General features: G+C 43.2%; 5 protein-coding genes across 15 annotated transcripts; all 5 read right to left on the bottom strand.

Annotated features, from left to right (window-relative positions):
- Positions 1–19,408: 19,408 nt before the first annotated feature.
- LOC112258304 (H/ACA ribonucleoprotein complex subunit 2-like protein) lies at positions 19,409–23,366 on the bottom strand. The gene is made up of 4 exons (XM_024432590.2): positions 23,075–23,366; positions 22,746–22,815; positions 22,539–22,644; positions 19,409–20,190 (listed from the first exon to the last, which is right to left on the bottom strand). Exons 1-4 carry the CDS (start codon positions 23,238–23,240, stop codon positions 20,065–20,067), a joined length of 468 nt encoding a protein of 155 aa, XP_024288358.1. The 5' UTR covers positions 23,241–23,366; the 3' UTR covers positions 19,409–20,064.
- Positions 23,367–35,605: 12,239 nt separating this feature from the next.
- LOC112258303 (grpE protein homolog 2, mitochondrial) lies at positions 35,606–47,176 on the bottom strand. 2 transcript variants are annotated; one of them, XM_024432588.2, is made up of 4 exons: positions 47,028–47,176; positions 38,520–38,679; positions 38,289–38,370; positions 35,606–37,969 (listed from the first exon to the last, which is right to left on the bottom strand). In XM_024432588.2, the coding sequence occupies exons 2-4, from the start codon at positions 38,583–38,585 to the stop codon at positions 37,644–37,646; spliced, it is 474 nt and encodes a 157-aa protein (XP_024288356.1). In that variant the 5' UTR covers positions 38,586–38,679; positions 47,028–47,176; the 3' UTR covers positions 35,606–37,643. The 2 variants fall into 2 exon arrangements, with proteins under 2 accessions (XP_024288356.1, XP_024288355.1); XM_024432587.2 differs by lacking the exon at positions 47,028–47,176 and adding an exon at positions 44,700–44,837.
- A 9,585-nt stretch (positions 47,177–56,761) lies between these two features.
- LOC112258301 (actin filament-associated protein 1-like 1) lies at positions 56,762–92,472 on the bottom strand. 6 transcript variants are annotated; one of them, XM_024432582.2, is made up of 18 exons: positions 92,298–92,472; positions 65,760–65,885; positions 65,520–65,603; positions 65,292–65,377; positions 65,088–65,208; positions 64,877–64,975; positions 64,551–64,762; positions 64,089–64,361; positions 61,674–61,767; positions 60,910–61,065; positions 60,405–60,616; positions 60,101–60,246; positions 59,876–59,948; positions 59,025–59,154; positions 58,713–58,886; positions 58,333–58,523; positions 57,814–57,942; positions 56,762–57,619 (listed from the first exon to the last, which is right to left on the bottom strand). In XM_024432582.2, exons 1-18 carry the CDS (start codon positions 92,398–92,400, stop codon positions 57,593–57,595), a joined length of 2,436 nt encoding a protein of 811 aa, XP_024288350.1. In that variant the 5' UTR covers positions 92,401–92,472; the 3' UTR covers positions 56,762–57,592. The 6 variants fall into 6 exon arrangements, with proteins under 6 accessions (XP_024288350.1, XP_024288349.1, XP_024288351.1 ...); XM_024432581.2 differs by having other exon boundaries at positions 59,025–59,157; positions 92,298–92,471; XM_024432583.2 differs by having other exon boundaries at positions 59,040–59,157; positions 92,298–92,471.
- Positions 92,473–92,547: 75 nt separating this feature from the next.
- LOC112258302 (actin-binding LIM protein 3-like) lies at positions 92,548–227,549 on the bottom strand. 5 transcript variants are annotated; one of them, XM_042327086.1, is made up of 23 exons: positions 226,951–227,549; positions 179,765–179,917; positions 151,268–151,451; positions 141,622–141,734; positions 139,080–139,206; positions 138,686–138,779; positions 136,358–136,445; positions 133,331–133,389; positions 132,942–133,013; positions 118,583–118,738; positions 117,982–118,011; positions 115,782–115,917; positions 114,799–114,897; positions 113,739–113,789; positions 110,117–110,251; positions 101,100–101,164; positions 100,341–100,494; positions 96,500–96,532; positions 95,751–95,809; positions 95,516–95,576; positions 95,397–95,404; positions 95,029–95,109; positions 92,548–94,882 (listed from the first exon to the last, which is right to left on the bottom strand). In XM_042327086.1, exons 1-23 carry the CDS (start codon positions 226,961–226,963, stop codon positions 94,769–94,771), a joined length of 2,085 nt encoding a protein of 694 aa, XP_042183020.1. In that variant the 5' UTR covers positions 226,964–227,549; the 3' UTR covers positions 92,548–94,768. The 5 variants fall into 5 exon arrangements, with proteins under 5 accessions (XP_042183020.1, XP_042183021.1, XP_042183022.1 ...); XM_042327087.1 differs by having other exon boundaries at positions 110,117–110,233; XM_042327088.1 differs by lacking the exon at positions 113,739–113,789.
- Positions 227,550–239,613: 12,064 nt separating this feature from the next.
- Positions 239,614–245,162, bottom strand: LOC112258300 (beta-2 adrenergic receptor). The gene is made up of 2 exons (XM_024432579.1): positions 244,986–245,162; positions 239,614–243,140 (listed from the first exon to the last, which is right to left on the bottom strand). The coding sequence occupies exon 2, from the start codon at positions 243,135–243,137 to the stop codon at positions 241,908–241,910; it is 1,230 nt and encodes a 409-aa protein (XP_024288347.1). The 5' UTR covers positions 243,138–243,140; positions 244,986–245,162; the 3' UTR covers positions 239,614–241,907.
- Positions 245,163–259,606: the final 14,444 nt, after the last annotated feature.

The raw sequence follows: 259,606 nt of genomic DNA, 5'->3' as shown, positions 1-259,606 counted from the left end.
ACACAAACACACAGAGAAACAGAGATGTTGGCGACTGTCGCCAGCTAACCCCCGCACCAGTGTCCCTGTCTGAGGAGACGATTACATGTTTGTTGTCTGATGAGAGTCTCTGGTGACAGACTGTGTGACGACGCTCAGATCCACTGATACTCCCTGTCTCTCACATCTTCCATTGCACCCAAACACATCAACACAGTCATCCATCATATCAAACCACAGAGGCGTTTATCCCCTGACAGCGTTTATCGCCATGTATACTGTAAGGTCATAGAGTTACAGCCATAGAAAAAGTATCTCCAGAACCAAATTGCTGCGGTCTGAGGGGCTCCGCAGATTCTAATGATTCTATTTCTTTGGTAACAACCCAGCTAGCACATAATTCTCTGAGAGCCATATGTTTCTTAGAGCTTGGTAAGAGTGTGGTTGTTAACAGAATGTTTCTTCAAAGTTCAAAAATTGTTTCAAAAAATGTTTCAAGAACGTTAAGCAACAATATTCGTCTTTGTGAATTTCAGTACTTCCACAGACCATTGCACACAAGTTTCGATGTGGTTCTATTTAAAGTCATATTTTTGCTGCATTCTGGGAATGTTAGAAAAATGTTGTGACTTAAGCAATGTTCTCAGAACATTCAGAGAATTTATGGTTCTCTTTTATGTCAGTTCTTGGCAATATTCTGTGAATTGTTAAGTGTGTTCAGGTGTGTTGGCAGGGACCACTAATTGGCCACACCAGGGGTGTATTCATTACAGAAACCGTTTACCGTATAAGAACCAAGCGCAAGAAAACAGAGATACGGGGAGCGACCTATCTGAATTTGTCCAATAGAAACTCTCATTTGCATTTTCCGTTTGGAGTAAATTGTTTCTGTTGCAAAACGTTTTGCAACAGAATCTTTTCTCATGTCTGTTTTCAAAGGGTTAAACTAAGAACATTAACAACAACAGTTACTGTATATTAAAAATATTGTTTAAATGTCCTAAAGTATATAAACTTAACTGTTGGAACCAAGACTTAAAAATAACTGAAGATGGAGGGAAAGTTGGAGCATAACTAACAAAATTACAGTTGTATGCTTAATCCAATAGTGACTCAATAATCCATGCTTTCCAGGAACGTTATCAAGTCAAAAAGTTATGGACGGAGCTATAAAGTTGTCTTTCAGAAGTATTACAATGTAAACATACTTTGAATCCATCTGCATATTTCAAGACATGGCATATGGGGGTGTAGTGAGATACCCAAAAGGGCTAGATGATTCTCTTCTCATCACTCAATCAATTCGCCATCATTAACACAATGGAAAAATCTAAACTATTATTATCGAAATATTGAAATAGCATGGGCGACTGAGAAAAATGAATTGGTACAATTTAAGGCCAATTGCCAAACAATAATGCAGGCACTAGGGATGGGTGATGTGAGCATGAGGGTCTGGGCAGATGATATGTAGTCATTGTTTGTGTGCATCTGTAAGTTGTTGTTCGTATGTATAAGTTTGTATCTGGAATGGGGGGAAAAAGGTCACAACCTTTAGAGAATGTTATTTAATTACCTTCAAATAACCTATCATTTCTGTTCTCAGCGCGTTAATAAAACCTCCCAGGAAAACTTTCAGGTAAAAAGAGTAAAACATTCTCAGAACCTCCCTGCAACTTAAACATGAACTTTGCCAGAAAAGGCTAAATGTTCACTTCTGTTCTCAGATCGTTCCCACAGCCAATGTAAAACCAAAAACATACGTTCCCACAACTTCCAAGGAACCAAATGTGCTAGCTGGGAATCAAGTGAGTCTGGGTCTTCCAACACTCAGACACTTATCTCAGCACCTCACCATTGTTGGAACAGAGCCAGGAAGGGGGAACAGAGACAAACTGCAGGGGTAAACCCCATACCCACTGCCTCTAGGCCATACCGCCAGGTATCACACACATAAGTTTAACCTCCACAACCACTGTGCTGTTAAACATACTGAGCTGTCCAGGTACAGTAGATGGATTGGAAAGGCTCGGTGTAGATAATAGTCACATTTCCCATTGACCTTTCACCTGTTACACTTTTCTGATAAAATGTCATCATACTGTCTGATAGCCTTTTGCTCACAATCAGACAGAGACAGAAACAAGCCTTGGCAGTCATTTTTATCTGTAGCCAGCTTCTATGGTCATATCCGTTGCTTTGATCAGATTGCAAGTCAAGAGTGGAACTTTTTGTTGCACTCAGGTGTAAGGCTGTGGTGGTCACAAAATTTTGTCAGCCAGTGATTGTCAAGCAAATAACTCTCGGTCTCACTTAGCATCTCCTGGCTGGAATAAATCCATGTAATATAGCCTACACCTTCCCAATAAATCCATACTTTATTTTAGACAGGTCTAAAGAAGCATGATATTAATCAAATGTAGTCTATTTCAGAAGAACAGAATAGTAAACTCTGAGTTGTCCTTATGCTAGGTCCTGATCTGGTTATGCCAAATGGCTGTGGGCTACACTAGTTAATTTAACAGACACGATTATCTTAGAATTACGTGGAATTATTTTAAAGTATGACGAATACAACTGAACAGAGCTGAATGAAATATAAATTATATTTTCTCCAAACGTTTTGAGGGAGTGGCTTTAGTTGTTCTACAAACGTTGGGCTATTTGTTTTGATGTTTAACACATTGTAAGACTGCATGATGCGACTAATGATGATTAGAAAAAAATCGCATGAAAAGGCATGAGCTCTGCTTTGTGTTTTGCGGAGGCTGTCGCCTTCTTCAGGCTCGCATTCACAATTTGACAATCTCTTGAAAATACCTCAAATAGTGGCCGTAGTGCACCCTAAAATAGTGTGGCCGTGCGTGCTCCTAAGCACCTCTCAGTCACACGGCTATTTTATCCTTCATGTGATTGTCTTTAAGGTCCTTAACCAATTCCGAGGTGCATATTGAAGATATTGGAAGAACATTCCACATTTACTTTTCGTCAGCCAACAATATGAGTAGGCCTAACGAACAGCAAAATCACTAGTCTATGTCAATCTACTATCCCCCACACTGTATTGCAAAAGACGGACCTATTCTATTCTGTGCAATAAATACATATTCCAAACATAGTCTGGGACAGTTGTGGGATGAGATAGATCCCAATTTAATACAACCACTAGCATACATTTGTTTTAATGCAATGTAGCTGACGCAGCAGATCAGAGCATTTAGCTTTAAATGTTTCTTAAACTATTAGGCTATCTCTTCACATTATAAGCGTAGCAATGCGCACATGGCAGTAATGCTTTTATTATTAATGTGCATTTTTATGGTGAAAATGATCTTCCCCAAACGTGAAACTCACGCGCTGCTTATGTATGCCAGTTAGGCTCCCATGTAAAGCGTATTAATGCGCTTAATTTGAATACATTATTTGGCCACTTTAACTGTGATACAAACACACTGGGCTAGGCTACATGAGGTGTGCGACTATGATTAGAAAAAGTAGCAAAAAATTGCATTTTTCTTGCCTTATGCTGGCAACATTCACAAGTGATAATATATCATTGATAGGCTAGTATTGTCACCATCAGACTATTCCTGATTCAATCTTGTCTTTACATATGCTAAATAATATACAGTACCCAATCAAAAGTTTGGACACACCTACTCATTCAAAGGTTTTTCTTTATTTTTACTATTTTCTACATTGTATAGTAAATAACACACATGGAAATAACACACATGGAATCATGTAATAACCAAAAAAGTGTTAAACAACTAAAAATACTGTATATTTTATATTTGAGATTCATCAAAGTAGCCACCATTTGCCTTGATGACAGCTTTGCACATTATTTGCATTCTCTCAACCAGCTTCACCTGGAATGCTTGTTCAACAGTCTTGAAGGAGTTCCCACATATGCTGAACTCTTGTTGGCTGCTTTTCCTTCACTCTGTGGTCCAATTCATCCCAAACCATCTCAATTGGGTTAAGGTTGGGTGATTGTGGAGGCCAGGTCATCTGATGTAGCACTCCATCACTCGCCTTCTTGATCAAATTGCCCTTACACAGCTTGGAGGTGTGTTGGGTCATTGTCCTGTTGAAAAACAAATTTTAGTCCCACTAAGCGCAAACCAGGTGGGATGGCATATCGCTGCAGGATGCTGTGGTAGCCATGCTGGTTAAGTGAGCCTTGAGCTCATCAAGCTCGAGACCCTGGGTCTCGACCCCGCCCTGTGCAACTGGGTACTGGACTTCCTGACGGGCCGCCCCAGGTGGTGAGGGTAGGCAACAACATCTCCTCCCCGCTGATCCTCAACACTGGGGCCCCACAAGGGTGCGTTCTGAGCCCCCTCCTGTACTCCCTGTTCACCCACGACTGCGTGGCCATGCACGCCTCCAACTCAATCATCAAGTTTGCGGACGACACAACAGTGGTAGGCTTGATTACCAACAACGACGAGACGGCCTACAGGGAGGAGGTGAGGGCCCTCGGAGTGTGGTGTCAGGAAAATAACCTCACACTCAACGTCAACAAAACTAAGGAGATGATTGTGGACTTCAGGAAACAGCAGAGGGAACACCCCCCATCCACATCGATGGAACAGTAGTGGAGAGGGTAGCAAGTTTTAAGTTCCTCGGCATACACATCACAGACAAACTGAATTGGTCCACTCACACAGACAGCATCGTGAGGAAGGCGCAGCAGCGCCTCTTCAACCTCAGGAGGCTGAAGAAATTCGGCTTGTCACCAAAAGCACTCACAAACTTCTACAGATGCACAATCGAGAGCATCCTGGCGGGCTGTATCACCGCCTGGTATGGCAACTGCACCGCCCTCAACCGTAAGGCTCTCCAGAGGGTAGTGAGGTCTGCACAACGCATCACCGGGGGCAAACTACCTGCCCTCCAGGACACCTACACCACCCGATGCTACAGGAAGGCCATAAAGATCATCAAGGACATCAACCACCCGAGCCACTGCCTGTTCACCCCGCTGTCATCCAGAAGGCGAGGTCAGTACAGGTGCATCAAAGCTGGGACCGAGAGACTGAAAAACAGCTTCTATCTCAAGGCCATCAGACTGTTAAACAGCCACCACTAACATTGAGTGGCTACTGCCAACACACTGTCAATGACACTGACTCTACTCCAGCCACTTTAATCATGGGAATTGATGGGAAATTATGTAAATATATCACTAGCCACTTTAAACAATGCTACCTTATATAATGTTACTTACCCTACATTGTTCATCTCATATGCATACGTTGATACTGTACTCTATATCATCGACTGCATCCTTATGTAATACATGTATCACTAGCCACTTTAACTATGCCACTTGGTTTACATACTTATCTCATATGTATATACTGTACTCGATATCATCTACTGTATCTTGCCTATGCTGCTCTGTACCATCACTCATTCATATATCCTTATGTACATATTCTTTATCCCCTTACACTGTGTATAAGACAGTAGTTTTATTTATTTATTTTTTTGTTTTGTTTTTTTTTTTTGGAATTGTTAGTTAGATTACTTGCTCGTTATTACTGCATTGTCGGAACTAGAAGCACAAGCATTTCGCTACACTCGCATTAACATCTGCTAACCATGTGTATGTGACAAATAAAATTTGATTTGATTTGATTTTGATTTGAATTCTAAATAAATCACCAAAAACATCACCAGCAAAGCACCCCCACACCATCACACCTCCTCCTCCATGCTTCACGGTGGGAAATATACATACGGAGATCATCCGTTCACCTTCTCTGCGTCTCACAAAGACACGGCAGTAAGAACCAAAAATCTAAAAATGTGGACTCATTAGACCAAAGGACAGATTTCCACCGGTCCATTGCTCGTGTTTCTTGTCCCAAGCAAGTCTCTTCTTCTTATTGGTGTCCTTTAGTCATGGTTTCTTTGCAGCAATTTTACCATGAAGGCCTGATTCATGCAGTCTCCTTTGAACAGTTGATGCTGAGATGTTTCTGTTACTTGAACTCTGTGAAGTATTTATTTGGGCTGCAATCTGAGGTGCAGTTAACTCTAATGAATTTGTCCTCTGCAGTAGAGTTAACTATGGGTCTTCCTTTCCAGTGGTGGTGCCCATGAGAGCCAATTTCAACATAGCGCTTGATGGTTTTTGCGACTTCACTTGAAGAAATGTTAAAAGTTCTTGAAATTTTCTGGATTGACTGACCTTCATGTCTTAAAGTAATGATGGACTGTTGTTTCTCTTTGCTTATTTGAGCTGTTCTTGCCATAATATGGACTTGGTCTTTTACCAAGTAGGGCTATCTTCTGTATCTATCTTCTAAATATTGTGCAACATGAGCTCATGGTCTCTCGTGAAGTGTTTGATGAGATTTTCGATTACATTTGAATTTGTATCAGAGTGATTAGAGGGACAATATAGTGCCAGGCAGTTAGCAAGTTTGGTAGGCTACTAACGACCATCAGCAGCATCAGAGCATGGAGAAGCCTAATTACTGTGACCCTTGGAATTTGACTGCCTTCATGACTGGTGACTGCCAGTGTGGTCGTAATACAGTCACTGCAACAGCCCTACTCAGGTGTAAACTGCTGGAGCTGACAGGAGTTTATGAACAGTGAGACAGAGGTGAGGGATCTGAGAACAAGTCCCCACAAGCAGACAGAGAAAGAAAATACAGGTCGCCTCAAGGTTGTCCAGTTGGCTCACTGACAACCTACTTTTACACACAAACTTACACAGATGCACAAGAACACACACACTGCACAAGCAAATGCACAAACATGCGCAAGCACATACACATCCAGAGAAAAAATGGCAAATTATAATGCGTTTTTGTTGTTGTATTTGACTGAAATACTGTATATGACTGACAGCACAGGGGGTGGTTTAAGAAAACAGTAAGTCGTTTAAATGATCCTTTCCAGTAAACTTCACACTCCCCCTCCCCCTTGGCAGTATGTTAGACGGTATCCTAGCTAGCTCATTTGGTTCCTTGGAAGATGTGTAACAGATGTTTTTGGTTTCACATTAGTTGTAGAAACAAAGCCATTCTGAGAACAGAACTGACAATTTCGCCTGTTCTGGGAACATTTATTTTTAGGCTGCATGGAGGTTCTGAGAACGTTTTACTCTGGTTCCTTTCATTGAAAGTTTTCATAGGAGTTTTTATTAGCGCTCTGAGAACATTAATTATAGGTTATTTTAAAGGTAATTAAATAACATTCTGAGAACATTCTCTAAATGTTGTGAAGGTTTTATGATATTATTGAGTTTTCTTAACACACTAAGAATGGAATTTAAAGGTTATTTGGAGGTTTTTGAACAACTTCCTTTTCAATGAGGCTTTTAATAACACTGCTAGCTTATTTTGTGTTAACCCTTGAAGTCCAAGCATAGACAGGGCACATGGAAATGAATCTGATTAGACACGCATTAATCATGCAAATATGCCTTAAATCATGCAAACACATTTATTTGTTATTGTGGCATTTTGATCTTGTGTTCTCTATCGTTGGAATTAGTCCACTGCACCAACAAAATGGAGCTAGCATGCCATGTTTTTTTTAAGTATACAAAACTGTTTGTTTTAGTACACATGTCAAACTCATTTCATGGAGGGTTGATTGTCTGCGGATTTCACTCCAACCTTGTACTTGATTGATGAATTGAGGTCACTAATTAGTAAGGAACTCCCCTCATCTGGTTGTCTTGAAAGGAAAAAACAAAAACCTGCAGACCCTCGGCCCTCCATGGAATGAGTTTGACACCACTGTTTTAGTCTATCCAAAAGACCCCATTTCAAGGGAACAAGAACTCATTAAGATCAGGGTTGGTGAATTAATGGGTGCACTTAACAAGATAGAGCAGCGGTATTCAACCGGAGGTCCGTGGCCCCCTGGGGGTCTGCGGTGGTATTTGATTTAATAAATAAATAAAAAGCGAACATTTTCCCCTCAATGTTTTTATGAATCTTGCAAGGAACAACAAAATAAACCAATTTAAACAAATAACCAAAAAAGTGTTAAACAAATCAAAATATATTTAATATTTGAGATTCTTCAAAGTAGCCACCCTTTGCCTTGATGACAGTTCAATAAAGGTTAAATAAAAAATAATAATCACAGCACACTCTTGGCATTCTCTCAACCAGCTTTGTGAGGAATGCTTTTAAAACATTCAAAAAAATTTTTTTTTACCCCGTTTTCTCCCCAATTTCATGGCATCCAATTGTTTTAGTAGCTACTATCTTGTCTCATCGCTACAACTCCCGTAGGGGCTCGGGAGAGACGAAGGTTGAAAGTCATGCGTCCTCCGATACACAACCCAACCAAGCCGCACTGCTTCGTAACACAGCACGCATCCAACCCGGAAGCCAGCCACACCAATGTGTCGGAGGAAACACCGTGCACCTGGCAACCACTGCATTCCATTGCTCACAAAGACAAGAAGGAATACTCCGGTTGGAGCTTTATTGAACTTTATTGAAGCTATATGTTAAAAACATCCTAATGATTGATTCTGTACTTAGTTTGAAATGTTTCTTCGACCGGTAATATCAAGTTTTTGTCCAATATAATGCTGACCAGAATTAGCGTTTGGATATGTATACCAAATGCGCTAACAAAATAAGGTATTTGGACATAAATAACGGACATTTTCGATAATAACAAACATTTATTGTGGATCTGGGATTCCTGGAGTGCTTTCTGATGTAGATCATCAAAAGTAAGGTAATATTTTTCATGTAATTTCTTGTTTATGGTGACACCATCTTTGCGGCTGTGGTGTTTTTACTTTTGAGCGCCGTCTCAGATTATTGCATGCGTTTCTTTTTCCGTTAGGTTTAAAAAAATCTGACACAGCAGTTGCATTAAGGAGAGGCATATCTATAATTCCATGTGTATAACTTGTATTATCATCTACATTTATGATGAGTATTTCTGTTGAATTATGTGGCTATGCAAAATCACTGGATGTTTTTGGAACTAGTGAATCTAATAAGCCAATGTAAACTCAGATTTTCTGATATAAATATGAGCTTTAACATGAAGTCCTATGAGTGTCATCTGACGAAGATTATCAAATGTTAGTGATTCATTTTATCTCTATATGTGCTTTTTCTCTCTCTCTCTTTGTGTGGTAAAATTGGCTGTGTATTTTAGTGAGTTATTGGTGACCTAACATAATCGTTTGTGGTGCTTTTCCCGTAAATCCTATTTGAAATGGGACTCTGTGGTGGGATTAACAACAAGACTACCTTGAAAATGATATAAGATACATGTATGCTTGAGGAATTTTAATTATGAGATTTCTGTTCTTTTGAATATGGCGCCCTGTACTATCACTGGTTGTTGTTATATCGCTCCCGGTAACGGGATCTCAGCCATAAGAAGTTAATGACTTTTTTATTAGCAAGATAAGCAAACTTAGGGATGACATGCCAGCAACAAATGCTGACACTACACATCCAAGTATATCAGACCAAATTATGAAAGACAATAACTGAACTTTTGAATTCCGTAAAGTCAGCGTGGAAGAGGTGAAATAACTTTTGTTGTTTATCAACAATAACAAGCCACCAGGGTCTGATACTCTAGATGGAAAATTACTGAGGATAATAGCAGGCGATATTGACACATCTTCAATTTAAGCCTACTAGAGAGCGTGTGCCCTCAGGCCTGGAGGGAAGCTAAAGTAATTCCTCTACCCAAGAATAGTAAATCCCCCTTTACTGGCCCAAATAGCCAACCAATCAGCCTGTTACCAACCCTTAGTAAACTTCTGGGAAAAAATGGTGTTTGACCAGATACAGTGCTATTTTACAGTAAACTAATTGAAAACATAATTTCAGCATGCTTATAGGGAAGGACACTCAACAAGCACAGCACTTACACTAATGACTGATGATTGGCTGAGAGAAATTGATGATAACATGATTGTGGGGGCTGTCTTGTTAGACTTCAGTGCAGCTTTTGACATTATTGATCATAGTCTGCTGCTGGAAAGACGTATGTGTTATGGCTTTACAACCCCTGCTATTATGTGGATAAAGAGTTACTTGTCTAACAGAACACAGAGGGTGTTCTTTAATGGAAGCCTATCAAATATAATCCAGTTAGAATCAGGAATTCTCCAGGGCAACTGTTTAGGCCCCTTGGTTTTTTCAATTTTCACGACATGCCACTGACTTTGAGTAAAGCCAGAGTTTCTATGTATGCGGATGACTCAACACTATACACGTCAGCTACTACAGTGACTGAAATGAATGCAACACTCAACAAAGAGCTGCAGTTAGTTTCAGAGTGAGTGGCAAGGAATAAGTTAGCCCTAAATATTTCTAAAACTAAAAGCATTGTATTTGGAACAAAACACTCACTAAACCCTAAACCTCAACTAAATATTGTAATGAATAATGTGGCAATGAAGCAAGTTGAGATGACTAAACTGCTTGGAGTACCACTAGATTGTAAACTGACATGGTCAAAACATATTGATGCAGTTGCTAAGATGGTGAGAAGTCTGGCCATAATAAAGCGATGCTCTGCCTTCTTAACAACACTATCAACAAGGCAGGTCCTACAGGCTCTAGTTTTGTCGCACCTTGACTACTGTTCAGTCATGTCGACAGATGCCACAAAAAAGGACTTAGGAAAATTACAATTGGCTCAGAACAGGGCAGCACGGCTAGCCCTTGGATGTACACAGAGAGCTAATATTAATAATATGCATGAAAATCTCTCCTGGCTGAAAGTGGAGGAGAGATTGACTTCATCAATACTTTTATTTATGAGAGGTATTGACATGTTGAATGCACCGAGCTGTCTGTCTGAACTACTGCACACTGTTCGGACACTCATGCATATCCCGCAAGACATGCCACAAGAGGTCTCTTCACAGTCCCCAAGTCCAGAGCAGACTATGGGAGGCACACAGTACTACATAGAGCCATGACTACATGGGACTAGTCCATATCAAGTAACTGATGCAAGCAGTAAAATTAGATTAAAAAAACAGATAAAAAAACACCTTATGGAACAGCAGGGACTGTGAAGCAACACAAACATTGGCACAGACACATGCATACACACACACACACACACACACGATAACATACGCACTATACATACACATGGATATAGTACTGTAGACAGTTGAAGTCGGAAGTTTACATACACCTTAGCCAAATACATTTAAATTCAGTTTTTCACAATTCCTGACATTTAATCCTAGTAAAAGGATTCTTAAAATAAATAAAAGCTGAAATATTCTCTCTAGTATTATTCTGACAGGGAAGTCTTAGGTCAGTTCGGATCACCACTTTATTTTAAGAATGTGAAATGTCAGAATAATAGTAGAGATAATTATATATTTCAGCTTTTATTTCTTTCATCACATTCCCAGTGATTTAGACGTTTACATACAATTAGTTAGTATTTGGTAGCATTGCCTTTAAATTGTTTAACTTGGGTCAAACATTTCGGGTCGCCTTCCACAAGCCTCCCACAATAAGTTGGGTGAATTTTGGCCCATTCCTCCTGACAGAGTTGGTGTAACTGAGTCAGGTTTGTAGGCCTCCTTGCTCGCACACGCTTTTTCAGTTCTGTCCACAAATATTGTATAGGATTGAGGTCAGGGCTTTGTGATGGCCACTCCAATACCTTGACTATATTGTCCTTAAGCCATTTTTGCCAAATGACGCCAAATATGCTTGGGGTCATTGTCCATTTGGGAGACCCATTTGCGACCAAGCTTTATCTTCCTGGCTGATGTCTTGAGATGTTGCTTGAATATATCCACATAATGTTCCTCCCTCATGATGCCATCTATTTTGTGAAGCGCACCAGTCCCTCCTGCAGCAAAGCACCCCCACAACATGATGCTGCCACCCACGTGATTCACGGTTGGGATGGTGTTCTTCGGCTTGCAGCCTCCCCTTTTTCCTCCAAACATAACGATGGTCATGTGCAGTAGCAAACCATAGTCTGGTTTTTTTTTTGCGGTTTTGGAGCAGTGGCTTCTTCCTTGCTGAGCGGCCTTTCAGGTTATGTCGATATAGGACTCGTTTTACTGTGGATATAGATACTTTTGCACCTGTTTCCTCCAGCATCTTCACAAGGTCCTTTGCTCTTGTTCTGGGATTGATTTGCACTTTTTGGCTGCATGGTCCCATGGTGTGTATACTTGCGTACTATTGTTTGTACAGATGAACGTGGTCCCTTCAGGTGTTTGGAAATTGCTCCCAAGGATGAACCAGACTGTCGAGGTCTACAAAATGTTTTTCTGAGTTCTTGGCTGATTTCCTTTGATTTTCTCATGATGTCAAGCAAAGAGGCACTGAGTTTGAAGGTAGGCCTTGAAATACATCCACAGGTACACCTCCAATTGACTCAAATTATGTCAATTAGCCTCAGAAGCTTCTAAAGCCATTACATAATTTTCTGGATGTTTCCAAGCTGGAAGGCTTGGGCAACTCGCCCAAGCCTTCCACATTTCTCCTTCTCCCAAATCCAGTCAGCTGATGTTCTGAAAGAGCTGCAAAATCTGGACCCCCACAAATCAGCCGGCCTAGACAATCTGGACCATTTCTTTCTAAAATGATCTGCCGAAATTGTTGCAACCCAGGGCCTCCCGGGTGGCGCAGTGGTTAAGGGCGCTGTACTGCAGCGCCAGCTGTGCCATCAGAAACTCTGGGTTCGCGCCCAGGCTCTGTCGTAACCGGCTGCGACCGGGAGGTCTGTGGGGCAACACACAATTGGCCTAGTGTCGTCCGGGTTAGGCAGGTAGGGATGTCCTTGTCTCATCGTCACACCCTGTGGTGGGCCGGACACAGTGCGCACTAACCAAGGTTGCCAGGTGCACGGTGTTTCCTCCGACACATTGGTGCGGTTGGCTTCCGGGTTGGATGCGCGCTGTGTAAAGAAGCAGTGCGGCTTGGTTGGGCTGTGTTTCGGAGGACGCATGACTTTCAACCTTCGTCTCTCCCGAGCCCGTACGGTGAGCGATGAGATGAGCGATGTAGCGATGAGACAAGATAGTAGCTACAAATTTTTTTTATTTTTACAAATAAAAATAAAATAAACATAAAAAATAAATTGTTGCAACCCCTATTACTGGCCTTTTCAACCTCTCTTTCGTGTCGTTTGAGATTCCTAAAGATTGGAAAGCAGCTGCGGTCATCCCCCTCTTCAAAGGGGGGGACACTCTTGACCCAAACTGCTACAGACCTATATCTATCCTACCCTGCCTGTCTAAGGTCTTCGAAAGATCACCGACCATTTCAAATCCCACCATACCTTCTCCGCTATGCAATCTGGTTTCAGAGCTGATCATGGGTGCACCTCAGCCACTCTCAAGCTTCTAAATGATATCTTAACCGCCATCGATAAGAAACAATAATGTGCAGCCGCATTCATTGACCTGGCCAAGGCTTTCGATTCTGTCAATCACCACATCCTCATCGGCAGACTCAACAGCTTTGGTTCCTCAAATGATTGACTCGCCTGGTTCACCAACTACTTCTCCGACAGAGTTCAGTGTGTCAAATCTGAGGGCCTGTTGTCCAGACCTCTGGCAGTCTCTATGGGGGTGCCACAGGATTCAATTCTTGGGCCGACTCTCTTCTCTGCATATATCAGATGTCGCTCTTGCTGCTGGTGAGTCTCTGATCCAACTCTACGCAGACGACACCATTCTGTATACTTCTGGCCCTTCTTTGGACACTGTGTTACCAACCCTCCAGACGAGCTTCAATGCCATACAACTCTCCTTCCGTGGCCTCCAACTGCTCTTAAATACAAGTAAAACTAAATGCATGCTCTTCAACCGATCGCTGCCTGCACCTGCCCGCCCATCCAGCATCACTACTCTGGATGGTTCTAACTTAGAATATGTGGACAACTACAAATACCTAGGTGTCTGGTTAGACTGTAAACTCTCCTTCCAGACTCACATAAAACATATCCAATCCAAAGTCAAATCTAGAATTGGCTTCCTATTTCGCAACAAAGCATCCTTCACTCATGCTGCCAAACATCAAATCAAAACATACCCTCGTAAAACTGACCATCTTACTGATCCTCGACTTTGGCAATGTCATTCACAAAATAGGCTCCAACACTCTACTCAACAAATTGGATGCAGTCTATCACAGTGCCATCCGTTTTGTCACCAAAGCCCCAAAAACTACCCACCACTGCGACCTGTATGCACTCGTTGGCTGGCCCTCGCTTCATACTCATCGCCAAACCCACTGGCTCCAAGTCATCTACAAGACCCTACTAGGTAAAGTCCCACCTTATCTCTGCTCGCTGGTCACCATAGCTGCACCCATCCGTAGCACCCGTTCCAGCAGGTATATCTCACGGTCACCCCCAAAGCCAATTCCTCCTTTTGCCGCCTCTCCTTCCAGTTCTCTGCTGCCAATGACTGGAACGAACTACAAAAATCTCTTGAACTGGAAACTTTTCTCCCTCACTAGCTTTAAGCACCATCTGTCAGAGCAACTCACAGATCACTGCACCTGTGCATAGCCCATCTATAAATAGCCCAAACAACTACCTCTTCCCCTACTGTATTTATTTATTTATTTTGCTCCTTTGCACCCCAGTATTTCTACTTTGCACACTCATCTACTGTCAAATCTACCATTCCAGTGTTTTAATTGCTATATTGTAGTTACTTCACCACTATGGCCTATTTAATGCATTTACCTCCCTTATCTCACCTCACTTGCTCACATTCAAATCAAAATCAAATCAAATTTATATATATAGCCCTTCGTACATCAGCTGATATCTCAAAGTGCTGTACAGAAACCCAGCCTAAAACCCCAAACAGCAAGCAATGCAGGTGTAGAAGCATTGTATATAGACTTATTTTTCTACTGTATTATTGACTGTATGTTTGTTTTACTCCATGTGTAACTCTGTGTTGTTATATGTGTCAAACTGCTTTGCTTTATCTTGGCCAGGTCGCAGTTGTAAATGAGAACTTGTTCTCAACTTGCCTACCTGGTTAAATAAAGGTGAAATAAATAAATAAATAAAAAATATGGGTGCCCGCGGTCGGAGGGCATGCCTGTGTGGTGATACTGATGATTTGTCAGCACAGATGATTTGTTAACATAGCGGGTTAGAATAATTAACGAGGCAGGTTAGGTGAATTAACATGGCAGGTTAGGAGAACTAATGCAGCAGGTTAGGTGAATTAATGTAGCAGGTTAAGAGAATGAGGTTAAGGTTAGAAAAAGAGTTAGGCTTAGGCTTAGCTACGATGCTACATGTTGTCCCTAACGCAATCACTAGATGGAGCTGTATGCCTACGAGATCTAGCCACGACAATAAAAATGTAAACAACCCAGATGTGGAGACAAATCATTAGTATCATAACACCTGCCTCACGCCCAGGGCTGGGAATTATTGCTCAACAGAATGTGATTAAAATCAATAAACCTCCCACATCACTCAGTGCAGACATCCACACACCTGTCTGATGAACTGACTGTACTGCAGAGAGGGAGAGGGAAAGAGAGAGAGACAGAGAAGAGAGGGGGAGAGCGATAGAGATAGAGAGGGGAACAGTATAACATTTGATCCCCGTCCTGAACGAAGTGTTTAAAATAAACAAGAACAAAATCAACCAGTGAAAAACAGGTGTCAGCTTGAGTGGGGTGGTGAACATGTTGGTTGTTATCGGTGTGCCCAGCAGTGTGACCTGGGGCAGAGTTGTACGCTCGGTGAGATTAGGGGAAATGGCACGTGTTAGGCTACGGTGAGTTAGAGAGGGGGTAGGCAGGCAGCAGGTGCACTGTTGAAACAATAAACATCCACACGGACAGAGCCAAACTCCAAATAACTCATCCAGCTCACAGCACAGAGAGGAGAGGGAGAGTGCCAAGGTGATGACTAGGCTGTATGTGTTTCATAAGTCATGCCACAGAAGGAGGCGGCCTTTGGTGCCGCTGCCTGCCTTCTCTGTTTTTCCATCTCTGCTGCTCATCCATGGATCTCCCTCTGACAGCCCGCTTAGATGTTGAACATGTCAATATAGCACTGTCAGATGGAAGATGACAGAGAGGAACACGACGAGAAAATAGGATCAGATGAAGGGAGACAAGAAATTACACATCAAGGCAGAATCCAAATGACATGGTCACTGTCAAATGCTCTACCAGTCTTTGTCCAGAAGACACGCTGTAGGGGGTCCAATCAAAAACACATATTTTGAACGATGGGCAAAAATATATTACTTGTGTACATACTCCTCTCAGAAAAGCAATGGTCCAACCCTCATGCCTATATCATAATCCATTCCATAATCCAGGCTCAACGTTGAACTCTTCATCTTTCTTCGCAAATCCAGAGGACATAAAACAATATTGAGGTAAGATAGACATACGTTTTGAGACACAAGAAGTAGTATTTTCATATTTTAGTATAATACGCTTTCATATTAATGAGAAATTCCTGTTCTTTTTTGATCGATGTGAAATGTCAACGGAGCACTGAGCATTCCTCAAACGTTCTATTTTCAAAGCCTTATACATGTAATTCAGCTCGTGTAATGCTAATTTAGCTTTTTGCGACCTGTGGAAACAGCTTTACAGATGACTACAACATGTAAAATCCTCAAAAGTCACAGAGAAAGAGGCCCCGCTCTGTCAACAGAGCTTGGTGCTTATAGAGTACCAGAGTATAAGTCATAATACCCATAAAACCTAGAGGTCAAACAAAGTAATGGCTCCAATTGTTTTTCCACCATTCATTTTCCCCAAAGGGTATTTTAGAAAAACTTAAAATAAGCAGTGTTTTGTGTAGGCTTACCCTGGCGTGATGTTTTGATAACCATGTAAATCTCTCTCGGACAAGGTGACTTTTATCAATATATTTTCCTGTATTTACCCCCAAAAATGAAATGCTAATTAGCTGCTAATGTTGCTATCATACAGATATACAAATGCCATGATCATCTGGATGAGACTGCCAAATCGAGGCAAAGGTAAGAATCTCTGGATTAACTATCTAATGTTAGATAATGTAGTAATTAAATTGGCTAAATTTCCTTAGATTGACAATTCTGTGAACTGTCTTGGGCAAGTTTTACATTTACACAATACCTGTTAGCAAAGGCGACAGCAAAACATGATGTGCAGGAGCTTGCAGGGATTTGTAGTCTTGCACAATGTCTACTTTGAGGCTAATCAGCATTTTTGATTTCTGAGAGTAAATAGAGCCTAATATATTGATAAAAGTCACCTTGTCCGATAGAGATTTACAGTTATCAAAATGTCACACCAGAGCAAGGGGAAGTCTACACAAAACACAGCCCTTACTTTAAGTGTTTCTAAAATTCCCTATGGGAAAAATGAATGATTGAAAACTATTGGAAACATTTCCCTGCTAGGTTTCTATTTTCGGATATATTAGGTTACAAAATCCGACTTTTTGGATATAATGCTAATGATGTTAGAGAAATAACCCCCTGAAAGATTCAGAACATGAAGAATCATATTTGTCTTGGTAAAATGTATTTTATAACATAAGGAAGTAACATTATCACCAAAGCGTGTTTTCACCCACTCCTGGCAGTTGTGAAGTTGTAAACTCAACTACGGCTGTAACATCTGCCACAGAGGTTCAGCTAGGCTGCACATAACAGGGAATTGAGGGCTATGAGGAATGTTTGGAGGACAGAAAAAAACACTTTATGGATTTCTTAACACACACATTCTGAAGAGATCAGGTTTTATGTAAGAGAGCAAACCTCATCCCAAACCTGAAGGCCCAGCTCGATCCACCCACCATGATGTTTACTTAAACAGACTTGACCTATGAGGTTTGTTTGGTAAACGGAGAGAGAGCACCACGCAGTTCTGTTCCTGTCACCCTGCTCCTGGACACAGGCTACCTGTCTCCTACTCCTCTGATGCCGAGGTGTTCTGTTGTGCAAACAGGGCCACTAACAGCCAGGGATGTTTCACACAGGAAGGACATCCACACGTCCTTGGTTGGTCATAACCTCCACCTCTCCAACTGCACAAAGTTGTTCTGTTCTCCAACTACTGTGTGTCATCCAATGGTAAATTAAACAATCTAAAGTACTTTTCTAGTCTCTGAAGCCTGTCAACAAATTTCCCTTAAGTTCTTAAATAAATGGTGTGAAAAATAAAATAAATATGTATCATAAAACCAAATGACCCCTCAAAAACAGCATACGTTTCAGGCACTAAAGTGAGAGTACACTTCTCTTTAATGAAACAGCCGAGATAAGGCCCTTACAACCATATCTGTTAGTACTAGTCAGGGTTTATATCTATCATACTATGAGAGCACGTTAAATCTTACCTGAGAAAAAAAGACAATAGTATATTGGTAAAAATATCTAATGAACTCCCCCGCCCTTGAAGTTGTTTGTTCAGACACCTCCAATTTAGGTGGTCTCAAATAAAATATCTAAATTCAAAGCTAAATAATATCCATAGATATCCACCAGATTGGGGAAGAGAGCATTCAAAATGGAAAGGATTATCTCCATCCTTGTCATTCCATGTCAAAAGAAATACATTTGGAAAGTAGTAGATATCTTCAGCTCAAGTTCCTTCTTGGATGTGGTGCCCCTGATGGACTGAAATATCTCGCTGCTTTTATACATGATTTGTGGAAAATAATTAAGCTGTCAAAACAGATAAAACACGCAACATAAAGCTTGGCCTGGTGGGGACTGAGCAGAGGGGTACACAATGATCATTTTCAACAGCCCACACATGCAATATTTCCTTACCAAATACAGAGCAGTGCTACCCCGACTCACCCCATTCAGTTCACACAATGGTTTACTGTGAGAGGGAAAGTGGACATAACATTGAAATTTTTTTAAAGCTCAGAACCCAAGCACCATTACATTATGAAAGCCATACTTTAAATGTAAAGTTAACAAATTAATGGGTTTTAAACTAAGACCGAATAACAGCAGGTGAAACCCGACTAAGCTGACACCTAAAGGAATGTCTACATTGAAACATGACTGCCACCTTGTGGTTGTTGTAATAGCATCCTTGACAGTGATGGGAGTATGGTACCACTCAGTATCATAGGATAATTTTGCCCACAACTTGCTCCAATAGCAAGGGTGATAGATGCAAAAATATTACATTGGGCTTTATGTTTACAGATTGAGGGCATTTTCTTTAGAAATACTAGTCTAAGTTGTCAAGACAAAAAAAACATCTGAAAATGTGATTGTCTGCTGTTCCCTGCTACCAAACATGCCCTAACTTATTGCTTCCACCACACACACTGGTCTTTCAATAATGGCAATCTCAAATGCCCACTTAGGCTTTTGTCAAACATTTGTCATTCATTTTCTCAGTCACCATCATTGGATTCATGATGCAAACGTATTCCCCCTCAAAATGCAGACTTTGCATCGAGATTTACAAAAGAAACAAGTATTTATTGCATCAATACAGCATTGCGTCACATACTAATTTACCTTCCTCAAAACAAAATCACCTTTAAGCAAAGGGAAATGTCTATATGCCTGTAAAAAAACAAGACAAACAATGAATCAAACTTAGCCTACCAAATTTCAAAGTAGGAGATATGATACAGTAGTTTACAACTGCAATGAGAATGGGATTGCAAGAAATGATTTCATGTTTAACTGAGCAGGCATCCTGTAGTCCCATGTGGTCACTCAATTAGAACTGACTGACTTTTAGATGACGTTTAAATCACAACAGTTACACACTAGATTTTCCCAATTGTACTTGGCCGTAGACAATGCATGGCTCCCACAGAATGAGGAAAATAAAGTTATGTCCAGCTACAGTTAAGACCGCATATACTTAACACCAAAATAATGGGGGTGTCATCTACCTTATGCCCGGTTGACATTTTACGGGGATCACTGCTAGTGTATGATATTCCCGGTTCAACGTACACAGCGAGATATACTACAACACCCTGTAGCTTGGCTCAAGTATGAAAGTCCATTTCACTCACTCGTTAATTCTGCCTACAGCCAGACATTCTCAGATACCATAGGAGTTTGCCTGTCCATCTGAGTCCACTAGCCAGTGACATGGTTCAGAGGGGTTTAGGCAGGGCAGAAACCTCATCGAAACACTCATCATAGGCCTCCTTATAGTCCTCATGAGATTTGATCATGATGACGCAGGTGGGCCGCTTTGAGCCAGCAGACGAACCAAGGTCCTGAGGAGACAAATAGCAGGGTTAGAAGGCAATCATTCACATCACCATACGTTTAGTCGTATTAGACATGAAACCCCCGAACAAATGGGACGGTATGTGATTTACTGCTGGAAAACTAACACGTCAGCAATTCATAGTAAGCTATAGGTATCTATCAATATAAAGGAAACACTTGAGTAAATGAGGGATACAAAGTATTTAGAAAGCAGGTGCGTCCACACAGGTGTGGTTCCTGAGTTAAGGAAGCAATTAACATCCACATAATACTTAAGGTCATGTATACAAATGCCCAGGTGTCCATTGTTTTGGCAACCATGGCTAGAAGAGATCCGACCTTGAAAGAGGGGTCTCAAAGGAGCATAGGGGGTTTAAAGTAGAGGTCGACCGATTATGATTTTAACGCCGATACCGATTATTGGAGGACAAAAATAAAGATATATTTGTAATGATGACAATTACAACAATACTGAATGAACAATGAACACATATTTTAACTTAATATAATACATAAATAAAATCTATTTATTCTCAAGTAAATAATGAAACATGCTCAATTGGTTTAAATAATGCAAAAACACAGTGTTGAAGTAAAAGTGCAATATGTGCCATGTAAAAAAGCTAACGTTTGGCTTCCTTGCTCAGAACATATGAAAGCTGATGGTTCAATATTCCCAGTTCTTCAATATTCCCAGTTAAGAAGTTTTAGGTTGTAGTTATTATAGGGATCATGACGCGTCGACTATTTCTCTCCATACCATTTGTATTTCATATACCTTTGACTATTGGATGTTCTTATAGGCACTTTAGTATTGCCAGCCTAATCTCAGGAGTTGATAGGCTTGAAGTCATAAACAGCACTGTGAGTCAAGCATGGCTAAGAGCTAAGCATGGCTAAGAGCTAAGCATGGCTAAGAGCTAAGCATGGCTAAGAGCTAAGCATGGCTAAGAGCTAAGCATGGCTAAGAGCTAAGCATGGCTAAGAGCTAAGCATGGCTAAGAGCTAAGCATTGCTAAGAGCTGCTGGCAAACACAGTAAAGTCTGAATGAATGCTTACGAGCCTGCTGCTGCCTACCACCACTCAATCAAATATCAAATCATAGACTTAATTATAATATAAACACGAGCCTTTGGTCATTTAAAAAAAAAAAATTTTTACCTTTATTTTACTAGGCAAGTCAGTTAAGAACAAATTCTTATTTTCAATGACGGCCTAGGAACAGTGGGTTAACTGCCTGTTCAGGGGCAGAACGACAGATTTGTACCTTGTCAGCTCGGGGATTTGAACTTACAACCTTAGAGTTACTAGTCCAATGCTCTAACCACTAGGCTACCCTGCCGCCCCAATTAATATGGTCAAATCCGGAAACATTCATTTTGAAAATAAAACGTTTAGTCTTTTAGTGAAATATGGAACCGTTCCATATTATATCGAACGGGTGGCAAACCTAAGTCTAAATATTGCTATTACATTACACAACCCTCAATGTTATAATTATGTAAAATTCTGGCAAATTAGTTCGCAACGAGCCAGACGGCCCAAACTGTTGCATATACCCTAACTCTGCGTGCAATGAACACAAAAGTTGTAACACAATTTTAACTAAATATGCAGGTTTAAAAAAATATATACTTCTGTGTATTGATTTTAAGAAAGGCGTTGATGTTTATAGTTAAGTACATTCGTGCAACGATTGTGCTTTTTTCGCAAATGCGCTTTTGTTAAAATGAAGTAGGCTGTCATTCGATTATAAATTAACAGGCACCGCATTGATTATTTGCAACGCAGGACAAGCTAGTTAACCTAGTAATATCATCAACCATGTGTAGTTAAGTTTAACATAATCACTAGTTATCTTATAAAAATCAATCAATCTTAAATGCTAGCTAGCAATTTACCTTGGCTCCATGCTGCACTCGTGTAACAGGTGGTGAAGCCTGCCACGCAGCCTCCTCGTGGAATGCAAAGTAGACGGCCATAATCAGCATCCAAAAATGCTGATTACCGATTGTTATGAAAATTGAATTTAATCGGCTGGGCCGATTTTCAAGCTATGAAAATTGAATTTAATCGGCTGGGTCGATTTTCAAGCTAACACTTATGGGAGATTCTGGATCAGCACCTGAGACAGCGTTTTCCACCACCATTAAGAAAACACCAAATAATGGCGTTGCATCTCCAATAGTTTTAGACACTTGCAGAATCTAAAGATGCACCGATGCAGTTCAGACAGCTTGTGGTGGCCCAACACCCTATTAAGACACTATGCTGGTGTTTCCTTTATTTCGGCAATTACCTGTATATGGTTTACATTTTCCTCCAAGATGTATAGGTAAAATGGTTACTCACCACTTTTGAGGGAATGTAGGCATATGGCAAACTCCTGTCCTCACACATGACTGGTAGATGGCAGTAAACATCGATTGGAAGAGTATCCCCAGCCAACACCACAATGCTGCAAAAGAAGTTTGAATATATCAGTTATCTGGCTGATACACCTGAACAGGGGATAATGCACCACGCAGCTAACATTAGCACACTGAGAACAAAACTTACCCAGTTTCTCCTTTGTTGATGAACTTCTGGACTTCTTTCACTCCTCTGCGAATTTGTTTGAGCTTGGATGCTGAAAAGGGACAGAAGAGCGTTGGAAATAAGAAACCTGCTAGTCTTGTTGGTTGACAGTGTGTGGCAACAAACATTTGTTGCCGAATCGCTAGCTAGGACACGTGCTAACGTAGCATGCTAGATAACTTTCACTATTTACCAAGCTACACCACTTAGCTAGTTAACTTTCCTGACTGTATATCGATAGCAAATCCATGTAATATCTTAGCATGTATCTGGCAGTAGGTACATTAAGCTAATAAGACTGGTTAAATTACCCTTTTTTACACATTTGTAAAGTTTCTTGCTTAGCTTCTTGGTGGCCAGTGGATTCGCGATTGGGTTAATGTTTGCGATCAACTCTAGATACGATTTCTCTGTCACTCCGGTCTCCGTCGATCCAGCATCCTCCTTGATGGCCTTTTCCTTCTTTACCTTTGTCATGTTTTCGATTAAACAAATAATATTAAACAAAACGTTTGCTTGCTGTTTGCAGCGTGCTTTGCAAGGGGAAAAAAATGCTACACACGTGCTGCCTAAAAAGGTTTCCGGTAGTTGCGACGTGTTTCCGACATGAATGTATTTTGGGGGGCGGACTACACCCAAAAAGTTGTATTGCCGCCACTTACTGTGCGAGAGGAAAACAAAAAGATCCCACAAAACGGGAACATTGTGTAGGTGGGGGAAAAAAATCTATTCAGACGACCAACAACAATAAAAACATCCTATTTATTTAGTTAAAAACAAAAACGCCAGGGGAGGGTGGGATATCTTCCAATGCCAGTACCCCATGTAGGTTCTCTTTCAAGTATTTGTTTCGGTGTTTCACTTATGGGATATGGTTTTAGCGTATTAGTCAGAAGCCTTTATTACACTACGCCAGCCATAATTGTCTAGACGTCGAGACGTGTGGAAGGGTGTCCCTCATACCCTATAAAAGGTTTGATGCAGCGTCTCTGAGTCATTCAAACACGTCTTCTCGCTTTTCATCAGAAAGCTTACCTCAACACAACTGCATTTTCCAGGAGTAGCTAAACTGTCCAAAGGCGTGAGCTTACAACTCGCTCGCTGTGGGCTATTCTCAGGACTGTGTGGAGGTGGACATTTTCCTTCGCCTTAGTTAGAGGAAAATGATTTGAGGAAGGCAAGGGGTACAGCTGTAACACATTCACAACCAAGTTAGCTGTATCCAAACAGTGACTATTCGTTAGGAAGCTAGCCACCACACTAGCTAGCTTTTGTGGGTTTTACTTCCACGAGACGTTTTTACTAGCTACACCAAGCTATCTTTTCTAATCTGTATTTTCGGAAACGTATCCGGAAACTGTAATCACTAGCTGTCTGACTTTAAAAAAAACATAGCATCCCAATCACTAGCTGTCTGACAGCTAAAAACATAGCATCCCAGCTATGGCGACAAAAGCATTCCCACCCCAAATGAGGAGAAGCTCTCAGAACGAATATGCTCATGTGAAAACAAGATATCGGCCAAGGACACCCACTTGGTGTGCTCCGCTTGCCTTGGGCTGCAACATGCCCAGGAAGCGTTAACTTCCCCTGGCTCCTGTCCACACTGTGCCCTTTTCACTGTGAAGAGCCCCCGTCACAGGCTAGCCTGAGTCAACAGGAACCTAAAAAGGGTCTGACGTCCCTGATGACTCATCAGAGGCCATGGATATCCCCACGGGGAATCCTGAAGCGACCAGCTCGGTGCCATTGCCCCACTGTTGAAGGACTCCAGTAACAACCTCGCAACCCCCCTGCCAGACTGGAGACAACAACGACCCTATAGGGTTTTTCGAAGACTCCTTCATCCCCTCAGGCCAGGCCACCAAGCCTCCTGCCAGGGATTCTGAAACCGGACACCCAGGTGGTACGCTACCCCCACCAGCTCTATATGTGAACCTGCAGAAGGTGTACAAATGCGCTGCGGGTAAACAGGTGATTCCCTGGCCCAATGCAGTAGCATAGACCACCAAGTCCCGCTATGAGGGTAAGAGACTACCCAAAGCCAAACGGGTGGCCAGGCAATTACTAACAGTCATTCCAGAATGCCTGGAGGTGGTTACCCATACCTGGAGTACACCTTTCTCCTCCAAGAACCCTGTCCAAGGTGGGTCAGTGTTGGACTGCGTTGACATGGAAGGTATTGGGGTTGGACCCACCTTATCAACCAAGTACGAGGGCTTTACAGTCCTCCGCGACAGAGAAGGTCTACAGGTCGGTCGTCACAGCTGGGAGGGCTCTCAGCACCACCTCCATGCTCTCGGCATGCCAAGCGGAGCTACAGGAGAAGATAGCGGTCACACTGGAGCCGGGTTTATGGGACGAGATCTGCATTGCCACAGACCTCAACCTGCGTCTGCTTAAAACCGCGGTCTAGGCTTCAGGAAGAGAGATAGGGTTCATGATATCCCAGGAGAGGGTGTGGTGGCTCAATCTATCCACAGTGTCTGCTAGTGAGAAGCTGAAGATCCTGGATGCTCCAGTAGACCCTAAAGGCCTTTTCGGTCCCACCGCCAAAAAGAAGCCTCCCTTCCCACCCATGGGACTGTGAGGGAAATGTTATGTTTATGTATCAAATCAATGCTACTTTCTAATTACTAATTAGATGGGTTCATGCAGGTGATTGACTGGTCGTGTATGGAGGAATCCTCACTATCACTGATCCACAACTTGGCAGTATGCCCAGAATATTGATATGGAAACAACCGAGGTATCTCAGTTTCAAGGTCTCAACTTGGAGAGAGAGCCTCGTGAGGTATTGGTCAGTCACGCATGTGAGCCACCGGTAGTGATGAATTAACTATACTAAATCATGCAAATATAACTTGTCTGTGTATAGCCGTATATAAGACAAATGCTGGGACGGCTCCAGGAGAGCTCCTGATTGACATGTGTACTATGGTGCATTAAGTTTGTTGGAATCTCTCCAGCTTGCTGATAATAAAGAGGGATTCATTTTAAGATTGGCTTAAGGTGTCCCTGGTGTTGAATTTCTACCGGCCGGCCCCTAACCTCACCCAGGGGGTAAGAAGGAAGAAGTGGATGGCCTAGCGGTGTCCCCATCACCAGAGAGGCGAGAATGGCCTTCCCTCAGCGCGGTTCTATCTCCTCCGCCAATCCTGAGCTTGTTCCAGGGTGCAAGTTCCCAGGCACCTCAGTGTTCTTACCGGCGTACTAGGCCCAAGACAGTGGCAACAGAACACAGCCCAAAGAGAAGAGACAATGTTCAGGTGAATGCTCCTACAAGGCCACCCTCTTATTTCATAAACACTCCACAATGTCAGTTCACATTAAAAATGTTTACTCTAGCGCAACCAGGCTACAGGCCAAGGACACCATAGACAGGTTGTTTCTCATAAAATCAAAACAAACAGGGTGCCTCCCTATAACGCCACCTGAGGGAGCTATCGCTCCTTCTGTGATGATAGGCCACATAAAAGCTCTCCCGGTGCGGGCCAGCCAAGTATGTGCAGTGCGTCATGGACTGTCGTACACCCTCCCCGCAACAGAGGGTGTTGCTGCTTCGTCTGTGGGGGGAATTCCCATCAGCCCTCTCTATACTCTCTACACTCGCCAGTTTTAGCTTTAGCCAGCACCATCTACAGATTAGCCTTAACGTCGGTAGCCCTGCCCCCTGGTAAACAGTGTATGATCGCTGGATGATTCATTTTAAGTCTAATACTGTGGGTAATGGAGTCGCCAATGACTAGGGTTTTCAATTTGTCAGAGCTAAGGGTGGGAAGCTTCGGCATCTCAGACCCCGTAACGGGAGGAGTAGAGACAAGAGAAGGCTCGGCCTCAGGCTCCGACTCGCGGCTTTATGGGGAAAACCGGTTGAAAGTTTCTGTCGGCTGAATGAGCAACACCGTTTGAGCATTCCTACAGCATTTCCTTCCAAAAACCATGAGAAATTTGTCCAGCTGCGGGGACCGTGCGAGGGTATTTATACTCACGCTACTATCTGTACTTACTGGTGGCACAGACGCGGTTTCATCCTTTCCTACACTGATATTACCCTTGCCTAACGATTGTGTCTGAAGCTGGGCCTGCAGCACAGCTATCCTCGCCGTAAGGCGATCATTCTCCTGTATATTATGAGTACAGCGACTGCAATTAAGAAGGCATCATGTTAATGTTACTACTTAGCTTCGGCTGTTGGAGGTCCTGACGAACCACGTTCGTCAGGACCTCCAAGTTTCCGGAGTGAAAAAGTTGAATGAAAAAAAAGTTGATTGAGGGAAAAACCCAAAATATAAACGGTAATTATTGCGGAGGTGTTGCTAACATTTACGATAGCAAATTTCAATTTACAAAAAAAAAAATGACGTTTTCGTCTTTTGAGCTTCTAGTCATGAAATCTATGCAGCCTACTCAATCACTTTTTATAGCTACTGTTTACAGGCCTCCTGGGCCATATACAGCGTTCCTCACTGAGTTCCCCGAATTCCTATCGGACCTTGTAGTCATAGCAGATAATATTCTAATCTTTGGTGACTTTAATATTCACATGGAAAAGTCCACAGACCCACTCCAAAAGGCTTTCGGCGCCATCATCGACTCAGTGGGTTTTGTCCAACATGTCTCTGGACCCACTCACTGTCACAGTCATACGCTGGACCTAGTTTTGTCCCATGGAATAAATGTTGTGGATCTTAATGTTTTTCCTCATAATCCTGGACTATCGGACCACTATTTTATTACGTTTGCAATTGCAACAAATAATCTGCTCAGACCCCAACCAAGGAACATCAAAAGTCGTGCTATAAATTCACAGACAACACAAAGATTCCTTGATGTCCTTCCAGATTCCCTCTGTCTACCCAAGGACGCCAGAGGACAAAAATCAGTTAACCACCTAACTGAGGAACTCAATTTAACCTTGCGCAATACCCTAGATGCAGTTGCACCCCTAAAAACGAAAAACATTTCTCATAAGAAACTAGCTCCCTGGTACACAGAAAATACCCGAGCTCTGAAGCAAGCTTCCAGAAAATTGGAACGGAAATGGCGCCACACCAAACTGGAAGTCTTCCGACTAGCTTGGAAAGACAGTACCGTGCAGTACCGTAGAGCCCTTACTGCTGCTCGATCATCCTATTTTTCTAACTTAATTGAGGAAAATAAGAACAATCCGAAATTCCTTTTTGATACTGTCGCAAAGCTAACTAAAAAGCAGCATTCCCCAAGAGAGGATGACTTTCACTTTAGCAGTGATAAATTCATGAACTTCTTTGAGGAAAAGATTATGATTATTAGAAAGCAAATTACGGACTCCTCTTTAAATCTGCGTATTCCTTCAAAGCTCAGTTGTGCAGACTCAGGACAACTCTCCCAGGACCTAGGATCAAGAGAGACGCTCAAGTGTTTTAGTACTATATCTCTTGACACAATGATGAAAATAATCATGGCCTCTAAACCTTCAAGCTGCATACTGGACCCTATTCCAACTAAACTACTGAAAGAGCTGCTTCCTGTGCTTAAGGCAGCAACTTACTGCCTTCCTGAAGACAAACAATGTATACGAAATGCTTCAGTCTGGTTTTAGACCCCATCGTAGCACTGAGACGGCACCTGTGAAGGTGGTAAATGACATTTTAATGGCATCGGACCGAGGCTCTGCATCTGTCCTCGTGCTCCTAGACCTTAGTGCTGCTTTTGATACCATCGATCACCACATTCTTTTGGAGAGATTGGAAACCCAAATTGGTCTACACGGACAAGTTCTGGCCTGGTTTAGATCTTATCTGTCGGAAAGATATCAGTTTGTCTCTGTGAATGGTTTGTCCTCTGACAAATCAACTGTAAATTTCGGTGTTCCTCAAGGTTCCGTTTTGGGACCACTATTGTTTTCACTATATATTTTACCTCTTGGGGATGTTATTCGAAAACATAATGTTAACTTTCACTGCTATGCGGATGACACACAGCTGTACATTTCAATGAAACATGGTGAAACCCCAAAATTGCCCTTGCTAGAAGCATGTGTTTCAGACATAAGGAAGTGGATGGCTGCAAACGTTCTACTTTTAAACTCGGACAAAACAGAGATGCTTGTTCTAGGTCCCAAGAAACAAAGAGATCCTCTGTTGAATCTGACAATTAATCTTAATGGTTGTACAGTCGTCTCAAATAAAACTGTGAAGGACCTCGGCGTTACTCTGGACCCTGATCTCTCTTTTGAAGAACATATCAAGACCATTTCAAGGACAGCTTTTTTCCATCTACGTAACATTGCAAAAATCAGAAACTTTCTGTCCAAAAATGATGCAGAAAAATTAATCCATGCTTTTGTCACTTCTAGGTTAGACTACTGCAATGCTCTACTTTCCGGCTACCCGGATAAAGCACTAAATAAACTTCAGTTGGTGCTAAATACGGCTGCTAGAATCCTGACTAGAACCCAAAAATTTGATCATATTACTCCAGTGCTAGCCTCTCTACACTGGCTTCCTGTCAAAGCAAGGGCTGATTTCAAGGTTTTACTGCTAACCTACAAAGCATTACATGGGCTTGCTCCTACCCATCTCTCTGATTTGGTCCTGCCGTACATACCTACACGTACGCTACGGTCACAAGACGCAGGCCTCCTAATTGTCCCTAGAATTTCTAAGCAAACAGCTGGAGGCAGGGCTTTCTCCTATAGAGCTCCATTTTTATGGAACGGTCTGCCTACCCATGTCAGAGACGCAAACTCGGTCTCAACCTTTAAGTCTTTACTGAAGACTCATCTCTTCAGTGGGTCATATGATTGAGTGTAGTCTGGCCCAGGAGTGGGAAGGTGAACGGAAAGGCTCTGGAGCAACGAACCGCCCTTGCTGTCTCTGCCTGGCCGGTTCCCCTCTTCCCACTGGGATTCTCTGCCTCTAACCCTATTACAGGGGCTGAGTCACTGGCTTACTGGGGCTCTCTCATGCCGTCCCTGGAAGGGGTGCGTCACCTGAGTGGGTTGATTCACTGATATGGTCATCCTGTCTGGGTTGGCGCCCCCTTGGGTTGTGCCATGGCGGAGATCTTTGTGGGCTATACTCAGCCTTGTCTCAGGATGGTAAGTTGGTGGTTGAAGATATCCCTCTAGTGGTGTGGGGGCTGTGCTTTGGCAAAGTGGGTGGGGTTATATCCTTCCTGTTTGGCCCTGTCTGGGGTGTCCTTGGATGGGGCCACAGTGTCTCCTGACCCCTCCTGTCTCAGCCTCCAGTATTTATGCTGCAGTAGTTAATGTGTCTGGAGTACCTCTCCTGTCCTATTCTGGGGGCTAGGGTCAGTTTGTTTTATCTGGAGTACCTCTCCTGTCCTATTCATGTGTCCTGTGTGAATCTAAGTGTGCGTTCTCTAATTCTCTCTTTCTCTCTCTCGGAGGACCTGAGCCCTAGGACCATGCCCCAGGACTACCTGACATGATGACTCCTTGCTGTCCCCAGTCCACCTGGCCGTGCTGCTGCTCCAGTTTCAACTGTTCTGCCTTATTATTATTCGACCATGCTGGTCATTTATGAACATTTGAACATCTTGGCCATGTTCTGTTATAATCTCCACCCGGCACAGCCAGAAGAGGACTGGCCACCCCACATAGCCTGGTTCCTCTCTAGGTTTCTTCCTAGGTTTTGGCCTTTCTAGGGAGTTTTTCATAGCCACCGTGCTTATACACCTGCATTGCTTGCTGTTTGGGGTTTTAGGCTGGGTTTCTGTACAGCACTTTGAGATATCAGCTGATGTATGAAGGGCTATATAAATAAATTTGATTTGATTTGAATTAAAAAGTAAAAACCGTAAAGTTGTCAGGTAGCAAAGTAAGGTTGGCAACAAAACGCACAGCAACACGTAAACAAGTCTGCCGGGCTTTCATTGTCACCTCTGGTTTTTACGAAGTGAACCGAGGCAGCCATAGCCCCACTCAGAGAAAGGGGCATTCAGCTGCTGACATACATAGAAGGTTGGATGCTGTGCCCTCAATCGAGACAAGATGTCTTAGAACGCAGTTAGCTGCTCTTGGAACACCTGACATTTTGAGGTTTCAGAATAAACACAGTAAAAGAGCTTTCTGATTCCCACGCAGACAATCTCTTTCCTAGGCTTAACCCTAGATTCAGTATCATTCAAAGCTCACCTTTCATTGAAAGAATTGCTTAGCACTATTTTGCAGAGGGAACCTGGTCTCTTTCAATACATGCCTGAGGCTGCTAGGTTTGATGGCAACGGCTTTGGTAGTCATCCAATTAGGACACCTGAATATGACTGGGTTTCAATGCTGGGTAACTTCTCTAGGTCTGAGCCCATTACGTCACAAACATCACGGTATACACGTCGCCATAGATTACACAGTAGTACTGCACTCCTGGAGAAACCAGACGTTTCTGTCACAGGGTGCTCAGATGGGCACTGTTTTATCCGGAAAAGTAGTCATGAGGGACACGTCTCTTTAGGGTTAGGGTGCGACCCACGAGGGAAGAATGGTCAACAAAGTGTGGGGACCTCATCTCCGTTCTACTGCCATAAACTACCTGGAACTCCTTGCTGTGTCCCTGGCATTAAAATCATTTTTCCTATATCTGGAGGGTCATGTACTAGGAGTACTAAATCTGGGGGCAGATTTACTCTCCAGGGGGAACCCCCTATATGGGGAGTGGAAGCTCCACCCAGAGGGAGCCAATCAGGTTTGGACTTCGGCATTCCAGCAGTGATCTTTATGCATCAAGGGAGAATACACAGTCTCCCGTGTTCTTTTCCCTGAGGGATCGGGATGCACCGATGGGAGTGGACACGTTGGCGCACGAGTGGTTACGAGTCCTCCTGTATGCATTCCCCACACTGTCCCTGATTTCTCCCACCCTATCCAGGGTGCGGGAGAAGGGTCTCTCTCTCATACTAATAGCACCACATTGGCAAGAGAAACATTGGCTAGTGGAGATCACGCAACTAATTTGCAGTCAACTGTGGCCCCTCCCTCTGCGTCGGGACCTACTGTGCAGGGAGATTTTCCATCCTCACCAGAACGGTTGGCACTCTGGGCCTGGCCCGTGAACGGTTCAATTTGAACACTGCCGGGCTTCCCCAAAATGCCATTTTGACTATTCAGAGTGCTAGAGCCTCATCCACCAGGTCTTTTTAAGATTGTAAATGGCACATTTGAGAAAGGGTGCACTAAATCACAGAGCAATTCCAGTGTTCTGTCCCGGTAATGCTGTCATTTCTACAGGCATTATTAGACAAAGGAAAGCCTTTTTCTACTATTAAGGTATATCTGGCAGCTATTTTGGCTTGTCATGTGGGATTTGGGAGCACGACAGGGGGGCAACACCCCCCTTGTCGCCCGTTTTATGAAGGTTGCACGTCGTTTGCGTTCAGTATCCAAAAAGCTTGCCCCGTCACAGGACTTGTCAGTTGTTTTGGATGCTCTATGCCAACAGCCTTTTGAGACCCTGGATCAGGTGGATCTGAAGATGCTTTCATTTAAGACAGCGCTATTACTAGAATTGGAACATCAACGGTTGCATATGTTGTGCCCAGTAAGCACGCATCTACATGGACAGGACTAAAGGGTTCACAAAATGTGATCAGCTGTTTGTTTCCTCTGCGAAACCTTACACAGGTAAAGCATTCACTAGTGAGAGAGTAAAGGTCTTCTGTCTCCTGCTGGCTACGGGCTCATTCTACTAGAGGAATGGCTACGTCCTGAGCTTTATTTAAGGACATATCTATCCAAGATATTTGATCAAGAGCGAGTTGGGCTTCACCTCATACATTTGCTAAATTTTATAGACTCGATGTCACTGCACCGACCCTGGCACATACTGTTTTATGTGTAGGATCTTCTGAGGGGAAATGCCCATTTGTGTGATATATCGCACAGGGCAGTCGGTCGTCAGGATGAGCTTGTCTGGCAATACGGGAGACAGTATATCCCATGAGGGAAATACCGAAACTAATATTTGAAAAATAATTTTAGGTTAAGACCGTAACCCCAGTTCTCTGATAGTACGAGTGAGGCATTTCACCAGACCACCCTCCTTGAGCGAAGAAGAGGTGTTGCTTATTTTTGAATGACTCAGACACACTGCATCTGACCTTTTATAGGGTAGGAGGGACACCCTTCCCCAATGCACACGTCTCGACGTCCAGCCAACTATGGCTGGCGTAGTGTAATAAAGGCTTCTGACGAATACGCTAGGGGCGTATCCCATAAGTGAAATACCTCACTCATACTATCAGAGAACCAGGGTTACGATTGCAACCTGAAGTTTTCCGCTGCAGGCCCAGAAATGTTTTTTGCTGGAGCCAGAAATGTGTCCAGTTTCTTTGATTTCTTCGTCACTTGTACTGTACAGTTATTAACTGTGGCAATGAATGCCACAAGTGTCAGGAGGTCTGTGTAGACATCCCCAGATGTCTCCCAGTTCCATGGTATGCAATTGGTAATTACAGTTGAAACTACACTCTTTCGTCCCATGCCCTCCTGCACACACAGCAAAATAATTTATATTTGTCAAATGGCAGTCAAGCATTGATTATCATGTCACCAGAATAAGACCCTCAATATTTATTGGAAATGTACATTAAACTCATCACTGTGCACTTTATCTACCCTGTGAAGTTCATAACTTATGTAATCATCAGCCTAATAGTACCACACACCATATTATGTCACTCCAAGTTTACTTCGATATGACGGTTATTATATAAATATTTGCACACAAAAGGTGTTTCCACCGACATTTCTCACATAATTAATTTGACAAAGATCCCACCATGTCAAACAAACACTATCGGTCAGCCTTTATAAAATTGTACCAAAACTTTGTTTCCATCACAGCTGTCATTTAAAAAAATATATATATATACAGTGCCTTGCGAAAGTATTCGGCCCCCTTGAACTTTGCGACCCTTTGCCACATTTCAGGCTTCAAACAAAAAGATATAAAACTGTATTTTTTTGTGAAGAATCAACAACAAGTGGGACACAATCATGAAGTAGAACGACATTTATTGGATATTTCAAACTTTTTTAACAATTCAAAAACTGAAAAATTGGGCGTGCAAAATTATTCAGCCCCCTTAAGTTAATACTTTGTAGCGCCACCTTTTGCTGCGATTACAGCTGTAAGTCGCTTGGGGTATGTCTCAATCAGTTTTGCACATCGAGAGACTGAAATTTTTTCCCATTCCTCCTTGCAAAACAGCTCGACCTCAGTGAGGTTGGATGGAGAGCATTTGTGAACAGCAGTTTTCAGTTCTTTCCACAGATTCTCGATTGGATTCAGGTCTGGACTTTGACTTGGCCATTCTAACACCTGGATATGTTTATTTTTGAACCATTCCATTGTAGATTTTGCTTTATGTTTTGGATCATTGTCTTGTTGGAAGACAAATCTCCGTCCCAGTCTCAGATCTTTTGCAGACTCCATCAGGTTTTCTTCCAGAATGGTCCTGTATTTGGCTCCATCCATCTTCCCATCAATTTTAACCATCTTCCCTGTCCCTGCTGAAGAAAAGCAGGCCCAAACCATGATGCTGCCACCACCATGTTTGACAGTGGGGATGGTGTGTTCAGGGTGATGAGCTGTGTTGTTTTTACGCCAAACATAACGTTTTGCATTGTTGCCAAAAAGTTCAATTTTGGTTTCATCTGACCAGAGCACCTTCTTCCACATGTTTGGTGTGTCTCCCAGGTGGCTTGTGGCAAACTTTAAACGACACTTTTTATAGATATCTTTAAGAAATGGCTTTCTTCTTGCCACTCTTCCATAAAGACCAGATTTGTGCAATATACGACTGATTGTTGTCCTATGGACAGAGTCTCCCACCTCAGCTGTAGATCTCTGCAGTTCATCCAGAGTGATCATGGGCCTCTTGGCTGCATCTCTGATCAGTCTTCTCCTTGTATGAGCTGAAAGTTTAGAGGGACAGCCAGGTCTTGGTAGATTTGCAGTGGTCTGATACTCCTTCCATTTCAATATTATTGCTTGCACAGTGCTCCTTGGGATGTTTAAAGCTTGGGAAATATTTTTGTATCCAAATCCGGCTTTAAACTTCTTCACAACAGTATCTCGGACCTGCCTGGTGTGTTGCTTGTTCTTCATGATGCTCTCTGCGCTTTTAACAGACCTCTGAGACTATCACAGTGCAGGTGCATTTATACGGAGACTTGATTACACACAGGTGGATTGTATTTCATTAGTCATTTAGGTCAACATTGGATCATTCAGAGATCCTCACTGAACTTCTGGAGAGAGTTTGCTGCACTGAAAGTAAAGGGGCTGAATAATTTTGCACGCCCAATTTTTCAGTTTTTGATTTGTTAAAAAAAGTTTGAAATATCCAATAAATGTCGTTCCACTACATGATTGTGTCCCACTTGTTGATTCTTCACAAAAAAATAGTTTTATATCTTTGTTTGAAGCCTGAAATGTGGCAAAAGGTCGCAGAGTTCAAGGGGGCCGAATACTTTCGCAAGGCACTGTGTATATATATATATATATATATATATATACACACACACACATACACACACGGTATGACTTTACTTGCATAAAAACTGTGGATGGAAACATGGTTAATGACAAAGTCCACTTCACAAATAATGTTTGATACTCAGGCTGTGGAGTAGGACTACCGATCTTCACTACCACCGGGCCTTCAGAAAAACGCAATCTTTCTACCCTTTTCGACAAGCAAGAAATGTCATGTTCCTGGTGTTCTCTTCTTCCAACTTGAGGGCTAGCTTCAAACTTCCCTTTTCCAAATCTAAAAATGGATCACCTTGCAGAACCCACCTCCACATTTCAAATTATTAAACTCAAGTGAAAAACTATTTTTCCAATACATTTATTAAGGCAATAATGTGATGTACTGTGGTAGTCTGAAAGCAAAATAGTTTGTTAGAGAACACCATAACTTCTCAACCACACATGTGTGATGCTTCATTTATAGGCAAAATGACTTGATAGATGTTATAAATGTTATCCATACTATCTATGTTTTAAAAGGCTCAAAGATCCTTCTTAAAAGTGGCTTTAACTGAACCTATTTCGTAGCTGCATCATACACAATACTCTGTGGGTAATGTTAAACATTTGTCTATATAAATACATAAATCCCAACATTGTCAATGTAAAAGGTGCCACCTTCATCATAAGGGACAATTACAGGTAACAGCACATTCTACGTAACCATCCCATCCTCTAATATCACAGATTATCTCAAACGTCAAGAACTTAATTACTTACTTGCTCACATACAGAAAAAACAAAACAATTCCGAAGTGCAACGTGATTAATGTGACCTCTAGAAATGTACACAGTCCACATAATAATGTGGGAGAAATGTGGACCTGAAACCAGAGACGTTCACAGTATTATAAGGGGTCCTTAAAGGAAACCTATCTTCCATTCACATTAGTAAACAAAAATATTTTCCTCAACCAGGTCTTATGCAAATATGCAGTATAACAATATCCTCAAGTACCTTTACATATCTTTAAATGTTAGTAAAATAGCTAACGCCAGTGTTTTCCATAAGTACATGGAGTAGCCAGCCAAATAGAAAAAGCAGCCAGCCAGGGAGATTCGGGCCTGAGAGGTCAAGGTGGGCATGCCCCCTGAGATTTTTTTGGACAAAACAAGCTCTATTTTGGTGGCCTCTGGTACATTCTAATGTCCCGATTCAATCCAATATACACAGCTAAATTACGTTAATAGTTTAATGACTTTCCCTCCCAGGGCTCGGTTTCCCAAAGGAACAAAAGGCTTACGTGTGTTTTAACTATGCATCTTTCCCACAATAACCAAAGATGTAACGTTTCCCAAAACACCACGCAGAAAGAACACTCGCCAAGTGTGACGTTGGAGCATGTGTCGATACTGATAGGATCAAAAGAAAGGCAGCGATTTGTTTCCGTTCACCAAACAGATCCGTTCAAAAAGACCCTACACTGGCAAGTCTTGTCATGGGCTACGAATCCTAGGAAAAATAGAAAACAAGATATTTTGTTTCTTTGACCCGATGCGATACAATGGACATATAACTACCCTGTATTATTTATGAATAGTGAAGGGATATAGGAGATTGACTTTATTCCGTCAGTTCGACACCTTTTATAAACTAGTAAAACACTTCGGTCGTCAATCAAAGCACAGTAAACAGCCTACGCGCCTCACTCAGTGGCTGTATTGGCCTATGAAACACGCAAAAGAAAAATGAATGTGCCATAAAACAATAAGTGGATTTCAACTCATTGTTACCACTTTATATGGGACGTGTTAATTCACTCACAGGAGACGAAAAATAAGCATCATGCTCTCCCTCCTCCGTGAAAAGATTAGACTGCAGCCAACCACAGTATACAAAAAATAATAGGTACTGAGAGCTGGGACAGACAGCAGAGGGACAAACCATCAGTTTCCCTGTCATTGCTCACTTTTTGACTGACAAGTACCTGTCCTATCAATAAATCCCTAGAAGGTGCATGTCATTCATTCAAGTGGGAGAAGGCTATACAGACTTTTCTGACTAGCGAATTGAAACTTCTAAATTAAAAGCCTAGTTAGTTTATGAAGTAGCCGGCTTACAATCAGTCTTATCGGCTATTTAGCTGACGACCGGAACTTATGGAAAACACTAACACATTCACATGATTAGGCACAATCTATATTATTTTCAGATTGTAGAATATAGAAAACGGGTTAAATAAGTTGTTATTTGCATGACTGTACATAATGAGAACTTAACCAAATTGAAACAACCCACTAAAACAGTAAAATCATTCGAAAACAAAGAATTGCTGCAAAGCAAGAACTGTAAGGTGCAGACAGTAGAGTACTACAGCGAGGGCAGAGACTAGCACAAGCCCTAGTCCTGTTCCTGCTTCATCACAGCGATGCCCACCTGGGCATGACGAATGGTGCGTCCGTGGAGCTTGTACCCATCCTGTTTCACTACAGTAACGGTGCTGGGCTCCCCTCCCTCAGCAGGAGTGTGGCACACTATCTCATGCTGGTAAGGGTCGTATTTATCCCCAACAGGGCTCATCTTATTCAGGCCGTGCTTTGTGAAGATCCCCTGCAGCCTGTCCTGGACCTGAGCCAGCCTCTGGCCCTCCTCTTCCTGCAGGTTGTCTGTAGTCTTCTCTAGCAGGTCAGCCACCTCAACCAGTTCACGGCAGAAACTCTGGATCCCTGTTTGAGTGGTGGTAAGGGAGAGGATTTAGAACTGCACAAAGTAGAGCAGTGGGGTATTTCTTTGGGGGGGGAACAATATACAAAAGTTGAGAACGATCATTGGAAAAACAATTTGATTGAGAAAATATATTTTGTAGTAAATGTAGTTTATTTTCATTTTATGAATTGAAGGTTATTTATTGATGTACAAATGTCATTAGATTTGGGGAGGAATCGCCAGAAATTGGGGTCCCCAGAAATTCAGGCGAAAATGAATACCACTGAAGTAGAGGGACCATACTAGGTATGATGTCAGGGTAGGAGAAAAACATCTCACCAAAAAGCTTGGCGTCTTGGACAAACTTCTGAGTTCTTTTTCGAACATTGTCAGAGTCAGCCATGGCCCTTTTGTATCTTTCCTGAAATACAATACAGTATAGTACATCATACGTGATTAAATTCTTCGTATTTCCAGGGGAAAATCTAAACAAATCTATGCCGGCTATAGGTAGCACCAGTCAAGACAAAGAATCTTCCTCCTTACTCTCACCGCCATCGAGGTTCTTACCGTGAGCTCCCTGACCTGCTCCTCCAACTTGCTGGCCCTCATCTCCAGCAGTTTCACATTGGTCATTGCATGGCTGGAGTCATCTGTGGTGTCATCACCATTGCAATTATCACCTGTTCCCCAATGCTTTGCCGCTGTGCTGTACAGGCCAATCAAAGCCCTGGAAAGCAAAACACTATTCAATTGTGCACCTAGCAAGAGACCATTTGGCTAGCGGTGTTTCTGTAGTGTAGGCTACAATGTAGGCCTACATGTAATGGCAGAGCTTGGAAAATAAATGCCCTCCTGATAAATACAAATCATCATGAAATCCTTCTGCCAGGAAGGCCCTACTTTGCAGTCAACATTTAGTTGTTTTTTTGGGAAAGGCTTTAGAAATTAATTTAAACAGCACATGACTGAATTGCGCGTCTCGAAGATTTAACCAACACTTTTGACCAATTGTTTTGTAATATTTTTAGTATTTTATCCCCCTTTTATCCTAATTCCAATCTTGTCTCATCGTTGCAACTCCCCAACGGGCTCGGGAGGCGCAGGTCGAGTCATGCGTCCTCCAAAACATGAACTGCCAAATCGCGCTTCTTAACACCAGCCCGCTTAACCCGGAAGCCAGCCTCAATGTGTTGGAGGAAACACCGTACAGTCGACGACCGAGGTCAGCCTGCAGCCACCCGGCCCGCCACAAGGAATCTCTAGAGCGCGATGAACCAAGTAAAGCCCCTCTGGCCAAACCCTCCCCTAACCCGGACAATGCTGGGCCAATTGTGCGCTGCCCTATGGGACTCCCAGTCACGGCCGGTCGTCGTTCAATTCTGTGAGCTGCTCCATGCAACAACCAGTTGAAAGCTGAGCGCTCTTGCTGCCAATGCCGCCTGATATTCCACTGAAACTAGCTATGTGTGTGGCACGCATGTTGATATATTTCACATGCTTTGCGATTGTGTAGGCTACTTTGTGCATAATTTCTCTATTGCACTACATAATTGATACGGCATACACCAGCACTCCACTGCTTTGATACACATCAGTGGGGATTAAGAAGTGAGTATATGCAAAAAAGTGGGTATACGGCAGCATATACCCTCCACTACACCACTGGAGCGAGGGATAAATACCCAAGACGTGGAGATGATGGGGAACAGTGTGTATATCACTGTCTTTGCCAAAACTTTGCAATGTTCAGATCCATTTTTAGATTAACTTCTCTGACTATTGTTCCGTTACCTTTTTTCAGTATGTTGTCAAAAACGCTTTTTTAACTATTGGGATTTTTGTAGATGATATGTAGCAAAGCCTGGAGTAGATCTACAGATAACGTAATCTCTATTGTACTCAACACTACCCTTTCCCACCTGGACAAAAGGAACACCTACATGAAAATGCTGTTCATCGACTACAGCTCAGCGATAAACACCCTAGGGCACCTAAACCGCATCACTAAGCTAAGGACTTAGGGACTAAATGCCTCTGTGACGTAGAAGTCCGTCACTGGCCGCGGGCAGCATTTGGTTCTTTAACGCACACACATATTCATCACTCCTCCCTGCGCCATTATACCATAAGTTAACAATGTGGGTCGACACACAATTTAACTTCTGTCTTGGTGCATGCATTTCACACTTGTCAATGTTCATATTTGAGAGATACAATAATTATTATACTTATCAATGTTGTGGATGAGCGCATTGTTTGTTTGTTCTGTTCCTCTCTCTCCATCTCTGTAGCTTCTGGGTATGCTGGAAAAGGACCCGAGCTAAGGGAATTGGGTTGGCTTTATAGTGCCTGTCCCAAATGGCTCATTAATGCATATGGGCATATTGAAAGATATTGTCAGTAATGATGTAATGTTGTAAATGTTATGTTGTGATATTGTTTAAAACCGTGTTGCAATGTATATCCTTTAGTATGTTTAGTTCATGGAAAATGTAGGTTTGTATTGTTAATTGATTAATTAATTAGGGTTAATTGTTCACTCTCCAGTCTCTGTGCAAATTTAAGGGATGTTTTAGAGGCAAAGCCAAATGTAAACTGAGGTTTCTGGATATAAATATGAACTTGATCGAACAAAACATACATGTATTGTTTAACATGTTGTCCCGGGAGTGTCATCTGATGAAGAATATCAAAGGTTAGTGATTCATTTGATCAATATTTCTGCTTTTTGTGACTCCTCTCTTTGCTTGGAAAATCGCTGTATGCTTTCTGTGACTAGTTGCTGACCTAACATAATGATATGATCTGCTTTCGCCGAAAAGCTTTTTTGAAATCGGACACTGTGGTTGGATTAATGAGAACTTTATCTTTAAAATGATGCCTAATACGTGTATGTTTGAGAAAATTGAATTATGAGGTTTCTGTTGATTGAATTTGGTGCCCTGCAATTTCATTGGCTGTTGGTGAGGGGCTCCGCTAGTCCTAGACAGGTTTACAGCTTATACCCCTAATCAAATGGCTACCCAGACTATTTGTGTTTTTTTTTACACTGCTGCTACTCACTGTTTATTATCTATGCATAGTCACTTTACCCCTATCTACATATTACCTTAATTGCCTCGACTAACCTGTACCCCCCACACATTGAATCAGTATCAGCCTCATTATTGTTGCTCTTTAATTTTTTACTTTTGTTTATTTAGTAAATATTTTTCTTAAAAACTGCATTGTTAGTTACGGACTTGTAAGTAAGCATTTCACGGTACGGTCTACACCTGTCGTATTTGGCACATGTGACAAATACAATTTGATTTGAAGAGGGGGATCCCAGCTTTCCATCCCTACTTTTTTTCTGAAATTCTAAATATGCGCTTACAGCACCATTTTAAAACAAATACTTTTTAGCCATGCACATTACCTCTTGGCAATTCACAGTGAGTGTATAGAGGAGAGTGTGGCAAAATGTAACACTGGTCAATTGTAGAGTAACTTGGGATAAAACGCCACCCTACCTCAACATTCTTTTGGGGGCGTGACTTAAAATTGTGACGAGACAGATTACATATTTTGAGTGCAAGAGTAGTGGCAACCAGGGAAAGTGTTGGGGCGAAAACATTGTGGCATTAAGTCATTTCTATGTGAAGTACAGGCAGGGGACTTGTTATCCCGGTTGGCGGTTTACTCCAAGTTACACAAACAGGGAGGCCTACATTATATTCACTGTGTTTATGCAAGTTTTTGGGGAAATCTTTGCCTGTGTGTGTAGGTTATCTGCCCCTCCGAAGCATGATTCTGAAATTAGGGACAGAGATTTTTAATTACAGAAGAAATAACTAGCATTGAAAAAGTTAATTGAGGATACTATAGTTCACGTTTCACATTGCATTTATTAACTTAAAAAAAAAGGTAAGAACTGTCTTTAATTCTAGTGCTGCTCTGCACCCAGAAGCTTGTTAGCAAGCTAGCTAACATTAGCTCTGGTACAACGTTAAGCCAACTCTCTGAAGTTCAAAGCATACACATTAAAACCAGTAGATAGCGCTGACGTCATCCACTTATTCCTATGGAATACTCCCAATGGCACATGAAGTCAGAAGTATGAATTTGAAGCGTACCGTTTTGCTGAATGGCACAAAAAAAGTGGCCATAACTAGCAAAGGATCAAGGTCGGTGTAGTCGTTTTCATCCTGCCTGAGAGAGTCAACCCAAAGCTGCTAGACGTCAGCATCAATACCGGTAACATTTGGCTCTGGAAAACATACCTCAATCCAGGAATGAGAAATGCATTGCACTCCAAATGGTTCTACTATCCCAACTGTTACACAGAAGATTGAAGGACTGCTAACTTAAAAACTAGCAGTCGTTTAATCTTCTCTGTGTAACAGTTGAGATAAAGGGCAACTCGGAGTACAACGCATTTCTCATCCCTGGATTGAGGTATGTTTTCCAAGCCATATCTCGCACCGGCTCCACAATGTCTTAATATACATAGAAATGCTGTCTGACCCTAGTGCAGGCTGTAAGCAAGCTGGTCAGATCTGCTGGCTAGACCTGCCATAGGATATCAACAGTGAGCACAGTTACATGCATACAATAATGCGATTATTGTGAATAGTCAGATTAATATAATAATTTGTTAAAAACGTTTACATCCTTTGCAAGAATAACGATTTCCCTAATAATCCTGTTTACATGGACACCTCTGAAATCAGTCTAGCCGATGAGACTTTGATAAATGCAGAAAATCGCCAATCAAAACAAACTTTCTACCACATTGACCATGTTATTTTTGTGAAGAATTTTTTATTTGTATGTGAAAACTATTTCTAAGATGCATACTTTTAGTTTTTCCAAACTCACTTCACTCACACATAAGAGGGAGACTTGCGCTACCGGTGCTGCACATGTGCAGATCAAATTTGCCGCTGCAACGCCGAATTACATGTTCTAATAGTTTGAAAGATTGCTCAGAAAACCAGGTGTTTTAATTGGTGTATGCTTACTTCGATTTTGACCTTAAGCCAAACAAGATAAGCAGAGTATGGTGTTTACAAGACTACTTCCATAGCTGCCATAATCAGTTTAATATTGAATTATTAGTGTGTATGTAAACATAATCTGTGACAATAGTTGGCTGCTATTTAACTGATATTTTGTCTGTCAAATCTGTGTCTTGGTGTGTATGGCCGGCAACTTTCATAGAGAAACCCCCCTGAACTTTTTGTGCCATTTGAGAAAGAAAATGACAGCTGCGACCCCCAGCACATATGACAAAATCAACAGTACAACACCAAAGATATTGATCCGTTTTAAGCAAATGATCTTGTTGAGCAAAAAGCTTTATACTAACATTCCCAATTTTTGGTCAAAGGGGATGTGTAATTCCCACTGAGGTATAAAGAAAGGTAATTCCCCCCAATTTGACGTGGTCAAAACATCTGTTTATGTCATGTAATAACATACTGTCCACATCATGGAAAAGAGCGTAATATAAATTAATTACATATTCAATTATTTTGCTATATCTTCATTTAAGATGATAGTAAGTGAAGCAAACAATATTTTTTTCTTCTATAATCGCATTTCTCACTAGTTTAACCATTTAGCTAAAGATTTTAAAAATGCACAAAGTAACTGTGCGCTCTAGTTTAGAAATAACTCCCATATTGAATGTGCAGATCCTAGTTCTAATGTCAGTAGCCAGGTTTCCATCCAACCTTTTAGAGTAAAGTATATGTAGGATAAACAACGTAATCACAGGCCTGGTGGAACTACAGATTTCTCGTAAACTTTCCAAATGTCAACAAAACATGTTAGACAATGTGAGATCTTTCTGTGTCGGTAAAATTAATTATGCGAGAAATGGCGGTGGAAACGCTTTTATGCGCACATATTGATATAATAACCATCATATCGAAGTAAACTTAAGAGTCACGCGATGACATGTGTGGTCCTCCCACTACGACTCGGTAAAGTATGCAGTTTATTATACTACAGATCAAATCAATTATGATGAACTTCACAGGGTGGTGAATGTGCAAGGTGATGGGCTTGATGCCCCTTTTCATAAATATCGAGGGTTTTATTCTGGTGACAAGACAATCGATGCTTGACAGCTGTTTGACAAATAAAAATAATTTCGCTCTTTTGTCCATACTAATCTCATCATGTAGGCTATACCCTACACCCGCACTGTATATGCAAGATGTTGGCTAGAGTACATATGCCAACATCAGTGGGCACATTCGCTACATAACGCACATTTTCTTTGTGACAAAATCGCCAGTAGAGTTAAATGCGATAGAAACCTATTTAACTTGTATTTGTTATTCGGTACATGGTAATTTAACCCCAAAATTTATGTTGAAATCATCACGCAAAGACTAGTCAATATGATGGAAATGTTGTTTTTATGCAGATTTTAGAATAGTCGCATGAAAACTGTCGCCAATTGGGATGGAACGCTATTTTATGGCAGCAGCCCATTCCTTCGACTTCCCTACAAATAACTAGTTAACTCGTTATGAAGCATAAATTAGCTAGCTAGCGAACACTGACTTAATCTAAAACTGTCAAAAGTGAGCTAACCGTTAACGCTATTAAACGAACTAATTTTGCTAAAAGCAACGTTAGCTCGCTAGCTAGCTTTTGTACAGCAAGCTTGTTCCCGCAGCGTTGAAAGTTGTGTCTTTACTTTACACTGTATTTCTTTTTCAATAGCTAGAGGGATATGTTGACAAACCTCACCTGTGATCATTCGACAAAAATAGTTGTAATCTGCCGGCGCAGTTGAGACTTTTCCGAGCCAAGAAAAGACAGCGCACGGCCATATTATTCAGACTCTGTTAGCTAGTTACATTCAATTACAGCAGAACAAAGCCAGACCTGTGGAGAGAAACCACTTGCAGGGGCACACCGTCGGCTGTGGGCGGGGTCGTTCCCCACCACCACAAGTTTTCATTTGCGGAGGCTTTCCAGACAGACAAGCGATGGGCAAAGCTGGGTTCGTTTACTCAGTGGGTCCTTCTTCGATGAGGTTTAACGGTGTTTGGCATCCAATAAATGTTGCATTACCGCCACCTACTAGACTGGAGTATAACTCCCTTATACTTTGCTTATCAACAAAAAAAATCAAATACAACAAATACCCTACCATCTAACTCACAAATAATAATAAATACCATACTCCCCTATTTAACCCTTCCGCTGTGTTCCGGTTGAATTGGACCGATTTACACGTTTTCATTTAATCTGATTGTCATAAGGTTCCATGACTTTGTCCACACAGGGCATCTGAACAAACAAAATAAATGTTGATGATTTGGGGTGTTTAATTTAACTTTTGTACACCTGTGGTGTTCCCGGTCAAAAATGACCAGTCAAAAGAAATGAATGGGTGAGATTACAATTAGCACCCCTACTCTTACAATAAGTGCCATGGAATCTTCTGTTTCTCCAATCACGCCACCCTGTCTGCGTCGCACCAAACGACGAGCATCACAAACACAGGGAATCTTCCCCTTCAGTTGGTCAGCTTTCACATTTACCTCTACCAAAGTAATCACTCCTTTCAATGGCACCCTTTTCTTGAGAGCAAAACAATTCACATCTCTTGTCCCCATTTGTTTAACATGGAGCGCCTGCTCCCTCTGACAAGCAGAAACACATACAAGACAACCTCTGGTTACCCTCACTGATTCCACAGCACCCAACTCTGTTTTCATCCGTGCTGAAATCTCAAATGAATCAGCCAAAAGGCAAGGGTCCACTTTTTCCAAAAACTTCACTCCTACCATCACAGACCTCATCTTTATCCTGACCTCAGTTTCCGAGAACTTCGCCACACCTACCAAGTCTTCTTGAACTGCACTGTTGGTTAAGGGCTTGTAAAGTAAGCATTTCTACACTAGTTGTACTCGGCGCATGTGATAAATAAAGTTTGATTTGATTTTGTTCTTGACTTGTCAAGGGACGCCATTTAACCGGCTGTCACAATCTCTGTACAATCAGCACAAACCCCTCTTTCAGTGGGTTCGCCTGTGCATGTCAGTACAAAAACGTTTTGCAAAGTTGCAGTTAGAAATGCCATGCATAGAACTGACATGATTCCTTAGAATCAGAGAGTTCAGACAATCAGATGTTTGCAGTGGTGGAAAACATACCAAATTGTCATACTTGAGTAAAAGTAAAGGTACCTTCATAGAAAATGACTTAAGTAAAAGTCCCCTAGTAGTATTTTACTTGAGTAATAGTCTAAAAGTAGTTAGTTTGAAATATTCTTAAGTATCGAAAGTAAATGTAATTGCTAAAATATACTTAAGTGTCAATAAGTAAAAGTATAAATAATTTAAAATACCTTATATTATGCAAACCAGACAGCACAATTTTCTTGTTTAAATTTTTTTTTACGGATAGCCATGGTCACACACCAACACTCAGACATAATTTGCAAACGAAGCATGTGTGTTTAGTGAGTCCGCCAGAACAGAGGCAGTAGGGATGATGTTCGGTTGATAGTGCATGAATTTGACCATTTTCCTGTCCTGCTAAGCATTCCAAATGTAACGAGTACTTTGGGGTGTCAAGGAAAATGTAAATAGTAATAGTAAAGTACAGATACCCCAAAAATCTACTTAAGTAGTACTTAAAAGTATTTTTACTTAAGTACTTTACACCACTGCATGTTTGTTCAACATAATACATTTCTATTTGAACGTTGGACAACGTTGTGTCCGTCCTCCTGCTGAACGCGGCCCTGGCCTTCTCCCTACCTATGTGAAGCTAGCCACAATAACGAATTTTAGGTTCCCCTTCAAAATAAAAGTTCATCGTTTGAAAGTGATGCAAACAGATACAAAGAGTAGAATCATTCCATATTTGTACTAGATATAGCGCTTGATCATGACTCTAAGTTCCATTACATTACACATAAGAGTCATTGGACGAAGGCGTCTTCTGTAGGTGGGAGTTTTGTTTACAGCCGCAACGCTCGGTCTGAACATTAACACGCATCGCTTGCAGTACGGTTTTGAAAGCAGAAATAATAATAATTTTTAAAATTTTAATTATACCCACCCTTACGGTTCTTGCACGGCCATATTTCCTGGTTACAGCGCTTGTTAACGGAAAACAGACGGAAGACAGAGTGGATTACCTGTGCTAATTAGCTATCTGCATCTTCAAACACCTGTGTGTAAACGGAAGACGGGCGCCACAAACGTGTTGTCACTGAAAAATACTGTCGGCTGCAACTGTTAAACCCGCTTATATAAGTGTGTAGTTTGTACAGTAAGTGTGTATTTTGCATTTGTGAAATTATTTTGATGTGATATTAAAGTACAGGGATTTATGTTTCTAGAACCATATTGCAATTGAGAATCGACTCACTGTTTTGGCTTCCAGAGACAATTTCCCTTTATACAGAACATGTAAGGTCCTTGGACTAAGGAGTAACGTTATAGGCTCCTTTTGCCCAATATTGGGCTAGACTAGATAATGCTAGAGAATGTTACATAATTTAAGATTAAATACAATAATGAATGAGTTTGACAATAAACAGAAAACACTGTTTAAATTACATTGTACTGCACTATACAGCCTTAGCTATGAATTGTGCACCCTGAAACAAGGTACACAGTGACACCCACACAAAACAATTCTCAGGAGTTTCCACAAATATTAGCAATTTAGCTCTTATTGCAGGACTTTGACTGTGGGAAATCACCTTCACAGTCAGACTATTGTGCCTATTGAATATTCAAATTGCACTGTACAGCCTAACCTATGGAATGTGCACCCGTGGAATGGGGTATCAGCCTACTCAGTGACACCCACAGGTCATAACTATGTAGAATTTACACAAATATTAGCATTTTAGCTCTTATTGCAGAACTCTAAAACCACTGTGAAATAAGCCACATTAGCTCGCCAGTCAAACTTCTGATATATGTGTATTGAACATTCATAGCTAATGTAGCTCATTTCACAGTGGTTTCAGAGTCATCCAGTAAGAATTAAGGTGCAAATTTGTGTGTAAACTCTACATAGTTCTGATCTGTGGGTGTCACTGAGTAGGCTGATGAAAAAACATTAACACAAATTAAGATTTAAATTTTTTCCAAATTTATATGACAATTTAAAACACATGTGGACACAAGGCATTTAAAATAATCGTGGATGACACTAAATCAAATTAAAAAATACTATTTCCACTTATAAAAAATTATCTAGAATAATAAAACAAAGAAGTTGATACAAACGCCATCGTAGAGTTCCTTCACAATGAGGATGGCTGGTGCTACTTTGTAGAAAATAAGTGTTAAACCAAATATATTTTATATTTGAGATTCTTTAAATAGCCACCCTTTGCCCTGATGACAGCTTTGTGCACTCTTGGCATTCTCTCAACCAGCTTTAACTGAAATGCTTTTCCAACGGTCTTGAAGGAGTTCCCACATATGCTGAGCACTTGCTAGCTGCTTTTCCTTAACTCTGCGCTCCGACTCATCCCAAACCATCTCAATTTGGTTGAGACCGGGGGATTGTGGAGGCCAGGTCATCTGATGCAGCACTCCATCACATTGCTTCTTATAAAATAGCCCTTACACAGCCTGGAGGTGTGTTGGGTCATTGTCCTGTTGAAAAACACATTTTAGTCCCACTAAGCCAAAACCAGATGGGATGGTGTATTGCTGCAGAGTGCTGTGGTAGCCATGCTGGTTAAGTGTGCCTTGAATTCTAAATAAATCACAGACAGTGTCACCAGAAAAGCATCCACACACCATAACACTAACACCTTCTCCATGCTTTACAGTGGGAAATACACATGCAGAGATCATCCGTTTACCCACACCATGTCTCACAAAGACACAGCGGTTGGAACCAAAAATCTTCAGTTTGGACTCCAGACCAAAGGACAGATTTACACCGGTCTAATGTCCACTGCTTGTGTTCCTTGGCCCAAACAAGTCTCTTCACCTTATTGGTGTCCTTTAGTAGTGATTTCTTGGCAGCAATTCAACCATGAAGGCCTGATTCACACAGTTTCCTCTGAACAGTTGATGTTGAGATGTGTCTGTTATTTGAAATCTGTGAAGCATGAATTGGGGCTGCAATTTCTGAGGCTGGTAAATCTAATGAACTTATCCTCTGCATCAGAGTTAAGTAATTAATTTGCATTTTATTGCATGACATAAGTATTTGATCACCTACCAACAAGTAGGTGGCCATTGTAGACCTGTAGACCTGCACAAGGCTGGGATGACCTACAGGAAAATAGGCAAGCAGCTTGGTGAGAAGGCAACAACTGTTGGTGCAATTATTAGAAAATGGAAGAAGTTCAAGATGATGGTCAATCACCCTCGGTCTGGGGCTCTATGCAAGATCTCACCTCGTGGGACATCAATGATCATGAGGAAGGTGAGGGATCAGCCCAGAACTACACGGCAGGACCTGGTCAATGACCTGAAGAGAGCTGGGACCACAGTCTCAAAGAAAATCATTAGTAACACACTACGCCGTCATGGATTAAAATCCATTAAAATCATACTTAAAAATCATACAATGTGATTTTCTGGATTTTTGTTTTAGAATCCGTCTCTCACAATTGAAGTGTACCTATGATAAGAATTACAGAGCTCTACATGCTTTGTAACTAGGAAAACCTGCAAAATCGGCAGTGTATCAAATACTTGTTCTCCCCACTGAAACTATAACCAGTTAGCAAGTCAGACATTTCCGAGTTTCCTAGTTCCAAGTAGTATGTGAACGTGGCATAAGAACCACCACACACGGAAGACGACAGCCATCTGTGACCATAGAAACGGAGTAAACTAACACTTTCCATGTGTGGAAAGTGAATCGCTATAACACCGTAAGCCTGCATGAAAAGTATTTACAGACTACAGAAATTATGAACCCAAAAATCGATTAGAAAACAATGTTTTGTATTGTTAGATGTGACTCTGCAAACCTATTATGTTAAGCTAGAGTGGCTAGCTAGCTGATCTGTTACATGTACGTGCTGACGTATATCACCACGCAGGCTACGTTGTGTAGAGCGTGGTTTAATGAGCCTCAACCAATGAAAATGTATGGTGGGCAAGACCGGCCTAGGCCAACCACACCCAGTTCCATGTGCCGTGGCATGGGGTATTTGGACCCGCCCCAGCCGGTTCCCACTAGCTTCTATACACGTGACAAAGTAATTCCATGGAGGGCCGAGTGTATGCAGGTTTTCGCTCCACCCTTGTAATTGATTGATTAATTAAGGTCACTAAATAGTAAGGAACTCCCCTTATCTGGTTGTCTAGGTCTTAATTGAATTTAAAAACTCCAAAACCCGCTGATACTTGGGTCTCCGTGGAATGAGTTTGACACCCCTGCTCTATAGACACTGTAATATATTAGCACACTGAGGCAGGGATGCTTTGTGAAATAACGTTTATCTGATGTCATGGTTCAAGTGCAAGTACAGATGATCATATGTAGTAATTAGTGACAGCGCCACCATCAGGCACTCCATGTAAATACATATATATATATATATATATATATATAAACAGCAAAAAAAAAGAAACGTCCTATCACTGTCAACTGCATTTATTTTTAGCGAATCAAAAGTAACAGTCAGTATTTGGTGTGGCGACCATCTGCATTAAGTACTGCAGTGCATCTCCTCCTCATGGACTGCACCAGATTTGCCAGTTCTTGTTGTGAGATGTTACCCCACTCTTCCACCAAGGCATCTGCAAGTTCCCGGACATTTCTGGGGGGAATGGCCCTTAGCTCCTACCCTCCGATCCAACAGGTCCCAGACGTGCTCAATGGGATTAAGATCCGGGCTCTTCGCTGGCAATGGCAGAACACTGACATTCCTGTCTTGCAGGAAATCATGCACAGAACAAGCATGGGAAACAGTGTTTAAACCCTTTACAATGAAGATCTGTGAAGTTATTTGGATTTTTATGAATTATCTTTGAAAGACAGGGTCCTGAAAAAGGAACATTTCTTTTTTTGCTGAGTTTATAGATATGTTATTTTAACTCAGTGTTTCACATTGCAAACAATATGCAAATAAACTTTCTTTTTTTTTACAACATAACAGACCACAATTGTCATCACATTGTTATTATTAATGTCTTTTAAAATTATTTAAAATTATTTTCTTCTATTTTCTATTTGAGTCTTTTCAGTACTGATGGTGTTTTGGCATTCTGATCGTTGATTTCACTGGTGTGTCAGTGTTTACATTGTTGCTTTCCACTATTTGTTTTGGTGTTGTTGGTGCTGGAGAACACACAGGTGAGTAGTTTTCTTCCAGGCTGACACTTGTTTCAGGTTCTCTTTCCACCAGATAAGGTAAGTCCATTATGATTTCTGAGTGTGTTGTTTCATGGGTTTGTAACAGGTATTTCTGGTTCCTTCTGTAGATTCGTTTTGGTACTATGTATGACCTTGGCTGGTCACGTTTTCCAAGTGCAATTGCAGGTTGCAATTTGTTGACTTGTCTGATCCTTACTTGTTCTCCTTCCTTCATGTCCGAAAGCTTACGTGTGCCTTGGTCAAAGTAGTTTTTGTGTCTTTTGTCTGCTTGTGAGACAGCTCCTGACATGCTTTAACAATCTCTTTGAATCCGTAATCTTTGCCTTCAGCCTTCTTCCCATTATTAGTTGTGCAGGTGAGAGACCTACTCTGTCCAGGGGTGTGTTTCTGTAGTCAAAGGAGAGCTATGTAAGGATTTCCATTGCTGTCTTGTGCTTTTTTGTACAGGTTTTCACAGTCTGAACTGTTCTCTACCGCCCCGTAGCACTCACTTCCGTCATCATGAAGTGCTTTGAGAGACTTGTCAAGGACCATATCACCTCCACCCTACCTGACACCCTAGACCCACTCCAATTTGCTTACTGCCCAAATATGTCCTCAGACGGTGCAATCTCAACCACACTGCACACTGCCCTAACCCATCTGGACAAGAGGAATACCTATGTGAGAATGCTGTTCATCGACTACAGCTCGGCATTCAACACCATAGTACCCTCCAAGCTCGTCATCAAGCTCGAGACCCTGGGTCTCGACCCCGCCCTGTGCAACTGGGTACTGGACTTCCTGACGGGCCGCCCCCAGGTGGTATGGGTAGGCAACAACATCTCCACCCCGCTGATCCTCAACACTGGGGCCCCACAAGGGTGCGTTCTGAGCCCTCTCCTGTACTCCCTGTTCACCCACGACTGCGTGGCCACGCACGCCTCCAACTCAATCATCAAGTTTGCGGACGACACAACAGTGGTAGGCTTGATTACCAACAACGACAAGACGGCCTACAGGGAGGAGGTGAGGGCCCTCGGAGTGTGGTGTCAGGAAAATAACCTCACACTCAATGTCAACAAAACTAAGGAGATGATTGTGGACTTCAGGAAACAGCAGAGGGAACACCTCCCTATCCACATCGATGGAACAGTAGTGGAGAGGGTAGTAAGTTTTAAGTTCCTCGGCATACACATCACAGACAAACTGAATTGGTCCACTCACACAGACAGCATCGTGAAGAAGGCGCAGCAGCGCCACTTCAACCTCAGGAGGCTGAAGAAATTTGGCTTGTCACCAAAAGCACTCACAAACTTCTACAGATGCACAATCGAGAGCATCCTGGCGGGCTGTATCACCGCCTGGTACGGCAACTGCTCCGCCCACAACCGTAAGGCTGTCCAGAGGGTAGTGAGGTCTGCACAACGCATCACCGGGGGCAAACTACCTGCCCTCCAGGACACCTACACCACCCGATGTTACAGGAAGGCCATAAAGATCATCAAGGACAACAACCACCCGAGCCACTGCCTGTTCACCCCACTATCATCCAGAAGGCGAGGTCAGTACAGGTGCATCAAAGCTGGGACCGAGAGACTGAAAAACAGCTTCTATCTCAAGGCCATCAGACTGTTAAACAGCCACCACTAACATTGAGTGGCTGCTGCCAACACACTGACTCAACTCCAGCCACTTTAATAATGGGAATTGATGGGAAATGATGTAAAATATATCACTAGCCACTTTAAACAATGCTACCTAATATAATGTTTACATACCCTACATTATTCATCTCATATGTATACGAATATACTGTACTCTATATCATCTACTGCATCCTTATGTAATACATGTATCACTAGCCACTTTAACTATGCCACTTTGTTTACATACTCATCTCATATGTATATACTGTACTCGATACCATCTACTGTATCTTGCCTAAGCTGCTCTGTACCATCACTCATTCATATATCTTTATGTACATATTCTGTATCCCCTTACACTGTGTATAAGACAGTAGGTTTTTTTGGGGAATTGTTAGTTAGATTACTTGTTGGATTATTACTGCATTGTCGGAACTAGAAGCACAAGCATTTCGCTACACTCGCATTAACATCTGCTAACCATGTGTATGTGACAAATACAATTTGATTTGATTTGATCTCTCAGCTTGGCCGTTTGACTGTGGATATCTAGGGCTCGACGTGACATATTTGAACTCCCAACTGGTAGAGAACTCTGACATTTATTGACTCACCAACTGTCTTCCATTGTCGGAGAACAAAACGTCAGGCACCCCATACCTTGCAAAGATTGACTTTAGTGCCGTAATTATGTGTTTACTTGTTGTTCCACTGAGCTTGGAGATTTCTGGGTATTTTGTGTAGTAATCCACACATAGTAGATATTCTGCGTCATTGTAATGGAGGATGTCCACTCCAACTTTGGCCCAAGCTCTCTCTGGGACTGGATGAGACAAGCTCCCTTTGGTTGTTGTTTTTGTGTGTGTTGCAGACTGCACATTAATCTGTTTAGCCATGCCTGGCCAGAACAGAACATCCCTTGCTGGTTCCTTACATTTCACGATTCCCATGTGTGCTTCATGGATTTTTTTCCATAATTTCTTCTCTCATTTTCTGGGGAACGACAAGTTTTGAACTTTTGAACAGCAGTCCATCTGAGTATGTCAAGTCCTCACTGAAGGTCCAGTAGTGCTTTTTTTTCTTTGCAACTTTCTCTCTCATGTCTTGCTATCATTTTTTAACTGTTTCTGTGACCAGTCTTAACTCTTCTGCTGGTGCTGTTTTGAATTGCTGCCATTTCTCTTCTGAAACAGGAAGTTGATGAGCGATGTAGTTTACATCCAGCAATTTCTCGCTGTTCCTTCAGGTGTGCTCGGCTCAGTGCATCAGCAATGTGCATCTCCTTTCCTGGTTTGTATGTCACATGTAGACTCTGTCTCTGTGGTCTCATCAGCATTCTCTGCAGTCTAGCTGGTGCTTTCTAGAGCAACTTCTTGAAGATTCCTTGTTTCCAAGGGCTTGTGGTCTGATTCCACTTGGATCTGGTATTGATGAAATACAGGTTTTGATGAAGCTTCTCGCAGCCATACACTATCGCCAGTAGCTCTTTTTGCAATTTTAGCGTATCTCTTTTGACAGTCTGTGAGGGACCTTGACCCGTATGCAATTGGTTGACCATCTCGCAGGACGACAGCTCCCAAGCCTTCTGACCTTGCATCCACAGATAGTGTCAGTGTTTTTATCACATCGTAGTACTTTAACACTGGCACATTACTGACGGGTGTTTTCAAGCTTTTTAATTACGGCACTAAAGTACCTTTGAAGACTCTCAGTGCTCCTTCCAGCAGATGTCTCAGTGGTGTGCTGGTGGTGGGATGAACTTTGAACTTTGTGAGATAATGCAAATTTCCCATGAACCTCTGAAGCGCTGCTTTGGCATTTCTTGTATTGCTCTGACCTTTTCGGATTCTGGTTTCAGGCCTTCTTTTATTGATGAAAACCTGCTCCAGAGTGCTCAGGACCTCAGACTGGGGCAAAGGTTCACCTTCCAACAGGACAACGACCCTAAGCACACTCTCCAATTTTGTGCTAGATTTCCCTCTAGGTTGAGAGTAGTCAGTCGGTGGTCTAATTTGTTCCATAATGTTGAGCTTCCCTTTGTATTACTTTTTAACATCTGACACCATGTAATATATTAGCACACTGAGGCAGGGATGCGGGTAAAATAACGTTTATCTTATGTCATCGGTCAAGTGGAAGTACAGATGATCACATGTACGGTCTTAAATACTAACAGCGCCACCCTCAGGCACTCCAGGTAAATACATGTGCGTACATGACAGGCACAAAGTCAGATTCCACAGCCACAAAGTCAACATTTTAGTAATTTAGCAGACGCTCTCATCCAAAGCGACTTACAGTGGTGAGTGCAAACTTTTTCACACTTAGCTTTTTGGTCTTAATTTAAGGTTAGGGTTAGGCATAAGGTTAGTGGTATGGTTAAGGTTAGGTTTAAAATACAAATTTAAGAGAAATTGGAGAAATGGGCAGGGTTCATTACTTTGTGGCTATAGAAGCTAGTGAGGACTGCCCCACCCTTGTCCTGCTCCTCCTTCCAACTGTTGGGTTAGTGCTATACAGGGTTCCTTGGGACATCCCTACCTCAAACCCTAACACCTACCCTTACCTAACCTTAACCCTTACCAGGAAGAGTATCTGCTGCTTTCGCAACAGCTAGAGGGGATCCTAATAATACACCAAATACCGTAACCATTACAATTTGAACTTCAATAGGGTAGGGGCATCCCAAGGATACCGGATAGCAAGGACCCAACTGGTGGAGGTGTGTCATCCCATCCTTCTTTCAATGAATTCTCCAATAGTCTATTACAGGCGTATAAACAACATCCGGTGAAATTGCAGAGCGCGAAATTCAAACTACAGAATTATACATATTAAACTTTCATAAAATCATAAGTGTAATACATCAAAATAAAGCTTAACTTCTTGTTAATCCAGCCGCTGTGTCAGATTTCAAAAAGGCTTTACGGCGAAAGCACACCCTGCGATTTTCTGAGGACAGCGCCCTGCATACAAAACCATGAAAAACATATTTTAACCAGGCAGGTGCGACACGAAAGTCATAAATGATATAATAAATGCCTTATCTTTGATGATCTTCTTCTGTTGGCACTCCAAAGGTCCCAGTTACATCACAAATGGTCATTTTGTTCGATAATGTCCTTCTTTATATCCATAAAAACACAGTTTAGCTGGCGTGCATCAGTCAATAATCCACCCAGTTTCCCTCCATCAAAATGCATACAAAATGAATCCCAAACGTTACTAATAAACTTTTCCAAACAAGTTAAACAATGTTTATAATCAAACCTTAGGTACCCTAATACTTAAATAAATGATCAAATTTAAGACAGAGAATCGTTATTGTCTTTACCGGAGAAAAATACAAAAGAACGCGCTCTCACTCACGCGCTTGGAAACACTACAGCCAAAATGGGAGGCACCTAGAAAAATGACAATTTCTGGCTCACTTTTCTAAAAACCAGCCTGAAACTCTTTCTAAAGACTATTGACATCTAGTGGAAGCCCTAGGAACTGCAATCTGGGAGGACTTTGCTTAAAAGTGACAGCCATTGAAAATAGTGGTAGGCTAAATTCTTTTTTTTTGGGTGGTTTCTCCTGGGGTTTCGCCTGCCATATCAGTTCTGTTATACTCACAGACATTATTTTAACTGTTTTAGAAACTTTAGAGCATTTTCTATCCAAATCTACCTATTATATGCTTCTGGGCCTGAGTAACAGGCAGTTTATTTTGGGCACGCTTTTCACCCGGACGTGAAAATACTGCCCCCTACCCAAGAGAGGTTAACATGTTCTTCCTGCCACACACACACACACACACCCTCTGCTATCCTTTCTGTGACATGGCCATCAGATAGGTTTGAAAAAGTCAGACAATTTCATTGAAGAGCTTTTATGTACAATACACATAGAAATAAAGTAAAGTGCACAAGTCATTAGAAGTAAAAGGCTCATTACAGTGAGTGAATTACGTAATAAGGAAACATCATTGTATAGTCACATAATTAGTCTCACATTTTCATAACAATTCATTTATACATGTGTCATAATGTGTCTGTTTTTCTGTCTGTGGTCCAGCAAGTTGTTTAAAACAAGATCTGGAATAATGTTTGATGCACTTCATGAAAGTGCATGTTTTGAAATGACTTACATAGTGGATACAGCATAAAACAGTATTTTTATGGGATACAGTATCTCTTTTAGGCAACTATTCCAACAACAAACTCTCACAGTCAATACAATATTCTCTTTCCCTTTATTATCTATTCTTGCAGATATGTGCATAGTGTGTATGCATATTCACCCTCTAAAAATCTCTCCTCTCAACATCTCAAGTCCAGCCTGATGTGTCCACATGGAGTCCTCATAACATATCTTCTTCCACACTCTGAAGGAACAACAATACCACATGCAACACAAGCAATTACTGGATCACAAAACAAGTGTCATGCCACAGAATGAGCATTCAGTGATTCCTAGTGACTGATAGGGCTTTGAATTATGTTTTTCAACAATTCCAGAGTTGTCTTCCCCTGTCACAATTTTCTCAGCTCAGCGATGTGCAGTAAATATTTGGCTCTCAAGAGGGAAGTGGAAAAGTTGAAGATAATGGAGTCCCTGCTTCACCCCTCCTCCTTTTCCAAATCAGCTCCAACATGTTCCAAGACAACAAGCATTTGACTGACCATCTGAATGAGCAGTGTCTCTCTAAGTCCCCTTTTTGGACTCCCATTCCTAAAAATAAAATTTAAAAAACAGGACACACATTTAGTGTTTGTACGTAAAAGTACACTTATGAGGGCTGATCATGCTGTACGTTCGTCACAGTCTGCGTTCTGATTGTGATGTAGAACATTGAGACACAGTGCTACTTAATAAAACAGGCTAATGTCAATGGGTGCCCTGGATCTTGTTTTATGAAAGCCTACCTTGGCTTTCTGCATGACGTTCCCCTTGCTAGATGAACAGATGGATGGGGGGCACTTCCGCATCTCCGCAGCACAGTTGACTGGCATGGATGCCTCAGTGTATGTGTTGTCAACTTTACTGATGCGGACCTGGACATACAGTATGAGGAAAGAGAAGTTGAGAATATCTGTTTATGGGTAAATAATACTACTTCGACGTACAATACTCATCAAAACACCTCAGATGGAAATACATGCTAAGACGGTAAGAAATCTTCAACATAAAAACCCTAATAATGCAAAGCAGTGTTGGGGTCAATTCAATTAATTCTCAATCAACTGAAACGTAGAAGCAATTTTTTTTCAAACCTTGGTCCATTTATCTTATTTTAAATTCAAATGACTTCCTGAATTGGTCGCCTTCAATTCGAATTGACCCCAAAAGTATACGGTTTAGCTTATCTACAATAAACCATGGTCTAGAGTAGACTTGATATAACTCTTCGTGATGTGCTGTAGGCTAAGCTGTAGGCCAGGTACCTTTCTGGGTGGTTTGCTAGTGGGGGGTTTGCTCTCTGTGAGCGGCCCCAGCACCCCTCCAGCCAGGGACTTCTTTAGGTTCTCCTTCACCTCATTGAGACGCAGCTCCAGGTCCACCCGCTCCCCCTCCTTCCCCCTGCAGCTTTCCTCCAGCTGGGCCAAACGCTTCTCTAGCTGCTTTTGCTGCTTACCTGAAACACAGTCACACACAGCCATCCATTTGTTAGGCTCCATGGCTCCTCAATATGTCTGAGTGATGAATTCCTATACTGTGGCCAAGCAGTAGGTGGACCATTAATCTATGCAAAATAAATGGTCTAGGTTTGCTCTCTCTATTTAAGGAAATTCAATCCGAGATTGAATGTGTTTTACTTTCTTACCTGTAACATCCTTCAGTTGTTCCTTCACCTCTTTCCTATCATTGCGTAATATGAGTAGGGCATTTTTTATGACCTCTCGCTCCTTCTCCATCTGTTCTTTCTCTTTCAGGTACCTTCTGGCATCCTCCTCGGCTCGTGTTTTGCCATACTTCCCTGATACATACTGATTCACATCTAAAGACAGAGAAACCCCAAAAACACATTCTGAGTGGTCACATTTATAAATCATATAGGTATGTTCTAGGCATAGTCTAAAAAGATAATGTCCAATTCCCCCCTATGTTCCCAGCATCACACACAGTCTTGGCTGACCTTCGGGGGACTTACTGGAGCCGTGTCTCTTTATGGTGACTAAGGAATCCGCCTTCTCTATCTCTCTGCTGCTGGAGAAAGAAGAGTGGCGTTTCACCTGAGCTCCTGGTCTGGGTACTGGCTCCTCTGGCTGCTGTGGAGGGAAGCGTAGGGAAAGGGGATCGGGAAAGGAGATATGATAAGAAAGACAGGGTAACAGGGAGGGAAAGGTGTGTAGTGGAGAAAGATATGAGAGAATAACGAGTTGAAAAGAGGTGATGGCCAGTGGTGAGAGAGAGGGAGAGAGGATGAACTCAGATGAACTCTGTCACTAATGTGTGATGTGTAAAGTTTGGAATTGGAAAAGTTACTGGAAACGTACTGTTTTTGAGAAACTAGACCACAAGTGAAATAAATGAACCACTTCAAGTTGAGTAAACTGGAATGTGAGAGATGCATCACAAAGTATTACAGTCAAATTGTGAAAGCTGGATTGAATGAAAAGACTTGACACAGCTGGATACACAGTTGGATATGATTGTCATACTTTCCAGCAAAGAGTTTTCCCAAAAGAGTCCGGCTGTGTGCGAGCTCTCTGTACTGCTTACCCAACTCAGAACTTTTCTGAAAGAAGCTCATCAGAAATCATCCATGGAACACTATCTCCCCTCCCACATACACACAGAGGAGCCTATCGACTTTCAGCAGGCCTTCAAACTGCGCTAGAATAAAAAGCCCTCTGACTCCTACTCCCTGAGATATGAGAGGATCGTGGAACAGATCATTCATCAACTAGATCCTTTAAGCTTCAGCTGCAGTTAAGGGTGGACACAGACGTGCGGATTCATTCGATTTACTGTAAATCTCCTTACCAATACACCCTCATAAGGAACCTCATCATAGGTTCTGGTGTCTGTGGAGGCGCCACTGGAGGAGGTAGCCCAACTATGGGACAAGATGAGGAGGAAAGAGACGTAAGCGTTTACCAATAATGACCATCTAGCATTAGCAATGTACTCCCCTTACAATGTAAAGCACTTTGAGCATTTAGAAATGATCCCAGGCCAAAGGGCCAAGCCCCACTCTATCAGACTCACAGGAAGGAGTGTCTTGCTGCGTCTGTGATGTTAGTGATGGTGTCCACGTCCACATAGTCGTAGTGCAGGGCCTCTGGGGTGGTGGCGCAGCCAGACTCTGCCAGCAGGACCCCCAGCCAGCGACCCATCTCCTCTGAACAGCTGGCCTGATGGACACACAGAGACACATCACCACATGTCACTGATCCCAAAGGGGACTAGAACCCATGAGACAACCCGGAGATACTGGGCAAGAGATTTAAGTCTGTAATAGGGGAGAAAATATCATATATTGGGATAAAAATACACACACACACAGACATACCTCCAATGCAGCCACCTCGTTGCCTCCTTGCAGGATGCGGAAAGCGAAGGGGTGCTTGGGCCCCAGTCCAGGTACGACCTCAGCCCCATGGAGGACCACAGCGCTGACGTGAGTACGCAGGTCACCCCTTTCTTTGTGCAGGTACAGTGTTCCACCCTTTACACAGCACCATCTCTCCCTCCAGCATTGGTTCACAAGCACATTCAGATAACCTGGGGACAAGGGAAAGGAATACATACATATTCTCACTGTTGGACTTTCCATAAAGGTTATTATATGGGGGAAGTGGAAAATAACAGATTTTAAAGGTGGGAGGACAAAAGAAAGATGAGAATAGTAACATAATGCAGAGTACATAATGTAGAGCCTGGGAGGCTGCAGAATCTCAATTTGTAACACATAAAGCTGCAGTAATAAGTAGCTACAACTAGCTAGGCACAGGGTTCAGCCCAGAGATTATGACTGAGAGAGAGAAAAATGTAAAATATGACATGGATGTGCTCACCACAGCGGGGATTGTCGTCACGGTAGGAAGAGGTCAGAGTGTCTCCTGGGAGAGGAGGCTTCTTCTTAGAGAAACTGATAATCCTGTTGATCTTCCGTCCAGCCGCTCTGCTCATAGATCCTGTCAGCTCTGTAAATGCCCCCCTCTTCCCCTTCCCTGAATAGAAACACACAGTCGTTTACAAATGTGTCTGAAAACACCTCTTTTTGTTAGGATTCTTATTTACTGGAAGCTCAAGTTATAATGTGGCACAATATTTTTGGGCGGGGGGGGTGGAAGTCTCCCCGCTCTGTCTATCACGTGCTCTCTCTGCCTTGTGTACGTACAGTATATGTCCTATGATGTCATTGTGAGACAAAGGCAGGAAGAGGGCAGGAAGGATGTTTCTGCTCTGAGCCACACTTCCTGTCTTTTATGTGCTTTAGGTAAAACATCAAAATGTTTACCCCTCTTCTGACCCAAGAACATGGATCGCTCTCCTTGTTTATTCATGAGATTTTTCTCCTTCTCTATGTAGACAATCTACTGCCCAACATAGTGCTACACTTCACTCTGCTTGGGCCTGTGACTCACAGTTTAAAATACAGAACAGAATGTTTTTCTAAAATAAAAATACAGATCCTCCTTACATCTTGTAACTGACGTGGTCTTTCACAATGTAGAACTATCACAATGCAGACAGGTAAATACAAAGCTGCAGTATGTATATAAGAATACAGACATACGGGGATGCTCAGGTATTTTGAGGCAGATTGGGGCCTAACCTTGGTCACAGTTGTCCCGGAGCTGACCAGAGGGCAGGTTGTCACCAGTGGCCACGCTGTCAGAGTCGGAGGTGTGCTTGTCAGCTCCTAGTAACTAATACAGAAGAACGGGGGGGGATTAGGTTTGTGGCGGGGCATGACATGCTCGCCAGAAAGGCATGTCACTGTACTTGTGCACTTGGCTTTAAAAACTTAAAACACACACACGCATCCACACACACACAGTTGAAGTTGGAAGTTTACATACACTTAGGTTGGAGTCATTAAAAATACATTTTCAACCATTTCAACAACTCCTACAAATTTCTTGTTAACAAACTATAGTTTTGGCAAGTCGGTTGGTTAGGACATCTAATTTGTGCATGACACAAGTCATTTTTCCAACAATTGTTTACAGACAGACTACGGTGTGCAACTGCACACGGGGACAAAGATCATACTTTTTGGAGAAATGTCTTCTGGTCTGATGAAACAAAAATAAAACTGTTTGGCCATAATGACCATCGTTATGTTTGGAGGAAAAGGGGGGAGGCTTGCAAGCCAAAGAACACCATCCCAACTGTGAAGAACGGGGTGTCAGCATCATGTTGTGGGGGTGCTTTGCTGCAGGAGGAACTGGTGCACTTCACAAAATAGATGGCATCATGAGGGAGGAACATTATGTGGATATATTGAAGTAACATCTCAAGACATCAGTCAGGAAGTTAAAGCTTGGTCGCAAATGGGTCTTCCAAATGGACAATGACCCCAAGCCTACTTCCAAAGTTGTGGCAAAATGGCTTAAGGACAACAAAGTCAAGGTATTGGAGTGGCCATCACAAAGCCCTGACCTCAATCCTATAGAAAATTTGTGGGCAGAACTGAAAAAGCGTGTGCAAGCAAGGCCTTCAAAACTGAGTCAGTTACACCATCTCTGTCAGGAGGAATGGGCCAAAATTCACCCAATTTATGGTGGGAGCTTGTGGAAGGCTACCCGAAACGTTTGACCCAAGTTAAACAATTTAAAGGCAATGCTACCAAGTACTAATTTAGTGTATGTAAACTACTGACCCACTGGGAATGTGATGAAAGAAATAAAAGCTGAAATAAATCATTCTCTCTACTAATTATTCTGACATGTCACATTCTTAAAATAAAGTGGCGATCCTAACTGACCTAAAACAGGGAATTTTTCGTAGGATTAAATGTCGGGAATTATGAAAAACTGTGGTTAAATGTATTTGGCTAAGGTGCATGTACATTTCCGACTTCAACTGTAGACCCTGCAACGAGAGAACGATTTCCAGCTAGGACATAAAAGTCATTATCGTCTCAGAATAATCCTGAAATGGGATCAACAGTCTGTCTGTCCAAAGCCTGTCCAAAGCCATACATTTAGGCTGTAATGAAATCACTCTGTTTTCCTCTATGTGGAGTTTCAGTTGCTGATTGCTGATTGCTAGCCTTTTACTTTGACAGCTGTTTCCTTCCCACAGTCAGCAAGGCAGCATGAGCGTCAACCCCCCTCCTATCGAGTGTTGACACTGAGTAAACACACCATCATCAACTGATAAAGATCAGGCAGTGTTACACCAGGGGTGTCAAAACAGGGAGTATGTCTGTCTGTCTCTTCACTGGACTGTTTTCATTCTGTCTGGTTATTTACTGTGACAACAAATGACTCCAAAGAGAAGCCATGTGGATATATAAATAAAATTCTCTATCTTAAAGAATTCGATTTCACCTCCTTCCTATAAGCCTCAATTATACTGTTATACAAGAACACTATGCATATCAGATTTTGTATGTTGTTTATGAGTTGGACCCACATATTCATGAACAGCTTTGCCTGATGTCCTATGTGGTGGGCTAACTCATGAATGGATGTGATATATTCAGGTGAGTGGACACCTGGGGCGATTGATTTGAGAGTTGCCCTTCGTGCCCACTGCCATACCCTTTAACTCCGTACTTCTTTCTGACTAATTTGTATACAGGTAGACCAGAAAAGACCCGTCCCTGATTGGCAGATGAGTGGCAACCCTGATTAGAAGCACCTGCTACTTATATGTTGTCCTTTACAAATTCTTCTTTGAATTAAAAGAAAACTGTACCTACACTCTGAAGAAGGCTGTGAAGCCAAAACGTCTGTGTACACTATCCCTGATGCGGTAAAAAGAAAAGAAGAAAAAGAATGCAGGAAGCTTTATGTGACATCTTTTTGAGTGCGGACCAATCACACCTCTTTGTTTGTCTGGTTACTGCAGCATGGTGATATATGTGGATGTTAAACATAGCACCAGTTCCCAGAGTGTCTGAGTCTGTTTGAGGAAAACAGGGGGGCCCATAGGGGTCTGTTCAGTGCATACAGTGTGTTGGATTACAGACCTATAGGCTGAGTGTGGTAGCCAACGGGGTTACTGAGGGGCAGCCCACCTTGTCCAGATCTTTCTTCCTCTGGATCATAGGAGAGGAGGAGCCCTCTAATCCATCATTGCTGCTGGCCTGACTGACCACCTCCCGGATCACCTTGAGCCATCGCTCCGCCTGTTCCTTGCTCTGGACAGCCAGCACCAAGGCCTCTCCCCCAGGCAGGGAGAAACGCAGCTTATGCTTCTTGCGGCGTGCCTCTTTGGGGATGTAGATGACGTTACACAGGTTCAGCGGCAGCTCAATGTGTGGGCTGCTGTCTTTGATGCTCTTGTAGCACTGCAGAGAAAGACACATAAACAATAGTTTTTCATACTTTTTCATACTTCATACAAGGGACTTTAAAAATAATTTTCACTGCATATCACTTATGTCAAAATGTGTCTTAGTTACCTCAGCCCTGGTGTGTAATAAACATTTAATAATAAACACATGCAACAGACAGCAGAAAAGTTCCTGTTGTCCTACCTGTAATCTGTTGTCACGGACAACGGTCAGCTGTTTTGCCCACTGTCCGAAGCGTTTCTTGCGCAGCAGGAAGGCACAGATGCGACAGTCCTTCATGGGGCCCACAGAGTTCTCCTCTGACTGCCACCGCCGAGTCCTGTCCTGGCCCTTTGCCTCCTCATCCTCTTCATCATACGACTCATAGGAGCTGCTCAGCGCATCTGAATCAGCATCTGGAGAAAAACAAAGGTCAATGGATAAGAAGGTTCCTCCTCTCTCCCTCCTAATATGCAAATAGAGTACACGAACACATTCATCTCAACAGGGTGTTACGATTTCATACTCACAGGAGTTCTTGCGCGGGCCATTGATTCGGGTGGTGGGGTAGTTGTTGTCAGCGTCTTCATAGTATGCATCTTCAATGGAATTTGGGGGACTTGAGCTGACTAGAAGGAAGCAGGAGGTAACCGATTAGATGTAACCTAATAATAACAATGTGTATGGACAATGACTTCAGATGGTTATAGGTGACTGTTGAGAGGAAATGTGAGTACTCACTGCATGTGGCGATGTTGGTGATATACTGGGGCACCGTGCCAGGGTCCAGGGGCACTGCCTCCTCATAGTAGTCCTCTGGTGGAGGGGTGGTTGGCAGAGGAGGGGGGGTGTCAGTGGGACTCTGGGGGAAAGGGTTAGGGTTAGGCAAAATAACGAATGTGTTATACACGCAATTATATAGTATAGTCAAAAAGGCTATCTTACTTTCGATGGCGGTATTTTGGAGGTTTTCTCCTCTACCTGATCCTTCAGTTCTTCTGGGGAGGCTCTGAGCTCATGCAGGTCACAATCTGTTGGGAGTGGGACAATAAAATATAAAATCATTTTCAAGATTTACTTTAAGAATTAAATAATGTGCTACTGTATACTAGGATTGTCTAGCAAGTTCTCCTTCTGTCATATGAAATAATACAGATATGATATTTAACTCACCCAATTCCTCAAACAAAGATTCCACAAAGCTGGTGCCATTTCCATAAAGGGAAGTGTTCATGTATACGAAGTCTGATCCATTCACTTTAACAGAGAAGAAAACTGAGTACATGGAAAAAATGAACAAAAATCTGCCATTCTGACCTTGAGCAAGGCAGTTAACCCCCAACAACAACTGCTTTCTGGGCGTCGATGACATGGTTGACGATTAACACCCCCTTGGAACACACACACACTCACCTGATGGCTGCAGCTGCCCCAGTAGGCTCCGGATCACACTCATCTTCTCTGCTGTGGCTGTGCTCACACTCTCATGGTCCAGCAGCTTCAGCAACACGTTCAGTTCACTCACCAGGTACTCCATCGCTGGTGGGAAAGAACACAGGTTAGAGGTCATGTATGAAACAATGAGAGACAATTTCAAGAGATTGTACAATAAAATTACTAAGCAAATCTATATTCATAGGTCAACATACTCATCTCATATGTATATACTGTACTCGATATCATCTACTGTATCTTGCCTATGCTGCTCTGTACCATCACTCATTCATATATCCTTATGTACATATTCTTTATCCCCTTACACTGTGTATAAGACAGTAGTTTTTTTTGGGAATTGTTAGTTAGATTACTTGTTCGTTATTACTGCATTGTCGGAACTAGAAGCACAAGCATTTCGCTACACTCGCATTAACATCTGCTAACCATGTGTATGTGACAAATAAAATTTGATTTGATTTGATTTGAACTCTGTGCTGACAACATAAGTGGCTTTGGGAAGAGCTAACCTCAGATATCTGGTTATATAGACACAGTGGCTGGAAGAACCTAGACAATATAATAATAATGTGGGGTCTGGCAGATTAATGCAATAAACGGGTATGATAGTCACAAAAGCAGAATCAATGATTGACAGTCATTGTGCTAACGCTAGTTAGCATTGGCTCATAAAACCACCTATAACTTCCATCATACTGGACACAGAGACATACAAATGGTATCCATGTGTTCATCTGACTCTGTTTAAGTAGATACAATCCTGAAGTACCCCTTTAAGGTCTGAGAGGCATTCGCCCACTGGGCAAGTTAGGAGTGTTTTTTGGTTGCCCGAAGATTATGATCACTTAGCCGTAAATGTTAAGGAGCTATTTTAAACTACATGCAGGGAAATAAACCAGAAAGACCAGACTACTGGAATTCTTTGCATCCTGGTTGTTATCAGTAATAAAAAAATCCCCTGCTCAGGTCACTTAGCCCAGGAAATAGAGCAACCTTTAATGTCTATCCCTGAGAACTTCTCAGCAGTGTCCAAATTGTATTTTAATTTTATTTCACCTTTATTTAACCAGGTAGGCAATTTGAGAACAAGTTCTCATTTACAACTGTGACCTGGCCAAGATAAAGCAAAGCAGTGTGACAAAAACAACAACACAGAGTTACACATAAACAAATGTACAGTCAATAACACAATAGAAAAATCTATGTACAGTGTGTGCAAATTTAGAAGAGTAGGGAGGTAAGGCAATAAATAGGCCAAAGAGGTGAAATAATTACAATTTAGCATTAACACTGGAGTGATAGATGTGCAGATGATGATGTGCAAGTAAAATTACTGGGGAGCAAAAGAGCAAGAGGATAAATAACAACATGGGGATGAGATAGTTGGGTGTGCTATTTACAGATTGGCTGTGTACAGATACAGTGATCGGTAAGCTGCTCTGACAGCTGATGCTTAAAGTTAGAGAGGGAGAAATAAGACTCCAGCTTCAGTGATTTTTGCAATTCATCCAGTCATTGGCAGCAGAGAACGGAAAGGAAAGGCGGCCAAAGGAAGTGTTGGCTTTGGGGATGACCAGTGAAATATACTTGCTGGAGTGCGTGCTACAGGTGGGTGTTGCTATGGTGACCAGTGAGTTGAGATAAGGTGGGGCTTTACCTAGCAAAGACTTACAGATGACCTGGAGCCAGTGGGTTTGGCGATGAATATGAAGTCAGGGCCAGCCAACGAGAGCATGCAGGTAGCTGTGGTGGGTAGTATATGGGGCTTTTGTGACAAAAGAGTGTTGGAGGCTATTTTGTAAATGACATCGCCGAAGTCAAGGATCGGTAGGATAGTCAGTTTTACGAGGGTATGTTTGGCAGCATGAGTGAAGGATGCTTTGTTGCGAAATAGGAAGCCAATTCTAGATTTAATTTTGGATTGGAGATGCTTAATGTGAGTCTGGAAGGAGAGTTACCAGTCTAACCAGACACCTTTTGGTAGTTGTCCACATATTTTAAGTCAGAACCGTCCAGAGTAGTGAAGCTAATCGGGCAGGCGGGTGCCGGCAACAATCAGTTGAAAAGCATGCATTTAGATTTAATAGCATTTAAAAGCAGTTGAAGGCCACAGAAGGAGTGTTGTGTGGCATTGAAGCTTGTTTGGAGGTTTGTTAACACAGTGTCCAAAAAGGGCCAGATGTATACAGAATGGTGTCGTCTGCGTAGAGGTGGATCAGAGAATCCCCCGCAGCAATAGCGACATCATAGATATATACAGAGATAAGAACCCTGTGGCACCCCTATAAAGACTACCATACGTCCGGACAACAGGCCCTCCGATTTGACACACTGAACTCTATCTGAGAAGTAGTTGGTGAACCAGGCGAGGTAGTCATTTGAGAAACCAAGGCTATTGAGTCTGCCAATAAGAATGCGGTGATTGACAGAGTCGAAAGCCTTGGCCAGGTCGATGAACACGGCTGCATAGTACTGTCTTTTATTGATGGTGGTTATGATATTATTTAGGACCTTGAGCGTGGCTGAGGTGCACCCATGACCAGCTCGGAAACCAGATTGAATAGTGGAGAAGGTACGGTGGGATTCTAAATGTTCGGTGATCTGTTTGTTAACTTGGCTTTTGAAGATTTTAGAAAGAGAGGGCAGGATGGATATAGGCCTATAACAGTTTGGGTCTAGAGTTTCTCTCCCTTTGAAGAGGGGGATGACCGCGGCAGCATTCCAATCTTTGGGGATCTCAGACGATACGAAAGAGAGTTTGAACAGGCTAGTAATAGGAGTTGCAACAATTTCGGCTGATCATTTTAGAAAGAGAGGTTCCAGATTGTCTAGCCCAGCTGATTTGTAGTAATCCAGATTTTGCAGCTCTTTCAGAACATCAGCTGTCTGGATTTGGGTGAAGGAGAAGCAGGGCGGCTTAGGCAAGTTGCTGCAGGGGGTGCAGATTAGCCAGGTGGAAAGCAGCCATAGAAAAATGCTTATTTAAATGATCAATTATTTTATATTTATCAGTGGTGACAGTGTTTCCTGGCCTCAGTGCAGTGAGCAGCTGGGAGGAGGTGCTTTTATTCTCCATGGACTTTACAGTGTCCAAACACTTTTTGGAATTAGTGCTACAGGATGCAAATTTCTGTTTGAAAAAGCTAGCCTTGGGGCCTCCCGGGTAGCGCAGTGGTTAAGGGTGCTGTACTGCAGCGCCAGCTGTGCCACCAGAGACTCTGAGTTTGCGCCCAGGCTCTGTCGTAACCGGACGTGACCGGGAGGTCCGTGGGGCGACGCACAATTGGCCTAGCGTCACCCGGGTTAGGGAGGGTTTGGCCAGTAGGGATATCCTTGTCTCATTGCACAACAGCGACTCCTGTGGTGGGCCGGGCACAGTGCACGCTAACCAAGGTTGCCAGGTGCACGGTGTTTCCTCCGACACATTGGTGCGGCTGGCTTCTGGGTTGGATGCGCGCTGTGTTGAGAAGCAGTCCGGCTTGGTTGGGTTGTGTATCGGAGGACGCATGACTTTCAACCTTCGTCTCTCCCGAGCCCGTACGGGAGTTGTAGCGATGAGACAAGATAGTAGCTACTAAACAATTGGATACCATGAAATTGGGGAGAAAAAGGGGTAAAATTCAACAACCAAAAAAAACAAAACATTTTTTAAAAAGCTAGCCTTAGCTTTCCAAACTGACTGTATTGGTATATTGGGTCCTGACTTCCCTGAAAAGTTGCATATCGCGGGAGCTATTCGATGCTAATGCAGAACGCCACAGGATGTTTTTGTGCTGGTCAAGGGCAGTCAAGTCTGGGGTGAACCAAGGGCTATGTCTGGTCTTAGTTATACATTTTCTGAATGGGGCAGGCTTATTTAAGTTGGTGAGGAAAGCACTTTTAAAGAGCAACCAGGCATCCTCTATTGACGGGATGAAGTCAATATCTTTCCAGGATACCCGGGCCAGGTCGATTAGAAAGGCCTGCTCGCTGAAGTGTTTTAGGGAGTGTTGAGGGGTGGTCGTTTGACAGCGGACCCATCACGCACGCAGGCAATGAGACAGTGATTGCTGAGATCCTGGTTGAAGACAGCAGAGGTGTATTTGGAGGGCAAGTTGGTTCAGATGATATCTAAGAGGGTGCCCCATGGTTGTACCGGGTAGGTTCCTTAATAATACGTGTGATTGTAGGACGGCCGGGGTGTCAAGCATATCCCAGTTTAGGTCACCTAACAGTATGAACTCTGAAGATAGATAGGAGGCAATCAATTCACATTTGGTGTCCAGGGCACAGCTTGGGGCTGAAGGAGGTTTATAAAAAGCGACAATGGTGAGAGACTTGTTTCTTGAAAGGAGGATTTTTACAAGTAGAAGCTCAAATTGTTTGGGCACATACCTGGATAGTATGACAGAACTCTAGGATTAGGGTACAGCTAAAGGCTATAAGAACTGGTCGTCTAGTGCGTTCGGAACAGAGAGTAAAAGGAGCAGATTTCTGAGCGCGGGAGAATAGATTCAAGGCATAATGTACAGACAAGGATATGGTAGGATGTGAGTACAGTGGAGGTAAACCTAGGTATTGTGTGACGATGAGAGAGGTTTTGTCTCTAGAGGCACCAGTTAATCCAGGTGAGGTCACCGCATGTGTGGGGTTGGAACAAATGGGCTATCCAAGGCATATTGGGCAGGGCTAGGGGCTCTACAGTGAAATAAGACAATAATCATTAACCAAAACAGCAATAGACAAAGCATATTGACATTAGGGAGAGACATGGGTAGCTGAGTGATCATAGGGTCCAATGAGTAGCACTAGATGAGTCAAGGAGCCAACTCTGTAGTCGCTGCTACGCTAGGCGAGCTGGAGACACGGCGATTCAGACAGCTAGCAGGCCGGGGCTAGCAGATGGGCATCCGGTGACGTCACAACGAAAGAGCCTGTTGAAACCACCTCGGACGGTTACGTCGGCAGACCAGTCGTGATGGATCGGCAGGGCTCCATGTTTGTAGTAAAGGGTCCAGGCCAATTTGTAAAAGAGCCCAAGAATTGGCTGGTGGACCTCTTTGGCTAGCCGGGAGATGGGCCTAGCTCCAGGCTAGCTCCAGGCTAACTGGTGCTTGCTTTGGGACAAGACGTTCACCAGGAGTAACCACTCGGATAGCAGCTAGCTATCTGCGAAGTTCCGGTGTAAAGGTGCAGACCTTGCGGTAGGAATCCGGTGGTAGAAAAAAAAGCAGTCCGATATGCTCGGGGTTGATATCGAGCTGTGCAGACTGGCAGGAATTGACCGGGTTGAGGCCGGCTGATATCCGAGTTAACGGTGAGGACCGCTAGCATTGGCTAACTGACTACTAGCTAGTAGCTAGTTAGCTGGCTAGCTTCTGAAAGGGGTTCCGGTTCTAAAGTATAAAAATAGCAGATCTGTAACACATTGGGTGAGGCAGGTTGCAGGAGAGTATTGTCAGTCTGTAGATGGAAAGTGAGATTAAAATCTATACGAAATATATACGAAGAAAACAATATATACATGGGACAGGACAGGAGAAGACAAAGACACGCTTCCGACTGCTACACCATCTTGGATTGAATGAACTCCAGATTTTGGATGACACATTTTGTATGAATTTCCACACCTCTCTTCCTGGCACCCTCAAACCCATGACAGGACCATTTCATTATACAGAAACATCTGCTCATCAGCTACCCTGGTGATCAGTTGTTTCTCTCAGTAGATGAGAGGCTTCACATTTCTTATCTTATCTGTAGATTATAAGGTTTTACTGCTAACCTACAAAGCATTACATGGGCTTGCTCCTACCTATCTCTCTGATTTGGTCCTGCCATACATACCTACACGTACGCTACGGTCACAAGACGCAGGCCTCCTAATTGTCCCTAGAATTTCTAAGCAAACAGCTGGAGGCAGGGCTTTCTCCTATAGAGCTCCATTTTTATGGAATGGTCTGCCTACCCATGTAAGAGACGCAAACTCGGTCTCAACCTTTAAGTCTTTACTGAGTGGGTCATATGATTGAGTGTAGTCTGGCCCAGGAGTGTGAAGGTGAACGGAAAGGCTCTGGAGCAACGAGCCGCCCTTGCTGTCTCTGCCTGGCCGGTTCCCCTCTTTCCACTGGGATTCTCTGCCTCTAACCCTATTACAGGGGCTGAGTCACTGGCTTACTAGGGCTCTTTCATACTGTCCCTAGGAGGGATGCGTCACTTGAGTGGGTTGAGTCACTGACGTGATCTTCCCGTCTGGGTTGATGCCCCCCCTTGGGTTGTGCCGTGGCGGAGATGTTTGTGGGCTATACTCGGCCTTGCCTCAGGATGGTAAGTTGGTGATTGAAGATATCCCTCTAGTGGTGTGGGGGCTGTGCTTTGGCAAAGTGGGTGGGGTTATATCCTTCCTATTTGGCCCTGTCCGGGGGTGTCATCGGATGGGGCCACAGTGTCTCCTGACCCCTCCTGTCTCAGCCTCCAGTATTTATGCTGCAGTAGTTTATGTGTCGGGGGGCTAGGGTCAGTTTGTTATATCTGGAGTACTTCTCCTGTCCTATCTGGTGTCCTGTGTGAATTTAAGTATGCTCTCTCTAATTCTCTCTTTCTCTCTTTCTTTCTCTCTCTCGGAGGACCTGAGCCCTAGGACCATGCCTCAGGACTACCTGACATGATGACTCCTTGCTGTCCCCAGTCCACCTGGCCATGCTGCTGCTCCAGTTTCAACTGTTCTGCCTGTGATTATTATTATTTGACCATGCTGGTCATTTATGAACATTTGAACATCTTGGCCATGTTCTGTTATAATCTCCACTGGCACAGCCAGAAGAGGACTGGCCACCCCACATAGCCTGGTTCCTCTCTAGGTTTCTTCCTAGGTTTTGGCCTTTCTAGGGAGTTTTTCCTAGCCACCGTGCTTCTACACCTGCATTGTTTGCTGTTTGGGGTTTTAGGCTGGGTTTCTGTACAGCACTTTGAGATATCAGCTGATGTACGACGGGCTATATAAATAGATTTGATTTGATTTAGTGGGGGCATTCCTGGAGCTGAGTGAAGAGACACCAGAACTGCAGTACCAGTCACTGGACCTGGGTCTCTCCTGGAGAGGAGCATTACACACACACACACACACACACACACACACACACACACACACACACACACACACACACACACACACACACACACACACACACACACACACACACACCACAGTGGTAGGGAAGAGACTGAAAAACTCAGCGTGTGCAGACAGTAATCTCAGTAATCTCAAGACCACCTGTTTTTCTTTGAGGTCTCTGGATCTGAGAGATGTTTTCCCCTGGTCTAATCACTACAATATGGGAATGTTTCTTTTGCTTTAGTCCAAAAGGTTGTTGTCTTTATCTCTGCTCATAGCAGATCAAACAACCTGTCGGTTAAAGTGTTTCATTTCTCTGCCCACTGGACCTTCATCATGTCTTACATGCCTCAAATCACAGACCTGAAGTGCTCTATGAGCAGATGCATTCATGTGGAAACAAGTCTAATTGTAAGGTTATGTTAGCACAGTCAGGATCTTCCACAATCTTATCAAAAGCGGTCTGCTCTCTTGAATGTCTGCATTGCCAGCAGTTACTCCATCATAACACAACAAAACCATTAGGCCTACCTCTGAAACAAGGGCAAACAAGTTCAGCACAAAACACACACACTATGATTTCGCAATCATCTGAATATAGCCCAGTAAGAGTGTTGTTTAGAAGTGGGGTGCCGTAATGTCTGGGGTGGTCAGAGAGTCAGACGTTGCCTGGTCAGCTTATTTGAACAGTTGAGGCAACATTCAGGTTATACCACACAAAAATGTTCATGAGATGAACTTGGACGGTTTGTAATTAGAACACAGCTATCCAGAGAAACATGGCAGGTATCAAGACGTAAAACAGATATCTCTGTCATAACACACCAACGTCGAAATGAACGAATGAACGAGCAAGGGAAATGAATTGGTCCTATCAAAACAGAACTCTGTCTGAAAAGTAGACAGGGTCTGAGATAATTAGTTGAGAAAAGGTCCACATAGCCTCAGGAAGTGGAGATACAGTGTTCAGTAGGACCTCTGATAAGACTGTACACACGATCTACACACAGACAACTACACCACATGGCCCGAAAGTATGTGGACACACACTCGTTGAATACCTAATTCCAAAATCATGGCCATTAATATGGAGTTGGTCCCCCATTTCCTGCTATAACAGCTTCCACTCTTCGGGGAAGGCTTTCCACTAGATGTTAGAACATAGCTGCAGGGATATGCTTCCATTCAGCCACAAGAGCATTAGTAAGGTCAAACACTGATGTTGGGTGATTAGGCCTGGCTTGCAGTCGGTGTTCCAATTCAGCCCAAAGGTGTTCAATGGGGTTGAGGTCAGGGCTCTGTGCAGGCCAGTCAAGTTCTTCTGCACCAATCTCAACAAACTATTTCTGTATCGACCTCGCTTTGTGTACGGTGGCATTGTCATGCTGAAACAGGAAAGGACACTCCCCAAACTGCTGCCATAAAGTTGGAAGCACAGAATTGTCTAGAATGTCATTGTATGCTTTAGCGTTAAGATCTCCCTTCACTGGAACTAAGGGGCCTAGCCAGAACCATCAAAAACAGCCCCAGATCATTATTCCTCCTCCACCAAACTTTACACTTGGCACTTTGCATTCGGGCAGGTAGCATTCTCCGGGCATCCACCTAACCCAGATTTGTCCGTCGGACTGCCAGATGGGGAAATCTGATTCAGAGTCCAATGGCGGCAAGCTTTACACCACTCCAGCCAACGCTTGGCATTGCACATGGTGATCTTAGGCTTGTTTGCGGCTCCTCAGCCATGGAAACCCATTTCATGAAGCTCCAGACAAACGGTTCTTGTGCTGACGTTGCTTCCAGAGGCAGTGTGGAACTCGGTAGTGAGTGTTGCACCCAAGGACAGACGATTTTAACGCGCTTCATGCTTCACCACTCGGCAGTCCCTTTCTGTGAGCCTGTGTGGCCTACCACTTCATGGCTTGAGCCATTGTTGCTCCTGGACGTTTCCACGTCACAACTCACAGTTGACCAGGGCAGCTCTAAGAGGGCAGATATTTGATGAACTGACTTGTTGGAAAGGTTGTTGGCATCCTATGACGGTGCCACATTGAAAGTCATTGAGCTTTTCAGTATGGGCCATTCTACTGCCAATGTTTGTCTATGTAGATTTCATGGCCGTGTGCTCGGTTTTATACACCTGTCAGCAACAGGTGTGGCTGAAAAAGACTAATACACTAACTTGAAGGCGTGTCCACATATATTTAGTGTATTTCCAACTCAAATGTTACAGTCTTGAGAGACTGGGACAAACACAACACACACAGACCACTGAGGGACAAATAGCGGGCTGCCAAGACCAAGTATAATGCAGGCATGCAGTCAATTTGGTTACTTACCAGCTTCAACAGCTGAAGAGGAAGATAAGCCCACCATTTTCCAAAAACAGCTCCAGTGAGAATTGCTGTGGTAATCCACACATCAGCTGTGCTTGTCTCTGGGATTGCAGAGCTCTAAACACACAGTTCGGCTGAGGTGTCACTCTCATTCACCCTCACCCTCACTCCCTCTCTCCTTCCCTGGTATTGTGGTATACAGTAGGCTGGGCTCAAATTATTGACTCTCCTGCTGTTACAGCCCACCTCCTATACTCTCTCTTCCTCCCTCTCTCTTTCCCTCTGGGGGGTGGAACTACTCAAAAAGACTTTCATCTCTATTTCTCTTTGAGGAGTTCCACTTCCCAGGGTCTGGTCTCTGGTGGTTGAAACTGGATCACAAAAAAAAGAAGGGGATGATAGTCAAAGCTCAATGATTTATGAAGTAATTGACTTCTGCTGGAGATGATGTGATGGGGTTATCGACTCGCAATTACATGACAGATCACTGGGCCATGTCTAAGAAACCACCATGGATGTCTCATTGCGTGCATAGTCAGTCAGTAAAAGGTTTCCATCCAACAAGAATAGCGTTGGGTTGGGTTTCTCGCTCCAGAGAGAATATCCGGTGGGGGGTGAGGATGATCCAGTGACCTTGACACTGCTGCCTCTCTCTAACTGCTCACCACACTGACACACTCTGACACGTCCTCACGGCTACAGCCGAGACACAAGGAAACCATGGTGACCCCAAAAGCCGCTGACTGAGCTGAGCCAAATACCTGCCAACGCACTCACAGCAGGACAGCACTTCCTCCAACTCACTAGACTCAACACTCAGACATACCAGGGAGCTTCATATGCATATGAATCAGTTTCACTGCTCCTTTGGTTCCATCTTTAAAAAAAGACTTGTCGTTTGAGTGTGTCTTTAGAGAGACTGTTTGTAAGCTAATGAATGGCTGCTGACTTTTTTTCTCTCACAGTAAGCAGATGGAATTTCACTCTAATTTATTGAGAGACGTTTGAAGGACAGCAGATTGTTTCCACAGAGAATGGTCGGTTTCCTTCCCCTTTAAACAAGGAAATGAAGCCAAACAAAATAAGAAAAAAAACGTAGTTCTGCTGCTATAGAAAAGATATGTGTGTGTGTGTGTGTGTGTGTGTGTGTGTGTGTGTGTGTGAAAGAGTGTGTAAGAGAGAGGGAGAGTGCATGAATACACTACAGTATGTGTGTATGAGGATACAAGGATGAGGAAAAAGAGGAAAAGGGGAGCGGAGCGGAAGCTGGCTAAGCGGTGCGGTAGGATGTGTGTGTTATTTTAGCGGTGTGGGGTGCAATCACAACTCCACGGCCCTGGGTCTCCAGGGATCCATTGTCTGTGTGTGAACCCTACTGCCTGGGGCAGAGAGGGGCCCGTCCACCCTTCCGCCCAGTTTCCGCGCTGCTCGCGTTCCCATGCAACACCCTCAATCCTACACACCTCTGGGAAGTGTGTCAGCCTGCCTGGCCGGGGGATCATGGTGGTGTTACAGTTAGTTTAGTACAGTCACAGTGCTCAGAGAGGCCTCATCTAGTCACGTTCCCCTGCAGCCACACCTACACAGAGTGATTGAACACTATGACTTTTGACTCCTGCCCTGGTTCTGTGAGTTCAGGTCAACAAAGTCTTGCCTGTCAACTGTCAACAATCCCAGAACACAGAGCTGTCAGCTAAGACCATGAAACCTGACGTGTACTCTCTCCCCTGAGAACTTTATCCAGTATCATCAAAGTTGGCTTATGGTAAAAGTAATGTGAAATCAGCCAACTGACCAGCACTGATGCTACCACTAACAAAGAAACAGACAGCCTCTTATATTTACAAGTACTTACCAAAGATCTTTGTGCTAATCCAACAGAGCCAAAGTAGACACCGCCAAGGACAGTGACAACCGTAATGTCTCCAGTAATTCAACAAAGCTACATCCTACACTGGATAGGTCACAAACACAGAGAGGGGAGGTTATCCTGAGCCTTCATTCAAGCCCCTTTCATTCAGCCTTTCCGCACCCTAACAATGCACCATTGTCCAGACAAGGGCCAAAATGAAACAATGACAATGCTCTTGAAGAAACGGGGACAATGCAGTCCGGTGAGTTGTGGTTCTGGTGGCATGCATTGAAACGTGTGGCTTTTTTCGTGGCTTTCTTCTGCAAATTACTATGAATTAACAAACGCATTTCTTAAAACTTGTCAATACCTAACATCATATCAAGGCGTGGGACATTCATTGTGTGACAATAAATAACTAGTAGGTTTATTAGGCTCCAGCAGCTGGAATTTGTCCGGCCACAATTCAACTGTGGAAAAACGGCGGCTCTCAACACCAGACAACAGAAAGAGCTGGCCGCTACTACACTTGAGATTGTTCGTGAGGTGTTTACCTCTGCCCTCGATTTACAAATAAAACCGGTGAATGAATCATTGGCAGTGCTCACTGCTAAAGGGGATACCTATTCAACCAAAGTGGAAAGCCTGGAGAAGACCGCCAATGTGACAAGAGGTGCGGCACCATGACCTGGAAACAGCACAAGCGAAGTTGGAAGGAATAACACAAACTCCTCAAAGGGAAAACGGAATCACTCGAAAATCATTCCCGTAAATTCAATGTGCTAGTCACTTCCTTCACGAGCAATCTTTTCTATGAAGTGTTCGGGCAGGAGAAGCTGGGTCCTATGCTGCTGAATAACACTGGGCATCGCACAGATCAACTCCGCAGCAGATCTCGTATGTATGATTGTGCAGATCCACACGTTTGAAGTCAAGCGGCGAATTGTTTACCTTGCTGCGGAATGTGGGGGTCTGACCTATGCAGGGAAGAGGATCAGCATCTACCCAGACCTATGTGCCAAATTGCTAAACAGAGGGAGACCTACAACGAGGTGAGATCCCGGCTACGCATGCTAAGACTGAGATGCAGGTATGCTGTCCAATATTGTGGATAGCATACCTGCATAATGAGCCAGTCATGAGGTTCCATCTGTCGGCTTGTCCCCTTGTGTGTTGGGCTTGACGTGCTCATTGAAGAAGTCTTGAGAATCCTTGGCTGTGGGAAAACATGTGTTGTGTTCTGGAAGGTCAAGATGAGTTTTGTCAAGTGGTGGATGAAGCCGCATCTCAGTCCTAGCCTATGGCTATGGTGCTGCCCTCAGCATAAGGCAGTGAGGAGGACCCCCCCCTCTTGTACAAGGAACAATATTACTATTATCGCTGAGCATTGAACTTGTTACAATTATATTGCCTAAGGTCCAGGACATTTACACAGTGATGACACCATGCCAATTAATGAACAATCGACAAAATATGGATCCTACAGCTATCCTATTTTTAACTGGTTAGGCATTAGGCTTGCATTTAAAAAATATATATGTATATATTTCACCTTTATTTAACCAGGTAGGCTAGTTGAGAACAAGTTCTCATTTGCAACTGCGACCTGGCCAAGATAAAGCGTAGCAGTTCGACACATACACATACAAACACAGAGTTACACATGGAATAAACAAACATACAATCAATATTACAATAGAAAAAAAGGAAAACAAAAGGTCTATATACAGAGAGTGCAAATGAGGTAGTGTAAGGGAGTTAAGCCAATAAATTGGCCATGGTGGCAAAGTAATTGCAATATAGAAATTAAACACTGACGTGTAGACGTGCAGAAGATGAATGTGCAAGTAGAGATAATGGGGTGCAAAGGAGCAAGATAAATAAATAAATACAGTATGGGGATGAGGTAGTTGGATGAGCTGTTTACAGATGGGCTATGTACAGGTGCAGTGATCTGTGAGCTGCTCTGACAGCTGGTGCTTAAAGCTAGTGAGGGAGATATGAGTCTCCAGCTTCAGTGATTTATGCAGTTCGTTCCAGTCATTGGCAGCAGAGAACTGGAAGGAAAGGCGGCCAAAGGATAAATTGGCTTTGGGGGTGACCAGTGAGATTTACCTGCTGGAACACATGCTACGGGTGGGTGCTGCTATGGTGACCAGTGAGCTGAGATAAGGCGGGGCTTGACCTAGCAGAGACTTGTAGATAACCTGAATCCAGTGGGTTTGGCGGCGAGAGTGAAGCGAGGGCCAGCCGACGAGAGCATACAGGTCGCAGTGGTGGGTAGTATATGGGGCTTTGGTGACAAAACGGATGGCACTGTGATAGACCGCATCCAATTTGTTGAGTAGAGTGTTGGAGGCTATTTTATAAATTACATCGCCGAAGTCGAGGATCGGTAGGATGGTCAGTTTTATGAGGGTATGTTTGGCAGCATGAGTGAAGGATGCTTTGTTGCGAAATAGGAAGCCGATTCTAGATTTCATTTTGGATTGGAGATGCATAATGTGAGTCTGGAAGGACAGTTTACAGTCTAACCAGACACCTAGATATTTGTAGTTATCCACATATTCTAAGTTAGAGAGGTTTTCGCCTGCCAAATCAGTCCTCGACAACTACTGTGATTATTATTATTTGACCATGCTGGTCATTTATGAACATTTGAACATCTTGGCCATGTTCTGTTATAATACAAGGGTCAAAACCAGGAGGACGAGAAAAGAGAGACTGGGGGAAAGCAGGAGCTGATACAAAAAATGCTGGCTGACTTGATAAACAAAACAAACTGGCAACAGACAAACAGAGAACACCGGTATAAATACACAGGGAATAATGGGGAAGATTGGCAACACCTGGAGGGGGGTGGAGAAAATCACAAAGACAGGTGAAACAGATCAGGGTGTGACAATAACAGCAATTACAGTTGCCCGGGGCAGCTCTAGCAGGGCAGAAATTTGACGAATAGACTCGCTGGAAAGGTGGCAACCTATGACGGTGCCACGTTGAAAGTCACTGAGCCTTCAGTAAGACAATTCTACTGCCAATGTTTGTCTATGGAGATGGCATATTTGTGCGCTCAATTTTATACACCTGGCAGCAATGGGAGTGGCTGAAATAGCCAAATGCACTAATTTGAAAAAGTGTCCACAAACTTTTGTGTATATATATATATATATATATATATACTTTTGGAAGATTATAGCCTGTCTGATTTTACCGCTCACACAAAAAAAGAAAGGGCGACAAGGCAATATTAGAAACTAGAACAAAAAAAACAACACAAACATACACACACACACACTGTAGCTGATATGTGCAGAGGCGTTGGGAGGCAGCTGTGTGCGGTCCAGAGGCATCCATCCGCATTATGGGTACATGGATATTAAATCAAACAACAATGCAGTTCAAGAAATAGAGTCAATAAAATATTTACTAAATAAATCTAATCAATCAAAAAGTAACACAATACATTTCCATAACAATAACGAGGCTATATACAGGCGGTACCGAGTCAATGTGCAGGGGTAGTCCGGGTGGATTAATTGTTCAGCAGTTTTATGGCTTGGGGGTAGAAGCTGTTAAGGAGCCTTTTGGTCTTAGACTTGGCGCTCCGGTACCGCTTGCTGTTCGGGAGCAGAGAGAACAGTCTATGACTAGGGTGGCTGGAGTCTCTGACAATTTTTTGGGCCTTCCTCTGACACGGCCTAGCATATAGGTCCTGGATGTCAGGAAGCTTGGTCTCAGTGATGTACTGGGTCGTAGGCACTACCCTATGTAGTGCCTTACTGTCAGATGCCGAGCAGTTGCCATTCCAGGCGGTGATGCAATCAGTCAGGATGCTCTCGATGGTGAAGCTGTAGAACTTTTTGAGGATCTGGGGACCCATGCCAAATCTTTTCAGTCTCCCGAGGGGGGAAATGTGTTGTCATGCCCTCTTCACAACTGTCTTGGTGTGTTTGGACCATGATAGTTTGTTGGTGATGTGGACACCAAGGAACTTGAAACTCTCAACCCGCTCCACTTCAGTCCCGTCGATGTTAATGAGGGCCTGTTCGGCTCTCCTTTTTCTATAGTCCACGATAAGCACCTTATGTCCTGCAGCTGAGATTTCCCGTCTAGGCTGATGAAGCAGCTTCTATCAACCCTTTTGCTTCCTATTCCTATACGCTCGTCCCTGCTACATCCAAAACGCACTTCATCATCGCCTTCATCCCATCACCTTCTTTTACCTTTGCATCGCACATAAGATCAGCTGATTCTATCTCTGTCTGTAAGTCTTAATGATATCACATTGCTGTATGTCTCCTATCTCGCTGTCCAGTAATGTGCTCTCCAGACCAAAGCTTAGGGAGATATATCTGCACACAACGATGGTCTCCAGTCTAGGAGAAGAGCGAGCTATGTGAGAGAGCTGAGAGGAAAGAGAGCTATGTGTTCTGGTTTGACCTGCCCTGTCCTCCCTACAGTACACAACCAAGGACAGGACAGACTCCCTCTGAAGATGCACATCAGCTGTTGCGGGAAAGAGGCTTGCTGTTCATCACACTCAGTGAGGACTGCGGAGGGATCCACAGAGAGGGCCTTTGTGCAACCAGAGCCCGGTCACATGGAGGCCACATGGCCTTGGTGGGAGGGAGGATGTAATTCAATGTTGACAACAACAACAAGTTGGATTGGGTCAATCACAGATCTCAGACAGACAACAGGCCACAGCACTCAGAGGGAGGGGAAGAACAGGACAGCATTGTAGGATGACATTGGCAACATGTGTCATTACATAGTAATGACACCAGGGCAGTCCTCAGAAGATTAAAAGGTAATGAGAACAGAAGTGAAGCATTATAAGACACGTTCAGGAGATAAGAGATATTTCCTGAGAACATCCAACTCCCAGAGGTGGTCTATGCTCCATCACAACAACTGGTCAGTGTGACTGACTTTGAGTCTTCAGGAAGTCTCCTTAAAAAATGTTTACTTTGGCCGCATCCTCATTGTCAAGACGCCACCACCACATCGCAAGAATAACATACCATAGCATCAACAATTTTTTTATAGTCTCACTTGTTTTTTTGAATGTCTCTATTTAGACTCAGGATGCTGCTCTCCATTATTTCAACACAAAACAGTTTAGTGCAAATCAACAGGAAGTTTGTGACAATGCTCCGCAGAGGAACCCCCCCCCATTCCTCACAAAACCCTTTTTTAGACCATACTGCCGAAGAATGGAAGAGATACAAGAGTGTGTGTGTGTGTGTGTGTGAGTGGATAGACTCCTCAGCTAAAGACCCAGTCATGAGACCTACAATCATGCAGTCACGGGAGTTATATTTGTGCATTTGCAGAACAACAGCCCCAACAGCTCCACTGAGATGGAGGAATATTGTGAAGTCTAGAATATGCTGCACACACACACACATTACACAGTATAACCGACATACTTGAGAAGTGAACAGTGAGGGTGGTTGTGTAATGGGCTTACTAGAGCGCTTTGTGAGATTTGAGGAGGGAATTCAAATCATTCATAAAATGTCTCCAAGCTTAGGGATGTGCGTGCTTGAACAGCTCTCTCTATGTCTCTTATCGTTATTCTACGACCTGCTTGGCTATCCGTGACACTCTCAGAGGTCAAAGGAGGGACAGGTCATGAAAATTAGGTCTCAGTTCAGCAAACTCCCATCTATGACCATGATAAAAAAAAACAGCACAGTCAGAGTATCTCAGCCTCCCCTGCTAGGGGCCTTGACCTTTGGGTCAACAGATACAGAGCGCCCCTTCATGCATTGGGGGCATGAGCCAAAGTGTGGCGGGCCACTCTCGGACGAAGACCACTTTGGCTCTTACATCTCTATTCATATCTCCATAATAGCATATGATTTCACCCTGCCTCTATGTGAGAGAGAGCTGTTGGTCAGGCTGGTCTCAGCAGGCATTCCAGTGTGTGAGACAGACAGTGTTAGGCTGTCAGGCCTTATGAGCAGCAGAAGACTGGGGGCTTTGTCTCTGTGGCCCAGGGTATTTATAGGAGTGTGCCATGTGCACAGCTGTGAGAGGGGTCTTAATTCCAGACCCACTCGATGAATCCTCGACGATAGCCCCCAAAATACTGTACCTCAAAATATGTACAACTCTATCAGAATTGGCCTACCATGTGCAGTGGCTTTTGGTGTATATTATATAAGTAAGGACCCAGTTTTTCCAAGTCGGGTAACGTGTTCAGGAGAAGAAGAACAAAAAAAACCAGGGCCCCAGTTACACAGACTGTCATGGTAAGATTCAGAAGGAAATACCTTTTCATGCCCCACAGAATTCTATATGGTAACATTCTGCAGTAGATCACACTCTGTATACATTCCTAAATCAACAAGCACTATAATGTTTATCCAAAGCCCTCATCCTGTGAGACATCCCTTGTCCACTTTTACATTCAAGTTGAATTCGAGTCCACTCCAACTTTGATGTGTTTTTACATACATATGTATTGATGTGTCCCAAGTGAGTGTGAACTTCTCTCAGCGCTCAGTGCATAGGTGGAGACCTTTGAGTTAAGCTTCTATTATTTGGACAAGGAGAACATGAATCACATATTTATTCTAATGGGACTTATGGTGCACTCTAAAAAAGACCTAACCGATACATTTGGATTTGAAAGGACAGCAGGTGCAGGCACTTAACTGAAAAATGTAAAGATCTGAATTTAAGGTACCGTTTGTCCCTTGTATGATCTAAATTGATATTGTTCTATGAAGTTACCATCTATCTTTTCACATGAGCAAATCTTTCTAAAAACACAAAACGGACACAATTCAATGGATATCAGTCATCATAGAGGTAGGATTATGTGGGCTATTAGAATATGTTGAAGTCTAGCTGTATTGGGTGGAGATGACTGAACTGCTCACTTTTGTGTCTGCAGGTATACAGACGAGGAGGCATACAAATGTATGTCAATTGGTGTTGGTATATTATGAAGATCACATTTACCATCCTCCTCCCTTACCTCTTCATTGAATATCCCATAGGCTTCTTTCTACATTGTGGACAAGGTATGTGTCTGAAAACCATTATCAAAACAGTTTTTTTCATTCACATTCACCACAAAAACCAAGGTATGAATTCTGTTGTGTGCATGTTTTGTTAATCACACACCCTCCCTACACCTCTGATGAATATAACAGGAAACCTGTTCGATCACAACGCACTGCAAAATCATTCTGGCTATGGATACAGAGAACATCAACACATTTAACATCAACATACCAGAGGATATACCCATTGGACATGGGTCTCTGCTGGGAGTTTACCTCATATTTGGATTTTTTTTCATAAGAAACACTGACATCTAAAATGTTGTGTTTATTGTTGTTATTGTCATGCATATTATTATTATTATTATTACTATTATTATTAATAGTAATGATAATAATAATAATAAATAATAATGATAATAATAATAGGGGGGGTAGTTAAGAAAAAAATAGCCCCAAAAGGTTCTTCAAAAAGATCTTCGAGGATCCATTAAAAGGGTTCTTCGAAGAACTTATAGGGTTCCCCCACAGTTTCAATTTTAAGGACCCCTAATGGATACTCCAGGAACCTTTTATTTGATCGTTTTGTTATGAATGTTAATGACTGGGCCTCTCAAAAGGTCTTCCAAAGAGGAACAATAAGCCTTTGAGCTCAGAGCAGGTTCAAATCAAATCAAAAACAATATCATTGGTACAAATATTTTACAGATGTTATCACAGGTGCAGCGAAATGCTTATGTTTCTAGCTCCAACAGTGTGGTAACAACTAACAATACACACATCTCAAAACATTCAAAGAAAGGAATTAAGAAATATCAGAACGAGCAATGTCAGAGTCAGGAATATAAATATCTATGTATTTAGGTGGTGTGTATGGACAGTATGGACAGTATATGAATAGAAAAGGTGAGTACAGCAGTAGTTATATAGCATGGTGTGTATAGACAGTATGGACAGTATATGAATAGAAAAGGTGAGTACAGCAGTAGTTATATAGCATGGTGTGTATAAACAGTATGGACAGTATATGAATAGAAAAGGTGAGTACAGCAGTAGTTATATAGCATGGTGTGTATAGACAGTATGGACAGTATATGAATAGAAAAGGTGAGTACAGCAGTAGTTATATAGCATGGTGTGTATAGACAGTATGGACAGTATATGAATAGAAAAGGTGAGTACAGCAGTAGTTATATAGCATGGTGTGTATAGACAGTATGGACAGTATATGAATAGAAAAGGTGAGTACAGCAGTAGTTATATAGCATGGTGTGTATAGACAGTATGGACAGTATATGAATAGAAAAGGTGAGTACAGCAGTAGTTATATAGCATGGTGTGTATGGACAGTATGGACAGTAATGAATAGAATAGAAAATTCTGACTAGAACCAAAAAATTTGATCATATTACTCCAGTGCTAGCCTCTCTACACTGGTTTCCTGTCAAAGCAAGGGCTGATTTCAAGGTTTTACTGCTAACCTACAAAGCATTACATGGGCTTGCTCCTACCTATCTCTCTGATTTGGTCCTGCCGTACATACCTACATGTACGCTACGGTCACAAGACGCAGGCCTCCTAATTGTCCCTAGAATTTCTAAGCAAACAGCTGGAGGCAGGGCTTTCTCCTATAGAGCTCCATTTTTATGGAACGGTCTGCCTACCCATGTCAGAGACGCAAACTCGGTCTCAACCTTTAAGTCCTTACTGAAGACTTATCTCTTCAGTGGGTCATATGATTGAGTGTAGTCTGGCCCAGGAGTGGGAAGGTGAACGGAAAGGCTCTGGAGCAACGAACCGCCCTTGCTGTCTCTGCCTGGCCGGTTCCCCTCTTCCCACTGGGATTCTCTGCCTCTAACCCTATTACAGGGGCTGAGTCACTGGCTTACTGGGGCTCTCTCTTGCCGTCCCTGGGAGGGGTGCGTCACCTGAGTGGGTTGATTCACTGATGTGGTCATCCTGTCTGGGATGGCGCCCCCTTTGGGTTGTGCCATGGCGGAGTTCTTTGTGGGCTATACTCAGCCTTGTCTCAGGATGGTAAGTCGGTGGTTGAAGATATCCCTCTAGTGGTGTGGGGGCTGTGCTTTGGCAAAGTGGGTGGGGTTATATCCTTCCTGTTTGGCCCTGTCTGGGGTGTCCTCGGATGGGACCACAGTGTCTCCTGACCCCTCCTGTCTCAGCCTCCAGTATTTATGCTGCAATAGTTAATGTGTCGGGGGCTAGGGTCAGTTTGTTATATCTGGAGTACCTCTCCTGTCCTATTCGGTGTCCTGTGTGAATCTAAGTGTGCGTTCTCTAATTCTCTCTCTCTCTCTCTCTCTCTCTCTCTCTCTCTCTCTCTCTCTCTCTCTCTCTCTCTCTCTCTCTCTCTCGGAGGACCTGAGCCCTAGGACGATGCCCCAGGACTACCTGACATGATGACTCCTTGCTGTCCCCAGTCCACCTGGCCGTGCTGCTGCTCCAGTTTCAACTGTTCTGCCTTATTATTATATGACCATGCTGGTCATTTATGAACATTTGAACATCTTGGCCATGTTCTGTTATAATCTCCACCCGGCACAGCCAGAAGAGGACTGGCCACCCCACATAGCCTGGTTCCTCTCTAGGTTTCTTCCTAGGTTTTGGCCTTTCTAGGGAGTTTTTCCTAGCCACCGTGCTTCTACACCTGCATTGCTTGCTGTTTGGGGTTTTAGGCTGGGTTTCTGTACAGCACTTTGAGATATCAGCTGATGTACGAAGGGCTATATAAATAAATTTGATTTGATTTGAAAAGGTGAGTACAGCAGTAGTTATATAGCATGGTGTGTATAGACAGTATGGACAGTATATGAATAGAAAAGGTGAGTACAGCAGTAGTTATATAACATGGTGTGTATGGACAGTATGGACAGTATATGAATAGAAAAGGTGAGTACAGCAGTAGTTATATAGCATGGTGTGTATAGACAGTATGGACAGTATATGAATAGAAAAGGTGAGTACAGCAGTAGTTATATAGCATGGTGTGTATAAACAGTATGGACAGTATATGAATAGAAAAGGTGAGTACAGCAGTAGTTATATAGCATGGTGTGTATAGACAGTATGGACAGTATATGAATAGAAAAGGTGAGTACAGCAGTAGTTATATAGCATGGTGTGTATAGACAGTATGGACAGTATATGGATAGAAAAGGTGAGTACAGCAGTAGTGACAGTACCTTCAAAAGGTATCCACACCCCTTGACTTTTTCCACATTTTGTTGTGTTACAGCCTGAATTTTAAACGGGTTCAATTGAGATAATGTCAAAGTGGAATTATTTTTTAGAAATGTTTACAAATTAATTTAAAAAAAAAGGCTATATTAGTTCAGGAGTAAACATGTGCTTAACAAGTAACATAATGTTGCATGGACTCACTCTGTGTGCAACAATAGTGTTTAACATGATTTGTGAATGACTACCTCATCTCTGTACCCCACACATACAATTATCTGTAAGATCCCTCAGTCGCGCAGTGAATTTCCAACTCAGATTCAACCACAAAGACCAGGGATGTTTTCCAATGCCTCACAAAGAAGGGCACCTATTGCAGATATTGAATATCCCTTTGAGCATGGTGAAGTTAATAATTACACTTTGGATAGTGTATCAATACAACCAGTCACTACAAAGATAAAGGCGTCCTTCCTAACTCAGTTGCCGGAGAGGAAGGAAAACGCTCAGGGATTTCACCATGAGGCCCACGGTGACTTTAAAACAGTCAGAGTTTTAATGGCTGTGATAAGAGAAAAGTGAGGATTGATCAACAACATTGTAGTTACATCACAATACTAACCTAAATGACAGTGAAAAGAAGGAAGCCTGTACAGAATAAAATATTTGAAAACGTGCATCCTGCTTGCAATAAGGCACTAAAGTAAAACTGCAAAAAAAAAAAAAAAAATTCACTTTATGTCCTGAATACAAAGCATTATGTTTGGGGAAAATCCAACACAACACTGAGTACCGCTCTTCATATTTTCAAGCTTGGTGGTGGCTGCATCACGTTATGGTTGTCATCAGAAAGGACTTGGGAGTTTTTTATACAAATAAATACAAATAAACAGAACAGAGCTAAGCACAGGCAAAATCCTAGAAGAAAACCTGGTTCAGTCTGCTTTCCAACAGACACTGGGAGACAAATTCACCTTTCAGCAAGACAAAAACATAAAACACAAGGCCAAGTCTACACTGGAGTTGGTTACCAAGACAACATTGAATGTTCCTAGTGTCCTAGTTACAGTTTTGACTTAAATTTACTTGAAAATCTATGGCAAGACTTGAAAATGGCTGTCTAGCAATGACCAGCAACCAACTTGACAGAGCTTCAATAATTTCAAAAAGAATAATGGCCATATATTGTACAATCCAGGTGTCACTCCCTGACCTGAGAGAGCCTTTTTATGTCTCTATTTTGGTTTGGTCAGGGTGTGATTTGGGTGATTGGGTGATTCTGTGTTTTGTTTTCTATGTTTCTTTATTTCTATGTTTTGGCCGGGTAATGGTTCTCAATCAGGGACAGCTGTCTATCGTTGTCTCTGATTGGGAATCATACTAGCCCTTTTCCCCCTCCTTCAGTAGTTATCAGTAGTTATCTTTGTTAGTGGCGCTATAGCCCTGTAAGCGTCACGGTTGTGGCGTTGTTTTGTTGGGGGACATTTGAAATAAAAAGGAAAATGTACGCTCACAAAGCTGCACTTTGGTCCACTTCTTTCGACGGCCGTGACACCAGGTTTGCAAAGCTCTTAGAGACTTACCCAGGAAGACTCACAGCTGTAATCACTGCCAAAGGTGATTCTAATACGTATTGACTCAGGGGTGTGAAAACTTATGTAAATGAGATATTTCTGGATTTCAAAAAAAAAAATCTAAACATGTTTTCACTTTGTCATTATGGGATATTGTGTGTAGATGGCTAAACAAATATATATTTAATCCATTTTGAATTCAGGCTGTAAGACAACAAACTGTGGAATAATTTAGGTATGAGGTATTTCTAGAATACAGTATACCAAACATTAGCAACACTGTAAAACTGGCAGCGTACATGTGCCCGGCCCGCCACAGGAGTAACTAGATTGCGGTAGGACAAGGACATCCTGACCGGCCAAACCCTCCCCTAACCAATTGTGCACCGCCTCATGGGTCTCCCGGTCGCAGCCAGCTGCGACACGGCCAGGGATCGAACCCGGGTCTGTAGTGACGCCTCAAGCACTGCGATGCAATGCCTTAGTCCGCTGCACCACTCAGGTCATTTCGGATACACTTGTACAGTATGTGTTAGTGGGGCACATATCTTTCTTGTGTTATTATATAAAACAACGGTTGTTGTGTATGGCTACATTTCAGATATGTTTGAACCTTTGTTTTATTAGGGCTCTAGTTAAATTTTAAATGTCCCTTCGGGCATGTCATCCTGGACCGGGCCTGAATGCTCGTAACGTTGTCATTTTCGCTGACCATTCAACTTTAGCGTCGACCAAAACGTCGATGCCCTCTATCGTTAGGGAGGTGTCATTGAAAGATGTAGGATCGTAATCTGAGCCAGTTTTCTACTGAAGAAAAATAATCCTGCATCAACAGGAAATGTGAATTATTATGTAGATTATAATGAATGGCCATTTTTTGCAAATCAAGTCTGACATTTTACAGTAGAAATTACAAACTTTAGAAGCCTTTTTGAACCTAAAATAGGGTACAAATTTGCATTTCCTGCTGTGCAGGAACATTCCTGCAACAACAGGATGATCAAATGAAGATATGGCATCTGTATTCCCTGTGAATCTGGTGAGGTTTTCTTTCCCTTTTCAGAGAAATTTGTCATTCAAGTTGCTTGCCTTATTTCCTGTTAAACCATGTTAAAGTACCAGGTTTTGCCCTTTTTTAAAGTTTGCTGGTCTCTTGTGTTTATTATTATTTATAAACAAATCACATTTTTTTTTTTTGCATTTTGGGTAGACAACCGATAATGAAAATGAATTGTGTGGTCATCTTCACAAATCAAGCCAGTCCTCCATGAAAGCAATTAAATGTGTACTTCTCTTCGCAACCTAATGCTTCCACCCAACTCTCCTTGAACAATTGCATCTCTCTGAGAGGGCTATCCCTATGGTGCAATGCTCATATGAAGACTTTTCCTACAACCCCAAAACTTTGATGGCGAAATGGGCTAGTGACCAAAATATTGTGAAAACCCTAATAAAATAATACAATTATAAACCATTCCATGGCAGTCATACATTTTTCAATAAAAATATGAGAAAACATCTCTTTATGTAGTGTGATTAGTGACATTTACCATTAAACCCAACTTTAACTTTAAAATAACGGTAAAAAAATATAAAAATATTACCATTGGAAAATACTACAGTGTATGTTTGAGTCTTTTACCATAGAAGACCATTAGAGAACATAACATTGAAACCATTAGAACTGCTGTAGCCTAATGGTTTGCTTCTTCACCAGGAATGGTCTAAATAATCCAGACCTTTTTAAAGGGAATAAACCACACACACACACACACACAAAACCGAATTGCTTTCATGGAGGACATCACGAGACTCACAGGGAATACATTATATAGTATGAAAAAGCAATACTCCAAGCCACAGCTCCATACTAATTGTCAGACATAGAGAACTGAAACTATATACTAGTTGTTGGGGTGGGATTTGGCGAGGGTGTGGGTGTGGGGGGACTGTTGGTGGCTTTTTTTCTTCATTTAATTGGATTCCTCATGTCTTATTCAATGATATGAAGTTTGGTCCAAATCGGATGTTTGGTACTATATTTATTGAATATTATATGAATCCTATAAGTTAAAATTGCCAATTTGGGTGCAATCAATTAGCTTAATTTCTCAGAGATCAAATTACATTTGAACAAAATAATGTTTTAAACAATTTCAGCACAATCTGAGACGTGGATGTCGAAATCCTCTTTCTTGTGCTATTTGAGGTGGAACGACCCTGTGGGAACAGAATGTGGGCCAAGACTAAAGGCTCAAACACAAATGTGCAAAGACAGTACAGAGAATGTACTGTAGCTAGAACATACCATTGCAAAACACATTAGATATGCAACATGTACTGTAGGTCACTGAGCAATGTGTGTCTTTGTGCTATGGCTGCCTATTTTGTGAATGAGTAATTACGAGGGAGAGAAATTAAAATAATTTCCATTCAGCTGTTTATGTAAACACACACACACAGGCATGCTCACACACACACAGGCATGCTCGCACTCATGCACTCTCTCAAACACACACACACACACACACACACACACACACACACACACACACACACACACACACACACACACACACACACACACACACACACAGTGGCTAGAAACAAACAGCATGCATGGTGATGAGTGTTCTTTCCTGGTGTTTGTTGGGGCACAAGACGGACTGACTTCCTGGATGCAGAGTTTTCACTCCAGTCATAAATAGTGATCCCAGCGGCCTGGCCTTCAACTAGCAGAGCACAGAGGACAGGAGGTAGTGAGAGGAAGGGAAAGACTAGGAAACACTGATAAAGGTCAAGGTCCATGACAATGATGCAGAGTAGGGGGAGAGGTGGACAGGATTTATTATAACACAGAAGAAAAAAACCCACAACTGTTTTCTACTAACTAGTCTCACCTTTTTCTATTCAAATTTGGATCAAGAAGTAATACCTTTGTATCTACATGGAGATAATAATGTTGTATTACTATGTGTAGGCTATTTGAAACTTTAATTGATTTTATTTTCTAGTCATTCAAAAAATTATTATAGTCCTCTGATAAAAAGAAATGAACATTTAGGAAATAAATAATTCATTTCTCCCTCCACCACAAAATACAGTGTATTGCTATGCGCAGAGAAGATGCAGAGGCAAGCCAACACAGCGCGCTTCCACATCACATACTCCAGCTCAGCTTCCCACAGGGACTGTTAGCATTAGATTGCATCACCCCGCTGAAACTAGATGAATGAATCCGTGTTAAACTCACACAGCATCTATGCACCGACTTTACATTACTGCGATATGACATAGCATAAATCAGACTAATCTATCACGTCAGTAACAGAGATATAGGGATAGAGATATGTCCAAACTTTCCTTCACTAGTTACCAATCGCTATTCATTGCATGCCATTATGGTACAAATAGGACCGTTACTTACAGTTATCGCTACTGGTATCCATGTGTGCTTTCCAAGCCGGTTTTTCTTTGACATTAATTGATTTGGGCCAAGTTTGCGCTGAATTACACGACGTATCCCCCATGCGTGTCGTAAAGTGACACAGAAACGCGAATTCACCTCAACTGCTCGCGCTCACAGGGACCTAAGCGAATGTGAAGCGAATCCTATTGGCTGCTGTGCTACTACACATGATGACATCACCTTTGCACAATCAACACAGACATTTATCCACATGTAAACTGCATTTATTTAAATACGATATATACATCATTTATTGGGCAGTAGGTCTGACAGGGAAATAAATAATAAGCAGATTGCTTTGTACAGTTACAAAACGAAAACGTCAATGTAAAAGTCGCCCAAAGCTTTTATAGTTAATGTCGATGAGATTGTAAATTATGAGTACTGTTTGTACATTATTGACAGTATTGTTAGTATTGTAAATGTCTATGATATCTTGTGACACACACACACACACACACACACACACACACACACACACACACACACACACACACACACATAAACAAATAAACAAATCAATAAAACAAACAGCCATTACAAAGATGGCAGTAAGAGTAGTTATACTAGATGACTGCTAGTCAGTATGACTAATATTACAGTCTGATAAAGGCAGTGCTCCGTACACTAACAATCAGAAGCATTATTTCCTTTGACACAACCTCATAACAGACTATTCAAATCAAATTGAAAAGAAAAGAGACAGTTTTGCATGTATATACTAAGAAAGAAAACAATAGGGACAGAAATAAAAGTGGAAACAACAGCAAAACAAAATGGACAGAAATAAAATGGGGAAACAACAGGATAACAAAAGGGACAAAAATAAAAAGGTAAACAACGGGAAAAGAAACAGGACAGAATGAAAATGGACAGTTTTGCATGTATATAATGTACCAACAATATTGGATAATCTATTGGATAACTATGAGTCACCTCTTCAAAAACCAACAGGGGAATTCTTAGTTCTACTGTATGTACACTATAGTGTAAGCTTTAGCACAGCAACCCTGGTTATCATTTGGGACCGGCGTCAACAAAGACCAATCAGGACAATTCCATCAAATCAATTCCACTCCAACATCTACAAAATTCCCTCACCCCGATTCCTTCCTTCCTCACATTGTATTGTTAAGGGAAGATTCCGTTCAACCCCTTTGAGTTGTAATCTAATTCAGATCCATACCTCACCTGTTATCCAGACCTCTGGTCACCAATCCCTTCAATCCACTTTCTAAATATGTATTTAGAAGCAGTTCAGATTCCATGTTATTAATTTCTATCTCTATTCATTTTCTCCATCTCTATGTGTTGAGATAGAATCAGGTCATGTCTCCCCATGACAAGTCACTCACAGGTCAGCTGTTATCCTAAATACAATCCCAGCTCTAAATTACAATCCAATATCCATTTATAACATGATATTCCATTACTGTAAATGACATGTCCTTTGGTTCAATTGAAATTGAGAGTACTAAATAATCCAGAACTCCAATACGTACATTACATTGTTCAGATCCCTTTCATCAATTTAGTATAGCAAATCAATGAATGTTCAGTCGCAAGAGCCTGGTCTCATACTCACACGGGAACCATTTCTGGAAACATGCATTCAGTCTGTTTATGCAGTTTACAAAAATAATGAAAATCATAATTTCTTAATATAATAATATTACTTTGGCTTTTCAGTAAACATACAATATAATCCACTCATTTAATTAAACTGTAGGCTACCACAATATATCAATCTAGCCTTTCGCTCCGAGGTGAACCCTCGCTCTATTAAAGAAATAAAGTTTTAGTCTCACTGTTAAAAAACAAACAAAAAAATGTTGTGTATGAAACAATATATTTCGAGTAAAGAAATCAAAGACAAGGCTAAACTGGTAACACGTTCTGTTTGGACAGTTTGCTGGTGTTCTCTTTCCTGCTTGGCCATAAGGCAATGTCTCAGAACTTCCCAAACCTGCAACCTAGAAGAGGCTTCAAAGATGCTATAACCTCATGACACGACAGCCATAAACTATAGTTAAAACTCCTAATAACAAAACTGAAAATACTGAAAGCTTAGGCAGAAATAGCATGGTCTAGAACTCTCTGCAGATGTAGGTTTCCACGGACAGACATTGCTTGGGAGGAGTAGTAGTATGTTAGTCCTCTTTCGCCAGAGATATATTATTGATGTATAAACTCAGACTGGATGGGTTTCCATGACCCAGAGCATGTGATGGAACCATAGGACCGGAGAATTAAAATGCATTATATGTCTATGGCTAGAACCATGCTGGTTCTAGTTCGGGTTCTGCTGTGTCTCTGGCCAGTGTGGCGGACTATCCAGACTAGTTGTTAATGGCTCTCAGTGAGGACTTGGGCGTCTCTAACGTTAAGCCCAGCAGGTTGCTACACTGAGCTTCTACACGCCAGTCCTTTCAGAACAACCTGACTTGTTTCTTCAGCTCGTTTCTCTTCCACAGTGCCAGCCGGTCAAAGTCAGCCATAGTCATCCTAAACACCCGGTAGAACTCCTCAGGAGACAGGTGGCGCTGGCAGAGAGAGATTAAACACATACGTTAGTGTTTGTCGGAGTGACATAGTCAGAACCATCTCAGAAATAGAATTACAATCGACTTTCTACGTAAAGTGAGAGGTTTGCATTACTTGCATGTTTACAAACCTGAGAGAAACTCACCTCTAGTCTGGCTCTGTCCACGTCATTGGGGGGCTGGTTGCGCCCCCTTACGGTGACTACCAACACGTCATATGGGTAGATCTGAGGGAGGAGTGGCGTACTGTGGTTATGAGCCAAACGTTCAACGTGTTTAGATTTTCACACCAGACGCAGACTAAGCAATGCCGCCCATCCTATTGCCAACGCCTCTGAAGTACAGATGAATGACTTCCTCTCAGGGCCATAGCAGCAGATCAGTAGGACGACACTCTCACTGTTCCTTTCTTATTGGGCTCAATTTCCTCTTTTCTGTTCTAGAGTTCTCTACTGTCAGCTTATCTTTGGTTAAGTGGCGGTCAGTTTGTTACGGAATTTGCATAACATCTTACCTTGTATTCTGTAGAAAAAGAGAGAAAAAGAACTGATCAGCACATTTATACATATTCTCATTGGTTATGTATTTTGTACTCAAGTGATGGCATTGAAAGGCAAACACATTTTTGCTAACCTCTGATTCCCCAGTTCACTACATTGCTGCTGTCGTACTGGAAATAATCCGCACTCTGGGGCTGAAAGAGACAGACAACAAGTACAATTATTACCCAAAGCCCACATCAGGCCATAGCCACAAGTTATTGGTCTTGAGCTGATTTGGATCCACAGGGCCCATGTTCAACCCCCACACCCTGTGACAACCCCCCACACCCCTCATTCGTCATACCCCCCACCCTCAGGGAACTCACCCTGTGCAGTCCGTTCCTGCCGTACCCAGGCAACGAGGATGACTTGGCGATGAAGGAATCTGGAAGTGAGCAAACACAAGCATCCCTGCCGTTCAGCCTGTGAGCTACAACACACCCACACACTGGGCCCCAGCAGAACACTGCACACATCATTGGAAACACTCAGTGACGGGTGGGGCAATTAGCATTTCTAACAGAGAACACATGCAGATGTGTATAAGAGACAGCAGGGGGCGCTAAGAGCAAACACAACGGCGAATCCCTGTCTTTCTCTCTGTCTTTTTCATTTACGGGCAATGACATTACAAAGAAATGTCAAAGCCTGTATCAAAAGCCATTATGCAGCAGAATATGTACTGTATCTTACATTTTTAATTCATTCATATTTTCAACCTCTACTATGCAACATGCATGATTTGTAATCCTTGTGTAAACAACTATGAGCACAATTGATTTCATTAAAATGGCATTTGTTGTCATTGTGATGATCATTGTAATATACACGAATCAATCAATATCAGATGAGTGACATGGCTAAAGAGCTCATCTTGCATACACTGATATAACTGTACTGTGCCCTTGTGATGACCCTCAGCGCTGTACAGACAGACAGACAGACAGACAGACAGACAGACAGACAGACAGACAGACAGACAGACAGACAGACAGACAGACAGACAGACAGACAGACAGACAGACAGACAGACAGACAGACAAGGCACAGTAGGACACTGAGTCATATCACTCACCACTGCCTGCATTGTAGTGGGATCTGGTGGGAGCTGCAGAGAGAGCAATATATAGGTGGAGACAGATGGAGACAGAGAAAGAAAGAGAAAGACAGAGAGAGAGTGAGAGAAAGAGAGAGCGGGGGGAGAGAGGGAGGGGGGTTGACGTGGTTAGATACAGCCTCTGCTTGTAGAGGTGCATGGTTAAGTGTTCTCATCTGGTCTCATAAAGATCCTATACCGGTTTCTAAACAGAATCTTAAAAGACCCTCCTGATACAATCAGTCTTGAATCCAGGGTCATGACAATGATGAAAGATACCAAACACATAGCAACTGCGGTTCTCAAGTTTGAGAAAAACAATGTTCTAGGAGCTATAGTATGACACAGCTTCTCGTGGATTACAGTGGGGATGGAGAGATGGAAGAGGTCTGCACGAACAATGCCAGACAACAATGCCACTGCTTGTCCTAGTAGGACTTAACACATATAACAAGGACTATAACAAGAACACAAGAGATATACAACAAGGAGGACTTAAATAAAAGTGGGTTCAGTGAGATGAATAACCATTTCATCTTCCAACAATATGTGTACTAACGTGTGTCCCCCAAATGGCACCCTATTCCTTATTTACAGTACCAGTAAACATTTTAGAACACCTACTCATTCTAGGGTTTATCTTTATTTTGATTATTTTCTACATTGCAGAATAGTAGTGAAGACATCAAAACTATTAAATAACACTTATCCTCTGCAGCAGAGGTAACTGTGGGTCTTCCATTCCTGTGGCGGTCCTCTAGAGAGCCAGTTTCATCATAGCGCTTGATGGTTTTTGAGACGGCACTTGAAGAAACTTCTTCAAGTTCAAGTTCTTGAACTTTTCCATATTGACTGACCTTCATGTCTAAAAGAAATTATGGACTGTTGTTTCTCTTTGCTTATTTGAGCTGTTCTTACCATAATATGGACTTGTTTTTTTTTACCAAATAGGACTATCTTCTGTATACTATCTTCTGTATTGGCTCAAACACATTAAGAAGGAAAGAAATTCCACAAATTCCACTTTTAAGAAGGCACACCTGTTAATTGAAATGCATTCCAGGTGACTACCTCGTGAAGTTGGTTGAGAGAATGCCAAGAGTGTACAAAGCTGTCATCAAGGCAAAAGGTGGCTACTTTGAAGAATCTCAAATATAAAATATATTTTGATTTGTTTATCACTTTTTGGTTACTACATGATTTCATGTGTTATTTCATAGTTTTGATGTCTTCACTATAAATCTACAATGTAGAAAATAGTTTAAAAAATAAAGAAAAACCCTTGAATGAGTAGGTGTTCTAAAATGTTTGACCGGTAGTGTAGTGCATTACTTTTAACCATGGGCCCTGGTCAAAAGTACTGCACAATACAGGGAAAAGGGTGCCATTTGGGACGCAACCCAACAGTCAGGTTAAACACCCAAATCAATGTCTCCTTTAGAAAGCTTTCATGTGCATCACATTAGTCAGTGTGGCTGGCTGGTGCTGTTGCTGGTTGTGTTCTCACTTTCCCCAAAGAGAATGACAACATCCTTTAAACGTGGAGGCAGCTTTAATGACTCATCAATAAAACAGGAAGAGGGACATAAGCCTTCAACTGGAGTGGGGCGGTGGGGGAAGTCATATGTATGTACGCCCTGCAGTACACAACAAAACGCACATTCTCCCTCTCTCTCCTTCTCGCTCTCTCACTCTCGTTTCCACACCCTAACATGTAAATATACACTTCATGTGATGAGTAAGGAGGAGATAAGAGAGAGGAGGCTCGATTTAAGTGTGCACATCCTTCATCAGAGCAGCCAGAAACGCATGGTTACCTATGACACAGTCTCAGTGTAACGGATGTGAAACGGCTAGCTAGTTAGCGGTGGTGCGCGCTAAATAGCGTTTCAATCGGTGACGTCACTTGCTCTGAGACCTTGAAGTAGTGGTTCCCCTTGCTCTGCAAGGGCCGTGGCTTTTGTGGAGCGATGGGTAACGATGCTTCGTGGGTGACTGTTGTTGATGTGTGCAGAGGGTCCCAGGTTCGTGCCCGGTGAGGCCAATGGTGATTGTAAAACAGCTACAGAATTGTTTTGATGGTAGAAAACTTAAGATGGCTCAACAACATTGTAGTGATTCCAAAATAATGACTTAAATGACTGAGTGAAAAGAAGAATATAAATACACAGAATAAAAATATTACAAAACATGCATCTTGTATGCAACAAGGCACTAAATTAATACTGCAAAAAAAACACAACAAAGGAATACACCTTTTGGCCTAAAAGCAAAGCTTTATGTTTGGGGCAAATCACTGAGTAAAGTGCCTCCTTATTTTCAAGTATGGTGGTTGCTGCGTCATGGTATGGGTATGCTTGTCATCGGCAACTACTGTGGAGTTTTTCAGGATAAAAAGGAAATGGGATGGAGCTAAGCACAGGCAAAATCCTAGAGGAAAACCTGGTTCAGTCAGCTTTCCGCCAGACACTGGGAGACAAATGCACCTTTCAGCAGGACAATAACCTAAAACACAAGGCCAAATCTACACTGGAGTTGCTTACCAAGAAGACAGTGAATGTTACAGTTTTGACTTAAGTATGCTTGAAAATCTATGGTAAGACTTGAAAATTGCTGTCTAGACATGATCCCTAACATCTTCACAGAGCTTGAAGAATTTAGAAAAGAATAATGGGAAAATATTGCACAATCCAGGTGTGAAAAGCTCTTTAAGACTTATCCAAGAAGACTTGGTAATGTAATCAGTGCCAAAGGTCTTTCTAACATGCATTGACTTAGGGAGCTGAGTACTTATGCAATGACTATATTAGTTATTTATTTTCTATTAATCTTCTTTTTTGTTGTTGCTGAACTTTGACAGTACAGAATACTTTGTGTAGATTGTTTAAAAAAAGGACAATTACATCAATTTGAATCCCATTTTGTAACACAATAAAATATGAAGAAATCCAAGGGGTCTGAATACTTTTGCAAGGCACCACACAGAATGTTCAATTACCTCTGTGTGTATCAAGGTGGGTATGGTTATGTGCTGCAACTTGAAGCTGGGGACTTTGTCTATCCCTGACTAATTCATTAACAGCAGGAGAGGACACAGCAACACCTCTCTCTCTCTCTCTCTCGCTCTCTCTCTCTCTCTCTGTCTGTCTGTTTGTACAGAGACAGATGCATTAATTCCCAAAGCCACAGGGATGGAAGATCTGACCACATATAAGGTATGGCAACCTGAGGGGGATCTCAATCACAACAACATAGCGCACTTGAATTAATACACAATCTTGACGTACAGGCATAACTTCCAGGTGGTACATAACATGGTGTCCATTCCAAATAATAACCTATTCCCTATGTAGTGCACTACTATGGTCAAAAGCAGTGTACTATAGAGGGAATAGGGGGCCATTTGGGAGGCATATATTATATTTTTGGACCGCTGAGTCACTATGGAGCGGCTCCTCTCATAACAGCATTTGTCAGTCAGTCATTCCGTCAGAAGCTGGGATTTAACTGACTCATCTCCCATCTCTCTCTGGCTCAGACCCCTGGCACTCTGCCCTCCTCTCACCTCCACACTGCTGCCGAGGAGCTAGCTAAGGACGGACAGGCACACCTTCCCCATAGCTATTCATATAGCACCAGGATCCGGATGAGCAATGCACATGAGAGAACAGAGAAAACAACTGGCTTGTCAAATACTGCGGACACTGAGATTCACAATCTACCCTCAATGCTATGTCAGTGTGGATAAAAGGACGACAGTGATGTTTATGGACTACGTCTTTATCAGAGCTGTAATATAAGTGGATAATGGTGTTCTTACATCCGTTGACAGTGTTGTTGTAGCCCACGTTGTGCAGGGCCTCTTTGCTGCCGCTACGGGAGTTTCGGGCACTGCCCCATGGGTCATTGTCATAGGAACCCGACCTAGCTTTCATCTCCTCCTTCAGAATCATACGGCCTATACCACCTTGGAGCTAGGGGGGGAGGGAGAGAGAGGGAGGGGAGAGAGAGAGAGAGAGAGAGGAGAGAGAGAGGAGAGAGAGAGAGAGAGAGAGAGAGAGAGAGAGAGAGAGAGAGAGAGAGAGAGAGAGAGAGAGAGAGAGAGAGAGAGAGAGAGAGAGAGAGAGAGAGAGAGAGAGAGAGAGAGAGAGAGAGAGAGAGAGAGAGAGAGAGAGAGAGAGAGAGAGAGAGAGAGAGAGAGAGAGAGAGAGAGAGAGATGAAAGGAAAAGGAGAGAGGTGAATCAGACAAAGAAAGAGAGGAATATGGCCTGACCAGTGCAATATGAATAATGTCTGGGGCTGAAGCCCTGTTTAGCCCTGTTGACAACATTCATTAAATATTTACAGCCTTGTTTTTTACCACACAACAAACAAGCAATGTTGAGTAATGCTAGTCTCAGAGATATTTACTGAATCTTTCTGCATTTTAAATCTTTTAAAGAAATAAAACATTCTGAGAAATAAATAATATGAAATCAAATGTATATTTCTACGATTTCCTTTTTATTGGTCCACTCTTTTTCAGTCACAAATACAAATGAACAATATTTTGAATAGCATTTATTGTGTCATACTGACCCTGTTAAGACTTTGATTCCATCCATCCTCCTCTCCACCCGAGGAAAACCTCCGAGCACGAGTAGCTGAGATGAGAGAGAAAGAAAGAGAGCGAGATCAAGGACAGAGAGAGAAATCAACATTTCTAGCTAGGTTTCCATCCAATTGGCGACAGACTTTCATGTGAATATAAAAAAAATCTGCATAAAAACTATATACACATTTTCCCACCAGAGATATGTTTCCATCAAACTGCAAATAAAAGGCTGTACGTGATGACATAATGCACAGAAAAATAACTTTTGCGATTAAATTCCCATGTACCAAATAAAAAATACAAGTTAAATGGGTTTCCATCACATTTTTAACTCTACTGATGGTTTTGTCACAAAAAATGTTTACAAATAAGTTTTCATCTATATATTTTGTAGCTGTCTATTTACCACCACAAACCGATGCTGGCACAAAGATGGCACTCAACGAGCTGTAAAAGGCCATAAGCAAACAAGAAAATGCTCACCCAGATGCGGCGCTCCTGGTGGCCGTTGACCTTAATGCAGGAAAACTGAAATCAGTTTTACCTCATTTCTACCAACATGTCACCTGTGCAACTAGAAACGAAAAAACTCTAGATCACCTTTACTCCACATACAAAGACGCATACAAAGCTCTCCCTCACCCTCCATTTGGCAAATCTAACCATAACTATATTCTCCTGATTCCTGCTTACAAGTAAAAACTCAAACAGGAATTCCTGCAAGTGGTCAAATGAAGTGTACATATCCCAACCAGAAGCCATGGATTACAGGCAACATCCGCAATGAGCTAAAAGCTAGAGCTGACGCTTTCAATGAGTGGGACACTAATCCGGACATTTATAATAAATCCCGCTATGTCCTCCGACGAACCATCGAACAGGCAAAGCGTCAATACAGGACCAATATCGAAACCTACTACTCTGGCTCTGATGCACTCTGGCTCTGATGCTTGGAGGGTGTGGCAGGGCTTGCAAATTATCATGGATTACAAAGGGAAACCCAGCCGCGAGCTGTCGAGTGACACAAGCCTACCAGATGAGCTAAATACCCTCTATGCGTGCTTCGAGGCTGTTCTGGATGACTGTGTGATTTCACTCTCCATAGCCAATGTGAGCAAGACCTTCAAACAGGTTAACGTTCACGAGGCCAGACGGATTACCAGGACAGGTACTCAGAGCATGTACTGACCAACTGGCAAGTGTCTTTCTTCACTGACATTTTCAACCTGTCCCTGACCAAGTCTGTAATACCTACTAACATGTTTCAAGCAGACCACCACGCGGTGCCAAAAAACACCAAGGTAACCTGTCTAAATGACTATCGCCCTGTAGCACTCAAATCTATAGTCATGAAATGATTGAATGGCTGGTCATGGCTCACATCAACACCATCATCCCAGGCACCCTAGACCCACTCCAATTCATATACTGCCCCAACAGATGACGCAATATTGCACTCCACACTGCCCTTTCCCACTTGGACAAAAGGAACACCCTTGCGTGGCCGTGGATGACTCCAACACCATCATTAAGTTTGCAGACCACACAACGGTGGAAGGCCGGATCACCAACGACGATGAGACAGCCTACAGGGACAAGGTCAGAGACCTGGCAGTGTGGTGCCAGGACAGCAGCCTCTCCCTCAACATCAGCACGGCAAAGGAGCTGATCGTGGACTACAGGAAACGTAGGGCCGAGCACGCACCCTTCAAGTTCCTCTGTGTCCACATCACTAAGGAACTATCACGGTCCACACACATCAACACAGTCGTGAAGAGGGCACGACAACGCCTCTTCCACATAAGGAGGCTGAAAAGATTTGTCATGGGCCCTCAGATCCTTACAAAGTTCTACAGCTGCACCATTGAGAACATCTTGACATGCTTCATCACTGCTTGGTATTGCAACTGTTTGGCATCCGACCGCAAGGCACTACAGAGGATAGAGAACCAACAGGACCCTGAAAAGCTTCTACCCCCAATAGTTAACCAATAGCTACCCGGAATCTCTGCATTGACCTTTTTGGATCTCTTTTGACTCATCAAATACACTGCTGTTAATCACCAATTGGCAACCCATCCCTTATGGGATTAAATAACACATAAACAAACATTACAATAATTCACAGTGGTAATTAAATTATAATTCTTCTTCTGGTGTTCTCTGCATTGCACATTGGATAAAGAGTGAAAAAATGTAAGGTAAAAACCAATACATATTAGTAAATAAGGTTATCAAAACAATAATTATATCCCTAGAGCAGTAAAATAATATACATACATACATACATGCACATTGTATATATACACATACACAACATATACAGGTAAATAAATACAGAAAAAAAGACACAGAAGTCATTTCAACCCAGTCTGGCACAAAGAGAAGATTTATGTCACGGCCGTCCTCCTCTTCATCTGAAGAGGAGAGGCGAAACGGATCAGAGGACCAATATGCGGCGTGGTAAGTGTCCATGGTAAATCTTTAATAAAGAAAGTACTGACACTGCATACAAAACAATAAACAAATGACAACCGTGAAGCTACAACATAGACAATCACCCACCAACAAACAGTGCAACCCAGGCTACCTAAGTATGATTCTCAATCAGAGACAACTAATGACACCTGCCTCTGATTGAGAACCATACTAGGCCGAAAACATAGAAATGCCCCAAAACATAGAAAAACAAACATAGACTGCCCACCCAACTCACGCCCTGACCATACTAAATAAATACAAAACAAAGGAAATAAAGGTCAGAACGTGACAGTACCCCCAAAGGTGCGGACTCCGGCCGCAAAACCTTGACCTATAGGGGAGGGTCTGGGTGGGCGTCTGTCCGCGGTGGCGGCTCTGGCGCAGGACGCGGACCCCACTTCACCATTGTCTTAGTCCGCCTTATTGTCCGCCTCCGTGGCTTTCTCACCATGGCCACCCCTCTCAATGACCCCACTGGACAGAGGGGCAGAAGCTCTGGACAGAGGGGCAGAAGCTCTGGACAGAGGGGCAGAACCTCTGGACAGAGGGGCTCTGGCGCCTCTGGGCTGACGGGCTCTGGCGCCTCAGACTCTGGCAGCGGCGCCGGACAGGCGGGAGGCTCCGGCAGCGGCGCCGGACAGGCGGGAGGCTCCGGACAGGCGGGAGGCTCCGGCAGCGTCGCCGGACAGGCGGGAGGCTCCGGCAGCGGCGCCGGACAGGCGGGAGGCTCCGGACAGGCGGGAGGCTCCGGCAGCAGCGCCGGACAGGCGGGAGGCTCCGGCAGCGGCAGCGGCGCCGGACAGGCGGGAGGCTCCGGCAGCAGCGCCGGACAGGCGGGAGGCTCCGGACAGGCGGGAGGCTCCGGCAGCGGCAGCGGCGCCGGACAGGCGGGAGGCTCCGGCAGCGGCAGCGGCGCCGGACAGGCGGGAGGCTCCGGCAGCAGCGCCGGACAGGCGGGAGGCTCCGGACAGGCGGGAGACTCCGGCAGCAGCGCCGGACAGGCGGGAGACTCCGGCAGCAGCGCCGGACAGGCGGGAGACTCCGGCAGCGGCGCCGGACAGACAGGACCACCTGCAGGGAGGAGACAGAGAGACAGCCTGGTGCGTGGGGCTGCCACAGGAACCACCAGGCTGGGGAGACCCTCAGGAGGCTTGGTGTTAGGAGGCACCTGAAGGACCGGGCTGTGGGGGAGCACTGGAGCTCTGGTGCGCAACCTTGGCACCACTTCCCCAGGCTGGACAACTACTCTAGCCCGGACCCTCCAGAGTGCAGGCACAGGTTGAACCGGGCTGTGGGTAAGCACGGGAGATCTAGTGCTTACTACACGCACCTCTCCCTTAGGCTCCACTCCCACATTTGCCCGGCACGAGCGGAGTGCAGGCAGAGGACGCACTGCACCCTCCCAGCGCCCCGGAGACACAGCACGCAGAGCCGGCGCAGGATAACCTGGACCAAACCTGCGTACCGGCGACCAGACCCGCTGAGCAGGCACCATACGCCCTGGCTCAAGGCCCACACTCGCATGGCACTTTCGGGGGGCTGCCCTATAGCGCACCGGGCTATGGGCACGCACTGGCGACACCGTGCGCTTAACCGCATAACACGGTGCCTGACCAGTAATGCGCTGCTTATCATAAGCACGAGGAGTGAGCTCAGGTCTGCTACCTGGCTTAGTACCACACCTCGTCTGCCCCCCCAAAAACATTTTTGGGGCTGCCTCTCGTACCTGTCGCACTGCCGTGCTGGCTTCGCCAACCTCATCCTCCTGTAACCCTCCTTGCACTGCTCCATTGAATCCCAGGCGGGTTCCGGCACTCTCCCTGGGTCGACCGCCCACCTGTCTATCTCCTCCCAAGTTGTGTAGTCCTGTGATGCTGGCAGCTGTTGTTGCTGCTGCTGCTGCTGTCGTCGCTGCTGTTTACCACGCCGCTTGGTCCGAGTTGGGTGGGTGATTCTGTCACGGCCGTCCTCCTCTTCATCTGAAGAGGAGAGGCGAAACGGATCAGAGGACCAATATGCGGCGTGGTAAGTGTCCATGGTAAATCTTTAATAAAGAAAGTACTGACACTGCATACAAAACAATAAACAAATGACAACCGTGAAGCTACAACATAGACAATCACCCACCAACAAACAGTGCAACCCAGGCTACCTAAGTATGATTCTCAATCAGAGACAACTAATGACACCTGCCTCTGATTGAGAACCATACTAGGCCGAAACATAGAAATGCCCCAAAACATAGAAAAACAAACATAGACTGCCCACCCAACTCACGCCCTGACCATACTAAATAAATACAAAACAAAGGAAATAAAGGTCAGAACGTGACAATTTATATGGGAGACAAGCCTATACAGAATCTATATACAGTTGAAGTCGGAAGTTTACATACACTTAGGTTTGAGTCATTAAAACTCGTTTTTCAACCACTCCACAAATGTCTTGTTAACAAACTATAGTTTTGGCAAGTCGGTTAGGACATCTACTTTGTGCATGACACAAGTAATTTTTCCCAAAATTGTTTACAGACAGATTATTTCACTTATAATTCACTGTATCACAATTCTAGTGGGTCAGAGGTTTACTCAAATTATGTCAATTTTCAGAAGCTTCTAAAGCCATGACATAATTTTCTGGAATTTTCCAAGCTGTTTGAAGGCACCTTTAAACAGCTTGGAAAATTCCAGAAAATTATGTCATGGCTTTAGAAGCTTCTTAAAATGGACATAATTTGAGTCAATTGGAGGTGTACCTGTGGATGTATTTCAAGACATACCTTCAAACTCAGTGCCTCTTTGCTTGACATCATGGGAAAATACAAAGAAATCAGCCAAGAACTCAGAAAAAAAGTTGTATTATTTTTCTATTTTTCTATTATTCTGACATTTCACATTTTGTTTTTAAATAAAGTGGTGATCCTAACTGACCTAAGACATGACATTTTCTACTAGGATTAAATTGTGAAAAACTGAGTTTAAATATATTTGGCTAAGGTGTATGTAAACTTCTGACTTCAACTGTACACACGTGCCAATTACCACATAAGAGCAAAATATTTTTACAATCTAATTATAGGTGGCCATTTTTCTTTTATTCCAGGCATTATCTAAATATTCCGCAAACGGAAATACACAATGGACAAAAAAAAAACATTTCAGTTTCTCTTCATTACTCAGCTACATAATGCCAGGGTATATCTGGTGTGCTTTCTAGAATAAGAGCAAGTGTATATAAAGGATGAAAGGGCAATAGAGGTTAAAATTAGTTTCATTATCTATTTCTTCGAGGTCACAATAGTTGCAAAGTCTTTCCACTTCCATTTTATCGCACATAGCGATCTCTTCTTTTTAGGTAGGTTAAACATAATATATCTCTCACACACAAATGCACCCTTAATCAAACAAAAGGTTGTCAATTTGGGTTCATTATTAATCTCCTCCACTCATTTTTTTTTTCATATTGCACCAACAATTGTTTTTTTAATCATATCTATGTCTCCCTTAATTTGGTTTTCATACAGATGTTCACAGTCAGACTGTTGAAAAAGGTCAGCCATTTCAGTTGCCCAGGCTCCCCCTATGGATAGATCCCTTATGGATACATTATTAGTTATTCTGGAAGTTGACACATCCAACAGTCTATTCCAAATTCTCACCCTACACACCTTCCCTCTCACCTCACAGGGTTCCCAGCCCATCACCACAGTTATTGCAAGTATAGTTGCAAACTTGTGGACACCTAAAAAGTAACGTACTGCTCTGTTAAGAACATGTTCGTTTTTAAAATACCTCTTAGCACCCCACACTCCTGCTGAATAGTCCAGAACAGGACACACGTATGTCTTGGAATACATAGCATAACCAATATCTTTGAGTGTTTTTGCTTTTCCTATAACTTCCCCAAGAGCTCTACTTGCTGAGTCGGCCAGGGCAGATGTTCCATATAGAAAGGTAATAAGTTCATCAATAAAAAGACCCAAATATTTATAATTGCTAGTAAACTCAAGAATGTCTTGTCTTGGAATATTCTAATCACGTGAGAGAGACTTCGTAATTTCTTCAAACAATCATCTTTATTCAATATCGATCCATTATTGCAATAATGAGACTAGTCAACCCAAGTCTTGACTAAATGATAATGAAAAAATATAGATCTTATATAGGACATAAAATGCTTAGTCAGGGCTGGTTCCACCCCTCTCATAAGCCATGTTGGTCCATTTCCTGGTTATCTGCACGGGATGTTGTTTTACCCACAACCCGGCTTAGTTTCCCAGATGCCAGGAAAATGAGACGATGAGGGATTGTTCTAAACTCTTCCAGGCTATCTCTATCCCGGGTCACAGACACCACATCTTGTGTATGGAATGCCAGCTTTAGATTTTCATCACCAAGTCATTGTCAGCTCAAGCTATCTCTAGCAAAACCCATTTCCTTGACCATACGCCCAGACTAACAGCAGGAAGCTAGAGTGGAAACCATCTCTTTACAGAAACACAGAATTAAACAGAACAGAAATGTCCTTCTATTTGTTAAGTAAATAATCGTTAACCTTTCTTTGCAACTATGCCTAGAAGGTCAGCATCCCGGAGTCACCTCTTCACTGTTGACATTGAGACTGGTGTCTTGCGGGTACTATTTAATGAAGCTGCCAATTGAGGACTTGTGAGGCGTCTGTTTCTCAAACTAGACACTCTAATGTACTTGAACAGTAGTGTACATATCTACCTTGACTCAATACGGGTACCCCGTGTATACAATACCTTCGGAAAGTATTCAGACCCCTTGACTTTTTCCACAATTTTTTATGTTACAGCCTTATTCTAAAATTGCTTTTAATACGCCATAATGACCCCATAATGACAAAGCAGTTACTATTTTTTTAATATATTTTTTTTTAAATAAAAAACTGAAATACCTTATTTACATAAGTATTGAGACCCTTTGCTATGTGACTAGAAATTGAGCTCAGGTGCATCCAGTTTCCATCGATCATTATTGAGATGTTTCTACAACTTAATTGGAGTCCAATGCCAGGAAACCTGGCACCATCCCTATGGCGAAGAATGATGGTGGCAGCATCATGCTGTGGGGATGTTTTTCAGTGGCAGGGACTGGGAGACTAGTCAGGATCGAGGCAAAGATGAAAGGAGCAAAGTATAGAGAGATCCTTGATGAAAACCTTCTCCAGAGTGCTCAGGACCTCAGACTGGGACAAAGGTTTGCCTTCCAACAGGACAGCGACCCTAAGCACACAGCCAAGACAACACAGAAGTGGCTTCGGGACAAGTTTCTGAATGTCCTTGAGTGGTCCAGCCAGAGCCCGGACTTGAACCCGATTGAACATCTATGGAGAGACCCGAACCAACCTGACAGAGCTTGAGAGGAATGGGAAAAACTCCCCAAATACAGGTGTGCCAAGCTTGTAACGTCATATCCAAGAAGACTCAAGGCTGTAATCGCTGCCAAAAGGTGCTTCAACAAAGTACTGGGTAAAAGGTCTGAATACTTATGTAAATGTGATATTTCAGATAAACCCGTTTTTGCTTTGTAATTATGGGGTATTGTGTGTAGATTGATGAGGGAAAAATTTAGATTTTAGAATAAGGCTGCAACGTAAATGTGGAAAGAGTCAAGGGGTCTGAATACTTTCCGAATGTACTGTATAGTCAAGTTATCGTTACTCATTGTGTATTTATGTTGTGTTATTACTCAAATGTTTTTACTATTTTGTATTTTTTTTTATCTCTCTGTATTGATGACAAGGGCCGTAAGTAAACATTTCTCTGTTAGTCTACACCCGCTGTTTATGAAGCATGTGACAAATTACATTTATATAGTGATTGTGCCCACTCTGGTCTTGACACGTGTGCTCTAGCCAACAGCTCACAGACATAGCCTACATGATGAGATTATTATGGACAAAAGAGATTATTTTTGCTTCTCCAACAGCAGCCAAGCATCAATCATCATGTCACCCTCAATATTTATTGGAAAGGAGCATCAAACTCATCACCGTGCACATTCACCACCCTGTGATGTTCATCATAATTTATTTCAGCTGTGGTATAATAAACTGCCAGCTTTCCTGAGTCGTAGTGGGGCGACCACACAACATGTCACCAGGTGATTCCAATTCTACTTCAATTGGAAGGTTATTATCTCAATATTTGATCAGAAAGGTTTTCCCACTGCCATTTTTTTGCAGTATTCATTTTACAGACAAAACAGATCCCACCTTGTCTAGCGTATTTTGTTTTGTCGACATTTGGAAAGTTTATTGACAAATTAGCTGTCTCCATCAGGCCTGTCGTGATTTTTTTTCTATCCGATGTACATTAAAAAAGTTGGATGGAAACCTGGTTACTGTAAGACATAGAGTTGAGAGTTGAAATGAAATCTATGACCAAGACATGCTCTCTTTAAATATCTAACAACTTGATCGATATACATCCAGTCAATTTCTCAATAACCCATTTAGCCAACAGTGAGTGCTCTTGGTCCTCCGGAAGCAGTACCTTTGGGAGAGGGGGTGTAGGGGTAGTAGTTAGACTGCTGGTGGTAGTGGTCAGGAGAATACGAGTCGGGAAACTGGGAGGTCTGGAGGATGTCCTCGCTGGTTTTACTCTTCGTGGCTGAGTAGTCAGAATCACCTGTAGGGAGAGAACACGATGAGGTGAAAGCACACACACACACACACACACACACACACACACACACACACACACACACACACACACACACACACACACACACACACACACACACACACACACACACACACACACACACACACACACACACACACACACACACACTCGATGACAGCCTGCCTGAGAGAGAACAGTATTCCTCTCCCAGTAATGACTGTGTCTAGCCTGTTTCTTTAGGTCTTGCAGTAATGCAGACCGAGTGAGGCAGTCAGAGATGTGGTGGGAAGGCAGGCAGTCTAGTTAGTCTCTAAGAGGAGTGACAAAAGACCACTCAGGTTAATGAGCTAATTAATACACATCAAGATGACTCTCAAGGCCATGGACGACAGAGGGAAAGACAGAGCGAGGGGGAGAGGGGGAGGTAAATAAGGATAGAGATGCCAATATTAACCACAAATAATACTGTATCTGAGGCACTGGTAAGTGTTCAGATAAAGATAGACTGCAGATGGATAGACTGGCCCAGGTACTTACAAAGAGGAGAGTTGACCAAGGACAGTAAAGCAGGATAAAGGGAGAGGGAGAGTGAAAAGAAGGAAGGTTATATTATCCACATAGATAAAAAAAATAAAGGACCAAACAGATCTTCTACACACATGAAGGTAAACCAATCAGCCAGTATTTAAACAGACAAGGAAACTTGTAAATCTCTCTAGCAAAGTTAACACTGTTACCCTCCATGTGGATTAAGCAAACATTTATGTGCATTACAGGCCACAGGTAAAACCACACACACAGACATAGTGTGACCCCCCTGTCATAAATTACTAGGTGGACCGTGGAAGGAACCCTGTCAAGTCCTGTAACTCAGCGCCTGATGTCAACTCATCGTACCTCTGTCCACCTCTCTGTTGATAGATGACCACTCTGCTCACAATGATTTCTATCCATTTCTAGACAGGTTCTGGTGGGACTCCAGCATGAGACGATTGCATTGCAAATCATAAGGTGGCAATAACTATTGGAGGACAGGAGCACTGAGTCAGTCAGAAAGCTGCGTGTGCTGATGGAATTCAGAATCAGCTCTCAACAGGTCGGACAATGAGCCCAGGCTGGATCACAAGGGGCTGTGGAAGTGGTAACCCTTAACCTAAGGCAGGTGTCTCATTCTCAACATATTATACTTGTGTTAGGTGTGTGTGTGTAGTGTGGTCTACACACTGTTGTGATCCATAGTGCTATTATGAGCCTGTGTGCATACGACAGCCTGCGTGTATCCCTATTGCTTGTACCCAGAGATGTGACATCCCCTTGAATGTATTATGAATGAACGAGATCATTTCTGCTCTGTTTCTCCTCCTCTCTCTGGCGTTTGAATGGGAAATGGGAACGCGTTCAAACCATGTTTCCTCTCAGTGAACACTGAGATTGTGCTGCTCAATATGATGTGGTTTTTCAGAGTAGCAGGAAGGACATTTTTTGGGGGGCCTCAATGCACAGTCTTTGTCTAATGTGAGTACCTGTTGAGAGGGGATCTTTACTAGCACAACAACTTGGGTCCAATGGTTTTATGCGCAAATAATTACTGTAGGCTATATTAATGCTGAAGCATATAATCCCAACGTCTCTGTGGTATGTTTGATGCTACTGTATCTTAACAGAGAAACACCATGAGTCTGTAATGTACACAACCATACAGGAGAGTGAACAGTACAGAGAGACACTGACACATATATATACTGTATATACTCTTACGGTGAGCAATGCAGCCTAATGACGTGCACAACTACTTAACCATGAAATAGGGAAACTGAGTATCTCTGAAGTCTAGAGGTAAAATGACCGTGCATCACATACTGCAGCACAAGAAACAGAAATGATATTCACAGTCACACCGCAAATGAAAAAAGTACGTAAAAAAAAAAAAGCTGCCATTACTGGGCCATTAAAATACAATTTCGTTCAAAATATTAGCAAAAAGGAAGGAATATTGATGCTTCTTTCTTGCCAACAGCAGTGTGACATAATGTACTAGCATTAGCATAATGTATTGAGATCATGCAAGACAAGTCTCACGAATAAACCCAGTGAATCCATGAAACAAGATCAGCATGTTCCTTCTCAGTGAACCGTGGTGGGAATTAGGTGGAGGTACACTCTGTTCAAGTTGGTTTAATAGCATGCAAAGTATATACAGTACGACAGAAACAGTTAGCCAGCTTCAAACTAGGATGTGGAGCCTCAGCACTGAGAAGTGTTTTAACCCTCCTGCTGTGTTCTCTCTGGAAAAAATGTAGCTCATTTAATCAATCTGATTGTCATAAGGTTCCATGACACAAAATACATTTGGATGATTTTCATTACATTTTGTGTGTTTTATTGAACTTTTTTACACCTGTGGTGATCCCGGTCATTAGAAATGAATGGGTGAGACTACAATTAGTGTATAACATTTTGTTCAGGCACATGCCCATTCATCAAATGGACACACTTCCTCTCCCAGACTCCCACATGCATGTATGTTTGAGCACACACACACGTGCACACACACACACGTGCACACACACACACGTGCACACACACACACACACACACACACACACACACACACACACACACACACACACACACACACACACACACACACACACACACACACACACACACACACACACACACACACACACACACACACACACACACCATTTCTCGTAGCTCTGGAATATAAAGCTTTTTGAGGCCTTGCTCACAAGTCATTCTGTGGCAGCACAATGACCAACCGATACACTGTATGTGAGGCTCTTGATCATATCTTTGATCATGACACTGGTGAGGAGAAGAGAGTCCTTGTTAAACTTGTACAAAAAGTAGTCTGTGATAAATAGCACAATATGTTTCATCGGAGTATTTGTTATAGTCAAAATAATCCATACATTATGCTTTTTTCTACTCAAAAACGAGTTGTATGAGCTCAGGTCAATGAGGCCTTACAGGCCATAAATAGCAAATAGAAGTTCAAAACATGTAATGTCCACAAGAACGTAAGTTGATAAAAAGATCTAACACAACATTAGGTGATAATATATGTATTATTATGGATTTATAATCAGCTATAATGGGGCGGTCCTTTTGGACCGGGAACACAGAATGAATTAACATGATATGAACACATCAGGAGGGTTAATAGGTATCATATCAGATTAGATCTGTGGTTATCAAATCAATCGGGTGTTATGGAAGATAAATATGGCCAATAGCATTCCATCCTCTCAATCTTTTTTTTTGCTTCCAATCAGGTAGCTACCATTGATGGCGGTTAATGTTTTAGCTTGATTATCGTTGTAAGAGGCTGACACATTCAGATGTGGGGTTTTGTTGGGACACACACACACAACACACACATCAATCACAGCTGAAACACATCACAGACAAATGTCTCTAAACAGAGAGGAGCCGTGCCTCGTGACAGGCAGCCCCACACATATACCATGTCTCTTATAGATGGGAGGTTTCCTGTAGATGTTGGGCTCGCCTGTGGCTGAGGACACAAAATGAGAGAGAGGAAATGAAACAGTGAAAAGAGAAAAGGGAAAAAAGAGAAGAGGGGGGAGGTGCAGTAAAATGTGTTTTTTTTTAGGGTTAAGTGCCTTGCTCAAGGGTAAATCAAGGGTAGAAGAAGAAAGTGTTGTAGGTGTTAAAGTTGTTAGAAGTTGTACTGTAGACTTTTTTTGAGAAATGCATCCTACATATGAAATAAATAACACTTTTTGCCAATAATTTGCCATCCTTGTCTGGACAGAGTAGAGAACAGACAACCCCCAGAGTAGGCCACTCTTCACCTACAGAGCCTGTTATATCTCTTTCACATGTTGGATCCTTAACAAACCTCTGACTCTGTCTCTCTGTCTCTCTGTCTGCCTGTCTCTCTGTCTGCCTGTGTCTCTGTCTGCCTGTCTCTCTGTCTGCCTGTCTCTCTGTCTGCCTGTCTCTCTGTCTGCTGACTCATAAACCAAATTTGTTTGATGTATTCACTGTCTTTCCCTCCACACAGAAACCCTTAGCTCAGCTGGAAATGAACGTGTCAACACACGGCGCAGCATGAGTAAGGCGGCTGAGGTAAAAGTGACACCATCAATAAAAACAGATGAGTGCATAATGGCTACTGCATGTGCATGTGCACAGGCAAATGATACACAGTATCAACAGATGGACGGGGACGGCCACAGCATCTGATTTCAACATACGCTCGGTACAGAGAATAGAAGAGGAAGAGCTACTGCTCAGCTACTGGCAGACAACACAGGGTAATAAAGCCATACAACCTGTGACGGCGTGATTAAGCCTGAATAACGGCCCATGATTGATGGGGTGAGGATGTCATTGTATATGAGCAATGCAGAGAGACATGGTAATACACACAGTAGGCCGTAACATGTCCCCCCATATTGTGACCTTTGAAAAACCTTGTAGGTCTGACTTCAGTAGAGGACAGTCTGGAGGAAGAGGAAGGAGGATGGGTGTGAAGGACAGGAAAAGCAGAGGCCTACCTGGCACATGGAAATGCTTGGGGGCTTGGTAGGCGGTGTGCGTGGTGGGTCTGGCATCAAGCTGACTGTAATAGGGAGAGCTCCTGCCACTCTCAGTGCCTGCAGACAGTCAGCCCAAGACCAATGACAGTGACAGAAACGAGAGCATGAGCCAAGGATTGGCACCATCCATTAACCAGACCCATTCCATCCCACAGCCAAAGCTCAGCCCACACTCACAGAGACACAGCCAGTCAGAGACAGTAGACAGTTTAGTTATTAGGACTAAATGTCTACTATGCCTGACTGTGTGCAGAGGAAACAGAAATATAAAGCAACTGCCAAGTCTGCCATGATGGTATTCTACATATTTGATGACTTTAAAACTAGCATAGCTCTATGCATCGCCACTAGAGGAGAATGATACGTCTTTTGAACAGTGGCAAAGCGTGATACAAACTATCTAATGCCTGCTTCAGTTCGTTTAGTTTAGCAGGGTCTAACGAGGGTTCATGACCTGCTATTAGACAGGGATGGATGTTGTAGCGTGAGAGAATGGTGGGAAGAGCAATCCCCAGTAGTATACCACCACTACCACCACCACCTGAACATAATACGCACAGTACTGTATATACTACAGTGTTATCAGACTCAAAGAGGAGTCTGGAGAAAATATGGCAGTGGTGTGATGTGAGTGGTAGTACTGGAGGGGATTGTGATGTGGGTGCATGAGCGGCGCCTAACCCTGAGTGGGTTAACCTGAAACTAATGTTGTTCCAGTCACCTATACAGGAAGCAAACATAAGGCATAGGGATAAAACACATCTCCACACACTCCGACGCCTTCCGAACCTGATCAAACTCAGTCCACTATTGCTTTCTTGCTGACATTTTACGGCAAAACGATTTACGCTACTTCATCTTTATGAACATTTTCATGGAGGAGTTTCTCCTGCCTATGGGTAGTGCTGTGTGACATGGTCGAGTGACGTTAAGTAACTCACCTGGGCGATAGCAGTGTTGTGGGGAGCGGGAGGTGGACATGGTGGGGGACATGCCATGGTGACTGTAGGTGGGAGAGTCTATGAAGCCTGGGCTGGACAAGCGCCTCTGTCTCAGCTCCATGCTGTCATAGATGTCCTGGGAAACACAGTAGCAGGTCACCGGTCATTGCCTGCAGGGCTCTGTCTGTCTGTCTGGCACCATCTACAGTGCCTTTGGAAAGTATTCAGACCTCTTGACTTTTTCCAAATGTTGTTACGTTACAGCCTTATTCTAAAATGGATTGAATAATTTTTCCATTCATCAATCTACATACAATATCCCATAATGACAAATCAAAAACATGTTTTTAGAATTTTTTACTAATTTATCCAAAATAAAAAACTGAATATCAAATTTACATAAGTATTCAGACCTTTTACTCTGCACTTTGTTGAAGCACCCATTGCATTGATTACAGCCTTGAGTCTTCTTGGGTATGACGCTACAAGCTTGGCATACCTGTATTTGGGGAGTTCTCCCATTCTTCCCTGAAGATCCTCTCAAGCTCTTTCAGGTTGAATGGAGAGCATTCCATTCCTTCTCTCCAGAGAAGTTCGATTGGGCTCAAGTCTGGTCTCTGGCTTTGCCACTCAAGGACATTCAGAAACTTGTCTCGAAGCCACTCCTGCATAGTCTTGAATGTTCACCTGTCCTGTTGGAAGGTGAACATTCGCTCCAATCTGAGGTCCTGAGCGCTCTGGATCAGGTTTTCATCAAGAATCAGTCCCTGCTGCTGAAAAACATCCCCACCACCTTGCTCCCCTGTAGGGATGGTGCCAGGTTTCCTCCAGATGTGACATTTGGCATTCAGAGTTCAATCTTAGTTTCATCAGACCTGAGAATCTTGTTTCTCATGGTCTGAGAGTCTTTAGGTTCCTTTTGGCAAACTCCAATGGGGCTGTCATGTGCCTTACTGAGGAGTGGCTTTCATCTGACCACTTTACAATAAAGGCCTGATTTGTGGAGTGCTGCAGAGATGGTTGTCATTCTGGAAGGTTCTCCCATCTCCACAGAGGAAATCTAGAGCTCTGTCAGAGTGACCATCAGGTTCTTGGTCACCTCCCTGACCAAGGCCCTTCTCCCTCGATTGCTCAGTTTGGCCAGGCGGTCAGCTCTAGGAAGAGACTTGGTGGTTCCAAACTTCTTCCATTTAAGAATGATGAAGGCCACTGTGTTCTTGGGGACCTTCAATGCTGCAGAACTTTTTTGGTACCCTTCCCCAGATCTGTACCTTGACACAATCCTACTCTACAGACAATTCCTTCGACCTCATTACTTGGTTTTTGCTCTGACATGCACCTTCAACTGTGGGATCTTATACACAGTGGCAAGAAACAGTATGTGAACCCTTTGGAATTACCTGGATTCCTGCATAAATTGGTCATCAAATTTGATCTGATCTTCATCCAAGTCACAACAATAGACAAACTTAGTGTGCTTAAACTAATAACACACAAATGATTTTATTTTTCTTATCTATATTGAATACATAATTTAAACTTTCACATTGTAGGTTGGAAAACATATGTAGCTTGGAAAAAGTCAAGGGGTCTGAATACTTTCCGAAGGCACTGTATATCAAAACATTACCCTCTAGACACACTATTCACTTTTTTCCCTTTCATCTAATAACTGACTTTATTTAATCAAGTCCAATGAGAGTTTTAATTTAGTCAATTGAGTCCCTTCTAAGGCCACATGGACCCAAATATATCACACATACAGTGTACCAAATATGCCCATCCCAGACTTATTCCTATTCAGCCATCTGTTACACTCGTCGAAATCGTGGAAATGATCGGACCAAGGTGCAGCGTGGTGAGCGTACATTTTTCTTTATTATAAATGTCGCCAACAAAACAAGGAACAACAAAAAACGAACGTGAAGCTTACTTATACAGGCCACTAACAAAGACAACTACCCACAAAATACAAAAGGAAAAAAGGCTGCCTAAGTATGATTCCCAATCCGAGACAACGATAGACAGCTGTCCCTGATTGAGAACCCTACCCGGGCCAAAACATAGAAACACAGAACATAGTTTCCCACCCGAGTCACCCCCTGACCAACCAAACATAGAGAATAAAAAGATCTCTACGGTCAGGGCGTGACACCATCTGTCAACTGATTCAGTGCAGTAGTGTATGGAATGTAATTACCTGAGAGTATGGAGAGAGAGTTCCCAGAGACTGTAGAGAAGAGGAATGAATAGAGGAATTGGAATCAGTCAGTCAATAGCATCATGCTCTCCAGAATTATTTAGCAGTGTTCTATTCAAATGAGACCTGTGAGCTTACTAAACCATGAATAATATGACTGAATAATAAGTCCTCTTCTGTGTAGTTGTTCATAAAGTTATTACATTAAGACAAGCACATATGAAATCTGACAGTAAACATGAGGAATCCATTGTGTCTGCGGCTTTGTCTTACTGGTGTGAAATAATCTAAATTAATAATTAAGAGAGGCCTTGGCGTGAAAACATAAAGCTCTTAATTGACATTATTTATTGTTGAGTGTCTCGCAAAGATCAATTCAAATCTGTGAACAAAGCAGGAGACTCACAAGGATGTAGTCATGTTTTAAGATGGTGCGCGACGTGACCACGGTACAACCATACAGGGGCTAAAGTGGGAAGCTGGGGGGATGTAGCAACAGGGAGACACAGAGACGGCAGGCACAGTGCAGGGGCATCACACACCCACACTCACACACCCACACACATAAAAGGCAACTAGATTAGCACTAGCGTCTCAGTACCTCCCCATAGCTGTAGCGTTCTAGCCTGTCATCAGAGGAGTATCTGTGATAAGACTCATAGGGAATGAGATCGGGCCGCTGCACGTCATAAATAGCTTTAATCTTAGGCAGAGCGGCCAGATCTTTGTAATTTAGGACCTCGTTTTCCACTTTGGCCTGGAGAGAGGACACAGAACAAGACAGAACAAGGAGAAGACAGAGAAGCAGGCGTGAGACAGAGAGAGAGAGGACGAAGCTTGCGTTGACAGACAGAGAAATCCGGAGGGGAGGCCAAATCAGGGTCAGCCGCAAGCTGCTGATGGCATCCTGGGTGAGACAGAAGCTCGCAGCACACACACACACACACACACACACACACACACACACACACACACACACACACACACACACACACACACACACACACACACACACACACACACACACACACACACACACACACACACACACACACACACACAGACAGATAGCAGAGAGATCCCAGAAACAAACATAGACACACACCCTGTAGCAGAGGGAGAGAGCTGGAGGTGGGACATTGGTCCAGCCATAGAATTAAGAATTCTAGTATTGACATGAAAGGTATTATAACAGTATAAAGGGTCAGGCATTTTGGTCAAGGAGTTGGTCAACCATGGTTGTGATAAGACATTGTGTAAAACAATGAATTTGATTATTATCTTCACAGTGTGTTTTATTAGCTAGTTAGCCAGCCAGTTTGAAAGGAATGATTCCAGAAATGTTTCCAATTAACTGCCAATATGCCAACATTGCATACAAACAATGCAGTCACTACACAGCCATACACTGGCTGAAAGAAGTTGATAGGACAAATTGTAAATGCAACAAGTACTGGTATTGTATCATATTATACAGTAACACTCACAGCTTTTCAAGAAAACAAACATTGAAGGGCCATACTTGCGAACAAGTAGAAAAGTTTAAACATCAGCCAATTAAAACCGTTGACATAGTTGCATGTGATCAATAGCTACATGTTAGCTGTTCCCATTACATAACCTGGCACATTCAGCCGTATGCTAACCAGGTGGCCGTAATTATTTCCTGTAACAAATTTCGCATTAGCCTATCAAATATCTTAAACGTTTTCTCTACAGACCAATGGCATTTCTTAAAATAGGTCAACTTGGCCACCAGAGGTATATTTAAAACTCCTAAGTCAAAGTTGACTTTTGTCCCCCTTCACTTCATCTGTTTTAAGTGTAGAGTGCTAATATTTCATGATCATCGCAGGCTCAGTGGCATGTATTCATGGAAACAATTTTTGTTATGTTTCTCTCATCTCTCTGTGTTTCATCATTTCCCTTCAATTTACAAGAGGCTGATTGTATCACACAGGAGAAAGCATCAGAACAAGTGAAACAGCGCCCCTCTGTCTCGGTATGTGTAGCTGTTATGGGATGTTTATGAATAATGACTAAACTATGTATATGTATTATGTCTAAATACTATGTATTTAGCTTAGAATTATAACTAAACGAAATACTACTCTGTTACTGTATGAATGTATGAATGTTATTATAATCATAATACTGAATATAAGGTGTGTAGTTTTAGTCAAGAATTAGAACAAGGACTTTCTGTTCCTTGTTAGAAATGAATGGAGCTATCGTCAGACCGGCTGGAATACTGTGTGGTGTCAACTGTGCTTATGTCTGCGTAATGAAAAAGTAGGGAGAAAAAAACAACTTCTGACTATTTCTGGTCTAGCGATCGATGACAAACGAGCTCGCTGCCCAAACTTACATAATTACAAAGAGGGGATTTTCCTGATCAAAATGGTGCCAGTGTAACAGTTTTTCTTCTGTCCCTCCCCTCGCCCCTACCTGGGTTTGAACCAGGGACCCTCTGCACACAACAGCCACCCTCAAAGCATTGTTACCCATTGCTCCACAAAAGCTGCAGCATTGCAGAGCAAGGGGAGCAACTACTTCCCGGTCTCAGTGATGTCACGGATTGAAACACTATTAGCGCGCACCCCGCTAACTAGCTTGCCATTTCACACCAGTTACACCCAACTTGAAAAAAAGAAAACATACACATTGCGAGATATCTGGCGAAAAAGACAGACATGCCTATATTTCCCCCATAGGAAACCATGGGAAGTCCGCAGAGTTCCAATATTATTTTTGTTTTTTACATTTTGTTGTTTACATTTTAACACCATAAACACCATAATATGAATCAAATTAAGTAAGCCAAATTTCTTAAAATCAATCCCATCTACCATGTTATTACATATTACATGTTATTTTAAATTCTCTGGTAATGGGGCGGCAGGGTAGCCTAGTAGTTAGAGCATTGGACTAGAAGGTTGCAAGTTCAAACCCCTGAGCTGACAAGGTACAAATCTGTTGTTCTGCTCCTGAACAGGCAGTTAACCCACTTTTCCTAGGCCGTCATTGAAAATAAGAATTTGTTCTTAACTGACTTGCCTAGTTAAATAAAGGTTAAAAAAAAACAGAATACTATCAAATGCTTCTCAAAGACACCCGCTGGTGGTCAAACTAGCAATAACTTGCAGAAACAGAAGACATGGCTGAGAATTAAATGACGTGCCACAGAATGCTGCAGCAGCACGCAGGGTGTGCCGCAGTATGACTCAACTTTTAAAAATATAGAAAATATAGAACACAAAACATAGAATGCCAACCCCAACCAAACTAAAATAGAGACATAAAAAAGGAACTAAGGTCAGGACGTGACAGTACCCCCCCCCAAAGGTGCGGACTCCGGAAGCAAAACCTAAACCCATAGGGGAGGGTCTGGGTGGGCATCTGTCCACGGTGGCGGCTCTGGCGCGGGACGTGGACCCCACTCCACCATAGTCTTGGCCCACTTAAGTGGCGCCTTTGGAGTGGCGACCCTCGCCGCCGATCTCGGACTGGAATAGACAGGAGACTCCGGCATCGCCGGAGTGAAGGGCGACTCCGGCGGCGCCGGCGGCTCCGGCAGCTCCTGACTGACGGGCGGCTCCGGCAGCTCCTGACTGACGGGAGAACCTGGAGGGAGGAGACGGAGAGACAGCTTGGTCCTCGGAGGAGGCACAGGATAGACCGGGCTGTGGAGGCGCACTGGAGGTCTCGAACTAAGGGCCTGCACAACCCGTCCTGGCTGGATGGTGATTTTACCCCAGCACGTGCGGGGCGCAGGCACAGGACGCAGGCACAGGACACACTGCGCTGTGTAGACACACGGGAGACACAGTGCGCAGAGCCGACGCAGGATATCCTGGCCCGAGGAGACGCACTGGCTGTCTGGAGAGCAGGGCTGGCACCATTCTCCCTGGCTGGATCGTCACCCTAGCCCGGCAGATGCGGGGAGCTGGGATGTAGCGCACCGGGCTAAGAACGAGTACTGGAGACACCGTGCGCTTGACCACATAACACGATGCCTGACCAGTACGACGCCCTCCACGGTAAGCACGGGGAGTTGCCTCAGGTCTCCAACTTGACTCTGCCACACTCCCCTGTGCCCCCTCCCAATATTTTGTGGGGAGGGGGGCTGCCTCTTGGGCTTCCTTGCTGGCCGACCGACCACCTCTATCTCCTCTCAGGTTGTCTCATACTCCAGATAGTGCTGCTCACCTGTCCAGGAGTCCCTTTCACCATGCTGCTTGGTCCTTTGGTGGTGGGTAGTTCTGTAACGATTGTCGTTGGGAGAAGGAGAAGAGGACCAAAGTGCAGCGTGGTACGTATTCATAATCCTTTTAATAAGGACGAATACTGAACAAAAACAACAAACTGACAAACAAACAGTTCTGCAAGGTGCAACAAAACACAAAACAGAAAATATAGAACACAAAACATAGAATGCCCACCCCAACTCACACGCTGACCAAACTAAAATAGAGACACGAAAAAGGAACTAAGGTCAGGACGTGACAATTTATTTCAAGGCCTACCTTCAAACTCAGTGCCTCTTTGCTTGACATCATGGGAAAATCAAAAGAAATCAGCCAAGACCCCAGAAAAAATTGGAGACCTCCACAAGTCTGGTTCATCCTTGGGAGCAATTTCCAAATGCCTGAAGGTACCACGTTCATCTGTACAAACAATAGTACGCAGGTATAAACACCATGGGACCACGCAGCCGTCAGACCGCTCAAGAAGGAGACACATTCTGTCTCCTAGAGATGAACATACCTTGGTGCGAAAAGTACAAATCAATCCCAGAACAACAGCATAGGACCTTGTGAAGATGCTGGAGGAAACAGGTACAAAAGTATCTATTTCCACAGTAAAATGAGTCCTATATCGACATAATCTGAAAGGCCGCTCAGCAAAGAAGAAGCCACTGCTCCAAAACCGCCATAAAAAAGCCAGACTACGGTTTGCGTGCTCGATTTTATACACCTGTCAGTACCAATTTGAAGGGGTGTCCACATGCTTTTGTATATATTGGGTATCTCAGCTAGGATTCAAACTTGCCGCAAACATCAAAAATCACCAGGAACCAGGATCACAACACTGAGCTATTCATCCAATTGAACATGTGTGTTTTAGTTACAGCAGAATGTGCTGTTTGACTGCTGTTAAGGACGCTCTCATGGAAAAGTGTTCTATGACGTCCAACTACATTAACGATTTTAATAGGTTGATATGGAATTTGAATTGGATCTAATCACAGCCGCCTGGTGAGGATAGCATAGGGCCAGAGAGAAAGATGACAAAGTGGCAAAGTTTTCCCTACATGCTTATGACAAATCCAGCTAATCTTTTGAATAAGGTGTAAGAAAACCAGATAACATTAGTAAAATAAAGGTTAAATAAAAATAAATAAATGAGGTAGCTAGATACGGTTAGCATGCTAGCTAGCTACATTAACCAGATGTCAGTGCCCCCATAACATGTTATTATTTCTCCACTTCACATGGAAATCACCACAACGTTCCCATCCTCAATTCTGGAATTTGTATTAGCAGCCTGAGTCATTCTTCGTAGGTAGAACGTAAAGGACAATTTATGCGATTGGACAGGAATTACGTTGAAATAGGGGCAGCATTGCCCTCTGGTGGGGGCCTTTAAACTTTTTCTAATGTTCGCAAGAATGGCCCCTGAGACATTTATGGTCTGTTTACATATAGGCTATATATACAGAAAATGTGTATAAAACCTGCATAAACTGTATTTTGAATTATATGACACATTTTGGTGAGAAAATAATTATATTGCACAGATTTCTGATACAGATTTCTGGACATGCCTTGCTTTTAAAACCAGTTAAGCCTAGGGCTGAATACTGCCCCCTTTGGAGGAAGTGCGTGCCCATAGTAAACTGAAAATATTTTTTCCCAAAATTGCTAATATATGCATATAATAATAATTATTGAATAGAAAACACTCTAAAGTTTCTAAAACCGTTTAAATTATGTCTGTATGTAAAGCAGAACTCCCAGGGCAGCCTTTCTTCCAAACACCCTATTGGCAACAGAAAAGTTGGGACAACTTTGACGTCATCGCCCCCTCCCTTCCCAACCAGCTACGGATCCAGAACAGTTTCTATGTGTTCAGCGCGATGTCTGCTTTCAAATGATGCGTTCTTTGTGAGAATCTCGCGCGCCCTCGTCCTTTGGCGGGCTAAAACATTCGGGTCACGCGAAAATACATGCACTCTATTGCGCGGGTCGGTCTCTTTTTCCATGAAACACTAATTGACGTCGGTTTGTCTGTTCGCGCTGATCTTTGTTTTATATGATTAAAACATCCTAAAGCTCGATTCTGCACTTAGTTTGACCAGTTTAGTCAACATATAATATGTAATTTTGAAGTTTTGATGCGCAAGAGTGCGGGACCAGAAGTCATTTTGGGTGCATTTCAGCTGAAGCTGTTGGCATATGCTAATACAGAGACACACAACTTGAAACCAAACGATGCATTGGGTAAGTATAACTCCTTCCACGTCTTCTCATCGAAGAACATCAAAGGTAAGGGAATATTTATGTGGTTAATTTTGGGTTTCTGTGCTCTCCAAACGTAGAGGAGACATACTGCTAATATCTGAGCGCCGCCTCATATTATAGCCTAGTGAACGAATTCTGTAACGTTAAAAATAAATGTAACACAGCGGTTGCATTAAGAAGAAGTGTATCTTTGTAACTATATGTAGAACATGTATATTTAGTCATGTGTATTGCTTGTTATCTGACGTTATCTGTTGGAGCTATCATCATTTCTCCGGACATTTGAGTAGCATTTTGTGAACATGCCGTCATTGTAAACAGAGATTTATGGATATAAATAGCATATTATTGAATTATTATTTTTTTTACTGTGTAACATGTCCTATTACTGTCATCTGATGAAGATTTTCAAAAGGTTAGTGAATGATTTATTTTTTAATCCTGCTTTTATAATTTTATATTTTCTGGGACAAAATGGCCGCCTCTTGTCTTTTGTTTCGGTGGTGGTCTAATATAAATGTGTGGTGTGTTTTCGCCGTAAAACATTTTAGAAATCTGACTTGCTGGGTAGATGAACAAGGTGTTTATCTTTCATTTGAGCTATTGGACTTGTATAGGTGTGGAGGTTAAATATTTCTAAGAATATTTTTTCGCATTTTGCGTTATGGTAATGAGCTGAGCCTGTAGTCACGATCCCGGATCCGGGATGTGTAGATCAAGAGGTTTTTAAGTAAAATCAGGAAATCCACCACCTATTCCTCTACTGCCAGTTATTCAAATGGCGAATGTGCATAAAGATGGCAGAATTCAGATATGATGCCATTGTTTTACCACTATCCACTGGGTTTTTAAACTACGCCAATACATCAGCACAATCTATTTATACTTTTTTTGTTTTTAATTGCTGGCATCTTGAAGCTAAAATTGGGGCCATGTATACTCTGCTAACGACCATACAAAAAGGACTAACAGAGCAATATACAATACAGCAAACTTGGCAAAAATTTAGAATTTGTGGTAAGTGCATGAGGGCCGACATATTTATTCACCTTCGCTATTAGACTGGTTGGGATTTCTCCCTGACAACAATGGCTGCCATTTCCATACCATTCTGGAACTTTGAGGGTTCATGACATAGTCCTTCTATCAATTGAATAGGTTGTTATCAATAAAATGTCACAATAAGGTGCAGAGCATTCAATTTGCTTATTGAGGGGCAACAAGACCCCCGCTCTGCTAAAACCACTGACAACTGCGTGGCGTTGTCAAGGGACTGTTAAATAAATGGTAACTATTTGGTTGCAACATCCATCACCTTCTGAAGAGCATAGTCAGAACTACAAATTTCTGATTATTCCATGCATAACAATTGTTATCGGTTTCAGGAAGCTAGGCATATGTTGCACATCACCACTTTACAGGAGAGTCATTTGAAGGTCATTTTTATTTATTAATTAAAATGCATTTTTTGGCAGAAATGCCTTCTGGAACACATGCACTTTCTTGTGCCTTAATAACAAACTTGCATGCCATCTGTAAATACAAATAAAATGGTTAAATTACAAGCTGGCTTGCTAGCTAACATTACGTGAATGATATGTGTAGTAATATTATTTGTATCTCAGAAAACCATTTGCATTGCTAGTTATAGCCTAATGTTAGCAAGCTAGTTAACATTGAAACTAGTTGGTTAGCTTTAGCTACTTGCAGATTCATACTACAGCATTTCATGCATGGTGGCTAGCTATAGAAATCTGTTTGTATTGCTAGTAGCATGGGTTGGGATTATGGTTCATTGTTCAGCTAGCTAACTAGCTAGATAGCTACATGTCTAAACAAAAAACTCCACTTCACCAGATGATTACATGATCCATCCAGTTAGCCAGGTGTGTCTGGGGATGATTACGGCCATCTATTGTATTACATGAACATGTGTACATGTCTAGATAATAGTGACCCATCCACTTAGCTAGATGTGGCTGGGGGACAGTTATAGCATTTCTTTCACATAACCCATCAATTTAGACAAGTGTGTCTGGGTAAGCATCATTTAAAAATTATTAAATATTTATAAAATATTTTTATCTGGACACTATCTTTGATATTGCTACCATGCAAATATATCAATTAACCATTTAGCTGTACTGTTAACACCTTCTGTATCCTGTGCATGTGTCAAAATAAACTTTGATTTTATTTTTTATATATATATATACGCTGATTCGGTGAGCGAGTTTATTAGCAAGTGCATCGGTGATGTTGTACCCACAGCATCTAAAACATTCCCCAAATAGAAACCGTGAATTGATGGCAGCATTCGCGCAAAACTGAAAGCACGAAGCACTGCTTTAGATCAGGGTAAGTTGACTGGAAACATGACTGAATATAAACATCTATTCCCTCCGCAAGGCAATCAAAGAAGCTACGCGTCAGTATAGAGACAAAGTAGATTTACAATTCAACGGCTCAGACACGAGAGGTATGTGGCAGGGTCTACAGTCAATCACGGACTACAAAAGGAAAACCAACCCCGTCGGGGACCACGATGTCTTGCTCCTAGACAAACGAAACAACTTCTTTGTTCGCTTTGAGGACAACACAGTGCCACTGACACGGCCCGCTACCAAAACCTGTGGGTTCTCCTTCACTGCAGCCAACGTGAGTAAAATATTTAAATGTGTTAACCCTCGCAAGGCTGCCGGCCCAGACGGCATCCCCAGCCACGTCCTCAGAGCATGCGCAGACCAGCTGGCTGGTGTGTTTACGGACATATTCAATCAATCCTTATCCCAGTCTGCTGTTCCCACATGCTTCAAGAGGGCCAGCATTGTTCCTGTTCCCAAGAAAGCTAAGGTAACTGAGCTAAATAAATATCACCCTGTAGCACTCACTTCACTTCATCATGAAGTGCTTTGAGAGACTAGTCAAGGACCATATCACCTCCACCCTACCTGACACCCTAGACCCACTCCAAATTGCTTACCGCCCCAATAGGTCCACATACAACACAGTTGCAATCACACTGCACACTGCCCAAACCCATCTGGACAAGAGGAATACCGATGTAAGAATGCTGTTCATCGACTACAGCTCAGCATTTAACACCATAGTACCCTCCAAATTCGTCATTAAACTCGAGACCCTGGGTCTCGACCCCTCCCTGTGCAACTGGGTCCTGGACTTCCTGATGGGCCGCCCCCAGGTGGTGAGGGTAGGTAAACAACATCTCCACCCTGCTGATCCTCAACACTGGGGCCCCACAAGGGTGCGTTCTCAGCCCTCTCCTGTACTCCCTGTTCACCCATGACTGCGTGGCCATGCACGCCTCCAACTCAATCATCAAGTTTGCAGACCACTACAGTGGTAGGCTTGATTACCAACAACGACGAGACGGCCTACAAGGAGGAGATGAGGGCCCTCGGAGTGTGGTGTCAGGAAAACAAACAAAACAAAGGAGATGATTCTGGACTTCAGGAAACAGCAGAGGGAGCAGCCCCCTATCCACATCAACGGAACAGTAGTGGAGAAGGTGGAAAGTTTTAAGTTCCTCGGTGTACACATCACGGACAAACTGAAATGGTCTACCCACACAGACAGCGTGGTGAAGAAGGCGCAGCAGCGCCTCTTCAACCTCAGGAGGCTGAAGAACTTATCACCAAAAACACTCAAACTTTTACAGATGCACAATCGAGAGCATCCTGTGGGGCTGCATCACCGCCTGGTACGGCAACTGCTCCGCCCACAACCGTAAGGCTCTCCAGAGGGTATTGAGGTCTGCACAACGCATCACCAGGGGCAAACTACCTGCCCTCCAGGACACCTACACCACCGATGTCACAGGAAGGCCATAAAGATCATCAAGGACAACAACCACCCGAGCCACTGCCTGTTTACCCTGTTACCATACAGAAGGCGAGGTCAGTACAGGTGCATCAAAGCAGGGACCGAGAGACTGAAAAACAGCTTCTATCTCAAGGCCAGCAGACTGTTAAACAGCCATCACTAACATTGAGTGGTTGCTGCCAACATACTGACTCATCTCTAGCCACTTTAATAATGAAACATATATGTAATAAATGTTTCACTAGCCACTTTAAACAATGCCACTTTATATAATGTTTACATACCCTACATTACTCATCTCAAATGTATATACTGCATCTATGCCGTTCAGCCATCACTCATTCATATATTTTCTATGTACATATTCTTATTCATTCCTTTACACTTGTGTGTATAAGGTAGTTGTTGTGAAATTGTTAGGTTAGATTACTCGTTGGTTATTACTGCATGGTCGGAACTAGAAGCACAAGCATTTCGCTACACTGACATTAACATCTGCTAACCATGTGTATGTGACAAATAAAATTTGATTGTATTTGATATAGTGTGTGTTTACCAGAGACGGTAATGTGAAGAACAGCATGACCTGCACCAAAGTCAGACTAGGATATACTGTAGCTCAAGGATCAGATAAAGTGTATTTTTACCTGGAGTTTTTCCTTATTGTAGGCTACTACTTTCACCAGTTTTAGTTTTTAAATATTTGGTTGTTTAAACTCCCTTAATCACTCTGTTTAACACGTGTCCTCACGTGAATCCTTAAAGAGATGGATGGGGCTAAGGCTTAAGACACTGAATCGCTGTAGTCAAAAAAAGAGCACTCAAGTAGCTGTACCAAAACATTCAAGGGCCATTTTCTCAAAGTCGGGTTACAAGTTAATCAACTTTTAAAGCATAATTACTTTCCTATTGTTCCTCAACTGCAGTATATGATATACCATTTTGTAGCTCTGAGTAAATAATCAAATTTTGCACCATAAGATGAATCTAGGTGGTCGGTCACAATTGTGCACATTTAGCTCAATCATCAATTATACATCAAGTAACTGCATGTTTTTCATGATCAGTAAAGATTAATTGATCATGTCATTTCAGATACGTGAGTGTAGCCTCACGATATCGCTCAATTTACCACCATTAATTGGATAGTTGAGTGGTTTAGGTTAATTTCCCATCCTACTGTATGCGGGCACTGTACATTGTACAGTTGGCAAACATATAGTGGTAAGTAGATCTAATATAGATATATACACAGTACCAGTCAAACGTTTGGACACACCTACTCATTGAAGGGTTTTTCTTTATTTTTGTACTATTTTCTACATTGTAGAATAATAGTGAAGACATCAAAACTATGAAATAACACATTTGGAACCAAAAATGTGTTAAATAAATCAAAATATAAACTAGTGACCCTTTGCCTTGATGACAGCTTTGCACACAATCTTGACATTCTCTCAACCAGTTTCATAAGGTAACCTGGAATGCATTTAAATTAACAGGTGTGCCTTGTTAAAAGTTAATTTGTGGAATTTATTTTCTTTTTAATGCGTTTAATGTTTGAGCCAATCAGTTGTGCTGTGACAAGGTAGGGGTGGTACTCCAAACATTAGCCTTATTTGGTAAAAAACCAAGTACATATTATGGCAAAGAGCTCAAATAAACAAATAGAAATGACAGTCCATCATTACTTTAAGACATGAAGGTCAGTCAATAAGTGAAATTTCAAGAACTTTAAGTTTCTTCAAGTGAAATCGCAAAAACCATCAAGCGCTATGATGAAACTGGCTCTCATGAGGACTGCCACAGGAAAGGAAGACCCAGAGTTACCTCTGCTGCAGAGGATAAGTTCATTAGAGTTACCGGCCTCAGAAAATGCAGCCCAAATAACAGACACATCTCAACATCAACTATTCAGAGGAGACTGTGTGAATCAGGCCTTCGTGGAAGAATTGCTACAAATAAAGAGCTACTAAAGGACACCAACAAGAAGAAGAGTCTTGCTTGGGCCAAGAAACACGAGCAACGGACATTAGACTGGTGGAAATCTGTCCTTTGGTCTGATGAATCCAAATTTTAGATTTCTGGTTCCAACCGCTGTGTCATTGTGCGATGCGGAGAAGCTGGACGGATGATCCCTGTATGTGCGGTTCCCACCTTGAAGTATGGAGGAGGAGGTGTGATGGTGTGGGGATGCTTTGCTGGTGACACTAGAAATGATTTATTATTATTAATGATTAATTATTTATTTAGAATTCAAGGCACACTTAACAAACATGGCTACCACAGCATTCTGCAGCTATACGCCATCCCAGCTGGTTTGGGCTTAGTGGAACTATCATTCGTTTTTCAACAGGACAATGACCCAACACACCTCCAGGCTGTGTAAGGGTTATTCTACCAAGAAGGAGAGTGATGGAGTGCTGCATCAGATGACCTGGCCTCCACAATCCTCCACACCTCAAACAAATTGAGATGGTTTGGGATGAGTCGGACCGCAGAGTGAAGGAAAAGCAGCTAACAGGTGCTCAGCATATGTGGGAACTCCTTCAAGACTGTTGGAAAAGCATTCCAGTTGAAGCTGGTTGACAGATTGCCAATAGTGTGCAAAGCTGCCATCAAGGCAAAGAGTGGCTACTTTGAAGAATTTAAAATATAAAATATATTTTGATTTGTTGAACACCTTTTGGTTACTACATGATTCCATTTGTGTTATTTCAAAGTGTTGGTGTCTTCACTATTATTCCACAATGTAGAAAAGAGTAAAAATAAAGAAAAACCCTTGTATGAGTAGGTGTGTTCAAACGTTTGACTCGTACTGTATATAAACTCAGAAAAAAATGTCCTCACTGTCAACTTACTTTCAGAAAACATAACATGTGTAAATATTTGTATGAACATAGCAAGATTCAACAACTGAAGACATAAACCGAACAAGTTCCACAGACATGTGACTAACAGAAATGGAATAATGTGTCCCTAAACAAAAGGGGGGGTCAAAATCAAAAGTAACAGTCAGTATCTAGTGTGGCCACTAGCTGCATTAAGTTCTGCAGATTTGACAGTTCTTGCTGTGAGATGTTACCCCACTCTTCCACCGAGGCACCTGCAAGTTCCCGGACATTTCTGGGGGGAATGGCCCTAGCCCTCACCCTCCGATCCAACAGGTCCCAGACGTGCTCAATGGGATTGAGATCCGTCCTCTTCGCTGGCCATGGCAGAACACCGACATTCCTGTCTTGCAGGAAATCATGCACAGAACAAGCGGTATGGCTGTTGGCATTGTCAGGCTGGAGGGTCATGTCAGGATGACATGTCAGTACCACATGAGGAAGGAGGATAACTTCCCTGTAACGCACAGCTTTGAGATTGCCTGCAATGACAACAAGCTCAGTCCGATGATGCTATGACACACCGCCCCAGACCATGACGGACCCTCCACCTCTAAATCGATCCCGCTCCAGAGTACAACTAACACATAGACAATAACCCACGAAATACCCAAAGAAGATGGCTGCCTAAATATGGTTCCCAATCAGAGACAACGATAAACAGCTGCCTCCAATTGAGAACCAATCTAGGCAACCATAGACATACATAAACACATAGATAGTATACACCCCCATAAACATATAAAACCACTAGACAGTACAAAAACACATACATCACCCATGTCACACCCTGACCTAACCAAAATAATAAAGAAAACAAAGAATACTAAGGTCAGGGCGTGGCAGCCATCTATAGTGGTGATGACAGTAGTCCGACTGACAACTTTACCAGGACAAGGACTTACCGAATTCAAGCTCTTTCCAAAAGCTTAATTTCTGATGAAGCAAGCTAAATGGCACGTTGTTTGCTTAGCTAGCTAGCTACATGTCAAATGGATAGGCTACCCTCACGTATCTGAAATTACATGATCAACTGAAAAGCATACAGTTACTTACTGTATAACTATGGTGATAGAGCTAAATGTGGAATCGTGGAAATGTGTAGTTCTGACTATTCTCTTCAAGAGGTGATGATATTAAAACCAAGTAGTTCTAACATTTATTTAACAATCCCCTTGAAAACGGCACGTGGTTGTCAATGGTTTTGTGCGGAGCCGGGGTTCTCCTTGTTCCCCAGCAGCCAAATCGAACGCTTGGCACCGTATTGTGACGTTTTATTGATAATTTAAAGGACCTCTTTAGGCTCAGCACACACTCAACGACAGCAGATGTCTCTAAACAAGATCTTTACCATGGTTGCTTTCCTCTACAGTGGAATAAAGACTATACCGAATGTCAGCTTCACAGTGCAACAGTCAACAATGGAGAAAGTATGTGAACCTACTTTAAACATACATCAATAATACATTGGATATAACAAACACTGTTGTCTCAAACAGACATACAAACACCTGAAGCAAACCACATAAATGACATAAACACACAACCGCACATGGTGGACTGTCGACCCATGTGAATGACTGATGGCTCTGAGTGACAGGTCCTGCAAAGGGGGCTACGCCTCCAAGACAGGCTGGCAGCCAACAGAAGGTGTACATGTAAACAAGTAACCATGGCGATGCCTTGGCGACAGACTACTCACACAGATGACGCGGCTCGGGGAACCGATGCTGGAGCCAGGGGGGGAAATGGAGGCCTCAGAGGTACGTCTTAACTGTGGGAACAAACACACACGCACACACGCGCACCATGTGTGTCAAAGTAAGCCTGCAGAGGCCAGACTACCACTGAGGGAGACAAACAATAACACCCCTGCATTTACCTCAGATCCTCTCCCTTACCGCGAGGCTGCGTGATTATACCCCCAGCCTGACACGTCATCTTAGTCCAAGAATAGGAACGCGAGGGATTCAGTTCGGACTAAACTGCAGGAGTTTCTAGGCGGATATAGTAGTGTAATAGTGGTGTTTTATAGTTGAGGTCAAAGTGTTACTAACAGGAAGGGAGACAGAGACACAGGGTTCTACTCACCCTGAGTTTCTTCTCCAGCCGTGCTGCTTGTTTACACATGGGATGCCACACCTCGGAACCTGTAGCGGGGACACATCCGCAATCAAACATACGGCAAACATTTTTTTTTAAATCACATTCAATCCACCACACAACGGCTATTGCAATTACAATACTGTAAAACCACCGGGGTGCTTTTCATTATTGATGACTGGAGTAGAAGGCCACAGTTCTTCTGCGGCTCACAGCTCAGAAATGTTTTTACAGTGTCTCGTGTTCGCAAACTTTTTAACACACACCGATCAAACGCATGTGTCAGTAGATCAGCACTTCTCAACAACAGCCATACATCAAAGGTGACCTAGAGTACATATCTGAGAGAGGCTTGGAGGCTGAAGTCGTAACTCTCCCTCTCTCTTTTTCCTCTCTCTCTCTCTCTCTCTCTCTCTGAGAGAGAGCGCACTTTTTCACACACACACGCGCGCACACACACACACACACACACACACACACACACACACACACACACACACACACACACACACACACACACACACACACACACACACACACACACACACACACACACACACACACAGCGAGATAGACTAAAATGTTATCTCATTCTAGTTCTTCCTGGGAGGGATGGAAACACTAAACCACTAATGTCATGATCCTCCTCAGTGCTCCTCAGTGCATATTAACAAATAATGATAATGAGAGAGTACCAGGTACTTCCTCTCATACATCCGGTTTCCCCAGGCTCTAGGGCGATACACCACTGTTACTGTACGCGGGACTGAGTGGCTGCCTGCCTGGATATCACGTTCCACATCAGAAGCATTGCGGGAAGCCGGTACAGAATGCAGCATTTGGCCTCCAGTCAATTCAATTAGGATGTCATGCTTACAATCTACAGTTAATATCAGTCCTATAAATCGAGCACAGCCATAGATAGGCCTACAGCACGATCTGTGGGAATCAATAGTCCACCCACCATGCAATTGACGCATCAACAGCACCTAGGCCTATCTCCCTCAATCGCTAGTTAGACCCCTTCAAAGCGTCCTGCGTGAGTGTTGTGAGAGGAAGTCTCCTCCCCAGGTTTCCTAACACAACCTCGGTAACCCTAATTGTGAATGAAGGGTTACAGGAAATATATCTAATTCGCATCAACTTAACTGCATTAACCTTTTACAAAAATGCATTAAACTTTAAAAAACAATAATAATAAAGAATGCTTTTCAACCAACTCTGAAAATAGGTAGAAATACTGTAGCTACACTATCTAAATAGCTAAACCTGAGAGGTAGCAGCCTTCAGGCAGAGACAAATCAGAACAAAGGCTCCATAGAATGTTTTTTTTTCTTCTACACAAATTCGAAATGACAAAGTATCAATGGCAGCCGATGCTGAATTATTTGACACAATTGACATAAATACACTGTGCACAAGAAAATCATCGACACAATAAAAACTACAACTTAAAAAACCGTCAGTGCTGAGGGTAAGACAGGAGTGGTAGTCCATAGCTTAGTGGATGAGCAGCATAGTCACGTATGGCATCGTGCTGCTTTGGTCGCGCTTGGTTCTGCACCTGATGGGTTTCAACATTGTTGAGCACCGGGTAACACGACGAGAGATGGAGCTGTGTTCGGGGACAGCACTTGGTGGTAGGGGGCCGGATTGAGGAGGGTCTTTGCAAACTCTACGTTCAGGTTTTCCCGATATGTTTGCAGGGAGGGCAGATTGGGGCAGCTGTAGCCATTGTATTTTATGTACAGAATGATAGCTATGCCCCCCCCCCTCCCCATCTGTAAATTGGATAATTTTGTTGGATAATTTTTTCTAACACCTGAAAGGCTTCTTTCTACCTCCAGCAGGTTAAAGGAAAACATATTGTGCGTTTTGCATCATATGATGCAAAATGTATCATACCGGCTGTATTTCTGTATTTTGAAAGTTATATACTGTATCTTGAAAAACATTTTGCTGACATTCAAATAATTTTGGGATTATATACAATGGACTAATGAAACAAATACCAAAATATAGTTTTGGGGTGGAATTTTTTGGGTGGAATTTTCCTTTAATGTTGTTGAGGAACTTTCAGTGTTGCACAGCTGGGCCGCTTGCTGCGGTGTTGACATATGTAGTGAATATCAGGGGCAGAAGCAATAGGGGAGGCCGGCCACATGGCATGCGCTGTAGGATCAATCTCTACCTTTAACAATTTGCCACTTCTCAGTCCAGCCATGCAGTCAGAGTGTGTTGGATTGATTCACTGGCCTTTGTTATGTGGCTGGTAATTGAGTAGCTCCCTGAGCCCCGATCACTCAGCCCTCCTTGATGTCCCCCTCTTAAATTAACCATCCAGGGGAAACATAACCTTGGGGGCTGCATACGCTTGTGTTACAATATGCTAATGTTGTGTGTTAGTGGTCTCGCCGTGATTCAGAGTAGCATGTTAATAATGTGTAGTAGCATGGGTTAGCATTGTCTGATTGTCTGTGCACTACTTTTGACCAGTAGTACCCTATATAGAGAATAGGGTGGCCTCTGGGACGAAGACTGCATATAATGATGGAGCTAACGGGCGATGAGAAGCCAGGCAGACCACTTTAACATTCTTCACAGTGAGCTATAGTAGCTGAATAGAGTGTACTGTAGAAGAGTCAGTTAAGGCCAGTCTATTCAATTATGTACAGTATCGCTGTGATCAATAATGGTGGGAGACTGTTTATGAAACTGTCATAATTCAAAGTAATGGCAGGCCAAGGCCCTGCTGAATAACAGTCTGAACTGAGGAGTTTGTCCTATTCAACCTATACTGAGTTTTGGAAGTGCATGATGTCTGGAAATCCATTTTAGAGAATGGATGTTACTTTGTGTTATTTTAGGGAAGGGTTATTATCACCCAAGAGCAAATTACCACTGAATTGCACAAGCGAATAGGGCTCACCATCAAAGTGCATTAAAGTTAATGATACAGCACATCAAAGTAAATCATGATGTTATTATCGTCGACAGGAAAAGAGCCTTACTTACCTGTAAGGTACATCTCCTCTCCTTCTGTAAACATCATCTGACAGCGGGCACAACGGGCACAGGTGGGGTGGTAGTGCTTTCCTCCTGCCTGAGAGACAGAGAGACAGTGAGGCAGAGAGATAAAGAGAGAGAGAGGGAGAAAGAGAGAGAGAGGCAGAAAGAGAGAGGGAGAGAGAAAGAGAGGCAGAGCGAGCAAGAGCGAGAGAGAGAGAGAGAGAGAGAGAGAGAGAGAGAGAGAGAGAGAGAGAGAGAGAGAGAGAGGAGAAAAGAGCAACCACCATTGTAAATTCAACCCATATTTATTTTCCCTTTTGTACTTTATCTATCTGCACATCATTATAACACTGTACATACTGTAGCCATATTATGACATTTGAAATGTGTCTATTCCTTTGAAAAGTGTGAGTGTAATGTTTACTGTACATTTTTGATTGATTATTTCACTTTTGTTTATAATATTTTTCCCATGTCAATAAAGCCCTTTGAATTGAATTGAGAGAGAGTGAGAGAGGGAGGGAGGGAGGGATGAAGAGAGAGATCAAGAGAGAGAAAGAGTGAAGGAAAGAGAGAGGGAAAGAGTGAAGGAAAGAGAGAGGGAAAGAGAGTGAGCGAAAAAGGCATCATGGGGAGTGGATTTCAGAAGATATAAGACGGTTCCAGCCCAGGTGATTTAAGGCGCGGAGGTGAGAAGATGGAAAAAGAGAAAGAAGAGAAAAGGCATGTAAGTGATGGATGCTACTCAGACACAACTCCAGTAATTGGACACTCCAATTCCACTCTCTTCCAAAGCAATTTCATAATCACTCAGTGATTAAGTCCGTTTCAATTAGCCACTGTGTGTCCAAGGTGTGCCTTTCACAATGTTTTATACACACACGCCAGTAGATTCAAAGTTCACAGACTACTCATAGAAAATGACAGGCACAACTGATCCGGTGCAGAGAGGAGAAGATTCCAGTATTTTACAAAATGTCCCTCTGAAATGAAATGTCATTTTAGCAGAGCAGATATCTGTTAAGAGTATATTGCATATTCTACAGTCGCCTACAGAAAAACACAAAACGAGCAGCACCAATACACCCATTACGCTTCTCTTTAGGTAGTGAAATGATTCTGGATGGATTCTAGCAGTCAGACAAATAACCTCAATCATCACATACAAATGCAGTATAGCTCTACAAGTTTAAAACAGTTAGTTCTAACACCACAAAGAGATGGAAAGCGAGCCAGTTGAGTCATCTTGGATCATGTGTGTGTGTGTGTGTGTGTGTGTGTGTGTGTGTGTGTGTGTGTGTGTGTGTGTGTATGTGCGCGTGTGCGTCTGTGTGTGTGTGTGTGTGTCTGTGTGTGTGTGTGTGTGTGTGTATGTGCGCGTGTGCGTCTGTGTCTGTGTGTGTGTGTGTGTCTGTGTGTGTGTGTGTGTGTCTGTGTGTGTGTGTGTGTTAAGGTGCAGGGTTGTCAGAGGCCCTCATGTTTAGCCATGATGACAGAGCATTAAAAGCCTCTCTATTTTTAGAGCCGTGACGGCACGCAGTCTGAATACATTTGCTCTCTTGTCTGCACTCAGCGCATTCAAGGAGCCTGGATTGATTTCAACTCAAAAGCACTAATCACATGCATGGACAATGTAGCGATACCTTTGATGGTGTCATAGTGTTTTGTTCATTTGTATGATCTCTAAGAAATACCAGAGTACTTTACTTATTTAATGTGGTTCATATCAAGAGGACAAAACAAGAGGTTGATTTTCACTTCCCCTCCATGTCTGTCAACGTTTGTTTCTTTAAAATTAGATCCGATGCCAAGATTTCAAAACTGCTGTCTCGTCTGTGAGGTAATGAATAGGCACGATACACACTCAATGAAAAGATTGACGCTGATGTCTCATTCATAAATCAACACTTTGTGGTGAAGTTTGTCATTGGTTTATAATTAGTGAGCGGTAGGAAGCAGTGTGAGATGAGGTCTCAGATGGTCGGACGGACAGACAGACAGACGGACGGACGGACGGACGGACGGACGGACGGACGGACGGACGGACGGACGGACGGACGGACGGACGGACGGACGGACGGACGGACGGACGGACGGACGGACGGACGGACGGACGGACGGACGGACGGACGGACGGACGGACGGACGGACGGACGGACGGACGGACGGACAGACAGACAGACAGACAGACAGACAGACAGACAGACAGACAGACACAGACAGACAGACAGACAGACAGACAGACAGACAGACAGACAGACAGACAGACAGACAGACAGACAGACAGACAGACAGACAGACAGACAGACAGACAGACAGACTAGGCTGACTCACCTCAAGCACTCTGCCACTGATGTATCTGATACAGGTTGCACACTGGATGCCAAACTGAGCGTGGTAGTCAGTCTCACAGTACGGAACACCATCCCTGAGAAAACACACACACACACAAACACACACACACACACACACACACACACAGATAAACACACACGTAGTACAGTCAGTAGCTAGTCTTTTTTTCAATTAGTCAAAAGACACAATGATAACAGTCCATTATAACAGATGGACACAGTCCATGGATGGCATGTCGCGGCTATGTGTGCAGTAAATGTGCAGTGCAGTATATGTAGGAAGATTCTTCTGAGGAAGATACTGTTTACTATTGCTATACTATATACTACTAGTACTTTACTGGTATTGTGATGTTACCACAGAGTGCACCTACTTGCTGATGTACTCCCCGGTCAGCACAGTGTCACAGGTCTGACACTTGAAGCAGCTGACATGCCACTGCTTCTCCAGGGCCAGGAGGGACTGTCCATGTTTGATCTCCTCCTTACAACCCGCACAGTCTGAGAGAGAGAAAGAAAGAGAGAAGAGAGAGAGAGAGACGCCTTTTTAAATATTTCATACACCGCTGAATTCACATTAAAATAAGCCTCCAATATGCAAGTGTGCTGGTGTGGGGATGTGAGATGGAGGGAGGGAGGGAGGGAGGGAGGGAGGGAGGGAGGGAGGGAGGGAGGGAGGGAGGGAGGGAGGGCGAGAGACAGAGAGAGAGAGAGACAGAGAGAGATTGAGATGAACAGAGAATCAAAGTGGAAGAGCGGCAAGATGGGGCTAAAACAACATTGAACCAAACATGTATTCTCTCCGGTAAGGAATCACAAATGTGCATCCGATCGGATGTGATGTACTATCCAGTACAGATACAGTCTAGAGCATCAAGTAGCTCTACTGGAGGCTGTGGGTGTAGTGAGTGGAGGATAGGAGTGGGCAGAGAGGAGCCGAGCAGAGCAGAGCAGAGGGAGTTATGGCAGACAATGATTCATGGCCGTGACGGGGGAAGGTTGCATTTATTGTCATTAATCTTGCCCTGGAGGCAAAACTGCATTTTAAACCTAACCCTAACCTTAACCACATCGCTAACCCTAATGCCTAACCCTAAATAAATTGCTGTTCTAATCCATTTTTACGATATAGCCAATTTTGACTTTGCAGTTGGCCCATCTAGCAGAAATCGCTCAGTTCTGCCTCCAGGGCAAGATACATGACAGTAAACGTTGGAAAAGGGTCGGGCTCCCATTTGTGATCATTTAAGCTCGACGTCTCGTCTGTCCCCCACTCCTGCTCTCCTCCCAGAGAGAGAGATGGAGAGTCCTACTCCAAACTCACCTACACTGAATGCATCATCCTTTACACTCCACAAACATCTTGAGTTCGGTCATGCCTGTACATTTTTCACGCTCCAGTCTCAGGTCACAACGGACACACCCAGGGCTCCTCAGTCCTCATTTGATGTGACTCTGTTGCCTGCTGTACGGGCTGTTTGGTTAACAGGCGTTTCTCACCACTCTGGCTCAGTGCTGTTTGTCAGGGCTACTCTGCCTGGCACATCCACACCCATACTGAGCGTTTAACACTCTGGCTGTTCACAGATAAAAACGTATCTTCCAGTTAATAACCATAGGGAAATGGCTTTGCTGGACAGGCGGGCCGTATTTCCACCTGGTGACACATGGACAAGGCAGCCATCTGGACAGGGCAAGGTGGCCAACACAACACCACTCCCTCAGGGCAGGTAGGCACTGTACCAGTCCGCCTGGATCCTGGGAGACTCAGTTCAAATACCTTATATTGCCAGTCAAACTAAGGCAGACATTATCATCTATTTTAGGTCATAACCGTGGGATATTGTGTGACAATTTCATTTATTCATGTCTTATAGATAGCCATTAAAACAAAAGACACCAGATGCCGAGCAGGGAAGTTGTTTCGTAATCAAAGCTCCCATTCATTTAGGTCATTTATTTTATACTTAACCTTTATTTAACTAGCCAAGTCCGCTAAGAACAAATTCTTATTCACAACAGCACGTCTGCCTGATCGCACTGTGACTGGAGCTGGAGCTATATCAAAGCATGTGTCTGTTGCCAGGTAGATTGATAGCAGTCATTTGCAGATGAGAGATATTATTGATTGATGTGATATCAAGCCCGTCACCTGCTCAGCCCTGTAGTGTGTTACTGCTACTGTACCCCCCCCCTGCACTCCATGTACTTAACCAGGTGTCCGATGTACATCATGAAATCTCTACACACAACTCAATGAAGATTTAATGGGACTGTAGTAGTGCATTAACATGATTAACAACCGTATGCACTGGTTATATGATGGGTGGGGGGGTCCTACTGTATGTTGAGATCTGGTCGGGGGGGTCCTACTGTATGTTGAGATCTGGTGGGGGGTCCTAATGTATGTTGAGATCTGGTCGGGGGGGTCCTACTGTATGTTGAGATCTGGTGGGGGGGGTCCTAATGTATGTTGAGATCTGGTGGGGGGTCCTACTGTATGTTGAGATCTGGTGGGGGGTCCTACTGTATGTTGAGATCTGATGGGGGTCCTACTGTATGTTGAGATCTGGTCGGGGGGGTCCTACTGTATGTTGAGATCTGGTGGGGGTCCTAATGTATGTTGAGATCTGGTCGGGGGGGGTCCTACTGTATGTTGAGATCTGGTGGGGGGTCCTAATGTATGTTGAGATCTGGTGGGGGTCCTACTGTATGTTGAGATCTGGTGGGGGTCCTACTGTATGTTGAGATCTGGTGGGGGGTCCTACTGTATGTTGAGATCTGGTGGGGGGACCATTGCTGTGGGACCTATGGGACCTATGGGACCTATGGGACCATTGCTGTATGACACTGAATGTGTTAAGTCCAGCTGAGGCCCCTGTGTTATGAGAAGGTTATTCTGATATGGAGACTTACGGCTGGGTCCGTGGATCTTGACCGGCTCGCTGCTGACCAGCGAATGAGAGCACTGCTGACAGACACACTTCTTCCCACAGAAGGTCACCCTATCTCCGATAGGGAAAGGCTTTCTGGGAGACAAGACAAAAGAAGACATCAGACATGTATTCTGCTGAACCTGTAACATCATACAGTACATATACTGTGTAATGACAGCTAGGCAATATTATTTCACACAACTGCACATTTTGTGTTTGGTCATTTTTCATAATGTACTTGTTTTGGTGGTCCAATTATAATACATTTAGTAAATTCTTCCTAAAAAAAACGCTCAAAATAAATCCATGAGAAAATCCTGCAGTAGGCTTGTGTCCTTTACAGGGGGCGCCATATTTGCTTTTGTTCAACAATGACAGTGAAATCCAGGGTCCTGCCGGAGGACAGAGCAGAGACGACTACAGCCCAGCAGTGGTACCGTTATATACAGCCATTCTGGAAGTGTTCGCTAATGTATCACTAACTAACTACCCAACACTGAACAGCTGAGCACTGAGACTAATGATGCTTTGATGTGACTGAAGAAGATTAGACGTGATTATTCCCGCATGGATTTGGGATTCTATTATGTTTAGAAAAGGTTTCTCAAAAATAAAATAAAAAACCTTTGAGCAGAGGGCACTTCATTTGGTCAAGGAGGGCAATGTGATTCTCTTTAGTAGCACATGACAGAAAAAGGCATCAAAGGCAAGACCTCCGTTCTAATCGCATTCATACTGATTAGAAGGTCACTCTCCATGGAGACACACACACAGACACGCTCGCACATGAAAGAGCGAGGACGGAGCCCCCTTTCCAAAATATTCATCAAAACAAACATCTTTAGCCAGTGGATAAAGGAAGTCATGCAACATTTAAAAGCAGAGAAAATACATTATTCCGTTAGAGGATCTGCAATTAAATATGATAATCTTTCTTATCCTTTCTAGAAGGCATGGACCCAGCTAATTTCATAACTCCTTAAACGAACCCAAATAAGATCATCATTATTTGCACTTTTATTTTCTTTACTTTTTGTTTGTTTGTTTCTTTTTCTGGTATTAGTGTGGGGCTCTGTTAGAGCATGGGGGATGGGGTGGGGCTCTGTTGAAGCATGGGGGTAGGGGTGGGGCTCTGTTAGAGCATGGGGGATGGGGTGCGGCTCTGTTAGAGCATTGGGGTTAGGGGTGGGGCTCTGTAGAAGCATGGGGATGGGGTGGAGCTCTGTTGGAGCATGGGGGTTGGGGGGCTCTGTTGAAGGATGGGGGTAGGGGGCTCTGTTGAACATGGGGGGGGTTGGGGTTGAAGGCTCTGTTGAAGAATGGGGGTTGGGGTTGGGCTCTGTTGAAGAATGTGGGGTTGGGGTGGGGCTCTGTTGAAGAATGGGGGTTGGGGTGGGGCTCTGTTGAAGCATGGGGGTTGGGGTGGGTCTCTGTTGAAGAATGGGGGTTTGGGTGGGGCTCTGAAGTATGGGGGGTTGGGGTGGGGCTCTGTTGAACATTGGGGGTTGGGGTGGGGCTGTGTTGAAGAAAGGGGGATATGGTGGGGCACTGTTGAACATTGGGGGTTGGGGTGGGGCTGTGTTGAAGAAAGGGGGATAGGGTGGGGCACTGTTGAAGCATGGGGGTAGGAGTGGAGCTCTGTTGAAGCATGGGGGTTGGGGTGGGGCTCTATTGGAGCATTGGGGGTTGGGGTGGGGCTTTGTTGAATAATGGGGGTTGTGACTCTGTTGCAGCATGGGGGCTTGGGGGAATTTTTTTAATCATGAGGGGTTGGGGCTCATTTGAAGCATGGGGGTTGGGGCTCTGTTGGAGCATGCAGGGTTGGGGTGGGGCTTTGTTGAAGCATGGGATAGGGGTGGAGCTCTGTTGGAGCATGGGGTAGGGTGGGGCTCTGTTGAAGCATGGGCGGTTGGGGTGGGGCTCTGTTGAAGCATGGGGGTTGGGGTGGGGCTCTGTTAGAGAATGGGGATTGGGGTGGGGCTCTGTTGAAGCATGGGGATAGGGGTGGAGCTCTGTTGGAGCATGGGGGTTAGGGTGGGGCTATGTTGAAGAATGGGGGTTTGGGGTGGGGCTCTGTTGAAGCATGGGGGTTTGGGGTGGGGCACTGAAGTATGGGGGTTGGGGTGGGGCTCTGTTGAACAATGGGGGTTGGGGTGGGGCTGTGTTGAAGAATGGGGGATAGGGTGGGGCACTGTTGAAGCATGGGGGTAGGAGTGGAGCTCTGTTGAAGCATGGGGGTTGGGGTGGGGCTCTATTGGAGCATTGGGGGTTGGGGTGGGGCTTTGTTGAAGAATGGGGGTTGTGACTCTGTTGGAGCATGGGGGCTTGGGGGAATTTTTTTAATCATGAGGGGTTGGGGCTCTGTTGGAGCATGCAGGGTTGGGGTGGGGCTTTGTTGAAGCATGGGGATAGGGGTGGAGCTCTGTTGGAGCATGGGGTAGGGTGGGGCTCTGTTGAAGCATGGGGGTTGGGGTGGGGCTCTGTTGAAGCATGGGGGTTGGGGTGGGGCTCTGTTGAAGCATGGGGGTTGGGGTGGGGCTCTGTTGAAGAATGGGGGATGGGGTGGGGCTCTGTTAAAGCATGGGGATAGGGGTGGGGCTCTGTTGAAGCATGGGGGTTGGAGTGGGGCTCTGTTAAAGCATGGGGATAGGGGTGGGGCTCTATTAGAGCATGGGGGTTGGGGTGCGGCTCTGTTGAAGCATGGGGGTAGGGGTGGAGCTCTGTTGAAGATTGGGGTAGGGTTGGAGCTTTGTTGGAGAATGGGGGTTAGAGTGGGGCTCTGTTGAAGCATGGGGGTTTGGGTGGAGCTCGGAAGTATGGGGGTTGGGGTGGGGCTCTGAAGTATGGGGGTTGGAGTGGGGCTCTGTTGAACAATGGGGGTTGGGGTGGGGCTGTGTTGGAGCATGGGGGCTTGGGGTGGGGCTCTGTTGGAGCATGGAGGGTTGCAGTGGGCCTTTGTTGAAGCATGGGGGTTGGGTGGGGCTTTGTTGAAGCATGGGGGCTGGGGCTCAGTTGAAGCATGGGGGTTGAGGTGGGTCTTTGTTGGAGCATGGGGGTTGGGGTGGGGCCCTGTTGGAGCGTGTGGGGGGGGTGGGGGGCTTTGTTGAAGCATGGGGGTGGGGTTGGGTGTGGCTTTGTTGAAGCATGGGGGCAGGGGCTCAGTTGAAGCATGGGGGTTGGGGTGGGGCTATGTTGAAGCATGGGGGTTGGGGTGGGGCTCTGTTGGAGCATGGGGGTTGGGGTGGGGCTTTGTTGAAGAATGGGGTTGGGACTCTGTTGGAGCATGCAGAGTTGGGGCGGGGCTTTGTTGAAGCATGGGGGTTTGGGTGGGGCTTTGTTGGAGAGTGGGGGTTGGGGTTGGGCTCTGATGAAGAATGTGGGGTTGGTGGGGCTCTGTTGGGGGTTAGGGTGGGGCTCTGTTGAAGCATGGGGGTAAGGGTGGGGCTCTGTTGGGGGGTTTGGGTGGGGCTCTGAAGTATGGGGTTGGGGTGGGGCAACCTAAATTGAAGACTTATGCAAATGTAATAGGTTGTGAGACAGTGACACAACTAGCCTATATAAACAATATCACTATGTAGACAACCTGCATAGAAAGGCGCCAAGACAAATGATTCTTAACAAAACAGAGAAAAGACACATGGAGATACTAAAGCAGACAGGATGGGTATTTAGGGCTACAACTCAAAAGGCAAATCCCTCTGCTCTGCATTCATTATACGCACGCACGACTCCCACATGCATGTATGTTTGAGCACACACACACACACACACACACACACACACACACACACACACACACACACACACACACACACACACACACACACACACACACACACACACCACACACACACACACACACACACCATCTCTTTGGTGTGTTGTGTGCTGACAGGGTGGCCCTGTGGGCTTCAGTGGTAATATCCAGTGACAGGGAGGCTCACAGAGATATCCACCCTCCCTGGAGTCATGATGGGCCATTGGATAGATCCTGTATCCAGCCACACGACAGCCAGGCATGCAGGGGAATATGCGTCACACCCGCTTGGCCACAGCAGCTAAACTGGGCCAGCAGAGGTGATCTTCATGCTGCACATTGAAACAAACATACCGGGTTCGTCCCAAATGGTGTCCTATTCCCTAGATAGTGCACTACTCGTGAACAGGGCCCATTTGGGATGCAGGCGCTGTTTCAAACATGCTGAGGACGAGGCAGTGTGCTATGAACGACAGACAATACTGTCCAATGTACTTGCGTAAACAACGCATCCTACCCCCTGCATAGTGAGGTTTGGGAGAAGTGGGGATGATCTGTGGTTGATGATGAGTGTTTTACGTGTAGTGACTGCTGACTGCATGAGCGGAATGCCAGCTCCGCTGCCGCCACCGAAAGCTAAGAGTCATCATCTCTAGCAGGGCAGGCAGAGCTATTAGGGCAATTTTTGGTAAAGATTCATGACCCTTAAACATGGACTACTCAGTAGCATCATTCAATATCATTTACTGGTTCACTAGCCAACTGACGGTGGTATATTCCCTATCACCTTGCATATCACTGTCAAGCATGTGCCCAAATTACATCTCATAACACCATTCAGTGTCAGGTCACTATGTAATAGCATTGAACTACAGATTGCAAACAGTGCAAAACACATTCATTAACATACACATCTGTGCACCATGGGACATACACGCACAGCCATGTAAGCAGTAGTGCTCTCAGGCTATCAGGGCCCTAGGTGGGGAGGTTACTGTGGGTCAGACTCTAAAACCCACCCCAGCGCTGGTGCCACCTGCTACGGCCACCTGCCACCGTACGTGACCCCCTGCCTGCCCAGACCACCTGGGCATTCCATAGTACAACCTACACTACAACCAACCAGACCCAGGTCTGCCTTGGCACACCACACAGAGATTCTAGATCATAGAGAGACACGACAGTTGAGAGTGTGGGTGTTTGAACAATAACAAAACAAATAACATAATAAATCAAATAAAAATGAATAAAATGGCTTAGAGGAAACAATTCAGGTCAAAATTCCAGCGGAGCTGGGGTAGTAGGTCAACTTGTTTCAGTAGGGTATGTATGTGTGGGGGTGGTGGTGGTGCATGTGGCTTCGCTTGTATGTGGTCATTTGCGTTGTACAGTCATGGCCAAAAGTTTTGAGCATGACACAAATATTAATTTTCACAAAGTCTGCTGCCTCAGTTTGTATGATGGCAATTTGCATGAATTGCAATTAATTACAAAGTCCCTCTTTGCCATGCGAAATGAACTGAATCCTCCAAAAAACATTTCCACTGCATTTCAGCCCTGCCACAAAAGGACCAGCTGACATCATGTCAGTGATTTTCTCGTTAACACAGGTGTGAGTGTTGACGAGGACAAGGCTGGAGATCACTCTGTCATGCTGATTGAGTTTGAATAACAGAATGAAAGTTTCAAAAGGAGGGTGGTGCTTAAAATCATTGTTCTTCCTCTGTCAACCATGGATACCTGCAAGGAAATAAGTGCCATCATCATTGATTTGCACAAAAAGGGCTTCACAGGCAAGGATATTGCTGCCAGTAAGATTGTACCTAAATCAATCATTTATCGGATCATCAAGAACTTCAAGGAGAGCGGTTCAATTGTTGTGAAGAAGGCTTCAGAATGCCCAAGAAAGTCCAGCAAGCGCCAGGACCGTCTCCTAAAGTTAATTCAGCTGCGGGATTGGGGCACCACCAGTACAGAGCTTGCTCAGGAATGGCAGCAGGCAGGTGTGAGTACATCTGCACGCACAGTGAGGCGAAGACTTTTGGAGGATGGCCTGGTGCCATGAAGGGCAGCAAAGAAGCCACCTTTCTCCTGAAAAAACATCAGGGACAGAATGATATTCTGCAAAAGGTACAGGGATAGGACTGCTGAGGACTGGGGTAAAGTCATTTTCTCTGATGAATCCCCTTTCCGATTGTTTGGGGCATCCGGAAAAACGCTTGTCCGGAGAAGACAAGGTGAGCACTACCATCAGTCCTGTGTCATGCCAACAGTAAAGCATCCTGCGACCATTCATGTGTGGGGTTGCTTCTCAGCCAAGGGAGTGGGGTCACTCACACTTTTGCCTTAGAACACAGCCATGAATAGAACACAGCCATGAAAGAATGGTACCAACACATCCTCCGAGAGCAACTTCTCCCAAACATCCAGAAACAGTTTGGTGATGAACAATGCCTTTTCCAGCATGATGGAGCACCTTGCCATAAGGCAAAAATGATAACTAAGTGGCTCGGGGAACAAAACATCGATATTTTGGGTCCATGGCCCCAGACCTTAATCCCATTCAGAACTTGTGGTCCATCCTCAAGAGGCGGGTGGACAAACAAAACCCACAAATTCTGACAAACTCCAAGCATTGATTATGCAAGAATGGGCGAAAATTAGTCAGGATGTGGTACCAGAAGTTAATTGACAGCATGCCAGGGCGGATTGCAGAGGTCTTGAAAAAGAATGGTCAACACTGCAAATATTGACTCTTTGCATCAACTTCATGTAATTGTCAGTAAAAGCCTTTGACACTCATGAAATGCTTGTAATTATACTTCAGTATTCCATAGTAACATCTGACAAAAATATCTAAAGACACTGAAGCAACAAACTTTGTGGAAAATAATAAACTTTTGGCCACGACTGTACATACTGTGCACATATTTCTACTAGCGTATGCCTGAACGGCCTCTCTCTCTCTGGCCCATGCTGCTGCAGTGTGTGTCTGGCCTCACTAACATCCTCCTGCTACTAAATATCCAGAGTCATCTCAACCAGCAGACCAATATAGAAGAAACCACAAAGTCGTCAAAAATCCTCTAAAGACTCTGAAACAATGACAGTGAACCACACAATCAGAGAGAGGGCTTTTGACATTGTAATACCCCCGAGGTCCCAGCATGACAAGCAGAAACAAGAGGCTGCATGTCCCTTTCTCTCCTCTAAAGAACACGTCCCTCCTCACTGAACTGTTCCCTGTCTTGGAAGATCTGATGAAACATCTGATAATTTCTTTGTTTTCTGATTATGCTGATTTCTCTTCTTTATCAATTTTATTCAGCACTGATTATATGCCAGCATCCCCAATAAAACAAATGATTCACTACTTTCCTCCACTCGTTGCCTCCATGGTAAACTCAATAATTTAATCAACCATGATCCAGCACAACGTTGGCCTCCGATGTGCATCGAAGGGCCAGCAATGATCAATGTGGTGGATATACTCTACATAAACTCAGCAAAAAAAGAAACGTCCATTTTTCAGGACCCTGTCTTTCAATGATAATTCATAAAAGTCCAAATAACTTCACAGATCTTCATTGTAAAGTGTTTAAACACTGTTTCCCATGCTTGTTCAATGAACCATAAACAATTAATGAACATGCACCTGTGGAACGGTTGTTAGTTCTTGGCGCACCCATCCCTTTAGCGGGATAATTTTCGTCAACGTCAACAATTGCAGAGCGCCAAATTCAAATTAAATTACTAAAAATATAACATTTTCATGAAATAAATATAGCAATATAGCAAAACACAGCTTAGCTTGTTGTTAATCCACCTGGTGTGTCACATTTCAAAAAATCTTTTCGGCAAAAGCAAACCAAGCGTTTATGTAAGGACATCTCTCTCAGAAGACAAAACATTTGAAACAGCTAGCAGCAAAGTAGATTGGTCACGAAAGTCAGAAAAGCAATAAAATGCATCGCTTACCTTTGATGATCTTCATATGTTTGCACTCACGAGACTCCCAGTTACACAATGAATGCTCCTTTTGTTCCATAAAGATTATTTTTAGATAGGAGAGAGTGAAAATGTCTACTCCAAGCTGCTCGCGCATGCAAAACTCTGCTGGCACGCAGCCATCCACTGACGCGATGTGATCTTTCTCGCTCATTTTTCAGAATAAAAGGCTGAAACTATGTCTAAAGACTGTTCAGACCATGTGGAAGCCATAGGAAAAGGAATCTGGTTGATATCCCTTTAAATGGAGGGAAGGCATGCAATGGAACAGGGAGCTTTCAAAATAGAAGGCACTTCCTCTTTGGATTTTCCTCAGGTTTTCGCCTGCAATATCAGTTATGTTATACTCACAGACAATATTTTGACAGTTTTGGAAACTAGAGTGTTTTCTATCCTAATCTGACAATTATATGCATATTCTAGATTCTGGGTCTGAGAAATAGGCAGTTTCATTTGGGTACGTTTTTCATCCAAACATCAAACTGCCCCCTACACTCAAGAGGTTAAGACACTAACAGCTTACAGACAGTAGGCAATTAAGGTCACAGTTATGACAACTTAGGACACTAAAGAGGCCTTTCTACTGACTCTGAAGAACACAAAAAAAAGATGCCCAGGGTCCCTGCTCACCTGTGTGAACATGCCTTAGGCATGCTGCAAGGAGGCATGAGTACTGCAGATTTGGTCAGGGCAATAAATTGCTATGTCCGTACTGTGAGAAGCCTAAGACAGTGATAGAGGGAGACAGGACGGACAGCTGATCGTCCTCGCAGTGGCAGACCACGTGTAACAACATCAGCACAGGATCGGTACATCCGAACATTACACCTGCGGGACAGGTAAATGATGGCAACAACAACTGCCCGAGTTACACCAGGAACGCACAATCCCTCCATCAGTGCTCAAACTGTCTGCAATAGGCTGAGAGAAGCTGGACTGAGGGCTTGCAGGCCTGTTGTAAGGCAGGTCCTCACCAGACATCATGACAACAACGTCGCCTATGGGCACAAACCCACCGTCGCAGGATCAGACAGGACTGGCAAAAGGTGCTCTTCACTGACGAGTCACGGTTTTGTCTCACCAGGGGTGATGGTCGGATTCGCGTTTATCGTCAAAGGAATGGGCGTTATACCGAGGCCTGTACTCTGGAGCGGGATCGATTTGGAGGTGGAGGGTCAGTCATGGTCTGGGGCGGTGTGTCACAGCATCATCGGACTGAGCATGTTGTCATTGCAGGCAATCCCAACGCTGTGCGTTACAGGGAAGACATCCTCCTCCCTCATGTGGTACCCTTCCTGCAGGCTCATCCTGACATGACCCTCCAGCATGACAATTCCGCCAGCCATACTGCTCATTCTGTACGTGATTTCCTGCAAGACAGGAATGTCAGTGTTCTGCCATGGCCAGCGAAGAGCCCAGATCTCAATCCCATTGAGCACGTCTGGGACCTGTCTGATCGGAGGGTGAGGGCTCATTGCCCCCAGAAATGTCTTGAAACTTGCAAGTGCTTTGGTGGAGTGGGGTAACATCTCACAGCAAGATCTGGCAAATCTGGCAAATCTGGTGCAGTCCATGAGGAGGAGATGCACTGCAGTACTTAATGCAGCTGGTGGCCACACCAGAAACTGACTGTTACTTTTGATTTCGACCCCCCCCCCCTTTGTTCAGGGACACATTATTCCATTTCTGTTAGTCACATGTCTGTAGAACTTGTTCAGTTTATGTCTCAGTTGTTGTATCTTGTTATGCTCATACAAATGTTTACACATGTTAAGTTTTCTGAAAATAAACGCAGTTGACAGTGAGAGGACATTTCTTTTTTTGCTGAGTTTGTGTGTGTGTGTTTCCGCACGGTACCTACCTGCACATGCTGCAGACAAAACACTTTGGATGGTAGGTACGCCCCAGCGCCGAGACCACCTCCCCTGTGATGAAGTCTCCACAGCTGTCACACTTGGTACCGTAGAGGCGCTGGTAGTCCTCTGAACAGATGTACTCTCCTCCCTTCTGGAAGAAACCTGAACGAGCCAGGTCACAGCCACACACTGGAGACACACAGAGACACAGAAGTGAGATGTTAGCAAAGACAAAAATGGTTAAAAGATTGATCAGGCTGTATATATACAATAGAGGAAAAAGGAAGAGCAAAATGCACAGTTAATCGGTAATCAAAAGCCTGGTAAACACTAAGTACAAATTTCCAACAGTACAGAGTAAACTTGGCTAATAGCCTCCATTGCAAATAGCATGAGCACACAACATGTTTGGACAAGCAGTGATCCTCATGCAATTGTACACTACAGTGCCTGATAAACAACTTGTTCTACAACGGGTTGCTCAAAACAAGCATTGTGATTGTTTGAGACGTGTTCTAAGCCATTCTGAAAAACCTATTTAGCACGGGTAGGCTTATGACACAAAAATGGGCATCTTGTTTTCTCTGTGCTATCTGAATTGTAATTTAACGAACACACTAAGAACCTTAAAGACCCATCGGAGCGAGACATGACGAACCTGACATGGTTGCAAATGCTCCGGCCTTCTACCTGCATTCCAGGCGGGTGGTCTCCGCGGATGACAGTGTGGTACAGCCGAGAACCAGTCGGAGTTAACACACTGGGATCCAAGGTTTGTTGTACAAGTAAGTCAGCCAGGTCAAATGGCAGTCTGCTGACGTGGCCCCATCAGATGCATGATACTTCACAGGCTGATCAATGAACAGCGACGTGCACATTCTCATTTACAATAAGTAGTGGATGATTGAAATAACCAAATCGTGTCAATGTTATGATTCAAATAATTCCTCTTTCTGTAAAATAGTCTGGCAGTAGGCTACAAATGTATAGTGTATTTCTGCTAGATGAGCATGATGATTGATGGGCTAAATTCAGCACCATGGACATCTCTATCACTGTCAGGATCATTAGCAGTGCATGCCCATAGCAACAACTCCAATGGAAGGAACGACCAGCCGGCTTGGCTAGCAACCATAGATTTGTGTTGGGACTATATTTTCGCGAAGGGAAGAAATAATAGCCTATGAATACATTTGTCAAAATATTTTTTTTAAACTTAATTGGAATCCCGTTGTGGAAAAGCAATTGTACACAAGAGGGCGTGCTAAATGGATTTTATTTTAGCACGGCTGTAGGTAGACGTGTGTGTATGTGTGTCAATGCGTATGTTAACCTGGCCTGCATGACCCCTCACCCCATATAAATTCAATTTTATAATCCATCCATGAGGATTTTAAAAAGTTAATTGAATAATAATTATCACAGCAATACTGCATAATAACCACATCAATCCACATGTAGACGTAGAGTAAATGCTCTGTAAAAGACCATTGATATGGCTCTTGCTGTAACTTAAACGTCAGTGTTCACGTTCAAGTAAATAGGCAGTCAATTAGCTGAATGGCTTTAGATCTAGCTCAGTGTGACAGTACCTGAGTCAAAGTGTGTAGAAGCCTACCTGTGTAGAAAGAGCCCCACTAAACCATCAGGCTCCTATTGACTCCTAAGAGATGCAGCCACTGACAAAGAATAAGGTTTATGAGACGGGGACAAAGAGACAGAGGTACTATCTCTCTAAGCATAGATAGGACAGCCAACTGTCAGCCAATATGATTTCAAATGGAGAATGACGGGTAAATGATGCCTGACACAATTCTTGCTGAAGGAACCAACTAGCTCTCACAGTCTTTACAACAGAATTAGACGTTTATCCATGTTTTCAAACGTCAAATTTTGAAGTTGTTTGCTCAAGTCAAATTTCAAAGTGTTTAAGGTTAAGTTTAGGCATGAACTCCAATTGTTTAAGGTTAGGGTTCAATTTAAGCATTATCTCTGAAATTCTTAACGTTAGATATTAACTCTGAATGGTTAAGGTAATGGTTAAGTTTTGGTATAGGCTTAAAACAAAAGTCTCAAGAACAATCTTTTTTTGTTGCTGGACTCAAACTTGCAACCTTTGGAATCAGAGGCATTAACCCCGAAATCTTAAGGTTAGACATTAACTCCGAATGGTTAAGGTAACGGTTAAGGTTTGGGATAGGCTTAAAACAAAAAATCTCAAAAAACTATTTTCTATCGCTGGATTTAAATTTGCAACCTATGGAATCAGAGGCAGATGCTTATGCCCATCCACAACTTCCTAGCCAAACTAAAACCTACTTGAAGGTAACAGCGCTCACTGTCGCCCCTAGTGGTCCAGTTTCCACATCATCTCCCGACGTCCTCAGACACGGATGGATGTCGAACACTGACTTGTATCACGGGGTCACCTGGCTGTAATGAACGGCATGAGAATTTGAATAAAGCATTTGAATATCTGATCCCATCTAGCAGCTGCCCCTCAGGTAGGAGTGAAACATGATCCTGTGCCCTGCGTCTCCAATAACACCGGCGGGCTACAGAACGCTGCAGCAAGGACAAGACACACACGGCCCCTTGGGGCACCTAGCCCCACATGCTGCCAGCCGGGGAGACAGCCTCCCTCTTAGGGAGGCCCTGCCTTTCTCTGCTACAGCACCATGCTGTGTGAGTGTGTCACAGCAGCAGATGAGGTAGTGGAAGAGCAATTTAACCACCGCCCCTGGGCTCAGTTGAACTTTCATACATCAGTAGTATGTGTATCATGGGTACCACTTCTACTCCCCACATTGGGGACCTTGAATGAAGCAATAAGGCACCAAATATAGCACACCAACCATGAAAACAAAAGTTATAAGTGTGTAAATGATTCAGTCAAACCTGAAGAATCGCAATGCATGTGCTACATTTGCAGGACTGAGATTCACAATCAAGAGGATCCACTGTTACCATCATCTGTAGAGCATCAGCAGTAGTACAGTTAGCTACACTATTCTTCTATTGTAACACACGGCTCCTCTTTGTCTCACTGACCCACCTGGTGCACATGTTGCCTTTCAACAGCAGAGCCTGAGCCCATGCCAGCCAGCCAGCGAGACAAATCACTGCTTACCACAGCCCATTCACTGCCAGAGAAAAAAAGCTTTTGAAAGGCTAGCGGTGACATCTGCGCGCCCTACAGTTTACCCTCTCTATCTGGCCCAATGAATAATTCAGCGCGGCCGTAAATAAAGACTGGCTGTGTTGTGCATGAGGAATCAGCGGCCACCACACCACACAGCGCTACACCACAGCATGCTGCTCCCAGCTGTGCCACACTTGCCGCTACTCCTACAGTCTGATGCCAGTTCAGCCAGGACCGGATGGGGGGGTATGTATTTATCAACAGCCAACAGACACAATTAAAATTCTATGCCCTCATCCTCTCCTCCCCTCCCATCCCCTGGTAATCGCAAGGCACGCAATTAGGCTTTATCGCTTCCTCCTCCTCCGCCAGCTCTTTGTGGTGGTAGAGGCGGGCAGAGGCAGGAGGCAGGCAGGATCGCCTAGCCTGGGCCAGATAAGGAGCAGTTGCCATCCTCTGAGAGAGTGAGTTGTTTAGCCTGGGCTGGGATCAGAGCCCACGCTTAGCCTGGTCTTCCGTTCCACAGCCAGGAGATGGCCAGTCAACAAAGCACTGCTCACATCAGAGGAGGAATCTAGGCAGAAAGGACGGCAAGTGGTTGTTTGATACTTAAAGCACCGGCGGAACCAGAAATGATGCCAAGGTACACATTTTAACTAAGAGCTAGCATGCAAATTTACGTCTATTAAAGAGATGGCCAAGTTGGCTTTGGTCTCCTGTTATGTGGATTGGGCATCTGTATGCAAACACACACAGAGTAAAGCAAACACTGCCACATTATGGGTTGATTACACATGTAGCAAACATCTGAAGAGGCCAACCCTGAAACGACAATGAGTAAATCTGTCTGTGTGTGTGTGTGTGTGTGTGTGCGTGTGTGTGCACATGTGTGTGTTTGAGCATACGGGTGCTAGGGGTGTGTTTGTTTTGAGTCCATACGCACCATTTCCCGCTGTTTAAAGCTGTGTGTGCCTCATGTAATGTGTTTCATGGCTCTGACTCACTCTGACTGGCTATCTCAGCAGCTGGTCAGGCTCATAATTGGTTAATAAAACGCCCATAAGAATGGTACTCTACAGCCAGGGCTCTCTTCCTAAGGCATTACATCACCAACAGATAACAGATAGCTGAGCAGGGGGAATCTAATGCTGATCTAGGAGCATTCATTTCTACGGTGTCGGCGCTGCTTCCTGACTACTGTAGCTCCAGACGTGAACGTGTTGCCATGCCAGAGGCCTGCAGGTACAGAGCAAACTACTAATCAATAGAGTTTCATTAGTGACATTGTGAAAACACTCACCCAGAATGATTAACACAATACCCCAGAGGATGGAGGGAAGGAATGGAAGGAGGAGAGAGAGAGAGAAAGAGAGAGAGAGAGAGAGAGAGAGAGAGAGAGAGAGAGAGAGAGAAAGAGAGAGAGAGATCCAGGGCTCTAAGTATATGTCGGGGTTGACAATGAAAATCACTCAGGCTAGAAGAGCAGCCAGAGACTGTAATTGAGTGGTTTCAAGATGAGCTGTGGTGTTCTGGCAGGGCTGGGTTCAGTACAGGTCTACAGTCACAGAAAGGTATCACTATACCTTCTCCTCTCTATCTCTCCTCTGCATTATTCTTCTCCTGTCGCTGCCCGGCCGTGACTGAAACGACCTTTCCCCATTCATGCGTAACAAATGCTAATGGAGCGTGGGTGCTACGCCGCCCGCCACGGCTAATTTAGTCCCCACCGAGACCGCGCCGCTTGCCTGCCTCTTCTTGGCGTTCATAACGTGTCGACTGTGCCTCTGCTCCCTCCGCTCCTCCACTCCCCGACGCCTTTGGGCCCGTCAGATGATCCCTTTGATGTGTGTTTGACTCAGGATGCAGTACGAATGTGTGGGGGACCAAACCAGTCAGCACTGTCTGCTGGGTCACAGTGGAAGTGGGAGGGAGACCTTGTGGGGTAGTACTTATAAGGGAAATTATATTGCCGATAAAATAATGTAATATACCAGTAAAAGAGATACTGGTGGATGGGGAATGAAGGACATTACCATCATTACGAATATTCAATGCTAGATTTTCAAAGAGTCAGCATAAATCTAGTTTGTCCCTCAATTTACAGCACAGTAATGGATGACTGGATAAATCTACAGATACAGTTGTCTGGCCGGCCTTAATATCCACAAATAATTTGAGTTGTCCCTTCCTTAAACTATGGGCTGCATAATCGTAGTGTAAGACCTCAGTTCAGTGGCTCTAAACCTGTTCTAAACCCAGACTAACTCAGGTTCTAAACTAAGACTAACTCAGGTTCTTAACCTGTTCTAAACCCTGACTAACTTAGGTTCTTAACCTGTTCTAAACCCAGACTAACTCAGGTTCTAAACCTGTACTAAAGCAATACTAACTCAGGTTATTAACCTGTTCTAAATCCAGCCTAACTCAGGTTCTAAACCAGTTCTAAACTAAGACTAACTCAGGTTATTAACCTGTTCCAAACCCAGACTAACTCAGGTTCTAAACCATTTCTAAACTAAGACTAACTCAGGTTATTAACCTGTTCTAAACCCAGCCTAACTCAGGTTCTAAACCATTTCTAAACTAAGACTAACTCAGGTTATTAACCTGTTCCAAACCCAGACTAACTCAGGTTATTAACCTGTTCTAAACCCAGACTAACTCAGGTTATTAACCTGTTCTAAACCCAGCCTAACTCAGGTTATTAACCTGTTCCAAACCCAGCCCAACTCAGGTTCTAAACCATTTCTAAACTAAGACTAACTCAGGTTATTAACCTGTTCCAAACCCAGACTAACTCAGGTTCTAAACCATTTCTAAACTAAGACTAACTCAGGTTATTAACCTGTTCCAAACCCAGACTAACTCAGGTTCTAAACCTGTTCTAAAACAAGACTAACTCAGGCCCTGAGACTTCAAACATGAGCTTCGGCAGCAGAACCAACCAGACGCTACCTACTGTACGCTACCTTACTAACAGCTGTTCACAAAGCAACACCAGCAGAGAAACGGGAGTGCTGATGATTTATCCCTCATGAACTAGAGGCATGAACACAACACTATGGCTCTACCACCTAGGCTCCTGGAAAGCCACGGGCTGGGCTGGGCTGTACGTGTCTAGGGTAGCAGATGAACAAGCACCTTGAAATGCATATCCCGCGGGATCTGAATTGCAGATATCACCAGGCGAACACAACCCAAGTCTCTGTGTCACCTTGGCACAGGAAGGGAGATGGTGAAGGGACTGCCAGAGGGCTTAGAGTGTAAGAGTTGCCTTTATAACACTGATAAGCTTCCTCCCATTTGTTAGTAAGATGCCTGACTGTAAGATGAGGCTGTGAATGATGTCAGTCTTGTTCAGCCCCTGGATTCTTCATTTAATTCAAATGGAGGCAATCTTATTACTCACTCCCTAGTGGAGCAGCAGTTTAGACTAGAGTCATCAATTCTAGTTAGCATACAGAGTCAATCTAATGGATTTAATTTCCAGGAACCCAGTGAGTCAATCCCACTCTAAGAAGACACCATGAGGTGAGGTGGTCAGAAAAAGATTCCCTTGAGATGACCCCTCCTTGGAGTTCAGAGTTCTCCATCGCTACATCAGGGGATTGCATATGCATAGTCACTTTACCCCTACCTACATGTACAGGATTAGAACCTGAGTTAGTCTGGGTTTAGAACAGGATTAGAACCTGAGTTAGTCTGGGTTTAGAACAGGTTAAGAACCTGAGTTAGTCTGGGTTTAGAACAGGTTTAGAACCCGAGTTAGTCTTCATTCAATATTGTTGTAATTGTCATTATCACAAATATATATATATATATAAATCGTCAGATTAATCGGTAACGTCTTTTTTTGGTCCTCCAATAATCGGTATCGGCGTTGAAAAATCACAGTCGGTCAACCTCTAGTGTTGACCCAACCACAGATGAATTTAGCATCTCCACAGACCCACCTCTCAACAGCTTCCCACAGAGACACAAAGGGTGGGTTCCAAAAGGCACCCTACTACCTCCAAGAACATCCAAGGATATTGCCTAGCATGTGAACAAATGCATGACATCAGATTCCCACAATGCACTTCCCACAGCCCAGTCATAGGATGCCCTTGCACTCCCAAACAGAGAGGACGAGCAGTCACTAATCCTACCTGTCTGTGTGTGTCAATCTGGCATGCTTGGACAGGCTGTGTGTTACATAGACCACACACACACACAACTTCACCATGGTGGCGCCACAATCCTCTCAACCTGCCATATAGTATCATATTGGGCTATATAGTTTCAGTTTATCATCATATTATGTACATTTTGTCTCTGCGGTCCTCTCTCCTGTGGTCAGTGTTTACGTTTTCCTCTCAAAGCAGAGCTTTTTGTTTCCCACATATTTCATCTTGTGTCCATTTTTCAGAACATTCTTCGAGCAGGCAGATTAGGGAAAGTGAACATGGACAGACAGCAGTAGTATGACTTAATCCCTAGCTCTGGCTCTGGGCCTGCTGAGCAGTAAGCAAAGGGATTATCCTGGCCATCTATCACCAATCTGGGAACAGCATGCCAGGCCAGCCAGGGCTTCTACGGTGCAATGCAGAATCTTGGTCCCAGGTCCCAGCTGCAGCCACAGCCCAGGCCTGGCGTTCACACACACACACACACACACACACACACACACACACACACACACACACACACACACACACACACACACACACACACACACACACACACACACACACACACACACACACACACACACACACACACACACACACACACACACACAGCACCAGACATGCTGGCAGCAAAAACCTCTCTCTCTCTCTCTCTCTCTTTCTCTGACTTGGCGATAAGAAACATGGGGCAGCCAGGGGGTTGCCATGGCAACAGAACCCCCTCTACCACCACCAAACCCTCTCTCTCTCTTGCTATTATTCTCTCTCTCTCACTCTCAGATGACTATCCTTGCAACCAGGAATAGTCTCCACCAATCACAAACTCTGAACACCGCACACGTTACATGCCGATCAAAAGCGACCGTCAGAGTCCAAACGCAGCCAGAGACAGTGGAGCTGTGGCGTATCATGGGCAGCTGTTTGAGAGAGTGTCAGAGGTACACCCCCCCCCCCCATCACCCTCTGGGCTGGGACTGACCAGGACTGACCCAGCAGGACAGAGGTCACACCCTGGGGGACCTGCAGAGGGCTGAGGGTGGGGGCAGAGAGTCAAGAGGTCTCTGACCTCTGACCTGTCAGTGCATTACACTCCATGTTAAATAGTTCCCTGTCTGTCTCACATTCCCCCCTCAGCCCTCACCTCTAACACTCCCCCTCAGCCCTCACCTCTAACACTCCCCCCTCAGCCCTCACCTCTAACATTCCCCCCTCAGCCCTCACCTCTAACATTCCAGCCAACAGTCTAGTATGAAGGCAGACAGACAGTAAAGCCCTGTCCACATTACCATTTTAGAACCATGTTAAGGGTTTATACTTGATTCTAAACATACAGATATTCAGGTCTACATTCAGTCTGTTTCGTAATCACATTAAGCGTTCTGGTGATTTCGAGACACGACCTTGGAGCGGATCCATGACAGCGTAGTAAGAGACTCAGCACCTTGATTACCTGTGTGACCTTCATAATCCTCCCATGAACCTTCATGGCTAGCGGAGCCTGCCACTGTAAACAAGCACTGGCACACTCAATCTCTCTTCCAATCATTCACTTCTATTCATATAGGCCTAACTATGTCATTATATCACCCAAACATTGATTCATCTAGGAATGCAACTTAGTAGTGATATTGAGGGGTCCTAAATTAGGTTAGGTTCCCTCGATTTCAATTCAAAGAAGAAGAAAAAAATCCCGCTTTTTCTTAGTGTGAACAGGGAACAAGCACATTAACAAACAGTCCACATCCTCCCGGCAGCTCCAGATCCAGCCCAATCTGCTGATCCAGACAGGCAACGGGGGAGAGAAACAGGAGAACAGAAACATGCCGCAATGATTTAAAGGAAAGGTTTCTACAGAGTATGTACAACTGTGTCCTACTCCACAGGAGCCAGTCCAGTCATACAGACAGCAGAAGGGGAAAGAGGGAAATAGATGAGAGGAGATGTGAGAGGAGGCAGGGTGAAGGGCAGTATAGGTCATAAGCCAGGGCCGTCATTAGTAGGGGGGATATTGTTACTCCCAGGGAAGTGGACACTGTAACCCAGAGCCTCCCATCTCCTCTTCTGAGGCGGAGTGTACAACTGGATCCCTAGTAACAAGTATGCTTTAATTTCAACTCCATCACAGTAGGCTCTTCATTTAAAATCATTAGAATCATCAGGCTTGTATTCCCCGTATGCTTCAACATCGGGTTGGTTCAATATACTGTACACTTCCGGTCAAAAGTTTTACAACACCTACTCATTCAAGGGGTTTTCTTAATTTTTTACCATTTTCTACATTGTAGAATAATTAGCGAAGACATCAAAATGATTAAATATCACATATGGAATCACGTAGTAACCAAAACAGTGTTAAACAAAACAAAATATAGTTTATATTTGAGATTCTTCAAATAGCCATCCTTTGCCTTGATGACAGCTCCATGTTAAATAGTGGAGACTCTCATAATCCACAATCTTGGCATTCTGTCAACCAGTTTCATGAGGTAGTCACCTGGAATGCTTTTCAATTAAGAGGTGTGCCTTGTTAAAAGTTAATTTGGGGAATTTATTTCCTTCTTAATGCGTTTGAGCCAAACAGTTGTGTTGTGACAAGGTAGGATGGGTATACAGAAGAAAGCCCTATTTGGTAAAAGACCAAGTCCATAATATGGCAAGAACAGCTCAAATAAACAAAGAGAAATAACAGTCCATCATTACTTTAAGACATGACGGTCAGTCAATACAGAACATTTCAAGAACTTCAAAAGTTTCTTCAAGTGCAGTCGCAAAAACCATCAAGCGCTATGATGAAACTGGCTCTCATCAGGACCGCCACAGGAAAGGAAGATGCTGAATTACCTCTGTTGCAGAGGATAAGTTCATTAGAGCTAATAGCCTCAGAAATTGCAGCCCAAATATATGCTTCACAGAGATCAAGTAACAGACACATGGTAAAAGACCAAGTCCATATTATGGCAAGAACAGCTCAAATAAGCAAAGAGAAACGACAGCCCATCATTACCCATCATCAAGACATGAAGGTCAGTTTCTTCAAGTGCAGTTGCAAAAATCATCAAGTGCTATGATGAAACTGGCTCTCATGAAGACCGCCACAGGAATGGAAGACCCAGAGTTACCTCTGCTGCAGAGGATAAGTGCATTAGAAATTGCAGCCCAAATAAATGCTTCACAGAGTTCAAGTAACAGACACATTTCAACATCAACTGTTCAGAGGACTGTGTGAATCCAGCATTCACGGTTGAATTGCTGCAAAGAAACCACTACTAAAGGACACCAATAAGAAGAAGAGACTTGCTTGGGCCTAGAAACACAAGCAATGGACATGAGACCGGTAGAAATTTGTCCTTTGGTCTGATGAGTCCAAATGGGAGATTTTTGGTTCCAACCGCTGTATCTTTGTGAGACATGGTGTGGGTTAACGGAGGATCTCCGCATGTGTATTTCCCACCGTGAAGCATGGAGGAGGAGGTGTTATGGTGTGGGGGTGCTTTGCTGGTGACACTGTCTGTGATTTATTTAGAATTCAAGGCACACTTAACCAGCATGGCTACCACAGCATTCTGCAGCGATACGCCATCCCATGTGGTTTGAGCTTAGTGGGACTATCAATTGTTTTTCAACAGGAAAATAACGCAACACACCTCCAGGCTGTGTAAGAGCTATTTTACCAAGAAGGAGAGACCTCAACCAAATTGTGATGTTTTGAGATGAGTCAGACTGCAGAGTGAAGGAAATGCAGCCAACAAGTTCTCAGCATATGAAGGAACTCCTTCAGGACTGTGGGAAAATCATTCCAGGTGAAGCTGGTTGAGAGAATGCCAAGAGTGTTCAAAGCTGTCATCAAGGAAAAGGGTGGCTATTTGTTTAACACCTTTTTTGGTTACTACATGATTCCATAAGTGTTATTTTATAGTGTTGATGTCTTCACTAGTATTCTACAATGTAGAAAGTAGTAAAAATAAAGAAGAACTCTTGAATGAGTAGGTGTTCTAAAACTTTGGACTGGTAGTGTAGCTAATGCTTGATTCTGTACATGAGAAGACCTCTGCTATACAGTGACTGCTCCCTAGTGTGGGAGAGAAAGGCGGAGAGATTGAAAAAAACCAAGAGAAAAATACATGTCGAGATAGATGAGAGAGAAAGAGAATGTAGACGGACGAGAGAAAGAGAGAAGCGATAGTCGGCATCACCGCAATGAAAAACACGTTCATATCTTCTACCCTGTAGTCATTGTTGGAGGGGAGAGCCAGTGGGATGGAGGCTACAAAGCGTTCGCAGCGGCAGCAGTGCTGCCAGCCTGGCAAAGACAGAGACAAAGATGATAACGACTTTACACTACTCCCATCTTCCATGTTTACTGTTGGCAAAGTGAATAGAGAGATGGAGAGAGAGGGTGGGAAGGAGAGGAGCCCTCCTGCTGGCATCCCACAACATGTTGTTCGGCTCATCTCATGCAGGCAGTTACAGTATATCTGGAGACGCAGACAGACAGTCAGTCAGTCAGTCAGTCAGTCAGACAAAAAAACAAACACATACAAATCTCTCTCCATGGCTTTCTGTAGAAAGTTGTCAGAGATACAAGATTATATTAGCCCAGTTTATGGAGGAGGGCGAATCCAAGACAGCGGTAGTGGAAAATATAGTGGAACTTCATTGGGAGGAAGGATGTTTAACGTGTTTTCTACATTTGTATCATAAACAATATTTTTTGAAAATCATGCTGAAATTAGCTATTTTAGGCCTATTTTAGACCTACAGTATAGGCGCCTCTGTGAACTGTATATGATACAGACAACATTTTGTTGGCCTTATACTCCTTATAGTGTTCTCTCAAATATTGAGTATGCCTAAATTCTGAAATACACATATTCACATTAATTTATTAGACATTACAAATATTAATATTTATATCTCAAAACTACCCTTTTTGATTTAGTTTATTTTTAGACATATTGGTTGTAACAATATACTCTTCAAACACATCACATTTCCAGAGTGGACTCTCTGGTACTTTTAATGATATGACCCATTTTATACATCGAAATTGACATTATATGCCATTAACCAGTCACAACCCTCCGTCAGGATTGCACATTCAGCAAGTCACCAGCAGAGGGAGTTCCTTTTGAATCCCCTTTCCCATTCACTGTATTGTGGTGATCATAAAACGTATCATACCTTCAGAATTAGCAGAGAGCCCACTCTTGAAATGTGATGTACTGTACTTGTTGAGTATATTGTTCCAAACAATGTCTTCAAATGAACAAAAGTGTAGTTTTGAGAAATTCATATTTTGTATGTTGAATAAATACTTTGTTGAAGCACCTTTGGCAGAGATTACAGCCTTAAGTCTTCTTGGGTATGACGCTTTAAGTCTGGCACACGTGTATTTCGGGAGTTTCTCCAAATCTTCTCTGTCGATCCTCTCAAGCTCTGTCAGGTTGGATGGGGAGCATTGCTGCACAGCAATTTTCAAGTCTCTCCAGAAATGTTCGATAAGGTTCATGTCCGGGCTTTGGCCGGGCCACAAAGGACATTCAGAGACTTATCCCGAAGCCACCTGTGTTATCTTGGCTGTGTGCTTAGGGTTGTTGTCCTTTTGGAAGGTGAACCTTCGCCCCAGTCTGAGGTCCTGAGCGCGCTGTAGCAGGTTTTCATCAAGAATCTCTCTGTACATTGCTCCGTTCATCTTTCCCTCGATGGTGACCAGTCTCCCAGTCCCTGCTGCTGAAAAACATCCCCACAGCATGATGCTGCCACCACCGTGCTTCACTGTGGGGATGGTGCCAGATTTCCTCCAGACGTGACGCCTGGCATTCAGGCCAAAGAGTTCAATCTTGGTTTCATCAGAGCAGAACATTTTGTTTCTCAAAGTCTGAGGGTCCTTTAGGTGCCTTTTGGCAAACTATACACAGGCTGTCATGTGCTTTTTACTAAGGAGTGGCTTCCGTCTGGCCACTCTACCATAAAGGCCTGATTGAACTCTAGAGATCTGTCAGAGTGACCATCGGGTTCCTGGTCACCTCCCCGACCAAGGCCCTTCTCCCCCGATTGCTCAGTTTGGCTGGGCGGCCAGGTCTAGGAAGAGTCTTAGTGGTTCCAAACTTGTTCCATTTTAGAATGATGGAGGCCACTGTGTTCTTGGGGACCTTTAATGCTACATACATTTTTTGGTACCCTTCCCCAAATCTGTGCCTGTCTCGGAGCTATACGGACAATTCCTTTGACCTCATGCCTTGGTTTTTGCTATGACATGCACTGTCAACTGTGGGGCCTTATATAGACAGGTGTGTGCCTTTTCAAATCATGTCCAATCAATTGAATTTACCACAGGTGGACTCCAATAAAGTTGTAGAATCATCACAAGAATGATCAATGGAAACAGGATGGACCTGAGCTCAATTTCAAGTCTCATAGCAAAGGGTCTGAATACTTATGTAAATAAGGTATTTCTGTTGTTTTGTTTTTATACATTTGTGTTAGAATAACGCTGTAACATAACAAAATGTGGAATGAGGAAAGGGGTCTGAATACTTTCCAAATGCACTGCACATGTGCCTATGTAATAATACTGTTCATCGACTACAGCTCAGCCTTCAATACCATAGTGCCCTCCAAGCTCATCACTAAGCTCAGGGCCCTGGGTCTGAACCCCTCCATGTGCAACTGGGTCCTGGACTCCCCGACAGGCCGACCCCAAATGGTAAAGGTAGGCAACAACCTCCATGCTGATCCTCAACATGGTGGCCACACAGGGGTGCCTGCTCAGCCCCCTCCTGTACTCCCTGTTCACCATGACTACATGGCCAAGCATGTGTCCAACTCAAAAGCTTGAGGTTCCTTGGCGTGCACATCACTGACGACCTGAAATGGTCCCTTCACACAGACAATGTGGTGACAGCGCCTCTTCAACCTCAGGAGGCTGAATAAATTTGGCTTGGCCCCTAAGACTCTCACAAACTTCTACAGATGCACCATTGAGAGCAAAATCTGAGTTGGCACAAAGTGCATGAGGATAGCTGGATTATGGTGTCATGACTCTCCTGGCTGAGGATCCAAGGCCTCAGATCATCTTGGCAAATGGCTGACGATGAAGAGGAGAGGGGTTTGACACCTTAACACTCTGTCATAAATTAGGGAGGGGAATCTCCCTCCTGCTTTTCAGTATCAATCAAAGGAATTCTTTGTCCCACAGAAGACTTTTTCCGCCAAAAACACCCAAAATGTGAATATTGGAACAATATTTCTAAGATAGGAATGTTAAGAATTGTCAGTGGGGATGAAAATAATAATCATGTCACATTTTTTATTATTTTGTGATGTCATTGAGAATGGTATCAAGAAAATACTGTAACTTGGAAAGTGTACACATTTTATCCGTCAAGTTTCCATCCAATACGTTGTCTATGTGATAGGAAAATGGATGCAACTATTTTTGTTAAGATAGGAATGTGATGATAGTGTCTAATGAGATAATTGTTTTTTCTTTGCACAGTAACTAGCCACGCTCCGAATTAGGTCAGAGAGCTTCTGAGCGTGATGGAACAGCCCTTTTCGACAAGAGTGCTTAAAAGGACTGAGTAAGAATTAACATATCAGACTAAAAGACAAGAGACTGTGGTCCACCTACCAGACTAGCAACATGTTGGAAATGGTTAGAACATAACCTCAAACTGAGCTGAAGAAAATAACTCCTAGACTAGACCTGAACATTGCCATTCTGCAGGTCTGTGTAATGTGCTTCAAACTCTGACTAAAACACAAGGTGGGAAGGAGAACACATCATCTCAGATAATCATTGGTGCATCTGAGTATCTGTTCTACTTGAGCACTCCACTACAAAACCAAGACAACTAAGAAGAAGGACAATCAGAGCCTTACACCAAAGCGGAACACTGCAACTTCCCCATAGAAGGATTGATTGGTTTCAACAGAGAGACAAACAAAGACATTACACGTAAATACATTCATGATCTCTTACCCAAACGAGCGGTGGTTCATGTGCAGAGTAAACATAAGTTTCCAAATGTATCAATGATAAGTTTGACTCTCTCTTTGTCTCTCCCTATCTAACCCTCCCTCTTGTGGTAACCAAGCAGTTATGCTGTTGTTAGTCATCTAGGGACTTCTTCGCCTGTGTTAAGTGTTTATGTTATTCTGTGTTATTATTTAGTTAGTTAGTAAATAAATAATTCAACAAATTTTGTATAGTGCTAAATCATAAGTAAAGCTGGGGTTCTTGCAGATCCAAGGAGTATGCAATGTTCTGATGAGACTGATATGAGTTAATGATTAATAAGTGACTGTTATCGGTAGATAACTTTTATATCTTTTAGAGTTTCATTCAGGAGATGGTAACTCTATAAACAACTTCTTCCGTGGTGCACCAAATTCCTAATGAGTTAATTGTTACATTATTAATTTAATCGGGTAACAATTAAACATAGTTAGTTGATTCGATAAACAACAGTCATCACATTAATGAAAGTCACATCACAACAGTGGTCAGGAGGCTGTCCAGAAGTTGGAGAATTTAGCATTTTTCAAACACCTGAAACAGATTTTTCCTGCAATCTAGCGCCATAATCATTGTGCTAAAATCAATGTCAAAGATATGTCTATCTAAGCATACCTCTTGAGCTGTCTGTATCCTCCTGACTGGTGTTTCCAGAAATATGCTTCTCTGCATCGCTGCTAAAATCTGGGTAAAAGATTGAAAGGAATGTGTCTTATTTAGTTATTTCTTGCTTTCTAAAGTCTACCAACCTTACCAGCGAGCATGCCAGCTAAAATAGTTAGACAAACTAGCTACTCTAACTTGATCGATAGTGTGAAAAGGCTTCTTGGTAGCTATTACAGAGAAACAACAAGACAAAAAAAGCCAAATCTGAGGGGGATGATGCGCAGCCCGGTACGGAAATTGTATCACCCACAACCGCAGGGCTCTCCAGAGGTCGGAGCGGTCAGCCCAACGCATCACCGGGGGTACACTGCTTGCCCTCCAGGACATCTACAGAACCCGGTATCACAGGAAGGCCAACAAGATCATCAAGGACCTCAGCCACCCAAGCCCCTGCCCAGTATCATCCCTGAACCTCAGTCACTGTTACTAGCCGGCTACCACCCGGTACTCTACCCTGCACTTTAGAGACTTCTTTGCCTTCAGAAAGTATTCACACCCCTTGACTGTTTCCACATTTTGTTGTGTTACAGCCTGAATTTAAAAAAGATTCAATTTAGGTTTTGTGTCACTGGCCTACACACAATTCCTCATAATGTCAAAGTGAAATGGTTGATTTTTCAACATTTTTACAAAAGAATGAAAAATGAAAAGCTGAAATGTCTTGAGTCAGTAAGTATTCAACACCTTTGTTATGGCATAAGTGCAGGAGTAAACATGTGCTTAACAAGTCACATAATGTTGCATGGACTAACTCTGTTCAATAATAGTGTTTAACATGATTTTTGAATGACTACCTCATCTCTGTACCCCACGTATAGAATTATCTGTATGGTCCCTCGTCGCGCAGTGAATTTAAATCACAGATTCAACCAAAAAGACCAGGAAGGTTTTCCAACGCCTCGCAAAGAAGGGCACCTATTGGTAGATGGGTAAAAAAAAAGCAGACATTGAATATCCCTTTAAGTATGGTGTTGTTATTAATTACAATTTGGGTGGTGTATCAATGCACCCAGTCACTACAAAGATACAGGCGTCCTTCCTAACTCAGTTGCCAGAAATGTCACCATGAGGCGAATGGTGACTTTAAAACAGTTACAGAATTTAATTGCTGTGATAGGAGAAAACTGAAGATGGATCAACATGTAGTGGATGTAGTTACTCTACAATAGTAACCTAATTGACAGAGTGAAAAGAATACAAAATATTCCAAAACATGCATCCTGTTTGCAGCAAGGCACTAAAGTAATACTGCATAAAATGTGGCAAAGCAATTTACTTTATGTGTTATGTTTATGTGTTATGTTTGGAGAAAATCCAATTCAACACATGACTAAGTACCACTTTCCATATTTTTAAGCATAGTGGTGGCTGCATCATGTTATGGGTATGCTTGTAATTGTTAAGGACTGGGGAGTTTTTCAGGATATAAAAGAAATGGAATGGAGCAAAGCATAGTCAAAATCCTAAAGGAAAACCTGATTCAGTCTGCTTTCCATCAGACATTGGGATATTAATTCAACGTTCAGCAGGACAATAACCTAAAACACAAGGCCAAATCTACACTGGAGTTGCTTACCAAGAATACAGTAAATGTTCCTGAGTGGCTGAGTTACAGTTTTGCCTTAAATCTGCTTGAAAATCTATGGCAAGACTTGAAAATGGTTGTCTAGCGATGATCAACAACCACTTTGACAGAGCTTGAAGAATTTTGAAAAGAATAATGTGCAAATATTGGACAATTCAGGTGTGCAAAGCTCTTAGAGACTTACCTAGAAAAACTCACAGCTGTAATCGTTGCTAATCGTGTTTCTAATATGTATTGGTGTGAATACTTATGTAAATGAGATATTTCTGTATTTCATTTTCAATAAATTAGCAAAAATTACTAAAAACATCTTTTCACTTTGACAATATGGGGTATTGTACTGTACGTAGATCGGTGAGAAAAAATATATTTCATAAAGTTTGAATTCAGCCTGTGACACAACAAAAACTGTTGTACCCACTTTATATGCACAGTATAAACTGTATTCTAGTAATGGCTCATCCTATATTTTTTATTTTATTTATTTTTTATTTCACCTTTATTTAACCAGGTAGGCTAGTTGAGAACAAGTTCTCATTTACAACTGCGACCTGGCCAAGACAAAGCATTGCAGTGTGAACAGACATTGAGTTACACATGGAGTAAACAATAAACAAGTCAATAACACAGTAGGAAAAAAAAGAAAAAAAAGAGAGTCTATATACATTGTGTGCAAAAGTCATAAGGAGGTAGGAGAATAATTACAATTTAGCAGATTAACACTGGAGTGATAAATGATCAGATGGTCATGTGCAGGTAGAGATACTGGTATGCAAAAGAGCAGAAAAGTAAATAAATAAAAACAGTATGGGGATGAGGTAAGTAAATTGGGTGGGCTATTTACCGATAGACTATGTACAGCTGCAGCGATCGGTTAGCTGCTCAGATAGCAGATGTTTAAAGTTGGTGAGGGAGATAAAGTCTCCAACTTCAACTATATTTGCAATTCGTTCCAATTCGACGAATATGTAGTGATGGCCAGCCGACTTGAGCATACAGGTCGCAGTGGTGGGTGGTATAAGGTGCTTTAATAACAAAGCGGATGGCACTGTGATAAACTGCATCCAGTTTGCTGAGTAGAGTATTGGAAGCCATTTTGTAGATGACATCGCCGAAGTCGAGGATCGGTAGGATAGTCAGTTTTACTAGAGTAAGTTTGACGGAGTGAGTGAAGGAGGCTTTGTTGCGAAATAGAAAGCCAATTCTAGATTTGATTTTGGATTGGAGATGTTTGATATGAGTCTGGAAGGAGAGTTTACAGTCTAGCCAGACACCTAGGTACTTATAGATGTCCACATATTCTAGGTCGGATCCATCCATGGTGGTGATGCTAGTCGGGCGTGAGGGTGCAGGCAGCTCGTTTGGAGGTTAGATAGCACAGTGTCCAAGGAAGGGACAGAAGTATACAGAATGGTGTCGTCTGCGTAGAGGTGGATCATGGAATCGCCCGCAGCAAGAGCAATATCATTGATATATACAGAGTAAAGACTCGGCCCGAGAATTGGACCCTGTGGCACCCCCATAGAGACTGCCAGAGGACCGGACAACATGCCCTCCGATTTGACACATTGAACTCTGTCTGCAAAGTAGTTGGAGAACCAGGCATGGAAGTCATTAGAAAAACCGAGGCTCCTGAGTCTGCCGATAAGAATGTGCTGATTGACAGAGTCAAAAGCCTTGGCCAGGTCGATGAAGACGGCTGCACAGTACTGTCTTTTATCGATGGCGGTTATGATATCGTTTAGTACCTTGAGCGTGGCTGAGGTGCACCCGTGACCGGCTCGGAAAAGAGATTGCACAGCGGAGAAGTTAAGGAGGGATTCGAGATGGTCAGTGATCTGTTTGTTGACTTGGCTATCGAAGACTTTAGATAGGCAGGGCACGATGGATATAGGTCTGTCACAGTTTGGGTCCAGGGTGTCTCCCCCTTTGAAGAGAGGGATGACCGCAGCAGCTTTCCAGTCCTTTAGGATTTCAGACGATATGAAAGAGAGGTTGAACAGGCTGGTAATAGGGGTTGCGACAATGGCGGCGGATAGTTTCAGAAGGGTCCAGATTCCAGATTGTCAAGCCCAGCTGATTTGTACGGGTCCAGGTTTTGCAGCTCTTTCAGAACATCTGCTATCTGGATTTGGGTAAAGGAGAAGCTGGGGAGGCTGGGGAGTAGCTTGGAGCTGTTGGCCGAGGTTGAGTAGCCAGGAGAAAGGCATGGCCAGCCGTTGAGGAATGCTTGTTGAAGTTTTCGATTATCATGGATTTATCGGTGGTGGCCGTGTTACCTTGCCTCAGTGCAGTGGGCAGCTGGGAGGAGGTGCTCTTGTTCTACATGGGCTTTACAGTGTCCCAGAACTTTTTGGAGTTAGAGCTACAGGATGCAAATTTCTGCTTGAAAAAGCTGATTGCGTGTATTGGTTCCTGACTTCCCTGAACAGTTGCATATCGCGGGGACTATTCGATGCTATTGCAGTCCGTCACAGAATGTTTTTTGTGCTGGTCGAGGGCAGTCAGGTCTGGAGTGAACCAGGGGCTATATCTGTTCTTAGTTCTGCATTTTTTGAAAGGAGCATGTTTATCTAAGATGGTGAGGAAGTTACTTTTAAAGAATGACCAGGCATCCTCAACTGACAGGATGAGGTCAATATCCTTCCAGGATACCCGGGCCAGGTCGATTAGAAAGGCCTGTTTTAGGGAGCGTTTGACAGTGATTAGGGGTGGTCGTTTGACTGCAGACCTGTAGCGGATACAGGCAATGAGGCAGTGATCGCTGAGATCCTGATTGAAGACAGCGGAGGTGTATTTGGAGGGCCATGAGGGTCTATGAGAGTGCCCTTGTTTACAGATTTAGGGTTGTACCTGGTGGGTTCCTTGATCATTTGTGTTGAGATTGAGGGCATCTAGCTTAGATTGTAGGACTGCCGGGGTGTTAAGCATATCCCAGTTTAGGGCACCTAGCAGAACAAACTCTGAAGCTAGATTGGGGGCGATCAATTCACAAATGGTGTCCAGGGCACAGCTGGGAGCTGGGGGGGGCGGTAGCAGGCGGCAACAGTGAGAGACTTATTTCTGGAGAGATTAATTTTTAAAATTAGATGTTCGAACTGTTTGGGTATGGACCTGGAAAGTATGACATTACTTTGCAGGCTATCTCTGCAGTAGACTGCAACTCCTCCGCCTTTGGCAGTTCTATCTTGACGGAAAATGTTATAGTTGGGTATGGAAATCTCCGAATTTTTGGTGGCCTTCCTAAGCCAGGATTCAGACACAGCAAGGACATCAGGGTTGGCAGAGTGTGCTAAAGCAGTGAGTAAAACAAACTTAGGGAGGAGGCTTCATGAAACCATGCATGAAACCAAGGCTTTTTCAATCACAGAAGTCAACAAATGAGGGTGCCTGGGGACATGCAGGGCCTGGGTTTACCTCCACATCACCTGCGGGACAGAGGAGGAGTAGGATGAGGGTGCGGCTAAAGACTATCAAAACTGGTCGCCTAGAGCGTTGGGGACAAAGAATAAAAGGAGCAGATTTCTGGGCGTGGTAGAATATATTCAGGGCATAATGTGCAGACAGGGGTATGGTGGGGTGCGGGTACAGTGGAGGTAAGCCCAGGCACTGGGTGATGATAAGAGAGGTTGTATCTCTGGACATGCTGGTTGTAATGGGTGAGGTCACCGCATGTATGGGAGGTGGGACAAAGAAGTTATCAGAGGTATGAAGAGTCGAACTAGGGGGTCCATTGTAAACTAAAACAATGATAACTAACCTGAACAACAGTATACAAGGCATATTGACATTTGAGAGAGACATACAGCGAGGCATAAAGTAATCGCAGGTGTTGATTGGGAGAGCTAGCTAAAACAACAGGTGAGACAACAACAGCTAATCAGCTAACACAACAACAGCAGGTAAAATGGCGATGACTAGGCAGAGAGGGTCGGATTAACTACACACAGAGCCTGAGTTCGCGGCTGGGGCCGACAGATAAAAAATAAATAAACAGAATGGAGTACCGTGATTAATGGACAGTCCAGCAGGCATCAGCTATGTAGCCAAGTGATCATAGTGTCCAGGGGGCAGCAGTAGATGGAACAGGGGAGCCGCCACTACGCTAGCGACACTGCGTTTAAAGTTAGTAGCCCTGGGCTAGTAGGAGCGTCAGCTCCGACGGAGGCCGGATGAAGGCACAGCGGATGGAGTATTCGTCGGCAGACCAGTCATGGTGGTGCGGCGGGGCGCCGTGTCGACAGAGAATCCAAGCCAGATGGCGAAAGAGGTATTGTGGAATTTAGTTTGCTAACTACTGCTTTACCCAACTTTTCTATTCATATACTGACCATAATGTCTATACACGTGTGTATATATATTTTTTCTGGATTTTTGTTTTAGATGCCGTCTCTCACAGTTGAAGTGTACCTATGATAAAAATGACAGACCTCTACATGCTTTGTAAGTAGGAAAACCTGCAAAATCGGCAGTGTATCAAATACTTGTTCTCCCCACTGTATATATATATATTTATATATATATATATATATATATATTTATATATATATATATATATATATATATATATATATATATATATATATATATTTATATTATATATATATATATATATATATATCAGAAATATATATTCCGGACTCTGACATTGCTCGTTCAGAAATTTCTTAATTTCTTTCTTTTAATTTCTTGGATTATGTGTGTATTGTTTTGTATTTGTAGGTATTACTGCACTTTTGGAGCTAGAAACATTAGCATTTCACTGCACCTGCGATAGTGTCTGCAAATCTGTGTACGCGACCAATAAACTTTGATATGATTTAGAGAGAAGTGCACTACTAGATTACTGTAAAAAAAGAGAGATGTGATACGTTGCATCCCTATAAATAGCATCATAAACATCAATGAGTCCCCAAAAAAATCCCCTCCTCATGACAATGTTCATTTCATCTTCTTTCATCTAGATACAATAGTTACAGTATATGCCAAGAAGACTGGACCAGTGTGGGTGAGTGTCTGTCCGTGTGTGTGTGAGTGTGCTTGTTTTTTTATCAGATGAATGTGGGAGCTGCAGGCTACTGGTCTATTTCTACAGTATGACTGGCTCCTCCCTCCTGCTTTTTTCTCTTCTGTCCTCCTCGCCATGGGCCGACAGATGACTTCCTGGGCCGACAGATGACTTCCTGGGCCGACAGATGACTTCCTGGGCCGCCCCATACCCCCAGGACAGAGACAGAGAGAGCCAGAGGGCAGGTCCAGCCCTGCTCCTCCCCCCCACACAGCCTCCATTCTAGAGGTACCACTCATACTGTCCTCACAAGTGGAGCCTAATGGGAATATATGGCTTGGCAGACACTGTTTGTGTAGAAATTACTTCTTTTTGCCTCTCCTCCCTGTCCTTTTTGGCCTCCTCCCCACTTCAATCCCAGCGGACTCTCCTTCTACTGCCTGGAGTTTGTCCAAGGACGCTCACTCACATCCCCCAACACATCTCCCAACAACTAACAAGAGATTGCATTGTCTCTGACACAGATAGGCTCTGTGGATCGGTGAGGTTCAAAGCTAGAAACACAGAGGGAAAAAGAGAAGTCTCTACAGACCCAGTTGGAGGAGATGGTTGATTCATTAGTGCACTTAAGAGTTCATGGCTTGATACGGTAGAAGATTTCATCTAAACAGAATGTCGATGGCCAACGGAGAATCATTAGCCCTTGTTGAGGGAAAACTACTGAATCAATATTATAAAGTATTAATTACTTTAAACCTTAAAGGGCCAATGCAGCTGTTTTCATCTCAACATCAAAACATTTCTGCGTGACAATTAAGTACCTTACTGTGATTGTTTCAATTAAAATAGTTTAAAAAAGAACAATTTCTCAAGCAACAATTTTGCTACGACTGTCGGTTAGTGGTCTGAGTGGGAGGGGAACTGAAAACTAGTTGAGAGGTTTGGTACTCTCTTTCTGGTCTATTAACACATTTTTGTTTCTACAAGTTTCTTTGCCTGAGGACAATAACGACCATATGTAGTTAGCGAAAACACTGCACTAATGACCCTATTTCAGCTAGTGAAATTACTGCAACGCTAAACAAAGAGTTGCAGTCGGTTTTGGAATGGGTGGCGAGTAATAACCTAGTCCTGAACATATATAAAACTCAAAGGATTGTATTTGGCTACCTAAATTTTAGACCTCAGCTGAATGTGGTAATACATGTTGTGTCACCTTAAAACTGTAAATGGTCATGGTCGAGGCATATTGATTCAATTGCTGTAAATATGAGGAGAGGTCTGTCTGTGATAAAGACATTTTCTGCATTTTTAACACCACAGTCGACCAAACAATTCCTGCAGGCTCGAGTTGAATCTAATCTTGATTATTGCCCAGTGATATGGTCAAGTGCCGCAAAGAAGGACCTAGAAAAGCTGCAACTGGCCCAGAACAGAGCAGCATGTCTTGCCCTTCAATGTACACAGAAGGCTAATGTCAACAGTATGCATGTCAGTCTCTCACCATCACAGTTGACAACTCCATGGTGTCCCCCTCCCAGAGTGCAAAGAACCTTGGCGTGACCCTGAACAACATTTACATGACATTTTAGTCATTTAGCAAACACTCTTATCCAGAGCGACTTACAGTGCATTCACTTACTAAAGATAAATGCACCAACGGTATATCGCTCTGGATAAGAGTGTCTGCTAAATGACTCAAATGTAAAAATGGTAAATGTAAATAGAAGAGAGATTGACTGCATACATTTGAGTTTTTTTTGTGAGAAATGCTATTGTGTTGAAAATTCCAAAATGTTTGTATAATCAACTTACATATAGCTCTGACAGGCATAATTACCCCACCAGACATGCCACCAGGGGTCTCGTCACAGTCTCCAAATCCATCAGTGATTCAAGGCTATCTACTGTTCTTATTTTACATTTGTGTAGTTCAGTCCTTGAGCTGTTCTTGACTATTGGTGTTCTTCTGTATTAAGTCACGTTTTATTTGTGTGTGTGTGAACCCCAAGTAGAGTAGCTGCTGCTTCAACAACAGCTAATCTGAACACTGTACAAAATAATACATGTCCTTCTTCTAAAAATCTAGGCCTCCTAAAACAGATGACCTCCAAACGGCTTCTCATACACCTACAGGGGATGTTTGCTCTCTCTCTCTTTATCTTACATTTGAATATATGCTCTTATCCAGAGTGACTTACAGGAGAAATAATGGTTAAGTGCATTGCTCAAGGACACTTAAGACAGGTTCTTCACCTAGTCGGCTCCGGGGATTCGAACCGGCAACCTTTAGGTTACTGGCCCAACACTCTTAACTGCTAGGCAACTTTAGAGGCAATTCTCACTTGTTCTCCTCCATCTTTGTATGCAACTCTGTGGTGTTCTAAGGCGTGGGTTTACCAATCTCGGTCCTGTGCCCCCCCCTGGGAGCACATTTTGGTGTTTGCCCTAGCACTACACAGCTGATTCAAATAACCAACGATTATTTGAATCTGCCGTTTAGTGATAGGGCAAAAACAAAACATGCACCCGGGGCGGGGCAGGACCGAGTTTGGGAAACCCTGTTCTTAGGAATACTAGATTAACATAGACAATCTTGTGCCCACAATATTGTGACAACAGTAACTATTGTCTTGGAGAGATGAGACCCTCTGTGCTAACTACCTGCTTCTACACCAGACCTGACATCATTCAGAAAGGGAGTGCCAGTGAGGGCCAGAGAGGGCCAGGGAAGGCACATACAGGCCAGAGAGAGCGGGAGAGGGCCAGAGAGGGCCCAGACTAAGAGGCTGATTTGGTTAGGTACCTGCTGACTGTGGATACTGGATAGACTGCTGACTCCAGGATTCTATATTAGGTATTCTGTTTCCACATGGTCAGTTCTTTCCAGGTGCTCGTGTCATTGTATTTCTTTACGCTTCCTCACACTGATAAGGTATAATATGAAACGTTTGCGTTTCAGTTTTCATCTGGCCACTGGCTCCCAGTGTGGGATGATGGCTCGTTCGGCGACCACAAGACTCATCAATGGCTTTTTGTGTGCTGAGGGAAAATCAATTTCATGCTTGGGCTGTCGGAACACTACAGACCGTCTGTATTGGTGTAGAAGCAGGTCAGGCACACATCTTGGCATGGATGTCCCCCGCGCATCGCTGCATCCCACCCTGTCTCACTGTCTCCCTCCCAGCTAGCACGCAACACACTGAAAAAGGACATCATCCCAACCCGAGCAGAGGACTTCGAATGTGCGTGACAAAAACAAAAAAACAATGAGGCTTTTACAAAATGTTTTTTTCCTTCCCTAATTCCATTTGACTCCCTCTCCAACACAGGGGCGTAGGCTTGTTGTTTGGCTCGGTTAAAAGGTCAGGCACACTTTCACCAACTCAGTACCGCTGCTGCAACACAGCTTTCTAGAAATCTGCTGTGTGTGGGAGGAGTACACAGGTGGAGATTAGATTTGTCATGAGGATTAATGATGGCCAGTGGAAAACAAATGCACAGTGTGGCAGACACTGCTTGGTGTGCTCTGCCTAAAGCCATGAGACTACAGTGAGAAACATCTGCTCTGAAAGGCAGACAGACACTATAAGCTCACAGTGGGCTACCAGGTGGATAGACTGTGTTTCTGAGCTAAACGCCTGAGACCTGCGGCAGGTTAGGAAAAACACCTGCTGTCCACCAGGTCTACCTAACCCCTACACACAATCCACATCCTCCACAACCAACCACCAGGTCTACCTAACCCCTACACACAATCCACATCCTCCACAACCAACCACCAGGTCTACCTAACCCCTACACACAATCCACATCCTCCACAACCAACCACCAGGTCTACCTAACCCCTACACACAATCCACATCCTCCACAACCAACCACCAGGTCTACCTAACCCCTACACACAATCCACATCCTCCACAACCAACCACCAGGTCTACCTAACCCCTACACACAATCCACATCCTCCACAACCAACCACCAGGTCTACCTAACCCCTACACACAATCCACATCCTCCACAACCAACCACCAGGTCTACCTAACCCCTACACACAATCCACATCCTCCACAACCAACCACCAGGTCTACCTAACCCCTACACACAATCCACATCCTCCACAACCAACCACCAGGTCTACCTAACCCCTACACACAATCCACATCCTCCACAACCAACCACCAGCCCTACCTAACCCTACACACAATCCACATTCTCCACAACCAACCACCAGCCCTACCTAACCCTACCAACACAATCCACATCCTCCACAACCAACCACCTCCCTACCTAACCCTACACACAATCCACATTCTCCACAACCAACCACCAGCCCTACCTAACCCTACACACAATCCACATTCTCCACAACCAACTACCAGCCCTACCTAACCCTACACACAATCCACATCCTCCACAACCAACCACTAGCCCCCGGACCACTACACCCCCACCACCACTACACCCCCACCACCACACACACACACAAACTGGCCAGATCCTCAGCAGGATTTCCACCAGCATTCCCCCCAGCACGCATCCCAGGGCCCAGCCTCCTCTCTGCTGTAGGAGGAGAGGCTGAGGAGGGCAGGTCAGCCAGGAGCTGAGGTGTCTGTGGTGGCGGAGCTGGAGCTGTCAGATCAGCACCCTCAGTCTGCAGCTCTCAGACTCTCACTAGCCTTGGTAGGGCACAGTGAATGAGAGAGTGTGGGTGGAGGGGGTGCTGCTGCTGGTTCTAATGGAGGAAACAGACAATACCGTAGGCAGGGACTGGAAAAAGAAAATACCATAGGCAGGGACTGATAGATACAGAGAGAGAAAGATAGGGAAATAGAGACAGAGAGGAATATAGAGTCAGAGAGAGAGAGAGAGAGAGACAGAGAGAGAGAGGAATATAGAGAGAGAGAGGAATATAGAGACAGAGAGAGAGAGACAGAGAGAGACAGAGAGAGAGAGGAATATAGAGATAGAGAGAGAGAGAGAGAGAGAGAGAGACAGAGAGAGAGAGAGAGGAATATAGAGACAGAGAGGAATATAGAGACAGAGAGGAATATAGAGACAGAGAGAGAGAGAGAGAGAGACAGAGAGGAATATAGAGACAGAGAGGAATATAGAGACAGAGAGGAATATAGAGACAGAGAGAGAGAGAGAGAGAGAGAGACTGAACAGATAATGAAAGAAAGAGAAGGGAAAGGGGCGAGAGATAAACAGAGACAAACAGGAAGAAAAGGAGCGAGAAAGAGAAGAGAGAAAAAGGGAGATTTCTATATGTTGTAATGGCAAACCCGATTGCTGTGCTCCAGAGCGTGCAGGAAGGGCTCCTATTGGTTGATACTGACGGAGAGAGGAACCATCATTTAAGGCAGGTTGCCCCCTAACACCGTTACCACAGCAACAGCTTGCATAATAAACAAGACCACGTGAGCGCCGGCATTTTGGAAATCCTTCCTGACAATAGGAGGTGAAATGGCTTGCCTATTCTTCTCCTTACAAATACAGACTGTTAAAGGTACTACAAGCTGCTTTTCAAGTCTTATAAAACAGCATTCTGGACATATTAAAAGCTCATTTATAGGTTTAATAATAAGGAAAAAATGACCCGATGGAAGTTGAGCTTGTCTTTATTTTCTTGTCTACCATGGTGAGCTCTTAGCAGGATTCCCTTGCTATTCCTTTATTTAGGATGTGTGTTTTTCTCCTGATCAGAGCCTTTGAGCAGCCCAGGGGGTGTCATGGAGACACGTAATCTCTGCCTCTCTCTCTGACAGCTAATGCTTTCTAATGGGACTGGCTGAGTGCTGCTGTACTGTGGAGGCTGGGCTGTCTAGAGAATAGCCACACAGACAGACAGAACGACAGGCAGATGGGCAGACAGACAGGCAGACAGACAGAAAGGAAGCTGAGGGTCTTACCTTGGCAGGTGAAGCACTTGACGTGGAAGTGGAAATTCTGCACACGCACCACCTCTCCCTTACAGAGCTCCCGGCAGCGGAGACAGTGGATAGTCGCGGCACCACGCCCGCGGTTGCTGCTCGGGCTGCCTCCGCTGTGCTGGTACGGCCCTGCTAGAGACCACAGGAGAGGAGTGGTTAGATCAGTCATCACAAGTGCTGGACAGCTGCTGTACTGTACATCTGCTCAGTTGTTAGCAGAAGCAGAGCAGGCACTACAAAACAGCAATGTGCACAACAGTGCAAAAAATAAGGGGCAACATCTGCGGTGGAGAATTGGATTAAAAGATACATTGTGGAATCAGAGCCAGCAACCAGAAGGTGTAGCTCAAGGTCAATCTCAATGTTACACTTCATCAGTGCTAATGAGTCGAGGAACAGCCAACAAACTGTATAGTACCCTCAGATAAAGGGTATGGTTGTCAGCGTGGACCTAAATCACAGGCAGGGCCATCTTTTAGACCTGCCAATGCAATTAACATGCAGCCATCAGTAGGGGTGTAATGGTTCCCCAGTTCAGTACATCTGGCAGTTTTGGGGTCACGGTTCAGATTTAGTTACGGTACAGCGGGGAAATGATCTGCCAACAGTTGCTGTAGATAATTAGATTTTTTTTTTTTTTTGGGGGGGCAAAATATGCTAAGTTAAAAAGCACCCTATTTGTGGCCCAAAACCAGTTTCTGTGACATCATAAACAATGCTCCTGGCATTGTCTGTTGTGACAGGGATTGTTATGTCGGGCTCAAGTAGAGGTCTAAAAAGTTGGACCTGGACCTCCCACCCTGACAAATATGCATAAATACATTTTTCCAATATAGAGACCCGTTCCCAAACGGACCCGTCCAGTTCCTTATAGACGTGGTCGGATCTGATTGAGGGAATTAGCAGGAAAGTCCATTTGTAAGCCATCTTATTAACCAGAGATGATACAGTGCGAGTTGGAGCAGGCGGAGGAGGGGCCTTGCGGTGTGTGTACTTTGAGTGAGTGAAATGAGAGCAAGGAGGAGGGAGGGATAGGCAGCAACCAACCAAGCAGACTTGCGCTAGTAGACTAACTTCTAGCTTATCATAACTTGGTTATTTGTCATCCAATATCATTACGTAGTACTTGTCATATAATTCATTAAAATGCCTTTATTTGTATGGCATGTTCAGTAGAGACAAGGTTTTAAAAATCTGACGCGTTTCAGCTGCATGGCCTTCGTCGCCATGCAGCCGAAACGCGTCTTTGTAATCCGTGATAGCTTGCAAGCCCTGCCACATCCGACGTGTATCAGATCCAATGTAGTAGGATTTGATCTTAGTCCTGTATTGACGAGGGACTTCTTATAAGCGTCCGGGTTAGTGTCCCGCTCCTTGAAAGGGGCAGCTCTAGCCTTTAGGTCAGTGTTGATGTCTCCTGTAATTCATGGTTGGGATACGTACGTACGGTCACTGTAGGGATGACATTGTCGATGCACTTATTAATGAAGCCAGTGACTGTGGTAGTTAACTCCTCAATGCCATCGGATGATGTGCTAGCAAAACAGTCCTGAAGTTCAGCATCTGCTTAAATGGACCACTTTCGAATTGAGTGTTTCACTGGTACCTATTGTTTGAGTTTTTGCTTGTAAGCAGGAATCAAGAGGATAGAGTCATGGTCATATTTCCAAATGGTGGGCGTGGGAGATCTTTGTATGCGTCTCTCAGAGATGTCAGTCAGAGATGGAAATATGTACAATGTGTACAATATGTGTGAATGTCAAATAGTAAATGATGCAGCATGGTTGACCACAAGACCTATATGCATTAGTGATATTTTTGGAAGCTAAATCTATTCTTTCTAAACAACTAAAATAGTCTAACGCCAAAGGGATTAAAACAGCCCTAGAGTGTGCAGCATGTCCTCTGGCTGGACCAAAATCCATCATTCATAATGCCCCGTCATCACTCAAGAGGTCATGTCCTCAGGTCCAGCTCTACTTTTGAAATCTGAAATAGAGCGATTTGAAACAAAGTCTGTCTGGTCTTATCTTATCTCTCTCTAACTAGACTCTCTGTCTGGGAGGATTACTTTTTCCCAATGGCTCGCATTAACAGAGGGATGAAAATGTAACTAAAATGGGATGAGAAGTAGAAAACATACAGTGCAGCTATCAGGCTAGTGTGAGAATGAGGCAGTAGTGGTTTAGTGAAGCCCAGCAGAGCTATGGTGACTGGTGCTTGGTTGACCTGACAACTGACTGCCTCGATGTTTCGTTGAAACAGACCGACAGACAGCGAGACCTACTGGAGATAACATATTGGCTTGTTCTGGGCTTGATAGTCACACATCACCCAGGGTATCTTGGAAAGACACTCACTCTCAAGAGATCAAGTGGGATTTGGGATCCAATTGATTACAGAATGCCTTTTCAGTGTCAGCACTTTGGAGAAGAAGGCCACATTAAGAGGGTGGCCCCAGGACGATGTTAAGCCAGAGTCTGAAGCTGCCCAGCTGAATTTATTCACAGCAGGGAGTGATACAGAACAGCTACAGCAGGGAGTGATACAGAACAGCTACAGCAGGGAGTGATACAGAACAGCTACAGCAGGGAGTGATACAGAACAGCTACAGCAGGGAGTGATACAGAACAGCTACAGCAGGGAGTGATACAGAACAGCTACAGCAGGGAGTGATACAGAACAGCTACAGCAGTCCCATGAGTGTCTGTGACATATGCAGAAGCAAAGCGGACAGCAGACAAAAGGGGGCTGAAGATGAGTGGGAACAATCAACAAGTCTTCCTCATGAAGGATCACCAAACAATGGCCTCCTAAATAACCCACAGAGTTGCCAGCCACTCAAAGGCTGTATTCATTCACCACAGGAAGGAAGGAACACGCATTGAGCTGGTTATCCATCATTCTGCAGTAGCCTGATCACTTAAGAGAACACTACACGACACACACACAACAAAATCTGTGTTTTTATCTCTTGTGGGATGGGTTATTTATTTGGTAGGCCTAATACTGCACTTGACATTGGCATTCATAACACCTTCTATGAATCATGAGATTACCCATTTCCCTGAGCTGTTGTGTTTGTGGGGGTTGTTTGGGTTTGAACAGTGTGGCAGTGCAGCCCATGGGAGCCTGTGTACCAGACTGCACCATGATAGGTGTAATCTATGTATGCTGCTTGGTGACGAGGCGTGCGACACACACACACACACACACACACACACCGAGTGTTTTTTTAGAGGGGGCATTACAGTTCTCTCATCCCCTGTGTGGAACTGTCTAAATCCCTATTAGAGGAGAGGAAACCTTACACTCATTTCCCCTCCCTCAATGGACATTACTGGAACAGTGCATGTAGATTTAATGGTTAATCTCTCAAAAGGATGATGTGTTGTGTACATCCGGCCTAAATGCAGTGTCCCAATAAAACCCGGCAGAAATATGCCACAAACTTTAATCCAATATATTTTATTATTTAGTCATAAATATCCATGTTATGGTTCTAATCCACTATAACATAATCCACAGTAACCCCAGAGTAGTCCTTAAACCAAATGCTTTACGGTAAGCATTTGATGCTATTAGGCCTATTACAGTATAACCACACCAGTGAGGTCCACTGGCCTCGCACTGAAATCAGGGATATTAGCTCTAAATTGTGCTTCTAATTGTCCTGTCACCGGTGTGAGTGTGTTCTGCCTGGGAGATTAGTGTCTGAGAGGATGGCCCTAGATTGGACGTGACAGCCAAGGCTCAGACTTTGTCTGTAGTAGACTACTATAGTATACAACTCCCACACTTAAGACTCAGTGTGGACAAGAGCCGGAGACCAGCAGCGAATCCGTTGCCAGGCCGACGGAGTACAGGATGGGGCGGTACAAAAGAGATAATAATGGGCCTGGCTACGTAGACAAAAGACAGGTCTCAAGTTAAACGGGCTCCTGATTGCCAGTCACATGATCATTTTAGTTGTTGTTTTGTTTTTGTTGTATGTCATTTCTGTTGACCCCAGGAAGAGTAGCTGCTGCTACTGCAACAGCTAATGGGGATCCTAATAAAATAGCATAATAATAATAATATATTTTTTTAAAGATAATGATGCATGGTTGTCATCATCCTCATCAGCATGGCAGTTCTACTGTAACACCGGATCAAATCTGTAGGCCTACAATTCAACACAAATCAACTCCCATCTGAGGAGAGGAGAGAACAAGAGAACAAAGGAAGGAAGAGATGCATGAGACAAACATCCAGTTAACTTCCTCAGCCACAGCGCCACTCACTGAGAGTGACAGCTCCCTCTTGTCCTCCATTCATCGGGCTCTCTGTCTGATGGTGCTGTTTATTCCACCAAGGAATGACACCCAAGCTCTCTGTATGCGCGTGTGTGTGTGAGTGGAGCACAGGCCAGGCATGTATCAGGTGTGACTGCTATTGACTAAGGATATGAGCTGTAAATCAGTCTGTGAGAGGAGCTGTGCGCCTGCTTATAATGCGCTGCTGGCTTTAAGCAATACACTGCTTTAGTCCAATAGAAACTCCCCACATCCCACGCTCCATTAGGAAAACATTACACTGGGTTTTGGTGAATATTTGCATTCGGTGGAAATGCTTTGGTATCGATGACACTGACAAATAGTCTCAGCAATTCCATTGTGTGTCATGTTTTTTTCCCTCTGTCAGCTGACGACAGCTTCACCTCTTTACAATAGAGAAATTCTTTGACATGGCAAACTTCCTTATGTGGTCCCGAGTGGCTCAGTTGGTAGAGCTAAGCACTTGCACCACTAGAGTTGTGGGTTTGATTCCCACGGGGGAACAGTACGAAAATGTATGCACTCACTCCTGGATAAGAGGGCCAACTAAATGTAATGTAAGTATCCTTATGATTGTTTCAATCTATTTTAAAAACACTCATCAGAAATGGCCTACATTGCCACATAAAAGTGATTTGTTTGCATATGATCCTGGGAAAACAACCAGTATGATTTGCTGAGTACATTTGATCTCTGGCTGAGACCGAGCTGTGAGGTCTGGCTGTGTTGACAAGTTTAGAGGGGAGGGGAAAAGTGGAGGGCCAGGCATCATTGTCACCTCACCGTGATGGTGTAATCAGTAGGGACTCCGTCATGTTAAGAGTGACCTGCCACCAGGATTTATGGGTATTATTTTGCCTCTGTGACAGGGTGAGACATCAGACAACAGGGGTCAGACTGGATCTGGAAACTCAATGATTGGCACCGTCAGGTCAAGGTCAAGTTCAGGCAGAAGAACACAGAGGCAAAATAATACAATCACACTACATAACCAAAAGTATGTGGACACCATCGGCAAACAATTCATCCCAAAGGTGTTCGATGGGGTTAAGGTCCGGGCACTGTGCAGGCCAGTCAAGTTCTTCACTCATCTTGATAAATAATCTCTGTATGGACCTCATTTTGTGCACGGGGACATTGTCATGCTGAAACAGGAAAGGGCCTTCCCCAAACTGTTGCCACAATGTTGGAAGCACAGAATCGTCTAGAATGTCATTGTATGCCGTAGAGTTAATATTTCCCTTCACTAGAACTAAGAGGCCTAGCACGAAGCATGGAAAACAGCCCCAGACTATTATTCCCTCTCCACCAAACTTTTCAATTGCATTTGGGCATCAAGCCCAGATTCACCCGCAGTACTGCCAGATAGTGAAGTGTGATTTAGTCACTCCAGAGAACCTATTTCAACTGCTCCAGAGTCCAATGGCGGTGAGCTTTACACCAATCGCAACGACGCTTGGCATTGCACATGGTAATCTTAGGCTTGTGTGCAGCTGCTCAGCCATGGAAACCCATTTCATGAAGCTCCCAATGAACAGTTATTGTGCTGACGTTGCTTCCAGAGGCAGTTTGGAACTCGGTAGTGAGTGTTGCAACCCAGGACATACCATTTTTACGTGCTTCAGCACTCACTAGTACCGTTCTGTGAGCTTGTGTGGCCTACCACTTCACGGCTGAGCCGTTGTTACTTCTAGATGTTTCCACTTCACAATACCAGCACTTACAGTTGACCGGGGCAGCTCGAGCAGGGCAGAAATTTGACTAACTGACTTGTTGGAAAGGTGGCATCCTATGACAGTGCCACGTTGAAAGTCACTGAACTGTTCAGTAAGGCAATTCTACTGCCAATGTTTGTCTATGGAGATTGTATGGCTGTGTGCTTGATTTTATACACGCGTCAGCAACGGGTGTAGCAGAATCCACTAATTTGAAGGGATGTCCACACACTTTTATATAATAGTGTATTTAACACTCTTGTATAATAGTGTATTTGACTCTCAACTGGTTACACTGATTTCTGGCCTCCCATCCTATTCTAACCACCTCTAGCCGGCTTTGTATTCATGTTACCTGATAACATTTCTGTACAATATGATCTTGTTGCCAACTGATGCACATTCAGATGCCATAAATCAGCACTGCAGATCTCTCCCCGTCCTCTGCCGTGCCTTGATTGTATTACTGTTGATGATATCTGAAAATGTGCATGTACACCCTGGCCCACCTACTGTTGCTAGCCCCAATTCTGACTTGTGCCCTGATATCTGATTCACTGACTTCTGCTCCCGTAAAAGCCTGGGTTTTCTGCACGTTAAAACTAGAAGCTTATTTCCTAAAATGGATCAATTGAAAGTGTGGGTTCACAGCTCCAATCCAAATGTATTGGTCATTACTGAGACCTGGTTAAGGAAGAGTGTTTGTATTACTGATGTTAACCTTTTTAGGAAAGACAGATCTTCCAAAGGTGGGGGAGCGGCAATCTTTACCAAGAATCACCTTCAGTGCTCGGTTGTCTCCACCAAGTCTGTCCCCAAACAATTTAATCTGCTGGTTTTAAGCATTAAACTTTCAAAAAGCTATTTGTTGACTGTTGCTGGGTGCTATCGTCCTCTATCAGCACCGGCCTGTACCCTACCTGGCCTAAACTCTCTCCTGGCCCCTAAATATTTCTCAGATTATTACCAATCTCACAAGGTATGACTCCAAACACCCAGAAAAGGCTACTCTCCTTGATGTTATCCTCACAAATAATCCTGATACGTATCAGTCTGGTGTTTTCTGTAATGACCTAAGTGATCACTGTTTAACAGCATGTGTTCGTAATGACTGCTCTGTGAAACAACGTGTCCTGATTTGTCATAGACGCTTGCTAAAAAATGAGCAAGCCTTCCTTCATGAACTGGCCTCTATAAAATGGTATAGAATCAGCTTGATCCCCTCCGCCAAAGACTCTTGGACCTTCTTTTCGATATTTTCAGTGGTATTGTTAAAAAACACGCCCCCATAGAGATAATGAGAATTAAAAACAGGTTCAGCCCCTGGTTCGACCGTGATCTTGCAGGGTTACTCCACCTCAAGAATTGCATTTGGTGAAAGGCTCAGCACACGCACACTCTGGCTGACTGGCTCTCGTTCAGGCAAATAAGAAATAAGTGCACGCCGGCCACGCCGGTTAGTTACTTTAAGGGGCAATTCTCTATCTGTGGGTCTAACCCCAAGAAGTTCTGAAAAAATGGTTAAAGACCTGGAAAATAAAACCTCCTCCTCACAGTTGCCCATGTCCCTTAAAGTTGATGATGCAGTTGTTACTGACAAGAAGCACATGGCTGAGCTCTTTAATCATCACTTCATTAAGTCAGGATTCCTATTTGACTCAGCCATGTCTCCTTGCCCGTCCAACATTTCCTCATCTCCCACCCCTTCTAATGTGACTAGCCCTGATGCATCTCTCTTTTTTCCCCTGCCCCGCTACAAAGTTTCTCCCTCAGGCAGAGGAGCTAAAGGAGCTCCTGAAACTTGACCCAATTAAACCATCTGGGTCAGATGGTTTCAACCCTTTCTTCTTTAAGATTGCTGCCCCATATAAGAGATCAACAGATTACTCGGAATGGCCGATTAATTAGGGCCGATTTCAAGGTTTCATAACAATTGGTAATCGCCATTTCTGGACACCAATTACATTGCACTCCACGAGGAGACTGCGTGGCAGGCTGACTACCTGTTTTGTGAGTACAGCAAGGAGCCAAGTTAAGGTGCTAGCTAGTGTCACGTTCTGACCTTAGTTCTTTTATTTAGGTCTTTGTTTTAGTATGGTAAGGGCGTGAGTTGGGTGGGTTGTCTATGTTAGTTTGTCTATGATTTTCTATTTCTGTGTTTGGCCTGGTATGGTTCTCAATCAGAGGCAGCTGTCAATCGTTGTCCCTGATTGAGAACCATATTTAGGTAGCCTGTTTTTCATTGTGTTTGGTGGGTGGTTATTTTCTGTTTAGTGTTGTGTTGCACCTTACAGGACTGTTCGTTGGTTGTTTATTGTTTTGTTTTCAGTGCACCTTGGTCCTCCTCTCCTTCCTCAGACGACAAGCGTTACAGCTAGGATTAAACTTATCTTGAAAAAAACAATCAATCTTAACATAATCACTAGTTAACTACACATGGTTGATATTAATAGTTTATCTAGCGTGTCCTGCATTGCATATAATCGTTGCGGTGCATGTTAATTTATCATTGAATCACAGCCTACTTGGCCAAACGGGTGATTTAACAAGAGCATTTGCGAAAAAAGCACTGTCATTGCACCAATGTGAACCTAACCATAAACATCAACGCCTTTCTTAAAATCAATACACAGGCATTTATTCTTAAACCTGTATATTTAGTTAATATTGCTGCTAACATGAATTTCTTTTAACCTGGGAAATTGTGTCACTTCTCTTGCATTCTGTGCAACAGAGTCAGGGAATATGCAGCACTTTGGGCCGCCTGGCTCGTTGCGAACAGTGTGAAGACCATTTCTTCCTAACAAAAGACAGCCAACTTCGCCAAACGGGGGATGATTTAACAAAACAAAAAAAAACACAATCGTTGCACGAATGTACCTAACCATAAATATCAATGCCTTTCTTAAAAAACATATATATATATATATATATATATATATATATAACAGTATATATATAAAACAGTATATTTTTTTAAACCTGCATATTTAGTTAAAAGAAATTAGCAGGCAATATTATCTAGGGAAATTGTGTCACTTCTCTTGCGTTCATTGCACGCAGAGTCAGGGTATATGCAACAGTTTGGACCGCCTGGCTCGTTGCGAACTAATTTGCCAGAATTTTACATAATCATGACATAACATTGAAGGTTGCGCAATGTAACAGCAATATGTAGGCTTATGGATGCCACCAGTTAGATAAAATACGGAACGGTTCCGTATTTCACTGAAAGAATAAACATTTTGTTTTCGAAATGAAAGTTTCCGGATTTTACTATATTAATGACCTAAGGCTCGTATTTCTGTGTGTTATTATATTAGAATTAAGTTTATGATTTGATAGAGCAGTCTGACTGAGCGGTGGTAGGCAGCAGCAGGCTCGTAAGCATTCATTCAAACAGCACTTTCCTGCGTTTGCCAGCAGCTCGTCGCAAGACTTCAAGCCTATCAACTCCCGAGATTAGGTTGGCAATACTAAAGTACCTATTAGGACATCCAATAGTCAAAGGTGTATGAAATACAAACGGTATAGAGAGAAATAGTCCTATAATAACTACAACCTAAAACTTCTTACCTGGGAATATTGAAGACTCATGTTAAAAGGAACTAACAGCTTTCATATGTTCTCATGTTCTGAGCAAGGAACTTAAACGTTAGCTTTTTTACATGGCACATATTGCACTTTTACTTTCTTCTCCAACACTTTGTTTTTGCATTATTTAAACCAAATTGAACATGTTTCATTATTTATTTGAGACTACATTGATTTTATTGATGCATTATATTAAGTTAAAATAAAAGTGTTCATTGTTCATTCAGTATTGTTGTAATTGTCATTATTACAAATGTATATATAAAAATCGGCAGATTAATCGGTATCAGCTTTTTTTGGTCCTCCAATAATCGGTATTGTTATCGACGTTGAAAAATCATAATTGGTCGACCTCTAGCCCCTATCATCGCAAAATCTCCAACCTTTTTAACCTGTCTCTCCTTTCTGGGGAGGTTCCCATTGCTTGGAAGGCAGCCACGGTTCATCCTTTATATAAAGGGGGAGATCAAGCTGATCCTCTGTTATAGGCATATTTCTGTTTTGCCCTGTTTATCAAAAACGTGTCAATAATCAACTGACTGGCTTTCTTGATGTCTATAGTATTCTCTCTGGTATGCAATCTGGTTTCCGCTCAAGTTATGGATGCCACTGCAACCTTAAAGGTCCTCAATGATGTCACCATTGCCCTTGATTCTAAGCAATGTTGTGCTGCTATTTATTGACTTGGCCAAAGCTTTTAGTATGGTAGACCATTCCATTCTTGTGGGCAGGCTAAGGAGTATTGGTGTCTCCGAGGGGTCTTTGGCCTGGTTCGCTAACTACCTCTCTCAAAGAGTGCAGTGAATAAAGTCAGAAAATCTGCTGTCTCAGCCACTGCCTGTCACCAAGGGAGCACACTAAGGCTCAATCCTAGGCCCCACACTCTTCTCAATTTACATCAACAACATAGCTCAGGCAGTAGGAAGCCCTCTCATCCCTTTATATGCAGATAATACAGTCTTATACTCAGCTGGCCCCTCCCCCGATTTTGTGTTAAATGCTCTACAACAAAGCTTTCTTAGTGCCCAACATGCTTTCTCTACCCTTAACCTTGTTCTGAACACCTGCAAAACAAAGGTCATGTGGTTTGTAAGAAGAATGCTCCTCTCTCCACATGTGTGATTTCTACTTCTGAGGGTTTAGAGCTTTAGGTAGTCACCTCAGACAAGTACTTGGGCGTATAGCTAGACGGTACACTATGCTTCTCTCAGCACATATCAAAGCTGAAGGCTAAAGTTAAATCTAGACTTGGTTTCCTCTATCGTAATCGCTCCTCTTTCACCCCAACTGCCAAAATAACCCTCATTCAGATGACCATCCTACCCATGCTAGATTACGGAGACATAATTTATAGATCGGCAGGTAAGGGTGCTCTCGAGCGGCTAGATATTCTTTACCTTTCGGCCATCAGATTTGCCACCAATGCTCATTATAGGACACATCACTGCACTTTATACTCTTCTGTAAACTGGTTATCTCTGTATACCCATTGCAAGATGCTTATTTCTAAAACCCTCTTAATCCTCACTCCCCCCTATCTGAGATATCTACTACAGCACTCATCCTCCACATACAAATCAAATCAAATCAAATTGTATTTGTCACATACACATGGTTAGCAGATGTTAATGCAAGTGTAGCGAAATGCTTGTGCTTCTAGTTCTGACAATGCAGTAATAACCAACAAGTAATCTAGCTAACAATTCCAAAACTACTACCTTATAGACACAAGTGTAAGGGGATAAGAATATGTACATAAAGATATATGAGTGAGTGATGGTACAGAGCGGCATAGGCAATATACAGTAGATGGTATTGAGTGCAGTATATACATATGAGATAATAAACAAATTAACAAGTCAATAACACAGTAGAAAACAAAGGGGGAGTCTATATACAATGTACAATGTGTGCAAAAGGCATGAGGAGGTAGACGAATAGTTACAATTTTGCAGATTAACACTGGAGTGATATATGATCAGATGGTCATGTACAGGTAGAGATATTGGTGTGCAAAAGAGCAGAAAAGTAAATAAATAAAAACAGTATGGGGATGAGGTAGGTGAAAATGGGTGGGCTATTTACCAATAGACTATGTACAGCTGCAGCGATCGGTTAGCTGCTCAGATAGCTGATGTTTGAAGTTGGTGAGGGAGATAAAAGTCTCCAACTTCAGCGATTTTTGCAATTCGTTCCAGTCACAGGCAGCAGAGTACTGGAACGAAAGGCGGCCAAATGAGGTGTTGGCTTTAGGGATGATCAGTGAGATACACCTGCTGGAGCGCGTGCTACGGATGGGTGTTGCCATCGTGACCAGTGAACTGAGATAAGGCGGAGCTTTACCTAGCATGGACTTGTAGATGACCTGGAGCCAGTGGGTCTGGCGACGAATATGTAGCGAGGGCCAGCCGACTAGAGCATACAAGTCGCAGTGGTGGGTGGTATAAGGTGCTTTAGTGACAAAACGGATGGCACTGTGATATACTGCATCCAGTTTGCTGAGTAGAGTGTTGGAAGCCATTTTGTAGATGACATCGCCGAAGTCGAGGATTGGTAGGATAGTCAGTTTTACTAGGGTAAGCTTGGCGGCGTGAGTGAAGGAGGCTTTGTTGCGGAATAGAAAGCCGACTCTTGATTTGATTTTTGATTGGAGGTGTTTGATATGAGTCTGGAAGGAGAGTTTGCAGTCTAGCCAGACACCTAGGTACTTATAGATGTCCACATATTCAAGGTCGGAACCATCCAGGGTGGTGATGCTAGTCGGGCATGCGGGTGCAGGCAGCGATCGGTTGAAAAGCATGCATTTGGTTTTACTAGCGTTTAAGAGGAGTTGGAGGCCACGGAAGGAGTGTTGTATGGCATTGAAGCTTGTTTGGAGGTTAGATAGCACAGTGTCCAATGACGGGCCGAAAGTATATAGAATGGTGTCGTCTGCGTAGAGGTGGATCAGGGAATCGCCCGCAGCAAGAGCAACATCATTGATATACACAGAGAAAAGAGTCGGCCCGAGAATTGAACCCTGTGGTACCCCCATAGAGACTGCCAGAGGACCGGACAGCATGCCCTCCGATTTGACACACTGAACTCTGTCTGCAAAGTAATTGGTGAACCAGGCAAGGCAGTCATCCGAAAAACCGAGGCTACTGAGTCTGCCGATGAGAATATGGTGATTGACAGAGTCGAAAGCCTTGGCAAGGTCGATGAAGACGGCTGCACAGTACTGTCTTTTATCGATGGCGGTTATGATATCGTTTAGTACCTTGAGTGTGGCTGAGGTGCACCCGTGACCGGCTCGGAAGCCAGATTGCACAGCGGAGAAGGTACGGTGGGATTCGAGATGGTCAGTGACCTGTTTGTTGACTTGGCTTTCGAAGACCTTAGATAGGCAGGGCAGGATGGATATAGGTCTGTAACAGTTTGGGTCCAGGGTGTCTCCCCCTTTGAAGAGGGGGATGACTGCGGCAGCTTTCCAATCCTTGGGGATCTCAGACGATATGAAAGAGAGGTTGAACAGGCTGGTAATAGGGGTTGCGACAATGGCGGCGGATAGTTTCAGAAATAGGGGTCCAGATTGTCAAGCCCAGCTGATTTGTACGGGTCCAGGTTTTGCAGCTCTTTCAGAACATCTGCTATCTGGATTTGGGTAAAGGAGAACTTGGAGAGGCTTGGGCGAGGAGCTGCCGGGGGAGGAGCTGTTGGCCGAGGTTGGAGTAGCCAGGCGGAAGGCATGGCCAGCCGTTGAGAAATGCTTATTGAAGTTTTCGATAATCATGGATTTATCGGTGGTGACCGTGTTACCTAGCCTCAGTGCAGTGGGCAGCTGGGAGGAGGTGCTCTTGTTCTCCATGGACTTCACAGTGTCCCAGAACTTTTTGGAGTTGGAGCTACAGGATGCAAACTTCTGCCTGAAGAAGCTGGCCTTAGCTTTCCTGACTGACTGCGTGTATTGGTTCCGGACTTCCCTGAACAGTTGCATATCACGGGGACTATTCGATGCTATTGCAGTCCGCCACAGGATGTTTTTGTGCTGGTCGAGGGCAGTCAGGTCTGGGGTGAACCAAGGACTGTATCTGTTCTTAGTTCTGCATTTTTGAACGGAGCATGCTTATCTAAAATGGTGAGGAAGTTACTTTTAAAGAATGACCAGGCATCCTCAACTGACGGGATGAGGTCGATGTCCTTCCAGGATACACGGGCCAGGTCGATTAGAAAGGCCTGCTCACAGAAGTGTTTTAGGGAGCGTTTGACCGTGATGAGGGGTGGTCGTTTGACTGCGGCTCCGTAGCGGATACAGGCAATGAGGCAGTGATCGCTGAGATCCTGGTTGAAGACAGCAGAGGTGTATTTGGAGGGCCAGTTGGTCAGGATGACGTCTATGAGGGTGCCCTTGTTTACAGAGTTAGGGTTGTACCTGGTGGGTTCCTTGATGATTTGTGTGAGATTGAGGGCATCTAGCTTAGATTGTAGGACTGGCGGGGTGTTAAGCATATCCCAGTTTAGGTCACCTAACAGAACAAACTCTGAGGCTAGATGGGGGGCGATCAATTCACAAATGGTGTCCAGGGCACAGCTGGGAGCTGAGGGCGGTCGGTAGCAGGCGGCAACAGTGAGAGACTTATTTCTGGAGAGAGTAATTTTCAAAATTAGTAGTTCGAACTGTTTGGGTATGGACCTGGAAAGTATGACATTACTTTGCAGGCTCTCTCTGCAGTAGACTGCAACTCCTCCCCCTTTGGCAGATCTATCTTGACGGAAGATGTTATAGTTGGGTATGGAAATCTCTGAATTTTTGGTGGCCTTCCTGAGCCAGGATTCAGACACAGCAAGGACATCAGGGTTAGCAGAGTGTGCTAGAGCAGTGAGTAAAACAAACTTAGGGAGGAGGCTTCTGATGTTGACATGCATGAAACCAAGGCTTTTACGATCACAGAAGTCAACAAATGAGGGAGCCTGGGGACATGCAGGGCCTGGGTTTACCTCCACATCACCCGCGGAACAGAGAAGGAGTAGTATGAGGGTGCGGCTAAAGGCTATCAAAACTGGTCGCCTAGAGCGTTGGGGACAGAGAATAAGAGGAGCAGGTTTCTGGGCATGGTAGAATATATTCAGGGCATAATGCGCAGACAGGGGTATGGTGGGGTGCGGGTACAGCGGAGGTAAGCCCAGGCACTGGGTGATGATGAGAGAGGTTGTATCTCTGGACATGCTGGTTGTAATGGGTGAGGTCACCGCATGTGTGGGAGGTGGGACAAAGGAGGTATCAGGGGTATGAAGAGTAGAACTAGGGGCTCCATTGTGAACTAAAACAATGATAACTAACCTGAGCAACAGTATACAAGGCATATTGACATTTGAGAGAGACATACAGCGAGGCATACAGTAATCACAGGTGTTGAATTGGGAAAGCTAGCTAAAACAGTAGGTGAGACAACAGTTAATCAGCTAGCATAACAACAGCAGGTAAAATGGCGTTGACTAGGCAACAGGCAGAATGGAGTACCGTGATTAATGGACAGTCCAAAGTGCATCAGCTATGTAGCCAAGAGATCAGTGTCCAGGGGGCAGCGGTGGATGGGGCAGGGAAGCTGGACTGGCGAGTGTTATCCAGGTTGAAAAAAGTTAACAATGACTAAATAGCTTGTAGCTAGTTAGCTGGTTAGCTTCTGGAGGTTCTTGAGTGTGTTCTAAAAATAAAAAATAATAGCGATTCCGTGTCACATTGGGTGAGGCAGGTTTCCGGAAAGGTATAAACAGATTAAAAATCAAAAAGAGATAGAAAGTGAGTATGGGTCCGGTGCGTGTTTGGGACGCGGCGATTCAGACGGTTAGCAGGCCTGTGCTAACAAGCTAACAGTTCGTAGGCCGGGGCTAGACAAGCTAGCAGTTAGCAGGCCGAGTTTAGCAAGCAGGGAGATAGCGAGGGCTAAAGAGTTGGCCTTTGGGGGGACGTCGCGATGGGGTGAGTCTGTTTATTCCTCTTCATGCGGTGACATCGATAGACCGGTCGTGGACCCGGGTATTGTAGCCCAGGAGTATGCTACGGTGGTAGCACAGGTGCGCTGGCCGGGGCTGTGGCACAGGTGCGCTGGCACAGGTGCGCAGGCAGGTGCGCTGGCTTCACGCTAAGTGGGTGGAAGTGCTAGCCAGGAGTAATCATCTGGGGTTGCGGTTTAGCTAGATAGCTAGTTGTGAAGATCCAGCTGAAAAATGTTCCGGTTGCGGTGGGAATCCGGGGATGAATCCGGGGATGAAAAATAAATAGGTCCGTTATGCTGTGGTTAGAGTCGCGTTGTTCGAGCTGGTGAGAGCTTTCCGAGCTAAAGGTTAGCTTAGCTGATGACCGGTTAGCTGAAGACCGCTAGCATAGCTGGTGGTTAGCCGGCTAGCTTCAGTTGAGGGGTTCCGGTTCAAGTAAATATAAATACTTTAGGAAAAATAGCTACATTGGGTGAGGCGGGTTGCAGGAGAGTATTTGGAAGCTTAGGTTTAGCAAAATGTTTTTGAAGAGATATGCGAAGAAAAATATGTAAAAACGAAAAATATACGGTATATACAAGGGACACGAGACAGGACAACTTACTGCTACGGTGATACAGCCCGGCAGGATGCTCTCGATTGTGCATCTGTAGAAGTTTGTGAGTGCTTTTGGTGACAAGCCGAATTTCTTCAGCCTCCTGAGGTTGAAGAGGCACTGCTGCGCCTTCTTCACGATGCTGTCTGTGTGGGTGGACCAATTCAGTTTGTCTGTGATGTGTACGCCGAGGAACTTAAAACTTACTACCCTCTCCACTACTGTCCCATCAATGTGGATAGGGGGGTGTTCCCTCTGCTGTTTCCTGAAGTCCACAATCATCTCCTTAGTTTTGTTGACGTTGAGTGTGAGGTTATTTTCCTGACACCACACTCCGAGGGCCCTCACCTCCTCCCTGTAGGCCATCTCGTCGTTGTTGGTAATCAAGCCTACCACTGTTGTGTCGTCCGCAAACTTGATGATTGAGTTGGAGGCGTGCGTGGCCACGCAGTTGTGGGTGAACAGGGAGTACAGGAGAGGGCTCAGAACGCACCCTTGTGGGGCCCCAGTGTTGAGGATCAGCGGGGTGGAAATGTTGTTGCCTACCCTCACCACCTGGGGGCGGCCCGTCAGGAAGTCCAGTACCCAGTTGCACAGGGCGGGGTCGAGACCCAGGGTCTCGAGCTTGATGACGAGCTTGGAGGGCACAACACCTGTTCTGCCAGTCACATTCTGTTAAAGGTCCCCAAAGCACACACATCCCTGGTTCGCTCCTCTTTTCAGTTTGCTGCAGCTAGTGACTGGAATGAGCTGCAACTAACACTCACACTGGACAGTTTAATCTCAATCTCTTCATTCAAAGACTCAATCATGGACACTCTTTCTGACAGTTGCGGCTGCTTTGCGTGATGCATTGTTGTCTCTACCTTCTTGCCCTTTGTGCTGTTGTCTGTGCCCAATAATGTTTGTACCCTGTTTTGTGCTGCTGCCATGTTGTGTTGTCATGTGTTTCTGCCTTGCTATGTTGTTGTCTTAGGTCTCTCGTAGTGTTGTGTTGTCTCTCTTGTCGTGATGTGTTTTTCCTATGTTTATTTATTTTTTAAATATTTTTTTAATCCCAGCCACTGTTCCCGCAGGAGGCCCTTTGCCTTTTGGCAGGCCGTTCTTGTAAATAAGAATGTGTTCTTAACTGATTAGCCTTGTTAAATAAAGGTTAAATAAATCAAATAAAAAGAGAGTTTTGTGAAAACGTGGTCACATAAAAAAACTGAACAAGATTTTAAATTCTGTTACAAGACTTCACAACAGGATAATTTGACAGGTCACGGCTCTTCGCCGTTTGTTAGGTAGAATAAAAAGTGACATGATAAGGTGCACACGCACCCACACAGACACAGTCACACACAAACGTATGCACACACACATACACACACACTCCAGGTGGCTCGCCTCGCAGCTTTCTTTGGCCGCTGTGCCACTCTCCCTGTCCCTCTCGTGCCATCTGGGTAGAGAGGCAGAGCCAGCATCCAGGGTGCCCCTCCGGAACTGGCAGCAGAACCAACCAAGCTTCTGTCTTCTCTTTGGATGCTACTCTGTCATCGCGTTGCTAGGAAGACTCTGCAACTCAATACAGCGCCTTCAGAAGGTATTCACACCCCTGGACTTTTTCCACATTTTGTAGTGTTACAGCCTGAATATAAAATGGATTAAATAGATATGAGTTTTGTCACTGGCCTACACATAATGCCCCATAATGTAAAAATGGAATTAAGTTTTTTGAAATTTTTACAAATTAATACAAAATATAAAGCTGAAATGTCTTGAGTAAATACAGTGCCTTGCAAAAATATTCATCCCCCTTGGCATTTTGTTGCAACTGTCTCAACTTCCACTGAAGTCGGTTCCTCTCCTTGTTCGGGCGGCGTTCGGCATTCTGTGTCACCGGTCTTCTAGCCATCGTCGATCCACTTTTAATTTTCCATTTGTTTCGTCTTGTTTTCCTACACACCTGGTTTTCATTTCCCTAATTAATTATTGTGTATTTAACCCTCTGTTCCCCCCATGTCTTTGTGTGGGATTGTTTATTGTAAGTGCTTGTGCACATGTTGACTGGTGCGCGACGGGTTTTGTACCCATGTTTTGTTATTCTTTATGCCGTTGGTTTTGCAATTAAACTGCTCCGGCTATTACCTAGTTCTACTCTCCTGCGTCTGACTTCCCTGCCACCGGTTACACACCCCTTACAGAATCCCACACCCCTAATATGGAGTCCTGGCAACCGTCCACCCAGCTCCTTCGGGCAATGAGAAGGTGTCCGCCCTCGTCTCGTGCCGCTCAGGGAAATGCCTGGAGTGGGCCAACGCCGTGTGGGGAGAAGGAGATGCGGCACTGGAGGATTTCACCCGCCGTTTCTGGGCAGTCTCTACATCTGAGGAAGGGGACGAGGAGCGCCCAGGAGTTCACAATGGACTTTCGGACCCTGCCCGCCGGTGCGGGATAGAACGACAGAGCCCTGATCAACCACTATCGCTGCAGTTTGCGCGAGGACGTCCTTCGGGAGTTGGCATGCAGGGACACCACCCTCACCTTCGACCAGCTGGTGGACCTGTCCATTCGGTTGGATAAACTGCTGGCTACCCGCGGACGTCCAGAGCGGGGTCTGTCACTTCCATCCCCCAGCACCACCGCTCCGATGCCCATGGAGCTGGGAGGTGCTGTGCGGAGGGAGACCAGAGGAGGTTTCGTCTCGTGCACCATCTGTGGCCGCAGAGGTCACACTACTGGTCGGTGCCGGGTTGGTTCCTCTGGGGATCGAGGCAGCAGGCAGGGCACTCTGGTGTCACCCCAGGTGATCCGGCACCATTCTCACTCAGAGCCCTCCGTTGCACACATGTTTTGGTATGTCACTTTTCCTGAGTTTTCCCTGCATTCCAAGCATAAGGCGCTTGTCGATTCAGGCGCGGCTGGGAATTTTATAGACAGATCGTTCGCCCATAGTTTAGGGATCCCCATTGTTCCCGTGGCTGTGCCCTTCCCCGTTCACGCCTTAGACAGTCGACCATTAGGATCAGGGCTAATTAGGGAGGCCACCGCTCCCCTGGGCATGGTGACGCAGGGGGGTCACAAGGAGAGAATCATTCTCTTTCTCATTGACTCTCCTGCGTTTCCAGTGGTGCTAGGCCTACCCTGGTTAGCCTGTCATGACCTCACTGTTTCATGGCAACGGAGGGCTCTCACGGGGTGGTCACGAGAGGGCTCGGGGAGATGTTTAGGGGTTTCCGTTGGTGCTACTATGGTGGAAAGTCCAGACCAGGTCTCCACCGCGCATTCCCCCTGAATATGCCGATTTGGCTCTCGCCTTCTCCAAAAATAAGGCGACTCAATTACCACCCCATCGACGGGGGGATTGTGCGATAAATCTCCTGGTAGAAGCTGCACTTCCCAGGAGTCACGTGTATCCCCTGTCACAGGCGGAGACGGCGGCTATGGAAACATATGTCTCTGAATCCCTGCGCCAGGGGTACATTCGGTACTCCACTTCACCCGCCTCCTCAAGTTTATTTTTTGTGAAGAAGAAGGAGGGAGGTCTGCGCCCGTGTATTGACTATCGAGGTCTAAACCAGATCACTGTGAGGTACAGTCACCTGCTACCTCTCATAGCCACAGCAATTGAGTCAATGCACGGGGTGCACTTCTTCACCAAACTAGATCTCAGGCGCGCTTACAACCTGGTGCGTATCCGAGAGGGAGACGAGTGGAAGACGGCTTTCAGTTCTACCTCAGGGCATTATGTGTACCTCGTCATGCCGTACAGGTTGATGAATGCTCCATCAGTCTTTGAAGCATATGTAGATGAGATTTTCAGGGACCTACATGGGCAGGGTGTAGTGGTGTATACTGATGACATTTTGATATACTCCACTACATGTGCCGAGCATGTGTCCATGGTGCGCAGGGTGCTTGGTCATCTGTTGGAGCATGACCTGTACGTCAAGGCTGAGAAATGCCTGTTCTTCCAACAGTCCGTCTCCTTCCTAGGGTACCGCATTTCCACCTCAGGGGTGGAGATGGAGAGTGATAGCATTTCAGCTGTGCTTTAATTGACCGACTCCCACCACGGTAAAGGAGGTGGAGCGGTTTCTAGGGATTGACAATTACTACCGGAGGTTTATCAAGGGTTTTGGTCAGGTAGTGGCTCCCATTACCTTACTGCTGAAGGGGGGACCGGTACGTTTGCAGTGGTCGGCTGAGGCGGACAGGGCTTTTGGTTACCTGAGGGCTCTGTTTACCTCGGCTCCCGTGCTCGCCCATCCGGATCCCTCTTTGGCGTTCATAGTGGAGGTGGACGCGTCCGAGGCTGGGATAGGAGCCGTGCTCTCCCAGCGCTCGGGTACGCCACCAAAGCTCCGCCCATGTGTCTTCTTCTCAAAGAAGCTTGTCACAACACAACTGATTTGCTAAAATGCATTAAGAAGGAAAGAAATTCCACAAGAGCCTCCATCCATCCATCCACAGCACTGAGAGGATCCCCAGATCCCCTCCAAAAGAGCCTGAAGTGGGGAGAAAGGGGGCACACACACACACACAGGCAGGCCGTGAGGCCAGCAGGCCACCTGTGAGTGGGCTATTATGGCCACTTTTATGTAAGCCCACTCCGGGGGGAATTAAAGGTGGGGGAATTAAAGGTGAAGGGAATTAAAGTATATTTGTGGGTGGTGTTATCAGGGAGATGTACATTTTTTTACAGTCAACTCTTCAACCCTATCTGACCTTGTGGTACAGTCAGTCTATATGGACAATAGCCAATACCCAGGCCTGAGTGAAAACAAGATAAATACAGTAGTGACAATGGATTAGACCTGACCATATGTGACCGACCGCCTTGATTCGGTCTTCGGTCAAAATTTTAAATTGTGTTTTTTACATTGGATAAAAGCAAAGACACAGAGCTACAAAATGGTATATCATTTGAGAAACAATGGAAAAGCAATTATTTTCCTTTTTGACCCCCCTTTTCTTCCCAATTTCATGGTTTCCAGTTGTTAGTGGTTACTGTCTTGTCGCTACAACTCCGACACGGACTCAGGAGAGGCGAAGGTCTAGAGCCATGTGTCCTCCGAAACACAACCCAACCAAGCCGCACTGCTTCTTAACACAGCACGCATCCAACCTGGAAGCCAGCCGCACCAATGTGTCAGAGGAAACACTGTACACCTAGCGACATGTGCACTGCTCCCGGCCAAACCCTCCCTAACCCAGACGACGCTAGGCCAATTGTGCACCGCCCCATTGGCCTCCCGGTCACGGCCGGCTGCGACAGAGCCTGGGCTCGAACCCAGAGTCTCTGGTGGCACAGCTAGCACTGCACCACCCGGGAGAAAGCAATTCTGCTTTGAAAGTTGAGAAACTTGTAACCTCACGTTTGAGAAAATGTCCTTTGAATAATTTAGGACCTACTGGAGAGCTCTCCTTTGTCTACACCCATTCAGCATCGTTCACACCCTCTCAGCATAGCCCCCACCCAAACTCTGACCTAGCCCCCACCCAAAGTCTGACCAGCAGAGCTGGTTAAGCTGTTTTCATGTTATCCGGAGCGTTGATGACTAACTGTGCTGCTAGCAACAATTTAAATATGCTTTTTTTGCCAACGTTTACTGACACCGGTCATATATTCAACGGGTTGTTGAGTGTTCGTATATTCATCAGTTATTCTGCGCTCTGGCACACTCAGACGAGAGTGCTTTGAATTCAGAGTAGGTGGCCAGACTGAATTTACAAACGCACCCGAAATGGTTACTTGCATAGTGGAGTCCTTTGTAGGTAGCTAGCTAAACAATGAACCATAATCCCAACTCATGACGTTACTACCCTGCATGAATCTGCGGGTACCTAACCAACCTGGTTCTATGTTAGCTAGCTAACATTAGGCTATAACTATCAATGCAATTGGCTCGGAGATACGAATAATAAGATTATACACATAACGTGTATAATACACGTAACACGTAAGATTATACACGTAGCGAGCCAGCCAGCTAACGTTAGCTACTGTAGCTAACAGTACACTTATTAACTTGAAATGAAACCACTTTCTGTCAAAATTAGAAACGTGGCTAAACCAACTGGGCTCATAATTTAACAATTTTATTCATATTTACAGATGGCATACAAGTTTGTTATTAAGACACATGAAAGTTCGAGAAGGCATTTCTGCCAAAAAAACGCATTTTGATTTAAAAAAAGTTTACGTTTAAATGGCTCTCTTGTGAAGTAGTGACCAGCGACATACGCCTAGTTTCCTGAAACAGGTCACACATGCTGAGTTTACTACATGCTACTCACACAGAGAGAGCGTCAACTGAAAGAGAGGAGGGACTTGTGCTTTGTTTAATGGTTTGGTATAATTGAATTAACATAACAGAAATGTTCATTATGAATTATAGCAGCAATTGACTGTAAAGCCATAACACAGTACTTAACCTTTACTGCCCTTTACTGCCCGTATCTCACAGAGACAATTCTGCAATCTGCACACTGCCAATTTCCAATCGATGGACCTCAACAAGGCATGGCGTTGAGACTAGATGACCCCTAACTCTAGCACCAGCACTGGTGACATAACACTACAGTAGTAGAGGATGGTCAGTGTAGCCATTTCAGTGAACTACTGCTGCAGGTAATTTTGTACATCACTGCTCAGGCCGGACTAACAGTGACAGCCCCGGGGGTTAGTGCTGATACAGCACATTCTGAAATGAAGGCTGTGTGTGTGTGTGTGTGTGTGTGTGTGTCCGTGCGAGCGTGCGTGTGTGTGTGCGTGTGCGTGTGTACGTGTGTGTGTCCGTGCGAGCGTGCATGTGTGTGTGTGCGTGTGCGTGTCTGCTCACGTGCGAAGGATAAGGTTTGACGAGAGAAGTGCAGTCAGTGGAACAAGAGACTGAGTTTCCCAAGGTTCCTTGAGGATGGAGATTTCCATACCCTGTCACAACTTACATGCTTGTCACTACACCAGCTGGGGACCAAATCCTTTCACACAGCCCGCCAAGCTGATGTTGGCTGGAGAGATCTGACAGTTTCTTTATCAACACCCCTGACAACATGCCAGGCTAGCAACCATGCCATACCACTCAATGCCTTGCCTTACTAATGCCAAACAAAACTATACTCAAATCCCAGGCTGCCTGTTAACTGCTATCAATGTCAGTGCAGTTAAAAAGTGCCATGTCATCACAGCATCATCACGCATGGCTGATGTGAATGGAAACATTTAATAGCAGGCTATTGGCAGCCACTGTTGTGCTTTTAACACTTTTGTAATTACTACACCAGAGGGGTTGGGCCACTGATGGACACAGCTCTCTCTGACAAAGCAGTTTAAACAATCACATCAGATACAGTACTTACGCAAATAGTCATGTCTAAGAAATGCTGTTAACGTGGTACTTCTCAGTGTTTTCTCAATATAAAGATCATTGGAAAAGGAGTCAGGACTCTATGAAAAAGAGCATCAACAGAGAGCCTAGCCTACACCATCTGGCTAAAGCTGATTTGGCCTGTATCCAGGCCAGCACTAGGCAGCAGCAGTGTTGCTCAAACCCTCTTCTGTGGCTGCAGTGTCACTTTGCAGCAATTCGACTATGAAGGCCTGATTCACCCAGTCTCCCCTGAACAGTTGATGCTGAGATGGGTATGTCACTTGAACTCTGTGAAGCATTTATTTGGGCTGCAATTTCTGAGGCTAGTAAATCTAATGAACTTATCCTCTGCAATGAACTTATCTTCTGCGTCTTCTTTTCATGTGGTGGTCCTCATGAGAGCCAGTTTCATCATAACGCTTCATAGTTTTTGCGACTGCACTTGAAGAAACTTTCGAAGTTCTTGAAATGTTCCGTATTGACTGACCTTCATGTCTTAAAGTAATGATGGGCTGTCATTTCTCTTTGCTTATTTGAGCTGTTCTTGCCATAATATGGACTTGGTCTTTTACCAAATAGGGCTATCTTCTGTATACCACCCCCACCTTGTCACAACAAAACTGATGGTCTCAAACGCAATAAGAAGGAAATAAATTCCACAAATTAACTTTTAACAAGGCACACCTGTTAATTGAAATGCAATCCAGGGGACTACCTCATTAAGCTGGCTGAGGGAATGCCAAGAGTATGAAAAATAATAAAATATATTTTGATTTGTTTCATAGTTTTTTCATGAAGATAGTGATGACTGGTAGTGTGTATATATATATATATATATATATATATATATATATATATATATATATATATATATATATATATATATATATATATATATATATATATATATATATATATATATATATATATATATATATATATAAATATAAATATAAATATACAGTTGAAGTCGAAAGTTTACATACACCTTGGCAAATACATTTTAACTCAGTTTTTCACAATTCCTCAAATTTAATATCAGTAAAAATTCCCTGTCTTAGATCAGTTAGGATCACCACTTTATTTTAAGACTGAAATGTCAGAATAATAGTAGAGGGAATGATTTATTTCAGCTTTAATTTCTTTCATCACATTCCCAGTGGGTCAGAAGTTTACACACACTTAATTAGTATTTGGTAGCATTGCCTTTAAATTGTTTAACTTGGGTCAAACATTTCGGGTAGCCTTCCACAAACTTCCCACAATAAGTTGGGTGAATTGTGTCCCATTCCTCCTGACAGAGCTGGTGTAACTCAGTCAGGTTTGTAGGCCTCCATGCTCGCACACGCTTTTTCAGATCTGCCCACAAATTTCCATAGGATTGAGGTCAGGGCTTTGGGATGGCCACTCCAATACCTTGACTTTGTTGTTCTTAAGCCATTTTTCCACAACGTTGGAAGTATGCTTGGGGTCATTGTCCAGTTGGAAGACCCATTTGCGACCAAGCTTTAACTTAGTCATTATGGCCAAACAGTTTTATTTTTGTTTAATCAGACCAGAGGACATTTCTCCAAAAAGTCCCCATGTGCAGTTGCAAACCGTAGTTTGGCTTTTTTGTGGCGGTTTTGGAGCCGTGGCTTCTTCCTTGCTGAGCGACCTTGCAGGTTATGTCGATATAGGACTCATTTTACTGTGGATTCAGATACTTTTGTACCTTTTTCCTCCAGCATCTTCACAAGGTCCTTTGCTGTTGTTCTGGGATTGATTTGCACTTTTCGCACCATAGTACGTTCATCTCTAGGAGACAGAACACGTCTCCTTCCTGAGCGGTATGACGGCTGCCTGTTCCCATGGTGTTTATACTTGCATACTATTGTTTTTACAGATGATAGTGGTACCTTCAGGCATTTGGAAATTGCTCCCAAGGATGAACCAGACTTGTGAAGGTCTACAATTTTTTTCTGAGGTCTTGGCTGATTTCTTTTGATTTTCCCATGATGTCAATCAAAGAGGCACTGAGTTTTTTATTTTATTATTATTTTTATTTTTTATTTTTTTATGTTTCAAATATTTTTTATTAAACACACACAAGAATGGTGTATAGGTATACAAGACAGGTATACAATTCTTATCTAAACATAAAAGAGCATTCAGGAACAACAAGACCCAGAGCCCTGGGTGCAAAACAAATAATACAAAACACGACATACAAAACAAGAGGGAAGATGTCCCCCCTATCCCCCCCACTTATCCCCCCCCCCTATCCCCAACTGCTCGGGGTGGCAGGGCCAGCACATGCTGCCCAAAGTTAGATTAAAATATTACAATTGAGAGTGCGTTAATAAGTACAAATTCACAGCGCCGACTCGTCCAAGTAGGAGAGGACAGGCTGCCAGATTTGATCAAATGTTGATAATTTATTGTTCAGAATATATCTAATTATTTCTAAGTGTACAGTGTTTGCCAATTCACTGAGCCATAATTTGGTAGAGGGCGCTTCCCTCCTTTTCCAAAACAACAAGATGAGTTTTTTTGCCGAAATGAGACCGTACGAGATTAGTTGTTTTGGGGGGTTGGTTAATCCGTTTAGGGACTCAGATACTCCCAGGATTATCAGAAGCGGGTCTGGATCTATTGAAGTCTCCAAAACTTCAGAGAGGATCCCAAAAATTCCACACCAATAACCATGCAAGCTAGAGCATAGGGCAAAGCAGTGGAGTAGTGTACCCTGCACAGCCTGACATTTATCACATGTAGGGGATGTATCAGGAAATATCCTATGCAGTTTAGTTTTGGAATAGTGTAATCTGTGTAATACCTTGAATTGTATGAGAAGATGTCTGGAATTAATGGAGCATGTGTGGATATACTCCAAGCTCTCTTCCCAGTCTTCCACAGAAATCTCTGCCACAGAGAGGGGAAATTCTCTTTAAATAGTAAGGAGTATTGTTTGGTAACTACAATTCCTAGGTAGGTACATTTTTCTGAAGATAACTTCAAATCAAATCAAATGTATTTATATAGCCCTTCGTACATCAGCTGAAATCTCAAAGTGCTGTACAGAAACCCAGCCTAAAACCCCAAACAGCAAGCAATGCAGGTGTAGAAGCACAGGAGATGGGAGATGTTCTAGCCAGGAGGTGTTTTGCGACTGTATGGGCATTAATTCACTCTTGTTCCAATTTATTCTATATCCTGAGAAGGTACCAAACAAATTGATCACATCAAGAATAGCTGGGATACTAGCCTGGGGTTCTGTTACATAGAGGAGGATGTCATCTGCGTATAGGGAAATCTTATTTAGAGTATCTTTAGTATTATAGCCGTGTATTGCTGCATGAGATCTAATCGTCTGAGTGAGGGGTTCGATAATTAGGGCGAAGAGCATAGGCGATAGCGCACAACCCTGCCTTGTCCCCCTGTTAAGGTTAAATCGGGGCGACAATGATTGGTTAGTGAGTATTCTGGCACAGGGGTTCCTATATAAAAGCTGGATCCAATTTATGAACTCATCTCCAATATTACATTTCTGTAGGACCTTGAATAGATAGGGCCACTCAACTTGGTCAAAGGCCTTTTCGGCGTCAAGAGATATGACGGCAAGGTCCACGTTGGATAACCTCTGAGAATACATAATATTGAAGAGGCGCCTGAGATTGAAGAATGAGTTTCTGTTAGGGATAAAGCCGGTCTGATCCGAATGGACCAATTTGCCAATTAAAGTTCTAAGCCTGTTAGCCAGAGTTTTTGCTAAAATCTTTTGGTCTGTATTAAGGAGAGATATTGGTCTGTATGACCCTACCTCTTCTGGATCTTCTTATGTATAACTGTAATGAACGCTTCGTCCAAAGTAGAAGGGAGAGCTCTATCCTCAATGGCCTGAACCAACATTTTGTGCAGGTAGGGAGAGAGCATGTTGCTGAATGTTTTATAGAATTTACCAGGGTATCCATCTGGGCCCGGGGTCTTGCCACTCTTTAGAGATTTAATTGTTTCTCGAATTTCATCAAGAGATATTTCCTTATTCAGGAAGTTAGAATCTTCCTGGTTCAGGGCATGAAGATTACGGTCCTCCAAAAATGTTTGCATAATTAAGGGGTTAGGATCCGCTTTAGATGTATATAGAGTCTCATAAAACTGCCGGAATCCATCATTGATGTCTTTGGGGGAAGAGAGTAATTCCCCAGATGCAGATTTAACATTGTGAATCATTCGGTCACTCTTTCGAAGTTGTCTGGCGAGTAATTTGTGTTGTTTGTCACCAAACTCAAAATATTTTTGCTTGGCATAGAGAAAAGATTTAGCAATTTTAGCTGAGAGAATCTGATTATATTCAAATTTTAAAGAGGTAATTTTTTTATGTTTCTCCATAGATGGGTGGCTAGCATTCTCCCTATCCAGTAAGTGAATTTGTCCCTCCAGTTCTTCCAGTTTTCCTCTGTTTCACCTACTCCTGGTAGCCTGAAAGGAGATGCTACAGCCTCTCAGATAAGCCTTCAGTGTTTCCCACAATAATGCTGGGGAGGTCTCTGTGTTGTCGTTGGTATCAAAGAAAAATGTAATTTGGTCTTTAAGATATTCACAGAATGTTGGTTCTGTGAGGAGCTGAGGATTCAACCTCCAGACCCTCTTGTTTGGTACAATGTCACCCAATCTCAGGGAGAAGGTGAGTGGACTGTGGTCCGAGATTATAATATCATGATACCTCACATTACAGGTATAGGGGAGTAGTCTAGCATCCAACAAAAAGTAGTCAATTCGAGTGTAAACATTGTGAACATGAGAGTAAAAGGAGTATTCCCTACCCGTAGGGTTAGCGATCCTCCATATATCAAATAAGTTCACATTTTTTATGTAGGTATTCAAGAATTCGCTTGAATAGGAGGTAGGGGTTCGCCGGGTAGAGGATCTATCCAAATACTGGTCTAGCACACAGTTAAGGTCCCCTCCAATGACCAGGTTAGTATGGGAGATATCTGGAATCTGGGCAAGGACTCTTTTGAAAAAAGAGGGGTTATCAATGTTTGGCCCATAGATATTTAGTAGAGTTACTGAGGGAGAGTGGATTTCTCCTATTACGATCACATACCAACCCTCTTTATCCGCAAGGGTAGTTTTATGTAGAAAGGGAATTCCTTTCCATACCAGAATCGCTGTGCCTCTCGTTTTGGCAGAGAAGTTAGAGTGATACACTTGCCCCACCCACCTACACTTAAGTCTGCTATGAGAGTTATTCTTCAGATGGGTTTCTTGCAAAAATATAATATCAGACGAGAGTGCTTTCAGGTGGGCTAGGACCTTGCCCCTCTTAATTGGTTCGTTTAAACCCTTGACATTCCAGGAAGCGAATGTAAGCCCCACCCTCCTCTCGTTTGTAGTTCCTATGGTGGCCTGCATACCATGTAACTTGATAAAAAGTTAAGAAAGCGCACCAAACCATCACGATCAGCATATGTAGCACCTACACCCGAGCAGTATCCAACCCACCCCTCCCACCCTGCAAGCACCTTTACTTCCCACCCTGTTCCCCTAATTTCCCCAACACTTACCCCCCATCAACCCATATTTAACAGGCATGCACAAACAGAAAAAAAAGGAAAAATAAAAATAATAAACACATTGTCTGGCCGATGCCAAAAAAGCACGGCGCGACCTCGAACAAGAGGTAAAACAAAAATAAAATCCCAACTATACGTTCACCTCTCACTATCCTAGAACTTCTACTAACATATGAACTGAGGAGGCTCCCGCTAATAAAGTGTTCAGTTGGCATCTAATAAACCTAAACAGAATAAATTGTAACTTAAACATATTGTGCATTTAAGCGTCATCCTGGGTCAATCCCAGAGATAAGCAAGATATAGCCTCAAGATTATATTGCTAAGCACTGCCGGTCAAAAAATAAACCATCCGCAACCGACATAGTCAGCCGTACCTTTACATACTGTGGGTCAGGAGATCGGAACAAGGATTTGCTAAATTAAACGCTCCCCCCATTATTTATTTTTTTCAATAAAAAATAAAATAAAAAAATATATATATACATATACATACACATACACACATGCATACACACACATACATATATATACACATACACACATACACACACACACACATATACATACATGCATACATACATACCCACACAAAAAAATCATATATATATTTAAAGAATATGTATATACATCCATATGCACATATACACATACAAACATTCATACCCCAGTATAACAATCTACACTGATTTAAAATATACACATACATAATACTAAAATGCTAAGAGAAAATAGTAATAAATTACAAATAGTAATTATATGTACGTACACCTACACAGCCATATAAGCACTAAAGAGGGCTGGTGGGACTCTAGTCGGGAGAGCGGCCCACGGCTAGCCAAAGGCAGAACGGCACAAAACATCAACTTGCTAACCAGGTGTCTGCGTCTGCCCCTTCCCAACCATCACCCCCAGTCCCCTGCAAGCAATAAATAAATGGTATGGTAGTAAGAATAATGTAAGGATTGTAAAATAAATAACGAAACAAAACAAAAGTGGGGGAATATAAGTATATCCATCCGAAGGTGTCAGTGATCAAACCTGGGAGTAAAAATATGCATCGCTCTGAGCACAGCCGGGATGAAAGTGAATTTAACGTTAAATGAGAGCTCTGACCGCCATCCATTGGTCGGCTCAGCGTCTTACATGTTCGGTAGCCCTTGTTGAGCCCGTTTAATACGGTTTCACCCAATATGGTATAGTATGGATTTGAGTCCATGAGCAGGCCCTAACATGCAATGACAAGGCACTCTAACCTGTACGGGGGATTGGTGTATATCCCCGGATAAACCTCTCTGCGTCCAAAACCGAGGAGTGCCAAATCTTCTCACCGGAAGGCGGGGTAATTCTTAGTCTTGCAGGGAAGAGTAAGGCTGGGCGAAGATGTTTGTAGAGTTTGGTCATGACATCTCTGTAGTCGGCGCGATGCTTTGCCACATCGGGTGCATAATCCTCATATACACGGAATGGATGCCTTTATGTGACAGGTTGCCCCTCATTCGAGCTTCACGCAGGATAAGATCCTTGGTCTTGAAACTGTGACAACAGATGATTACTAGGCGAGGACGTTGGCCCGGTCCAGGCACTGGGACAAGGGAGCGATGTCCAAATCCAAAACATCCGATCCCATTGCATCCTTCAATAGCTTGGCGAAGAAGTCGGTGGGGCGAGAGCCCGCCTCTACCCCCTCTGCCAGACCAACAACGCGAAGGTTATTACGTCTGGATCGGCCCTCCAGGTCCACCACTTTCACAGAAAGCCTCTGCACAGTATCCTGCAATGACGTGCATAGCTTCTCTAACTCGTCGATCCTACCAGCGTTGAATTCAGAAGCTTTCTCAAGGTCCACAAGACTCTGGCCATGCGAAGCGACCGTTCGAATGATGCTCTCGATTTTGGTGTCTAGTTCAGCAATAGTGGCCTTAAGATCCTCAGCTATAGCAACACGTAGCTCCCCCAAAGCCCGGGTAAGTTCTGTAAGTGTCACGTTGTTGCAGGTGCCTCCCGCCATGTCTGTCTCGTTGTTTAGTGGGGAGTAGGTCTCCGCTGTGGATTTATTGTCCTTTGGTCACTTATTACTCTGCATTTTCATATAAAAAGTTACAATCTTGTATTAGAAAAAAAGTAGGTTAAATTAGATTATTTCGCAAAAAAGTTGCAGGAGCCTCTCACGCACAGCCGTTCACTCCAACATGCTAGCTCCGCCCGGCACTGAGTTTTAAGGTAGGTGTCACGTTCTGACCTTTATTTCCTTTGTTTTGTATTTATTTAGTATGGTCAGGGCGTGAGTTGGGGTGGGCAGTCTATGTTTGTGTTTCTATGTTTTTTCTATTTCTGTGTTTGGCCTGATATGGTTCTCAATCGGAGGCAGCTGTTTTCCGTTGTCCCTGAGTGAGAACCATATTTAGGTAGCCTGGGTTTCACTGTTGGTTTGTGGGTGTTTGTTTCTGTGTGAGTGTTTGTCGACACATGGTACTGTTTCGGTTTGGTTATTTCACGTATTCGTTTATTGTTTTTGTATTTCATAGTGTTCGGTGCTTTTCTTATTAAAATCGTCATGAACACTTACCACGCCGCATCTTGGTCCGATCCTTACTACTCTTCAGACGAAGAGGAGGAAATCTGCCGTTACAGTAGGCTTTGAAATACATCCACAGGTACACCTCCAATTTATTCAAATGATGTCAATTAGCCTATCAGAAGCTTCTAAAGCCATGACATAATTTTCTGGAATTTCCCAAGCTGTTTAAAGGCACAGTCAACTTCGTGTATGTGAACTTCTGACCCACTGGAATTGTGATACAGTGATTATAAGTGAAATAATCTGTCTGTAAACAATTGTTGAAAAAATTACATGTGTCATACACAAAATATATGTCCTAACTGACTTGCTTAAACTATAGTCTGTTAACAAGAAATTTGTGGAGTGGTTGAAAAACTAGTTTTAATGACTCCATCCTAAGTAAACTTCCAACTTCAACTGTGTATATATAGATATATACCTTTATAGACACTACCTTTCAAAAGTTTGGGGTCACTTAGAAATCTCTTTGTCTTTGAAAGAAAAGCACATTTTTGTCCATTAAAATAACAATTAATTGATCAGAAATACAGTGTAGACATTGTTAATGTTGTAAATGACTATTGTAGCTGGAAACAACTGATTTTTAATTGAATATTTACATAGGCGCACAGAGGCCCATTATCAGCAACCATCACTCCTGTGTTCCAATGGCATGTTGTGTTAGTTAATCCAAGTTTACAATTTTAAAAGGCTAATTGATATGAAAACCCTTTTGCAATTATGTTCTGATTAAAGAAGCAATAAAACTGGCCTTCTTTTGACTAGTTGAGTATCTGGAGCATCAGCATTTGTGGATTTGTTTACAGGCATTGCATGTATGTGGCCATCTGCCCGTCGAACATCATATTCCAATATCATGGGCATTAATATGCTGCTATAACAGCCTCCACTTTTCTGGGAAGGCTTTCCATTAGATGTTGGAACATTGCTGCCCGGACTTGCTTCCATTTAACCACAAGAGCATTGGGCACTGATGTTGGGCGATCGCAGTCGGCGTTCCAATTCCAATTAACCTCCGTCGGCTTTCCTATTCATCCCATAGGGGTTGAGGTCAGGGCACTGTGCATGCCAGTCAAGTTCTTCCACACCGATCTCAACAAATTTCTGTATGGAACTTTCTTTGTGCACAGAGCATTGTCATGCTGAAACAGGAAAGGGCCTTCCCCAAACTGTTGCCACAAAGTTGGAAGCGCAGAATAGTCTAGAATGTCATTGTATGCTGTAGCGTTAAGATTCTCCTGACATCCGCCAAAACCAGATTCATCCGTCAGACTGCCAAATGGTGAAGCATGATTCATCACTCCAGCCGACGCTTGGCATTGCGTATGGTGATTGTAGGCTTGTGTGCAGCTGCTCTGCAATGGAAACCCATTTCTTGAAGCTCCCGACGAACAGTTCTTGTGCTGACACTGCTTGAAGAGGCAGTTTGGAACTCGGTTGAGAGTGTAGCAACTGAGGACAGGCGATTTTATTTTTTAAATTATTTTTTTAAATATTTTTTTTATGCACTACACATTTCAGCGCTCTGCGGTCCCATTATATGAGCTTGTGTAGCCTACTACCTCGCAGCTGAGACGTTGTTGCTCCTAGACGTTTCCACTTCACAATAACAGCACTTACAGTTGACTGGGGCAGCTCTAGCAGGGCAGAAATTTAATGAACGGACTTGTTGAAATGTGCCACGCTGAACCGACTTATGACGGTGCCACGTTGAAAGTCACCGAGCACTTCAGTACTGGCCATTCTACGGCTGTTTGTCTATGGAGATTGCATGGCTGTGTGCTCGATTTTATACACCTGTCAGCAACGGGTGTGGTTGAAATAGCCGAATCCACTAATTCGAAGGGATATCCACATACCTTAGGCTATGTACATGTAGTGCACATATTCAGCATGACATTCATGTGAGCATTATAATATGATTAAACCAAAAGTAATGTGAAATGCACTCATAACTTGGCTATTATATTTAGACTAATTTGCGTTTTTCTGGGCTTGCTAAAAGTAGCCAGACAGCAGCCCTGGGTGGAGCATTGCAACAGGGAGTTTAAATGCACCCTGGGAATGTTAGTATGCTGTGTAGAATTTATTTTATTTCATTGCCTGTGTCAAATCAAATCAAATTGCATTGGTTGCTTATGTACACAGATTTGCAGATGTTATCGCAGGTGCAGCGAAATGTGTGTGTTTCTATCTCCAACAGTGCAGTTATGCCGAACAATTTTTAAAAAATACAAAAACACAACACACATCATCCAAAAAATGTAGAAATGAAGAAATATCTGAACAAACAATGTCAGAGACCAGACTATAAATATATATATACATATCATGAATATAAATATATATACATATAATGGTGTGTTTTGTATGTAAACATTATTAAAGTGACCAGTATTCAATGACTATGTACTGTACATAGGGCAGCAGTCTCTAAGGTTCAGGGTAGAGAACCAGGTGGTAGACAGCTAGAACATTTACTAAGGCTAGTGGTGACTGTTTAACAGTCTGATGGCCTGGAGATAAAAGCTGTTTCTCACTGTTGGTCCCAGCTTTGATGCACCTGTACTCTCTGCCTTTTAGATAGTAGCGGGGTGAACAGGCCTTGGCTCGGTTGGCTGAGGTCCTTGATGATCTTCTTGGCCTTCCTGTGACTCCGGGGTCCTGTAGATGTCCTGGAGGTCAGGTCATCCCCCGGTGATGCGTTGGGCTGACCGCACTACCCTCTGGAGTGCCCTGCAGTTGGATCTATAGATGCAATTGCCGTACAAGGCAGTGATACAGCCTGACAGAATGCTCTCAATTGTGCATCTGTAGAAGTTTGAGGGTCTCTTTTGCCAAGCTGAATTTCTATTATTTTTTCATTTGTTCAATTTTTTTTTTGCACTACAGTGATATACAACAATACAGATAGATGTGGTTGGAAGGCCAAGGGCTTATATGAAAACCACACCACAAAAAAACAATATACAATAGAAGTACAAAAAAGGATTGTTGAAACAGATAAGTAAACCTACTAATTATAAATATATATAAATGAATTGATCAGTAATCACATAAAACATTTATAATTTTTGTTTAAGTGTGTGTGTGTGCGCGCGTGAGAGTTAGGCTATATGGAGGAGATTACTGAGTAGTTTGGTTCATCAGGCTGACCCCCAGTCTTCGCTTGAAGTTATTGAGGGATGATGATTTTTGGCAATGTGAAGATAAGAATTCTAGAGTATGGTACCTCAATATCTGATTGAGAATTGACTATGTGAGGTGGGGCAGTGGGGAGGGTGAAGGTTATCGCAATGTCTTGTGTTATATAGATAGATGTCAGAATTGACCTGGAAGAATCCATTGAAGGGTTTAGGTAAACTGTCAGGGAGGTATGAATATCTGTAGATGGAAAGAGCATAATTGACCAACATTAATGTCATAAATAGACAAGATATTATGTTTCTTAAACAAAGGTGCAGATGGAAACAGGTAATTAGAGGAGGTGGCTAGTCTTGCAATTGTATTTTGTATGATTTGTCATTTATGTAGGTAGGAGGCATATGTACCAACCCAGATAATATTACAGTAAATGAGACATGGGCCAATTAATCTATAGTATAGAGTTAGGAAGCAAGCCTGATGAACCAAACCACTAATCTTTTTGATACCAACAGATGTCATTACCTTGCTACAGAGAAATTGAATATGACCTTTCCAGGATAACTTTTCATCAATTAGAACTCTGAATAATCAAATTTGATGTGACTTGTTCCATTTCATTCCCACCAACTGAGATTCTGGCTTTTAAATTATATATATATTTTTTACAATATTTCTTATTCTTACTAGTGAACACAATAAAATGTGATGTTTTAATCTGGAACCATTCAGAAAATTTGACCATGCCTGAGTTGGCTTCATTAATTAGTGAATCGAAATTCTTATGCGATAAAATGAAATTGGTATCATCAGCAAAAACAATCGGGAGTACGGTAGAAGACAGAGCAGCAAGGTCATTGATATAGATTAGGAATAATAAAGGTACAATTATCGAACCCTGAGGCACAGCACAGGATATCTTGGCCCCTGCATAAACATAACTGTATAGCCAATTATATGCATAATCACGAATACATCTAAAAATATGCCAAGAGCATATTCATTGTTGTTCAGGATTGTAAAAGACTTAATTCACAAGTTGCAATAGAGCCTTGTCTGTGGAGTAGTTTTTACAAAAAACATGTTGGTGCTCATATAGAATAGTGTCAATTTAAATGTTTCAACATCCTCTTATACACCATTTTTTTCTAGGATTATAGAAAAACATGGTAGTACAGATATTGGGCGATACTTTGTAAAAGATCTGGGATCCACAGATTTATAGAGGGGGATAACTTTGACAATTTTCTAATATTTAGGAACTATACCAGTTTGCATTGATTTGGTGAGGATATACAGTATGTTAGCAGCTTAGTATTCGAGGAAGACATTGATTTCCCCAAAGAGGCACCAATCTCATCATGACCTGCTCCTGAAATATTTAAGTTACCAATTACCTCCATCCATCAAGAGGATCAAACTGATACAGAGAAGGGAAATGTCCCTTAATGTAATCCAGGGAATTTCCATCAGTTTTCTCTATTTTCTTTGACAGAGAGGAACCAACATTCAATTAAATTCACATGAAATAACATGAGGATCAATATAGGTCTTATTTCCAACAATACATTTTTGTTATGTTGATTGATTTTCAAAGTTGACTTTATATTGAAAAATATATTTTGGGGGATATTCGAAGTAGGTGAGCAAATTTGTTATTTTCAGAATTCAGGGGAGAGGGATTTGTAAGAAACTTATTACACAACTTTTTAAAATTTCTTTAGACAGGTTGTAAACCAAGGTTTCCAGAAGCCATCTGCTGCTCTCTTACATGTTTAACTAAGGGAAAGCGGTGGTGTAATACAGAATTGAAAGATGTGAGAAAAGTCTGGTAAGCAGACTCCACATCGGGTCAGGGAGATGGTCTGATGTTCTTAGTGACAACCAGTGGCGACTCGCATTTTTAGCAAAATAAATACATTTTATTTGGGCTTGCCTGTTTTGCATGTTATTTTGGCATAAATACGTGTCAAATATCAGTTTGCAAACAAACAGTTTGCAAAGCCACATACAAACACGGTCTCTTTTGTGTTTTCTTGAGTAAGGCAGCTCCACAATGTAGGTGTTTCAGCCTAGCTAAGTGCTTTCTGAGGTGGTGGGGCAAGCCAAGCCAGCAGAAAATACGGAGCGTTGCGCCTTGATTGGCTCAGTGTTCTGTCACTCATGGGGACACCACATCACCGCCAAGTCTAAGGGTAGAGCTCGAAAAGTCAAGCCCCTTGGGTGCTGCCATAGAGTTACATTAGAAGTGCCCATCCAAGAAGGATCAAGGTCATCGGCCACAGATAAGATTACGTCAAATCACGTTATATGTACAGTAACTTTGATTGGACTGATCACGTCAACATCATACTTTCAAAATCTTAGCCAGCAGTCATCATCATGAATCAAGTCGACAATCTACTGGCAAATCCTTTTTAATCCTTGTCATATGAAGAGAAATTATAGATAAAACGTATCGGTGTTCATCGGCCATTGGACATAAACATTACACAACAAGTTGGAAATTGCAAATTCAACAATGAGTGGCTAACAAAGGAATCAGTGGCTAACTACAAGCATTCCAAAGCAATCACTAGCCTGCTATTCAGTGGAGTGGCTGTGTGGTTCCAAGTCTAAGACTAAGGGTCTCTTTTCCAGGATAAAAATTATAAACATTTAACATTGGTCATGCTGTCAATGAAGCATGATTTGTGCCACGCTCAAAACAACTGTTAACTTGTAACTGCAAAATCCAGCTTTAGTGAGTTTAAGACACCTGGGAACTCGGGGAAAAACGAGCTACGACTGGGAAAATACGCAGTGAACTTTCATCCAACTCGGAATTGTACATCTTTTCAAGTGAGCACAGCACAACAAGGTGAATCCAAAAATGTATTGTATGCTGCTGCATAAATGATGTAATATGCCAGTGAGATATGTATACAGCAACAAAGAAAGTAATACTAAGTGTATGTTGTGTAGTAAGCTGTTAGTAGCCCATGTGCCTCACCCTAATAATCTGATCTATTTTCACCTCTTAATTTCGCCTACTGTTCTGACTTGGTGGTGCACATGTAGCCTATAACCTGTTTTGAGAAATGTAACCATTGCATATTGTAAGAGCTTTCATTGTCTGCTTTTATACCCCCTTTATTTATCATACTGTTCTGACTTGGTGTACAGGGGGAACACTGTAATAACAGCCCATGTTCTGAATTCTGTTGCTGTACGATGTGCTGAACAAATAGTTATAATGACTATGTCCGTCCTAGCTCCCTCTAATGTCTTAATCAAAATTATGGATAGCCTCTTATCTGCTTGTCGTCCCCTTATGCCATAGTTTGTACATCTCAATTGTCAGTAGAAACCACATTTGTTTAAGCAAGTCAGCCAAATTAGCTATGTATTTTTTTTAAAGGCTGAATTTAACTAGGCAAGTCAGTTAAGAACAAGTTCTTATTTACAATGACATCCTCCTGGGAAGAGTAGGTAACCTGACTTTTTCAGGGGCAGAACAACATATTTTTACCTTGTTAGTTCAGGGATTCGATCCAGCAACCTTTCAGGTACTGGCCTAACGCTCTAACCACTAGGCTACCTGCCGCACCCTGAATGAACCGTTTCGCTGCCAGACAAGGCTCCGCTGATAGCCAGGTGTATCAGTGGTATAGTGCAATTAATGTATTGTTTAGTGTTGTGTTGCATCCCACTTTTCTTTTTTGCCCCAGCAAGATTTACATGCTAAAATAGCCACTGGTGGGTGACAACAGAGCTAGATATGGGGGAGGTTTTAGTGGGTGGAATATAAGGACAATTGAAGGTTTACAAAGTTGCAGCTAGAGTATGCTTAACAGTGCAAATATTATGGTACAGCTATATGGACACTTACAAATCATGGTGCTTTTTAATGGTATGATTACAAACATTGGTTTTGGTAAGTATAATTGAAACTTTATTATGGTAAGTGGGGAAACAAGTATAGCCAGTTACAATTGAAATGGCTTAGAAAATATTTTTTTAAATCATTTTTTCCCTGGCTAAGATAATATAATATAATATCTATTGTTTACAGGAAACTCACTCTACAAATATAGATGAGGTTGGGTGGAAAAAGGACTTGGAGGAGAAATATATTTTGTCATGGGCAAAGAAACTCAAAAGGGGTGATTATACTAATTACTAAAACATTTGATCCAATTGTGCAAACTGTGCAAACAGATCCTCAATGAAGATGGATTCTTTAAAATATGCTATTGGACCAAAAACCGATCTGGCTAATTAATCTATATGGGCCAAATATTGATGATCCACACTTCTTTGAATATATATATAATGATCTATTGAGCTCACAAGCAACAAATTAATATTTTATTATGGTGGGAGATTATAATACAGTTTTAAGTACCTCAATGGATCGTAAAGCATATACCACTGAACTTTCACCCTCAAGCACTTAAGGAGATCACGAATATCATGGATACATTAGAACTAGTGGATAAATGGAGGCTGAAAACCCCTGAACTAGTGACATGGAGGAGGCTTAATCAAACTAGCCATCTTGATTACTTCCTAATCAAAGCCTATTGGATTACAATTTTTAGTTAAAACCTCTTGAAGTTCTTGTTGGATCTAATTGCTAGCATTTCAATGACCATAATGAATAGGTATGGAGACAACGGACAGCCTTTTTTTACTCCTCTTAAAAGCTCAATACTTTCTGAGAAGTAACCATTATTATTACTTTAACCCATTGTATAAGAGATTCACAGAAATTAAAGTAATCCAGGCATTTATATATAAATTGTAGTTGTACTTTATCAAAGGCCTTTTCAAAATCTGCTATAAAGAACAGACCTGGTATCTTTGATGTTTCATAATGTTCAATTGTTCAAGTAATTGTCGTATACTATCTCCAATATATCGTTCATGTAAAAAACCTGTCTGATCAGGATGAGTAGTATCTGGTAAAAACCTTTTATTTTATGTGCTATGCATTTCACAAGGATTTTTGCATCACAACAAATAAGTGCAAGACGCCTACAATGTTTTAAATAGACTGGATCTTTATACTTACCACCTGGGTCTTGTAATAGTAGTAATGAAATCAGACCTTCTTGTTGAGTACCTTGAAAGTCTGCCATTTTATAGGAGTTATTAAAACATGCTAATAATGGATCTCTGAGTAAATTAAAAATGTCTGAAATACATCTACTGGTATACCATCAAGCCCTGTTTTTTTCCAGACTGAAAATATTGAATTGCCTCAAAAGTTCATCTTCTGTGAGTTGGCCTACACACAGGCCAGGCCTTTCTGTATATTCTGTTAATTTTACATTACAGTTAACATCATTCAATTCTTACAGTTAACATCATTCAATTCTTACAGTTAACATCATTCAGTGGAAATGGATGAGACTGAAAAGAAAACATATGCTTAAAATAATTGGCTTCCTCTTTCATAATCTAATTTGATGATTCTTAACTCCATCATTTGTAATGAGTTTCTGTAAAAAAAAAAAAATTGGTAGCAGTTTGCTGTTTTCAACATTTTCCATCCAATTTGCTTTATTTTTGTAATACATTACACTTGATCGTTCTTGAATAAATACCTCCAATTCTTTTTGTTTTTCCTCTAACCTATTTTTTTGCCTCTATAGTACAGTTTCCATTACTGTCTACCTGTGCTGTTATTTTTTCTATTCCTTTATTAGTCTAATCTCTTGACCTAAACTGCTTTTGTTTTAATGATGGGTATTGTATTGAATGGCCTCTGAAAGTAAATTTTAACGTGTCCCATACAATAAGGGGATCTGCTGTACCTATGTTGTGCAAAAAAAAAAGTCAATTATGATTTTTTTTTGTCGTAGTTAGAAATCCAGGGGATAAAAACAAAAGTGTCAATGTATGCCGATGACTCATGTTGCCGATGACTCATGTTTTATTTAAGTCCGCAATCTGGATACCAGCAGAGTCTCACTGAAGATCTTGATAATTTCTGTAGCCTCTCTGGACTTAAACCTAATTATGACAAGTGTACTATATTACGTATTGGATCGCTAAATACACAGTGTTTACACTACCTTGTAATTTACCAATAAAATTGGCAGATGGTGAAGTAGACATGCATGGTATTCACATCTGAAAAAACATACCACAATCAATTTCAATAGAAAGTTTGCAAAAATAGATAAGATTCCGCAACCATGGAGAGGTAAATACTTGTTTATGGAAAATCACATTGATTAACTCCTATCACAGTTTACTTACTTACTAATGGCACTGCCTACTCAAAACGGCTCGTTTTTTAAATCATATGAGTTATTTGGAACGCTAAGCCAGACAAAATGAAAGGTACCTATTTATTCATTATTACACACACCTGTCACCATCGTTACACGCACCGGCGCCTCAGACTTCATCACCTTCCTGATTACCTTCCCTATATCTGCCACTCCATTTGGTTCCCTCCCCAGGCATTATTGTTTCTGTTCATGTGTGTACGGTACCCGTGTTTCTTATATTATTCTATGTTCAATTATTTATTAAATACACTCCTTGAACTTGCTTCCCAACTCCCAGCATACATGTTACAATTATTAAGAAAGACTCATACTTTGTTGCAAATTTCATTTTTGCCTTTATACATATTACAAATTCTAATTTCTGACTAATTGATCATGAAAAAGTATCGCCCTTTCTTAAACAAGCCGTACAAAGCTGTTACAATTTCAGTTTTATCCTTCCAGAAAAGATAGAACAAATATTACAACAAATGTTATGGTTAAACTCAAATATAGTGATGAATAAAAAAATATATTCTTAATATTTATTAATGGTATTATGGATAGAAACAATGGAGTTATGTCACACATGCAGCTATCGAAAATGTATGTGAACGTAAGCTCAATCAAAACGTACAACCAACTTATTGCAGCATTAGCACAAAAATAGAGGAGGCAAGTGTAAAAGGGAGAAGGTAGGGAACTTGTTTGCCTGCCATATATTAAAGATAGAAATAGGCTGAAAGGTATTGGCAAAATTAGAAAAAATATACCAGTTTCATTTGAGGACAAAAATGTTGACAGCTACGCCATACAGGTCGCAAAATAAATGGGAAGAGAATTTCGATGTACTGATTCCATGGCACATGGTTTATGACCTGGCACAAAAAACAACACTTGATTCAACACTTTGAATTTTTCAATTTCAATTATTATACAAAATTCTTGCCACCAACATAATGCTACATATATATGGGACATACAACAATCTAATCTCTGTAGATTTTTCTGCAAAGAGACAATCACTAGATAATTTATTCTGGTATTGCCCCTATGTAGCTTGTTTCTGGTCACCGGTTCAAGAATGCTTTAGAAATCACAACATGCACTGCAAATTAACCTTACAAATAGCAGTGTTGAACGATCTGGAAAGCCATTGTCTGTCAATAAATAATATAATAATACTCGTAGGAAAGGTTTTCATCTTTAGTTCACAATCTGTGGAGACTATACGATTAGAAAGGTTCAAAATACCCTTCCGTTCAAAAGATTGGAGTCACTTAGAAATGTCCTTGTTTTCCATGAAAACATACATGAAATGAGTTGCAAAATGAATAAGTAATTATTTTTTTATTTAAAAAATTGTGCCCTTCAAACATTGCTTTCGTCAAAGAATCCTCCATTTGCAGAAATGACAGCCCTGCAGACCTTTGGCATTCTAGTTGTCAATTGGTTGAGGTAATCTGAAGAGATTTCACCCCATGGTTCCTGAAACACCACCCAAAAGTTGGATTGGCTTGATGGGCACTTCTTACAAACCATACAGTCAAGCTGCTCCCACAACAGCTCAATTGGGTTGAGATCCGGTGACTGTGCTGGCCACTCCATTATAGACAGAATACCAGCTGACTGCTTCCTCCCTAAATAGTTATTGTGTAGATTGGAGCTGTGCTTTGGGTCATTGTCCTGTTGTAGGAGAAAATTGGCTCCAATTAAGTGTTGTCCACAGGGTATGGCTTGGTGTTGCAAAATGGAGTGATAGCCTTTCTTCTTCAAGATCCCTTTTACCCTGCACAAATCTCCCACTTTACCACCAGCAAAGCACCCCCAGACCATCACATTGCCTACACCATGCTTGACAGATGGCGTCAAGCACTCCTCCAGCATCTCATCTTTTCTGTGTCTCACAAATGTTCTTCTTTGTGATCCGAACACCTTGTCTGTACATAACACTTTTTCCCAATCTTCCTCTGTCCAGTGTCTGTTATTTTACCTATCTTAATCTTTTCTTTTAATTGGCCAGTCTGAGATGGCTTTTTCTTTGCAACTCTGCCTAAAAGGCCAGCATCCCGGATTCGCCTCTTCACTGTTGACGTTGAGACTGGTGTTTTGCAGGTACTATTTAATGAAGCTGCCAGTTGAGGACTTGTGAGGCGTCTGTTTCTCTAACTAGACACTAATGTGCTTGTCCTCTTGCTCAGTTGTGCACCGGGGCTTCCCACTCCTCTTTTTATTCTGGTTAGAATCAGTTTGCACTGTATTGTGAAGGGAGTAGTACACAGCGTTGTACAAGATCTTCAGTTTCTTGGCAATTTCTCACATGGAATAGCCTTAATTTCTCAGAACGAGAACAGACTGACAAGTTTCAGAAGAAAGTGATTTGTTTCTGGTCATTTTGAGCCTGTAATCGAGTCCTCAAATGCTGATGCTCCAGATACTCAACTAGTCTAAAGAAGGCCAGTTTTATTGCTTTTTTAATCTGAACAACAGTTTTCAGCTGTGCTAACATTATTGCAAAAGTGTTTTCTAATGATCAATTAGCCTTTTAAAATTATAAACTTGGATTAGCTAACACAACATGCCATTGGAACACAGGAGTGATGGTTGCTGATAATGGGCCTCTGTACGCCTATGTAGATATTCCACTAAAAATCAGTTGTTTCCAGCTACAATAGTCATTTACAACATTAACAATGTCTACACTGTATTTCTGATCAATTAGATGTTATTTTAATGGACAAAAAATGACCTTTTCAAAAACAAGGAAATGTCTAAGTGACCCCAAACCTTTGAACGGTAGTGTATATGTAAAACTTCCCAGCACAATTGAAAAATATATGACACACAAACCAAACGAGGGTGGTCTATGGTGATAGGTGGGATAGGCTGAGAGGTGGTATTAAAGAGCTTATGTTTGGTAATGTATTATTATGTGATTGCTTTATATAAAAGTACCATGTATTTAAAATGTGTATGCAAAATGTGTATGTATATGTAAAAGAAAAGCTGTGAAAAATCTAAAAAGATTTGTCTGCCAAAGAGGGGTGGTTAATACTATTAAAATTACAAAACATGTAAATGGTGTGTGTGTGTGTACGTGTGGTTGTGTGTGGATGTCAAATCAGTTGACAATAGCAGAGTCACTTGCCATAGGCATCCCTCTATTTGGGGGGGGTGGCAGTAGTTCCTTTCTTTTGAGGCGTAATTTTTCAGAGAAGTCTTCATTGAATATGTTGGTTCCCTTCAGGCACTTGGCTCTCCTGAGAATCTCCTCCTTGTCTTTGAATCTGAGCAGTTTCACCATTGTAGATTTGGGCTGTCCATCGGGGAAGAAAGTGATATTCCTGTGCGCCCTCTCCTCTCCATCTCAAAGATTTTAGGGTCCAGTATGAGTTGATCTGCCAGGAGTTTCTTTGCCTTGACTTCTGTGTCATGCCAAGTTTCAGTCTTTACGTCCTCAATTCCATTGATTAAAATGTTATTGTGCCTAAATTGGTTTTCAAGGTAGTCTCCTTTGGAAGAGTGTCAAGTGTTGCTTGGAAAATTGCGAAATCCTCAGACATGGTTTTGAATGCAGTCTGGCTGGTGACATTCATAACCTTTAACTCCTCCACCTCCGACTGCATAAATTCCAAACTGTGTTTAAATCCCATTACATCCTTATACAGCTCATCAACCCTTTTGTTGGTATAATCCATAAAGATTTGCAGGAAGGACTAAAAGTTATTTTCCGGAAGATCTATTTGATCTTTATAAAACTATTTTTGTTCATGGAGTGTACAGTAGTGCTTGGTATGTGGTCCTCTTCCGCATTGAGCTTTGCAGCATTTTTCTGTCTAGCATTTGCCATGCTACATGCTTGTTGTGAGCTAAAACGAGTTTGCAAACAAAACCCACACCTCGTCTCCTGAAAACAAGCTCCGCCAGTGAAATGGCAAACACACACAAGCAACACACACTTGATCACACATGTACCAGTACGATAAACAGCCAAAACACCAGTCAAATATTCTTGGCAGAGACAGCGGTAGGAGCATTCGCTTACTCACAGAACGAGCAGCACCCTTCTTCAGCCTTCTGAGGTTGAAGAAACAATTGGCAAACTTAGTGTGTAGACTATTACAATATAGAAGCTTCGGAAATTAGCTTCAAAGTGAAGCTAATTGAAGCTGGAGACTCTTACCTCCCTCACTAGCTTTAAGCACCAGCTGCCAGAGCAGCTCACAGATCACCGCGCCTGTACATAGCTCATCTGTAAACAACCCATCCAATCTACCTCATCCCCATACTGTATTTATTTATTTATCTTGCTCCTTTGCACCCCAGTATCTCAACTTGCACATTCATCTTCTGCACATCATACCATTCCAGTGTTTAATTGCTATATTGTAATTACTTTGCCATCATGGCCTATTTATTGCCTTACCTCTCTTATCCTACCTCATTTGCACATGCTGTACATATATTTTTCTACTGTATTATTGACTGTATGTTTGTTTATTCCATGTGTAACTCTGTGTTGTTGTATGTGTCGAACTGCTTTGCTTTATCTTGGCCAGGTCGCAGTTGCAAATGAGAACTTATTCTCAACTAGCCTACCTGGTTAAATAAAGGTGACATTTAAAAATATAAAAAATAGTGTTATTATGTCAATTTGGAACTAGGCTATTAATTTAATACTATAAATGACTTTGCAGTAATGAATAATGAATCATAATGTCATTTGAACCAATATTACGCAGATAGATGAGCAAATTAACCCTGATATGTATCAAATTCCATTTGAAAACAGTTTAGATGTCAATTGTAAAATATTATTGTAATGCGGTGAGTCTCAGATGTGGTTTTGCATATGGGAAATTGAAGATATTCTCCTGTTATTTAATATGGTGTTTAACTGTTCTATTTGCTATTTTAGTTGTACCAGTTATCAACATATTGTTGTGACGACCCTCCCACTCTGTCTGCAGAATTCTTTCTCTTTGCTCTTGTTTTCCTTAACAGGATGTCGGTGGGCGGAGCCGGGAGGGTCGTCAGTGAAATGGGACACACCAGGATAAATGCACCTCTTCCCCATTCATTGAGAAGACTCTCTCCATGCAGACACAGATTTTGGTTGTGGCATTTTTGTGGTGGTTTTTGGTTGTTTGCGGTTGTTTGTGTTGGCACCTTTTCAACACCCCTCATTATCACATTTATGCACGCAAACACTCACTTACACTACTGATTCCTGACTACACACACCATTGTTAATTATATTTAGTTTACTTTAGTTAAATATATTTTGTTATTCCCTATCTCCACGTTGGCGCCTTATTTGTTACGTGCTTTGAGCCGGTTCGTGACATTGTTCAATGTTTAATAAAATAATGCCCAGTGGTTATTCTGGGATTTTAGCTAATACACTTTTTTTTTTTTTTTGCTGTGGTATCGTTTCTGTATCGAGTATTCGTTTTGGTGTTTAGTATCGTTTCGGTATCATGATACTAAACCTGTTATCGGTATCAAAGTAAAAAATTCTGGTATCGTAATAACACTAAACAAACGTATTATAATGCTTGCAGAGTTTGAATCGGAGATTCCTGGGCCTTAGAGACATCTCTAACGCACAGATTACACCTTGCCCCACCACGTGGTCCAGCACACAGCAGCACTTTGAGACAATACAACCTGAGTATTAATTATGTGAAATATTGAAATAAACAATTATGTGTGTGTGCATGTGTGTTAGATAGAGGGGGGGGGGTTGTGATGTAGTAGACTGTGAGGGTCAAGCATGTGAGGGTCATTTAGAATGTGTGCAGGTGTTTTTGTAATGAGCATTACCAATACAATAAAATTACATACCACTACCCCTCACTAGGCTATGGCACAACTGAGGCCTATACAGAAGTAAGGCATTAATTGCCACAATAAATACTGCAAAAGCAGTCAAATAAATAGAGGGAGGTTTAGCAAGTTAAGTTTCCTTGACCAGAATAACGGTTCAAAACCTCTCTCACCTTGTTTACAAAGGTGTAACAAACAGTATTACACAGTGTAACAATACGTGGTAGGTTACTTACCATTTTTGTTCATGGCAGAGCTGGCATTCGAAAAGTGATATCCCCAAACTATTATTAGGTTACTGTATAAATACAGTTGTCATATGCACCATTTCCTGCTGTGTAGAAGGTGGAAGATACAACTAAGAATGTCCTTTCAAATTCAACCGTAGAGGAAACAAACCACTTTAGAGCAAGGCTGAATGAAATGTGTAATTTGTCTCAGCTTAGGGCAGCTCTCAACTCCTCAGCCTCTGCTCAGCTCTGTCCTGTCCAGAGTGTCTGTCCTCGCTGCAGGGTGAATAATAAACCTGTGAAACCTGATTGGAACGACGGGGTGTGTTGAGAAGCAGATTACAACAGAGCCGCGGTAAAGACTGTTAATTGGTTGAGGATTTCACTAAATCCGGATTGAAATTGCTGTGCAGAAGGCTACTACAGAGCTGCTCTGTCTTGTTTCATCCTTTCCGCATCCTTTCTTCCGGGGAATACAGTAGAGCGGCTGCGCTTTTGAGGGTAGCCTACTTGAACATCGTTGGTGTCAACGCGCTTCGGTAAAGAGGAGATGCTTTTGCGATGAGAGTGCTCGACTGGATCTGAGCGCGGTGGCGGTGTGAGCAGCAGTGACATGGCACTCGAGCGCCGAACAGTGTTCACACATGTTTTTTACTCAACAACTCACTCTGAGAGGAACATGGGGCAGGCTCGGTTTCATTGGCAGTCGGCCTACACGTGAGTGAGCACATGACATAGAAACAACGGAATTAGTCCGTATTAAAACAATTGTAAATGTTTTCGTTTTCTATTCTCAGAGCTAGTAAATATACAGGCTAATGTAGCCTAGATTTAGCCTTAGGATACACACAGGTTTCAACTCCTTGCCATCTTTGTGACTAAAAACAGAAGTATAAAGATAGTTTGTTGTAAAACGTCTTCTCTTTTTAATTTTAGTCATAAATGTGACTACTGAACTACACGATTTTGGAAATTAGTCTGACAATTTTATTATTTTCATTTATTTCAAGAATCATGTGCACGACTTGGGCTTTGCTTATGACTGGAAGGATTATAACCAACACAGCCTAATCATAGCCTAGTCATTGCAAATGATTGAATCCCCAGATTTATGAGATGTCATTGTGCTCTGTTATGCATTTACTGACATGGTAATTGTAATTTAGATACCTGCGCATCAATGCCCACAAACTCCGGAAAGTGTTCTGTTGCAAAGCCACATATCGACAATAACAGTAACAGAAAATAAGTGAGTGTCATAGGCAAATTCCAAATCAATCCACTTTCATTAGTTGATCTCCCTATTAATAATGTTAAAGGGAAATCACTCTCATCTTTCAACTTGAAGATGAGTGCGCAGTACCTTCAATGTAGAGGACACACTGAATCATGACGGTTTTACATCCAGAGGGGGTCAGTGTTGATCAAGATGAAACTCTAATACTGGACTGGAGTGTACAAGACTGCATCACAATTCTCCAACCTTTGCCCAAAGTGTGCCCTTGCACACTTCCCATCATAGATTTACCAATGGTGAAAACTCCCTCCAGGCACTGCTTACACCAATGCAATGTTTTTAAATCTATGACTGGCAGTGTGCAAGTGCACACTTTAGAAGAAGGGTGGATAATTAGGATGCTATCACTGTCTGCTGTACGGTATGGAATAAACATTGTCTGGACCCAACACTGTCTGTGTGAGCAGTATTGATGAGTCTTAGGTCAAGCTAATAAAAACTGCACCAACCATAGTTTGGAAGGATATCAACTCCTACAAGTGTAGCAAGTTTATTGCACTTTGAGATTATTCTGTATAATGAAAAGCACTTTACAAAGCACTTTACATAAGTTACCATTGGTATTGTCTTGCTTGGGGAATTGAATTTAAGTGCTGTCACTCTACCCACTAGCCTACTTAATCTTTGCTGTTTGAACTGTCTAATGTAGTGTACCCTGCATGCACAACACATGTAGAATTCCTAGTCTCCTACCCACATGATCATGTGCCATCGCAATCTTTGCATCTGTCTCTCCCACTACATTGACTCTGCTTCTTCGACCCTACTCTCCTCCCTTTCCGCATCCTTTGACTTTCACTATCCCCTTTCCTCCTGGTCGGCTCAGCCCTCTCCTCCCACTCTGTGGCTGAGTGACTCACTGCGTGCTGACAGAACAGGGCTCGCGGGGCAGCTGAGCGGAAATGAAGAAACTCAACCTATCATCCTTTCACTCCCTCCTCTCTACCTTCTCTTCCTCTGTATCTGCTGCTAAAGACACTTTCTATCACTCTAAACGTCAAGCCTCTGCCTCCAACCCATTGAAACTCTTCCACACCTTCTCCTCACTCTTTAATCCTCCACCTCCTACCCCTTCCTCCTCTCTCTCTCTGCGGACGACTTTGTCATTCACTTAGCCTACTGAGTCCAATGGTCCCACTCACACATACATTACGTGGCCAAAAGTATGTGGACACATTCTCCTGGCATCCGCCAAACCCAAATTAATCCGTCAGACTGCCAGATGGTGCAGCATGGTTCATCACTCCAGAGAACGCGTTAGCACTGCTTCAGAGTCTAATGGTGGCAAGCTTTACACCACTCCAGCCGGCGCTTTGCATTGCACATGTTGATCTTAGGCTTGTGTGCAGGCTGCTTGGCCATAGAAACCCACTTCATGAAGCTCCCGGCGAGCAGTTCTTGTGCTGTTGTTGCTTCCAGAGGCAGTTTGGAACTCGGTAGTGAATGTTGAGACCAAGGACAGACATTTTTTACCTGCTATAGGCTTCAGCACTCGGCGGTCCCATTCTGTGAGCTTGTGTGGCCTACCACTTCATGACTGAGTCGTTGTTGCTCCAAGACTTTCCACTTCACAATAACAGCAATTACATCTGACTTGTTGGAAAGGTGGATTCCTATGACGGTGCCACGTAAGGCTATTCTACTGCCAATGTTGTCTATGGAGATTGCATGACTGTGTTCTCAATTTTATACACCTGTCAGCAACTGGTGTGGCTGAAATAGCTGAATCCACTGATTTTTAGGGGTGTCCACATACTTTTGTATATATAGTGTAACTCACCTACGCCTTGATCTTTTTATCCCCTCTTTCTCCATATGAAATCCTGCGACTAATGATTTCCGTCCGCCCACTTGACCCCGTCCACTCCTCCCTTCTCCAGACCATCTCTGGAGATCTTCTCCCATTCCTCACTTCCCTCATCAACTCATCCCTGACCACTGGCTGTGTCCCCTCTGAAATCAAGATGGCCAGAGTTGTTCCCCTCTTCAAGAAACCAACAATTGACCCCTCTGACATCAAAAACTACAGACCAGAAACCCTTCTTTCATTTCTTTCCAAAACGCCTGCTGTCTATGACTACCTCCCTCGTTTTCTCTCTCAGAACAATCTTCTTGAACCTAACCAGTTTCACAGAAGGTTTTCGATCTGCCAATACTAACGCTCTTTCCTCTGTCCTCATCCTCCTAGATCTATCTGCTGCCTTCTACACCGTGAACCATCATATCCTCCTCTCCACCCTCTCAGGGCTGAGCGTCTCAGGCTCTGCACACTCCTGGATTGCATCCTACCTGGCAGGTCACTCCTACTAGGTTGCATGGAGAGGATCTGTGTCTGCACCACATGCTCTCACTATTGGTGTACCGCAGGGCTCGGTTCTAGGCCCTATTCTCCTTTCTCTTTACACCAAGTCACTCGGCTTCGTCATATCCTCACATGGTCTCTCCTATCATTGCTATGCGGATGACACCCAACTACTTTTCTTCTTCCCCACTTCTGACACCCAGGTGGCGACATGCATCTCTGCGAGCCTGGTAGACACACAGAGATGTGAGACGGTGTCGAAGGCACACTTGCTACATCTTTTCACCAAAAGAATATACAATATCACTATTTTTGTATAACTCCTAGGTGAATGAAATCAAATTGACTATAATACATAGTCATTTCAATAGATACAGTTTGTGGAACCGGTAGGAATGTAATTTATTGGGCAAATCTTAACAGGTAATCAATGATCTATTTGTTTTCATCAGGTGACCTGACCCTCTGACTGATATCTGAGTTAAATAACTGCAGTGAGCAGCAGCTTCCAGGAAGCACTGTACAGCTTCCAGTTGTACAGTGCTTCAACCAACGCAAGTTGAGGTTCAGCCCCCAAAAAACACACAGGTCCATGTTAGAATACGATACAGATATTTGTATCATTCTGGTGAAGGCCATAAGGGCTGAAAAACATAAATGTGTTTTTTTATTTTTTTTATCAAAGGGAATAAATGAAAGTTAACCTCTGTCTCCTGACTAACAGTGAATCAGTGTTGCATTCATACATTCATACCAACTTACTCAGGGTCGAGTGACTGTATTGTTGTCTTTACATAAAGGATGTGAGGCCTGTTTTTTTTAACCAGCTGTATGACAAAGGAGATCATATAATGTGTGTTGCTGTGGGGTCTTGAGAAGGTGAGTCAGTGTGTGACTGAGTGAGGAGACAAGGACCGCAGTTTTGCTCCTGCAATGTTCCCTTCATTTAATTGGAGGCACATTAGGTGAGAAAAACATTGTGTTCTACTGTGAAATGCACCACTGCTCTAAAAGCCATCGTTTTGATCCTATTTGGCGACAAATCTCAACCCTTTTTTTCTTGCCATCACATAATGAAAGCCTATCATCCACAAAACATACTTCACAGACAGACACACATATATGCACGCACTGTCCATTCCTCCCTAAATAATAAACACAGAGCAACAGTAGTCAAACATAAGCAGTTCCTCGAACAGTAAGTGCCATGTGGAACAGTGTTGACATACACTAAAGCGAGGTCTTTTATTGTCCAGCTACTGAACAGCAGTAGCAAATAAGCCACTGAGTAAAAACGTAAGCAAAACATAAATCAACTTCGTTGCTGCTCTCTTCTTTTCTTATAGACTTGCTCTTTTATTTCTCCATAGTGGACCCTCTTTTTTTATTGGTTGTATTGATTTAGTTCCACAGAAACTGCGGGAGTCTTTCATTATGATGGGAATACCACTGAGTAAGGCACTGGGGATGACAGCATCACAGTAACCAATGGTTACCACATGGGCAGCCCAGTGAGCTTCCCTGAGAGCTGATAGATGGATGACAGTAGCAGACAGAAGGGGAGAGCAGTTGGAGGAGAACTTAATGTACATGTATTGATTTAATATCCAACTCGAGAGGCATCATACATTTCAGCTTACAAAGACAATTCATGTTTTGTTTTGTTTTTTACAGTACAGCGGGAAATGTAAAGAGAGAGAGACAGATAGTAGGGTCATAGACAGAGGGTTCAAACCCCCATCAGCAGGAGGCATATATGGTCAGGAGCTTAATTAATAATGGAACACTAGTCACTTTAATAATGTTTACATTCTGCTTTACTCATCTCATATGTTCTATTCAACTGTATTTTAATCTATGCCACTCCAACATTGCTCGTCCTAATATTTATATATTTCTTCATTCCATTCTTTTACTTTTAGATTGTATTGTTGTGACTTGTTAGATACTACTGCACTGTTGGAGCTAGGAACACAAGCATTTCGGTACACCTGCAATAACATCTCCTAAATATGTGTATGTGACCAATAACATTTGATTTGATTTGATTAAACCACCATACCAGACTCCGGGCACGACAAGGTATGTTAAATATTAAAACTATGTATTAATATTAATAATATTCATGTATGGTATCGTGTGGTAAAGCGGTTTGCTGATGTGAATGTTGTGTACAAAGTGTGCCATGGTGGCGGGTGGTGTTTCAGATGATTTTGTACCCAATAGAAATGAATGTTAAATAATGTATTGTGTCATTTTTGAGTCACTTTTATTGTAAATAAGAATATAATATGTTTCTAAACACTTCTACATGAATGTGGATGCTACCATGATTATGGATCATCCTGAATGAGTCGTGAATAATGATGAGTGAGAAAGTTACAGAAGATCATACCCCCAAGACACGCTAACCTCCTCTGTTATTGGCAATGTGTACATTGGTTAGCATGTGTTTGGGGTATGATTCATTCAGGAGTTAAAGACAAACTCGCATTCAGGTGAAGATTTACATAGTTTTAGTACTTAAAGGGATACTGCGAGATTCTGTCATTTAATGACGCATTCAAAGCAAATAACTCTCCCTACAATCAATGATGGGGATGTTTGATTATGCTGTGGGGTTGCTTTTCTGCCTCTGGTACTGGAGGCCTTGAACGTGTGAAAGACATTATGAAATCAGGAGATTATCAAGGTGATTTGGAGTGCAATGTTCAACCTTTACATAGTTTTACAATGTTCCATCCAGAGCAATGTTCAACCCAGTGCAATGTTCAACAATGGAATGGTTCAAGAAGAGATTGGCCAGCCAAGAGTCCAGATCTGAATCAACTCAAAACCTATGGCGAGGGCTGAAAACAGCAGTTGGTGGAGGACACCCCTCAAACATGGAACATGGAAGCAGTTAATACTGAAAAGTAGGACAAACTTCCAGTAGAAAGGTGCCGCAAGCTCAATGATGGCTACAAAATAATGTTTCTGCAATGTTGAAAATCCAATAACAATGTGTGGCGACCAAAAGTTTGTATTTATTTTACATTTTAAGAAGAGATAAAGAAATATTTAAGAAAAGTGCAAAGGTGCCAATATATTTGGCCGGCACTGTACATGGGATTGGAGAAGCAGCATCATGTTGCTCCTACACTACTGTGTTACCATTGGTCTTCTTTGTGACCCAAGACCAAGCGGGGGATGACAAGCAAAGCTGCCAAAAGCTAACTTTGTATTTATTCATGCTAACAGGACACATTGCCGGTGCCCCCACCTCAGAGAATTACCTTTAATCCTCCTGATTGACAACCAGAATCATACTGGGGAACTTGGTTGCTCCTGCTTCTATCACACCACAACAAATCCAGATACCTATCACAGAATGTGATTATTTTTTGCCTTGAAGCTTTTCTTGATCACAAGGCAAGGCTAAGTGAACAACTGAATTCTAAAATCAAACATTTTTTCTTGCAAGATTGTAAAATGTAGTTATATAAGGACCACAACATCTTGAGGGTCTCACATGCTGTTCATCTGCCAGATCGGTATCTGGTCATTGACCAAAGTCTTTGTGGGCACCATGACACACACACACACTCACACACACCTCAAGGCCCTTTCTCCTCACATGTTAGACATCTCTGCCTCTGCAGAATCCCATGTGTGGATGACTCAGGTCTCCACGAATGCTTTTAGCAAGGATAACTAACTCATTGCTAATGAGCAGTGTAAAGAGACATTCAAAGAATGGAGAACTGTACACTGCCAGTGTTACTGTATGTAGACAGATACTGTACTGAGAAGTGAATCATAAAATTTAATTGCCTAAAACGACGGATAAACCCTTATTTGAAGACAAAGAACACTGTAAAAGACGTAGAAAAAGTCATATTCCTTTACATTCCTCATCACTCCCATACATTAGACCAGGAAGATCCAGAAGAGGGAACATAAGTGAGCACGCATGCCAAGAACAAGCAATGCCAAAAGCAAGGACCAGCAGAGACTGTGTGTGAAAAACCCAGCAGCGTTGCAGGTCTTGAAACAATCAAACCGGTGCGCCTGGCACCTACTACCATAGCCCGTTCAAAGGCACTTAAATATTATGTCTTGCCCATTCACCCTCTGAATAGCACACATACACAATCCATGTCTCAGTTGTCTCTAAAAAATATTGTCTCTAAAAATATCATTTTTAACCTGTCTCCTCCTCTTCATATACACTGATTGAAGTGGATTTAACAGGTGACATAAATAAGGGATCATTGCTTTCACATGGATTCTCCTGCAGTGGCGTGTATTCATGGATGATAAGGGAAGCCAGTTTTCCCCAAAAAATTGACCAATAAAAAATATAATTAAATCAAATAATTTATATATTTTTCCATTTAGCCTCTTCCTTCAAAGAGGCTGAATGTATCTCACAGGTGGGTATCCGAGCGAGAAAAACAGCGCTCCTCTGTCTCTCTATGTGTAGGCCATCTATCTGATGCTGTCTGGTCCAAACGAATATGACATTGTTGCTGCACGTAGCATAGAAGGCAAGGGAAGCCAGCTAGCATCTGGCCTATCTTGACAAAAAAAAGTAACAAATTTGCTAATCAGCGTTAATCTAAACTGAGCGATCTCATCTGTGAATGGTCCTGGTTGCTAGATGTAGAAGGCTAATGTTAACTAGCTATAACGTTGCCCATGAATAGAAGTTAGGCTAGTGAGCAAGCATTTTAGCTAGGAAGTCTAGGACTACAAAGAAATGTAAGTGTGTACTGTATAACGGAGTCATAGACCATTTCGACAACATGAAAGAGAGGAGGATGAAATTGGCATTTCTCAATAAGTATGGTGAGACAAAATGTTTTTCTACTTGTATGAACGCACGCACAGATGCATACACGCACACACACACACACACACACATGCACAACAGAAATCAGAACCATGGACAGGCACATCATATTTAGCTTACGTAGATTGGACTAAATTGTTTTTTGGTATCTTTTAGTTGTCACTGTATTAGACTAAGCAGAGGTGATTTGATGATGTCGAAATGGTGCTGGAATAATGGTGACAGCTCCTGTTTTCTTTGCGACTTGTGGTAACTCTGTGGTTCTAAATCAATAGTTGTTTAGTGGGCCCGAAAATGTCGGCAACATTAACTTGTTTGACCGTGCTGTAGGTCATAGGTGTTCCTAATGTTTCATACACTCAGTGAAAACTTGGAACTTTTCCATGTGCAAAAGGTTTTTCATGTGAATGCGGGAATCAACAATCACCTTTGATTTAGGCTGGACTACTGGATTGGCCCATAAGCCTATAAATGGAAACTTTATTAGCTCTCAAAAATGATGGCATCTCTTGCTTTATTGACAACCTCATCACTAAATGAGAGCCTCATTGGGATTCAACAGTTGATCCAACACCTCTCATTCATTATTTACACTGTATAAATGGGCGATCAGTGGCAAAGCCTCGGTCTGATTCTGTCTGCATAATGTCCACTTAGCCCATCTGGAGTGGACCCGTTCTCCAAGGGAGACTGTGTATTTTACACACCTCAGTCTAAACCTTCCCTGAGCCCAACCAGGGTAATGTGATACAGGAGACACCAGGTATCAACACCACCCACCTCTCTCCCCTGAACACCCCAGCTCTATGCTCAGCTCTATGAGGTGGACTCCCAGATTAAATTAACATACTGTAAAAATATCTTCACTAGAGGATAAAGAGGGAGGGAGCAGTGCTTAGATGCAGAGCATGCTCTGCGCCTAGGGCCCCTGACCGCTAGGGAGCTCCAGACCAAAACAAGGAAGGTGCAATTTCAAAATTTGGCAGTGCATCAGCAGCTTTCCTCTTGTTATGTCACTCAATGACAGTCAATCAATTAGCCCATGTCAGCTAACATATTTTTCAGATTGCTAGGTTAGTCTAGCCAGCTATTTAAACCTTGTAGTAATCATGGCCGAATTACTGACCCATGAGCCCTGACCTCCAGGGGCCGCATTGATTTTGTTTGTCAATCTCACTCAGATATCATATGAACATTCCATAAATGGCAAAATGTGACTAATTTGAGGAAATTAGCTTTAAAACTATAACATTTTCTCTCTACCCAATGGCAAAATGTGTAGAATTGCAGGAAATTAACTTGAAAACTGCAAATGTTCTGACCCTGGAAGGGAGGATCTCATATCATTGGAATTTAGGCACATTTTGATGGCCAAACTGGGTAGATGTAATAGACTCATCGATTAGCAGTGTATTACAACTAAGCCCTTCCTATTCCAGAATTCTGATGATGAATATGCCATGAAGCCATCATTTTCTCTCACCCTTCTACCAGTTGCCAAGCACAGCAAGGCAGATATTAATTGTAAGCATGTGTGAGTTCAGCCGGGTTTAAATGTGTTGTCAGTCTTTTGGTTTAAATGTTTTTTATTTAAAAAAAAGTTGAAATGTCTCGTTAGTCTTAAATAGTTTATTTGTAGTGGCTTGGTGTCAGACATTTTGCTTCAAAACCCTAAACACTGTCTGGCAAAGCACTATTTTATAATCTGTTAACTAACATTTGGTACTATATACACTACACTATTGTACATAGTACAACTATCTGACCTTTTCTCAGCATGACCTGTAACCTGGATATAAGCAGCTGGACAGGATGACGCGCAGCACAGGAGGACAAAATGGTGGCACATTTCAAAAAGCATATTGAGTCTATGGCTACATGCTGTGCAGCGCGTCCACTACAGCTGGCCGACAGTGATGTAAACAGATGGTGAACATCATTCTCTTCAAACAATGTGAATCAGAGGGCCTGAAAAACCTCTAAATGATTAACTCATAGCTCTCAGAGCAGAGTGTCAAAGCAGAGAAATGCAAAACATTGGACTTTGGCCATATCTCAGACACTGTCAGATCGGTCTGTGTCACTGGTCTCTATTGTGGCTACCGGTCTATGACCCTGGCCAACATTCCTGCCTGCTAGTGTCCAGCCCCATAGGGCTCTGTTTAAGCACTGGGCTTGTTGCTTTGTTCTGGGGAATTAAAGTGAGACAATCTGTCAACAGGTGGAGCATATTTGCTGGATAGGGTCTGTTTACTACAGAGCAGACCAGAGAACACCCAGGAAATCTTTCCTCAGTGTCTTTGGGTTACTGGCTGATGCCCCACTGAAAAGATCTAATAAGAAATTCACACAACTAACTTGTCTGTGTGTTTCAGTGTGTGTATGTGTGTGTATGTGTGTGTATGTGTGTGTATGTGTGTGTGTATGTGTGTGTATGTGTGTGTATGTGTGTGTATGTGTGCGTATGTGTGCGTATGTGTGCGTATGTGTGTGTATGTGTGTGTATGTGTGTGTATGTGTGCGTATTTTAGAGAATGTCTAGATATATTTGTTGAAAATAGATGCTAACAGATTCATACAACTTCAAAAAGTATATTTGACCATTTTAAGAATAATAAACAATTTATTAAATAAAAATACCATGTCACATTAGGTTAACCTTTATCTACTTCCCCAGAGTCAGATGAACTAGTGGATCATTTTTATGTCTATGCGTGCAGTTTGAAGGAAGATGCTAACTAGCGCGAGCGCAATTGCTAGCTAACGTTAGCGCAATAACTAGAAGCTAGTACAGTATCGCCAGCGATTGCACTAACGCTAATTAGCATTGGCTCGCAAAACTACCTCTAACTTATTGGACGCGGAGACATAAAAATTATGTCAATGAGTTCATCTGACTCTGGGGAAGTAGATAAAGGGCCTCATTGCCAAAATCCAGAAGTATCCCTTTAAGCTAGAATCCTTAGTTGCTACACCCATTTTGGACCTAAATATTAATTAAATAAACCCATTGATTCTTGAAGAATATAACTTATAAGTGCCTATTGAGCTTAGTTCAACTGTCGTACACTACTAAAACCAAAATACAAGCTTGTTTTACTCCAATGTTTGTAAACAATATAACATAAACAAACACTGTATAGCCTCAAAACAATGTTATCACTATAATATTGATATCATGGATGATCACTCCTTACATCCATTGCTCTGTCTATAATTTTGAGAGTGATTACATTTCTCCATGCCCATCCCTCAGCTTTCAACCAAAACACAGCCAGGGTGACCAATTTGTTATTGTTTTAAATAAGGATTCTAGCCTTAAATAAGACTAATTGTGAACAACTACCTGGAGTAATAGTGACTGGTGCTGGACTACTTCCCAAATACCATGTGACCATCAAGCAGCATGGAAAATGCTGCCGTCACCACAAAATGTCACCTCCGGATTCTGTTCTTGGTCAGCAGTAGAGGTCTCTCCAGTTACCATATAAATCACCTCTGTTTATGAGAAGATATACAGTAACCACAACACTGGCTGGCAGCAGCAGACCCACGGACGGATGAAGTGCAACAATGCAGAAAGAAGTCATGGCTTTACAATGGTAATAGCGAATACAGAATGCTGGAAATACGTTACACTTGCAGAATAATTTGACACGACTGAAATATACTGTACCTGCAATTGAAACTGTACTGTACACTTTCCTTCTTTTTTTAAAACAATTTTACCAACATGGCACAGCTACAGTGTGGAACCTGCAATGCGGGAACCGCTCAGGGGCATTAGATTGTGACTCATTTCAGGCCAGCAGAGATTGAGAAATGTAAACTCAGTTCCTTTGATCAGTGCTCAGGGGCACCATTCCACCCTACAGTGGAGAAGGTCATGATCTGTGAAAAAGAGGAGCTGCTCTTCAGTGCAGTGTTGCTGTTTAACATGGACGCAGCTGTTTGCATGACATCTCTGTAGTCTCCTTCCCGGAACAGATTTTTTTAAACTCCTGCAGAGGGAAGTCTGTGGGGAGCTGTGGGCATGTGCAAACAGCTGTGGGCATGTGCAATGTTGTGTTGTCCATGGAATCCAGGCACAATGTCCAGTCCCATAATGTAGGACATTGGCCTTAGCAATAGACTGTCATACAAAATAGTGGTGAGTGATCCTTCTGTCTGCTGGGTAGTTAACAGCACTACCAGAGGTGGACAGGTTCTCACCCTTTACACAGAACCGGGTCTGAATGTAACAAAAATGGGTTTAATATCAGACATGTCACATGTCAGACATGAAAAGACACAGATCACAAAATGAAATGTTAATATTTCCAGCAAATATTATATTTAGCAAAAATTCCCACTGTTAAATATTCTGCCTTTGATAACTCACTGAGAATGTCATTTCATTTGGCAAATGACAAAAGTTTTCAGTGGAATGAAATAATTGTATATGTAAATATCTAAGCCCATGTCTCTCCTACTTTTGTGTGTGGCTGAAGTTGACAATACATTCATGGTAACATTTTGCGATGTTAGGATAATACATTATTCACATGTACAGTACATACATCAAAGTGTCCTCGTGTCCATAAAAAAAGGGGGTGGGTTAGTGAGTTACCACACACGGTACGTCATCTTTTCCTATAAATTCAAAGCTTCAAAAATTGTCTAAACACAGTCATACTCATACAGTTAGCACAGGTACATACAGACAGACACATACACACATGTAGCTATCCAAACTATTGTAAAGTAATAGGATTTAGTATAGGCCTATATACTAAGAAATGTTTTAAATAATTATGAACATTTACAGCAAGTGAACATTTTAGATTAACTTTTTTCACTTGGCTGACATGATGCTGAGATACAGTCTACGAATACATTGTAGTGCAAGTACACTGTGTGCTACACCGTTAACCTAGTTCATTACAGCCTGAATGTGATACCAAGGTTTCTATTCATTAACACCTGGACAAAATCCACCCAGACTCCTACATCATTCATCACTACTGTGGCGGCAGATAGCCTAGCGTTTAAGAGCATTGGTCCAGTAGCTGGAAGGTTTCTGGGTCAAATCCCTGAGGTGACTATGGTGAAAAATCTGATGTGCCCTTGTGCAAGGAACGTATAATTGCTCTGAAAATCGTACAGTTTATCTTCCTCAGACAAGAATGTGTGCAGGTTATGCCGATGCTATAGTGACGGGGTTTATTTCCTTATATTTTTTAGCTAGTCAGTACATTGTGTAATATGTATGGTACACTTTAATTGTATCCCCAATCAGACAGTTTGTCCAGGAATCTCTGTAAACACTGAAACTTCACAGCAACAACACAAGAGCAACATTAACCGAGAGCAGGACAATAACATCAGCAACAGTTCTCAGTATCCACGCTAGTCATTTAAAAGAAAACCAGCATGGTAGAGTGTGAAAGCAATTCCTAAACATAGCTTTACAGACTAAGTATACTGGCTGGATATTGGTATCAGAATGACGTACAGTGGTGGCCACACTACCCAGCATTAAGGTATTGCTGCTCTGACCACTGTACTTGCAGGGGTTACTGAGTCACAAAAGTAAGGTCCACACTAAAGGCTTCTGTCTGTGTGTCCTTATTCACTGTCTGAGAGGCGGCAGGACAGGTGTCTGTAACCTCAGTTATGAAATGGTGATATTGGGAGGGGGGGGGGTGAAGGTTGAGGTATTGAAGAGTGGTTGGAGGAATGGGGCAACGTGTGTGGTGTAGCTGGTAATAGCGCCTGCCTGTGATTATGTGCACCTGCTGTCCCTCATCAGAGAGTTGGATTTCTGGGCCACGGCAGAGGGAGTGTACAGAATCACACAGACAGAAGTCCCTGAGCTGGCTCTGGGAGAGACCCAGATCAATATGGAATGTGTTACAGACAGAGAGCTGGCTACAGCCACTAGTGGGGGTCACAGATATTACTGTTAACCCTGATTTGATCTCTTGTTCTGCCTGTTAATTCTCCTACCCTGGCATTTCCATCTCATTCAGCCCGCTGCCAGTAAAGAACAATCAGTTCAACTAACAACATTATTCATTTTTCATACAACATACAAACAGACTATAAATATTTGTTCTCGGAGCTCTAAGATAAGGAGCTGAATCGAAAATGATGCTGATGAGGTAATTTGTTTTTAACTTAGAACAATATAACAAATGTTTGTGCAACTGAAACTTGAACCTAGTACCTGAACCGTGGTGTTTGCACACAGGAGTAAGCACTAGAGAACATAACATGTGCACATACTCATGTCCACAAACCACACACACACACACACACACACACATGATCACATCCGCATACCATAGACTTCCTATGTATTTTGCAGACTTTTGTTCAATATTAAGAGGAAAAGTATTAAACATTTAATAACCTACACATTGCTAGAATAATATTCTTATAGTAATGCATTTAAATATGGAAATAGATTCACGTCATTTCCTATCCCGTTTCTGCATCCCGGGTCTGACTAAACGAGAAAGACAAGTCTCATTGTAACACCCTGTGCTTCAGACAATGGAGGCAAGAGGAGGATTATTGCAATACCCGTTTATGTTGGTGACACTAGACAGAGAGCCCAGCTCCACGGTCCCAACGTTATGTGAAAGACTGCCTGGCTTGTCCTTGGGGCTTAGGCGCAAGCTGTGACCCCTATATATGTATCCATTGGTGGGGAAAGCAGCCCCTCTCAGGCACAGAATCTCCTGGAAGGCATACCTGAACTCAGGACTCCTGCAGTATATGAGGGGGTTGAACGCTGAGTTGGCGTATCCTATCCAGTTCAATATCCTGAAAGGCATTTTAATGTTGTCCACCTTCCAGATGGTCACCACCACATTGAGCACAAAGAAGGGCAGCCAGCAGAGGGTAAAGGTGCCCATGATGATTCCCAGCGTCTTTAGAGCTTTGTGTTCCTTCAGACAGAACTTAGGTCTCTTTCCGTTCCCCCCTCCTCCGCCGCTCCCGTCCCCACCATCCTGCCCCTGGTTGTTGTCAATCATCTGGGCGTGGAAGCGCCCCTCGCTGCCACGGATCTTCTCCAGCTGCTTCCTGGCCTCCTGGAAGACGCGTCCGTAGACAAAGGCCATGACCGCCAGGGGTATGTAGAAGGAGACGACGGAGGAGGCTACGGCGTAGGCAGCGTTGGTGTTGAAGTCACAGCAGTGAGCATCTTCCAGGCAGCTGAGCGCCTCGGGCTCATCAGACACCCACCACTTCATGTGGATGGGCAGGAAGGAGATGAGGGCGGCCACCCCCCACACCGTCACCACCACCACGCACGCCTTGCGCTTGGTCAGTAGGGATGGGTAGCGCAGCGGCGACGTGATGGCCAGGTAGCGGTCCAGTGCGATCACACACAGCGTCTCGATGCTGGCCGTCACACACAAGACATCCGCCGCCGTCCAGAACTCGCAGAGAAAGCTGCCAAAGTGCCAGGTGTTGAGGAGGATGTAGCAGGCGCCAAAGGGCACCACCAGCAGGCCCATGACCAGGTCAGCACAGGCCAGAGAGGTGATGAACATGTTGGTGACCGTCTGCAGCCGCTGGAAGCGCACGATGGCGGTGATGACCAGCACGTTACCAAAGACGATGCCTATCACTAGCAGGGCCATGAGGATGCCTAGTAGCACTGCTACAGCCTCGCTGTACTCCGAGTAAGACCACTGGCGAGACGACGAGTTCATCTCCACTGATAGATCTGATAGGTTGAACACGGCAGGCGTGCTCACACTCTCCATGATCTATGGCCCAGTTGAATCAACAAACCACAGGAGATAAGAAACATGTTGTCAAAAGGACCCATAAAACAAAGAATAAATAGGCAAAAAAAAGTATGTGAACCCTTTGCAATTACCTGGATTTCTGCATAAATTGGTCATCCGATTTGATCTGATCTTCATCTAAGTCACAACAATAGACAAACATAGTGTGATTAAACTAATAACACACAAATTATTGTATATTTCTTGTCTATATTGAATACATAATTTAAACATTCACATTGTAGGTTGGGGAAAGTATGTGAACCCCAAGGCTAATGGCTTCTCCAAGCTAACCTGGAGTCCAATCAATGAGGCGAGATTGGAGATGTTGGTTCGAGCTGCCTTGCTCTATAAAAAACACTCATAAAATTTGAGTTTGCTATTCACAAGAAGCATTGCCTGATGTGAACCATGCCTCGAAAAAAAAAGAGATCTCAGAAGACCTAATATTAAGAATTGTTGACTCGCATACAGCTGGAAAGGGTTACACAAGTATCTCTAAAAGCCTTGATGTTCATCTGTCCACGGTAAGACATATTGTCTATAAATGGAGAAAGTTCAGCACTGTTGCTACTCTCCCTAGGAGTGGCCGTCCTGCAAAGATGACTGCAAGAGCACAGTGCAGAATACTCAATGATGTTAAGAAGAATCCCAGAGTGTCAGCTAAAGACTAACAGAAATATCTGGAACATGCTAACATCTCTGTTGATGATTCTATGATACGAACAAGAATGGTGTTCGTGGGAGGACACCACGGAAGAAGCCACTGCTGTCCAAAAAAACCATTGCTGCACGTCTGAATTTTGCAAAAGTACACCTGGATGTTCCACAGTGCTACTGGCAAAAATTCTGTGGACAGATGAAACTACAGTTGAGTTGTTCGGAAGGAACACACAACACTATGTGCGGAGAAAAAAGGCACAGCACACCAACATCAAAATCCCAACTGTAAAGTATGGTGGAGGGAGCATCAAGGTTTGGGGCTGCTTTGCTGCCTCAGGGCCTGGATTTCTTGCTATCATTGACGGAAAAATGAATTCCCAATTTTATCAAGACATTTTGCTGGAGAATGTTAGGCTATCTGTCTGCCAATTGAAGCTCAATAGAAGTTGGGTGATGCAACGGGACAACGACCCAAAACACAGAAGTAAATCAACAACAGAATGGCTTCAAGAGAAGAAAATACACCCAACTGGAGTGGCCAAGTCAGAGTTCTGACCTCAACCCGATTGAGATGCTGTGGCATGACCTCAAGAGAGCAGTTCACACAAGACATCCCAAGAATATTGCTGAACTGAAACAGATTTGTAAAGAGGAATGATCCATAATTTCTCCTGACCATTGTGCAGGTCTGATCCGCAACTACAGAACATGTTTGGTTGAGGTTATTGCTGCCAAAGGAGCCTCAAACCAGTTATTAAATCCAAGGGTTCACATACTTTTTCCACCCTGCACTGTGAATGTTTACACAGTATGTTCAGTGAAGATATGAAAACATATAATTGTTTGTGTGTTATTAGTTTAAGCAAACTGTGTTAGCCTGATGAAGATCAGATCAAATGTTATGACCAATTTATGCAGAAATCCTGGTATTTCCAAAGGGTTCACATCTTGCCACTGTATATAGGCTGTAAAGTATATAAAGTCAAGATAGGATGCATAAGTTAAGTTGGATATGAATTCTGAAATATTTCATCCAAGATCTCTTAGAGGCAATTGTATTTAAAATATCATAAAGAAAATTCTAACTTCATTCTTAATGCATTTATTCAATCAGAAAACACAAATAAATAAATAATTTCATCTTTAAAGCCATTTACCCACCTCCAAATGTTCTCCTGGTCTCCCATAAAATCTAAAAGTATTCCTTTTTTTATGTTGTAGCTCCCATTATGCGTTTGTACTTCATTAGAAATGTTTTTGGCTGACTGCCTTCTCCCTTCCTCTTTTGCTGTGTCACACACTCACAGTCCCACTTTGCTCTGTGTTCTAAAACACCACTCTCTCTCACTGTTGAATGTAGCTCCTGATCTAGTCATAGCCCTTATAGCAGGCAAGAATGACATCACACTCTGGCAGCAGCCAATCAGCAGGCAGGTAGACAACAGGAGCAGTGAATAAGGGCCTTTTAGCACAGTACAACATTTTTTTCACTTAAACAAGTGAAATTGCAAATATGTTTGTATTTGTAATATTTGTTCTATGTTATCAGAAAAATCTAACTACTGAAGGCAATATGATAGTGATCATGTTTCTGAGAGCAAATGCTGTATGTCAAACTTTTTTTTTTTTACATTGAAAGGGAAAAGTCATTCGCATAGCAACATAATTAGTATTGCAACAAGCTCTGTTGGAGACAAGCACAATAAACAAACAAGCAATTATGTACAACCTATAGTTATAAACTGTTCTAAAAGGGCTGTCATGCAGAGCATAACTGTGTAAATTAAATTGGACCTCTTATAGCTTTCACACTTCCTGACCTGAAACAGAGACATTAGGCATAGTCCATTGACATACAGTAGACACTAGACCCTCTTAAATGTTAACATGACTGCATAGATTGGGTTATTATATACAATCTCACTTACAGTACATTCGGAAAGTATTCAGACCCCTTGACTTTTTTCACATTTTGTTATGTTACAGCCTTATTCTAAAATTGATTAAATAATTTCCCCCCCATCAATCTACACACATTACCCCATAATGACATAGCGAAAACATGTTTGAATACATTTTGCACATAAAAAATTTACATAAGTATTCAGACTCTTTCCTATGAGATTTCAAATTGAGTTTAGGTGAATCCTGTTTCTATTGATCATCCTTGAGATGTTTCTACAACTTGACTGGCGTCCACCTGCGGTAAATCAAATTGAACGGAGATGTTTTGGAAAGGCACACACATATCTATCTAAGGTCCCACAGTTGACAGTGCATGTCAGAGAAAAAAACAAGTCATGAGGTAGAAGGAATTTACCGTAAAGCTCAGAGACAGAATTGTGTTGAGGCACAGATCTGGGGAAGGGTAACAAAAAATGTCTTCAGTGTTGAAGATCCACAAGAACACAGTGGCTATCATTCTTAAATGGAAAAAGTTTGAAACCCCTAAGACTCTTCCTAGAGCTGGACGCCCAGCCAAACTGAGCAATCTGGTGAGAAGGGCCTTGGTCAGGGAGGTGATGAAGAAGCCGATGGTCACTCTCACAGAGCTCCAGAGTTCCTCTGTGGAGATGGGAGAACCTTCCAGAAGGACAACCATCTCTGCAGCACTCCACCAATCAGGCATTTATGGTAGAGTAGCCAGACGGCAGCCACTCTTCAGTAAATGGCACATGACAGTTTGCTTGAATTTTGCCAAAAGGACTGTCAGACAAAATTCTCTGGTCTGGTGAAACCAAGATTAAACTATTTGGCCTGAATGCCAAGCACAACATCTGCAGGAAACTTGGTACCATCCCTACGGTGAAGCATGGCGGTGGCAGCATCATGCGGTGGAGATGTTTTTCAACGGCAGGGACTGGGAAACTGGTCAGGATTAAAAGATGAACAGAACAAAATACAGAGAGATCCTTGATGAAAACCTGCTCCAGAGCGCTCAGGACCTCAGACTGGGCCGAAGATTCACCTTCCAACAGGACAATAACACGAAGCACAAAGCCAAGACATTGCAGGAGTGACTTCGGGACAAGTCTCTGAATGTCCTTGAGTGGCCCAGCCAGAGCCTGGACTTGAACCTGATCAAACATCTTTGGAGAGAGCTGAAAAAATGTGCTGCTACTTTCCCCATCCAACCTGACGGAGTTTGAGAGGAGAAACTCCCCAAATATAGGTGTGCCAAGCTTGCAGCTTCATACCCAAGAATACTGGAGGCTGTAATCGTCGCCAAAGGTGTTTCAACAAAGTACTGAGTCTGCATGCTTATGTACAGTTGAAGTCGGAAGTTAACATACACCTTAGCCAAAAAATATATTTTTTATTTCACCTTTATTTAACCAGGTAAGCTAGTTGAGAACAAGTTATCATTTGCACCTGCGACCTGGCCAAGATAAAGCATAGCAGTTCGGCACATACAACAACACAGAGTTACACATGGAATGAACAAAACATACAGTCAATAATACAGTAGAAAAAAAACAAAGTCTATATACAGTTAGTGCAAATTAGGTCAAATAAAGGAGTTAAGGCAATAAATAGGCCATGGTGGTGAAGTAATTACAATATGGCAATTAAACACTGGAATGGTAGATGTGCAAAAGATGGATATGCAAGTAGAGATGCTGTGGTGCAAAAGGAGCAAAATAAATAAATACAGTATGGGAATGAGGTAGATAGATTGGCTGTATACAGATGGGCTATGAAAAGGTGCAGTGATCTGTGAGCTGCTCTGACAGATGGTTCTTAAAGCTAGTGAGGGAGACGGGAATCTCCAGCTTCAGTGAATCTTGCAGTTCGTTCCAGTCAGTGGCAGCAGAGAACTGGAAGGAAAGGCGACCAAAGGATGAATTGGCTTTGGGGGTGACCAGTGAGATATACCTGCTGGAGCGTGTGCTACGAGTGGGTGCTGCTATGGTGACCAGCGAGCTGAGATAGGGCGGGGCTTTTCCTAGCAGAGACTTGTAGATAACCTGTAGCCAGTGGGTTTGGCGACGAGTATGACGCGAGGGCCAGCCAACGAGAGCGTACAGGTCGCAGTGGTGAGTAGTGTATGGGGCTTTGGTGGCAAAACGGATGGCACTGTGATAGACTACATCCAGTTTGCTGAGTAGAGTGTTGGAGGCTATTTTATAGATGACATCGCCGAAGTCAAGGATCGGTAGGATGGTCAGTTTTACGAGGGTATGTTTGGCAGCATGAGTGAAGGAAGCTTTGTTGCGAAATAGGAAGCCGATTCTAGATTTAATTTTTGATTGGAGATGCTTAATGTGAGTCTGGAAGGAGAGTTTATCGTCTAACCAGACACCTAGGTATTTGTAGTTATCCACATATTCTAAGTCAGAGCCGTCCAGAGTAGTGATGCTGGATGGGCGGGCAGGTAAGGGCAATGATCAGTTGAATAGCATGCATTTAGTTTTATTTTAGTTTAAGAGGCCACGGAAGGAGAGTTGTATGGAATTGAAGCTCGTCTGGAGGTTGCTTAACACAGTGTCCAAAGAAGGGCCAGAAGTATACAGAATGGTGTCGTCTGCGTAGAGGTGGATCAGAGAATCACCAGCAGCAAGAGCAACATCATTGATGTATACAGAGAAGAGAGTCGGCCACGAGAATTGAACCCTGTGGCACACCCATAGAGACTGTAAGAGGTCCGGACAACAGGCCCTCCGATTTGACACACTGAACTCTATCAGAGAAGTTGTTGGTGAACCAGGCGAGGCAATCATTTGAGAAACCAAGGCTGTTGAGTCTGCCAATAAGAATGTGGTGATTGACATAGTCGAAAGCCTTGGCCAGGTCGATGAATACAGCTGCACAGTAATGTCTCTTATCGATGGCGGTTATGATATTGTTAAGGACCTTGAGCGTGGCTGTGCACCCATGACCAGCTCGGAAACCAGATTGCATAGAGGAGAAGGTACGATGTGATTCAAAATGGTCAGTAATCTGTTTGTTAACTTGGCTTTTGAAGACCTTAGAGATGCAGGGTAGGATAGATATAGGTCTGTAACAGTTTGGGTCTAGAGTGTCTAACCCTTTGAAGAGGGGGATGACCGCGGCAGCTTTCCAATCTTTGGGAATCTCAGACGATACGAAAGAGAGGTTGAACAGGCTAGTAATAGGGGTTGCAACAATTTCGGCAGATAATTTTAGGAAGAGAGGGTCCAGATTGTCTAGCCCGGCTGATTTGTAGGGGTCCAGATTTTGCAGCACTTTCAGAACATCAGCTATCTGGATATGGGTGAAGGAGAAATGGTGAGGGCTTGGGCGGGTTGCTGTGGAGGGTGCCGAGCAGTTGACCGGGGTAGGGGTAGCTAGGTGGAAAGCATGACCAGCCGTAGAATAATGCTTATTGAAATTCTCAATTATAGTGGATTTGTCGGTTGTAACAGTGTTTCCTAGCCCCAGAGCAGTGGGTAGCTGGGAGGAGGTGCTCTTATTCTCCATGTACTTTACAGTGACCCAGAAATGTTTTGAGTTTGTACTGCAGGATGCAAATTTCTGTTTAAAAAAGCTAGCCTTAGCTTTCCTAACCGCCTGTGTATATTGGTACCTAACTTCCCTGAAAAGCTGCATATCACGGGGGCTATTCGATGCTAATGCAGAACGCCACAGGATGTTTTTGTGCTGGTCAAGGGCAGACAGGTCTGGAGTGAACCAAGGGCTATATCTATTCCTGGTTCTACATTTTTTGAATGGGGCATGCCTATTTAAGATTTTGAGGAAGGCACTTTTAATGAATAACCAGGCATCCTCTACTGTCGGGATGAGGTCAATGTTATTCCAGGATAAATCACATATGGTGTCGAGGGCAAAGCTGAGGGGGCAGAGAGCAGGCTCTAGGGTGCCCGTGTTTACGGTTTTATTGCATTGTAGGAGCGGCAACGGTGATCAAAGAGGGCAAAGCTGGGGGCAGAGAGCGGTCTATAGCAAGCGGCAACGGTGAGAGCCTTGTTTCATATTTAGAAGTAGAAGCTCAAATTGTTTGGGTACAGACCTGGATAAAAAGACAGAACTCTGCAGGTTATCTTTGCAGTAAATTGCAACACCGCCCCCTTTGGCAGTTCTATCTTATCGGAAAATGTTATAGTTAGGAATGGAAATGTCAAGGTTTTTGGTGGTCTTCCTAAGCCAGGATTCAGACACGGCTAGGACATCCAGATTGGTGGAGCGTGCTAGGGCAGTGAATAAAACAAACTTAGGGAGGAGGCTTCTAATGTTAACATGCATGAAACCAAGGCTTTTACGGTTGCAGAAGTCAACAAATGAGAGAGCCTGGGGGATGGGAGTGGAGGTTGACACTGCAGGGCCTGGATTAACCTCTACATCACCAGAGGAACAGAGGAGGAGTAGGATAAGGGTACGGCTAAAGACTAACAGAACTGGACGCCTAGTATGTTCAGAACAGAGAGTAAAAGGAGCAGATTTCTGGGCATGGTAGAATATATCAAGGCATAATGTACAGATAAAGGTATAGTAGGATGTGAATACAGTGGGGGTAAACCTGTGCATATAGTGATAATGAAAGAGATATTATCTCTATAAATAGCATTTAAACCAGGTTATGTCACTGCGTGTGGGAGGTGGAACTAAATTGTTAGCCGAGGCGTGTTGAGCAGTGCTAGAGGCTCTACAGTGAAATAAAACAATAGTTACAAACCAGAACAGCAATTGACACGGCATGGTTACGTTAGGGAAAGGTATGCGTAGCCGGGTGAAGTCCAGTGCGTGGCTTCAGGCAGCTAGCGGCATGGGGCTAGCAGGCTAACAGAAAGGCCTTAGAGGGATGACGCGATGGAGGAAAGTCTGTTTTGGCAAAAACACGGAGCCCAGCCATCAAACCACTCAGGAAGGAGACGCGTTCTGTCTCCTAGAGATGAACGTACTTTGGTAAGAAAAGTGCAAGTCAATCCCAGGATCTTGTGAAGATGCTGGAGGAGACAGGTACAAAAGTATCTATATCCACAGTGAAACGAGTCCTATATTGACATAACCTGAAAGTCCGCTCAGCAAGGAAGAAGCCACTGCTCCAAAACCGCCATAGAAAAAGACAAACTACGGTTTGCAACTGCACATGGGGACAAAGATCGTACTTTTTGGAGAAATGTCCTCTGCTCTGATGAAACAAAAATAGAACTGTTTGGCCATAATGAACATCGTTATGTTTGGAGGAAAAAGGGGGAGGCTTGCAAGCCGAAGAACAACATCCCAACCGTGAAGCACAGGTGTGGCAGCATCGTGTTGTGGGTGTACTTTGCTGCAGGAGGGACTGGTGCACTTCACAAAATAGATGGCATCATGAGGGAGGAACATTATATGGATATATTGTAACAACATCTCAAGACATCAGTCAGGAAGTTAAAGCTTGGTCGCAATTGAGTCTTCCAAATGGACAATGACACCAAGCATACTTCCAAAGTTGTGGCAAAATGGCTTAATAAGGACAACAAAGTCAAGGTATTGGAGTGGCCATCACAAAGCCTTGACCTCAATCCTATAGAACATTTGTGGGCAGAACTGAAAAAGCATGTGCGAACAAGGAGGTCTACAAACCTGACTCAGTTACACCAGCTCTGTCAGGAGGAATGGGACACAATTCACCCAACTTATTGTGCGAGCTTGTGGAAGGCTACCCGAAACGTTTGACCCAAGTTAAACAATTTAAAGGCAATGCTACCAAACACTAATTGAGTATATGTAAACCCGCTATGCCTCCGACGAACCATCAAACAGGTAAAGCGTCAATACAGGACTAAGATCGAATCGTACTACACCAGCTCTGACGCTCATCGGATGTGGCAGGTCCTGCAAACTATTACAGACTACAAGGGGAAGCACAGTTGAGAGCAGCCCATGCTCGCTTCAAGGCAAGTAACACTAAAACTTGCAATGAGAGCATCAGCTGTTCTGGACGACTGTGTGATCACGCTCTCCGTAGCCGATGTGAGGAAGAACTTTAAAGAGGTCAACATTCACAAGGCCGCAGGGCCAGACAAATTACAAGGATGTGTACTCCGGGCATGCGCTGACCATCTGGCAGGTGTCTTCACTGACATTTTCATCCTTTCCCTGTCTGAGTCTGTAATACCAACATGTTTCAAGCAGACCACCATAGTCCCTGTGCCCAAGAACGCTAAGGCAACCTGCCTAAATGACTACCGACTCGTAGCAAGCCATGAAGTGCTAAGAAAGGCTGGTCATGTCTCACATCAACACCATTATCCCAGAAACCATAGACCCACTCCAATTTGCATACCGCCCCAACAGATCCACAGATGATGCAACTCTCTATTGCACTCCACACTGCCTTTTCACACCTGGACATAGAAACATCTATGTGAGAATGCTATTCATTGACTACAGCTCAGCGTTCAACATCATGGAACTAAACACCTCCCTCTGCAACTGGATCCTGGGGTTCCTGATGGGCCGTCCCCAGGTGGTAAGGGTAGGTAGCAACACATCCAACATGCTGATCCTCAACACGGGGGCTCTCAGGGCTGTGTGCTCAGTCCCCTTATGTTTTCCCTGTTCACCCATGACTGCATGGCCAGGCACGACTCCAACAACATCAAACAGTTCTACAGCTGCACCATTGAGAGCATCCTGACAGGTTGCATCACTGCCTGATATGACAACTGATCGGACTCCGACCGCAAGGCACTACAGAGGGTAGTGTGTAAGGCCCAGTACATCACCGGGGCCAAGTTTCCTTCCATCCAGGACCTCTATACCAGGTGGTGTCAGAGGAAGGCCCTAAATATTGTCAAGGACTCCAGCCACCCTAGTCATAGACTGTTCTCTCTGCTTCCACACAGCAAGTGGTAGCAGAGCGCCAAGTCTAGGTCCAAGGGGCTTCTAAACAGCTTCGAACCCCAAGCCATAAGACTCCTGAACATCTAATCAAATGGCTACCCAGACTATTTGCATTGCCCCCCTTTACGCTGCTGCTACTCTCTGTTATTATTTATGCAGTCACTTTAATAACTCTACCTACACATACACTAGCGAGGGGTCAAAAGATTTAGAATACCTACTCATTCAAGGGTTTTTCTTTATTTTTTTAAACTATTTTCTACATTGTAGAATAATAATGAAGACAAAACTATGAAATAACACATATGGAATGATGTGGTAACCAAAAAAGTGATAAACAAATCAAACTATATTTTATATTTGAGATTCTTCAAATAGCCACCCTTTGGCTTTGCACACTCTAGGCATTCTCTCAACCAGCTTCATGAGGTAGTTATTTCAATTTTCGCCTGGAATGACATACTCAAATCTGACTGCATGTAGCACAGGCCCTGAAGCAAGGATATGAGTATTTTTGGTACCATTTGAAAGGAAACACTTTGAAGTTTGTGGAAATGTGAAAGGAACGTAAAAGAATATAACACAATAGATCTGGTAAAAGATAATACAAAGAAAAAAAGAACCGTTCTTTTTTTTGTACCATCATCTTTGTAATGCAAGAGAAAGGCCATAATGCATTATTCCAGCTCAGTTGCAATATACATTTTGGCCACTAGATGGCAGCAGTGTATGTGCAACATTTTAGACTGATCTGTTAAAAATGTTTTATCAAGACTGCCCAAATATGCCTAATTTGTTTATTAATAACTTTTTATGTTCAAAATTGTGCACTCTCCTCAAACAATAGCATGGTATTATTTCAAAGTAATAGCTACTGTACATTTTCACACACTGTTGCTGGTATTTTGGCCCATTCCTCCATGCAGTTCTCCTCTAGAGCAGTGATGTTTTGGGGCTGTTGCTGGGCAACACGGACTTTCAACTCCCTCCAAAGATTTTCTATGGGGTTGAGATCTGGAGACTGGCTAGGCCACTCCAGGACCTTGAAATTCTTTTTACGAAGCCACTCCTTCGTTGCCCGGGCGGTGTGTTTGGGATCATTATCATGCTGAAAGACCCAGCCACGTTTCATCTTAAATGCCCTTGCTGATGGAAGGAGGTTTTCACTCAAAATCTCACGATACATGGCCCCATTCATTCTTTCCTTTACACGGATCAGTCGTTCTGGTCCCTTTTCAGAAAAACAACCACAAAGCACGATGTTTCCACCCCCATGCTTCACACCATATGACATTCTCCCAATCTTGTTCTGGATCATCCAAATGCTCTCTATCAAACTTCAGACGGGCCTGTACATGTACTGGCTTAAGCAGGGGGACACGTCTGGCACTTCAGGATTTGAGTCCCTGGCGACGTAGTGTGTTACTGATGGTAGGCTTTGTTACTTTGGTCCCAGCTCTCTGCAGGTCATTCACTAGGTCCCCCCGTGTGGTTCTGGGATTTTTGCTCACCGTTCTTGTGATCATTTTGACCCCACGGGTTGAGATCTTGCGTGGAGCCCCAGATAGAGGGAGATTATCAGTGGTCTTGTATGTCTTCCATTTCCTAATAATTGTTCCCAAGCTGCTTACCTATTGCAGATTCAGTCTTCCCAGCCTGGTGCAGGTCTACAATTTTGTTTCTGGTGTCCTTTGACAGCTCTTTGGTCTTGGCCATAGTGGAGTTTGGAGTGTGACTGTTTGAGGTTGTGGACAGGTGTCTTTTATACTGATAACAAGTTCAAACAGGTGCCATTAATACAGGTAATGAGTGGAGGACAGGGGAGCCTCTTAAAGAAGGTCTGTGAGAGCCAGAAATCTTGCTTGTTTGTATGTGACCAAATACTTATTTTCCACCATAATTTGCAAATAAATTCATAAAAAATCCTACAATGTGATTTTCTGGATTTTTTTTCTAATTTTGTCTGTCATAGTTGAAGTGTACCTATGATGAAAATTCCAGGCCTCTCTCGTCTTTTTAAGTGGGAGAACTTGCACAATTGGTGGCTGACTAAATACTTTTTTGCCCCACTGTATGTCTATGTCCCGGGTAATTTTCTTGTTACTTACAACCTCATGCTAATCGTATTAGCCTACGTTAGCTCAACCGTCCCGTGGAAGGGACACCGTTCCCGTAGAATTAATGCGTTTGAGCCAATCAGTTCTTTGGTGAGAAGGTAGGATGGGTATACAGAAAATAGCCCTATTTGGTAAAAGACCAAGTCCATATTATGGCAACAGCTCAAATAAGCAAAAAGAAAATGATAGTCCATCATTACTTAAAGAGATGAAGGTCAGTCAATAGGGAAAATGTCAAGAACTTTGAGAGTTTCTTCAAGTGCAGTCGCAAAAACCATCAAGCTCTATGATGAAAATGGCTCGCATGAGGACCACCACAGGAATGGACAACCCAGAGTTACCTCTGCTGCAGAGGATAAGTTCCTTAGAGTTACCAGCTTCAGAAATTGTAGCCCAAATAAACGCTTCACAGAGTTCATGTAACAGACACATCTTAACATCAACTGTTCAGAGGAGACTCTGGGAATCTTCTTGTTTGAATTGCTGCAAAGAAACCACTACTAAAGGACACCAGTAATAAGAACAGAATTGCTTGGTTCAAGAAACACGAGCAATGGACAATAGACCGGTGGAAATTTGTCCTTTGCTCTGGAGTCCAAATTTGAGATTTTTGATTACAACCTGCATGTCTTTGTGAGACGCGTGTGGGTGAACGGATGATCTCCACATGTGTATTTCCCACTGTAAAGCATGGAGGAGGAGGTGTTATGGTGTGGGGGTGCTTTGCTGGTGACACTGTCTGTGATTTATTTAGAATTCAAGGCACACTTCAAGGCATTCTGCAGCGATACACCATCCCATCTGGTTTTGGCTTAGTGGTACTATCATTTGTTTTTTCAAAAGGACAATGACCAAACACACCTTCAGGCTGTGTAACGTCTATTCTACCAAGAAGGAGAGTGATGGAGTGCTGCATCAGATGACCTGGCCTCCACAATCCTCCGACCTCAACCAAATTGAGATGGTTTGGGATGAGTCGGACCGCAGAGCGAAGGAAAAGCAACCAACAAGTGCTCAGTATATGTGGGAACTCCTTTAAGACAGTTGGAAAACATTCCAGGTAAAGCTGGTTGAGAGCATGCCAAGAGTGTGCAAAGCTGTCATCAAGGCAAATGGTGGCTATTCTAAAATCTAAAATATTTTTTGATTTATTAAAAAATATATATCTTACTGCATGATAGTTGTGATGTCTTCACTATTATTCTACAATGTAGAAAATAGTAAAAATCAAGAAAAAACCTTGAAACTGTGTTAAAACTTTTGACCGATAGTGTATGTATTACCTCAATTACCTCGACTAACTGGTGACCCCGCACATTGTCTATGTACCGGTACCCTCTGTATATAGCCTCGCTATTGTTATTTTACTGCTGCTCTGTAATTATTTGTTACTTTTATTTTCAATTTTTTTTAGGTATTTTTCTTAAAACTGCATTGTTGGTTAAGGGCTTGTAAGTAAGCATTTCCCTGCGCATGTGACAAATAAAATTAGATTTGAATCGAAATTGGGACCTCTCCGCTCCTCTATCTGCTCCAGCTCCACTCCGTTGACATACTCTGCTCAGGACTACCTGGCCTGATGGCTCCTGGCTGTCCCCAGTCCACCTGGTCGTGCTGCTGATCCAATTTCTGCTGTTCTGTCTGTGGCTACGGAACACTGACTTGTTCACCAGAAGTGATACCTTGTCCCAGACCTGCTGTTTTCAACTCTCTCTCTCTCTTTCCCTCTCTTTCTCCCTCCCTCCAACACCTGCTATCCCGACCTCTGAATTCTTGGCTATGAAAAGTCAACTGACATTTACTCCTGAGGTGCTGACCTGTTGCACCCTCTACAACCACTGTGATTGTTATTTGACCTGCTGGTCAATATTATCTATGAAAGTTTGAACATCTTGAAGAACTATTTGGCCTTAATGGCCATGTACTCTTATAATCTCCACCCGACACAGCCGGAAGATGACTGGCCACCCCTCAGAGCCTGGTTTCTCTCTAGGATTCTTCCTAGGTTCCTGTCTTTCTAAGGAGTTTTTCCTAGCCACCGTGCTTCTACATCTGCATTGCTTGCTGTTTAGGGCTTTAGGCTGGGTTTCTGTATAAGCACTTTGTGACATCTGCTCATGTAAAAAGAGCATTATGAATACATTTGATTTGATATGATTTTGCACCCCTCAAACACAGGAAATAGATGGTTGAAAAGGAGAGATCCTCAGGTGGGCGGGCATGCGCGTTGCTATACATACTGTACCAACATCTTGTTCTATGGTGTTTATCTGTTGATGGCATCCAACGTTACTGCCTCCTACTGTACTGGAGTTTGGGCCAGAGACAGGAAGGAACTGAATTCTAACTGGCAGCCCTGTTTCTCTTTAAAAAAAATCTAAAATATTTTACACTGTATCTAATGATGTTTTACTCAGTATTCTCTTTAAACTCAATTCCTGTATCTCCTTCTCCCTCATACTGGATCTCAGTCATCTCTCACACTGCCCACATTGTATCAGTACATGCTCCATTGTCTCTGTTTCCTGGAGTTAATTATACCTTCCTGTTGGATGCTTTCCTATCACATTTAACGCCTTATTCAACCGGCTGTGTCCCATCCTTAGCCTTGTAAAGATGACCTCCTTCTTCTGTCTCTTCCTGCCGTCCTCCCCGACTTTGTTCTGTACTTGGAAGATGCCTGCCTTTAGCGTCTCTGTTAGACTGCCCCTACCATCTCTGCACCACCGCTGTCCATTTCATTCCCTTAGGCTCTGCCTTGCTCATTGGCAATTCCACATCCTCTCTCTTAAGGGCCTGTTTGACTTATCTGGACACCCATCTGTCTCACCTGGGCATGAATTTGGAGTACTTCATGGAGCAGGTTGTCTTAATATACCAAGAGAGTACAAATAGTCTTTTGAATGAAGGGATTCGATTATCTGGCCCGGGTTGCCCCGATGGGAGGAGTTTGCACAGGGATTACCCGCTAGGCAAAAACTGGTTGAATCAACGTTGTTTCCGCGTCATTTAAACAAAACAATTCAATGTGATGACGTTGAATCAATGTGGAAAAGTGATTGGATTTGTAAAACGTTGTAAACGTAAGAGAACTTAATATTTTTTCACCTTAATTTTGACCTAAATCTAATGACATGGTTAGTTGACAAAATTGACAAAATTTCAAACTGACGTCAATGCCCAGCGGGTACATTCGTTTTTAGAACCGGGCTGCCTCCTGAGCGTGAGTCAGGTGCCCGGCACTGGACAACTGCAAGGTTGGCTCAAAACAAAAGTGATGTAGTACACGCAATAATGAGTAGAAATCTGTGTTTTCAAATGCAAAAGTGATTGCTTTACAGTAGGTTATGTCACATGCAGAATGCAAAGCTTATATCAACCACTTTGACACAGCACAATCAACACAGTACAATAACTTATTTATATACTACAATGCCACCAGCTTGATTAACTTTGAATGCCTTTACTATAAATGTCCCCCAGGTTTAGTTTCACATGAAGTGACGGCACAGTTGTTCCAGTATCTGCACATCCGTATTCCAGTATATCTGTACAACTGCATCCTAGAGATAACTGTCAAGTGGCGTGAGCCCTGTGATCTAACCTAGGAGACATCTACAATATAACATCCAGCAGAACAATAAGCCAAACGCTTCATCCCCTCCTCATAACAACTCCATACTTTGTCTGGTCTGTTCCACAGGAAGGAGATACCAAGCAGACAGCAGACCACATTCACTCTGCTGAACTGTCTAAATCAGATGGTGTCTCAAGATACGTCCCAAATGGCACCCTATTTCCTACATAGCGCACTACTGTACTTTTAATCAGAGCCCTATTGGCCGTCAAACATACTAGCAAATAGGGTGCCAATTTGGACACAACCTCAGTGCCAGGTCAGTGTGATGAGACGTGGAGGGACAGTGTGGGTCCAGGGGAAGTGGTGCAGTTCAGCTCTGGTTCCTGCCGAGGGGGAGAGACTGGCTGTTTTCTAAGGCATATATTTCATACTGTAGGTGGGGGGGGTGTATCCCATGCATGCATACATAAAGAATCAAACGTCTTTGTACTGAGCGTAATATTTGATGTGAGTGTTACAAAGTATTACAAGGAAATGCATGTGTGTTGAGATCCTAGGAACTAGGAGGTTGCTTATTACCCATGCCCAATGAGGTGACCAAGAGGTTAACAATGGGTTAATGAACATTGTATTTTTCCACTGGTGACATGTTTAAAGGTGCAGTCTGGGATCTGGAAATCTGTTGAATGGACATCAAATCTTGATATTTACAGATTGATTCTTAAAGAATATAACTTACAAATGCCTCATAAGCTTAGTACAAATCTTACCGTAAGAGTGGAAATTGGAGTTGATGATCATTGATTAGTAATACCTGACGAGTGTCTAGAAATTCCTGTCTGTCACGAGAGATTATAGTTGCTTCTAGAGGATCAAGTCATGTTTTATGAGCTCCTGTACACTGCCGCTGTCTAATCTTAATTTTCCTCATAATTGAATGTAGAAACGGACTGCTTCGCTCTCTGAACCCACGAAATAGCGTCTTACATCAGGGTTTATTCCTCCGATGTTTACAAACAACAATACCATATATATATAAACCCTGATGTAAGACGCTATTTCGAGGGTTCAGAGAGCGAAGCAGTCCGTTTCTACATTCAATTATGAGGAAAATTAAGATTATATATATATATAAATAAAAACATGCATAGCTTGTGGGTGTCATGAACTGTCAGTCCTTCTAGAGACTCATCTAGACACTAGTGCAGGACTTTTCAACACTGTTCCTGGAGAGCTACTCTCCTGTAGGTTCTCTCTCCATCTCGAGTTATAAC

Source organism: Oncorhynchus tshawytscha, linkage group LG09 (assembly GCF_018296145.1).
Source record: "Oncorhynchus tshawytscha isolate Ot180627B linkage group LG09, Otsh_v2.0, whole genome shotgun sequence".
NCBI classification, from domain to species: domain Eukaryota; kingdom Metazoa; phylum Chordata; class Actinopteri; order Salmoniformes; family Salmonidae; genus Oncorhynchus; species Oncorhynchus tshawytscha.
The sequence above is the reverse complement of the archived record's forward strand: the minus strand, read 5'-3'. Positions and strand labels throughout refer to the sequence as shown.

Excerpts from the sequence above, each read along its gene's own strand:
- LOC112258300 (XM_024432579.1), bottom strand. The coding sequence starts at position 243,137 with ATGGAGAGTGTGAGCACGCCTGCCGTGTTCAACCTATCAGATCTATCA.
- LOC112258301 (XM_024432581.2), bottom strand. The coding sequence starts at position 92,400 with ATGGGGGATACGTCGTGTAATTCAGCGCAAACTTGGCCCAAATCAATT. Across the intron at positions 65,378-65,519 it reads ATCTTTGTTTGAGGAATTGG|ATTGTGACCTGCATGAGCTC; the intron begins GTGAGTTAAATA and ends CACTCCCAACAG. Across the intron at positions 61,066-61,673 it reads CCGGGACAACTGTGACCAAG|GGAAGGGGAAGAGGGGGGCA; the intron begins GTTAGGCCCCAA and ends GTTTCTATTCAG.
- LOC112258303 (XM_024432587.2), bottom strand. The coding sequence starts at position 44,782 with ATGGCCGTGCGCTGTCTTTTCTTGGCTCGGAAAAGTCTCAACTGCGCC. Across the intron at positions 38,371-38,519 it reads AGCAGGTCAGGGAGCTCACG|GAAAGATACAAAAGGGCCAT; the intron begins GTAAGAACCTCG and ends ATTGTATTTCAG. Across the intron at positions 37,970-38,288 it reads CCAAGACGCCAAGCTTTTTG|GGATCCAGAGTTTCTGCCGT; the intron begins GTGAGATGTTTT and ends CCACTCAAACAG.
- LOC112258302 (XM_042327086.1), bottom strand. Across the intron at positions 139,207-141,621 it reads CAAGATCCACGGACCCAGCC|ACTGTGCGGGTTGTAAGGAG; the intron begins GTAAGTCTCCAT and ends TCTCTCTCTCAG. Across the intron at positions 133,014-133,330 it reads GGCTGGAGAAGAAACTCAGG|TTAAGACGTACCTCTGAGGC; the intron begins GTGAGTAGAACC and ends TTGTTCCCACAG.
- LOC112258304 (XM_024432590.2), bottom strand. The coding sequence starts at position 23,240 with ATGACAAAGGTAAAGAAGGAAAAGGCCATCAAGGAGGATGCTGGATCG. Across the intron at positions 22,645-22,745 it reads ATCAACAAAGGAGAAACTGG|CATTGTGGTGTTGGCTGGGG; the intron begins GTAAGTTTTGTT and ends CTTCTTTTGCAG. Across the intron at positions 20,191-22,538 it reads CCTACATTCCCTCAAAAGTG|GACCTTGGTTCGTCTGCTGG; the intron begins GTGAGTAACCAT and ends TTGTCTCCTCAG.